Source organism: Schistocerca serialis, chromosome 7 (genome assembly GCF_023864345.2).
Source record: "Schistocerca serialis cubense isolate TAMUIC-IGC-003099 chromosome 7, iqSchSeri2.2, whole genome shotgun sequence".
Lineage (NCBI taxonomy): Eukaryota > Metazoa > Arthropoda > Insecta > Orthoptera > Acrididae > Schistocerca > Schistocerca serialis.
In genome coordinates, this window is record NC_064644.1 from 194,097,583 (window position 1) to 194,359,999 (window position 262,417).

The 262,417-nt window shown below is 42.8% G+C and overlaps 1 protein-coding gene across 1 annotated transcript; it reads right to left on the bottom strand.

Annotated features, from left to right (window-relative positions):
* Nucleotides 1-27,981: 27,981 nt before the first annotated feature.
* Nucleotides 27,982-187,172, bottom strand: LOC126412965 (lipase 3-like). The gene is made up of 8 exons (XM_050082857.1): nt 187,071-187,172; nt 159,349-159,625; nt 144,315-144,435; nt 120,272-120,518; nt 100,241-100,399; nt 70,744-70,828; nt 57,439-57,581; nt 27,982-28,131 (listed from the first exon to the last, which is right to left on the bottom strand). Exons 1-8 carry the CDS (start codon nt 187,170-187,172, stop codon nt 27,982-27,984), a joined length of 1,284 nt encoding a protein of 427 aa, XP_049938814.1.
* Between the last annotated feature and the right edge of the window lie 75,245 nt (nt 187,173-262,417).

A 262,417-nucleotide genomic window follows, 5' to 3' on the forward strand; every position in this document is an offset into this window, starting at 1 on the left:
CCGGAGCTCACATTTTAGGAGTCGACCAGATGCGCCTCGTTTTCAGGGCCACCAGATGTAGGAGTGTGTTCCTTATCGTCAGGCGCCTTCTGGTGAACGAGGCCGCTGGAATCCGTTACAACTGTAGGCGCGTCAACGGAGTCGATGTCTTCCGCCATTCTTATATCCCTGTCCCGTTCTTCAGCTGACAATCACCTCTTCTTGTGTCGCTTGGGTGATTTTTGCTCGCGCGTCCGAGATTCGACATCCACTGGAGGGCGGGGCTCGACACGGTCCCGGTCATCGGGAATCCCTGTGTCCAGTCCCGACAGTGACGGCGACTGGGTGCTCACGACGCCGCAGTGGGCAGAGGCTTCAGGAACCTCTGTACCATTTGGCTGTGGTGGTGTCGTCGTCGTCGTGAGCGGCGCTGACTCTCCAGCGAAGCTCGCAGCGACTTAAGATAGTAACAGGTTCTGATCATCCGTCACATCATGACGTGCCACCTCCACATACGTTAGCGGGAGAGAGGTCATCGTGGATCGTTGGGGAAGTTCATTGCGGGGCACCTGAACGAGGCGGCTCTGGAGACACTCAGTTCTAACATGGCCCTCCTGGCCGCAGCCCGAGCAGGTCCTCGGTTGGGCATCATATATAACAATTGGGCAGCAGCTGCCAACGAAAGCATATGATGGAACGTGCTTCTTAAGTTCTATGCGCGTTTGTCGTACCCCGTTGAGGACAGCGTAAATTTCGAATGTATTCCATTTCTCCTCTGTGTGTCTCAGAACTGTGCCATATAGCCGCAGCGCCTCAACGACAAGGTTGACGAGAACTTCGAAGGTAGTTCAAAGGTGAGTACGGTACGCACCCCCAGACCAGTATGGTCAACTGCTACCACGCTCACATTATCATTTGCGTTGCAGAAGCGAAAGCCGTTTGCAGATCGTTGGAGGAGTCTCTTGCAGGCCGCTTCGTCAATGTTTGAGGTACACTGGGCTGGATACAATAGACAAATGAATGCCTATCAGTTCTTGCGGTTCTATGTGCACGATGTCTCGAAGAAACCGTTCAATTTCATGGGCCTTCGGTCTCGAGTACAGCGCGTTGAACGTCAGTTTGATTGTAGCTTATCGATATGAGAACGCCATGGCGGGTCGGTACCGGCACATTAAGGCAATACGACGATGTAACCGCGCGCTGGCAGGTAAACAACAACACGTGCGGAGCGCTGCCCGGCGCGCCGAGCCCGTCCGTACGGTATCACGGCTGAAAGCCGACTGCGCTTCCAACCTATGACTTCCATCATGGAGGGTTAATACGCAAACCATTGGCTAAGATACGACACAGACAATTTGTTAACTTTCGGCTATGATCACAGAGTCGCAATGATGAATTTCAGCTTTTAAAAATTTAGTTTCACTCAATCTCAATGTGTATTTCATTAGCATCGATATGTGTGTGTGTGTGTGTGTGTGTGTGTGTATGTGTGTGTTGTTTGTGGTGTGCTTATGGCAAATGGAAATGAGCGTGTGGCGTCATTGGCCGGGAGTCCCCACGCGCCGCAGGTCCGGCCGCCTTGGTGCAGGTCTTATTACATTCGACGCCACATTGGACGACCTGTGCGACGGAAGGGGATGAAATGATGATGAAGACAACACAACAGCCAGTCCCTGAGCGGAGAAAACCCCGACCCAGCCGGGAATCGAACCCGGGCCCGTAGGATGGCACTCCGTCACGCTGACGACTCAGCTATCGGGGCGGACTGGTGTGTTATCATGTATAATGAAGAAATAAAAGTGCCAGCCCCACGTTTCGGGATCCACACACACAATAAAGTATAGCAGACAAGGAATTGGAAGTGGACTGACCAATTTTGTGGCAGATTGGCAACGGCGAACGGTTCGGGCGTTACATAGTGGGCGTTCCAGCAGCTCCAACATATGAAGTGTCAACTACCAGGTAATTTTAATCAGACTGTCGCTATGAGTTTCTTTACACCAGATTTCCTTTTGCCTGTGCAGTAATATTGTTTGCACCAAATGCATACTGCTCTCTCTCTCTCTCTCTCTCTCTCTCTCTCTCTCTCTGTCTCTCTCTCTGTTTTAGAACTCTGTATCGATTCATGACGAAATTAGATGGGTGTAAAATTGGGCTCGAAGATTGTCACCTTAATTATTCAAACATTATATCGAGATTTATGGACTACTGAAGATACTAAGAAATGTTTACACTGACTTGTCGTGAGACTTAGCCCTATATTACGATGTCGGAGTAGTTATTCTTAGACTGGAGAATTACTTTGTTTTTTTTCTGTTCAGGATTAAAATTTTGTTGTGGTTTCCTGTTAGCAGTTATGGTACGATGATATCGAGGCCCTGCCGTCGGTGATGAGTTTAACCGTATTACTGTTACTAAATATTTCGAAATTTTTATCCACGCCAATCATTACATGCGCGATAGTTTGACCAATACTCCACGCTTCACTATCCAACAGCCACACACGGTATAATTCATTTAACTTAAAGAAAAAAGTACACTGAGGTAACAAAAGTCATGAGATACCATCTAATATCGTGTCGGACCTCCTTCTGCCTGGTGTACCGCACCAACTCGTTGGATGTCCCCTGCAGAGATATTGAGGCATGCTCCCTCTATAGCACTCCATGTTTCCGAAAGTGTTGCCAGTACAGGATTTTGTGCAAGAACTGACCTTTCAATCACGTCCCATAAATGTGCCATAGAATTCATGTCGGGCGATGTCGGTGGCCAAATTATTCGCTCGAATTGTCCAGAATGTTCTTCAAACCAATCACGAAGAATTGTGGCCCAGTGACAATTCCATCGTTGGATGGTATCATCAAGTCCATGAATGGCTGGAAATAGTCTTCAAGTAGCCGAATATTACCATTTTCACCATTGCCAGTCACTGAACAGTTCAGTTGGACCAGAGAACCCAGTCAGCTCCACGTAAAAACCGACCGTACCATTACTGAGCCACCGTTGGCTTGCACAGTGCCTTGTTGACAACATGGGTCCATGGCTTCGTGGGATCTGCGCCACTCTCGAGCCCTACCATCAGCACTTACCAGCTGGTATCACGACTCACCTTGTAGCATCGCAAGGTGTTCAGAGCGAACATTTGTTTTAGGATAGCTTGCTGCATGTAACTTCTGACTTCTAATGGCCTACCTGGGAGACACACATGCACCTGGCACTGCCTGCCGTGGGAAAGTTATTCATTGTCCCTCACTGAATGCGTACATTCACCACCTATAAGAACCTAAATAAATGATACAAAATATTATAAAATGATTTTCAAAATCGCCACACTACCTTTTGTTATTCAGGAGAAGATTGTATAAAAATTTCAACATTATACCTATCATAGTTCCAGGGATCGAAAAGATTACTTAAAAAGTCAAAAACCGACACTTAGGGAATTAAATTCAGTTAGGAACTATAATAGTTTATCTTTTGGTATCAATTAAAAAAACATAAACAGAACTCACAGTGTGCAGGATTTATTAATTGATATTTTCATATTAAAACTTTAATATTTTAAACATAGCTGCACAACAGCAACGGTTTCACGTAATAAAATTATAAACAGCCGACCAGTTGCAAAGGATAAAGAAATTCTTTACCTAGGTTTCAAAAAATATAAATTTGTCTTCTTCAGAAGGTAACCTAAGAACAATGAACATCATAGCTTACATTAGAAAAGTATGAAACTTATAAGCCAAGAATAAATTTTAAGACAAATTAGAGAACTATTGCATTACAAAAGTATGATAACGACAACTGGTACTTACAATTTTACATTAGTACCATCGCCGTTTTTACAATTGTCGGCATAGATGCATGTGTCAAAAATAAAATACAGCCCTAGAATTAAGGTTTTTCACGTTGATATAAAATAGCTCACAACCGACTGAGTGTAATCGGCGAGTGTAGTTGCCCTGAAGACAGGGCAGGTGGCGCTCGTGCCGAGAAACACGTGCCAATTGGCGTACAAAGGCAACGTGTAAATTATTAGTATTAATAACGTCCTTAGGTAAAGTAGCAATAAAAAAGGAAGGAAATTAACACTCACGTTATAACAGTATGGGAGCATTGGTAAAAATAATATAGTTATACATCAAAAAAGGCAGGTGGCGCTTACGCTGAGAAACGTACGCCCAGTGGCACATACAGCCAAATAATAAAAAATTACACTACTATATTAGTGAAGCACACAAACGGTATACATGTCAGAATTTTAAATTGACAATAATGGCTCTTGTCAAGAAAGAATTACGAACACTGGTACATGATCCTGTTAATACAAATTCACAGGAAAAAAAATTTTAGAGCCAGGCAAAATGACATGAGGGCCGATGTAGTAGCAAACATACATGGTGACAAAACCACCATTACATAAAGGGTGGTGAGCTTAAAGCACTGAAGGTGCATCATAACTTCCTGAGGAAATAAACCACAAAGGTTACCAGCATTAATGTTATACCGTAAACAGTACAGGTTTAAAGCCTTAGAAAAATTGTTTACAAGCCAGTCATTCGCCAAAACATTTAGAAGACACTGTTATCCTACACAGAGAAGAGAAAGGGCGTAGATTAGATCTGTGGGAAGAGTTACAAATTTTCAAACATCTTGAGCTCAAGGACGGTAATATACTGAACGACCAGTTGAACCTTGCTTGTAAACAATTTTTCGAAGGCTTTAAACCTGTACTGTTTACGGTATAACATTAATGCTGGTAACCTTCGCGGTTTATTTCCCCAGGAAGCTATGATGCACCTTCAGTACTTTAAGCTCACTACCCCTTATGTAATGGTGGTTTTGTCACGATGTACGTTTGCTACTACATCGGCCCTCATGCGATTTTGCCTGGCTCTAAAAAATTTTTTTTTCCTGCGAATTTGATTTAACAGGATCGTGTACCAGTATTCGTAATTCTTTCTTGACAAGAGCCATTATTGTCAATTTAAAATTCTGACATGTATACCGTTTGTGGGCTTCACTAATATAGTAATGTAATTTTTTATATTTTGGCTGTATATGCCAGTGGGCGTACGTTTCTCGGCGTAAGCGCCACCTGCCTTTTTTTATGTATAACTATATTATTTGTACCAATGCTCCCATACTGTTATAACGGGAGTGTTAATTTCCTTCCTTTTTATTGCTACTCTACCTAAGGACGTTATTAATACTAATAATTTACACGTTGCCTTTGTACGACAATTGGCACGTGTTTCTCGGCACGAGCGCCACCTGCCCTGTCTTCAGGGCAACTACGCTCGCCGATTACACTCAGTCGGTTGTGAGCTCTGCAAGATCCATGAGCTATTTTATATTAATGTGACAAACCTTAATTCTAGGGCTATATTTTGTTTTTGACACATGGATCTACGCCGACAACTGTAAAAACGGCGATGGTACTAATGTAAAATTGAAAGTACCAGTCGTCGTTATCATACTTTTGTAATGCAAGAGTTCTCTAACTTGTCTTAAAATTTATTCTTGGCTTATAAGTTTCATACTTTTCTAATGTAAGTTATGATGTTCATTGTCCTTAGGTTGCCTTCTGAAGAAGACAAATTTATATTTTTTGAAACCTAAGTAAAGAATTTCTTTATCCATTGCAACTAGTCGGCTGTTTATAATTTTATTATTAAATCTTTAATTATTTTTCGTTTTCGTAATATAAAAATCAGATGAAATTATTATTTGTGTCTAATATTGTTGTGGGAGTAAATGTGAGTAAATGAGAGTGTGTACGTGGAACATTCTTCAAATTTTTATGTTGCATTATATACCGTCTAGAGTAACCTGCAAGAGTTACACAAGCCTGTCATGGGAAAATGATCCTAGGGGATTTACTCACTTTGCTGATGAAGTAAGTCTAGGTGTGATTGCTATTGTAACAGAGTAGCCAGAAAGTCAGCTGCAGTAAAATCTGTATCTAAAGAATATTCCCAGAATTGTTCCCTTTTCGTTTTCGTTTATTAAACATTATTTGAATATTGGTATGTCAGATTGACACAAATGCGTCTGTGTGTAAGGATTGGTGCAGGCCAGTTTTGGCGTGAGTATGATCATGAGCGAGTATTCTGATTGGCAGCGAGTATGGCCAGAAAATCAGAATTGAGACGGTTCCCACTCGCTAGCTGTTAGTTATATTGGGAGTTAGGCTGGAAAAAAGGAGTCGATCTCTAGCTTTGAACACAGATGGACATTTTACTAGTGCCAGTCAAAATAAGATGAAGAATTACTTAGTGTTTGAGTTATTGGTGAGCTAAGTCGATAGCAGTTTTTGTTGAGGACTGCTTAGCAAAATTTCAGAGATTTTGACTAAGTCTGTTGGACAGATATTCGCGTGTGAAATAATGGCCTTCATACTATCCGTGTGGTATGTTTCCGTATTCAACCACGGAGCATTCTTTGGCGAACAGTTTCTTTTTTAGAAATCCACAAGAAGGATGGAATGTAATAACTCATATTAGTGGTGAGATTAATGACTGTAAAACATTGTTTTAATTCGGGTCAGGTTTGGACAGATTTCTGGCTACTGTGCGTGTGAAATGTGTGTATGAAATGTGAAGTGGAAGGAAATAGCCAATAGCTTAAGTGCGGACTATCAAGGACAAAATAAACATTTCTGTGTGGAAATTTGGGACACTATTTTCCAGAAGTCAATCCCTTTTCTTACCGCCCGACGAAATTATTAATGCTGTATTTCTACATAAATTTCTTTCATAATTAGAGTTGCGCAGCTTCACTAATTGTAGATATTAGGTGGTGTTTTTCATCAACGCTGTTTTCACATCATCTTGTAAGTATCTACGTTGTCGAGTGAAGGGCAATTGAGCAGACGCCGTTCTGAGGTAGGTGAATTTCAATTTGCAGCTTGCTTCACTCAGTGCTAGCAAACAATATAAAACCCCACCACGCCGCAACCTGATCAGGCCACAGTTTTTCAGGGTCTGGGGTCCAACTGATACGGTCACATACCATTGAGGGGCACTGCGGGCAATGTGGTGTTGTTAGCAACGGAACCCGTGTAGGTTGTCTGCTGCCATAGCCCATCAATGCCAAATTTCACCACACTGTCCTAATGGACACGTTCGTCGCATGTCGCACATTGATAGTACACTGTGTGTACTGCAGAACCCACGTTTACTTGATTTTTTTGCTTCGAATGATCGTTCCTGTCGTATTCCGAAATACTGATTATTCTTCCTGGGAATCCTTGTACGTATATTTATTTTGTGATTTAATAAAGCTATAAGTGTTAACCCTCTCTTAATATTAATAATACTGGTTGTAATAATCTGCAATACGTAACATGTGGACCAGAAACCAGGGAAAAAAAGAACAAGGGAAGATGATTTAGGTCTACGCTGAAGATTTTCGAGAAATTTTAAGCTCAAAAATTATCACCACATCAGACAACGAGATAAAGTGCAGATTACGATTCCTAGTGTCTAATTTGAAGATTGACGTAATGAAGACGACGACTATGCAGCAGACTACATAATGAATAAGGCCACTATAATTTCATACTGAAGAGGGGCAGCAGCCTTTTCAGTAGTTGCAGGGGCAACAGTCTGGATGATTGACTGATCTGGCATTGTAACGCTAACCAAAACGGCCTTGATGTTGTGGTACTGCGAACGGCTGAAAGCCAGCGGAAACTACAGCCGTAATTTTTCCCGAGGGCATGCACCTTTACTGTATGATTACATGATGATGGCGTCCTCTTGGGTAAAATATTCCGGAGGTAAAATAGTCCCCCATTCGGATCTCCGGGCGGGGACTACTCAGGAGGATGTCGTTATCAGCAGAAAGAAAACTGGCGTTCTACGGATCGGAGCGTGGAATGTCAGATCCCTTAACCGGGCAGGTAGGTTAGAAAATTTAAAAAGGGAAATGAATAGGTTAAATTTTTATATAGTGGGAATTAGTGAAGTTCGGTGGCAGGAGGAACAAGACTTTTGGTCAGGTGAATACAGGGTTATAAATACAAAATCAAAAAGGGGTAATGCAGGAGTAGGTTTAATAATGAATAAAAAATAGGAGTGCGGGTAAGCTACTACAAACAGCATAGTAAATGCATGATTGTGGCCAAGGTAGACACGAAACCCAGGCCTGCTACAGTAGTACAAGCTTATATGCCAACTAGCTCTGCAGATGATGAAGAAATTGATGAAATGTATGATGAGATAAAAGAAATTATGCAGGTAGAGAAGGGAGACGAAAATTTAATAGTCATGGGTGACTGGATTTCAACAGTAGGAAAAGGAAGAGAAGGAAACGTAGTAGGTAAATATGGATTAGGGCTAAGAAATGAAAGAGGAAGCCGCCTGGTAGAATTTTGCACAGAGCATAACTTAATCATAGCTAACACTTGGTTGAAGAATCATGAAAGAAGGTTGTATACATGGAAGAACCCTGGAGATACTAAAAGGTTTCAAACAGATTATATAATGGTAAGACAGAGATTTAGGAACCAGGTTTTAAATTGTAAGACATTTCCAGAGGCAGATGTGGACTCCGACCACAACCTATTGGTTATGAACTGTAGATTGAAACTGAAGAAACTGCAAAAATATGGGAAATTAAGGAGATGGGACCTAGATAAACTGAAAGAACCAGAGGTTGTAGCGAGTTTCAGGAAGAGCGTAAGGGAACAATTGACAGGAATGGGGGAAAGAAATACAGTAGAAGAAAAATGGGTAGCTTTGAGGGATGAAATAGTGAAGGCACTAGACGATCAAGTAGGTAAAAAGACAAGGGCTAGTACAAATCCTTGGGTAACAGAAGAGATACTGAATTTAATTGATGAAAGGAGAAAATACAAAAACGCAGGAAATGAAGTAGTCAAAAAGGAATGCAAACGTCTCAAAAATGAGATCGGCAGGAAGTGCAAAATGGCTAAGCAGGGATGGCTAGAGGACAAATGTAAGGAGGTAGAGGCTTATCTCACGAGGGGTAAGACAGATACTGCCTACAGGAAAATTAAAGAGACCTTTGGAGAAAAGAGAACCACTTGAATGAATATCAAGAGCTCAGATGGAAACCCAGTTCTAAGCAAAGAGGGGAAAGCAGAAAGGTGGAAGGAGTATACAGAGGGTCTATACAAAGGTGATGTACTTGAGGACAATATAATGGAAATAGAAGAGGATGTAGATGAAGACGAAATGGGAGGTATGATACTGCGTGAAGAGTTTGACGGAGCACTGAAAGACCTGAGTCGAAACAAGCCCCGGGAATAGCCAACATTCCCTTAGAACCACTGACGGCCTTGGGAGAGCCAGTCCTGACAAAACTCTACCATCTGGTGATCAAGATGTATGAGACAGGTGAAATTCCCTCAGACTTTAAGAAGAATATAATAATTCCAATCCCAAAGAAAGGAGGTGTTGACAGATGTGAAAATTGCGAAACTACCAGTTTAATAAGTTACAGCTGCAAAATACTAACGCGAATTCTTTACAGACGAATGGAAAAACTGGTAGAAGCGGACCTCGGGGAAGATCAGTTTGGATTCCGTAGAAATGTTGGAACACGTGAGGCAATACTGACCCTACGACTTATCTTAGAAGGAAGATTAAGGAAAGGCAAACCTACGTTTCTAGCATTTGTAAACTTAGAGAAAGCTTTTGACAATGTTGACTGGAATACTCTCTTTCAAATTCTGAAGGTAGCAGGGGCAAAATACAGGGAGCGAAAGGCTATTTACAATTTGTATAGAAAGCAGATGGCAGGTATAAGAGTCGAGGAATATGAAAGAGAAGCAGTGGTTGGGAAGGGAGTAAGACAGGGTTGTAGCCTCTCCCCTATGCTATTCAATCTGTATATTTAGCAAGCAGTAAAGGAAAGAAAAGAAAAATTCGAAGTAGGAATTAAAAGCCATGGAGAAGAAATACAAACTTTGGGGTTCGCCGATGACATTGTAATTCTGTCAGAGACAGCAAAGGACTTGGAAGAGCAGTTGAACGAAATGGACAGTGTCTTGAAAGGAGGGTATAAGATGAACAACAACAAATGCAAAACGAGGATAATGGAATGTAGTCGAATTAAGTCGGATGATGCTGAGGGAATTAGATTAGGAAATGAGACACTTAAAGTTTTGCTATTTGGGAGAAAAATAAGTGATGATGGTCGAAGTAGAGAGGATATAAAGTGTAGACTGAAAATGGCAAGGAAAGCGTTTCTGAAGAAGAGAAATTTGTTAACATCGAGTATAGATCTAAGTGTCAGGAAGTCATTTCTGAAAACATTTGTATGTAACGCAGCCATGTATGGAAGTCAAACATGGACGATAAATAGTTTAGACAAGAAGAGAATAGAAGCTTTAGAAATGTGGTGCTACAGAAGAATGCTGAAGATTAGATGGGTAGATCACATAACTAATGAGGAGGTAATGAATAGAATTGGGGAGAAGAGGAGTTTGTGGCACAACTTGACTAGAAGAAGGGATCAGTTGGTAGGACATGTTCTGAGGCATCAAGGGATCACCAATTTAGCAGTGGAGGGCAGCGTGGAGGGTAAAAATCGTAGAGGGAGACCAAGAGATAAATACACTAAGCAAATTCAGAAGGATGTAGGCCGCAGTAGGTACTGGGATATGAAAAAGCTTGCACAGGATAGAGTAGCATGGAGAGCTGCATCAAACCAGTCTCAGGACTGAAGACCACAACAACAACAACAAACTTCATACACTCGGACAGATTTTGAACTGTAATTGACACAAACACTTTCATTACGCTAATTTGGTAGAATGGAAATAAATACCAGTTACAACAAATTAATAAAAAGAAGACATTCATAGCGGAGAGTATAATTGTACAGCCTATTGTTGAAAGCTACTGTTAAAATTATATATAATGCAATGCAGCGATGCTGCAAAAAGTCAGTTTTGAAGTTACTTTTGGAAGCAAGGAGATCAGTGACGTCTGTCCGTTTTTTGTTGACATGACGAGTGTGCAGTTCGGATGTCAATTAATGTGAATAAACTTTGTGAAGCATGAAAATTTCCGATTCATTCATCAGTGAACCAGGTAGAAGAAACTTAAGTAACATTCAACATGAATCGTTACAAGAGAACGAATTGAACATAAAAAATGGTCCACAGCTTGAGACTCTGGCACACCAGTACAAACAAAGAAAAATAAATTTGTAGTAAAATAATCTAATCCGGCATCATAAAATAAACATTTGCTGTATAACTCAATTGGAGGGTTCGGTTCACAATTAGGAATATTGGTTTGTACCACGAGAAAATCGAAGGGTTACTGCAAAAAGAAATTATCAGAACGAATATTAATGGAATATCGTAAAATAGGTTTACCGACAGTTGTATTTTAGAGCACGATACGTATTAGTAACTAAAGTAATTATTGTTCGTAAAATAACTCAACGTAAGGTAATTTTCACCTGTATAGGTGAAGTGAAGCATGTGGTACACAGTTACAAATACATGTATCAGGAGTAATTTGACACGGTTATTGCTACAAATCATATATGTTACCAATTTAACGACGTTTGTCATCTTATTTCTGATCTATGTAAATAATTTTTGAATACTGTAACATATTTCTGGAATTTCATGATCAAGACACGTACTAACTCAAAATATCAGCAGAGTCATGGGCACTACTTGAACCTGCGACCGCTTCTACATTTCACAATAAATAAGCGATAACTCTGCGAAATGTTAGAATCACTGCCGAAACAAACTACGGAATAGAATATTGATGCACAGTCGTATTTTTTATGCGCAGAAAGAACAAAAAATAATTTCTATCGAAGCCAGCGAAAATATGAAAATACACAACATAACAGAACAGTCCAACTCACTATATTTAACAGGAAGCAACATCACAGCAGCTATTATTATAACGTACTGGTCACTGACAGCCAGTTCAGTAAGTATCTCTTCACCCAGACTAGGATTAGAAAACATGGATGTCGCAATATTCATTATACAGCTTCTGCAAGTATAATAATCGCGTATTAAGCAGCGTGTATATGTACACGTACAAATATGGGCATGTGGTTTCAGAGGTGACTCTTGGAAATAATACCGCATTTACATAGCTAGTCGGTAACAAACAATATAGGCACGGCAAGTGTAACAGTTACGCGGTATGGCTGAGATGGCAGCAATTCCTTCAAAACTAAAACGTAAACAAGTCGTATGACATGCAAAGGCAACTAGATTTATAAATCCAATTTATAAGTTTGATACCTCTACATGAATCCAAAACTGATTGCGGTTACTCTGGGAGAAGTTAAACTCTTTAAACGATGCAGTTCAGAATTTTTTTGCTGACGATGAATGTGAGGTCAACTCGATAACGTGTGAAGAGTATACAGTCAAATGCGGGGGGCCGTTCTTTGCTTTAGAGCGTATTCGGGCAATGAGAATAACACTAATGTTCCTAAAATACATACATCTCTTCAGCTCGCTTATATAAACATTAAACTACCAACTGTTTAACCACATTCATTTGGAGGAGATGTAGAAATGTGGCCTAGATTTTGAACACAGTTTATCAGCTTGAGTTAATGAAAATACTCCAGTTTAAACTACTAAGAAGCAAGTATTCCTCCTATAGAAGGAGGACCTAAGACCTGGATGAGGGTATCACAACCACCACAGAAACCTATGAACAAACTACATAGAGAGCAATATTTTAATATTAAGATTAAATATAATTATTCAGTTCCACTGCGATTATTTAAAAAAGATCTGTGGTGTCACCGCCAGACACCACACTTGCTAGGTGGTAGCCTTTTAAATCGGCCGCGGTCCGCTAGTATACGACGGACCCGCGTGTCGCCACTATCAGTGATTGCAGACCGAGCGCCACCACACGGCAGGTCTAGAGAGACTTACTAGCACTCGCCCCAGTTGTACAGCCGACGTTGCTAGGAAAGGTTCACTGAGAATTATGCTCTCATTTGCCGAGACGATAGTTAGCATAGCTTTCAGCTAAGTCAATTGCTACGACCTAGCAAGGCGCCAATTATCCTTTGTTATGTATCTAATGACGCATGTACTGTATCAACAAGACCAATGTTCACCAATTGTGGATTAAAGTTAAGTATTCCAGCAGCTGCGTACTTTTCTTTATCGCATTCATTACGTATCCTGTTTCAGACCTCACGCCAGCCTGCGTGAGTTAAACGCGTGCCTTTCGGTTACCCGTCACTGTGGACTGGCTGTCTTGTCAGTCCACAACAAGATCACTCATTAGTTTCCAATAATATACAGGCGCCTAATGCTCAAATAATGAATTCCGCAGCTTTTCTTCCGATTGTTATCACCGTCGCGTAAAAGATAGGTGGCCTCCTCTGGAAAGTTAACGCTATTTTTCGTCCACCATTTAAGATTTTAGACCCTCTTTGAGACGGTGAAGCATGATTTGTTATTGTGAGGTGCTGGAGTATGTAAAATTACTTGTCAGTGTGATCTGAGTTACGTAGGTCATATCACATATACCATAGAAGGGATAGCTAAGAACATCACAGTTGCATACACCATATGCCGCTTCAGAACATTATGCATTCTAAGACGAAAAGAAAAATGCACCCTGAAGGAATTATCCGAATGGGACGAAAATAAGGAGATGTGTTGTACATGTACAGACAACCAAATCATTACAATTTCAGAAAAATTGGATAATTTGTTCAAAAGAAAGAGCTTCACAAATTGAGCAAGTCAATAATGCGGTGGTCCACCTCTGGTTCTTAAGTAAGCAGTTGTTCGCCCTCGCATTGATTGATAGAATTGTTGGATGTCCTCCTGAGGAAGAGCGTGCTAAATTCTGTCCAACTGAAGCGTTAGATAGTCAAAATCCCGAGCTGGCTGGGGCGCTTCAAGGTCCTCAATTGGGGAGTGATCCGGCGACCGTGCCGGCCTAGGAAAGGTAACACGAAGAGAAGAATGAATAGGTTGATTTCAGATATAAGAATTTTTTACTTTTTCATGAAGTTTCATAGCAATATGTACTAACCACTAAGTTGCTATAACTTAAGAAATGCATAATTAAAGAGGGTAAATAGTCTGAATTAAACAGTGGTTACTTTACCACTTTGTATGTACTTAACATTACATAGTTGTAGGTCAGTGTATGTACACCTTGTTCCGGGCTAATATAATAAATATTTAGGTTTCTTACCTGGTGTATTTAGGATCAGGTTGTTTCTGTGTCACTGCGGCACAGATAGATACAAAATTTACTTTGCAATCGTGTAATGGCATGGGTTTTGACTTCCTTTCGATACTTTTCTTTTTGTGTTGTTTATCCCGTTACATAAGATAAAGGATCTTGCAGGTTATATAGCCTACCGTATTAGGTGCTGTGATTGATTACTACATGTAAATAACAATGTGATAAACTACTTTTATATGTATCTGTTGTGTTAGTTAATATCTTTGTACACGTTCTGTACCTATTGTCATAGGTTGTTTTTATCATTATTTGAGATTGCTGGAGTGTAGTATCTAGAATGTAGTTTCAGTTTTGCTGTAACTATGATGTTGTTGTTGTTGTCATGCACTGTTACTGCCCTCTCATACATTGGTGGCTCATTTAAAAAAGCTGTTTTACAATTTTATTGCATATGTACAGTTAAATATATAGCAGTACAGGTTTTCAGTTTCTTAATATTAATTTTTAATGGATATGTATTAATATAAAAAATATACATTTCTGTAACTCTTCCTCCATTCCCCTCTCCCCCTCATGTTTTTCATACAAGCAGGAAAAGCCCCCTCTTCCCTTTCAATACAGTAAGTATAGATTACTCACCACACCTTTCCCTTACATTCTTCCCCCTTTCTCCCCTCCCCCTCCCCCTTTCCCATCCCTTCAAACACACAACACTTCCAGCCCTTTATGCTTGTGATATGTAGTGTTTGGATGGGATACATAGTTACTATATCTTGTAATTGTCTGTGTGAAAGACTGTAACTAATGTCTTCTTAATGAGAAGCATAGGATTGGCGTTTTGTAATGTGTGTACGACAGAATTTTGGTTGTTACTGCCCTGTACTGAGACGAAACTTCGTTTCTTTGTTATCATACCATTTCGGCTATGCATTGCTATCTGATTTTAAAGATGTAAACAATATACACCAGTATTTTGGTTTGTAGATCAGCGATTGGTTTGTGTTTGTATTTCAACTAGACTAGTTTCGTTAAAGCTTGACAGTGGCACAATCTAGCGCCTGTTATTGCACATTATGTGTATCCTGTTTTGTTTCTTGTTTTTCTACACTACGTTCAAGCCCTATTGTGACAGAATTGGTTACCAGGTAAATGGAGCAATGTTATGTTAGAAATTTAGTAGTGTGTCATTCCTACATGAGAGTACAGCGCGTTTTGAGATTCTTTTTTCGGAACATAGTAAAATTATGTGCTGAATTCCATATGGAAGCATGCTGTGCTTGGCACACTTACGGTGAGGTTATTACATGTGTTTATCTAGTGGGAATTTGCGTCATGATAATGATTAAAACTACATATATGTATTTAATTTTCACGCTTCTGAATTTATATCAGCCCTATGATCGTTATGTCATAGCAGGACACATTGCAAGAATCCTTGAGAGTTTTTACCCTGTGTGGTTTTATCTATTCTACATTAGGACATGGAATGGACAGTTGGGTAAGCATGGGCATAAGTTGTAGTGACTTGATTGTGTTACACCATTGCCTCGGTTGCATGGTCTCATTATTTTTCGAAATTGTTGTCAGATGTATGGTCACAATCCCCATTATATATTCTCCAACTGATGTATTAAATTTGAAAGTGACCTATTTCGTTGAATTCGGTAATGTAGCCCCATTTTTTACAGAAAAATGTTATGTACTGTGACTATGGCTTAACTTTTAACATGAAGAGAAGCAGTAAAAACTCTCGCCTTGTGCGGATGGGCATTATCTTGCTGAAATGTAAGCCCAGGGTTGCTTATCATGAAGGGCAACAAAAAGGGCGTAGAATATCGTCGATGTATTGCTGTGCTGTGAGGGCACCGCGGGTGACAACCAAAAGCGTCTTGTTATGAAAAGAAACGCACCCCAGTCAATCACACCCAGGTGTCGGACCTTTTCCTCTGCTTGTCTTCGTGCTTGCCAAACCCGGGATTTTGACAACTAACGCCCCAATTGGACATAATTTGGCACGATATCCCTCATGAGGACATCCATCAACTCTGTCAATCAATGACAAGCCGATTAACTGCTTCCATGATGGCCGGAGAAGGACCAACGCGTTACTGACTTGCTAAGTTTGTGAAGTTGTTGCTTTTGAATGAATCCTCCATTTTTTTTTAATTGTAATCGTTTGATTGTCTGTATATGTACATCGCATCTACCGATTTCCGTCCCATTCGGATAATTCCTTCGCTATACGTCTTTTTTGTCTTCGATTGTATATCCAGTGGTCATGCAATGGAATACGTAAACAACAATTTTGGTCACTGCTAATGCATTTTAAGATTCCTTTATCAAAGGGCACGTGGATATAAGGACAGCAAGAAACCATATTAACCGGCGCAGCAACTATCAAGTGGGTAACGCATATAATTCCAATATCCGTACTATCTGGTCCCACCGAAGACGACAGAGGTGCATTGAGGGCCATGGCGATCGGTTTACTACCGGACAGTGAAGTTCTACATTTCACCATGGAGTGCGCAGTCTGCTGGCAGTATGTTGATTGTACAATTTGGATCTTGAGGGATCTGCGAAACGCATACAGCGTGCAAATAAATTGTGTGAAGTAGTCAGCCATTGCCATTATGTCCAGCACGTGTCCATATGAAATATTGTCGTGGCAAAAACCGAATCCCGAAACTTCATAGAGTAGTACACAGTCGTCTGTAAGGTGTAAATGGTAGAGTTTACAGTTTGTAAGTCGTCTTCGAATACATTCTTTTTACAGAAACTGATAGACATGTTACAAATACAGCGGAGCTCGGGAATCCGATCGAATATGCAGAGACAAGTTCCGCAACAGGCTCCAACTCTACGTATAGAATCTTACAAAAAACTGGGTCGTTAAAGAGTCAGTGAATTTGCTAGAGTTTTGGACAAAGACTTTCTCGCGAAGTCGTATTTTTTTAAATGGTGTCGGATCGTGTGGGAGAAATTTATGAATAAGCACCCGTCACGTAGTTTGTTAAGCACAGGCAACGTGTGCAAGCAGTGGGACGAAAAATCTTCAACTGCAGGTAAGCCCTGTCAATGGTTTTTGTTAGAATGCAGCCTACACACATATTTATTATTTCCGATAGGCTTAACTGCAAGTTTATTATACTTTGTTGCTCAGACAGACATTGGGTATATATTGTAACGTGGTACGCTTCCCAAAAAGCGAACAAATAACGTCTCTCGGAAACGGAAATTTTAGATTGTTTGTAGACTTAATCAAGATCAAAAAAGTGTGCTGTCTGAAGAATATACTCTTTCTTTTCTTTTTAATTACGTGAAACTGTGAACAAATTTTGGTGCATGTGTTATCTACAACTCAAGCACATTTCGACATTTTGTTCGTTCTCACGAGCGAACTTCATCCGTCCAATGACCGCGCTGCCGTAACTAATGTATTTCCCCCTGTGGACTCTAGAATATTTACCTTTAAATTGGAAGCTGCTAACCTCATTACTAGAACCAAATCCGATTGCTCTACAGCGGGACAAACATTAGCATTCCGTCCCCGTCGGTTGCTAGATGCACAACCAATTTCCCATTAGCTAATGTCGTATCACCATACGTATGCAAATGAGTCCTCTGACATGCGTTGCATAGTATAAATTGCCCGCATTAATGAAGACTCCCCATGTCGGTTGGAGTTTGGAAATCGGTTTCAGATTCTGGCGTCTCAGTCAATTAAACACAGGGTTTCAAAAGGCCTGTTTGTTAACAAAACAACGTATAACTGGCAACATGAGCAACTAGCACAGACTCGGAACAGACGCATAGAGATACGTCCAAAGCAGAAGAGTGTTACATCCTACGTTACTGTGAGTTCTTACCACAAACTGTTTATAAAAGATATTCAAAATTCCCGTTACAGACTTTTAGGATTTGTAGAGGGCGGTATGTACGTATAATTTTGAATTGGAACCCATGAGCTTAAACGTACCATTTCCGTTCTAAGCTAATTTCATTTCAGATTTTTTACTCTTTCTCTTCTGGTTGAGGAACTAAATTAGGGGTGAAGCAGTACATATATTAGGTTGTTGTTGTTGTGGTCTTCAGTCCTGAGACTGGTTTGATGCAGCTCTCCATGCTACTCTATCCTGTGCAAGCTTTTTCATCTCCCAGTACCTACTGCAACCTACATCCTTCTGAATCTGCTTAGTGTATTCATCTCTTGGTCTCCCCCTACGATTTTTACCCTCCACGCTGCCCTCCAATACTAAATTGGTGATCCCTTGATGCCTCAGAACATGTCCTACCAACCGATCCCTTCTTCTGGTCAAGTTGTGCCACAAACTTCTCTTCTCCCCAATCCTATTCAATACTTCCTCATTAGTTATGTGATCTACCCATCTAATCTTCAGCATTCTTCTGTAGCACCACATTTCGAAAGCTTCTATTCTCTTCTTGTCCAAACTATTTATCGTCCATGTTTCACTTCCATACATGGCTACACTCCATACGAATACTTTCAGAAATGACTTCCTGACACTTAAATCAATACTGGATGATAAATTTTTCTTCTTCAGAAACGCTTTCCTTGCCATTGCCAGCCTACATTTTATATCCTCTCTACTTCGACCATCATCAGTTATTTTGCTCCCCAAATAGCAAACCTCCTTTACTACTTTAAGTGTCTCATTTCCTAATCTAATTCCCTCAGCATCACCCTACTTAATTAGACTACATTCCATTATCCTTGTTTTGCTTTTGTTGATGTTTATCTTATATCCTCCTTTCAAGACACTGTCCATTCCATTCAACTGCTCTTCCAAGTCCTTTGCTGTCTCTGACAGAATTACAATGTCATCGGCGAACCTCAATGTTTTTATTACTTCTCCATGAATTTTAATACCTACTCCGAATTTTTCTTTTGTTTCCTTTACTGCTTGCTCAATATACAGATTGAACAACATCGGGGAGAGGCTACAACCCTGTCTTACTCCCTTCCCAACCACTGCTTCCCTTTCATGTCCCTCGACTCTTATAACTGCCATCTGCTTTCTGTACAAATTGTAAATAGCCTTTCGCTCCCTGTATTTTACCCCTGCCACCTTTAGAATTTGAAAGAGAGTATTCCAGTCAACATTGTCAAAAGCTTTCTCTAAGTCTACAAATGCTAGAAACGTAGGTTTGCCTTTCCTTAATCTTTCTTCTAAGATAAGTCGTAAGGTCAGTATTGCCTCACGTGTTCCAGTGTTTCTACGGAATCCAAACTGATCTTCCCCGAGGTTGGCTTCTACTAGTTTTTCCATTCGTCTGTAAAGAATTCGTGTTAGTATTTTGTAGCTGTGACTTATTAAGCTGATAGTTCGGTAATTTTCACATCTGTCAACACCTGCTTTCTTTGGGATTGGAATTATTATATTCTTCTTGAAGTCTGTGGGTATTTCGCCTGTTTCATACATCTTGCTCACCAGATGGTAGAGTTTTGTCAGGACTGGCTCTCCCACGGCCGTCAGTAGTTCCAATGGAATATTGTCTACTCCGGGGGCCTTGTTTCGACTCAGGTCTTTCAGTGCTCTGTCAAACTCTTCACGCAGTATCGTATCTCCCATTTCATCTTCATCTACATCCTCTTCCATTTTCATAATATTGTCCTCAAGTACATCGCCCTTGTATAGACCCTCTATATACTCCTTCCACCTTTCTGCTTTCCCTTCTTTGCTTAGAACTGGGTTTCCATCTGAGCTCTTGATATTCATACAAGTCGTTCTCTTATCTCCAAAGGTCTCTTTAATTTTCCTGTAGGCGGTATCTATCTTACCCCTAGTGAGATAGGCCTCTACATCCTTACATTTGTCCTCTAGCCATCCCTGCTTAGCCATTTTGCACTTCCTGTCGATCTCATTTTTGAGACGTTGGTATTCCTTTTTGCCTGTTTCACTTACTGCATTTTTATATTTTATCCTTTCATCAATTAAATTCAATATTTCTTCTGTTACCCAAGGATTTCTACTAGCCCTCGTCTTTTTACCTACTTGATCCTCTGCTGCCTTCACTACTTCATCCCTCAAAGCTACCCATTCTTCTTCTACTGTATTTATTTCCCCCATTCCTGTCAATTGCTCCCTTATGCTCTCCCTGAATCTCTGTACAACCTCTGGTTCTTTTAGTTTATCCAGGTCCCATCTCCTTAAATTCCCACCTTTTTGCAATTTCTTCAATTTTAATCTACAGGTCATAACCAATAGATTGTGGTCAGAGTCCACATCTGCCCCTGTAAATGTCTTACAATTTAAAACCTGGTTCCTAAATCTCTGTCTTACCATTATATAATCTATCTGATACCTTTTAGTATCTCCAGGGTTCTTCCATGTATACAACCTTCTTTCATGATTCTTAAACCAAGTGTTAGTTATGATTATGTTGTGCTCTGTGCAAAATTCTACCAGGCGGCTTCCTCTTTCATTTCTGTCTTCCAATCCATATTCACCTACTATGTTTCCTTCTCTCCCTTTTCCTACACTCGAATTCCAGTCACCCATGACTATTAAATTTTCGTCTCCCTTCACAATCTGAGTAATTTCTTTTATTTCATCATACATTTCTTCAATTTCTTCGTCATCTGCAGAGCTAGTTGGCATATAAACTTGTACTACTGTAGTAGGTGTGGGCTTCGTATCTATCTTGGCCACAATAATGCGTTCACTATGCTGTTTGTAGTAGCTTACCCGCATTCCTATTTTCCTATTCATTATTAAACCTACTCCTGCATTCCCCCTATTTGATTTTGTGTTTATAACCCTGTAGTCACCTGACCAGAAGTCTTGTTCCTCCTGCCACCGAACTTCACTAATTCCCACTATATCTAACTTCAACCTATCCATTTCCCTTTTTAAATTTTCTAACCTACCTGCCCGATTAAGGGATCTGACATTCCACGCTCCGATCCGTAGAACACCAGTTTTCTTTCTCCTGATAACGACATCCTCTTGAGTAGTCCCCGCCCGGAGATCCGAATGGGGGACTATTTTACCTCCGAAATATTTTACCCAAGAGGACGCCATAATCATTAAACCATACAGTAAAGCTGCATGCCCTCGGGAAAAATTACGGCTGTAGTTTCCCCTTGCTTTCAGCCGTTCGGAGTACCAGCACTGCAAGGCCATTTCGGTTATTGTTACAAGGCCAGATCAGTCAATCATCCAGACTGTTGCCCTTGCAACTACTGAAAAGGCTGCTGCCCCTCTTCAGGAACCACACGTTTGTCTGGCCTCTCAACAGATACCCCTCCGTTGTGATTGCACCTACGGTACGGCTATCTGTATCGCTGAGGCACGCAAGCCTCCCCACCAACGGCAAGGTCCATGGTTCATGGGGGGGGGGGGGGGGTAGGTAACAATTCTAAAAGGAACATAACGAAATAGCCATTTATTTATTTAAGCACATTTCTTTGTATTACGTGTTTATATTATTCCAAAACAAAAAAGAAACCCGCATGCAATACGCACAGAACAGTATTGATGCATTACAACAGTGGCTTTTATGTGACAACCACCAACGTTGATACAGACGTTGTACCTAAGAAGCATGTCGTGACACACTCTCTACATACCACCTCCTGCAACTTCAGTTTCTAGTATAGCAGACATGGACGCTTACATGTCTGAATTGAAACCGTTGTAGAATGGAAACGGTGTATTTCCCAACATGAGTTCCTATTCAAAACATTATGTACTCTCACTCCCCTCTACATGTCCTAGAAGTCCGTTACGGGAAGTTCTGAACACCCTATATTTGCTTCCACACGAAGATTTCTAGTTTCCAGCATTTTTCAAAGCAAGTCACGTGGTACGATATTGTCGCTTTATCAGTGGCAGTCTTCCGCGTTTGCATTTACTCTTCCTCGTTAATCGTGTACCGTAGATCGTACCAAGGAGCTCCTTCAGGGATTAGGGATGACTTAAGTTAAAAATTAACAAAGAAAAGGAGATCATACAGTCTTATTCTATAGAATGGGTTAAAATATATTAATGCTATGCTAGTTAATGCTAGTTAATGATTATACTAGCAAAATTTAACGCCTTGCTTTGGAAAGAAGGCTATTTGCACTCTGGCGTGGCGATTTCTACGTCGTATCCGTCGTAACATTTATACCGTGTTATTACATATCAAGCGTGTCCTAGTTTCAAATCAGAATGGCAGCCTACAGTAAGTGTCATAAATTTTATAGTTAGGCCTGGTGGAATAACAGAGGATGGAAGCGTTTTCCAAATATTTTTTAGTTTTTGCCGAGTTTTGTAATGCTTAGACCTAGTCTTGTTGCAAACTTGTATGTAGTCAACAGGTTTGTTTGTGTGGCCATCCTCCGCAGCAAGCATATAAATACTTGTTTTGTAAATAAAACTGCCTTTTCCTGCTGCTAGTTACTTTATTCATCCCATAGGCGCTTTGCCTTCTCCTGTTCTACGGCATCATTAGTGGGATATATAACGATACAGTTTTAGATTATTAAACAGTTCACTTCGCGATTTTTTTCTAAAAAAATAGTAATTACTATTTTAATATAATAATATAATTATATTAATTACTTTAATATAGTAATATAATGTAATTATATTAATTACTTTAATATAGTAATATAATAAAATAGTAATTACTATTTTCTACAAAAAATCGCGAAGTGAACTGTTAAATAATCTAAAACTAACAAAACTGTATCGTTATATATCCCACTGATGATGCCTTGTAACAGGAGAAGACGAATCGCTTATGGGATAAATAAAGTAACTAGCAACAGAAAAAGGAAGCTTTATTTACAAAACAAGTATTTATATGTACTCGCTATTGAGTAACAATATTTGAAACACTCTTTCAGTACTCCTTAAAACGTTTCGTTACGCGGATGTCGCTTTCCCGCACGCAGTTCCTTCCTGAAATGGGTTGAACCGTTAGTGAGATGGAGTAACGTATACATATCCCATTTCGTTATTTTTGATACGTTCCTTTATTCCTGAGAGTTATATCTTGCAATGGGCACTAGAGGGTGAAGTATAGTATCTTCTTTATTTATGTGCCTTTAACGTAACAACATTTCTTATCGATATCTAGTAATAAATAGATTTTACCACCTGCGACAAAATAGGGGAAAGATTCAGATTAAACTCTGTGCAGTGTTTCGCCTTGTTCTCTTCTCTGGCATCGGAGACGATGCCAGAGAAGTTAGTTCCTGTTCGTCAATGAAATCAACGAGAATTGCTTCGTCTCGTTCATTTCTCTGGCATCGGAGACGATGTCAGAGAAGTTAGTTCCTGTTCGTCAATGAAATCAACAAGAAGTATTTTGTTATCTGATCTGTCATTACCACATGTTCGCCATTACAATGCGGTGTAATTAACATTACTAAATCAGGCGAATTCAACATTACCGCCGCGCGGGGTAGCCGCGCGGTCTAGGGGGTCTCGTCGTGGTCTGCGCTGTTCCCTCCGTCTAAGGTTAGAGTCCTCCCTCGGACATGGGCATGTGTGTCGTCCTTAACGTAAGTTAGTTTGAGTTAGATTAAATAGTGTGTAACCTAGGGACCGATGACTTCAGCAATTTGGTCCCATAAGACCTTACCGCAAACTTACAAATTTCAACATTACCATTAGAGAAGCAATATATTTATACTAGCTTATCGCCCGCTGCTTCGCTTGTGTAGGCTGTATCCTCTACACAGATTTTTTTCCTTCATCGAACTTTTATGTTGTTCACAAATTGCAATGACTTCAAAACTTTTCACGCTAATTAACGCCATAGAACCATGGTCTTTCCAGAATGTACTACTGACCAAAAGGCTATCCTAGTAGCTTGAGTCCAAGGTTTTTATTAGTCATGCCGTCTGCATTCTTGTGGTGAATTTTTCTCAGGAACTTTCATCCCATAACACATATTTCTTTATATCCAACCGAGAAGTAAAATGCCTATTTTCATAGAGTCAGCTATAAATTTGTTTAATATAACAAAATATTTTCTTCAATATATTCATCCCCTGTTTCACCCCTTTAAGGGTTGAATTTCCAAAAATAGTGAATCACTTTTTTATTTCTGATGGAGAAGCCAAATACATATTTTAGTATATTTAGCTTCAAAAATGCTTTGATAATGAAATATTTAAATAAAAATTTTCATCCTCAAATGCACCCTTACAGAGGTTGAATTCTCAAAAACTGTGAAACACTTTTTCTTTGTTTTTGTTTCCAATCAAGAAGTCTAATACAATTTCTTATAGATTCAGCTCAGAAAATTCTTTCATAATGAAGTAATTTCATACAACTTTTCATCCCCTATTTCATTCCCTTAGAGGTTGAATTTCCAAAAACACTGAAACACGTACTTTTTTTATTTCCAAGCGAGAAGTCAAAAACATTTTTCATAGATGTATCTTCAGAGTGCTTTAGTAGTGCTTTAATAATGATTCATTAAAAAAAATTTCACCCACTATTTACCCCTTTAGTAGACGAATTTCTAAAAATGTTCAAATACACATTTTTTTTAAAAAAATCTGTCTTGGAAACTTCGCAGCTTTAAAATTGCCTTAATAGTGACATATTTTCGAAAACCTTTTCATGTGCTATTTACGTCCGTCTTCTCAAACGATGCCTTAAAAAATACCTACATCCTCTACAAATTTCAAGTTTCTGTCAGAGGTTTGCGCTAGGCTATGATGAGCCAGTGAATCAGTCGGACCCTATTTCATCCCTTTAGGTATTGCATAAAAAGTGAAACGTATTTTTTTATTCCTGACGAACCACCAAAGACAAATTTTCATAGATTCAGCTTCGAAAATGCTCCCATAATGGAACATTCCCATAAAAACTTTCATACGCTATTTTAACTCTATGGGGGTTGAATGTTAAGAAACAGTGATACATGAACTTCTTATTTCTAACTCAGTACCCAAAAATATTTTTTCTATAGATTTGGGTTTCAAAATGTCTTCATAATGAAATAATTTCATAAAACTTTCGATCCACTATTCATTCCCTTAGGAGGTTGAATTTCCAAAAGCACTGAAACAGTTTTTTTTTTATTTCTAACCTAGAAGTTAAATACCAGTTTCCACAGATGTAGCTATAAAAATGCTGTAGTAGTACTGATTTATTTACAAAAAAACTTTCATTCACTATTTTAATTATTTCTGACCTAGAATCCAAATACCAATTTTCGTAGTTCTACACTCCTGGAAATTGAAATAAGAACACCGTGAATTCATTGTCCCACGAAGGGGAAACTTTATTAACACATTCCTGGGGTCAGATACATCACATGATCACACTGACAGAACCACAGGCACATAGACACAGGCAACAGAGCATGCACAATGTCGGCACTAGTACAGTGTATATCCACCTTTCGCAGCAATGCAGGCTGCTATTCTCCCATGGAGACGATCGTAGAGATGCTGGATGTAGTCCTGTGGAACGGCTTGCCATGCCATTTCCACCTGGCGCCTCAGTTGGACCAGCGTTCGTGCTGGACGTGCAGACCGCGTGAGACGACGCTTCATCCAGTCTCAAACATGCTCAATGGGGGACAGATCCGGGGATCTTGCTGGCCAGGGTAGTTGACTTACACCTTCTAGAGAGCGTTGGGTGGCACGGGATACATGCGGACGTGCATTGTCCTGTTGGAACAGCAAGTTCCCTTGCCGGTCTAGGAATGGTAGAACGATGGGTTCGATGACGGTTTGGATGTACCGTGCACTATTTAGTGTCCCCTCGACGATCACCAGTGGTGTACGGCCAGTGTAGGAGATCGCTCCCCACACCATGATGCCGGGTGTTGGCCCTGTGTGCCTCGGTCGTATGCAGTCCTGATTGTGGCACTCACCTGCACGGCGCCAAACACGCATACGACCATCATTGGCACCAAGGCAGAAGCGACTCTCATCGCTGAAGACGACACGTCTCCATTCGTCCCTCCATTCACGCCTGTCGCAACACCACTGGAGGCGGGCTGCACGATGTTGGGGCGTGAGCGGAAGACGGCCTAACGGTGTGCGGGACCGTAGCCCAGCTTCATAGAGACGGTTGCGAATGGTCCTCGCCGATACCCCAGGAGCAACAGTGTCCCTAATTTGCTGGGAAGTGGCGGTGCGGTCCCCTACGGCACTGCGTAGGATCCTACGGTCTTGGCGTGCATCCGTGCGTCGCTGCGGTCCGGTCCCAGGTCGACGGGCACGTGCACCTTCCGCCGACCACTGGCGACAACATCGATGTACTGCGGAGACCTCACGCCCCACGTGTTGAGCAATTCGGCGGTAGGTCCACCCGGCCTCCCGCATGCCCACTATACGCCCTCGCTCAAAGTCCGTCAACTGCACATACGGTTCACGTCCACGCTGTCGCGACATGCTACCAGTGTTAAAGACTGCGATGGAGCTCCGTATGCCACGGCAAACTGGCTGACACTGACGGCGGCGGTGCACAAATGCTGCGCAGCTAGCGCCATTCGACGGCCAACACCGCGGTTCCTGGTGTGTCCGCTGTGCCGTGCGTGTGATCATTGCTTGTACAGCCCTCTCGCAGTGTCCGGAGCAAGTATGGTGGGTCTGACACACCGGTGTCAATGTGTTCTTTTTTCCATTTCCAGGAGTGTAGCTTCAAAATCGCTTTAATAGCGACATACTTTCTAAAAATCATTAACCCCCTATTTCAGCCCCTTTGGGGTGGAATTTCGAAAAATGCCTCCTTAAACGACGTCTACAGTATAAGATCAACATCATCTCCAAATTTCAGATGTATATCCTCAGTTGCTTGGGCTTGGCGATGATGAGTCAGTCAGGATATTGATATATAGAAAGGTGTAAGGCTAGGCTTTTCCCACAGTAGACTATATTAAGTGTGTAGACGTATTATGTACAAGTGTGTGTCGACTTCCGGAACAGAACAGTACTGTGAATGTGTCATTATGAATCTTCGGAAGATGAATGGAAGGGGTGAAAAGGTGAAACCGCTAGGACTCGAACCATCCGTCTTCGGGACGAGAAGACCCGCAGTCTTGGTTGTGTGTGATTGATACAACTAGGATGTTATTTTACAAGACATTTGTAACAATACTGAATGTTACAAACCAGACTGAAGGTGTCCGATCTCCGCCGTGATACTGCACACATTTTTAACGTAATGTGATGTAATGTATATTACATTCTGCTTCGCTGATCGAGTGACTTGGAGCAAGTTTTCACCACTTTGCCGTGATTAACCACGTATTCATTCCGGGTAGTAAAAACTATAGAGTTGTAATAAAATTAGTTTAGTCCATGTTTTTATCAAGAAAATTGTTGCTGATTTACTAGAGACTAAACGTGATTTCTATAATGATCGAGCATTAGCAACCTGCTTGCAATCTTCCTGACTCCACATTTGGATTTACACTAGTCGCTGCTATTACATATATCAACAGAATGTAGGGACAGGGCCTAAAATTGTTAAAGTAGGATCAGCAACTTACGAATAGCCGGGGAAATTTCCTTTTCCAGTGAGCTGGACGAAAATGCGCCCTTAGCCAAAGTTGCAAGTGTATAACTGCCCTGCGTGTACGAGCACGTCGTGACGATTACGTATACTTTCTAATACACCCGACATTGTATTTATTATATTATTTTTCCTGGAGACGAAATTGCAAGCTCAAGTGTGGTTGCTCTGTATGCTCTCTTTTCTATCCCTTGTCTTTTACTTGCCACGGCTTTGCAGTTCATCGCAGTGGTACCAAGGTAAAAGAGTTTGTTTGCAGGATACGTCCACGCCAGACACTTAGCGTGGAGGTTATCCAGAACATCAGCCGCGACCGGCGGTCAGTAGCGTTGCAAGACTCTGAGGAGGCGGTCGTAGACGAGCTCCCGTGACTGTAAGGCCCACATGAAGTCGAGGTGCGTGAACTCGGGGTCTTCTATCGGGAACATGCCGATGCGCATCGGAAGATGTTCGTATAGCTTCATCACGTCCTGCCGCACAAAGAAAGAAGTGACATTAGCAAATGCAGATCTCCATGTCTTCTATAGGCACAGACCACAGTAAATCACAGTACAACTGCCACCGTGCAGTAACTATTTTAATACAGCATTTGATATTTATTTGGTTGCTAGTAAATTTTTCCAGCGTTTACGAAAGGAAGGTGTATTTTGCTGTGACTGGCCTATGGCTATGGAATGCGAACTGTGTTCTGTGTTAGTATTTCGTTACCGGTAAATTGTGCCAGTTTATCACTCGTCTGTTAATTCATTTATCCACGTTACCAAGCAATAAATTGTCTGGATAATTTAATATGGTATGGTCCGAAACGCCGATTGATATTACCCAAAGACTGTTATTTTTTATGCAGTTTGGCAGTAACTGAAAAATTGAGACTCCTTTATATAAATAAACTCAAAGCAGTTTTAATAAATTGAGACTACTATTAATAGATGAACTCAAAGTTGAAGGTTTCAGAATAACAATCTGAAGTCATAATTCTGAAATCGTCAGCTGTTTAGACAGCATTAGCCTATGTACGCCGATTACTGTTTTCTACAGCTCCTCGTGACTAAATGGTTTTTAAAAATGTATTATGTAAAAGACGCCTAACACTAAAATATAAAACATACCAAAAATAATAAGCAACATCGTATACTCTGCAAACGATACACACTCACTTCCAATTAACTAATGGTACATCTAGTTATGAACTATACTTCGCGAGTGAGTTCTTTTGTTTCAGTTTCCGTATTAATTGTAGTATGAAATTCAGTGAAGCTCACCAGAAATAATTATTTCAAACATATTCTGTTATAAATAATTTACTGTTCGTTTTATTAACATAAAATTCTCAAAGCTCCATTTGTAACTCAATAAGTGTTACTCATGTGCTTCATATTTCGCACTTGTGATGGGTCACACCGGTTATTTCATTGGAGTTGTCACTACAGTCAAAGGGAAGAGACTGAACTAAACCGCATGGAATGAAGTCACAAGTAACCCAAGTGTCACATATAAAATAGATTTATTGCTCCGCGAACGAGACGTTCCTTGTCAGGAAAACTTGTCGATTTCGTAGTGGGTGCTTTAGCTTCGTGGATACCATAAAGTAAGTTTATATTTTTACTGGTGCATGGAAAGGAGAATCAAGATATATTCGGATATCCAACTATTTCTGTGTTTGACAGCCGTAGATCTCTCCAATACATACCAAAAAACTACTCTTTCACACAAATGCTCCCCGTGTCCCTCTCTTACCGTCCATTTTTTAAGACAACTCAGGTGATACCTCTGCATAACCTTAGAGACCATCCATCCCCAGTCCATCCATTATGATACCTGTGTGGAATTAACAACGATAATGAGGTTTTCCATCATTTTACTGTGGAAAACAAGACAGTTATTTTCTAGTACTAGTTTCTTTGAATAACACGTTCTCTCCTGGTGCACTTACCACTGAGTACTGTTCAACACAATCCTTGCATTCCAAACCTAAGTAGCAAGTTTATTTTGGAAAATCCAACTGTTTCTTGGTTTCCCAGTCTCCTTAATGTTGTTGCGCTCTTCTGTCGAACACTTGTCTGATGCAGCGTTCCACTCTAGTATAGCCTATGCAACCACTTTTTCAACTTTTACAGCGTGATTCTTCTCTACATAAGTTTTACGTCTGTAAGAAGCTCTTGCCAGTATGGTTTAATAAACATAAACCAAATTTTTTAAAAAACCCTTTGCAGATCTGTCCACCCTTGCGTAACTATTGCTGCCTACATACATTTTATCCTGCTTCTTGATTACGAAACCTAATCTCCCTCTATAAATTTTGCATCTACACCTCTCTCCACTGCCAAATTAACTATGCCTTGATGCCTCAGGTTATGTCCTTTAGAAAAGATCTGTCACAAACTCCTTTTTTTTCTACGAATCGATTTGGTATTTCTCATTAGTTTTCAGATCTATCCATGTACTCTTCAGCACCCTTGTTCAGCAAAACCTTCCAAAATCATCTATTCTCTTCTTCTCTGAACTGCCTGTCTTCCAAGTTCCATTTTAGTACAAGACTACATTCCAGAAAGAAAGGACTTCATAGCACTTCAAATTATATTTGGCGTTAACAAAGTTCTCTTTTTCAAAAACGCTCTTCATGATATTACATCTCTGCATTTTGCATCCTCTCTACTTCGGTCTTCGTTTGTATTCAAAACACAATCCCTCCCACCGTTCTTCCTAAACCTTTGCTGTCTCTGAAAAGATTACAAAGTCTAAAAACCCTCAAAGTTCTTATTTGTAGGCCCTAAATTATTATTATTGATCGAATTTTGCCCTTGGTGGACGTCCAATTCATGCGTTTCAGCAATTGCATCACTGGTTTCCAGTCTCTTCATATAACACACTCCTTCTTCACTCTTGTGCAGAAAGGCTTGCAATATTTTACTGCATCAACTTCCAAGAGGCTACTGTAAGTATTAAACAATCTTACAGTAATCCACGAATTCTCAAGTCGAAACTTAATATTTCCTTCATGGCTTACTCCTATTCTGTTGCAGAGTTTATGGAAAAAAATACTCTAATTCCTGTGTTATATTGTTGATCGTACTAATGTCAACTTGTAGCTTGTCATCTGCATGAGATTCAAAAACATTTTATTTGATATGTCATTACCTTTCTGGCATTATTTCATGTACTGACTCATTCCATAAACATGTTGATTTGCTCCTCAATTTGGTCCTAGGGCTCTAGACATGTTACATAGAAAAGAAATTCTGGGAGAAAGGTGTAAGCAGAGGAATAAACCCGCAGTCAGCCCAGTTTGCATTGTTGCCAAATTTATTCAAGATGGAAGCTGTTCCCCGAACTCCTCTACCTGCGGGGTAGATGTGGCAATGTCACTCCCCTCCCCTCCCACCTTCCCCTCTACCTTCCAACACTGCCTTCCCTTCGCCCTTTGTGAATTGGCGAGCTGCTGGCAGAAAACGTGCTCTTGATGGTGTTATCCTGCTGCTGGATTGTCCTACAGCTGCACTCAGCCGCCCCTACCCCTTCCTGCCACACCCCGAAACCACTTTTACCGGTCGTGCATGTGTATGTTCATCTCGAAGTTTGTGGACCGTCTGCTCTAGTCCACAAAAAGAGGTTGCTCTAAACTATTATACAGGCATCCCCGGCCCCTACTTGTGTACTGGCGCGAAAAAGGCTGGAGTGGAAAGTAATGTGTTTCTTTTTGGTAGGAAGTGTGTCCAATTGACAAGATGATGGTAATGGACAGCGATGAGTTTCATACATGTATAATATGTAAGCAGACAGCTGAGGACAGCGTTCATAGCCTTCTATGGTAGGAATGGAAGGAGGTGATAATGGCTGAGCACAGGGGGAATACTTTTCAGCACATAATGGTGATCCAGCAGGATAGACTAAAGTTGCATTACACAATTCATAGGTACTGTTGCCATGTAGAAAACTTCACACTCCCACCACTGTCCCCAGCCGTATCTTTTTACCGACCATGTGTGTCTCGCTGTTTAACGTTGGTATTAGCTACTGGTGCTTCCTGCTGTGTTGCTGTATGCCCTACTCGACAAACACCCTGTAGCCCCGGTGTTCCAAATTCAAACAAACGGTTTCTGTTTCTTGGGAACTTCGTCTTATTCCACTGCACCCAAGAGTTCACCTTGGTATAGCTGCTGAGGAAGTTGCACACAGATAGATGGTAAGAAGGTATAGGATAGCAAACCGTCAGTGAAGTGTAGGAAGAGTTGCCTCCTACAGACCTACAATTGTAGAGCTGTTAAGGAAGGCCAATACACACTATCACAATTCATATAAAATGCTTCATTGCTTTAATTACACATCGAAATTGTCATGAAGAAACTACCACTTGTGAACAATACGTCATAACGTAACACAAACACTGGGAATTGAGAAAAAGTCATGTAACAACACAACTACCATATAAACTGACCGCAAAAGATCTCGCCAGGAGAGAGTGGCAGAAGCTGCAGGTGTGTTCGCCTCACTGTGCAGATACACACTAACTAGCAGAGATCCATCTTACCTTCCCACTTACATCCCCTCCTTTTTCCCATTCCTTCTCCCGTAGCTAGGGATACCGGTTTTCCGGGACTGTTATATTCCGTTGCTGACGGTACACAAAGAGATCCATCTACTGGTGGTGTTATACTGTGTCTGGTCTGCAGAAATCAGTCACAGATGGCCAAAAGACTCAAGTACATGGCGTTTCCAGCAAGCTGTTAAACATATTCCTTGGAAAGACTGGCCTCCTACAAAAGTAACAAAATACTTGACTACACATCACAGTTGTGCCTGTCTTGTAGCGGTTTTAGATTCTCCACTGCACCGAGTACCAGCTGTGTGTGTGTGTTTGTGTGTTCCTGTATACTCTAGAAGGATGAGATATTCAGCTCACCTCACAGAATGTCGAATGAAGGAACATCAACCAAAGTAAAATGCTTGTTAACAACGGTCTAAGTACAACCATGGGTGGATGAAACCTGCTCCAGAAAGAACTCACTCACACAACCATTGAGGGATGTTGGAGTTGAAGGAGCAGCGTTCCTGATGTACAGATGAAGGGTGAATAGACAGTAGAGGAATTTTACACAGCTCGCTTGCTCCTTGTGGAGTAACACAGTAAAGTGTTGCCGTTCTTAACAGCTCAGCTGTTCTAATGTCAGCTCATTTACGAGGGCAGTTCAATAAGTAATGCAACACATTTTTTTTCTCGGCCAATTTTGGTTGAAAAAACCGGAAATTTCTTGTGGAATGTTTTCAAACATTCCTGCTTCGTCTCGTATAGTTTCATTGACTTCCGCAAGGAGGCAGCGCTGTACGGAGCTGTTAAAATGGCGTCTGTAACGGATGTGCGTTGCAAACAACGGGCAGTGATCGAGTTTCTTTTGGCGGGAAACCAGGGCATCTCAGATATTCATAGGCGCTTGCAGAATGTCTACGGTGATCTGGCAGTGGACAAAAGCACGGTGAGTCGTTGGGCAAAGCGTGTGTCATCATCGCCGCAAGGTCAAGCAAGACTGTCTGATCTCCCGCGTGCGGGCCGGCCGTGCACAGCTGTGACTCCTGCAATGGCGGAGCGTGCGAACACACTCGTTCGAGATGATCGACAGATCACCATCAAACAACTCAGTGCTCAACTTGACATCTCTGTTGGTAGTGCTGTCACAATTGTTCACCAGTGGGATATTCAAAGGTTTGTTCCCGCTGGGTCCCTCGTTGTCTAACCGAACACCATAAAGAGCAAAGGAGAACCATCTGTGCGGAATTGCTTGCTCGTCATGTGGCTGAGGGTGACAATTTCTTGTCAAAGATTGTTACAGGCGATGAAACATGGGTTCATCACTTCGAACCTGAAACAAAACGGCAATCAATTGAGTGGCGCCACACCCACTCCCGTACCAAGAAAAAGTTTAAAGCCATACCCTCAGCCGGTAAAGTCACGGTTACAGTCTTCTGGGACGCTGAAGGGGTTATTCTGTTCGATGTCCTTCCCCATGGTCAAACGATCAAGTCTGAAGTGTATTGTGCTACTCTTCAGAAATTGAAGAAACGACTTCAGCGTGTTCGTAGGCACAAAAATCTGAACGAACTTCTCCTTCTTCATGACAACGCAAGACCTCACACAATTCTTCGCACCCGAGAGGAGCTCACAAAACTTCAGTGGACTGTTCTTCCTCATGCACCCTACAGCCCCGATCTCGCACCGTCGGATTTCCATATGTTTGGCCCAATGAAGGGCGCAATCCGTGGGAGGCACTACGCGGATGATGAAGAAGTTATTGATGCAGTACGACGTTGGCTCCGACATCGACCAGTGGAATGGTACCGTGCAGGCATACAGGCCCTCATTTCAAGGTGGCGTAAGGCCGTAGCATTGAATGGAGATTACGTTCAAAAATAGTGTTGTGTAGCTAAAAGGTTGGGGAATAACCTGGTGTATTTCAATGCTGAATAAAACAACCCCTGTTTCAGAAAAAAATTGTGTTGCATTATTTATTGAACTGCCCTCGTATTTAAAAAAGTTACTGAATAAACATGAACACTGTTTTGCTACATGACGTATTACCGTTGTGTATTCATTCTCCAGGTGTGATTCTTATGCCTGCTATAACGAATATTGCACCGACAGATCTCACTTCACATCGTGTACAGGATGTAGTCTTTTGCTTTTAAAACAAATACTGTGGAGCCCCCTCCCCCCCCCCCCCCCCCCCAATAATTTAAGAAAATTAGTAGTTATCTCATGCATTGTAAAATCACAAAATTATCTTGGAATTTATTATTTTCCTTGTTTGACAATAGTTACCTTTTAAAATACATTCAGTAATTAGTTAAAACAAATAATTATTACGGTAGTATGCAGGTTAACTGAAAACCAGTGGTGTGAATCATGACAGTGTTGCCGGCCGGAGTGGCCGAGCGGTTCTAGACGCTACAGTCTGGAACCGCGCGACCGCTACGGTCGCAGGTTCGAATCCTGCCTCGAGCATGGATGTGTGTGATGTCCTTAGGTTAGTTAAGTTTAAGTTGTTGTAAGTTCTAGGGGACTGATGACCTCAGAAGTTAAGTCCCATAGTGCTCAGAGCCATTTGAACCATTTGAAGCATGACAGTGTTACGGTGCTGCGGGCACACTTTGAATTTGTCCCGGTGCGCGAACCTTTGGGTAAAGTCTGGCGCTGGCGGGTCAGCGCTGCGGCCGCGGCGACATCAAACGGACTTGAGCAGAAGCGCCTGGAACCCTCCGCCTTGACGCTTCGAGACATTACGACGCCGCTGCTATATAAAGCCCACCCTGCTGTCGCAGTCATTCATTGTGGATAGTTTCGTTCAGTGCATGCTGCAGACGTGTTTAGTGTTCCGACTTTAGTGTCTGGTGGACTATTTTATATGACTATATTTTATTCATTTACTTTACTGTTTTAGTGTATTGTGAATTACGTTTGCAATGGATAAATTTGGTACCAAAAAGGTGCGCTTGGAAGTTGATGGTACTGCAAGTCAACCTCCAACAATTATTGTATCGTCAACTGCTTCGTCGTCTTCAGGCGAGAACTGTTCACAGCCGAAACCTGGACAATCCAGTGAGGGAAGATAATTTCTGAAGTCTTGGTTGATCAAATATACATGCCTAGAATATGAAGCAAAAAAAGCAGCATTTACTTCCGTAGGGTTTTCTAACTGGGAAAAGGCTTTGGAAAAATTCAGTCTTCATGAAAATACTTTTACGCATAAAGAAGGTGTTCTGAAACTAAATTCTATCACTAACCGAAGTGTGGCCTCCCAATTGAATGAACAGTCAGACAGTGATATGAAGAAAGGCCGTTTAGCTCTTGAGACAATTTTTACTACTTTGCAGTTTCTATGCCAACAAGAAATAGCAGTTAGAGAGAGTTGTAAACTCAATTTTTTTTCAATTGTTGGAACTGCGAAAGAAGTAAGAAAATACCTGAGTTTAAAGATTGGTTAGGGCGTTCGGGGTATGAGTGGACATCCCACGACATTCAAAACGAGATCATTGATCTACTAGGAAAGTCTGTGCTAAGAAAGGTATTGGCTTCAATCAAGAAGACTGAACATTTTTCTATTATGGTTGACGAAACACGTTATTCTTCCATTCGTGAACAAGTGTCATTTTGTATTCGTACTGTCGATGATTCCTTAAGTTTTGTCACAAAGGGGCCTCAACCAGGTGGCAAAAGCATTAATTTACCTCTTTGTGTGCTAGTCGATTGCATTCATGCTTGTCCTATCTGAATTGCATGTATGTAGATCATTGGAAAGAGGGAAATACTGAGGATTTTTTAGTAGGTTGGTGAATAATACCTGTATAAAATCAAGCCACACCTGGTTACGATAGCAATATCGTCTCTCAGGGCTTACAATGCATAACCGATTGTAGAGGAACTCTTGTTGTGACAGGATATTCGGCGCGACCTAAGTCTCGTCAAGCACGAGTAGTATACAGTGCACCATCAGTCGTCAGTCTCGTTGGCTGAGAAATGGAATGATTTACCAGAAGAATTTCCTACCAACCTTGTGAGCACATTTCACCTTACCGCTCTGTCTTTGGTCGTCACTTCTGAGCTAATAGGTAGTGGCATAAACATTTAGCAACCTGAAGGCATCACCATAATACTTTCGAAATATGCACATGTCTAACACCTGCACCACGACGTGGATACCGAAGAAAACGTGCACCGTATTCTCCTTCCAATACCGTAATTATTGTTGCGTGAAAATTAGCTCCTAACCAGAGCAGCATAATTCCCATAGGTTACAAGTGCATATCTAGCATTTAGATCAGTCGAATTCGACGGTTAAGGAGTATGTGCGTGCGTGTGTGTGTGTGTGTGTGTGTGTGTGTGTGTGTGTCAAGAGTATACGATCATTTCTTTTATCTGCAGTGAACTTATTCAGACTAAGGATGATGTCGTCTCCTCAGATGGAGTCACCCGGCAGCACAACTCCCTTAAATTGCTGCTGTTGTTGTGGTCTTCAGTCCAGACGCTGGTTTGATGCAGCTTTCCATCCTACTCTATCCTGTGCACGCTTCATCATCTCCTAATAACTACTGCAACCTACATCTTTATGAATCTGCTTAGTATATCAATCTCTTGGTCCCTCTCTACGAGTTTTACTCTTCACACTTCCCTCCAATACTACATTGGTGATCACTTGATGCCTCAGAAAGCGTGTATCAACCGATCCCTTCTTCTAGTCAAGATGTGCCACAAATTCCTCTTCTCCCCAAATCTGTTCAATACCTCCTCATTAGTTACATGATCTACGGTTTATGACAGCATGCAGCGGCGGATACTGCTCTCCACGTATTGTAATTTTGGCAGGGGCGGGGGGGGGGGGGGGTTGAGGAGGGGAGGGAGATGCAGAGCGGACGGATTGGCTCACGGTGAGACGACTAGTATACAAATCCATGTATCCAGAATGAGATTTGCACTCTGCAGCGGAGTGTGTGCTGATATGAAACTTCCTGGCAGATTAAAACTGTGTGCCGGACCGAGACTCGAACTCGGGCCTTTGCCTTTCGCGGGCAAGTGCTCTACCAACTGAGCTACCCAAGCACGACTCACGCCCCGTCCTCACAGCTTTACTTCTGCCAGTATCTCGTCTCCTACCTTCCAAACTTTACAGAAGCTCTCCTGCGAACCATGCAGAACTAGCACTCCGGAAAGAAAGGAGAGCACCTGCCCGTGAAAGGCAATGGTCCCCGTGAAAGGCAATGGTCCCGACTTCGAGTCTCGGTCTGGAACACAGTTTTAACCTGCCAGGAAGTTTCATATCAGCGCACACTCCGCTGCAGAGTGAAAATCTCATTCTGGAAACATCCCCCAGGCTGTGTCTAAGCCATGTCTCCGCAATATCCTTTCTTTCAGGAGTGCTAGGTCTGCATGGCTTGCAGGAGAGCTTCTGTAAAGTTTGGAAGGTAGGAGACGAGATACTGGCAGAAGTAAAGCTGTGAGGACGGGGCGTGAGTCGTGCTTGGGTAGCTCAGTTGGTAGAGAATTTGCCCGCGAAAGGCAAAGGTCCCGAGTTCAAGTCTCGGTCCGGTACACAGCTTTAATCTGCCAGGAAGTTTCAGATCCATGTATATCTTATTTACGTGGGATGTATTATTTCAACGTTTTTCCTACATGAGCCGACTTGGCTTAGCCAAGGACCACTTTCAGACAGTGCCGCCATATTCCTGAGTGTTTGAAAGCACGCCAATGTTGACTGTTAAGTCCTTCCTCTGTGACTGATGAGCAGGTATTTTGCTATTGTTCCTGGGGGGTCAGCCTTTCCGAGAAACACGTTTAACGGCTTGCAGGAAGCGTCCTCCTCTTGAGTTTTTAGTCCATGTGAGACTGTTTTCTGCAGACCAGACACAGTATATCACTAACAGTAGATGAATTTCTTTGTGTACCATGAGAGACAGGTTAGAACAGGCCTTGAAGAACGGTAGCCCTATCTATGGGAAGTGGAGAGGGAAGGAGGAGGGGAGGCAGGTGGAGAGGTAAGACTGGTTCAAATGGCTCTGAGCACTATGCGACTTAACTTCTGAGGTCATCAGTCGCCGAGAACTTAGAACTAATTAAACCTAACTAACCTAAGGACATCACACACATCCATGCCCGAGGCAGGATTCGAACCTGCGACCGTAGCAGTCCCGCGGTTCCGGACTGAGCGCCTAGAACCACTAGACCACCGCGGCCGGCAAGACTGGTTCTCTGCTAGTTAATGTGTAACTGCACCTCGAGGTGAACACAAGTGCACCTACCGCCACTCTCTCCTGGCGAGATCTTTTGAGGTTTTTTGCGGTAATAGTATTATTACAACGATTTTTCTCAATTCCCAATGCAAGTGTTGCATTATGATCCGTTGTTTATAAGTGATGGTTTTTTCACGACAATTTCGATGTGTTGTTAGAGCAGCAAAGCATTTTCCAGCAGTTGTGGCAGCGTGTACTGGCCCTCCCCCACGTCATTAATAGTTTGCTGCCCTTTCTCCTCTGACCATGTATCTGTGTACGAGTGCCTCAGCAGCTATGCATTTGCAGATCGGTATGAGGCAACTCTTCCTAGACTTCTGTGATAGTTTGCTGTGCAATCCCTTCGTACCACATAATTGTGTACAAGTTCGTGAGCAGTGTTTGACTTGGACATCAGTAGGAGGCAACTCTTCCTGCACTTCAATGATAGTTTGTTCTCCTGTCCCTTTTTACTACGTACAAGTTTTTCAGCGGCTATACCACGGTGAACTCTTGGGGGTAGTGGAATAGGACGAAGTTGCCGAGAAATAAAAAGAGCACCCTTAGTAACGGCTATAGCGAACTCAGCGTCAAACAGCGGTACACACTTGGTCGGTAAGAAGGGACGATTGAGAGTTTCAATGGGGGTGCGAATTTGTCTGCTGCGCTGTAGAGCAACCAACCATTTCAAAAAGCACAAACAGCTCCAGCACTGTCAATAGTAGCTATGAGTTGTGAAATGCATCTTCAGTTCAAATGGTTCAAATGGCTTTGAGGACTATGAGACTTAACTTTTGAGGTCATCAGTCGCCTAGAACTTAGAACTAATTAAGCCTAACTAACCTAAGGAAATCACACACATCCATGTCCGAGGCAGGATTCGAACCTGTGACTGTAGCGGTCGCCCGGTTACAGACTGTAGCGCCTAGAACTGCGCGGCCAGTCCGGCCGGCAGCATCTTCAGTCTATCCCATTGCATCACCATTATGTGCTGAAAAGTATTCCCCCTACGCTCATCCATTATTACCTCTTTCCAATCATCGCGTAGAAAAATACGGACGCAGTCCCGAGGTGTGTGGTTACAGATAATACATGTGGTGTCACCGCCAGACACCACACTTGCTAGGTGGTAGCCTTTAAATCGGCCGCGGTCCGTTAGTATACGTCGGACCCGCGTGTCGCCACTAACAGTGATTGCAGACCGAGCGCCGCCATACGGCAGGTCTAGAGAGACTTCCTAGCACTCGTCTCAATTGTACAGCTGACTTTGCTAGCGATGGTTCACTGACAAATTACGCTCTCATTTGCCGAGACGATAATTAGCATAGCCTTGAGCTACGTCATTTGCTACGACCTAGCAAGGCGCCATTACCCGTTACTATTGATGCTGTAAAACATGTACCGTCAAGAGCGATGAATTAAAGTTAAGTATTCCAGTAGTTACGTACGTTCTTTGCTACTATAAATTCCTTGTCCTGTTCCAGACCTCACGCCAGCCTGCGTGAGCTTAAACGCATGCCTTTCGGCTTCCTCATAGTGGCTTGGCTGTCTTGCCAAGCCACAACGATACACTTATGAAACTCCTCTCTGTCCGACACCAACATCTCATCAATTGAACACATTTCCCGCCAAAAAGAAAGACATTACTTTCCATTCCAGCCTTTCCCCACCAGTTCAGTAGTGGGGGCGTTAGCAGGGAGCGGCTGATGGATATTTTCGAGCACCCTCTTGTGGCGGTGTTTTGGACTAGAGCAGTCAGTCTTCAGACTTTGAGGCGAACGTAACACACGCGCTTTTTCTAGTGGTGACAGCAGGTGGCAGATAGTGGAGGCAGCGGTGACAGACTGTTGAGGCAGCTGTAAGACAATATAGCAGCAGGAAAAAACCACCAAGAATGTAATTCCCGCCAAAATAAATAAATAAAACACTACCTTATGTCCTTCCTCTCTACCAGATCAGCACAGATTGAGTCTTTTTTCCCGCCAATGTACAAGTGGGTGAGGGGAGATAAAGTAGAAAGGGGGGAATTAGGATAGGAGAGGGGATGTGGGGGAGTGGGAAGGAATGGGAGTGGTGACATCATGCAACGTTGCCAGTTCTATCCCCCAGGGAGAGGAGGTGGGGACAGCTGTAATCTTGAATAAAATTGGCTACAATTAAAACTGGGCTGACTTTGGCCTTATTCCCTAAATTGTATTACAGTCAGATCAATTCCATATGTTAAGGGGGTTAATGAGAAATGCCTACTTGAGGTAATTTGTGACAAAAATGTGTTATGTGAAGGCATTGGATAAAAGAAGCTAGCTGGGCGTGATAATGGAATTACACAAGGATATCGTTTGCACACGTTGGGTATGACTGAAAATTTTGGGTATAAATTAGGTTTAAGAATCATAAAGAATATTTACAAGGCTGTATCCGATACCACAGGCATATTGATAAAAGAGGGAGGCTGAAATTCGAGACATGCTGGACCAAAGCATAATCGAGGCAACAATAACCAACTCCTCTGTTTGTCAAAAATGAATGGATTGATGTGACTGATGTTAGGCTCTTGACAGATCAATATCATTATTGAGCCACGCAGAGTGGCTGTGCAGTTAGAGGCGCCATGTCACGGATTGCATGGCCACTCCCACTGGAGGTTCAAGTCTTCCATCAAGCATGGCTGTGTGTGTTGTTCTCGGTGTCAGTTAGTTTAACTAGTGTGTAAGTCTGGGCACCAATGACCTCAGCAGTTTGGTCCCTTAGGAATTCACACACATTTTAACCATTATTGAGAAATGAACTGATTTGCCCTGAGACGTTAGATGAACTATTACAAAATTTTTCATGGGGTTATAGTCCTAACATCTGTCGATTACAGTGCCAGCTACTAGAAGATCGAACTCCATTCCTCATGTAGGAAATGTAGGGCTTTCCTTTGCTATGGTAGTTGCTACCATTCACGAAAATGTCGTTTGGAATAAAGTGTTCTCATTGACTTTCATACTTGGATTAGATATTGAGATATCAGAAGTGCTGAAAAGTTGGATCATGCTTTATGTCGACAATGTTGATCGCCAAGAAAATGTCGGTGACACACAATGAGACCTTGGATACTTTAGCGCCTGAGTCCCAAATAAAGGATGTTACTATAAATCTTGCTAAATAGGAATTTGGCAAGAAAGAGCTGGATGGATGCTTTAGTGCGTGAGTTCTAAATGAACAGTGTTACCACTAATCTTGTCCAATCGGAACTAGGCAAGAAAAAGCTGAACTTTGTAGGGCACTTGATGTCGTTGGAGAGTACACAGCCTGATCCAAAAGCAATGGGACATCAGAAATTTCCCTGTTCTGTTCAACGAGCAAGAATTACTCAGATTTTTTAGTTTAATCAACTTCTACAAAACGTTCATTAATATGAAGAGTATCACCACGTCCTGTCTCTGTAGTTTGACTGGAAAGATAAAGATTTGAGCCTGAGACAGACAACCTCATCGCAAGTTCAGCAAAGTAAAAGGACTGTTGTTGTTGGTTCCGATACTGATACATACAGATATGGTGAAAGAATTGTACCTATTATCAGACAGCTCCTGGACCAAGCTGTATGTGACTCTATTCCAGGAGTACAGCAAATGTGTGTGGACATACCATAGTATTTACGAGCTGAGTTCTTAACAAAATCCGAAAGAACTAGTCTGTGACAGAGTTAGAATCACTCACACTAATATGGAGATTCGTTAAATTCGGGTATTATCTTTTAGGTTGAGAAGTCAAGGTTTACAGCGACCTTAAGGCTCTGCAGTTTTTGACGATGGCTAAGTTAACCCATGGCCACTTAACCTTTTGGGCTCTCTACATATATGTACCAGGATCTCAAAATGTAGTAGTGGATGCACTGTCTCAAGCTCTCACTGATTTAGGCTGGGAAGACAAGAAAGAGCTGAGGGAGAACAATTTCATTTTGAAATGTCTACGATTTTGTGTATCTACTATGTTTTGGGCGTTCCCACAGAAACTAGCAGTTCAGCAACAGCATGGAAGGCAGCTAAGAGTGCCCATGTCGACTACAGCATTGGCGGCTGTTTCGACAGCGAGAGCGACATTCGGGCAAGGTACCATAATGTTGCAATTATAACGCTTGATTTGGATCCTGGCAAGGCGGCGCAAGCCATTGCCACTTGTCAGATCACGGATATGTTGTACCGAGCATGGTGGAAGAAGTTCGTCAGCATAACGCGTATGCCAGGTACGAGTATAAATAATCATTAAGTCGATCTCAGAGAGCAGCAATCCAGTAATACCAGTAGAGATTGAAGGGCCATACTGGACGACAGGTATTTAGCTTCTACAACTTCAGGATTCCATATTCACACTATCTGAAAGTGCCATATCCTCCTCCTTGAACTTGGTACTAGCTTGTGGGCTGCCACCTGGACCACTTCCAGTAACAACAAGACGTCTGTCGTGTAGGGCAGTAGGTCAAGATCCAGGCAGTTCAACTGCCCATCCTTCCATGCAGATGCAGGTGCCTATGCGCCACGTACCATCACTTGCAGGGGCGAGTTTCACCACAGAGACTGACATCCTCTGCAAGAATCTCGAGAGCCTTCAGCAGCGTGGATGATAATCTCCCAATAACGAGGCCACGTGCTGCTGCATGAGCTCACAGAGTCACCACTGCAGGGCACTTACATAACTGTATGGTAGCCGTTAGGTCATTGCCAATGCCCGTTGCCTCTCTACGTGCTAGGGGCGACCTGGTCATTGCGACTACTGAGATGCTACCAGTTGAGACAAATGAGTATTATTAAACTCTTTTAGCTTTTTTATGTAGTTGACTGAGCTATAACAGCCTATTCTCATGATCTCTATGCACTGCCATGACCCAGTCTTGCACATATTTGGTCCTACACCTCTTGATCTTTTCAGTGGCACGTGAAGTTTGAGAATCACATAAGCGCCACACAGGATAGGGATCTGTGTTGAAATCAGTTTCATTTGGTCAGATTAATATACTGTTCGCCAAAACGAACCTTGGAAGCCCAAACTGGGTTCTCTGCATTTGAGAAGGAACGAAGATTAGAGTTTAACGCCCCATCGACAGTGTGGTCATTAGACACAGTGCATTCCAGAGTAGTTTGCAAACAAGGTTATTTGGTACATGCACCTTACTGGGCGAGAAAATGCATCAGCAAACTTAAGGAGAAGCCATACTTTAAAATAACATGCCATATAAAGAAGGTCCTAGCAACTCGAAAAATCCGCAAACCCATCAACTGATAGTGACCAAGCACCCTTGTTCTGTATCATTCCCGTGAGCATCTGAGTGTTTGTTGCTGTCGACTTGTGTGGTCTATTTACACACACAACATAAGGTTTCCAATAAGTTTCTGTGGATGTTGAGGCGACATCGAAAATTGTTACTTTCACTCTGCTACAAAATGCGATCACAAAGATGACAATCATCTCCTTCTGTAGTCATTTCTTGAGCGAAGTGGTCCATGTAGAAAACGTCATCTCAAATAATGGACCACAATTCCACCACCGACAGGTGTCAAGCGACACTCATGAGGCGGAAGATGAAACCAGTGTGTGCCACTTGATACCATCCTGCCTCCACTTTGTCTGAGAGGAATATGTAGGAGATGGAGAAGCAGCGCTGAATATATCGCTCTGGGCAGCAGAGGACCTGTGACGTATTTCTGGAAGATTTCCAAAACATTATGGATGAGCAACCTCATAGATCCACAAGTCTGGCTCCCATCTTAATGCTACAAATAAGTCACTTCCCGTAATATTTGTGAGGTGTTAATTTTCTGCCTGATTCTTAGCAGGAAATAGGGAGATTGCCTGGTTTGGTACGAAAACATTTGCAAGGAGGCTAAAAAGAGACTATAAAAGTGAACGACAACACTGTGCACAAAGGAACTGTGAGTTATACATAAGGTCTTAATGGAAGTGCGTCGATTACCCAACAGAGAGAAGTATTTATGTAATTAATTTTTCGACTTCTACCGTGCACCTTCTTGGATGCTGAGAGGTTCTTGCTTCAAAATGCTGTTTAATTAGAAACACTTCAGTCAAGAACATCTAGGGGCGTGGGCCATATTTAAGACATTAAAACCTTTGTAGAGCAAATTGGCAACTAACGTTTGGGGTGTGTAGTTCTGTCCTATCTCTACATCCGGCATGAGGACGATCGGGTGTGTGGTTACATAGGTATTTAAAAATACTCATAATTATTTGGTCATTTCTGGGAGTTCAAAGGGTTCAAATGGCTCTGAGCACTATGGGACTTAACATCTGTGGTCATCAGTCCCCTAGAACTTAGAACTACTTACACCTAAGTAACCGAAGGACATCACACACATCCATGCCCGAGGCAGGATTCGAACCTGCGACCGCAGCGGTCAAGCGGTTCCCGACTGAAGCGCCTAGAACCGCACGGCCACACCGGCCGGCCTTTCTGGGAGTAAGTGTGAATCGTCACTGAGTGGGCTGTTGACAGTTCCTGATCAGATGACATGTTGTTTTGGTACAAGCGGTTATGATTCTTATAGAGTAACGTAATTATGGATGAAACGTGCAAGTGCTCCATCAGGAAAGGGCGAGAGTAGTCTGTCTTGAGAGTGGAATTCTCGAAGGCTGCTGAGCGATACGAGCACCTGTTACAGGCCATTGTGTTTTGCAGAACGTTCGGCATCTTTAGTAATTGCACGAGACACTGTTGATGATTAGGAAGAAGAGAAGAGTATAAGGCGCCCATGTAGATATATGCTACGGCTGTAACGAGAACAATGCCAGCTGCAAGAAGTGCCGTGCCTCTAATGATGAATAAGAGAAAGTGAGAGATTTTGTTGTTTCTCCGGTTGCTCAGGAAACGCTGCGCTTGTTGTCTTTTGTGTGCTCCAAGGAAATCGAAGTGTGATTGTAAAAGTATGGTACAAGAAAGTGAGTTAAGAAGGCCTTAGAAGCTGTATGGAGGGAACTCTTGGAACATGATCATTTTCTTGTTGTAGGTTAGTAATATGTTTCTGTGATTCTGAGATGCTATGATGTCTGTGTGACCAAGTCTCATACAAGCCACACCACTTGTTGAGTGCGAGACGATTCAGTTGCAATCTAACGGAAGAAGAAGATACCATGCTTGTTGTCTGGCATCAGACCCTCCACACAGTGCCGTGAGATCAACAAGCTCAGCTGTCGTGAACCAAAACAAATTTACAGGAAGTCCTCCAAATCCTTACTGAAATGTATTCATGAATGAAAGGTGCCAGTAGGACGGCACTGGAATTTCTGGCAAGAAAAATGCAAGGTCGGAGAGATCAGCATCCAGCGTCGGACTACAGCTGATAAAATTGTTTTCTTTTCCCTCACGGAAACTGGTATAATATTGCGTGGAGGCAGTTCTGCGAGTTATATTCAGAATCACCGCCCTTCCCTCCCTTTGTCAACATGTGCGAAGGACCTATCCTGCAACAGAACTATGCCATCCATCAACATACCTCGGCGTTTTGACTTGATGAGGCACTTCAATTTGTGTAAAGTGTGTGCATATTGCGGTGTATTAATTGTGGAGCCATGTTCCGAAAAATCAATGGGTAGAAGACCCTTGCACTCAAAGAAAGTGTTTCGTCCCTTTTGTTTCGGCTACGGTGCAGAAGATTCACTGGGAAACCTTTACCATCCTCAGTCCAGTGTTGATGTCTCTCCTTCGTATTTAAATACTTTTAGAGACCAGGAGAAAGACATTCATGGCCGCCGATTTACTTTAGATGAAGAGGTGCAATGGAGGATACAATCATGATTTCAGAGGCAATTGCAAACATTTCTCCATAAAGACATTGACGGTCTTGTCTCACACTCGCATGATTGTATTAACCATTATGCCGATTACTTTTGAAATAATAAACAGTTTACTTACTTTTTAGGATTCCATAGCTCAATCGGTAGAAACGGAACCTCACAGAAACACTTTGTTGTCCGCCCGTCTGTATGTATGTCCGTCTGTCTGTCCGACAGTTAAGAACCCTTTTCCTCCAGAAGAGATAGATATATCAAGTTGAAATTTATGTTACATATTAAAGTCTACAATTCCCTGTCGATATAAAACACTGCAGCATCTAGGTCAGTGCAATAACAAAATACGGCTATTTACGTTACATATTTTGCTACTCGCAAACTCATTCACCAAAACCTGTAGGGTACTTCCCGTTGGTCTAGAATCATGAAATTTGGCAAGACCCAATGTTTCACAACGTTTCGCAGTAAGAGTAAAGGAAAAAAAAAATCTGGAGAGTGTTAATGCGTAATTACATCATACGAAAAACATGTTTCTTTTGCCTTTTGTTATCTGACGCCAAACTTAAAATTAAGGCTTTTTCAAGAGCCTTGGAATTTCCGGAACCAATATTTTTCTAGTATCTATGTCGATAACAGGCAAAAATCATCGAGATTCTCGAATCCCAGAACGGATTAACTATCTATACATATAATTAAGTTTTTACAGTACCCTCAGAGAGTAACCCCTGCTTGCATCTAGACATTTTTTTTCTACCTGCCTCGTTTTCATTAGACTGCCTCTTCTATTATGAGCTGTTTATAAATTATTCACCCACTCACCTGAGAACTCTCAAAGGGCAAACACGTCGAGGAGTATAGCAGCACTCCCCACTGCATAATAACTGCCATATGAGTATTAGTGCCTAGGATGATGAATAAAGTTGAAGATGGAAGAAATGCATACTTAACTAATAATTAGTTCTTTATTTCTTCCTTGCTGGTGTGGTGAACTCATCTCGGCAGCAGCTCTATGACTTGCAAATAATGCAGTTGAACGTCAGTTGCAGTTTAAACAACAGCAACTGTAAATGTGCCTGCATAGGAATATTGGATCATGAGTTCTATCCAGTGGCGGTAGCATTCGAAAATCCTAGATATAGTGCCATCGAAGTAATATTACCCCTGGAAGATTTTATTCATCTGTGTGATGCTCCAATGCAGATTTCTTCTTTATTCCACAAAAACTCTCACTCTCCTTCCGTGATAGTAGGTCATCAAATGATCACTGATTTAAAGAGGGGAAGAGCACTCAACTACAAGAGCACATTTTTGAAAATATAATGTACGCCAATCATGCAGTTCAGCATGCTCTATACCGTCGACTAGGCTAGCAACCTCCTGTCTACCGATTCTGTGGGTGGATGTGAGGCAATCTGTTGGAGACAGCGTGCCAAACTCGGCACCCTTCAAAAGAAATAATGGCTCAACTTTTTGATTCATGCTATGAATCAGTCCAAGCAGAAATGTGTGAACTAACTGTGCCACATGTAGGCAGTGAACTATTATCTTACGTAAGTATCTTTCCCTGCTATTTCAAATAGTTTATAAATAAAGAATGAAGTACAAGAGCTACATGTGCGTGTTTTTCATTTCTCTATAAAGTCCCCTGTATGCTATTGTAAATATGCAGTCATCACCGTAACTGAGTGGATGGAACACCCTCTTCTCAAGGACCTAACAGTAACTAACTGGTCCTGCAGTGGTACTGGAAACTGAGAGAATAACAATCGATTTTTAGTTGGTTGTCGATCGTTTTGTGAAGTTAGTGGCGAAATTTAGAAGAAATCGCGCGTTTTCTTATATATTGCAGTAAAGTCAACAGAATGAGGAAGAATCTCACACATCGACAACATCACATAGGAATGACGTAACAAACTCAAAAAACGCACTTGAAAATGGGAATCATTTCCCGAAACGCGTCGTGCGAAAAATAAAATAAAGAAAATCGTGACTGGTAGCAGATGAGTTATTTATAAACAAACCTAATGGGATGGTTATGACCAATCTTGGCGTCGATGGAGGAAATATAGTTTACACAAATGGAATGGTATAAGTCATTGCAGAAAGTTCGAGAATGACGTATTATGAAGTAATTATAAACACTACTTACAAACGCAGATCTGATTAAATTCGTCAAAAATTTCAAAATAACAAAATTTCGTGGAGTGTTTATGCAGAATATGTTGCCAAAGACGATGCAAAAATCTGAAAAATGTTGGGTTGTCAAATTGGATGGTGCAGACGGCAGCAGAACGCGAAGATATGCGAGAATTACAGCTTCATTAAATCGATAGGATTGTAACTTCACAAAGACATCAATCGATCTAACAGCTCCAGTTCAATATGATGATCAGGCCATTCATCATGAATACTTTTCCTACAAAACTTTTGCTTTTGCAAAGTTTAATAATAATAATGAGATAATAATTTTCATTCAACATCAGGGTGATTTAATAATTCTGGGCAACAGTTTCCTGTATTTTGAAGGAACATTTATGAAGAAGAAAGACGGAACCTCCCCAACAGTGACATCACATCCTACAAGTAATGCATTGGTCTTTCTGTTTCAAGAAATTAGATACAAACTTAATAGCATCGGAATCAAGTACACAAGAAACTTTGGAATTATATCCATCCTCAGACTACATGTCTCCACACCAACTTCACATCTGAATGCTTTCAAATGCAGGATAGATAGGGAGGTACATAGAGAGATCGATAAGTAGCCAGTTAAGGGTATGTGAATTGCCCTCAGAACGTTAACGGGGTTCTTTGAGGTTAATAAGTGCATTGATATGTACGCCAAACAGGAACTAATACTGGTTTGAATAACTCATACACTCTAGAGAGGCAAGAAGACAGGAACAAAACTGTGTCGTATACGTTGGTGGGGAATGTTTCCCGTATATCTGTTTCGAATAAAGAGCATCCGAAATTTCAACATGATTGGAATACGGGTGTTAAGCTCCCGCTATTTTTTGTTCGTGGGACTTTACGACCACCCAGTCCTTCCAGAGACATCCAGACAACCACTGGTGATGAAGAAACCAGTTCAACAGGAAATGTCTCGAATTACACTTCGACGCTGGGAACAGACGAGACAAACAACGTGAAAAAGGATTCGTTCGTATTTGACAACTGTAAACTGGTGACGGATCCATCCTGAAGGCAGACATGGAATATCCCACTGATTTGCATGTTGTGCACAGTGACTTACCGCTGTGTCTGAAATCTTCAATAAAGAATTATTCGTTGTGGAGTGCAATCATGAAGCATGTCTATATCGATATATGTATTCTAGACCTCTCTGTATTCCACCAATTTTACTAAGAGTTTGCAAAACCAAACTTCATTGGTGCCAAGTTACTTTATTTGGATGCAGGCAGTTTCGTGTACTAGGTGAAAGGCGGCGATCCATATGCAAGGTACAGTCCCGACACATTCAGCACTTCTGGACATGCAGCTGATAATCATATGGCGTAATACCTCAAAACAAGAAGGTTATCAGGCTACTAAAAGAGCCATCACATATTGTGAAATCTGTGGGTCTCGGATCTAAAATGTGTGTTTACTGTATAGACGCAAGTGTCCCCGAAGGTGGGCTATGGGTTTGCATTGGGTGGCCTCAGAGGCTCTCATGATCAAAGATTACAAGGAGAGTCTGCTCAGGGACATTGGTGGCACTCTGAAAATGGTGTAAACGGTAATCTTTTAATCATGTAGTTATGAGGTACTCGTACATGACGAACTGCAGCTGAAAGTCGGCCCATTGCGTCAGGATGGCAAATGGTTCGTCTGTGATGATGGGAACAGGACCCCTCCACCCTCTCATCAGTCACTTGACTGAGTGTGTGAATGGTATTTATTTGCAAATAGTGGCTGTACACTTGAGAGGATGTGCAATATTCGAATGAACCATTTTTCATAGGTGTATGTATGCATAAGCATGATTGACTCCTCGTTACGTGTGCATAAACACATGGCATCTTGGCTAGTGGTAGACAGAAGTATTTGCTGATATTTCTGTACCTATCAAGGTTTATAGCTTTAGTTGTCCAACATTGTACACAGGAGCTCAAACATTTTTATGCATTTTGATACAGTTCAATGCGGGCATTGTTTGTAGCTCAACATATATCGAAACAGTATCCCAATATCCGTCACATGTTCGTAAGTATGACAGATATTACAGCCTCTACTGCATTGTAGATTCGATGTCTCAAATTTAGCACATCTCAAACCATTGTTCTGTAATCAATGCCCTCAATTATCCTCCATGCATGGAGTCAGATTGGGAGACAGAGCGGCCCAGGAAATGGGACCCCATTCTTTCGATCAATCACGCAGTGTACGTATCATGGAAAAATGTGGTAACATTGCCATGGTCCCATGCTAGTAGCGGGGGGAGGGGGGAGGGCACCATCCTGCTGGAAAATAATGTTTGGAGGTATGTGTGGAACTGTATAGTTCGCCAACATCGCGAGAATGGTGTGTCCTGTCACTGTAGAATCCATAGAAGAAGTGGACCAATAACGCTATGTTAATGTAATCCTAATCGCTTTCACTTCTGGTGTGTTCCTTTCATATTCTATTACTTCTTTCGGAATCTAACTTCCCCGTACCCGACAGTTACGTCAGTTACCTTTTCCACAGACGTGGAAGATAGATCCATCACTAAATGGCACTGCATTGAATTAGAAGTTGTTTTCTTCTACACGATGCAATGTTCTAACAGCAAAATCGCGTCGTCTGTGGTGATCCTCAGGCTTAAAGTGAAGCCAAAATTGGAGTTTGTTAGCTTGCAACCGGAGACGTTTGTGTACAATGTCATACACCATCGAATGGGGGACGGTTAGTTTCCTTCTAGCTTGTATAATGGAGTTACATGGACTTCTAGCAAATGTTCCACGCACACATACCACGATCTCTTCAATTTCGTGCATTTTAGGATGTTTTCCAGCACTCTGAATCAAACTTCCTGTTTCTCAAAGAGCTCTCTGCCACTTATAAATAGATTTACGTGAGTGAGGATCTGTGTTGCATTCCATTTTCCGGCCGAAGTGGTCGTGCGGTTCTAGGCGCTGCAGTCTGGAACCGCGAGACCGCTACGGTCGCAGGTTCGAATCCTGCCTCGGGCATGGATGTGTGTGATGTCCTTAGGTTAGTTAGGTTTAACTAGTTCTAACTTCTAGGGGACTAATGACCTCAGAAGTTGAGTCCCATAGCGCTCAGAGCCATTTGAACCATTCCATTTTTGCACTCTGCTGAACACGTTTTACAGATTTTAACTTTGCTAGCCATAGCAGACGCTGCATCTTTCGATGTGTCGTTCAAATAATGACGGTCAGGAGTATTTCTGCCTGCTGCACAGTAATCATTCGTGCACATGTGCCCCAAGACTCAGTACTGTTCTGTCTTGGAGAGTGGCTCTGTCGATAGCATATTTACACAACACAAAATGTCGAGTTCTTTCGTTAAAAGCACTTGTTTGTTTACACCTCTAGCCTTGACAACCTGAATTCTGTGTAATATGTATACTTCCAAGTCGACTGCACACTATACGTGCATTTACATCTCCGCCGGCGAAGGCTTTAATCGCCTCCCGTCTCCAGCAGCTCAGGAGGAGGGGAAGTCGCACCTCATACAGCGACTGTTAAAGATAGAGACATAGGAGCATCTTCACCCACACAACGAGCAGGCTGGTGGGTGCCTTCGGTGCACGTACGAATAGAAACTTTGCGAAGGGCCTTGTGGACATCGGGGAACGTGCCATTAATTTGCGGATCCCTGCGGGCACTGAGATATAGCTTATACATAAATGTGACAAGAATGCATATGGAGAGGTGGGAGAATTGTGGGATTGCGGAAGAAGATTTAGCTTGCTTAAAAAAGATATTTGCCAGACCATAGGGAGGCTTCTTATACATCACGATTGACGGCAGTTTCTTAGAGAAAACACAAATGTAAGAGTGTCCAGGCCTCAGGCAGAGACAGCCGTTACAAATACTTGTTGTGAGACTGCTTTCACAGCATCTAAGGAGAACACCAGAACAATGTGCTGGATTGATTGTGAACAATACTCGGAACGCATGAGAAAACGCCAGTTCCCTAGTAATTCCAGGCCACACAAGATAGAAAATTTTCCCCTGGACTGCAAGACGTGGTCAGAAAACGGCGACATGTCATTAGGTGGCACTGCAAATTTAGCGCACCAATGACAAAATGGAGAGGAGCAAAAATTCGAGGAGTTTGTGAGTTATGCAGAGTCATTAGAAGTGAAGGGATAGTTGCTGAGGCAGTGCAAAAACAGGAGGACGTGGAGGCTCTTCATTTCATCACTTACCTAGTCTACTGACTTTGATTCTGTTCCTTACTCCCATCTGAATGTCCATCATCATATTGTACTTATATTTCCTGTTTCATGTTAAGTAGACGAAATCGTACGGTCTAGTGCTTGGGAATGAAGCAGTAGTCTGAGAATGATAGTTTCCTTGCCTAGCATCTGCCTCCCGACACCTCGATAATATTACTTCTGCTAAGCAACCCACGGCGAACAGTCAGTGTGGAGACCATTATGGGTCCTCCCCCAAAAGCGGCATAACAACAATGAGAGTTGCCGACTCACAATCACACAGCTTCAAGGAGATGCATCATACCGACCCAGTGTTTGCCACCAACATCACCACATGAAAAATGACTATAAATAATGGTGAGATTATTCATCCCACCTCCTTCCCCTTAATAACTGAGTCGTGTCAATGTCCAGTCAAATAAGCAATGAAATTCGCTATCTGTGTGAAAGGTTTTGTAATAAAAGCAAATATTTCATGTTTTAATCCTCTAATGAATGTGTTCCACTCGCATATCAGCCCATTAATCTCATAACCTATTGAAATTTGAGTCCAGAGCATGTTCGTAGTAGTTCCTTATTTCCTCCCAGCATGGGGCGATCTCATTAGTAAACGTCAAACAGAGATGAGAGTTTTCAGTTCATACGGTGTGTGTGTGTGTGTGTGTGTACGTGTGTGTGTGTGTGTGTGTGTGTGTGTGTGGTATTTCTTCACCAGCTGCTGCTATTCCTCGTTTCCCATGTATAGTAAATATCGTACAAAAGATTGAAAACTGTATACAGAAAAAAAATGAATTGTAAAGAATACAGACAGTCAATACTGGTTCAATGGGAAGTGTAATATATAATTTCTTTATTGCTTTATTAGTTATAGCGTACAGAACTTTAAGAATTATGTATATACTGGGTGCCCCATTTATCTTGACCACCCTAAATAACTGTTTGTCCAGATGCAAATTACAAAATGTTCCAAGCATGTGTTCTGTAGCAGTCAGGAGGACATCAATAAGCATGACTGCCTTCGTTGTAATTTTGTTTTTTACAAAGATATGTACAGCGGTATGGCTTCTTTAAATGGCATCCTCAATTTTTTATTTGGTAATTCATTTCCTCTCCTAAAGACCTAGTCAAAAATGTATCACAGTGTACCATTCACTGAAACACAACGTAATTAATGACATAACACAACATTGACGTTGACGCTCCCAGCGCTTAGCGCAAGTACTCGGAGTAATGGAACACACCCACGTGCTGACGTTGACAGGACAAATGTAAACATAAGTAGAATGCACACCCGTCGTTCCGTCAACCATCGTCAGTTGAAGAGTTGTGTGAGTAGAATGTACACAAACTAAGAGAAGGTAGAAATGCTACTCGTCTATGGTGATGTAAGAACAGTAATTGCAATACTGAAACTTCCTGGCAGATTAAAACTGTGTGCCGGACCGAGACTCGAACTCGGGACCTTTGCCTTTCGCGGGCAAGTGCTCTACCATCTAAGCTACCGAAGCACGACTCACGGCCGGTCTCACAGCTTTACTTCTGCCAGTATCTCGTCTCCTACCTTCCGAACTTTACAGAAGCTCTCCTGCGAACCTTGCAGAACTAGCACTCCTGAAAGAAAGGATACTGCGGAGACATGGCTTAGCCACAGCCTGGGGGATGTTTCCAGAATGAGATTTTCACTCTGCAGCGGAGTGTGCGCTGATATGAAACTTCCTGGCAGATTAAAACTGTGTGCCCGACCGAGACTCAGATGGTAGAGCACTTGCCCGCGAAAGCAAAAGTCCCGAGTTCGAGTCTCGGTCGGGCACACAGTTTTAATCTGCCAGGAAGTTTCATATCAGCGCACACTCCGCTGCAGAGTGAAAATCTCATTCTGGAATTGCAATACTGTTTTCTTATGTACGGGTACATTTAGTACTGTCGTTTAGTCCTTTTAAATACGGTTGTGTAGGGTAGGCATACAGTAAAGATTGTCCTTCCTACAAACTGCATCGACATAACGTTTCTTTTATTGTTGTTGTTGTTGTTGTTGTTGTTGAAGGTAGGCGAAATGCTACGCAGGCAGCGGAACTGTACAGAGAGCGATATCCTGACAAGAACGCACCTTCCCGACGGATGTTTTCTCGTGTTGTTGAGACGCTTCAGGAAACGGGAAGTTTCAACCTACGACAATGCAATCTTCATAACACTCGCACAGACGAAGCTGCCGAAGTTACTGTTCTCGCCTCCGTTGCTGTGAATCCACATATGAGCACACGACATTTTGAACACGAGATTGGCATTTCTAAGACCAGTGTGCATCGTATTCTTACACGTCGCCGGTTCCAAGCTTACCATGTACACCTACATCAAGAATTCCATGGGAATGATTTTCAGAATCGTGTACAGTTCTGTCAGTGGACACAGCAGCAAATCCTCGCCAACCCGAACTTCTTCTCCATGTTGTAATTACCGATGAGATTTCCTTCTCAAACAAAGGACAGGTAAATACAAGGAACATGCATTATTGGTCCAGCGATAAATCACGATGGCTTAGGCAGGTGGAACATCAGCGTCAGTGGAGAGTTAACGTATGGTGTGGGATGTTTGGTGCTACAATTATTGGCCCTTATTTCATCAATAGTAGTCTAAACGGCACAGCGTAAGCCAACTTCCTCAGACGAATTCTTCCTCCTCTTCTGGACGAAGTGCCGCTACGAACCAGGACGCTTATGTGGTATCAACACGATGGATGCCCAGCACATAATGCCATGCGTGCACGTCGTGTTCTGAACCGAAGGTATCCTTTCAGATGGATTCGTCGAGGTGGAACAGGTACTTGGCCTGCTGGGTCTCCTGATTTAAATCCTGTGGAATTTTTTTCTTTGGGGATGCGTTAAAGACGTTGTATGTCGCGATATTCCAACAACTCCAGAGGACATGCAGGAACATATCGTATTTGCTTGTAATTCTCTTCAGCAGGCAACACTGGAAGCAGTAAATAATTATTTCATTGAACGAGTGCACCAGTGTATCGGTGTCCAGGGTCACCACTTTGAGCACCTTTGAATGTTCTATTCCTGGACAATGGTAGCGGAGAGTCAAAGTCAATTTTGTGCTATGTTTTTTCTTGGTTTTCATTTGTTTTCTGACAGTTTCAGCAAGTGAACAAGTTTGTGATCCCGGACTCAAAGTCAGTGTTGTGTTATGTAATTAATGATGTTGTGTTTCAGTGAATCGTACACTATGATACAGTTTTGAAGAGGTCTTTAGTAGAGGAAATGAATTACCGACTAAAAAATACAGGGTGCCATTTAAAGAAGTCATACTGCTATTCATATCTTTGTAAAAACCAAAGCTATAATGTAGGCAATCATGCTGATTAATGTCAACCTGTTGGCTAAGGAAAATTTGCTTGAAACAATTTGTAATTTGCATCTGGAACAGTTATTTAGGGTGGTCAGGATAAATGGGACACCCTGCACAACCACCCACCCACCCACCCACCCACACACACACACACACACACACACATATATATATATATATATATATATATATATATATATATATATATATATATATATACGTGTGTGTGTGTGTGCAGTGTGTCCCATTTATCTTGACCACCGTAAATAACTGTTTGTCCAGATGAAAATTACAGAATGTTTCAAGCAAATGATCCTTAGCCAACAGGTTGACATCAATCAGCATGATTGCCTACATTATAGCTTTGGTGTATATATATATATATATATATATATATATATATATATATATATATATACCACACACAAAGTATTAGAAGAGTGTAATCTTGAATCTGACTTGTGTAACTGCCTCCCTCAGATGTAATCTAGTATCAGAGACCCTGAAGATAAAAAGTACAATAGCATCAGCTGTAACCTGACACCAGATGCTGACCTTGCTGAGTGTGCTTTTTTCTTGCCAGAACGCCCATTGCTCTCCTACTGGGCCGTATGACATCTCTTCAATGGAAAACTAACTTCAACTAAGGACAGTGAACTTCTACTGTGATCGGTGAGGCCTATCAGAAAGGTCACTGTGACGAAGCACACCCACCTAGTGCTCATCGGTACTGCCACACAAAATGGGTGCACTGGACCTCTATACAAGTTGCGGTCCATAGGGGTGTAACGAATAGAGTCTGTTTAGAGTACAGAGGTTAATACAAGGTGCAATGAGTCGCTGAAGGCAACCCTTGAGATCTGAAGCGAGAGGCGGAGGCTATTGATTCTAACGCTGGAAGAAATTGTTTCGCAATTGAGAACTTCGTGCGCAATCTTCCGTCTTCTCAGACCAATCCGTCCAACGTGAGAAAATCTCCAGAGCATTAGTGTTGTGAGATTAATGTTGAGTCATGTGGCAAATATTTAGTACAGACAGGACTTTGGAATCAGATGTGTCTCAGGTTTCAGTTGTTGAGCGAGAAATTACACAGGACATATAATGTGTGTGAACACGTAATCTCATTTCTTTGTTGTTGCGTGTGTCCAGCTTCCATTCAATAACAATACATTTTTTAATAATGCTCATCACTAAATAGACACAGCATGTTTGTGCCCTGATCTGTAGAAGACCGTTAAAGCGGTTGAAACTAGTAATCACTGTTTTCTACAGTTTCACCTTGTCAAATAAAAATCTAAGTAAAAAGGGTACAGCATTCATTCAGATCGCTCTCTCCGTGATGACTTTCTCAGGCAATTACTTTATTTACTTATTTCTTTTTTCACTTTAGCTTTATAATGTTCTGTAACTTGACTTTGACTGTTCGTATTTTAAAGACAAAGTTCTCGCAGGCTGCACTATGCCTGTATTGGAAGGCTGAGAAGAGTAGACCCACCTGCGTGGCCGCCAGCCAGTCGTTCCTGCTGTGGAAGAGGGCGACCGGGACCTCCACCCTGGACAGCACGTAGTCGGGAGGAGAGGGGCAGCCGTATACCTCGGGATTCCGCAGGCCGTAGTCGAACTTCCGGAACCGACCTGCTCACACCGAAACAGCGACTCTGAGGAGGACTAAACGAAGTTCACTAGAGTGTCGAATTTCGGAAATAAACGGATTCCATCGTGTGCGCCGGCCGGAGTGGCCGTGTGGTTCTAGGCGCTACAGTCTGGAGTCGAGCGACCGCAACGGTCGCAGGTTTGAATCCTGCTTCGGTCATGGATGTGTGTGATGTCCTTAGGTTAGTTAGGTTTAAGTAGTTCTAAGTTCTAGGCGACTGGTGACCTCAGAAGTTAAGTCGCATAGTGCTCAGAGCCATTTGAATCATTCTTGTGCATCCTGAATCTCGTTTCAGTTTTAATATTTTTAAAGAACAGGAGAAGTCTATCCTTAACCTTTGTCTGCCGCAGAATCCTTGAACATATTCTCAGTTCGAATATAATACATTTCCGTGAGAGGGAAAAGTTTCTGTCCACAATCAGCACCGTTGTGGAAATCATCGCTCGTGCGAAACTGAGTTTGCTCGTTTTCCACGTGATATCCTGATAACCACGGATGAAAGGCAATAGCCAGATTTCACATTCATAGATTTCTGGAAAGCGTTTTACACGGTGTCCCACTGTAGATTATTAATGAAGGTACAAATATACGGAATAAAATGTAAATACGCAAAACTGTAACCAGTCACTTTTCCGAATAGTTACTTACTATTCCATGAACCGGTTTTCGAGCCTTTTTCGGGCTCATCTTCTGATGGTTTTCTAAGAGTTACATCGCTATTTCTAGCGTAACGGTGGGTGCTGGCTCTGTGACAAGAAGATGAGACATGCTTTAATGTATCGTCATAAGTATTGCTTATCAGTCGATAAGGATGCAATTTTTTTTTTGTTGTTGTGGTTACTGCGACAGTACTGACGGCTTTTTTCTGTTAGGGTCCTTCTTTCTGCTTCGATTTTGATAGCCAGTTGTTACATCACTTCACACTCTTTTACACAATCTGTATGCATTTATACTGTGATAACGTAACTCTGTCAGCATCCAGCATGTGCTATACAACTGTCTTTTGTTACAAATATCTTGACGAAAAGATAAAACATTGGTCCAATTTTTCCCAGAGATGTTATTTGTTTTTGTTTGCGTCTATTAAAATTGATATATGGGCAAATACCAGATTGGCGTTAAAATGAGAGCTCAAAATAAAATTAATTAATTAATTACTACAAGAACAAATATCAAGTGATCTAATGTGTTATTTCAATTATTATATTAGCTTATAATACAGTCAATTTATCAGGAACAGAAATAAGTCACCAGTGCATTTGAAATTTTTTTCTTGTTTTAAATTTAAAGCTCATGGTCACAAAAACAGCTGCAGTTCATAACAAATAGTATAACTTTTCTACATATTCCCTCTAGCTAAAATAAACAGAATCTACTTTTAGTAATATTTCAGATCACATTACTGTATAAGTCAACGGGCCATCTGAACTTCTTTCTTGGTTTTCAATATAAAGTGTATGATCATACAAACAGATTTAGTTCAATAAAAATACCATACATTTAATTAACGGTCACCAGTTCTAATGGATAAGCTTAATACGAAATAGATTTCAAAAAAATGGTTGAAATGGCTCTGAGCACTACGGGACTTAACATCTGAGGTCATTAGTCCCCTAGAATTTAGAACTACTTAAACCTAACTAACCTGAGGACATCACACACATCCATGCCCGAGGCAGGATTCGAACCTACGACCGTAGCGGTCGCGCGGTTCCAGACTTCAGCGCCTAGAACCGCTCGGCCACACCGGCCGGCCTTTCTGGGAGTAAGTGTGAATCGTCACTGAGTAGGCTGTTGACAGTTCCTGATCAGATGACATGTTGTTTTGGTACAAGACTTCTTAAGTAACAGAACCAAATTCATTGTTCTAGACTACGAGTGTTCATCAGAGACAATGATACTGTTCGGAGTGCCCCAGGAAAATGTGACAGAGCCGCTCTTATTCCCTATATACATAAATGATCTTATGGACAGGGAGATCAACGGTCTGTGACTGTGTGCTTATGATGCTCTGGTGCACGGGAAGCTGTCGTCGATGAGTGACTGTATGAGGATATAAGATGACAGACCATATTTCCATCTCGTTTCAAAGATGTCTGAGACAGTGGAAATATCCTACGACTTCAAGAAGAATGTGGCGATTCCAATTCCAAGAGAAAAGGCAAGACCGAACCATATGTTTAATAAGTTATGGTTGCAAAACAATTATGAATTACTTACAGAAGAATAGAAAAACTGGTAAAACTGACCTCGGGGAATATCAGTTTGGATTCCGGAAAAAATGTGGTAACACGATGTGGTGCAACATATCATTACGGGGAAAGCAATGTGTTACCATTCTGCCAGACGAATGATGGTTGCGACGTCAGCCAATTTTTTTCCTGTTAGTTAAAGGATAAGTTTCGACTGCATACTGTCCGCAGATTTTGTTTCTGATGAACATGAGTGTGGTGTGCGTACTGTAAGACCTTCGGTACACACACCATCAGATTATTTGACTTGTCGCTCTAATGAAGTAGGCGAGTGTCAGCAATACGTCTCGTGGTCTTATCGTGGCGTGTTTATACTCTTCCGTTAGGTCAGATGATAGAAATTCCACTTGCACGCTTAGAGTAACTGATTGACAGTGACCAACTTTAAACAGAACTTGATTAATTTTCATACAAATTTATTAAAATAATAACAATCATAAACCTTACTTAACTTGATTCTGGATGCTATTTACAATTGACAATCTGAAGTGCCTTTGGTCTTGGTACGTTAATCTTATTCTCACATATCTCTGATACTTGACAAAGTGTCTAGTCATTTATCTTCATGGCTATGTACAGGAATATGGTAATCTTATTAGGCACAGACTGAAACTTGACTATAGACTGATACAGACAAATGCAGACTAATGCAGACTGACTAATCGGAGGTCTGTACACTCGTTATAGTACCTCGAGCGTTCATGTATCACTGAGCGAGTGTGATCCACGAGGAGAAAAGGTTCTACGTTAGCAGCAATCTCTTTGGCTGCGTGACATTTTAATACGCGGATCGGCGGAAGCAGAATTTGGTCCGTCTCTAAGACAGCGCCATCTCGTAGTGCGGAGACGGACGAGCGCTGCGCGTGTGCTGTTGTGCTTAGCGGGGCGCGCTCTATTGGGAAAGTTGTGTACACGCTGACTACGCGGAACTATGTACACAACAATGAGCCCATGGGGGATAGACGAGGTGTATGCAAAGCAGAAAAACGTGACCATGGAATACCGAATATCATGACAATCATGGCGACGTCGCGAAAAGTAAATGCATCTGTCGTTTCACAGATCTCTACAGAGATAGACTGATTGTATAGATAAGCAGTGCTCGATAAAAGTCCGTAAAAGAACTGTATGTGAATTGGTTCCATACTGTAACTAAAGATTAAATATACGTACAACTTACAAGAAGAAGTCGATGTCATTAGGAGTGATCGAATACAAATCTAGCACCTCAGTTAACACGGAAGAAAATGTAGCGATGAAAAGATTTGCAGCTGAGAGAAACACGCGGCCTTTCCGACATTGGTTTGTAAAGCAGAAAGTCAGAACTAATAAGCAACGGTGATCGAAATCTTTTCACTTCATTCGGGCTCAGATCCACAACATGACCCAGAAGTGGGCGAAAAACGTCAACTCGTGGCAATATTGACATTACGTCCTCAGTGGTGGATTTACGTATAGGGCCACTAGGCACGGGCCTAGGGGCGGCACCTTAAGTGGACAGCATTTTTTGCTCTGTACTCATTTTAACCTTTTAAGTTTTAAAATAACTGCGTCTACAAGCGACAAAAATTTTTAATATTGTTAAACAACCTGCTAGTTTGAATAAGCCTTAAGAACGAAATTCGACAATACAAGCCTGGAAATATACATAGTTTACTTGGCGGCTGAATGGAAATTTAACATTGGGTTTCTGTCTGGTATCATCCTCGTGGTGTTTCAAAATATTTTGAAGGAAGCTGCCAGGATGGCAACGTATAACACAATGTTCGAAACGTTATTATTTCAACAATGTTGTCGGCTTCTACTTCACCCTACCATATTTACCCCGTGAAAATACCGGGACCCCTGAAAAGCTGTGATAAACTAATCAGCAGTTTCTTAAATACTATAACATGAGGAGGCCTCAGTATGTAAAACCCGACTCTACTTAAATTTCTTGTAGAAATTACGGGGAAGTATCAAGTCATCCCTCCATTACTGTAAACAATGTGAAAGCTCTGTGGTCTTCAATATCTGAGCTGTGATTTAATGGAACCCGTTTAACAAAACATGTTGACACTGGGAATGTTGTACATATTTAAACAAATGTTTATACGAAAAGTTATGATTGGAACTGGACAAAGTCTTTCTTTCTTTCCTTTTACAAATTTTTATCTTTTGTTTTGACTGTTGGTTGACAATTTTGTAAACGCCTTAACATGAATAACAGTGAAAAAAGCAAACGTGCAAAATTAAGTGAGGTGGCATTTCGGAAATTATCGAAGGAAAGGCGTGAACGAGAAGGTAATGTTCTAAAACCGTTTGGCAGAATAGATAAATTTTTCGTAAAAGATATTGCTGGTTCGGCTTTGAGTTCAAGTAGTATGGACGATATTTCTGGCACTGCAGCTGTTGTAAAAGAAGTAAATATAGATGAAACAAAAGTTAAAAGTGAAGAAGAGCAAGTTGTTCCTGATTTCGAGTTTCACGAAAAACTAAGTGTCGAGTCAACATTACGAAAAGAAATAACCGTGTTAGCGATGACCCTGCAGAATGGTGTGTCAATGAATCAACAATCGACATCCTCTTACAACGTGGCATTAATCAAAATTGTAACGGTGTTTTTTTCTAATTCAAGAAGATCTGTAGGTGATAAAACCAGATATTTGAACAAAAACGTATTTTACCATAAACTTTTAAATGGTGAATCAACTTCGCATGTTTTCTAGTATACTCCCGTAGCACCGGTACCGTTTCATGTGCACCATGTTAATTGTTCAGAGATAAGGGGGCAATTGCTACTAATGTTATTGCAGATTGGAAAAATATTTCTAATATTTTCTCTCTTCATGAGAATTCACTGGAACCCAAAAATTCTTGAGTTATCACTCTTAACAAGGAAAAAGTCACTTGGAACAATAGATAACCATTTCGAGTCATATGTTGAGACAGAAAAAATATACTGACGCAGTGTGTTGAAAAGGGTGTTTGCAGTAGTGAAGAAGCTAACTAGTTGTAGACGTCCCCTACATGGACACGTTGAAAGATTCAATTCATTATATAATGGTCAGTTTATGATGTCTTTTGAACTTATAGCCGAGTTTGATCCTTTTCTCACAGAGCACACTGAACGATATGGAATTCCAGGGCAGGAACATAACAAGTTATCTTTCTTCAACAATCTGTGATGAAATAATAGAGCTTCTTTCTGAACGAATAAAAAGAATTATCACAAGTGAAATAAAACAGGCCAAATATTTCTCTATAATAGTAGATTCTACTGCAGACATTTCACATATTGATCAATTATCTTTCATATTAAGATATTTGAACAAGAATGGTGAGCCTGTTGAATGTTTCCTTCTGTTTTTACCAAAGCCAGGACACAAGTCCGAAAACTTAGCTGAGGCTGTACTAAAAGTCCTGTCTACAAATTCCATTGATATTACTGACTATTGAGGTCAGTCGTATGGTAACGCAAGCAATATGTCAGGAACTTACATTGGTTTGCAGACACGCATTAAAAAACGATATCTGAAAGCGCATTATGTGCCTTGTGCAGCACATTCTTTGAATTTAGTCAGCACTAGTGCTGCCAGCTGTTGCCGGGAAGCATGTTCATTTTTTAATGTAGTGCAAAATGTTTATAATTTTTTCTCTGCTTCTACACAGTGCTGGGATAAACTTGTTTCTTTCATGAAAACAGGAAGCAAAACGGTAAAACTTTTATCAAAAACATGTTGGTCAGCAAGAGAGTATGCGCGTGTAAGTCTATATGAAAACTGGGAGGGCATTATCAATGCCCTCACATATATTGCCAATAATACGTTTGAAATACCACTTGTGCGAAATGAGGCTTCAGCTTTGTTGAATCAACTCAGCAGAATAGAAATAGTATTCAAAATGACCATTTGGAAGGACATACGCCAGAGATTTAATAGTGTAAATCTGAAATTGCAAAGTGTAAATATTGATACTAAAATAGTACATGAATTATATGAATCACTTGTAAGATTTATTGCATCTATTCGTGGCATGTTGGACTATTACGGAACTAAATCCATAGAGACTGTGACTGATATAGACTATGAATGCACCTATAAAAGATCACGAAAACGTAAACTTCATGCTGACGAAGAAGTGGACTCTAAAGAAGTTTTTCTGATTGGAAGGGGAAAATTTAGAGTCGAAACATTTCTCCAAATACCCGACAACTTGTACGCCGAATTAGTGAGGAGGAAGCAAAGTTATAGAACACTGTTGGGCTCCTCCACAGTTTTCAGTAACCATAAGAACAGTTCACCTGACGATATTGCTGAACGTGCAGAAAACCTCCGAGCGTCATATGACACAGATTTAGAGCCTTTCTTCCCTAGTGAATGTGTACGTTTCGCGACACTTTTGAAATCGTCTGAGATCAGTGATATACTAGTCGAAATGAGTAAATTTTTACGAAAAGAGAGATTACAGTCCGTGTTTCCGAATGTTGGCATTTCTCTTAGAATATTTCTATGCATGTCACTTAAAAATTGTTCAGCAGAACGCTCGTTTTCGGCTCTTAAAAGACCGAAGTCGTACCTGCTTGTTGGAACCTCGACAGCAGTGGGTAGTACTGGAAAGATTCGTCTAGGTGGGTTGTCAGAATCAGTAACAAACACTTGTAAAGGGCACATAAATGTAAAAATCGTTTACTGGCAGAAACTTTCCACAAATGTACATGACCATTTTATTCATATCTGAATCAGCTCGATGGACTTTTTGGATAGCAAGCCAGTAGCATACATACTCATAACGCGACAATGGCCAGTGGCCGAAAGCAATCAATTAGTTTTGGAAAATTTTAAAGATGTAAATTATTCCATGATCACCCACATATTTGAGCATTCACTGAACTCTGGATGGAGACATCTGTTCAACAAACAGAACCAGGAAAGGGAGTCTCTAAACTGACAAACATGTGGTGGGCAAGTGCCCAAAAAGTTAGTCATTCTATATAAATTTGGATTTCACAAAATAATCTTGAAATATGTGCATCCTGGTGCTCACTGAAATCAGGGGAGAAAGATATATTCATTAAATATAGTAGATGAAACATAGGCTTGAGTTAAGACACACGTGGTGGGCTGATGACCGAAAATCTATGAAGTTATGAAAATTCAGGAAGCACAAAATAATTCATAAAAATCCGAGCGATTGTAGAAGAAATGGGGCCTGTTGTTAAATTTTGTACCTGTTCTCAGCAGATTGGTGCATCCACCCTAAGTGACCAACTAGCATCTCTGGTTCCACCTCATGCCGTCGAAAGGTTAGGTTGACACTACAAGCCTATAACTCTACGAAAGTCTCTGGATACACGCAATGAGAAGAGGAAGCAGGAAAATGGTGGCATGAAACAAAAAATTTATAAATAAACACACATGCACTTCCCTTTAGCAGAGACTATGTGACTAATAACGCACAAAACGACAAAACTGAGGAGAAAAAGGGGCATCAACTAGTTCCTGTCAACAAGTAAAGGAACAATTTGCTCTCGGCTTTCTGAAAGCAAATTTTGTTGACCACTTTCGAAACTTTTAATGGTTCTTTGTGGCACACAGTCCATTGTGTTTTACTGCGCATAGGGCACTGGATAATAATAAGTCAATAAAATACAGTTATCCTAAATGATAGTGTTCTTAAATTAGGACTTCCACTTTTTATGTCACTCTGAACAATTGACTCGGCTTGGGAGAATAAAAGGAAGAATAGGGCTATAGACAGCGGGCGTATTACTATTTCATAAGTACAAAAGATTAGACACATATGTACTCATACATGTTCACCTTGCAGCCAGACGCCATTTCTGTTATCTACAATACCAAGCTTTTGATTGGAACTGTAAACGAACGGTGTATTATTGTGACCAACACAAGCACTCAAGACAATGGCTTCGTCATTGACCACCAGTATGCGAGCAGGGGCACAACGTCACGATAGAAATATGTTGCATACAACATATAACGACAGATTTTAAGAAACTGAATATACTGCACGTAGATTTGGAGCATGCAGAAGCGATCTCACATAAGTATAAAACAAAAAAATAAATAACATGAAAAGATAATGATGTTTGGTGATGTAGCGAGCTCGCTTCTGCTTATTACTGTATATTGCTCGGTTCACATTCAGCACATACGGACCGTGAAGAAAGTGAAGCCAACCAAAGAAAGAGAAATAAAAATTAACATAGGGGAAATAAATTGCACAAACATGATGTGCTGCAGTCTGGGTGAGTTCAGTATCTACATTTCAACTCTGATAGAGAAATACGCAGAATATTTGAGACTGGTAGAGTCAGGGACTAGGATTTACTACGTCCCGAACATTCGAGCCTGCTGTAGTAATGTACGTCCCTAACGTTTTGTACCATACGTCTTACGGTTTTCTACAGAAATGAACTACATTTTAATGCAGCGAATTTTTTTTTTTTTTTTTTTTTTTTTTTTTTTGTGCTTTCGATGTGGTCTAATATCCAAATTCAGAGGAAGCAGGGCTTGAACAGATGTTTAGTAAGTATATAATATTTGAAGTATAGCTTTCTGAGGAGTAACAGACTCTCACGAGTGCTTCCTCGTAACTAAATCACTCACACTACATGCACATAGCAATGAATGGTAAATAACATTCCCTATAGCCTTAATCATTTCTCTATCACAATTAAATGAAATGGAAAGCTCTCCATATAAGAAGAAGCTTTGTTGTTGCATCCGAGTCACATGTAAATGTAACCTGTATTAGGCTTCATGAAGCGTGTCGATGGCGGAGGGATGTTGCAGAAAACGAAAACGTTACTTCAAAAATCTTTGCAGGCGTAGTTACTAAGGTAGAGACATGAAATATTGCAGGTTCAAAGGAAAATAGCTTTGTTGTAATGGAAAAATATTGTCGAACATCGAGGATTAGTATTTTGCCACAAACACAGATTTTTAGTTTTTTCATTGCCTTTTTATAACAGAATTTCTAATTATATTGTGAATTTCGTTCTTAGGTTCTAAGAGGATTATAATATCACTCAACAATAATGATTAGTTTATGTTTAAAATTTTGTTATTCACAAAGTTCTGAATTTCGTGTTACCAAAATTAACTACCGCTTACTAACATGTAGTACTAGAAACCAGAATTTAATTGAAGAATACTATATTCCTTTAGTTCCAAAGAGGCAGCAACATAGGCTATGTCAAGCAAGGTCCTGAAAATTTCATAGTAATGGCTCACACACTTTTTCGGAAAAGGCTTCCAATAACGCTAAAAATATAAAACCGATGGATTGCAATTTAAAGTCTTATTTCATATATTTCAACATGTAATACGCTTATCTGTGTTTTAAAATCCTCTGGACTGATACTGCTCATCCTTCCAGCTTCTCTCCTCTCCCCTTCTAACGTGTCTGGCCTATATTTGTAGATCAGACTGTGCTGTTAACTTTGATAATCCTGCTCTGGTCGATGGTATAAAAAGCGTTTTCAGTCAACACACCTGGATTGACACCAGCCCTCTTCGGCATTTCAGTTCCGCTTTTATTTCCATCAACAAATATAAAACTTCATCATAGACATCCATTTCTAACACATTTCGTTCACAAAATGTAATCTTTGAGCGTCTAATTCCATTTAAATTATGTAGACTTCCATTCTCATTACGTATTCTATGCAGACCCTACCTCAGTAAATCAGGGATTGCAAGAAACGTGAATGTGAGCGAAACTGTATCCATAATGTGTTTAGTTTGAGTGCTTATGCATAAATATATTTTCTTATGTTATAGTAACACCAATACTCCTTCCGGCACAAATTATGCGTTGGTGTTTGGGAAGTAGATAGTTTAAAACAAAATTATCCCTCACAGAACGTCTCATTGCCTTTGAATTGATTCCATGAAATCTATATTTCTTAAACACAGTTTTGGCGCCTCTCTTTTTGTCTATCTGTTCACTTCCACGCAAATAATTTGTTAATTCATTCCCCCCGTAGTAATACGGGTTCGTATTAACAAAACGTAAATAAACCACACACACTAAAGTTGTAAGATAAAGATTAATCCAAAGACACAAATTCCTACCAAAGATATAGATTTCAGCCAAAGTTAAGTTTATAACTGTATCACGTGAAAAGAGCCTTTACACTCACAAAAATACCGCTGATGCAACCCTATATCCAACAAAAAATACATATTTGCAAAATCTAACTTTCAAACCTAATTCCATGACATCACCATGCAGACTTAAAAATTTTTATATTTTAAAGGCATTTTCCATTCTGTTACAAAGCTAAAATTTATACACAGCGTAGATTAATCTCCATGGATTAAGAACAAATATATTCATGATTTGGATTTTCAGCTCCTTGTGTTCACCGTGTTTGCAGTTAAAATTGTTGGATGTAGGGCGCGCCTGTTATGGAAAACACCGTTTCTTCAAGTTCCCAAACATGTTTCAGCATCTCTGTGCCATCATCAGTGGGTTTCTGTTTTATTTAATCTGTACTGTAAAATTTTTTACTAAATGATTACAAAATTACGGTAATATTTAGTTCAAACAACAATTTGTTTCTTTTAGTTAATACCTGTACACTCGGTTTTCATGGTTTTTCAGGATCACTTGTGTATTATTTATACAGGTAGCTTGTCATCTACAATCAAACGATGTTGATGAGCAATGTTGTTGGGAGTCAACATATCATTTTATGTTTTAAACGTAATATAGTTTGTCGTTATGTTTCGCGCCTGTACTTACGTTTTCGTGTGGCAAGCCCTTATATTTCATCTCAGATAATGTTGTAATCATTTAGTAAAATGTTTACATTATAGATTAAGTAAAACAGAAACTCACTGATGATGGCACAAAGGTGTTGACACATGTTTGGGAACTTGAAAAAACGGTGTTTTGCGAAATTGGTGGACCCTTTATCCAACACAACATACATTTTTGTAAAATCTAGTTTTCAAACCTAATTCCATGACATCACCATTCAACGTCTCACGTCTCTATGGCGTAATGAATTGAAATAAAACGTTTACCATGTATGAAGCTTTGTCGTTGCAATCGAATTAAAAAGAAATTTCTCATGTTGTAGACTTTATGAAGGGTGTCAATTGCATAGTTATTGTACAAGGGAGAGTGATAAACTGTGGTGTGGATCGTATAATTCACTAGTAAAAGAGACAAGTTGGACTTGACCAATTTCCTCCTGCACGAGTTGTTGCAGTTTAGTCCGATCGATGTACCCTAATAGACAACTCAAACGGTGGCGCATTAAGCTGCTACTGCTCGCACAACTTTATTATTGGACTTCCCTGAAACACAGGGACTGTCTCACCGCGTGGTGTGGTATCTCGCACAATTTGTATGCAACTGTTAGATAGACAATCAATAAAGTGTAGACAGCAGCAGAGGTGTATGTCGTGATGACTATTATGTGACACAACCCCTAATATCTTCAACACGGCACCCGCAGTTAATGTTACTGCTCAGCAGTTTATGTACAGTATGAAATGAAGGTATCGGCGTATTTAGAGTTACAGCAAGTTATAACAGGAAAACCTAAACATCGCTCACCGATTATGTCTTGGTCTGCCCCGACTGGGCAACTGGTGCCTACAAGGCAGTACGAGGAGCGACCTGTATCCATTGGACATGCGATCAGCATGTCAGCATCCCCTCCAACCGTTATTGGCAGTAGACGAATCCTGGTGATAGCGCTGCTTCTTTATTCAAGCTGCTCCCCATGTGGTCTAACAAGATCTGAGTCGACCTCGTTCCAGACCTCCCCACATAAGAAAAATCCGAGGAGCTACCAGACTGAAACCCTCGCACTTCCGCACACAAAGCAGCGAAGCTAGCCATTCGACTGTAAAGACGGTCTACATTCAGACACAGTAAACATTAGTACCATAAAGCTCAACAATTTACACACAAAACAGCTGTTTTTACCGATATCTCTTGAATTCAGAATGAGATTTTCACTCTGCAGCGGAGTTTGCGCTGATATGCAACTTCCTGCAGATTAAAACTGTGTGCCGGACCGAGACCCGAACTCGGGACCTTTGCCTTTCGCGGGCAAGTGCTCTACCAGCTGAGCTACCCAAGCACGACTCACGCCCCGTCCTCACAGCTTTACTTCTGCCAGTACCTCGTCTCCTACCTTCCAAACTTTGCAGAAGCTTTCCTGCGAACCTTGCAGAACTAGCTCTCCTGAAAGAAAGGATATTGCGGAGACATGGCTTAGCCACAGTCTGGGGGATGTTTCCAGAATGAGATTTTCACTCTGCAGCGGAGTGTGCCCCAGGCTGAAGCTAAGCCATGTCTCAACAATATCCTTTCTTTCAGGAGTGCTAGTTTTGCAAGGTTCGCAGGAGAGCTTCTGTAAAGTTTGGAAGGTAGGAGACGAGGTACTGGCAGAAGTGATGCTGTGAGGAGGGGGCGTGACTCGTGCTTGGGTAGCTCAGTTGGTAGAGCACTTGCCCAAAAAGGAAAAGGCCCGAGTTCGAGTCTCGGTCAGGCACGCAGTTTTAATCTGCCAAGAAGTTTCATCTCTTGAATTACTTGTCACCAGACGGTGGCCCACTCGCATATTATGCAACAGATAACGTAATAAGGTTAATCCTTACTAAATTCAGGATTAGTACTTTCTTTCACCAGCCCCTTCAACTGTTAGCTCATCGAATTTTTCTTGTAGGATTTTATGTGAAACACCAAGTGTTTTACTCTACAAAATTATACAAAGTCGATCACAGAAAATTCATGCAGTCTTCAAGAAAGATAATATTTTGAAGGAACTGATCCATATCTGAAACGAAATTCTATTGTAATACTATGAAAATGAAGAAAAATTAAATTAGAATTTAGACTTACAATCGGTTATTCCCATAAGACCTACCAGAGTTGATTTCCTGGCCGTAGTGCATCAGCTGCTTCATGGCAGCTCCTGCTGGTGTGTGGCCCATAATGAGCGGCAGTAGCGTCTGGAACACGAAAGAGCACAAAGCACTTTTGTTTTATGTTTCGGGACGCTATGGGCGTAGTGCAGTGCTTCTGCAGACATATTTAAATGAAAAATTGTCATTAAAGTCACAGTACTCATTCACTAAACAACGGTCTCAAATTTAGTTATACTTTTCCGCTTTCGGTATCTTGACTGGTTTGATGCTGTCTTCCATCTTTTCCTACTTTGTGTCGTACACACCTTTCGTTCCTGACATACTCCATGACCTGTTCTGTATACGTACTTCAGTTGTTGTCTGTTCCTGTTATTTACTCCCTATATTTATCCTTCGAGTGTGAAATTAACTGTTCCTAGTTGACAGATGTGAAAAATATCGAACTATCAGTTTAATAAGTAACAGCTGCAAAATACTGACACGAATTCTTTACAGACGAATGGAAAAAGTGGTAGAAGCCGACCTCGGGGAAGATCAGTTTGGATTCCATAAAAATATTGGAACACGTGAGGCAATACTGGCCTTACGACTTATCTTAGAAGAAAGATTAAGGAAAGGCAAACCTACGTTTCTAGCATTTGTAGACTTAGAGAAAGCTTTTGACAATGTTGACTGGAATACTCTATTTCAAATTCTAAAGGTGGCGGGGGTAAAATACAGGGAGCGAAAAGCTATTTACAATTTGTACAGAAACCAGATGGCAGTTATAAGAGTCGAGGGGCATGAAAGGGAAGCAGTGATTGGGAAGGGAGTGAGACAGGGTTGTAACCTCTCCCCGATGTTATTCAATTTGTATATTGAGCAAGCAGTAAAGGAAACAAAAGAAAAATTCGGAGTAGGTACTAAAATCCATGAAGAAGAAATAAAAACTTTGAGGTTCGTCGATGACGTTGTAATTCTATCAGAGACAGCAAAGGACTTGGAAGAGCAGTTGAACGGAATGGACAGTGTCTTGAAAGGAGGATATAAGATGAATATCAACAAAAGCAAAACGAGGATAATGGAATGTAGTCGAATTAAGTCGGGTGATGCTGAGGGAATTAGATTAGGAAATGAGACACTTAAAGTAGTAAAGGAGTTTTGCTATTTGGGGAGCAAAATAAGTGATGATGGTCGAAGTAGAGAGGATATAAAATATAGACTGGCAATGGCAAAGAAAGCGTTTCTGAAGAAGAGAAATTTATTAACATCGAGTATGGATTTAAGTGTCAGGAAGTCGTTTCTGAAAGTATGGAGTGTAGCCATGAATGGAAGTAAAGCACGGACGATAAATACGAGTAGTTTAGACAAGAAGAGAATAGAAGCTTTCGTAATGTAGTGCTACAGAAGAATGCTGTAGATTAGGTGGGTAGATCACATAACTAATGATGAAGTATTGAATAGAATTGGGGAGAAGAGAAGTTTGTGGCACAACTTGACAAAAAGAAGGAACCGGTTAGTAGGACATGTTCTGAGGCATCAAGGGATCACAAATTTAGTATTGGGGGGCAGCGCGGAGGGTAAAAATCGTAGAGGGAGACCAAGAAATGAATACACTAAGGAGATTAAGAAGGATGTAGGTTGCAGTAAGTACTGGGAGATGAAGAAGCTTGCACAGGATAGGGTAGCATGGAGAACTGCATCAAACCAGTCTCTGGACTGAAGACCACAACAACAACAGATGATGTAACAAATTTACTACTTATTCAGTCTGCTTCTACAACTACATCTATACTCTGCAAACCTCTGTGATGTTCATGGCAGAGGATATATTCCAATGTACTAGTTATTAATGTTTTTCCCGTTCCTTTACGTACGGAGCGCTAGAAGAATGATTGTTTAATTGCCTTGCGTGCTGTAAGTAACCTAATCTATTCCTCCGATCCATATGAGAGCGCTACGTAGGGAGTCGAAGCATATTCCTAGAGCCCTAATTTAAAGCCGGTTCTTGAAACTTCTTAAGTAGACTTTCTTGGCGTAGTTTACGTCTATCTTTCAAAGTCTGTCAATTCAGTGTCTGCAGAATCTCTGTGACACTCTCCCATGGATCAAACAAGCCTGTGACCTTTCGTACTGTCCTCAGTACTTCCCCTGTTACTCCTGTTTGGTACGGGTCCCACACACGTGAGCAATACTCTGGGATGGGTCGCATGAATGATTTGCAACCTATCTCCTTTGTAGACTGGTTCAATTTCCCCAGTATTCTATCAATTAATCAAAGCCTACCACCTGAGTGGTGAGCACCAAAAGTAGACCATCATGCTGTTAAGCAGGTGGTCAAAACGTTTTGGCTCGTCAGTATGAATCTAAAAAGTATTAGTGCCAAGTATTTTCTTGTGGTTTTTCTGTTTTTCCCGTCCTCTAGGAACCCTAATTTCATTCTTTTCCCTTTTTTGTTCATTTATTGTAACAGCGAGTTCTGCCAACGGCCTTGTCGCAGTGAGCGGTAACACCGCTTCCCGTCAGTTCACTGACATTAAGCGCTGTCGGGCTTGGCTAGCACTTCAATGGGCTACTGTCTGGGTATGACGAGTACTGGTGGCAAGCTGGGTGCACCAGCTCTTGTGAGGCCAATTGATGACCTTCTTGATTGACAAGTAGTGGCAATGTTCACAAAAACTAACAACGGCAGGGGGAGCGGTGTGCTGACCACATGCTCCTCCGTATCCGCATCTGGTGACGCCTAAAGCCGTCGGCACACGGACCGTGCTGTCGAACGTTAACGTTGAGCGTGCCAAGTTCAACGTGCTGCAGAACGCTCAGGAACGATGCAACTCGTGCATACGGTACGTGGGCCCCAACGTGGTATACGCGATCGCAACGCACTCCAGCGGCAGTTGAGGGATGCTTGTAGTTTGTAAATGACACTGTTTACTCAACGGGAGCGCGTAAAATTCCCACGTTAGCTCTATTAAAACGCACATTTCCTCCATCGCCCACGAAAAGGAACGTACCATGTCCAATCAATAAGGACACAGGTTTATAAAAGTTCCGTTACAAACAGTGCCGTACAAATTTGGAATACTTCTCCACATAAGAGAAACATTATTTCATCATTCCCACATTTTAGTAAAACCCCAAGGTCAGTCTTACTTGTTCTGTGTTCCTACCCAGTAGCAGAATCTTTGCAACAAGAAAAAGGAGCAAAATATCTTTATACAAGTAGCGTAAGCTGTCCTATAGATTAAGCCAATCGAACAAAGTCACCCCTCAAAAAAACGGCGAACTTATATTTACATAACATCAAATATTATACTATATACTTATATTAAACTAATAATAAAGTATCAGAACCCAATAAAAACGTAAATGTTAGGAAAAAATTTGGAAGTGGCAAGACACGAACCACCGCCCCATCAAAATAATCTGCAGGGGCAGTGACGCTTTTTTTTTTTTTTTTTAAAATCTCGTTTTGTTACATTTGTTCGTTGCATCTGCTCGGGGCGGACGTCGTAAGACAGCCGTTTAGTTCGTTGTTGATCGATTAGCTCAGTTTTTTTATTACAGAGGGCTGCTAACCCTCTGACCGAACACGCTGAGCTACCGTGCCGGCGGAACGCTAGTCACTACGCTACACCAATAACATACTCCATACGTTTAATCGTAGTATCTTACCTCGTAGAAAACCTTAATCGCAGATATGTTACTAATTGAAGTTTAATTATGACAAATTCTACCAAGAACAATGCATTTTGGGTAGATCTTCAGTGTGTCGCTGGCTTCAAATAGCCTACTCTCATAATATGCAAGTTACAATGATTTTTTTGCCACGAATATGATGTTTCTCATTATTTTATTGGAACGTATCACACAGTTAACAACGGGATTTTTTTAGTGATTCTCAGTTTTCTGGTGCTCAGAAATTGCATATATACATATAGGCTTGAAATGGATGCCAATATGGCGCCTCACAACTCTGTACTGAAGGGAGACGGCGTGCGTGTGACGTAGGGCGTGCGTGTGACGTAGGTGGCGTTTTGCCATCTCATTGGTCAACGTTCAGACGCACGCTCAGAATATCTGACATGCACGTTCGGAAAGACTCTCGAACGTTCTATTCCACGCTATGACGTCAGAAACTCGGCATGCTCAACGCTCAACGTTCGGATGCACGGTCCGTGTGCCGACGGCTTAAGGTCTGAGGATGACACGGCGACCGGTCGTTACCGTCGATCCTTCACGGCCTGTTCGAGTAGTTTTTTCTTTCCCAACTGCTTTACCCACTAATGAGCCTCCGTAATCCTTCCTTTTCATATCCCTACAAAGTGTTCCAATCAGGTGTCTGTATGTATTGTCCAATTCCAGCTGTGACTCAATAATATTATAGTCATAAGAGACTATGTTCTTTTCGTTTTCTAAAGGGCACGATTTAGATTTCTTAAGATTTAAAGCAAGATGATTGCCATCAAAGATAGCTTGCCGCGTTCTCCCTATCATCGTACTTTTGACAATAAGCGTGGATGTGGTACTGAGTCAAATGATTTCCGGAAATCATGCATATGCCTGACTGCTAATGAGCTCCTTCCTAATCTTTCCTTTTTAGTACTTCTTCAAATCGACGGCTAAATAGTTAAGAATCATCTATAACATTACATTTTCTTACTGTCTCCTTGCTCTGGTATTCCCATGGTTTCCCTTCGACTGTCAAAAACCTGCTGTGCCTCTTTAACGATCGTTACTTATTCAGTGTCACGTCGATATAATACATACAGATCTCTCTTTCTTTTAATAAAAATATATTTAAGTGAGCAACCTATTTCTAATTTCGTCCTTGCTATGATTAGCTTTTTTTTCCAAATGAGAGGGTCTTTCACTTGCAAGAGTAGCGTAACCGATAATTTTACTGTCGATCGATGCAGCATCTCAGTTCCGACTCTTGGAATACTGCTACTTTCCTAGAACTCTGTGGACGGTTGCTGTACGTAGTTACTGAATGGTGACATCGATCGCCTGTTTGCGACTCCGTGGAAATTTCAGCCAGTTTGGACCTTACTGAAGACATATACGTTTTCCTGACGTATTGTAGTAGTTATTTGGGACAGAAATTACTTCGGAAAATTATTTGTAAGTATTGTGGACTGCGAAATTGCTAGTAGTACGTCGGCGACAACCGTTATTTGAACTATATGAGTGTTATTACGGTTATTTACTTACTTCATGAATTACAAATAAAAGTAAGATTGCACAGAATATCTCGGCATTTTATGAGCAAATATCGGCCATAGACTTACATTCTGACAACCTCCCATCTCGAGATTGAGTGTGAGCTAGTGGTCTTGCAGCCAAGTGATGCGGTGGAAACTGTCGGGTTATTTCTGTTTGTTATAGGCATTTATCTTACTTTTGTTTATTTTGAGTCTTCCATCTTCTGAGTGGTTTGATGCGACCCGCCACCAATCCCTCTCCTACGCCAACCTCTTTGTCTCATAGAAACACTTGCAACCTATGTCCCCAATTACTTGCTGGATCTATTCAGATCTCTTTCTTCTCCTACAGGTTTTACTCTCCACAGTTCTCTCTGCCGCCACGAAGTCTATTCCCTGATACCTTAACACATGACCGATCATCCTGTCTCTTTTTATTGTCAGTGTTTTCCGTGTGTTCCTTCTTTCACCGATTCTGAGAAGAACCTCCTCATTAACTAACTTATCAATCCAACTAACACTCAGTATTGCTCTGTAGCACCACATCTCAAACCCTTCGATTCTCTTCTGTTCCGGTTTTCTCTATCCCATGTGACACTACCATACAATTTTGAGCTTCAGGCGTACATTCTCAGAAATTTCATCCTCAAATTAAGGCCTGCGTCTGATGCTAGTAGACTTCTATTGGCCAGGAATGCCCATTTTACCATCGTTAGTCTGTTTTTGATGTCCTCCTTGCTCCATCTGTCATTGGTTATTTTGCTGCCTAGGTAGCATAGTACCTTAATATCATCTACGTACTTCGAGAGCATCAATCCAGATGTTAAGTTTCTAATTGTTCTCATTTCCGCTACTGAAAAAATGGAAATGAGCGTTGGGCGTCATTGGCCGGCAGGCCCCTTCCGGGGCAGGTCCGGCCGCCTTGGTCCACATTGGGCGACCTGCGCGCCGGATGTGAATGAAATTATGATGAAGACAACACAACACCCAGTCCGTGAGCGAAGAAAATCCACGACCCAGCCGGGAATCGAAGCCGGCCCTCTTAGGACGTCAGTCCGTCACGCTGACCATTCAGCTATTGGGGTGGACGTTTCTGCTACTTCTCATAACTCTCAATCCATATTTCGTATTCACTAGACTGTTCATTCCATCCAACAGAGCCTGTAATTCTTCTTCACATTCACCGAGGATAGCAATATCACCAGCGAATCCAATCATTAATATCCTTCACCCTAAATTTTAATGACACTCTTAAAGCTTCCTTTTATTTCCGTCATTGCTTCTTCCAAATATACATTGAACTCTAGAGGCGTAGAATATATCGTAGTGTTAGCAAACGCACTCGCGTCGGTCGTCTGCTGCATAACCCATTAACGCCGTATTTCGCCACACTGTCCTAACGGATACGTTCGTCGTTATGTCCCACGTTGATTTATGCGGTTATTTCACGCAGTGTTGCTCGTCTATTAGCCGTGACAATTCTACGCCAACGCCGCTGCTCTCGGTCGTTAATTGAAGGCTGTCGGCCACTTCGTCGTCCATAGCGAGAAGTAATGTCTGAAATTTGATTTTCTCGGCACAGTCTTGACGCTGTCGATCTCGGAATACTGAATTCCCTAACGATTTCCGAAATTGCGTCTAGCTCCAACTACCAATCCACGTTGAAAGTCTGTTAATTCCCGTCGTGCGGCCGTTATCGCGTCGAGAACCTTTTCACATGAATCACACCTAAGTACGAATGACAGCTGCAACACGCACTGCTCTTTTATATCTTGTGTACGCGAAACTACCGCCATCCGTATATGTGCAACTTGCTATCACCACGACTTTCGTCGGTGTATATCACACTCACCAGGATTTCCTGAAGCTCACTCCTATTTTTCTCAGAATTTCGAACATATTGCAACTTTTTAGATTTTTGATCGTTTTTTCCGGGTCGACGAATCCTATGAATGTGTCTCGATTTTTCTTCAGTCTTGCTTCCATTATCAATAGCAAAGTTAGAACTGCGTTTCTGGTCCTTTATGTTTCTTCAAGCCAACCCGATCGTCATCTAATGATCCTCAATTTTCTTTTCCCTACTTCTGTAAATTACTCTTGTCCAGAGCTAGGATGCATGAGCAGTGCTTGGGTGCATGACCTGTGAAGTTGATTGCGTGACGATTTCCCACTTATTTGCGCTTTTTATCTTCGGAACAGTGTAGATGATATTTTTACGAAAGCCTGATAATATATAGCCAGTGTCATCAATTCTACACACCGACTTGAACAGTCATTTAATTGTCATTTCCCTCAATGACTGTGGAAATTCCGATGGAATGTTATCTATCCCTTCTGCCTTAGTTGATCTCAAGTCCTCCAGGGCTCTTTCACATTCTGGCTCTAATACTGTATCCCCTTTTCAATTCCTATCAGTTCCAATTTCTCGTTGTAACACATGATCAGATAAGTTGTCTCGCTCACAGAGACCCGCGACATACTCTTTTCACCTATCTACTCTGTTTTCTGCGTATCCCGTTGCACTCTCAGTGTTACCACCGTTACTTTTAATTGCACCAAAGGTTGTTTTCGCTTTTCTGTTTGCTGAGTCAATCCTCCAGACTAGTATTTTTGTTTCGATTCCTTCACATCTTTCCTGCAGCCATTCGCCATGGCTACCCTGCATTTGTTATTTATTTCAGTCTTAAGAGAGTTATATTCCTGTATTCCCATCTTTCCATAAACATTTTTGCACTTTCTCCTCTCGTCGATCAATTTAACTATTTCGTCTCTTACCCAAGGTTTCTTCGCAGTTACCTCCTCTGCCCTTTTTAGATGTGTTCATTCTTTCGGTCGATTCTCTTAAACTTCAGTCTACTCTTCATCATTACCAAATTGTGATCTGAATCTATATCTGCATCTGCGTACGTCTTATAATCCAACATCTTATTTCGGAATCTCTGCCTCATCATGATGTATGTATGTTTGTCCAATGCCTGTCATTGCCCTTTTTAGATGTGTTCATTCTTTCGGTCGATTCTCTTAAACTTCAGTCTACTCTTCATCATACCAAATTGTGATCTGAATCTATATCTGCATCTGCGTACGTCTTATAATCCAACATCTTATTTCGGAATCTCTGTCTCATCATGATGTAATCTACCTGGAACCTTCCCGTGTCTCTTGGTCCTTTCCAAGTATACTTCCTCCTCTTGTGCTTCTTGAACAAATTATGCAGTACTATCATTTGAAAATTATTGCAGAAGTCAAATAGCCTTCTCTACCCTTATTTCTAATGCGAAGCCCATAGTGTCTCGTAACCTTTCTCCTACTTCTTCCCCTACAACCGCATTCCATTCCCCACGATTATTAGATTTACATCTGCCTTTACATGCCGAATTACCCATTCATTATCCTCATAGATCTTTTCCGTCTATTCATCTTCAGCTTACGACGTCGGCATGTATATTTGACCTATTGTTGTCGGTGTTGGTTCGATGTCAGTTCTGACAATCCTAGAACGATCCTATCTCTGGACTGTTCACAGGAACTCACTCTCTATTGTATCTTCCTATTCATAGAGAATCCTACCCCGTTATACGATTTTCTGCTTCTCTTGGTATTAACCTACATTCATCTGACCAGAAATCCTTATTCCATTTTCCATTTCACTTCACTGATCCCCCACACCACTATATATAGAACGAGCCTTTGTATTTCACTTTTCAGATTTTCTATCATTCCTATTGCTTCCGTACTAGGTTCAAACTTCTGACATTCCGTACTCCGACTCGTAGAATGTTATCCCGTCGTTGGTTATTTCGTTTTTTCATGGTAATGTTATATTTATCCATATTTAAATAAGGATACCATTCATTGCACCATCTGGAAATTTTGTCAAAGACTATATGCAGTTCGCCGGCCGAAGTGGCCGTGCGGTTAAAGGCGCTGCAGTCTGGAACCGCAAGACCGCTACGGTCGCAGGTTCGAATCCTGCCTCGGGCATGGATGTTTGTGATGTCCTTAGGTTAGTTAGGTTTAACTAGTTCTAAGTTCTAGGGGACTGATGACCTCAGCAGTTGAGTCCCATAGTGCTCAGAGCCAGAGCCACTATATGCAGTTCCTTACAATCTTTCAATGATAATACTTTCTTATACACAACAGCATCGTCAAAGAACAATCACATAGTAATGCTGATTATAGTGGGTAAATCGTTTATATACAGGGTGTTACAAAAAGGTACGGCCAAACTTTCAGGAAATATTTCTCACACACAAATAAAGAAAAGATGTTATGTAGACATGTGTCCGGAGACGCTTAATTTCCATGTTACAGCTCATTTTAGTTTCTTCCACCTACGCTCAATGGAGCACGTTATCATGATTTCATACGGGATACTCTATCTGTGCTGCTAGAACATGCGCCTTTACAAGTACGACACAACATGTGGTTCATGCACGATGGAGCTCCTGGACATTTCAGACGAAGTGTTCGTACGCTTCTCAACAACAGATTCGGTGACCGATGGATTGGTAGAGGTGGACCAATTCCATGGCCTCCACGCTCTCCTGACCTCCACCCTCTTGACTTTCATTTATGGGGGTATTTGAAAGCTCTTGTCTACGCAACCCCGGTACCAAATGCAGAGACTCTTCGTGCTCGTATTGTGGACGGCTGTGATACAATACGCCATTCTCCAGGGCTGCATCAGTGCATCAGGGATTCCATGCGATGGAGAGTGGAGGCATGTATCCTCGCTAACGGAGGACATTTTCAACATTTCCTGTAACAAAGTGTTTGAAGTCACGCTGGTACGTTCTGTTGCTGTGTGTTTCCATTCCATGATTCAAAAAATGGTTCAAATGGCTCTGAGCACTATGGGACGCAACTGCTGTGGTCATTAGTCCCCTAGAACTTAGAACTACTTAAATCTGACTAACCTAAGGACATCACAAACATCCATGCCCGAGGCAGGATTCGAACCTGCGACCGTAGCAGTCGCACGGTTCCGGACTGCGCGCCTAGAACCGCGAGACCACCGCGGCCGGCTATTCCATGATTAATGTGATTTGAAGAGAAGTAATAAAATGAGCTCTAACATGGAAAGTAAGCGTTTCCGGACACATGCCCACATAACATATTTTCTTTCTTTGTGTGTGAGGAATGTTTCCTGAAAGTTTGGCCGTACCTATTTGTAACACCCTGTATATTGATAACATCAGGAGACCTAGTACGCTTCCTTGTGGCACACCCGATGTAATTTTTGTTTCCATAGAACATTCGTCACCCGTTATAACGTACTGGCTTCTACTAGTCCAATATTCCTCGAGCCAATCATTGTTTGCGACGATACTCCATGTGGTCGTATCTTGGTTGCTAGTTGACGATATGGTACACTGTCGATCGCCTTTCGGAGGCCAAGACCAACCTATTTACATGCATCCATCTTTTTCAAGATGTCGTGTTTGAATCAAGTAAGCTGCATTTCACGCATGTTGTACTTCCTGAATTAGCTCTGCTGCTTTGAGCTCAACTTGTAGCATTCCGGCTCTTTTCCTCGTTTACATGAGTGGCTGCATCAAGTGATTTTCAGTGATGAAGAGAATATTGAGATTGAGGTATACAGGCGAAAAACCAAAATCTACATGTAACCAATGTTGTCCTTCTCTTCCTTAACTCTAGATCTCTAAACCTTTCTAAAATTTGTGACTGCAGTTGGTACCAATTCGTAGTTCCCGATAATCTGGTATTGTCAGTATAGTGTATGAAATAGGACATTTTGTACTTCGTCGAATGGCGCGACAGAGAGGCTTGTCCGCACTTTTAAACACCAGTTGACTAAGGCGGTCGACACATCTCCAACCACGTCGTCCCTCACCCTGTTTTTGAGCACCTATCGCACTACGCCAATTGACGGATGCAGTCCTGCGGAGCCCCTTCATGGACGACAGCCGCGGACCCTACTCCATTTGCTGAAGCCCTCCTCCTCCTGCCCCCACTCCCGGACCTCGCAGCGGTACGCCCCTGGCACGGCCGTGTGGGCCCGTGAGTATGGGTGCAAGACGGGTTGGACACCCGCCACGGTCGTCGCGGCCCACGGGCGGCGTGTGACGTCGGTGCAGACGTCGGAAAGGTTGGAGCGCTGCCATCATAATCAGCTCCGTCCTCGTACTGCCACGGGACTTCCGCCGCCGCCTATTTCCCTGCCTCCTTCAGGTACAGACATGGTCCTCATGTCACCATCCCAGTCCCCGGTTGCCGTCTCCCCGCGGGCCTGCCGCCTGCCCTCTCCGCCACAGAGTGGATCGGTGCCTCCCTACCCCACCCTGGGCTCTGGATCGGCTGTCACGGATACCTCGGGCGTTCCTTCCTCCCCGCCAGTTGCGGTTGATACGCCCAGTTCCTCTTCCCACTGCTGCCCACCTCGGCACCGTCCTGGGCGTTTCTGCCCCTACGCGCGATTTTCGGGCGGGAAGGATCTGGTACCGCACGCCGCGCAATTTGAATCCGCGCCAGACGTCATCGACGTCGAAGACCCATAGACGTCTCTACACCATCGCGCCATAAGCTGTGTCGGCGCGCGTCTCCTGGCCTGCTTTTAGAGTGAGGACGCCACAGTGGAACACGTGGTTCCAGCGGCCAATAGCGGCGCCTCCGATAGCGTAGTTAAGCGCCTGCCTCTCGCTCAGCCAATCGTCTCGCCTATTGCATCCGTCTCCCCTCCCCCACGCGGATCCTGTACGACCTTATTCCATTCCCCCATCTCCTCCTTTTCCTCGAACGGATACGGATCCTCTACACCTCCTGTAAACTCGATCCTCCTCACCCGTTTGTCTCTCCCATCCTCTCCCGCCCCCATCTGCTGCCGCGCCTGTATTTCCACGTCCCACCTGCTCTCCATCTCTCCACTCTCCATACCCTCTCCCAAGGTGGCTTCCGCCAGCTCCCCCTCCCTGATGATACCCTCCTCGCCACCGTCTACCCCTCCTACCAACTTTGATACTCCCTCCCTCTTCCTGTGTTTGTTCCTATGGGCACCCTCTCTCCCTTCTCTCCCCATTCTCTCCCTCCTCCCCTTCTCCCCCCTCCTCCCCCGGGCTACCCCTACCCCCATACCTTCATTCCTCCTACCATCTCCTCTGCCATTGGCATCTTTGCTCTCCCCTCTCCCTCCCTCACCCCCTTCTTCCACTCTTGGCAGGTCCCCGGACTCGCACACGTTCAGTGGACATTCGCGTGCTGGAGATCATCGCCATCAGTTTCTCGTGTGTGTGCCATTGTGTTGTGATTTAGTGTTTTTCGCCGCCACGCTCCTTCGTTCACTTGTACAATCTAAGTCATCAGTGTCTGTGCGCAGTGCCGACAGTTTTTGGTGTTTTTTCATCGAGTGTGAACAGCTTCGTGTTTTTTAATATTTGTATCTATTGTTCTTTTAACCACCAATCTGTTACTTTTTTATCTTCATTTTCTGTTTTACTCTAATACTTGTTGCTGAAGAGCAGAATAGATTTATCTGCTGCCAGCCGACCTTTGTATAAGTTGAAAAATAACAATAAAGAAAAATAAAAAAAGCTCAGCCAGCCAGTCTAATCACGCGTACGTCGGTTGACACTTCACCTCATGTTAGACAGTTTACTTCCTTGTTCTGTGTACGAGTGGACGTGTTTGTTCCCTTGTGACTCTGTTGTTCGGTATTGTTGTATTCGTTCTGTCCTCCTTTGGTCGTGTCCGTCCTCTCCCGTTGTGTTGTTGTTCGCGGGCCTCGCCGCGGGTCCCGCCGCGCTTTTCGTCACTTCAACCCCGCCACCGTCCCGGTCGCAGTTACAACAATTTCCAACAGGTTTGGTCACGGAATGCCAACCTGCATGAGAGACCGATGCGTGAGCCGTTTGCAGGCCAAGGCTCGGTCTGTTCCGGCTTTACTCAGTCCTTCTCGGATATACTCGGTACAGTGTGACATTTGACTCAGCGTTACCCTTCGCTGCTTGTTCATGGTATAAAAGAAGTTCACCGGACAAGTAGCTGGTTGCATAAAAAGAGACAGTCTAGTGATCTGTCGACAAAAGCCTCCAATATAAATGGAAATGACAGGAAAGAAGGATAAGAATTATCAGTATCTGTTGCGCGATATGCAGTTGCATACTCGATGTGTACTACATATTTGCTATGGAAGTACAATATGCAGAAAAAAATTTAAGGATCTATTTGACGATAAAAGAGTAAAAAATTACAACAACGGGATGCGTTGTTCTGTACATCAAGAAGCATTTTGTGCTACATTTGCAGGAATGGATTACATAATGTAACTGGTAGTACGAATACCAACTTTCTGAAGTCATACATATTATCCCCCTGTCAGGTGCAACAGTTTTCGATGGAAATGAACGATTCCCGTTTAATAGACAAATTCTTTTTCGTCAAAACCGTCCAAAAGATCTACACTGTTGTCCTCAAGACAGTTTCCACGTGTTTGATAGTGAGGTTGTAAACGTCATAAAATATTTCGCTCAATCTAAATGTGACAAAGGCTTTCCGTGAATATGATACTAAGTAAATCAGAATTAAGTGGCAACCTAAGCACGACACTCCGTGAAACTGCCTGCATCTGTACGAGTGCCAAGAGTTTGCGCCAGATATAAATTATATTGTATCTTCAGTGCTCCAAAAAGTAATTAAATAACACTGAAAATTAGTTTTGGTTGTGATTTACGTTGTTGAAAAATCTGAAATATACAACCAAGTCTCGTATATATATAAATTAAATTAGATCTTCAGTGCGCCAGAAAGGTAGTTAAATAATACTGAAAATTTGTTTTGTTTGTCATCTATATTGTTGCAAAATGTGAAATATAAAACCAAGTCGTATATAGTGTAAATGTATTACCATTTTGATGCAGCACGTTTGCAATCTCCCTCTCTTTCCCCTCCTGACGCACGGAAATCTTGACGTGTGGAAGGAGGGGGTGGGGGAGGGGGCAGTGCGCTGTCAGGATGCGCACAATGGCACTCGTGGCAAAGCACGGCTCACGAGCTGTGTTCTCGGCCTTCCCTGGTTTACAAGCTTCTCTAGTGCATTGCGTGTTATGGACATTGTACTGTTGTTAAATAATATGTCCCCAAGCTGATCGCTAGTGGCGCCACCAGGAGCGCCATCGTCACTTGCATGCAGCACGTGCACCAGCAACGGCGACACAGTTATTGACGGGATTAGTTTGCACCTACACGTCACGTACCCGTCAAGCGCTCCAAGGGCACTCCGCCTGCTGCGTCTTTAAGTCACGGCTCAACCTCCAGCAGCCACAACCGACTACAATCTAGTATGAAGCCTCACTGTTCCAAGATGCAATCAAAACGGTCACCACCAGCCTAGTCGCCGCCATAAGAGATGCAATGGCTCCTGTACTACATGTAGCCTGCCTCTAGCTAACAGTCACACTCAATGCGGCAAATACACTACTGGCCATTAAAATTGCTACACCACGAAGATGGCGTGCTACAGACGCGAAATTTAACCGACAGGGAGAAGATGCTGTGATAGGCATATGATTAGCTTTTCAGACCATTCACAAAAGGTTGGCACCGGTGGCGACACCTACAACGTGCTGACATGAGGAAAGTTTCCAACCGATTTCTCATACACAAACAGCAGCTGACCAGCTGCCTGGTGAAACGTTGTTGCGATGCCTCGTGTAAGGAGGAGAAATGCGTACCACCACGTTTCCGACATCGATAAAGGTCGGATTGTAGCCTATAGCGATTGCGGCTTATCGTATCGCGACATTTCTGCTCGCGTTGGCCGAGATCCAATGACTGTTAGCAGAATATGGAATCGGTGGATTCAGGAGGGTAATACGGAACGCCGTGCTGGATCCCAACAGCCTCGTGTCACTATCAGTCGAGATGACAGGCATCTTATCCGCATGGCTGTAATGCATCGTGCAGCCACGTCTCGATCCCTGAGTTAACGGATGGGGACGTTTGCACGACAACAACCATTTGCACGAACAGTTCACGACGACGTTTGCAGCAGCATGGACTAACAGTTCGGAGACCATGGCTGCGGTTACCCTTGACGCTGCGTCACAGACAGGAGCGCCTGTGATGGTGTACTCAACGACGAAACTGGGTGCACGAATGGCTAAATGTCTTTTTTTTTTTCGGATGAATCCACGTTCTGTTTACAGCATCCTGATGGTCGCATCCGTGTTTGGCGACATCGCGGTGAACGCACATTGGAAGCGTGTATTCGTCATCGCCATACTGGCGTATCACCCGGCGTGATGGTATGGGGTGCCATTGGTTATACGTCTCGGTCATCTCTTGTTCGCACTGACGGCACTTTGAACAGTGAACGTTACATTTCAGATGTGTTAGGACCCATGGCTCTACCCTTCATTCGATCCCTGCGAAACCCTACATTTCTGCAGGTTAACGCGCGACAGCATGCTGCAGGTCGTTTACGGGCCTTTCTGGTTATAGAAAATGTTCGAGTGCTGCCCTGGCCAGCACATTCTCCAGATCTCTCACTAATTGAAAACGTCTGGTCAATGGTGGCCGAGCAACTGGCTCGTCCCAATACGCTAGTCACTACTCTTGATGAACTGTGATATCGTGTTGAAGCTGCATGGGTAGCTGTACCTGTACACGCCACCCAAGCTCTGTTTGACTCAATGTCCAGGCGTATGAAGGCCGTTATTACGGCCAGAGGTGGTTGTTCTGGGTACTGATTTCCCAGGGTCTATGCACCCAAATTGCGTGAAAATGTAATCACATGTCAGTTCTAGTGTAATATATTTGTCCAATGAATACCCGTTTATCATCTGCATTTCTTCTTGGTGTAGGAATTTTAATGGCAAGTAGTGTATGTTGGTACCATCGGCAGCCCTAGCCAGGGTTTTTTCGAAGGGTGAAAGCCAGAGCTGTCCCCCCCTATCACCCACTGAACACTACTTTCTGTCCAATTACAGTAAATGTGACATAAAAGAAATTATTCACATAGTGAAGGGAGATGAAAATTTAGCAGTCATGGGTGACTGGAATTCAATAGTAGGAAAAGGAAGAGAAGGAAAAGTGGTGGGTGAATATGGGGTGAGGGTAAGGGATGAAAGAGGAAGCCGCCTGATAGAATTTTACACAGACCATAGCTTAATCATAGTTAACACTTGGTTTACAAATCACGAAAGAAGGTTGTATACCTGGAAGAGGCCAGGAGGCACTGGAAGATTTCAAGTGATTATATAATGGTAAGACAGAGATTTAGGAACCAGATTTTAAATTGTAAGATATTTCCAGGGGCAGATGGGATCTCTGACCACAATCTATTGGTTGTGAACTGTAGATTAAAACTGAAGAAACTTCAAAAAGGTGGTAATTAAAGAAGGAGGGACCTGGATAGACTGAAAGAACCAGAGGTTTTAGAGAGTTTCAGAGAGAGCATTGGGCAACAAGGATTGACAGGAATGGAGTAAAGAAATACAGTAGAAGAAGAATGGTGAAGGCAGCATAGGATCAAGAAGGTAAAAAGACGAGAGCTCGTGGAAAACCTTGTGTAACAGAAGCGATATTGAATTTAATTGATGAAAAGAGAAAATATAAAAATGCAGTAAATGAAGTAGGCAAAAAAGGAATAAAACGTCTCAAAAATGAGATCGACAAGAAGAGCAAAATGGCTAAGAAGGGGTGGTTGCAAGACAAATGTAAGGATGTAGAGGTATATATCACTAGGGGTAAGATAGATACTGCCTTCAACAAAATTAAAGGAGACATTTGGGGAGAAGAGAACTACTTGTATGAATATCAAGAGATCAGATGGAAAATCAGTTCCAAGCAAAAAAGGGAAGGCAGAAAGGTGGAACGGTTATATAGAGGGTCTATACAAGGGCGATGTAGTTGAGGGGAATATTATGGAAACGAAGACGACGTAGATGAAGATGAAATGGGAGATATGATACTGCGTGAAAGACCTAAGTCGGGACAATGCCCCGGGAGTAGACAACATTCCATTAGAGCTACTGATAGCCCTAACAAAACTCTACCATCTGATTAGCAAGATGTATGAGACAGGCGAAATACCCTCAGACTTCAAAAAGAACATAACAATTCCAATCTCAAAGTAAGCAAGTGTTGACAGGTGTGAAAATTACCGAACTATCAGTTTAATAAGCCACTGCAGCAAAATACTAACACGAATTCTTTACAGACGAATGGAAAAATTGGTAGAAGCCGACCTCGGGGAAGATCAGTTTGGATTCCGTAGAAATGCTGAAACACGTGAGGCAATACTGACACTACGTCTTATCTTAGAAGATAGATCAAGGAAAGACAAACTTACGTTTCTAGCAGTTGTAGAGTTAGACAAAGCTTTTGACAATGTTGACTGGAATTCTCGCTTTCAAATTCTGAAGGCGGTAGGGGTAAAATACAGGGAGCGAATGCCTACTTACAATTTGTACAGAAACCGGATGGCAGTTATAAGAGTCGAGGGGTATGAAAGGGAAGCAGTGGTTGAGACAGGGTTGTGGCCTATCTCCAATGTTATTCAATATGTATATTGAGCAAGCAGTAAAGCAAACAAAAGAAAAATTTGGTGTAGGAATTAAAATTCATGGAGAAGACATAGAAACATTGAGGTTTGCCGACGACATTATAATTCTGTCAGAGACAGCAAAGGACCTGTTATAGCAGTTGAAAGTAGTAGATGAGTTTTGCTATTTTGGGAGCAAAATAACTGATGACGGTCGAAGTAGGGAGGATATAAAATGTAGACTGGCAATGGCAAGGAAAGTGTATCTGAAGATGAGAAATTTGTTAACATCGAGTATCGATCAAAGTGCCAGGAAGTCTTTTCTGAAAGTATTTGTGTGGAACGTAGCCATGTATGGAAGTCGAACATGAACCATAAATAGTTTAGACAAGAAGAAAATAGAAGCTTTTGAAATGTGGTGTTACAGAAGAATGCTGAAGATTAGACGGGTAGATCGCTAAACTAATGAGAAGGTACTGAATGGAATAGGGAGAAGTGGAATTTGTGGCACAACTTGAGTGGAAGAAGGGATCGGTTGGTAGGACATTTTCTGAGGCATCAAGGGATCATCACTTTAGTGTCGAGGGAAGCGCGGAGGGTAAAAATCATAGAAGGAGACCGAGGTATGAATACACTAAACAGATTCAGAAGGATGTAGGTTGCAGTAGGTACTGGGAGATGAAGAAGCTTGCACAGGATAGAGTAGCACGGAGAGCTGCATCAAACCAGTCTCTGGACTGAAGACCAGAACAACAACAACAACAACAACAACAATAAAGAGTGTCAAACCAGGATACCACTAAATTAAGCTAATACTCTCGGTTCAAAAGGGGTATGCTCTCCTGCATTCTGCAGCCCACCATCTCCCTGCGATAAGGAATGAAAGATAGAAAAGGCCCATCATTCGGATCTCACATCAGCTGCGCCGTTCCGTCCGCCAGTCGTTACTTTCAGAGCCTTCGCCCAGCCGACGTTAGCGGCCCCCACACTCGGCACATCTGCGCCCATCGTGTTGCCATCACGACTGCGTCACTATGGACTAGTGTCATGATTACGTCACGATGATCTTTGACTGTCTCATTTCTAGTACCAGATCAGGACGTTCTTTCACTTGTGTTGTTTCTCTGCTGTGCAAATAAAAGTGTTCTGGCATACTACTTGAGAAGCATCAGTCATTAAAAATCATTTATTAGCGTGCAGCCTTATCACTCAGGACATTTATTTATTTACTGATTAATTTATTTATACTGACTGATTAGGACCGTAAGGTGCCCTCTTATGTACCCAAAATTTCACACAAGTAGTATCTTTCTTACATTATAGTAAACTAAAAACTGACAATAATTTTTGTATGAGAAATAGTATTAAAATGATTTGAGTGCCTATAGAGACAATATGAGTAAATGTATTGATTGAGACTAATAAAGTTAATACTGGCAATATCCCTACTACTCTGATGCTACCACCACCAATGATGTTAATAATTATAATAATAACAACGTTGTTGTTGTGGTCTTCAGTACTGAGACTGGTTTGATGCGGATCTCTCCATGCTACTCTATCCTGTGCAAGCTTCTTCATCTCCCAGTACCTACTGCAAGCTACATCCTTCTGAATCTGCTTAGTGTATTCATCTCTTGGTCTCCCTCTACGATTTTTACCCTCCGCGCTGCCCTACAATACTAAATTTGTGATCCCTTGATGCCTCAAAACATGTCCTACCAACCGGTCCCTTCTTTTTGTCAAGTTGTGCCACAAACTCCTCTTCTCCCCAATTCTATTCAATACTTCATCATTAGTTATGTGATCTACCCACCTACTCTACAGCATTCTTCTGTAGCACCACATTACGAAAGCTTCTATTCTCTTCTTGCCTAAACTATTTATCGTCCGTGTTTTACTTCCATACATGACTACACTCCATACAAATACTTTCAGAAACGACTTCCTGACACTTAAATCTATACTCGATGTTAACAAATTTCTCTTCTTCAGAAACGCTTTCCTTGCCATTGCCAGTCTACATTTTATATCCTCTCTACTTCGACCATCATCAGTTATTTTGCTCCCTAAATAGCAAAACTCCTTTACTACTTTAAGTGTCTCATTTACTAATCTAATCCCCTCAGCATCACCCGACTTAATTCGACTACATTCCACTATCCTCGTTTTGCTTTTGTTGATGTTCATCTTATACCCTCCTTTCAAGACACTGTCCATTCCGTTCAACTGCTCTTCCAAGTCCTTTGCTGTCTCTGACAGAATTACAATGTCATCGGCGAACCTCACAGTTTTTATTTCTTCTCCATGAATTTTAATACCTACTCCGAATTTTTCTTCTGTTTCCTTTACTGCTTGCTCAATATACAGATTGAATAACGTCGGGGAGAGGCTACAACCCTGTCTCACTCCCTTCGCAACCACTGCTTCCCTTTCATGCCCCTCGATTCTTATAACTGCCATCTGGTTTCTTTACAAATTGTAAATAGCCTTACGCTCCCTGTATTTTACCCCTGCCACCTTCAGAATTTGAAAGAGAGTATTCTAGTTAACATTGTCAAAAGCTTTCTCTAAATCTACAAATGCTAGAAACGTAGGTTTGCCTCTCCTTAATCTTTCTTCTAAGATAAGTCGTAAGGTCAGTATTGCCTCACGTGTTCCAACATTTCTACGGAATCCAAACTGATCTTCCCCGATGTCGGCTTCTACCAGTTTTTCCATTCGTCTGTAAAGAATTCGTGTTAGTATTTTGCAGCTGTGGCTTATTAAACTGATAGTTCGGTAATTTTCACATCTGTCAACACCTGCTTTCTTTGGGATTGGAATTATTATATTCTTCTTGAAGTCTGAGGGTATTTCGCCTGTCTCGTACATCTTGCCCACCAGATGGTAGAGTTTTGTCAGGACTGGCTCTCCCAAGGCCGTCAGTAGTTCCAATGGAATATTGTCTACTCCGGGGGCCTTGTTTCGACTCAGGTCTTTCAGTGCTCTGTCAAACTATTCACGCAGTATCGTATCTCCCATTTCGTCTTCGTCTACATCCTCTTCCATTTCCATAATATTGTCCTCAAGTACATCGCCCTTGTATAAACCCTCTATATACTCCTTTTACGTTTCCGCCTTCCCTTCTTTGCTTAGAACTGCGTTTCCATCTGAGCTCTTGATATTCATAAAAGTGGTTCTCTTCTCTCTAAAGGTCTCTTTAATTTTCCTGTAGGCAGTATCTATCTTAACCCTAGTGAGATAAGCCTCTACATCCTTACATTTGTCCTCTAGCCATCCCTGCTTAGACATTTTGCACTTCCTGTCGATTTCATTTTTGAGACCTTTGTATTCCTTTTTGCCTGCTTCATTTACTGCATTTTTATATTTTCTCCTTTCATCAATTAAATTCAATACTTCTTCTGTTACCCAAGAATTTCTATTAGTCCTCGTCTTTTTACCTACTTGATCGTCTGCTGCCTTCACTACTTCATCCCTCAGAGCTACCCATTGTTCTTCTACTGCATTTCTTTCCCCCATTCCTGTCAATTGTTCCCTTATGCTCTCCCTGAAACTCTCTACAACCTCTGGTTCTTTCAGTTTATCCAGGTCCCATCTCCTTAAATTAGCACCTTTTTGTAGTTTCTTCAGTTTTAATCTACAGTTCATAACCAATAGATTGTGGTCGGAGTCCACATCTGCCCCTGGAAATGTCTTACAATTTAAAACCTGATTCCTAAATCTCTGTCTTACTATTATATAATCTATCTGATACCCTTTAGTATCTCCAGGATTCTTCCACGTATACAACCCTCTTTTATGATTCTTGAACCAAGTGTTAGCTATGATTAAGTTATGCTCTGTGCAAAATTCTACCAGACGGCTTCCTCTTTCTTTTCTTCCCCCCAATCTATATCCACCTACTATGTTTCCTTCTCTCCCTTTTCCTACTGACGAATTCCAGTCACCCATGACTGTTAAACTTTCGTCTCCCTTCACTACCTGAATAATTTCTTTTATCTCATCGTACATTTCATCAATTTCTTCATCATCTGCAGAGCTAGTTGGCATATAAACTTGTACTACTGTAGTAGGCGTGGGGATTTGTGTCTATCTTGGCCACAATAATGCGTTCACTATGCTGTTTGTAGTAGCTTACCCGCATCCCTATTTTTTTATTCATTATTAAACCTACTCCTGCATTACCCCTATTTGATTTTGTATTTATAACCCTGTATTCACCTGACCAAAAGTCTTGTTCCTCCTGCCACCGAACTTCACTAATTCCCACTATATATAACTTCAACCTATCCATTTCCCTTTTTAAATTTTCTAGCCTACCTGCCCGATTAAGGGATCTGACATTCCACGCTCCGATCCGTAGAACGCCAGTTTTCTTTCTCCTGATAACGACGTCCTCTTGAGTAGTCCCCGCCCGGAGATCCGAATGGAGGACTATTTTACCTCCAGAATATTTTACCCAAGAGGACGCCATCATCATTTAATCATACAGTAAAGCTGCATGCCCTCGGGAAAAATTACGGTTGTAGTTTCCCCTTGCTTTCAGTCGTTCGCAGTACCAGCACAGCAAGGCCGTTTTGGTTAATGTTACAAGGCCAGATCAGTCAATCTTCCAGACTGTTGCCCCTGCAACTACTGAAAAGTCTGCTCCCCCTCTTCAGGAACCACACGTTTGTCTGGCCTCTCAACAGATACCTCTCCGTTGTGGTTGCACCTACGGTAAGGCCATCTGTATCGCTGAGGCACGCAAGCCTCCCCACCAATGGCAAGGTCCATGGTTCATTAACTAATGTTAATAGTAATAAATATAATAACGACAATAGAAAGGAGGAGGGGCAGGAGTAACGCCTCATAAAAAAACCTTGGTCCAGCTGGCCCGGCTGGTAGTACCTTGTAGGGGCTCTTCACCAGGGTACAGGCGAAGAGGATCAGTGGTTCGGATGGCGAATGAAGATGAAGGTCTCACCGGCAGATAAGGTGGGAGAATTCTCTTCTTAAAACCCAAGCGACGTCTGTTACGGAAACCACCGTCAACTTGGTCAGCGACCGTTCATCCAGTGGGTGCGGCTGTAGCAACTGCTCCAGGAACTAACAATCCCTGGTTCTACACAATCAGCCTAGCTGGGCAAAATTTAATAACAAGCACTATCGTTCGTGAGAGCAACAACAACATTACCCCAGGTGGTAACCAATCCACCCGTTGACAGGCGGCAAACGAGCATTCGGATTCTGGGGGACCCAAGCAACCACGAACTCAGAGAAAGTCAGAGTTCTCTGGCAAACTACTGGCTGAAACACCAACATTCATTGGCACACCAAATATCAATACCCCGATAGAACTGTAAAGCTAGTCAATCTTACTACAGAACTCGGCAGAAAAATAATCATATTATTAGCACTTCAGGGAACACGATATACTGACGATGATACCACATATTATGGTAGCTGCCGCATATTCAAGAGCAAAACTGATAGACAAATTGTCAAAGGTGCCCCTTTGCTGGGAATGGCTATACTTACACACAAAAGTATCATAAACTCCGTCAAGGAATTCACTCCCATCAACAACAGACTCATGACGGCACGTATACAGTGCGCCAACAGAAATTATAGACTTGTCAACGCTCATGCCCCAACCAACATAGATAACAAGAAAAACCCTACCGAAGTGAAGAATTTCTGGAACCAATTCGAGAAGACTGTGGCGAAGATCCCCAAGAAGGACACCATCTTACTCATTGGTGACTTTAATGCGCAACTGGGCAGAGAAAAAGAACACAGGAAGATTATAGACAGATATCCTGCGGACAAATTTACCAACAGAAATGGAAGGCGACTAGTTGATCTCTGTTAACAATTCAACCAGAAGATAATGTCAATATCTTTACGAAAACACCATAGAAAGCAAAAACTTGGCGCTCTCATATTCGAGAACTTGGAGAATTCCAGATTAACCATTATAACAATCACCCACAAACGAGAAATTCATGATGTTCAAGTCCGAAGAGATGCCAATATTGACTCAGACCACTACCTTACAGGAGTCAAAGTAAAATTCACTCCAGGAAAGTACAATTCCAAGAAATAGCACCTGCAGATATTCGACGTAAATAGTCTGCACATACAAACATAAAGGACGAATGGGAGAAAGAAGAAGCAAACACCATGGAAGAGTTCAAAACCAAGATTATACGTAAAGCACAGGAAGCAGCTGGAAAACGACAGAAACACAACAAAATTTCTTCAAAGTACGGAAAGAAACAGCCAGAACCATCAGACAAACCAAGAGAAGATACCTAAACGTACAACTGGAATAACTGGAGAGTGACTTTCGGAATCACAATGTAACAGGACATTTTCAAATAGGATACGAATATTCTCACAACAAAAACTCTGCTTTAAAAAACAAAATGGAGAATTAGCACTTACTAATGAAGAAAACTGCAAAGAACTCGCAGTTTACTTCACCAATTTACTAAATTGTCCTGAACCTACAGAAAGATTCCCACTTATTGAACCCACACACACCAACCAAGACTCAATATCACCCTCAAAAGAAGAAATCCTCAAGCACATCCACCATCTCAAAAACAACAAAGCGGCTGGTGATGATAACATAGTAGCAGAACTACTGATAAATTTAGGCCCACTTGAGGAGCTCATGGAAATTATCAAAGAAATTTGGACAACAAGAGAATTACCTGACGACTGGAAGTGTGCACGTATCCACCCCCTGGACAAAAAAGGTGACATAACGGATGTCAACAGTTACCGAGGCATTTCACTGCTACCAGTCACATACAAGATATTCTCTTCATGCCTATTGCAGAGAACACAGGAGCAAATTGAACAAAAGATTGGGGAGTATCAAGCGGGTGTCCGAGCCGGACGTTCCTGCCCTGAACAAATTTTTAACCTAAAAACGACGTTGAAATACAGAGCTATTAGACATAAGCCCACTATATGTACATTCGTCGACTTCAAGAAGGCGTATGACTCAGTCGACCGTAAATTCCTTGTCAACATTCTTATAGAACTCGGACTTGACCAGAAAACACGTAAGCTCATTGAACAGACATTCTCCATCACAATCTCTAAAGTAAAATTCTTGGGGAAATCTCGGAATGTTTTGAGATCAGAACTGAAAGACGGACTATCTCTAACTCTGTTCAATATCATTTTGGACAAGGTCATAAGGGAATGGGAGAGTAAGCTAATAAAACGTGGTCTATGGAAACCAGGAAAACTGAAGTCACCTGCCTAGCCTTTGCCGATGCCATTGCAATTTTTACAGACAGTGAACAAAATGCAATACATCAAATAGAAATACTCAAGTAATGAGCCGAGAACGTTGGCTTGCACATTTCTTTTGAGAAAACGGAATTTATGTGTACACTCTTGAACATACAGCATCTCACCACAAAATATGGATGGATAAACAGAGTTCTACGTTTTAAATACCTGGGGGAAATTTTGGAACCCACTGGACTAGAAGAAAAAAAACTCAAGAAACTCGAGCACAGAAAATAAAGAGAGCCTACGGTCGAACACACCAACTTTACAACAAAAGGTGCATGTCCATGAATGCAAAAATCAGGCACTACAGCACTGTCATTGAACCCGAGGTGCTATACGCAGCAGAAACCTTGTTACTCCATAACAAGATGGTACTATAAAATCTACAAGAAGAAGAACGAAAGATCGTTAGGATGGACCACAAAAAACAGAAGCGGACATAGACTGCAAACCAACAAAACTACAGAGGAAATTTCAAATATTGCTGCTGACATTATAAAAAAACACGATAAATTCTATGGACTCCCGAATAAGTACGAAGAGACCTTACTGATGCTCAACTCACCATTCAGGACCTGCAGACTGTAACATCTGCAGAAGCAAAATAGACAAGTGGGAAGTCTAGACAGAGACAAGAGCCAAAAAGACCAGTACAAAGTTGACGGACGAAAGAAAGAAAGCCATGAACGAGAAAATGAAGGTCTTATGGAAAAACCGCAGGAAGAACTATAGATGCTTCATGTGATCCACAACGGGTCTACTACGTGTCTAATAATAGCACTAATGACAATAGAAAAAGTATTTATAGGTGTACAAAATAGATACTTTATGTTATAGTGAGTTCTGGGGTAGGGAAATTTAAGGTGACTGCACCAGCTAAGAATACTGGGAAATGAGGAAAATCTAGTTCGATAGAAGGATGCAAAGGGGTACCGAGTGTGTGCAGGGACAATATTAATCCTTATTGCTGCTGCAGCAGACGTCATTGACTGTCTTCTGAAGCTGCAGATGTTATTGGCTCTGAGCGCTATGGGACTTAACTTCTGAGGTCATCAGTCCCCTAGAACTTAGAACTACGTAAACCTAACTAACGTAAGGACATCACACACACCCATGCCCGAGGCAGGATTCGAACCTGCGACCGTAGCGGTCGCTCGGTTCCAGACTGTAGCGCCTAGAACCGCTCGGCCACACCGGCCGGCGCAGATGTTATTCAGTTCTCTGATGTAATGAGGGAGGTTATTCCAGAGTCGGATTTCTGTTACTGGGAACGTCTTCGAGAAACTGGTCTGAGTAATGGAATGGGACCGAAAGGATTTAGCTCAGAAGGGAAAGGGTGTTACTGCAATGTTGTTCAGACGAGAGCGTTAAGGTCGAGGAGAGATATAAGGGACAGCGTACTTTGATAAGATAGTAGAGTGTGACATCTCCTGGCAAGATATTTACAAAATTGGTGGAATAAAAAAAATAATAAAAATAAACATTTATCGGTATTGTTATTATTTCATTACTGTATGGTTTGTAGATTATGTGTAAAAGGAAATAATTATTCTTTTTTTGTGCAATATTTATGTATCTATATTTCACAAATAATGTCTTTGGTCGGCGGCGAATGTATGTATCAAAGCAGATAATGAAAAATAATTGCAAATATGCTTATCAAATTGTCTATAAATAGTGGAGGTTAAAACATTACTCTCTCTGTCTTCTTGTAGCCGTTTAAGTTGTAAGAGCCTGTGACGCTCGCTGGAATGCATAGGTAGCCTTCGTTTGTCCTTTGATCGAGAAAGACGCCATTGGAGGTTGGTACTTGTAAAAGGTGTGTACTTTGAATTTATGTTGATTTTTTGAATACAGAAATTGTTAAAATTATTACCTGTAATAATTTATTGCTAGCTTGCCCAAGATTTCATTCCACATTCTTAGCCGTTTTCAGCATATTAGGAATTTTTCATGACGCAGAGCCGTCATTAAAATTATCAGCTTTCTGGATACTTCAGAGGCAAATTGTGGATTTTCTTATGTCATTTTCAGGTGGACATGGGCAGCTGCTATTATGTTATCAGTTTGGTATGTAATTCATGAGTGATAAAGTTTTACTTGTGTGTGATCCAAGACTGCTGTGCAAAACCTGTTCTGGCTAATAACATAATAATTAAATTTCATTTTGTGTGTGTTTCACGCTCTCATGTTAGTCGTGGTAGTTATTAGTCTTCACATATTTAAAAAAATCCACTGCAGCGTTTACATTTAGTGAACATAACATACTGTAACTTCCGTACAGTAAGGGTAATTTTCTGTGCATTGAAGACATGAAAGTAGCGAAGGGCATTTTTTTTTATAATTAGTTACAGCTATGATAGGATGTTCCATATCTAACAAGCCAGATGAGTGTTATATAAAAATAGTTTGCAAATTAAAGATCGTACATCCACAGGACGAAATCTTTCAGTGTTGTGCGTGTCCCCACATAATAGGTCAAAGTGCATAAAGTTAAAATATTTTCAACTGCAGAAACTAATAGTGAAAATCGTATTTTATCTGTCGTGCTCACAACAATAAGCAATATAAAATTAATTAAAATATTATGCCGTATAAACTGCATATAAAGTAAAAAGGGTGTGCGGTGGGGATTACGCGACAAGAGGAGACAGAGTGTTTACAATCTCTGTATGCAGTCAGGATAGCAGTGTATGTGACGGGGAAACGTGATCAAAGAATCTAATGTAAATATTCACGTATACAGGGTGAAAAATATTTAAACCGACAAACTCTGGGAGGTTGTAGGGGACATCAAAACAAATATTTTCCCCTAATGTCACTTTTTCCTATGAGGAGTATTTAAACCCGTAGAGGAAGATTTCTCTGGCGGCAAATAAATTAAACCAACAAACACTTTTCCATTTTTTTATAACCAAGAGACAAAAGATCAACACAACCCAGTTTCAATTACAGTATATTTTCAAAAATGCCTCCATTGACACGTAAACAAAGGTTACACCGTTGGATCATGTTCTGTCTGACACGAGCAAAAACCCCAGGAGTATCCTGAATTGTTCTTGCTGCTGCTACTATCCGGGCAACCAGATCCTCTTCTGATGCAACAGGAGTTGCAGAAACAAGGTTGCGCATATCTCCCCACACAAAAAAGTCCAGAGGGGAAATATCTGGGGATCGAGCAGGCCATGGTACAGGACCACCTCTGCCAGTTCACGTTTCGGGGAACCGTCGGTCCAGGAACCAACGCACACGACAGCTGAAATGTGCCGGCGCCCCGTCATGTTGGAACCACATGCGTTGTCTTGTAGGGAGCGGGACGTCTTCCAGAAATTCTGGCAATTCTCTGGCGAGAAAATTGTAATAGTGCCTGCCATTTAATGGCCTAGGTAGCAGATACGGCCCAATTAAACAGTCCCCATCAACACCGATCCACACATTAAAGAAGAACAGCACTTGATGAGCGCTAGTAACTGTGGCATGTGGGTTATCCTCACTCCAAACATGCGAATTGTGCATATTGAAGACTCCATCATGCCCGAACGTTGCTTCATCGGTAAACAAAACAGAGGATGGAAATGTAGGATGCATTTCACATTGTTCCAGGTACCACTGCGAAAACTGTGCTCTGGGTGGATAAACAACTGGTTCCAGGTTGTGAGCACGCTGTAAGTGAAATGGAAGTAACAATTGCTCTCGAAGGGCTGTTCTTACTTTCGTGTGATTCGTCCCCATGTTACGTGCAATTTTACGAATGCTGATTGAAGGATCCCGCTCCACATGCTGCAAGACAGCTTCCTCAAATTGCAGCGTTCTTACCGTGCGGCGGCGTCTCTGTCCAGGTAATCTCCTAAATGATCCGGTCTCACGCAGACGTTGGTACACAGCAGCAAAGGTCGTATGATGCGGTATACGGCGATTAGGATATTGTTGTTGATAAACCCGCTGTGCAGCTCGTCCGTTATGGTACGCTACGTAGTACGCATCAACCGTATCAGTGTACTCACTCCAGGTGTATCGCCCCACTATTAAACAGAGATAATGCTCTACTGCATTGGCGGGCAGCAGTTGCCTACAACTGAAGATCGTAATACGACCTCTAGCAACTGAAGATCGTAATACGACCTCTAACAACTGAAGAGCGTAATACGGCCTCCACCGGTGTATCGCCCCACTATTAAACAGAGATAATGCTCTACTGCATTGGCGGGCAGCAGTTGCCTACAACTGAAGATCGTAATACGACCTCTAGCAACTGAAGATCGTAATACGACCTCTAACAACTGAAGAGCGTAATACGGCCTCCACCGGTTTAAAAAGTCCTCATAGGAAAAAATGACATAAGGGAAAAATATTTCATTTGATGTACCCTACAACCTCCCAGAGTTTGTCGGTTTAAATTCTTTTCACCCTATATATAGAACACAGGCCTATCACTATACAAGGCATGAAAGTAATACAATGTTTTATTGAGCACTGAAATTGTAGAATCCCGCAACCTAGGCTTTTTCTTACCGAGTTGAGATGCTTGGAGGAGTAGCCGGCCATGAGGAAGAGCAGGTTGGTGCAGACGTCCTTGTAGACAGCCTTTGACCGGCAGATGGTGGCGCCGAGGCCCTCCAGGAACTCGCTGTGAGGCACCAGCTCGTGCATCCCCAGGTGGTTCACCAGCGCCTGCCAGCAGACGCAACAACCTTGTCCTCAGGTCTCCGCCCAGCCGTTCGTATGTGTGTCCCCCACAGCTTCCATGTCACACCAGGCGACTGCCAGTATACACCAATCCTGACTTGCATCTCTTCGCCCCACCCCCCACTCCACCCCCACCCCTCTCACTCTGTCAACGTAAGATTGTGGAAAAGTCTATAACGGGGTCTACTCATCCTCGAGGAGCCAGATGAAAACTCTTGAAAAAACTAACAAGCCGTCAACGTGGAATCAAATCGAACAGCTTTTTTTTATCAGATACACCAAAATAGAATTAAAATTTGTACGTGTTTTATTGCAGAGGATATGAGGAAGGAAAATATTCCGATGAAGAGATTATTGTAAACATGAAAACTGAAAACAGTGTAGATGCAGAATGAGTTTTCACCTCCTGGCAGATAAAAACTCTGTGCTGGACGGGGGTTCGAACGTAGAGCCTTTTTCTTTTGCGTCCAAGTGTTCTATCGATGAAGCTATCCAATTACAACTCACGATCTGACCTCATATCTTCACTTCCAAATATCCTGCCTTCCAATTTGCGAAAGGTAAAAGTCCCATGATCGAGTCCCATTCGGGTACACTGTTCTTTGTGTCATGTCGTTTAAATATTAGTTATCTTGAAGAAAACGTAGACATATCAGCAGGACTCATAAAAATAAACAAATGGTATTCCATGGCATCATTCAAGTCTATACACCAAAGTGCTTGCAATCTTATGAGAAGGTAGCATACCTTTAGGAAGACCTACAGAAATTGGTAAGTAACAACAAAACACACTAGCATATGATATTCGAAGATTTTAATGAAAAGTAGGAGTAAAATGAAAGAATTGTTCCTCAATGGGAAGCATTTGGTATCTTCCCAGAAATGAAACAGTCCATGCTTAAGTAAAATTTGTCCTTAACAATTTACTCTAGATGTAATCAATTAAATATATGATTTTACTCTAGATGTAATCAATTAAATATATGATTGTTGTTGTTGTGGTCTTCAGTCCTGAGACTGGTTTGATGCAGCTCTCCATGCTACTCTATCCTGTGCAAGCTTCTTCATCTCCCAGTACTTACTGCAACCTACATCCTTCTGAATCTGCTTAGTGTATTCATCTATATGATTATATGATTAGTATGGAGAAATGGACCCACACATAATATTTACTGAATTTAAGAAATACAGAAAAAATGTACAGAACGTTCCTAAAACGCTTTCAAATTGCTTATATTCATAGAGTTCTAAAATACAAAGCAAAATTAATAAGCTATAAAAAAACATCCTCTTCTCACGGAAAGCTATACACGTAGAGGATGAGAATATATTTAAAAATATGCGAGTTTAATTTAGCGTATAGTGTAGTACATCACATGAATTAATTGAAGGTAAGCAGTCTGCAACATAATATTAAGTATTAATGTAAAACATACAGGCTGTAAAAAAGAAAAATACTATTTGGTACAAAAATACATGAAATATGTAAAACCATAAGATGTGAGGAAATACAACTACTGTTGAATAACCATATTGCCGAATTACTAAGCAGAGCTAAGTTACTGCACACGGTTTTGCGAAATTCTTTCGCAAAAAAAAAAAAAAAAAAAAAAAAACCAGTGTTCGAATAAGCACAACTGCCAACATAAGTATCTTAGAAGTAGATGTCCTACGTGTAGAGAAGCAGCTTAAATCGGTTAATAAAGGCAATGCCTCCGGTGCAGATTGTATATCAGTCGGATTCCGTTGAGAGTATGCTTAAAAAAATTACTCCATGCTTAGCAATCTATAGGACCGTTAGCTCGCCGAAAGATCCGTACCTAAAGACTGGAAAGATTCATAAGTCACACCAGTACCCAAGAAGAGGAATAGGATTAAGACACTGAATTAAAGACCCAAATAACTCTCGTCTATTTTCAGTGGGATTCTGGAATATATAATGCTTTCTAACGCTATGAAATACCTCTAAGAAAACAATTTATCGACAAACAGCCAACACGGATTCAGAAAATATCGTTCATGTGAAACACAACTAGCTCTTTATTCTCACGAAGTAATGAATGCTTTCGACAGATGTTGTCAGAGTGGTTTCATATATTTAGATTACCAGAAGGCTGTCAGCACTGTACCTCACAAGCGATTTCTAATAAAATTACGTGCCTATGGAGTATCGTCTCAGTTGTGCGACTCGATTCGTGATTTTCTGTCGGAAAGATTTCAGTTCGAAGTAACTGTCGGGATGTCGTAAGACAAGTAATATCTGGCGTTCCCCAAGGAAGTGTTATAGGCCCTCTGCTGTTCCTGTTCTACATACAGGATTCAGGAGACAATCTGAGCAGCTTCCTGAGCGTGTCGCAGATGATACCGTCATTTACCGTCTTGCAAAGCTGTTAAATGATCAAAATCCACTGAAAAATGGTTTAGAAAAGATCTCTATGATGCGGGAAGTGGCAGTTGATTAAATAATGAAAATCGCGAAGTCGTCCATATGAGTACTAGAAGGAAACCGTTAAATTTTGGTTACACGACATATCACTCAAATACAAAAACTGTAAATTCAGCTAAATGCTAAGGGACTGTAGTTACGAATAACTTAAACTGGTGCGAGAATGTATATTATGTTGTGATTCTTGAGTTTCTCCCGGCGTATTTGATAATCAAAATATCCACGGGTGTATTGCCGGTCTACAGTGTCCAACGGGCACAATATTACGGCGATCATACATGTCGCCATCATCAGGTGAACTGACGGACTGAGCTCCTGTGAACGTGCCGGCACGGAGATCCGTACGCTGTGGCCGCCCAGGGGGACCTGGGTTCGGGATAGGCGGCGGCAGATTTAAATACCCACTGCCCGCGGCGCGCTCACTCCGCCGTCCGCGCCCCGCGCCACGGTCGCGCGGTGGAACTGATTGCGACCGAGTCTGAGATGACGTCCGTGTGATAGCTCTGTCCGCCGTGGTCGTCACAACTATTCGTTTGCTCGATTTACTGTTGATTAACCCAATCGCTGGTTCCCAAGCCTTGCCACAGTCATGGTTTATGAGGTCGTCATTGGTGCGAATTTCGATGGCCTCCCTAACAACGCTGTCCCAGTATCTCGACGTCTGTACCAGAATCCTCGTGCGTTCATACTGTGTTTTTCATACAATATCCACAGTCAACGTCTATCTTCAGGAGTTCTGGGAACTGGGGTAATGCAAAACTTTTTTTGATATATATATATATATATATATATATATGTGTGTGTGTGTGTGTGTGTGTGTGTGTGTGTGTGTGTGTGTGTGTGTATGGGTGGAGATGTGTGTTCAACACATGTTTTGGCCCAGCGCTTGTGGAGGCTTGTAGACAGTATCGACTGTGATCTCGCCAAGTTTCACAATTACTTCATGAATACTGCTGTCAGTAGAAGTGACAATAAAAGACATATTTTCCGCATTTTGTTTTACATACGTCGCTGCGCCATAGTATAGGTCGTATGTGATACCCAACAAATCAAAACCAAACACTATGTCCTTTGAGATTCAGTGTTTCTCCTGTATTGCGAACAGGTCGATACAGTTGTCATTTATATTGTTTTTGTAGAATTTTATTTTTAGCTGTACTTGTTGCTTCTAAATTAAAGTAGAAAATTCGGAAAGAGGATCAGACCTTCTTAGCCAGGCAGTTCTTTAAATTTCAGTTTGTTGAAATCATGCGGTACATGTGATGTGAATGTCAGGAGATATTAATGATTATCTGTCACCGGCTGTGTTGGTCCATTAAGCGTTATCGAGGGTGCACACGTAGTATTCTACTCTGTATACGTGAAGTGTTATTACCAGAGACTGAATTTAGCAACAAACTGAGCTTCTAAGAACATTTATTTAACAGTTGAGGTATTTTTGCAAACAGAAAAGATTTTACATGATCGCGGAAAGAAAAAGGAGGTTTTTCTCAAATGAACAAGGTAGCTCTCCAACAAGAGGCGGAAGTTTTAACAGGTAACTACATTATCTGCTGAAATAGGTCAAATGAAATACGTCAAAGGATATAAATCATCAACAATATTAGTATCAAGGAAACCTCAAAAAACTTCTGATCGTTGGATACCACATTTTTCTCAGTTATGATGGCACGCTAACTAAAAACAGAGAGAAATTTGTGCAGTTATTCCAAGACATCTTTAAATGTTTGTGCCGTTCAAGATAATGACATTTTGGAAGTAAACTCAGCGAAGTGTATACCGCAATTGGACAGATGAAAGAAGAAACAGAAATCTTTATTAAACCTTAAGGAAAATTAATACAAAAAGTGCTTCCAAAATTTTTTACAGATTGTTATCCAAATCACGAATAGTGATGTAGCCACCAACTTCTGTTAACCGACTGTTATCCAAATCTCGAACAATGTTGCAATCACACATTTCACAAGCTTGGGGTCAGAAAAGACGTTAAAAATTAAAGATCAATCAATATTCTTTCAGTAATCTTCATCATATTCGGTGAAGTTATCAGCAGACACATAAAAAAATGAATTTGATTTTTTTCATGCAGAGGAAAGCTAGTTTCAGAAGTGAATATAGCACAAAGGATTGCTTGCAAGTCTGAAACTAAATTACAGGCAATAATTGTGAATTACCACTCTGCTTACAGTTCATAGATTTCGGGAAGTTTTTGACTCACTTCCAACAAAACGTTTGCAAACAAGCGTTGAGAAACAAGACAGTAATCCAACGGCTGTAAGAAAGTGATAGATGAGTCAGGTAAGAACATTCCACATCATGAAAGCTTTTTCAATTCAATCAAGAGAGATTACGGCAACATTTGTACCATCTCAACAAGATCACACCTTCTTCATGTGAATGCGGCAGTTTCTTCGGCTGCCACAGAAGGTATCAAAAATCACGAAACTAATTATGTCTGAAAATGCTTTACAGCAAACATTAGATCTCCTTTAGCAGCAAAAGACATAAAAGTGTATAACTGTATACGAGTTGATAACAGAGGATTAAATAAGAATATGAAAAAAGAGAATTATTTTTGCGCTATAGCATAGTAAATATCTTAATATCCTTAAATCATTTATGTAAGTTCAGTTTCATTGGATGTAACATATAATTGTAGCATTTTATTGTTCTGAGGCTGGCGGCATGGGTGATGCCGAAAAGTCGCTAATAAATTTAAAAAAAGTTCAAATAGGACCAGAGAAATTTTTGAGATTCTCCAATCGGGAGAAACGGAGAAGGAGTACATGTTAATGGAACAGTTCTGAGTCTCCTTCGATTTTCTGAGAACACTACACGTTTTGCTTCTAGTGCAGATGAACTTCAGCAACAGCTGCAAGGCATTAACTGATAAGTTCTGAAACCAGGCTATAAAACTGATTGCAGTAAGATTAAAATAACATACAATAGAATGACTGTACAGAAAATGAAATGAACAGTATACTTAAAATGTCCTGCAGTTTTTTTTTACAACCCAAAGACGACTTTCACAAATATGTTTCAGACATATCCGAAATGGAAGGTTTACTGGCAATGTACATTACCCGTCTTCACTTAATAAATAAATGCTTCACGGAGCTCTTTCCGCATCAGATTTGTGTTCTGTCTCTTGGAACTCTTGCCATGTCAGATTTCGATTACTTCCTCCGTCATCATCGTCCAGAGTTATTTAGTTGGCCGAATTTTGACATGGAGACGTCACAAGGTCACGAAACTTCCATATGCTACCAGAGATTACGTCTATGTCTACGATGGAAGAACATTTATGGTAATGTTGATTTTCTTAGATCATGGACGACTCTGTTTATTTCTCTGTTGCCTTTCAGGATCAAGGGCCCGTATCGATGCACTAGTAAGGATAGGGCGGCTGTCCGGATTAATGTTGTTATTAGACATTTTGGTTTCAACGCTTCTATTATTACATAATTCCATTAAACAAATGCGTTAGGATGATATTACGGCTTCATTAAACTTAATAGTTTATTTGCTCACTAGGTTGTGCTCGGCAACAGCACATTTGTCGAACTCGCGATATTTAAACAAGGCGTCGATGCTATGTTCAGCGTTCTGAAACTGGTCGTATTGATATAGAAGATCGACAGAGAAATAAACTGAGTCATCTATCACCTATCAAAGTGTGTACTACTTAATATTAATATTCGAATAACCACTGTTATCTTGTATGTCTGTATTGACTATGTGACTGTTGTTAAGACTTAATTCTTTCAGATCTGATAGTGTTATTTAGTGTTATTACTTCAGCACTGAGAAGTTCGGAAATGGATGAGAATCGCAGATCATCCCGACTGCACACTAAACCTTCGGCTGAAGAGAGGGTAACATTTGTGTTTGTCGGTGATGCATCCTTATACTACATTTCTGCTTCTTTTACATGATGGTTGATTTTCCAGAATTTCTTTGGTAGTCATTATATTATCCATCGTAAGGACCGGAGACAGTGATTGTTAAGGTAATGGTTATAAATATTTTAGCATTCAACCACCAATATTAGGAACATAATCCACAGCCACGCGTATCGGGACTGAAGCTGCCATTACCTGGTTTTTTAAGTTTATCCTACATAAAATGCACTTCGAATGCACTGAAGGTCAAAATATAGAAACAAATAAAATTATTTCGACGTGAATTCCTCGTCCTAGTTTAAAAACAGCAACAGCAACTTCTCTTCACCGATTATCCAATGAGATGGCAATAGTCACGGGATACCTCCTAAAATCGTGTCGGACCTTCTTTTTCTCCGTGTAGTGCAGCAAGTGGATGTGGCACGGACCCTACAAGTCGTTGAAAGTGCCGTTCAGAAATATCTAACCATGCTGTCTCTGCAGCCGTCCTTAATTGCGGAAGTATTGCCGGAGCAGGATTTTGTGCTCGAACTGACCTCCTGATTACGTGCTATAAATTTTCAATGCGATTCATGTCGGACGGTCTGGGTGGCCAAATCATTCGCTCGAATTGTCCAGAATGTTCCTCAAATCAACCGTGAACAGTTGTGGATCGGTGGCACGTTTGGGACATGAAGTTAATGAATGGCTGCAAATGGTCTCCAAGTAGACAAACGTAGCCATTTCCAGTAAATGATACGTCTAGTTGGACCAGAGGACCCAGCCTATTGCATGTAAACACAGCCCACACGTTATAGAGCCACCACCAGCTTGCACTGTGTCTTGTTGACAACCTGGGTCCACGGCATCGTGGAGTCTGTGCCACGCTCGAAACCTACCATCACCTCTTACCAACGGATATCGGCGCTCATCTGATTAGGCCCCGGTTTTGCATTCGTCTAGGATCCAAAAGAAATGGTCACGAGCACAGAAGAGGCGCTGCAGGCGATGTCGTGCTATTAGCAAAGGCATTCGCGTCGGTCGTCTGCTGCTATAGCCCATTAACGCCAAATTTCGATGCAGTGCTGTGGGAATTACCATTCTAGTCAGTTTTATATTAATTACAGCATCAGACTTAGACACGATGGATTGGAATTTCTAGTTTCTCAAGCAGATCGAGTTACTTTCCTTTATTTTGTACGTTTTTCCTCTGAGTTCCAAATGGACGTTGTGTGCATGATAATGTTCCCCAGTTTCTGTGAAATATTCCCAGAATAAGACAGAGCGCATCGTATGTAGCGAAATATGAGAGACAAATAGATAGGAAGTTTTCGACAAGATACAGGGAACAAGCAGACGCTTTTAGACTCCATAACTAAGGCGGATCGGTGATTGCCAAACATGTATATGAGACCCGTTGCCCCTTGAAAGGCATAGAAAGGGACTTAGAGGTGAAACACGGAGGAAAAAAGTAAAGAAAAATGATCTTCTTGAGGAACTTGGAATAGCAATCCACCGTGTTAAGTTTGGTAAAGTACTTAATACAGAAACCGACGAGATTGGTAATGCCCTCTTCATAGGTTATTTAGATTTTTTGTACGCTTGGCGTTAGTACGGTAAATGTGAAGGATTTTGCACATATAACCATTGGTGTGGTGTCTCTCCATGCCCTCTGTAATATCTCAGGAATATTCTGGAACTCTTGGTGGGTCAGCGCAGTTTGTCAGACTTGCGCACATATGTACAATTTAGTGGTGCACGGAGAGACGGCTGATGTGACTGGTGTTTGCCACTTTACGGAAGCAACGCTTTGGTGGATGTGCGGTAACATGTGCAAGGAGTTCCCGTTACAAACTTATAGGACTTGTAGAGGAGAGTGAGTAGATAATATATTGAACTGACACCTGTGCCTGGAAACGTAAAGCTTCCGAGCTATAACCATTTGAAAACATGTTGGTAACGAGACCACTTTTAAAAGTAATTTATTAGGCGTACCCGGCACGTCCTTTGTTCTACAATTCCATTCATCAATAGCAAAAGAAACAAAAAGGAAATTTAATCAATTTCATAAAACCTGTTGTTCACAGTTACACTCCTCTCCTTGGAACACCACAGTCACACGTTCTTGCGGTGAAGTTACCCATTTCTCGAAGACGTTGCGTAATTGTGGTGAAAATGGTATGCAACGGACTCGGACGTCGCGAATGATGGTCTTGATAAAGGCGACGAGCAGCTCTTCCATTACCAAGAGCTTCGCCATACAGAAGAATCACGTCGGTGTATTTTGCAAACGTGTACGCAAGCATGTTGCTCTAACACTCACAGATACGTTAATAAATCTCGAACCAGGTCAGAGAGGTAGGATGCATGCAAACCGTCATCACACGGTCCGCCGTAAGTACCCCTTAGCATAACTGCGCTATTGCATACCTACCCAGAAAACATGTTTTCAAACGGCTGTAGCACGGAAACGTTACGTTTCCGGATATGGTTTCCGGTTCAAAATATTGTCTGTTCAGTACGTTCTAGAAGTGCTAGAAGTTTGTAAGGGGAATTTCCGAACGGCCTGTATAAGTGGAGCAGAGAATTTGGTGTTGCCATAATCATCTTGGGGTTGAAGCTCTTTTTTCCGTGTTTGCCTTAGGAATACATATGTTTTTGGATAGGGTCCGCCTTTAGCAAAACACAATTTTGTTTTTTAACCCAAACATGTTTCACTGCAGTTGCAGCATCTTCAGTGGGCTTTTCTATTTTGTGGCTGTTAAAGATAAAGAATGTTCTTTACTGTTTGTATACATGTAACTACTGGTTTTTAAACACACACATACACACACATAGAATTAATTGATTTCAGGCATAGCCATAACAAGTTTCAAATCGTGATTTTGGCTTAAACAATTTATCTTCTTTAACGTGTAAGTGGTTGCAGATGACAAACTGTGAAACAAAACAGTAACTGTAGAAACACAATACATCAGAAAAACCACACCACGTGGTAAAAAGGTATGAATTCATAACTTTATGTGTTTTCTCAAATATCTAAAATTACGATTTAAAAACCAATAGTTACATTTATACAAACAGTAAAGAACATTCTTTATCCTTAACAGTCTTAAAATAAAAGCCCACTGAAGATGCTGCAACTGCAGTGAATCACGTTTGGGTTGAAAAACAAAATTGTGTTTTGCTGAAGGCGGACCCAATCCAAAAACATATGTATTGGCGTTGCCATTTTCAAAGTAAGACGAGGAATTCATGTCGCAATGATTTTATTTCTTTTTATATTTTAACGTGAGTGCTTTTGATCTGCATGTTTTGTAGAATTAGGAAATGGGAGCTAGACTCCGAGACTTCCCAACATTATTTGTTGTATACTAAAATATTTATAACGATTATTTTGTATTATTTCTTTTTCTTATTAATTTTCTTACTTTACCTCAAATTATTTCACTCTAAATTCAAGTTTTGTAATTGGTAAGTTACTACAACCACACTTTTTTCACCACTCTTCGCAACAGAACATAGTGAGAATGAGTCGTCAGTTAAAGCAATAAATGAAGGGAATGTTTAGAAAAGTGCAAATACTTTTTTTTCTTTTCCAATAGTAATACTGTAATCTAAAATATTAGAGTCATTCATAAAGAAATGAGTCACAAGCTGTGAAATGTGAACGGCTGCAGGGATCGTAATGCCTTTGTCTACGGAAGAAGGTATGGAACCTATGAAGATGCTGTGACCCCGAACTTTCGTTTAAGAAGGACAAGGGCGCATACCCACGTGACTACAGAGTGGACACGAGTTCCTGCGAGCATTCCGCTACATTCGGTAATGCTGAATACAGAGAGATAGAGGCTTCAGAAGAAGAGCAAAGGAGTTTATTGCGTCTTCTTACAGCGGAACGAGTACGGGGAATGGAAATTCATCGAATAATCGCACAAGTGTACGGATAGCATTGAATATCTGTTGGAATTCTGACGCTCAATCCGACCTCTGGGACAACGGCTACTACCGTAACTCGCTGTTCTTCAAAAATGAGAGTTTCCACTAGGGATGGTGATTATCGCTGAAACAACCGGTTTTCGGTTATATTGGTTTGCTTCAACACCAGTTCAACCAGAGTGTTGCAAACCACTCAAAATAACCGGTTTCTGAAATAACATATTTTCGGCTTCTGTTCCTATTATTTAGCATGATAAACGTGAAAAGCGAACAGATTAAAAAATTTTGACTACTTCAGTTTCAAGAAACATAGATTCAAAAATTTGAATTAAACAGGAAAATATAACAAAATTTAGTTTTTCCAGTGTTGACTGCTTTTCTAGAAAAGTTTTAAGTGGTTGACTACTACGAAAAATCGTCAGTATTCTTCTACTAATTCTAATTTTTTCGAAGTATGTTCAAAAATCGTTTTGTAATCGGGGATCATACTACTATTTGAGCATTAGTGCTAAACGATGGAAACTGAGCTTGAAAAACTGTTTTTCGGGCTAATTTGTCCGTTTTCATGGGCTACAAGCAGCTAAAGGTATATTACCTAGACACAGGCAGCAAATCAGCTGCTTTCTATTTAATTGTGCACTATGAATGAACCGTTAAGTTTAAAGATATAATACATCACAGTTTTTTATGGCCTATTCTGTTTTAATTTTTTTAAAGTAAATGAAGTACTGTACTTCATTGCTACCTCAATTCGTATAATATTTCCATACTAGGATTGGTGCCATTCTCATATACAACAAATGTCCTATAACGACAGTGAGAGATTACCATTTAGATCAAATGGGACAGGTCTTGCACCCTGTACGTACACACGCACCATCTAATAGGCCACGCCACATGGTAGAAGGGAAATTATTGTCTCAGCAAAGCTGCATCAATTCTTATGCTATGTGTTTGTAGCTGGTTTCTGTCGGAATTGTTATTAAAACATAACTGATAGCTTCTCCCTTTTTCTGTAGGGTGTACAACTTTGCTTCCGCCGTTTGTCGATAGGTGGTGACAACGGTAAGTAGCGGTCGAAAGAAACAGATCGCAGACGTCAGGCAGTTAACTTGGACCTCCGTCAACATAACGTCATTCAAACATTCGTGTCTGCATCCTAAAGTTGTTCTTGATTGAAAATGTCAGTTTACGAGCCTAATTCGCGTCATTTGCGGGAGGTGTTACTGTTTTGTTTCAATATGAAGAAAACAGCCGCTGAGTCTCATGGAATGCCCTCACGTACGTCTGGTAAGGACGCTATTAGTGAAAGAACGTGTAGTGAGTGGTTTAAGCGCTTCAAGAACAATGATTTGAACGTCGTAGACCGGCATAGTGGTGGAAGAGAGAATGTTTTCGAAGATGCAGAATTGGAGACATAGCTGAGTGAAGACTCGCGTCAAACTCAAGAAGAATTGGCACAATTAGTGGGAGTGACACAGCAAGCGATTTCAAAACGTCTCTAGGCTACGGGCATGATTTAGAAAGAATCCCGTGTGAACTGAAACCAAGAGACATTGAACGGCGTTTGTCTGTTTGTGAACAGTTGCTTCAGAGGCAAAAACGGAAGAGATTTCTGCACTGCATTGTGACCGGGGACAAAAAATGGGTTCATTACGATAATCCTAAACGCAAAAAATCATGGGAATATTTCGGTCATGCTTCCACGTCGACGACCAAACCGAAAATTCACGGCTCCAAGATTATGCTCTGTATTTGATGGGACCAGCTCGCCGTCATGTACTATGAGGTGTTAAGACCAAGTGAAACAATCACAGGTGCTCGTTATCAAACGCAATTAATGGGTTTGAGCAGAGCATTAAAAGACAAACGGCCGCAATAAAAAGTGATTTTGCAGCACGACAACACTCGACCCCTCGTTGGAAAAGAGGTCAAAACGTACTTGGAAAAGTTAAAAAGGGGAAGTCCTACCCCATCCGCCGTATTCCTCAGACATTGCTCCCTCTGACTATCACAAGTTTGGATTAATGGCGCATGGCCTGGTTGACCAACACTTCCGATGTTATGGAGAAGCAACAAATTGGATCGATTCGTGGATCGCTTCAAAAGAAGAAAAATTTTTTCGACGAGGGATTCGTACAACGCCCGAAAGATAGGAGAAAGTAGTGGCCAGCGATGGAAATACTTTGAATGATACATGTGTAACCAATTTGTTTCATTAAAGCCTCAAATGTTGGGGAAAAAATTGTGGAAGCAATGTTGTACACCTTGTATAATAACGCAATAGTTCCAAGTAATGCATATTTTACTAATGAAAAATTTTTAAAGTAAAGTTTATTTAGAAACGAAAAATTTTAGCACTGGTGCTACAGCTAATTAATATCTCGGAATTTTGCCCAGTTATTAGTAAAAAATAGACACACATGCCACAAGTGACACCAACCAATACCTATACCGGTTATTCCGAACTAAAATACTGGTATCCATTTTATACTGTCGGTTTTTCTCATCCCTAGACTCCACCTACGAACAATGGTGTCAGCAATAAGGTCTGGCGTTCCAGTTCGTGCATCGTAGGCCAAAGGCATCCGTCCTTCCTTGAATCGCTTGTGCCACGCCTTGACCCTTGCAACGAACATGAAGTGCTCTTCGTACACCTTTGGCATTGTTTGATAAAGCTCCGTTACTTGCACTCCTTCCCCTCTCAGGTAACACACTACATACCTTTGGTGTTCTTCTGAAGCCCCCATTTTCTGTTCCCAGCCCTACTGATTGCCGTGGACAGTCCATCTCCATGTCCCTCCAGTGGCGAATCTGGGGCCTCAGCACTCTTACAGCGACCAAACCTTCTTCCGTGGGCAATGTCATTGCGATCCCTTGAGTTGTTTTCATTTACCAGATCCAGTGTTCTTGAATTATCACAATGCTCTAGACAGAACATTATCCGCAGATTTTATCAGGCAATCTCGAATGATTGTTGGTACAGTTTTGGCCAGCATACATACACTGCCGGAAAACAAATGCGTGCACCCTTTTAGAGGTTTCCAGTTCACTCAATATTTATTGTTGCAACAGTGAATATGGAGTACATGAATTCAAATGGTTCAAATGGCTCTGAGCACTATGGGACTCAACTGCTGAGGTTATTAGTCCCCTAGAACTTAGAACTAGTTAAACCTAACTAACCTAAGGACATCACAAACATCCATGCCCGAGGCAGGATTCGAACCTGCGACCGTAGCGGTCTTGCGGTTCCAGACTGCAGCGCCTTTAACCGCACGGCCACTTCGGCCGGCCGAGTACATGAATTGATTACATTTACAGATCATCAGCATAAGCGGTTCTAAGGTACAAAGCATCTACTGCTGTTGCAACACCCATGTTACTGCGTGGTGTAGCCTCCACGGGCGGCAATTACGGCTCTGCTTCTGGCAGCCATTCAATCGTACAGATGGCGAATACTGTCTTTGGGTTCGTTATGCCACGCCTGCTGGATCTGTTCAAGTAGTTCTGTGTGAGTTGTTAACTGACGAGTTGCACGAGTCACTTGGATGGAGAAGAGTGGAGGAGATTAGTGTTTAACGTCCTGTCGACAAAGAGGAAGTTAGAGACGGAGTAGGGAAGGATGGGGAAGGAAATCGGTTGTGCTCTTTTAAAGGAACCGCATTTGTCTGAAGCGATTTAGCGAAATCACGGAAAACCAAAATCAGGATGCCCGGACGCGAGTTTCAACCGTCATCCCCCCGAATGTGAGTCCAGTGTGCTAACCACTGCACTACCTCGCTCAGTATACGAGTGACCTCTCACCCCATCATATCCAACTTGTAATCGATTGGAGACACGTAATCTTTCTATTGCAAGACCGGCAAAAGAATGGGTCGAAGAACGTTCTGCACGTACCGAGCGCTGGTTAGCGTCCCCCTTGTAGGGAAGCAGCCTACTCACGCTGTAGTAAATTCACATCAGTTTCCATTGTGTGCCAGCCAGTCTGCTGTAACTAGCTCTGACGTCATAAATGTTGCGCAATACCTTAAAAATCAAGCAAATGAACTAAAACTTTTCTAGCATGTCAGGAATAATACTAAACTAATGTGTGTTAAATATCAGCTCGATAACTTCAGCCATTTTCGAAATTTGGACGTTTTTCTGAAAAAATCATTGGCGCAACAGAAAAGAGCTAGAGACTTCAAAATTTATATTTAGATTCATCTTTCATAATGATTTAATAAAAATAGTACTTTGGATTTCACAAATTAAGATTTTAGTGGAAATTCATGATTTTGTGGTTTTCGTCTCAAAACTGAAGGAAGCAAGATAGATTAAGTAGGCTAATATATAAGGCTAGGATGTTTAGATTTAAATAGGTTGGAGGTCCGCTATGACTATGAAGATGTGTAAAGTTTCTTTTGAATACCTATAAAATTATAGCGATAGCGGATCTCAAAAGGGCCAGTTCAGAGCTCATCTACTGCGTGCAGGGCAATTAAATTAATTCTCTCGCCCAAAATATTTAACTTAGCCACGTCAAAATTTTATTATCAATACTTACCTGCGTGCTGAATGCACGTTTAAATTAAGAGCTTCATCGGCCATCAGCCAAAGAAGCTATAAATTATTATGTAACTTGAAGTGGTGCGTTACTAGCCCAGCGGCTAGGCGAGAGAACCGATTTGATCAGGCGTTCCCTTAGCCGTCCGCACCGCGGGTTTATATATAAGGACGCTGCGCGAGAGTGGAAGGCCCCAGTTCTCTCCAGACGGTGAATAACACGCCATCTGTGTCGGGAGTCGCGTCGCATCAGTGTCTCTGTTACAAACAGCCTCGGGTGCCGTATTAAGTTACTAGAGATATGCGGAACCATGAAAACATTTCATGTGAAGTGTTAATTCTGGAATGATTTTCATTATCTAGCTTCAGTTTGCGTATTGTCGTATTTTCAAGCGCCGTCGCGGGACAGACATTCTACCAAATATTTAGCGTGGCGTTTGATGAAATATTTTCATCAAATTATGGCGAGCATTCTTTGTGACATTTAATTCGGACTTTATAGTTGCATCAGCGCATTAGACTCTGAACTGCTCTGTTAGTTAGGTTATAGGGATACTTGTGTTTTTTTTTATCAGTGAATTTCAGAATATACTCAACTATTTTGGAAAACTGTTTTTGATTAGAAATCCCGGACAATCTCCTAATTCCTCAGAGCTATAAGCTGCAGCTATAAGGGTATTCTCAATTGAAGTGGGCACTAGGATCTCTAGTTACTGGCTCCATGTTTTATTAAATCACTTTCTGGGTGCCAAGAAGTAAATAGAGAGCCAGTGTTGAGAACGGCGAAAGACAGCATTAACAACATTCTAAAAGCCAGAAACTGATTCAACTTGCAAGCATTTATACAGTAGATTATTTTACAAACTCACCCGCCGCCCCACATATGGTGCATCGGCCGGGAAATGTTGCAACATTCAAACAAGGATACAACAGTAAATGTTTCAAACTCATCCGCCGCCCCACACCCTCCAGAAACACCAAAGCTGAACGAGAGTTGTAGGTTATCGCACCCCAGACCATAACGCCTGCGGTGGAGCCAGTGTGTCTCGGACGAATGCATTCTACAAGACAGTGCTCACCAGGTTTACGTCGTACGAGTAAACGACCATCACTGCGTGCAGATAGAATCTGCTTTCATCGCTGAAGGCCACGAGGCGTCATTTTACCTTCCAAGTGATATTCTGGCGGCGCCAGTCGAGCCGTGCATGTCGATATTGTCGCGAGGACGAGCTAGAGGTGTGCATGTCGCTAGTCTCACGCCTAATTAAGTCTCACTGCTTATAACCGCTTCCCAACAGTTCGTGTTGACTCGTCTGGCATGACAAGCCATCTTATCTGTGCTGTGGTAGCTTCACGATCTGCCCTTGCAATATGACGATCCTGGCGGGCACCTACGAGGTGCGACAATAAAGTAATGAGACTGATGTGAAAAAAAAAATGTTGCTTACCGTTTTAGTCAAGTTTAGTGTTGTCTCCTTCAAAGTAGTTCCCTTCTGATTGCACATACTTTTTCCAGCGCTTCTGCCATTGATGGTAACATTTCTGGAACTCATCTTCTGTAACATCCTCCAAAGCCATCGTCACGGCTTTTTGGACATCTTGTGTTGTTTGAAAATGGTGTCCCATGACCGCAGTTTTCACTCTTTGAAATATAAAAAAGTCGCACCGAGCGATATCTGGTGAATAAGGTGGCTGCGGTAGTACTGAAATTTGTTTTGAGGTTAAAAATTGCTATACTGATAGAGCAGTATGGGATGCCGCATTATCGTGACGCACAATCCAATTATCAGCAATGTTGGCACGGACACGAAGTACTCTTTTACGAAGTCTTTCTAAAATTTCTTTGTAGTAATATTGGTTAACTGTTTTTCCAGGAGGCACCCACTCTTTATGAACAATTCCCTTCGAATCAAAGAAGCACACAAGCATGCATTTCACTTTTGACTTCGACATGCGGGCTTTTTTTGGTCTCGGTGATCTCTTTGAGCGCCATTACGAACTTTGGCGTTTAGTCTTTGGATCGTAGTGAAAAAAAACAACTTTCATCACCAGTGATAACACAGCTCAACAATTATGGATTGATTTCCGTTTGCTCTAACAGATCGGTTGCCACATTTTTCCGTGTTTCTCGCTGTTGCGGTGTGAGATTTTTGGGGACCATTTTTGCACAAATCTTTCTCATAGCGTGATCTTCAGTTATTATTAGACGAACCGTTCTCGACTGATGTTCAGTTCTCCTGCAATCATTTTCACGTATAATCTTCGATCTGATCGTACGAGTTCATGCACCCTGGCCAAGTTGACACCCGTCCGTGAGGTTGATGGTCGTCCACTGCAGTCTTCATTTTCAACATACGTTCTGCCTTCACTAAACATTTTATGCTAGCGAAAAACTTGAGCTTTTGACATAACCTCCTCTCCAAAAGCCTTCTGAAGCTTACCGTAAGTTGTCGTAGCGTTTTCACCTAATTTAACGCAAAAAGAAATGACATACCGTTGCGCAATATTAAGCAGTTCCATTTCAGTGACGAGAGACACAAACACGTGTCAATTTATTACAGCACAACTCACGACTGAGCAGTTGCATCGATGTGCCGCTTGGACTAGAAGCAGCTTATAGACCAAGGTCAAAGTTATTGTACCTACGCAAGCCTGCAGGGTTGCCACATCTTGCAAAGAAAATCAGTCTCATTACTTTATTGTCGCACCTCGTATACTGCGTGGACATCCAGAATATAGTCTATGGGTTTGAAAATATTCACATGATCACTATACCAGCATCGTACCACAACTGAAGTAGCACATCCAACTTGTGTGACAATTCTTTTTGTATGTCCATCCTTTTTACAGGAGGTCTTTTACGGCCGTTTACTATTGTAAGAAAATGAAACGCCTACAGCCATCGTTGTGGTTTTATTTATTACGTTGCAACCAGTTTCGGCGCATCAATGCGCCATCTTCAGGCTGTAGGTGATGCGGAAGGTGTTGACACGATCCCTATATATATACACTCCTGGAAATGGAAAAAAGAACACACTGACACCGGTGTGTCAGACCCACCATACTTGCTCCGGACACTGCGAGAGGGCTGTAAAAGCAATGATCACACGCACGGCACAGCGGACACACCAGGAACCGCGGTGTTGGCCGTCGAATGGCGCTAGCTGCGCAGCATTTGTGCACCGCCGCCGTCAGTGTCAGCCAGTTTGCCGTGGCATACGGAGCTCCATCGCAGTCTTTAACACTGGTAGCATGCCGCGACAGCGTGGACGTGAACCGTATGTGCAGTTGACGGACTTTGAGCGAGGGCATATAGTGGGCATGCGGGAGGCCGGGTGGGCGTACCGCCGAATTGCTCAACACATGGGGCGTGAGGTCTCCACAGTACATCGATGTTGTCGCCAGTGGTCGGCGGAAGGTGCACGTGCCCGTCGACCTGGGACCGGACCGCAGCGACGCACGGATGCATGCCAAGACCGTAGGATCCTACGCAGTGCCGTAGGGGACTGCACCGCCACTTCCCAGCAAATTAGGGACACTGTTGCTCCTGGGGTATCGGCGAGGACCATACGCAACCGTCTCCATGAAGCTGGGCTACGGTCCCGCACACCGTTAGGCCGTCTTCCGCTCACGCCCCAACATCGTGCAGCCCGCCTCCAGTGGTGTCGCGACAGGCGTGAATGGAGGCAGGAATGGAGACGTGTCGTCTTCAGCGATGAGAGTCGCTTCTGCCTTGGTGCCAATGATGGTCGTATGCGTGTTTGGCGCCGTGCAGGTGAGCGCCACAATCAGGACTGCATACGACCGAGGCACACAGGGCCAACACCCGGCATCATGGTGTGGGGAGCGATCTCCTACACTGGCCGTACACCACTGGTGATCGTCGAGGGGACACTGAATAGTGCACGGTACATCCAAACCGTCATCGAACCCATCGTTCTACCATTCCTAGAACGGCAAGGGAACTTGCTGTTCCAACAGGACAATGCACGTCCGCATGTATCCCGTGCCACCCAACGTGCTCTAGAAGGTGTAAGTCAACTACCCTGGCCAGCAAGATCTCCGGATCTGTCCCCCATTGAGCATGTTTGGGACTGGATGAAGCGTCGTCTCACGCGGTCTGCACGTCCAGCACGAACGCTGGTCCAACTGAGGCGTCAGGTGGAAATGGCATGGCAAGCCGTTCCACAGGACTACATCCAGCATATCTACGATCGTCTCCATGGGAGAATAGCAGCCTGCATTGCTGCGAAAGGTGGATATACACTGTACTAGTGCCGACATTGTGCATGCTCTGTTGCCTGTGTCTATGTGCCTGTGGTTCTGTCAATGTGATCATGTGATGTATCTGACCCCAGGAATGTGTCAATAAAGTTTCCCCTTCCTGGGACAATGAATTCATGGTGTTCTTATTTCAATTTCCAGGAGTGTATATCACATCAGTGGCCAGCATAAGTGGATAAGCAGACTACCTGAAAATTTTGGTGTCAGCTCTCCTAGGTTTTTAGATAATCTGCGTAACCAGTTACCCTGGTCACTGATGCGATATATATAGTGATTGCGTCAACTCCTTCCACATCAACTACAGCCTGAAGATGGTGCATTGAAGCTCCAAAACTTGTTTGCCACTTAATAAACGAAATTTTAAGGACGGCTGTAGGCGTTCAATTTTCTCACAATGTGCGACGATCCTCCAAAAGGACCATCCCGCCACTCAGAAAGCCACAGTTTGACTCCTTCCAAACTCTCTCAGTTGGCTGTAGGAAGCACGAGCGCGTCTCCGTGGCACGGTTGCCCGCTTGCTCTGGACGTTTCCACCACACAGAGCCTTCCTACTGTGAGCATTTCCTATTAAGGGTAAGACACCGCTCTCTGGTAGCTATGCCGGTACTCTACCTGCTGGCGGACGACGTCGAAACCGTTATCAGTATATCTGCTGTTCCCCCAGGCGGAATATACGTTTTCCAGATGCACTATTTTTTTTCCGGCAGTGTAGGAAGAACAAAAGCTGAGATAATCGAGTGAGTGAAACGGCGCACATACAGTGAGCATGCCGTCGAACCTGGCGGCCATGCGGATGAGTGGGCTGCGCACGTGGCTCATGAAGGCGACGGGCGCCATGGCGAGCATGGCCCGCACCTTGGGGCACATGTCGGGCCGCTCGGAGCCCATCACAAAGAAGGCGGTGGTGCCCTGCGAGTAGCCGATGTAGAACAGCCGCTTCTGGCCCGTCACCCGCAGGATGTGCTCGATGCACGTCGGCAGGTCGTACACGCCCATCTCGTGCCAGCTGCACAACACACATACTTATTTCAGCGGGTTTGGATTCACTGATCTTACAACCAATAGCTTACGAGGAGAACACGGTAAGTGCCATAACCCCACTTCCTAGAACTTCGCTCAGCGGAAGAGGGGTCAAAATAAGGGAACATGTGTCTAGCTTTATCCGCAGATCCGGGGTTCCCAAACTTTTCCTCTAATAGAACATTTTGATGGAACACGTTGTTCATTTGGAAGGTAATAGAACTTCAAAAAATAAGAAAAAGTTGATTAATTCAGTCATAGCTCCTATTTTAAATCATAACTATCATAACTAATGACACACAAATCACAAGAAAAAATTTTAAAACACAATTAAAACCGTCAACATGTCAAAAAATAATGCCATGTTGTTAACAGTTTTTCACAGAGCACTTCCCAAAGAACACTACTGTTACACGGAACTCAGTTTCGGAAACGGAGCTGTAAATACTCCACCGTTTCTGGAAACGACGTTTAAAGTTTGCGGTATACTTTATGTGTCTTTTAGCGCATAACCATTTCAGTCGAAGTGGTGACACAGCAGTTAGCATCGATGCTTCACAATTTCATACATTTTCGAAACCCGATTATTGAAAGTAGCAACATCAGAAGACTCGTACGTACTCCAGGAGGACCTGCAGAGGATTAATGCATGGTGCGACAGCTGGCAGCTTTCCCTAAACGTAGATAAATGTAATATAATGCGCATACATAGGGGCAGAAATCCATTCCAGTACGATTATGCCATAGGTGGTAAATCATTGAAAGCGGTAACGACCGTAAAATACTTAGGACTTACTATCCGGAGCGATCTGAAGTGGAATGATCACATAAAACAAATAGTGAGAAAAGCAGGCGCCAGGTTGAGATTCATAGGAAGAATTCTAAGAAAATGTGACTCATCGACGAAAGAAGTAGCTTACAAAACGCTTGTTCGTCCGATTCTTGAGTATTGCTCATCAGTATGGGACCCTTACCAGGTTGGATTAATAGAAGAGATAGACATGATCCAGCGAAAAGCAGCGCGATTCGTCATGGGGACATTTAGTCAGCGCGAGAGCGTTACGGAGATGCTGAACAAGCTCCAGTGGCGGACACTTCAAGAAAGGCGTTACGCAATACGGAGAGGTTTATTATCGAAATTACGAGAGAGCACATTCCGGGAAGAGATGGGCAACATATTACTACCGCCCACATATATCTCGCGTAATGATCACAACGAAAAGATCCGAGAAATTAGAGCAAATACGGAGACTTACAAGCAGTCGTTCTTCCCACGCACAATTCGTGAATGGAACAGGGAAGGGGGGATCAGATAGTGGTACAATAAGTACCCTCCGCCACACACCGTAAGGTGGCTCGCGGAGTATAGATGTAGATGTAGATGTAGATTGTTTTTACCTACAACCATGCTCATAAATTAAGGATAATGCTGATACATGGTGAAACAACGCTCTGGTGGATGGTTCGTGGGTTTAAATCACCTCAGGGTATGACCATGCGGTGCATTTGACCTGCGGTCGTCGCACGGTGGCGCTGGCAGCAGTCCACATACGCAGAGGTTGTAACGCCGGAAATGCATATCCTCCTATTTCCATCTATTGTACCATAAATTTTTTTCCTTATTTTGTTACCTGAAGATATGACATTTCTGTGCCTTTATATATTGTAATTGTTTTACTATTTGTATATATATTTATGCATCTATGTCGATGTATAATTGGTTTGTTTTGTAAATATTATTTGTATTTTACGCTGGGTCTTGCCTACGGAAAACTATGCTGATGAACGAATACATCGATAGGTCGTTTGGAGAACCAAAGTGTTTAGGATCTTTGGTAGTGTTAACTCTGTCGCGTGGAGCGCGGGCAGAGGGGAGTCTGGCTGGAGTAGTGCAGTGGAGCAGGTGTGTTGTGTGACGCTCCCGCGAGTTGCCGCGCTTTCGGGGTTTGGCAGCATGTAATTGCGCTCGACTTGCTATGTTAGTTTCTGACATGGTGTCGCGGACGGGAGCGTTAGCTGGCACACATCAAGAGCCCGTTTCGGCTGGAGACCGTGTCGAGAAGAAGACGCGCCAACATCCAGCTTCTGCAACAGCGACGGCCGACAATGAGTGACTGTCGCCACCTCCTCGATCGACGACTTCAAACCTTCAATCAACCAACAAGGAAGACTGGTAGCATGTAAAGTTTTAGAACTGTATGGCAGACCTCAGCTTTTCAAACTGTTCAAATCACAAAATTACAGCAACGTAGCATGAACCTTTGTTGCTCATTGTCCCAATTGCATTACCAAGCAGGGTCCCTTCCTTTTCCGGAATGAACCCGAGTGTCGTTGAAATTCATACGCCAGCGTTAAAGTAATATCATTCCATTTCACTGCTTTAATTTCAAAGTTCAGTTAAAGTATTCATAGGTGGCTACAATATTTAGACTACACAAGCACAAATTAAGAGTGCGAGTTTTGTTACCATATTTTAGCTTACCTGTGGCTGCAGCTCAGCTTGGTACGTACTAAAATTTACTATTGTTAATTGTTCTGAATCATTTAATTCAAGTTCAAAGTTAAATCTCTTATTTCTAAATTGCGTAGATTCAAGCAGCTTTTGAAATGATTGTTGAGGTATCCCAAGACTAACCTTATTTTACTGAATTTCGTAGTGCTTCAGAAACAAATCTCACTATTAATTTCAGTCACTAAATTAACTTTCAATTTTCCGGTTTTATTAATTCTTTTGCTAAATTAAGTCAGAGTGTAGCGAAATTTATTACTTCTTACAAACTTTCAGTTTTCACACAACACGTGTCAACCTTCAGTTGCCACGCTTCTAGTGCCAATTATATGTGCAAGAACCTTTCTTTTTCAGTTACTATAGTAATTGTCCATAGGACTGGCGACCGTAATTTTCCCCAAATCTCAAATATCTAATTACCGCTAGTTAATTGTTAACGTAACGGCCGCACATTTACTTTCTTTATTAACTTTACCCCTTTTCAAAATTAATTTCCACCAGTTTCATTTGCATTTTTCCTTTCATTTAGATGTAACCCTTTCCTCCCTCTTTACCGACAGATTAACTTCGGTGACGATTGCTTTTCCCAAATTTCCATTAGATACACTCGGTTTAATTTTTCACTGTCATTAAGGTCGATAAGCAGAGGGGGAGGTTACAAGGCGTGTTGGTGCATGTCAGAGAACGGTGCAGTGAGTAAGTGTGCAGACGTTTTCGGACGTACTAATGGTGAGTGTGTGTCGAAAATGGCTCAAAGAACACATATTGATGACGTTATGAGGGGTAGAATACTAGGGCGACTGGAGGCTGGTCAAACACAGCAGGTCGTAGCACGGGCCCTCCGTGTGCCACAAAGTGTGATCTCAAGATTATGGCAACGATTCCAGCAGACAGGAAACGTGTCCAGGCGCTACAGTACGGGACGTCCACAGTGTACAACACCACAAGATGACCGATATCTCACCATTAGTACCCGCAGACGCCACGGACTACTGCAGGTAGCCTTGCTCGGGACCTTACCGCAGCCACTGGAACAGTTAGTTGTCTCCAGACCCAAAGTCTACAGACGACTGAACAGACATGGTTTATTCCCCCGAAGACCTGAAAGGTGCCTTCCACTGACCCCTGGTCACAGGAGAGCCCGTACAGCCTGGTGTCAAGAACACAGTACATGGTCATTGGAACAGTGGTCCCAGGTTATGTTCAAGGACGAGTCCAGGTATAGTCTGAACAGTGATTCTCGCGGGTTTTCCATCTGGCGTGAACCAGGAACCAGATACCAAACTCTTAGTGTCCTTGAAAGGGACCTGTATGGAGGTTGTGGTTTGATGGTGTGGGGTGGGATTATGATTGGTGCACGTACACCCCTGCATGTCTTTGACAGAGGAACTGTAACAGATCAGGTGTATCGGGACGTCATTTTGCACCAGTGTGTCAGGCTTTTCAGGGCTGCAGTGGGTCCCATCTTCCTCCTGGTGGATTATAATTCACGGCCCCACCGAGCTGCCATCATGGAGGAGTACCTTGAAACAGAAGATATCAGGCGAATGGAGTGGCTAGCCTGTTCTCCAGACCTAAACCCCATAGAGCACGTCTGGGATACTCTCGATCGACGTATCGGTGCACGTCCTCAAATCCCTACGACACTTCAAAAGCTCCGACAGGCACTGCTGCAAGAACGGGAGGCTATACCCCAGCAGCTGCTAGACCACCTGATCCAGAGTATGCCAACCCGTTGTGCGGCTTGTGTACGTGTGCATGGTGATCATATCCCATATTGATGTCGGGTACATGCGCAGGAAACAGTGGCGTTTTGTAGTACATGTGTTTCGGGACGGTTTTCTGAACTTATCACGAATACCGCGGATTTACAGATCTTTGTCGTGTGTGTTCCATATGTGCCTATGCTATTAGCGCCAGTTTTGTGTAGTGCCACGTTGTGTGGCACCAAACTCTGCAATTACCCTTAATATATGAGCGTTAGTGTATTTATTTACTTATTTTCATTTACCTGTCCACGTCCGTAGAAAATTACTACACGAATGTGTAAAACTATAAATGAAAGCGAAAAATATTTGAAATTGGTATCGGTGAAATTTCTGTTGTGTTTATTGACAGTAATATTGGTGGTACTGCGTATTTGTTCCCGGCTAACAGGTAGATCCACTTATTCCTGCAGCCTGCAAGGGCGTTGTTGTTTTCAACAATTTCTAATCTATCCAGCTGGTTTTGTCTATTTGAGGGAATCAGCAAGAGAAACATTTCATTTTCGAATTAGTTCTGAAAGAGAACAGACAGCAATTGAGCCTCCAGCAAAATTAAGACAAAACAGTAACGAAGCCGAGACAATAGCAGGGACCACGCAAAACAATCTTCAGGACGAGAGTATTACGGAAGAATCTGTGGTTATTCAAACGAGTATGACAATGCGAGTTCTGAAATAACATGAGAAATCACCGATGCAGTTTACTACTGTACTGAACTGTTACAGAAATTGGATGCAAAAAATAAAACACAAACAATGACATCCAGCCTATTGAAAATCTTGGGTAAAGAAACGGCGGAGAAAATCATCGATCTTATCAAGAGTAGGATGAACTCTTGACTACGGATGAAGCAGGTGACGAGCACACTCCACATGCTGTTGTCGAAGAAATGCCTTCCAGTTCACGAGAAGAAATTAAAGACAAGTCAGAAATCGACAAAGTTCCACTAGAATCGAAGGACAAATTGAAATATATAATTATTTAAATGTATTCACGAGACTCATGCAATGTCAAAATTTTTGGAAGGGACTTATGAGATAAAAGAACAGTCTTTAATTTTTGCTTGCGGGTAAAGGCAGTAACATTGCCGTACTTCATCCAAAATGTACATTTAAATCGATCACGTCAAAAAGCGGATGCAAACTAGAAAATAATAAACAGGTATGGCGATGGAAAGATCAAGTGAAGAAGGGTGGAAGAAACTACGAAAAATATAAAATAATCGATTCGTGGGAATACGATCATTTGGAAGAAGCCATAAAGAATGGGCAGCTGGTTACAACCGGAACGTTGCGGCAATGTGTGATGGCGGCAACAATTCGAAAATTTTGGATTGAAACCTTCACAAACGTGGTGTGATACTTCCAAGGCAAAGCGTAGTATTCGGCATGGGCTATTTATCATATATGTTAGCACAAAGGTAAAACGTACGTTCGAAGAGTTATTGCAGACATCAGAGACTTTTCAACATCTAACGTCTGCTAAATTCCGCACTTCGACCATGACTTTGTGATCAATGTGGATCGAACTGGATGCGATTATCACATCAGCAGTAAACGAACATTGACGCATTAAGGTAAAAAAGTCACGAAACTTGCTGTCAAGCAATTACATGACTTGACACATTCATATGTCGCCCAATAAGATATAGCACTGCCGGAAAAGACCCACCAACAGTCTTCATCTGTCTTGAAAACGTTGCAACAATAGGTGCACCAATTTATTGAACAATATCCGAACGTGTACGTAAACGCCGCAAAATCCGAGAAACTGACAAAAGAAACACACAATTAGTTCTTGAATAAAGTTATGGCACCACGACTTAAAACAGAGGCAATCTTGTTCATTATTGATTCATGGGGTGGACAGAGCGATCCTTCGTTATATGACGAGAAATTCTGGATGAAGATTGAATACCATCCTATTAGTTGAAAGTAATTCCTCCGAGGTATAAGCCGCTCTGTCAACCCTGTGACGTATACCTTTACTTGTCAATACAACATTTCATCTCAAAACTGCAGAATTGCTCTAACCTCATTGCACAACAAAGGCTTATCAACTAGAATCGACGCAATAAAGATACATGCACTGATTCATAATCAATTGCAAGAGCCAATTTTCTAAAAAAAATGTTCTGTTATGCGTGGTTTTCCACGAAATCATTGCCAACGCGTGAAATCTTCAGAAATGTCAACGCCATTTGTTTCCCCAGTGAGATTCATTCGATGAAATGTGACCGTGCGATGCTCAAGGTGTTCAGAATACTTCTACGATCGGTATCATTCAAGGGAATGTTTCAAATCATCCTGAGAATAAATATAAGAATAAAATGTAGGAATTAATATAAGATTTGATATATGATTGAATATAAGGTATGAGAATTTAATACATAAACTACTATACAACAAATGTATGACACTTATTGTGAAACTTAGTTCTAATTTTACAATTAATATAACGCCCTTGTATCCTCTAACATTATAAGAAACATTCGTGTAATAACCTACGGATGTCCATAGATCAATGAAAAAATAAAAATAAAATAGAAACAATAATTGGGTTTTGAACACAGTGTGCGAAAGCATCAAAGCGTGACGCTAACCACTGTGCCAGCATGTCGGTTAAACTGACTGCGCGCTAAAAAGCATCTGATGTACGTGGAGAACTTTGATCACCGTTTTCTTAGAAACGGTCGAGGATCTGCTGATAAGCCGAGACACCTGTTCGCTTATTCTATCTCTCTTCCACTGAGTGAAGTTTCTGCTAGAACATCAGGTTATGGCACTTGGCGCGTTATCCTCGTTAGTGTAATCATAAATACATCTACGCATAAATATCACAATTAATAGATTCTGCAGTGTAATTTAATATTATGTAGTGATTTTACTGGTAGCAGCAGTAAAACTCAGGGGTCGAATGGATAGCTACAACTTGTAAAGAAAGCAGACTGCACTCATAAGGATCGACGGACATGCAACTGGAGCAGTAATTGAGAAGGAAGTGAGACATCGTTGCTACGCTATTTCTGCACAGGGAGAAAACTAAGCACAAAACTGGAAATTTGAAAATTTCAGAGAGAAGAAGTAAAAACTTCGAGGGATTTTGATGACGCTGTAATTCTGCCAGGGACGTCGAAGGGCATGGAAGAGCAATTCAAAGGAATGGTAGTGTTTTATGAAGATTTGTAAATTCGGTGTTAGTAAAATATGATTAATGGAATGTAGTCAGGCGATACTTAGAAACTGAGACGCCTAAGTAGCACCTAACGTTTTCCATACGGTCACCAAAATTACTGATGTAGAAGCAAACACTGATGGAAAAAAATCACAACGACAAGAAGGAGTTGTGTGTCATAAATGAGAGTTTATAAAGCGTGTTTCTACATCTGAATGATGATGTCTATTCAAATTCCGCGTCCGTCGCTTAAAAGTGACTCTAGTAGCAACACTGTCAGGATGCAAACCAGCTTTGCTTAAAATACACGCTGTATCTGGTGTGTTGTACGACATAGAACCTGTTGACTCGATGTTAGTCGAGAATGCTTTTAATGCAACAAAGACGCCATTATCAACAACCACTGGGCTTGAACGCGGTCGTGTAATATGGTAACGAGAAACTAAATGCTCCTTTTGCAGTACTGTAGAAAGACTTCTCAAGAATGTAACCACTGTACATGATTGCTGGCAGCGGTGATCACGAGAATGTACAGTCACAAGAACACCGCGCTCCGGATGGCCATATGGCACTACCAAGAGGGAAGACCATAGTGTTCGGCGTATGACTCTGGCGGGTCGTACAGCATCTGCAACAGCAAACTGAGCAGTAGTTGGCACCACAGTAACGCAACCATCCGTTGTAAATCAGTTATTTCAAAGATAGCTCCTAGCCCTGTAGCGTGCATTCTACTGACCCCAAAAAACCGCCATTTGCGACTTCAGTAGTGTCCACCGACAGCTCATCTGAGAGCAGGGTGGAGGTCTGTTGTGTTTTCTGATAATAACTGGCTCAGCCTCGGTGAAAGTGATGGGCTTGTGTTGCTTAGGAGGCTAGTTGAGGGCCTGCAACCAACCTGTCTGCCTGCTACACGCACTGGACCCACACCTGGAGTCAGGGGCCGGTCGGGGTGGCCGAGCGGTTCTAGGCGCTACAGTCTGGAACCGCGCGACCGCTACAGTTGCAGGTTCGAATCCTGCCTCGGGCATGGATGTGTGTGATGTCCTTAGGTTAGTTAGGTTTAAATAGTTCTAAGTTCTAGGGGATTGATGACCTCAGTAGTTAAGTCCCATATTGCTCAGAGCCATTTGAACCATTTGGAATCAGGATCTGGGGTGTGATTTCACGTGAGAGCAGGCGCACTCTCGTGGTTATCCCAAGAACGATGAGTGCAAAGTTGTACGTCAGCCTGCTGATTCGACCTGTTGTATTGCCATTCATGAACAGCATTCCAGAGTGTGTTTTCCTACAGGATAAAGCTCGCCCACATACCGCTGTTGTAACCCAACATGCTGTAAAAAGTCTCGTCATGTTGCCTCGGGACTCTCTCTGGGTTGGGTTTGGGTTGTTTGGGGAAGGAGACCAGACAGCGAGATCATCGGTCTCATCGAATTAGGGAAGGATGGGGAAGGAAGTCGGCCGTTCCCTTTCAAAGGAACCATCCCGGCATTTGCCTGGAGCGATTTAGGGAAATCACGGAAAACCAAAATCAGAATGGCCGGATGCGGGATTTTTTTTTTTTTTTTTTACTCGAGTGAAGAATTGAACCAAGGTCCTCTAGTTCGTTTTTTTTTTTTTTTGTGGGAGATGGATCAGGTAGTGATGCAGTTGGTGTATTATTGTGATTTTTTTAATTTTATTGATTCATTTATTTATTTTTAATAACTGTAAGTAACCGAAAAATAGTAAGTGCACTCGTTGCGTCGAGCTGGGGACGCTCATAACTAAAACCATGCTAATAGTTGTAGAAAAAGGCATAAAGAAAGAGAGCAAAGTGCGGGGCGAAGGAAACCATGAAACAAAACTGAAGGGTGGAATCCATACCACCATTAACCAGTGCTACATCTTGCACCGGATGGGAAACAAAAGGCCGGGCGGAGAGGCCGTGCGGTTCTAGGCGCTACAGTCTGGAACCGAGCGACCGCTACGGTCGCAGGTTCGAATCCTGCCTCGGGCATGGATGTGTGTGATGTCCTTAGGTTAGTTAGGTTTAATTAGTTCTAAGTTCTAGGCGACTGATGACCACAGAAGTTAAGTCGCATAGTGCTCAGAGCCATTTGAACCATTTTTGGGAAACAAAAACTGCGAAGACCTTTTCGCACCGGGGACAAAAAGAGGAAATGGGGCAAATACTGCTACAGAGTGTGAGGGTTCACAACGAAACTCTCCATCTGCTGTATCATCCAGGTATGACTTCTCGTAATGATGAAAGTAGATCCCACGTTGTACCGTGCAGTGTTCTGTCATCGTCTTGTAGTTTTAGCTTCTCGTACCCGTGATGTTCCAGCTACGTGGAGGGTCGTGAAACGCACTCCACAAAAATTGGAAAAATATTGGCGATACTTTGGGTTACGGAGGATCTTGCAATGTCGTTCCTGCAAATAGTTCCAAAAATCTAAAGTGTTCTTATGCCGTCTCTAAACAAATAATGCACTGCATGTCCACGAAGCCACGTCATTGCATTAGTTTTAGTGCGTGGGTAATACGTCTCATCCGGGAATAAGATAGTCTTGGGGTCGATATGATTCGGCGTTACCCGAAGGAAGTACGCTGAGGTTGCAGTAAGTACTGGGAGATGAAGAAGCTTGCACAGGATAGAGTAGCATGGAGAGCTGCATCAAACCAGTCTCAGGACTGAAGACCACAACAACAACAACAAGTGCCACACGGCCGTAGACTCGCCACAGCTAAGACGGTGTTCATCGTTGTCTTGAACGCCACAGCTCGTGCATGTGGGTGAGTCTACCATGTGGATCGCATGTAGCCTTGATCTGGTCACCTGCTTACCGTTGACAGTGATATACCACATCGCCGTGACGTCAGTGTCCAGTGTTACGTGGTGAATTGTCCTCCACACTACTCGCCAGTTGACGTTCGGGTGCTTCCTCTCCACGACGTTATCTGGTCGTCCACGTTGCAGGACCCTATAAACCGTCTTTACCGTCGCCAGTTGAGTCGCTGGTAAGGTAAGTCGAACGTAACTGAGTTCGAGGTAAAAGACACCGATGTAGAAGAGCGAGGAGGGGACGTGGTGTATCGACACAGGTGGCAACAGGGAGGGCGGTGCTAGTTCTTCTATTAACAAACTCGTCAGACTGTCCGGACGGCGGTGCCATAGTTTGACTAATGTGCTCACAAATAGGGCGACCGCTCTGTCATGAACGTGATAAAGGCCAAGCCCTCCCCGATCCGGGGGAAGGGTGAGAGTCTCATATTTGATCTTGAAAAGTATTCCTGAACTCACGAAGGACCCAAAAGCCGCAAGTATACGGCGAGCTAACATCACCGGTATAGGTAACATCTGGGCGATGTGCGGAATGCGTGACGCTAAATGTGTGTTAACGTACTGGGTCCTTTGGACGATGTCCAGGGCTCGTAGGCGGTTGTTGGCAATTCCAGTCCGAACATTTCGTAAAAGCCGTCGAAAGTTGTGAGCAGCGGTCCGTCGTATATCGTCTGTAAAATCAATGCCTAGACATTTCAAACTATCTCTGAGCTGTAAGGGGGTGACACTGTTCTCAGACAATCCGACCCCGATCTTCATCGCCACCGATTTTGCGACGTTGATACGACTACCAGTGGCCATGCCGTATTTCGCTATCCAATTCAGTGCGCTAGCGGTATCGTCACCGTTGCGGATGACAATCACCAGGTCGTCAGCGTACGCTTTACATCGGAAAGTGTGGCCTCGTAACGTCATACCCGTTAGTCGTTGGCGCAGGCCGCAGAGGAGAGGTTCCATGGCCACAGCGTAAAGTGAAGTGGCCAGAGGGCAGCCTTGGTGTATCGATCGAGAAATGGTGAGGGGCTGCGAAGGTCGGCCGTTGACGATCACCTTGGACGTCGTGCCACGGAGCAGTCGCATGACGACAGTGACGAATGGCTGTGGGTACCGCATATGTTGGAGGACCGCTTCCAAACAGTCGTGGTCCACTCGGTCGAAAGCTTGACTAAAATCGATTGCCGCCAGTGGACCCTTCAGACGACATTCCCTCGCCAGTGAGATCAAGTCACGATATTCACTGAGTGCTGTTTGAATATTATTGTCGCCTCCTAATGACGTATGATCGGGTAAGATAACATTTCGTAAGGTCTGGCGTATCCGCGCCGCCAACAGTCGAGGAAAGATCTTAAAGTCGCAGTCAATAGCGTCAACGGGCGGTAGTCCTACAGTCGGTTTGTGAATAGGAATAATCATCCCTTCCACAAGGGCCGCAGGGACCGGCACGTCCGGGGATGGTAGTTCGCGACTGATGTCCGTCCATCGGGAGGCTAATAAATATTGAAAAGTCTGGTAAAATTCCAAGGGGAGGCCATCAGGACCCGGAGACTTGTTGACAGCTCCTTTTGTAATGGCGTCGATTACTTCTTCTTCTGTAATTTCGCACATCAAGGCTGCTTCCATTGCCGAGGTGACGGTGCCGTAAATCGTCTGAGAGACGTCCTCCAGTGCTGTCGGATCAGGGGTCTGAGCGGAATAGAGTTGGGAATAATGATTGTAGAACGCTGTGTTTATGTCCTGTTGCGTGGTGAGGCGACGACCGTCCTCCGTGTCGCTGAAGTGTATCAGCGCTCGTTGGCGTCGTTTACGTTCACGAAAGACGTGGAACATTGACGGGCGTTCGCTCGGTATCCGATCCTGCGTCCTCGAGCGGATGACTACCCCCTCTAGGTGGCGTCGCATATGAGCGAGGATCTGAGCTTTAGCACGGTGGACCGCCGTTTGTCGTTCCGGAGACGGCGCCATAGCATCGCAGTCGCGCAGGACCCGGAAGTAAAAGTCGAGTGTATGTCTTTGCCAAGTAGCGTGGTTGCGACCGTAGGTTATCAACGTTCGCCTCAGTGCCGGTTTGGCGCAGTCCAACCACCAGCGGATCGTTGTGGGATATGCACGGAGGCGATTTTCACACGAATGCCACGTATCCTCAACGGCTTGGCGGCAATCCGGGTACGACAGGTGAGCGATGTTTAATTTCCACGGGCTGCGGCTTCTCCACACTTGTTGCCGCCGCAGGGTGATGGCACAAATGTAAGCCGAGTGGTCCGAGAAGGCTGCAGGCCACAGTTCCGCGTCATGCGTTCCAGCTGCGAGAGAGCGGGAGACATAAATCCGGTCGATACGTCTGGAAGAGTGCTTAATGAAGTGTGTGAATCCCATCGGTGGCCCTGAAGATGTTCCCAAGTGTCCACCATCTGCAGGTCTCGAGTTCCGGGCGCGGATTATGTCGTGGGAGTTGGTCTCTGGGCGCCAGCACGCAATTGTAGTCGCCTCCAAACACCAGATGGTCGTGGCGGCCTTGGAAGAGCGGGACGACGTCTTCCGCAAAGAATCGTGAAAGTTCGCGACGTTTGTCCGTCCCGGAAGGTGCGTAGATATTGATAAGGCGGACCCCCAGTACTGTGAGTGCCATTCCTCTTGCCCCAGGCAGAAACAGGATATCGTCCGCCTCTATCCCTTCCCGAAGAAGTACAGCGACACCGCTGCCTGTTGGGGAAGCTGGAAGACGCAAGCACCGTAACCGTACATGCCTGGGAAGTCGTCGACGAACACTTCCTGGAGCAAGGATAACTTAGCGCGCGTCCGTATAGTGTTGATGTTTATAGTTGCTATGCGATAAGTTTGAGGTCTATCCATGGCACCCGTGTTGGCCATCAATACCCTTGTAAGGCTGTCTCGTCACCGTAACTGACGGCGGGAAAGGATCAACACTGGTGGGGTAAATTTCCCCCAGTGTCGTCCGACACGATGGGCAAGGAGTTCTCCTCACAGTCGTCCGCCCAGTCGCCATGAAATACCATCGGCTGTTGGTGGCTGTCAGTGGCTGCTGCGGCACTCGGCGCTGACTCCATCGGCTCTTCTGGCTGGGAATCGGCAGCGGCTGTCTGCTTGTGACCCTGCTGTTCTGAGGGGTCGGAGGGGCTGAATCCGTCACCATGGCGATCTGTTGAGTTTGATGTTACAGCGGCCTCTGTACCGCCGGTACCGTCGTCGGAATATCCACAGTCCATGTCAGACGATCGCTGCAAACACTCGTCCGATGGTGCACGCCGCCGTCTCTTGTGTTTTCGCGGGGAACGCTGTTTACGGACGTGTGTTTCAGTATCTGAATGTGGGTGGATTTCTTCAGCTGCTCCGGTGTCTGGAAGAAAAGCCGCTGTCGGCACAACCCGTGGGTCAATGTCCATCCTGGCATCCACGCCTCCTTGCAAGGTCGGTCGGTGATTATCTTCAGGTGGGGAAGCCGTTACAGAGGCCGGATCCTGTACTGCAGAAGCCATCATGGTCTCGCTATCGGGGGCGGCTATCGGACTAATGTGGTCAGCATCGGAAAGGATTGCTGCTCGTGTAACTTCGGCGTATTTGAGAGGAAGGGTCGTCACCGTAGAAGGAGTCATAGATTCACCTGTCGGGATTTGAGTAAGCCGTCGTTGGATACAATCTGACCGGACGTGCCCTTCTTGGCCACAACCAGAGCAAGTGCGTGGCTGACAGTTATACATAATGATCATCCTACATCCGCCGATGACAAGATATGACGGAACATGTTTGGTCAGTTCAATTTTAACCTGTAGTACCCCGCTAAGAACGGGGTACGTTGTACAGGTGGTCCATTTTTCGGCCAAATGGCTGATCACTCTGCCGTAGGACTGGAAAGCCGCGGTGATTACGTCCGGTGGTACTTTGAAAGGGAGTTCGAAGACGCGTATCGTACGGAGGCCAAGTCCCGCGTGATCGATAGAGACCGCCCCAATATGGCCATCAGAATGTTTGAATTTAAGATCGTTCGCATGTGCGCGCACGATTCTGTTGCACACCTCGTCACTTACTAGCTTGACGTAGACAACACTGCTCGTGATAAAGAGATGGATACCAATTACGTCTCGCGGTTCGATGTTAACGTCGTCACGTAGAAAACGTTCCACTTCAAAAGCTCCCGGTCGTGCATGATCGGGTTGAAAACTGATCTTGATGGTGGTTTGTCTGTATGAATGTGCCATGTTGCGTCGGTAGTGATGGACTCTAAACTAGCGACAACGCAGTAGTAAACAACTACGGGCACTCGCGACCGCGCGGACGGGACATAAACAAGACGTCCTCGCCGCAGCGCTGCGGAAAGCAGACTGTTTGATTGAACTGTCGTCCTTCCGAATGCGAGTCCAGTGTGTAGCCACTGCGCCACCTCGCTCGGTCATGTTGCCTCGGTCTGCTCCAGCATCAGATCTGTCTCCAATCGAGCATATATGTGACGTCATGGGATTACAACTCCAGCGTCATTCACAAACAGCATTAACCGTCCCTATACTGAGCGACCAGTGCAACAGGCATGGAACTCCATACCACAAATGACATTTGGCTTCTGTACAACAGAGTTCATGTAAATTTGCATGCTTGCATTCAATAATCTGGCGGTTACATTGATTATGAATGTACCAGCATTTCACATTTCCAGTGGTTTTTCTCGTGCTTATGTTAAACGTGTGGTCTTGAAATGTTAATCACTTGAGAATGATACCAAGATTCAAACGTATTTCCCGAAAATTCATTACTCTACATAATTTATTTTTTTGTGTTGTGATCTTTTCCCGTCAGTGTATAAAAAGCAGAGTGGCAATAGTATGAAAATCGTTTCTGATATGTTAATTTCGAAAACGAACTGAAGTGTCTGGAAGTCCTTGCTGAAGGTATTTGTTTCGAGTTTAAAGTGGACGAGAAACACCTCAGACAAAAAGAGAATAAAAGCTTTTTAAAAGTTGCGCTACATACTAATGCTGGATATAACTAATCAAGAAATATTCAGAGGAATAATTGACGAGAGAAAATTATGGAACAATTTGACTAAAAGAAGGTATTTGTTGAAAGGGCATATGCTGAAGCGAAAAGAAATTGTAAATGTGGTAATACAAGAAAGAGGAGGGGGATTAAAAATTATAGAGTAGATTACATTAACCAGATTCAAATGGACGTGAGTTCAGTAGTTAATGCAGATATTAAGACGTTTGCACAGAATGACTAACTTGGAGATCTGCATGAAGCCATTCTTCGGGCTGAAACTCACATCATCATATTACAACTGTACACAGGCAAAAATCTTAAGTTAGACAATCATGGCATGACACCAGCTGTAGCCAGAAGAGAATAAGGAAAAATGAATGAAAACGAGTTGGCGAGGTATGTACTGGGTGTATAAAATGCTAATGCATCCTGATAAAATATAAACACATTACTACAGAGATAAAATCAAAATTACTTAATACATTTGGATACTTTTATTAATGAACCAAAATGTTACATCTGTACTCCAGCAACATTGCTAACCTCTAACTTATAGGTAGGCACACGGGTATAAATACTGTAGAGATTTATAAGAGGAAATGAAAATTAGGAGCTGCTCGAATAAAGAAGCAGCGTCTGTAACGGCGGCATGCTGATCCCGTGTCCCACGATAATAGCTCTTGAGGCGGCCGTCCGCCAGTTAACATAGGCTCAAGACCTAGTCCAGGAGTTGTGTGCTATTCATAATGCTGGAAGAATGTATTCTTGTGAAAGTTGGTAACTGAAACGGAGTACAGTGGTCTCAATTATTTACCCCCTGTGTCTCTGACTCCCTCCCCCTCTCTCTCTTTCTCTCTCTCTCTCAGGTAAATGTAAAATACAAAATTGTTAAGGCCTACGTGCTGACAAATTGTTTGTTGGCTTCTGGCTCGGCATTTTTGACCTACATTTGTTTTATAATTTCTCTGACGTTTCGCCAGCACGCGTGGCTGGCATTGTCAAAGCTTCAGACTTCAATACTGGTGGTGGACTGAAATCGAGCTCGCAGATGCAGAATCCACGTACCTGGCGCGCCAACATCCAAGGGCTTTTCCGTACTTATTACTGCTGCGGTTCTCCCCTTGATACCTGCCACAGTCGTTCTCTGCAGCACGGGAATCCAGGATTCGTTCTCCTTGAGGCTTTCTTCTTTCCTGTTCAAGCCGTTTTCATGTTTTCGTATTTCAATAGCTTCCTTGAACAGCCGGGTGTGATAGCTTTTGTGTCGGCGAGTTTCACTATTCGACACGGGTTGTCCACTCGCCACGGGTAGTCCACCTGCCCAATGGTGGCCAACTTCTTCATGAAATATTTATAAGCACAGGCGCAGGACTTGGCACCTTGTGGTACAGGTACGTCGGCGATACCTTCGTTGTGTGGAGCCACAGTGAAGAACAGCTCACTGACTTCGTAAGACACCTGAGCAGTCTCCTTGTCAATATAAAATTTAACATGGAGGTAGAAAAGGACCAACAGTGCCCTTCCTGTATGTGTTGGTCACGAGGGACGGTGAAAACCTGAGACACAGCGTATATCTAAAACCGACACATGCGGACCAATACCTGCAGAAACTATCAAATAACCACCGGAGTTAAAAAGAGGTATGATTAGCTCGTAAAGCGAGAAAAACGAATAGGTGAGCCGCAGCACCTCAGACGCTAGATGCAACACTTGGAAAACGTTCTGAGGGGCAATTGGTAGACCACCAGTTACATTAGAAAAGTCGCAGAATCAAACACTCGGTGAAGTGACACATCAGAAAAATAAACGTCGCGAACGGCCTTTTTGCCGTACATCCCTGGAGTGACGGACAGAATGGGTCGTATATTGCGCAAACACGGTGTAAATACCAATTATAAACCGACGAATGAGGACAAAGAGTGTCTCAGATTGGCAAAAGAGAAGAGGGACCCACTTGCAATGACGGTAATATACCGTATTCTATGTACCATATTTTACGGATTATAAGACGCTAGGGACAATGAGACGCACCTAACTTTTTAACCATTTTTTTTAAATAACATTTTTACGATTTTATTGTTAGACTGCAAAGCCAGACAAAAAAATTCTTGGTTCATATAACCGAACAGAGCTTTAAAATCCCTGAAAATAGTCATCTTAACCTTCTTCTTCTTCTCCTTCTTCTTCTTCTTCTTCGTCATCATCATTGTCTTCTTCATAAGTAAGACGGTCTTCACTGCCATCGAGAGGGCTACGTATGCAGCACTTCTTGAAAGATTTAACAATATTGTCTTCTCTCACTCTAGACCATGACTGTTTTATCCACTGACACACTTGTTTGATTGTAGATCATTCAAAGCTCCCTTCAGAATGATTCACGTTGGGTTTCATCCACCATCCATCTGTTTCATTCCTCTCTCACTTACGCTTAAAGTAGTTTATTTATCGGGACATTAATAGGTTGCAAAGTCCTCCCGGAATAACAACAAGCTCTGTATTTCCCTGTCTCAGGTCCTCTTTCACATAATTTTTCAAATGGCTACTACACTGATCTAGCTCAAATAGAGAACTCTTCTTTAATAAAGCACCTTTCCTACTCTGTCACACTACGTTAATCCATAATTTCATACCAGCCCCGTACATCCAGTCCTTGTCATGTACGTGAACAACAACACCTGGCGGTATTTCAGAAGGTTTTCATATTGTTTTGAGCTCGAAATTTCTCACTGGGTAAAGTTTAGTACTGTCAGCATAGTGTGAAAGTACAATAGTGTAGTGCATTTTTTCACGTCCATTTCTTTCTATAGTTACAGTTTTACCACCTTTCGTGGCAATAGTTCTGTTACTAGGTACATCAAATTTCAGAGGAGTTTCGTCCATATTCACTATTTGGCTTAGCTCGACACTCGTTTTCTTTCGATATTGAATAATAAAGCGAGAGAAAGATAATATTTTCTCTTAACACTCTTATGGCATTTTCTGAGATATTTTGGATTTGGTTCGCGTGCTAAGTCCATGACGCTTCATAAACCTGTAGCACCAACCAACTCCACCACTAAAGTCTGTTAAGTTCTACTGTAGTGCCAGCTTACGAGCGAGCATTGGAATCATTTTTGTATTAATTCCAATAATAAGTTGACGGTATCCTTGAATCCATTTCTGTACGTTATCTTCTACTTTTGGCCATTTTGCATTCAGTCCTGTATTTGCACATTTAGTCTTCCTCAATTTTTTCAGTTCTTCTATACTATCTCGCTAATCGCGAATGGTTTTTTTTTATGTTGGTGGAAGCCCGAAAATCCGCTCAGCTGTTCTATTTCCATGTTTTGCATTCACTATTACTTTCAATTTATAGCTCGCCTCATATGAGTACCTTCTAGTTTTTTCCATTACGAAACTAGCCACTAACAAAAATATTATACTGTTATCGATAAAACAAATCGCCTTCAGTCCAATTTCACTGGCACCGTAGAGTGCAACGACGTATCATAGGCTAGACAGTGTTTGGTTTTGGGATGGTGCGGCTGGAGGGGATTCCCCGCAACTCATTTTCGTCGCATCGTGTACTACTGCTGCCAGTTGAATCCAATGTTGCCAGACAGAGATAGGTTTCCCGCAGCATCAAATGCGTGGCCATTAAGACGGCGGGAATCAAACACTGGACATTTTTACATTAATTTCGAGTATAGGACGCACCTGAATTTTAGGGGCAATTTTTCGAAGAAAAAAGTGAATCTTATAGTCCGTAAAATACAGTACACGTGGAAAAGTCTACTTTGGAATGACTGGACGATCAATCAACACCAAGATCACCAAGCATAAGCGGCATTGCAGCTTGGGGCAGGTAGAGAAATTGGCCATGGCTGTATAAGACCGATCACATAGTGAAATTCGCCGACACGGAAGTTCTTGTTGCCGCGCGGGATTAGCCAAGCGGTCTCAGGCGCAGCAGTCATGGACTGTGGGCTGGTCCCGGCGGAGGCTCGAGTCCTCCCTCGAGCATAGGTGTGTGCGTTTGTCCTTAGGGTAATTTGGGTTAAGTAGTGTGTAAGCTTAGGGACTGATGACCTTAGCAGTTAAGTCCCATAAGATTTCACACACATTTGAACATTTTTGACGTTCTTGTTGTAGAGAAGATCTAACACACCGTTTGTTCAGGGAAACTTTAGAAATACACAAATATGACAACGGCTTGAAAAAGGCAGAAGAACGCCTCAGGGTGAACGGATCATGGATCCTGGTGCTTCTGAGAATGGGTGTTGCAGGTAGCAAGAGCAGAACCTCTGTGGTAATGAGCACGGAAAATCCCTTGAAAGTGTCCGCGCTACGTACATACAGTCTGCGGCCGCGAACGCAATCCCCCACGAGCAGCAGAGGATGGAGCTTTGACATTTCCAGCCACTCGTGCTGACGAAACGTCATAAAAACGTCAAACAAACGTTGGTCTATGAATCCGAGACAGAAGCCCACAGGCAAATTGTAAACGTAAAGTATTCACTGACACAGTAAAAACATTTTCATTCACTTGCACAGATATTTGAGGAAACATCAGGCTTGTATGAATATCATCGACTGTTCATTCAGTAAATGAACGTCATGCAACTTCCAGGACGTCCTTTGGTTAAAGGACTCTCCGCGAGAGCCCCAGAAACACTAACCACCAGATAATGGAGACGACCTACTGCACCCAGTTAACACGTATTTAAGGAATAGTGTGGTCTATTAAATGTTAATAGTAGCTCACTTCCGTGTCTAAATCCATTTTCCTCCTTACCAATGAGAATTTCTGAACTTGTATTAAAGCTGCTGTGTATTGTTCTTGTCTATAAAGGACATACTGTGTTGAGGAGATACAGCTGCATAATTTTTGCTTCTACCTTTTCTGAAAGGAGTTATATAAATTTTGCGTTTTTTTCATGCTTCGTAAATTTTACAACATAGATTGATTATGTGTTAAAACTTACTGTGTAGCATCACGCTCTGTAGTTTAATAAATCTAATTTTATTTGATTTGTTGCAGTGGCTTTCTTACCGTTTTTGAAACAGTTCAGTTGTTCTGAGATCAACTTACTCAAGTTGATTGTGTTCTTTTTTTTTGATAGAATTTTCTACTGGCACGGTAGTCTTTGAAGTGATACATCCTTTGATCTCTATTTTCCACACCTGTTATTATATTATTCTCTCTCTCTTTCTCTCTCTCTCTCTCTCTCACTCTCTCTCTCTCTCACTCACTCTCTCTCTCTTTTCTGTTAATTCTTTTCAAATTTTGTAGCAGTAATTCTGTGAGAATGAATACCAATATCCATTTGAATTAGAAATTCGTTTCAAGGCACTCGTTATGGTATTCTTTCCACAATTTCGTTTGTTTTTTTTTTTTCACCGTTTCTTTGCTACTTTTTAACTTTTGTTGTAGATATATGTAAGCAGATTTCTTTACACTCTCTCTTGTTGCGTTATTCGACATCTGCAGACTTCTGCGTCTGCTCCTCATTTTCTTCTTTTTAGTGAGGGATTCAATGCGTGATGCTTATAATAGTTTTCACAACGAAACTTTGTCTCGAAACCTGACCGAAAATCCAAAGAAATTATGGTCGTATGTGAAGTATGCTAGCGGCAAGACACAATCAATGCCTTCTCTGGGCGATAGTAGTGGAGATACTATCGAAGACACTGCTGCCAAAACAGAGTGACTAAATACAGCCTTCCGAAATTCCTTCACCAAAGAAGACGAAGTAAATATTCCAGAAATCGAATCAAGAATAGTTGCTAACATGAGTAACGTAGAAGTAGATATCGTCGGAATAGTGAAGAAACTTAAATCACTTAATAAAAGCAAGTCTTCTGGTCCAGAATGTCTACCAATTAGGTTCCTTTTAGAGTGTGCTGATGCAATACCTACATACTTAACATCACATACGGCCGTTCCATCGAAGAAAGATTCGTACCCAAACACTGTTAAGTTGAACAAGTCGCACCAGTATTCAAGAAAGGTAGTAGAAGTAATACACTAAATTATATTCCCATATCATTAACGTCGATATGCAGCAGGATTTTGGAACATATATTGTGTTCGAACATTATGAATTACTTCGAAGAAAACGGTCTATTGACACACAGTCAACACGGATTTAGAAAACATCGCTCTTGTGAAACACAACCAGCTCTTTACTCCCACGAAGGGTTGAGTGCTATTGACAAGGGATTTCAAATGGATTCCGTGTTTCTGGATTTCCGGAAGGCTTTTGACACTGTACCATACAAGCGGCTTGTAGTTAAATTGCGTGCTTATGGAATATCGTCTCAGTTGTGTGACTGGATCCGTGATTTCCTGTCAGAGAGATTACAGTACACAGTAACTGACGGAAAGTCATCTATCAAAACAGAAGTGATTTCTGGCTTTCCCCAAAGTAGCGCTATAGGCCCTTTGCTGTTCCTTATCAATATAATCGATGTGGGAGACAATCTGAGCAGCCGTCTTAGGTTGTTTGCAGATGAAGCTGTCGTTCAACGACTAGTAAAGTCATCATAAGATCAAAACAAATTGCAAAACGATTTAGAAAAGATATCTGCATGATGCTAAAATTGGTAATTGACCCTAAATAACGAAAATTACGAGGTCAACCACGTGAGTGCTAAAAGGAATCCGTTAAACTTCGGTTACACAATAAATCAGTCAAATCTAAAGGGCGTAAATTCAACTAAATACCTAGGAATTACAATTTCGAACAACTTAAATTGGAAGGAACACACAGAAAACGTTGTGGAGAAGGCTAACCAAAGATTGCATTTTATTGGCAGGGCACTTAGAAAATGTAACAGATCTACTAAAGAGACTGTCTACGCTACGCTTGTCCGTCCTCTTTTAGAATACTGGTGCGTGGTGTGGGATCCTTGCCAGACAGGAATAACGAAGTACATCGAAAAAGTTCAAAGAAGGGCAGCACGTTTTGTATTATTGAGAAATAGGGCAGAGAGTGTCGCTGAAATAATACAGAATTTTAGATAGACATCATTGAAACAAAAGCGTTTTTCATTGCGGAGGAATCTCCTCACTAAATTCAAATCACCAACTTTCTCCTCCGAATGAGAAAATACTTTGTTGACGCCGACCTACATAGGGAGAAACGATCACCAGGATAAAATAAGGGAAATCAGAGCTCGCACAGAAAGATATAAATGTTCGTTCTTTCTTCGCGTTATATGAGATTGGAATAATAGAGAATTGTGAAGGTAATTCGATGAACCTTCTGGCAGGCACTTAAATGTGATTTTCAGAGTATCCATGTAGATGTAGATTTAGATGTAGATGAAGGGCTTCTATAGCACTCTGTTGTATGTAGCGATGAACTTTCTGCCACACCGTCACCAAATAGTTTCTTGTAAGTACTCCTAAGAAAAACTCTATCAGTCTGTTTCCATACAAGTGTTTCATGCTGTATTTCAGAAGTACGTGAAATTAGTACTTTTCATATGCTGGACACCTTCACTTTTTCCGCATGTCATACTTAGCAGATACAATAAAGTGATCTGAATAAATTTCATTTCCCCTGAAGGCTTTTACACTTATGAACTAAGTTCTTAGGTTATTCTTTATTAGAAAATGCTTTATTGTGGCTTGCTGACTGGAGTTTACCTCGTAAAGGTATTTTTGTAAGTATTACCTTGTACATTTGAAAGTAAAAAACCGTCGCATGATATGTGGTAATTCTTTTTATTAATCTTATGAGTGTGACGTTGCAGTTGTTGACAGAAGTTTTTATTTGCTTCCTTATTTTCCTCTCAGGAATGCATACTTCCACTAGAGCGACGTAACATCTATGTACTCTCTGTCCCAACCAATAAAAATTTAGTTTTCAGTGCTTGATACCGGCTTTTTTGGAAGAATGTGGCTGCCACGACAGTTTTGCCCGTAGTGTAATACATTTATAATTTACTATTCACTAATTGACTAATTTCGTTTCTTTAACTTTCGTGTTTGTTTCTATAATGGCTGTTTTGCTATATTTATTGTTTTCAGTACTTTTATAGTACCCCGCATACCACAAAGAAAGCCACTGGTCTAATCCTTCTCTTATTGGTTGTTATCCTAACATTTTTCACCTAGTTGTATTTCGTAGAATCTGAGTTACATTACAGACGTGCGACAATTGGAATCAGCGTTTCATAGAGGAGTTGATCCAGATTTCAAGTTGCTACTTTGATAATGTTTGGGTAATATACAAGTTGAATACGGAAAAAGGAGCACATTCACATTGAAGCAATGTCCCCACAAGAATGAAGTATCTAAAAGGAAGAGTAAACACGTGTTTCGTTAATCCTTAGCTCAAGTTGTGAAGATATATATAGAATTAGAAAGAATGTGTGAAAGTAGAACAACACTAAAGTTACGTAAAGAAGACTGTACAAATTAACACTGAAGCAATAAACCTTGGTGCTAAGTTTTCCGTTTAATATGTCAATTTATACCATTTATTTCTCAATGTTTAGTCACTAATGGGACAGGTCCTTACTGTTCCGCACCTGAAATTCCAGAACTTCTGCTTGTCACGCACCGGATGCAGCGTGGTGTGGTTCCTGGAGTAGATGTTGCCCCGCGTGTTGCCTAGCCACACGTCGTAGCCCTCATCCACCAGAATATAAGCTGCCGCAAACAGAGAATAACCTGACGACTGGAAAAAACTATAATGAACACAGCCGTAATGCACTGTAAGACCCCTTTAGCATTCATAATTACTTGAATCTTTCGGTAGACTCAATTTATATGTAAAACACTACTTTCATTTCGTAGGTGGTTCAAGATATCGAATCGATGTTTTAAGAAAATGAAACGTTCCGCAAACATTTCCAAGATATGTACTAAAACTAAAAGGCGAAGCAGCCACAATTGACTATGTTGGTGTAAACGCCGCCAACTGAGATTCTAGTGCCAGGGTCGTTATTGTATTAAAGCAGTAGACTACTTGTTTCCTCAAAAGTTGTTTACTTAAGTACGAGTAAGTACAGACCGCTTACATAGTAGTCCTACGATCATTCTAATACGCTAAAAGATGATATATAATTCATTTTACTAGTACAACGATCATACTTCTTCCTTTATCTCCACTGCCTGGCAAGAAAAGTACAGCGCCCAAAAGAGATGAAGAAACAAAATGAAACTTTACGGAGACGGGGAGTATGTGATGTTATTTCAGAGATTGTAGAATCGAGTCAAATTTACAAAGAACTTGGCAGTATAAATTCACTTGTCAGCATGATTTACATCCTGCTGGTCTGTATACATGTTAGGAAGGGTGTCATAAATCTGTTGTATTCGCTTCTGTGCAAGTTGGCCCACAACTGTTGAAGCGGATCCTTGACATCCTGTACACTAATACTAGGACGGATTTGACACCCGAGCTGATCTCTCACATGTTCAGTCGGAGACAGATCTGGGAATCTTGCTGGCCATAAGAGTACCTCAACATTACGAACGTAGTTCATGGATACACTTGCTATGGCACCATGATACTGACTAATGAGAAAAAAAAGTAACGCGTGACGACACAGGATAGCCATGTCGTAGAGTTGTGCCATCAGAGTTTTCTCAATAACCACCAGCCGTGACATGAAGTCATATCCGATGCCTCTCCGCACTATGACGTCAGGAATAACACCGGTGAGACTGTCCAAAATATGGTAAGAATAGCACCTCTGCCCAGATTGCCAACATACTTAGCCTATCAAGGTCATCAAAGTAGTGCAGAACCGCGATTCATCGCTGAACACAATGCGACGTCATTCATTAGCGGTCTATGCTTCCCGGTTACATCACCACTCAAAACTTTTTTGTGGGGTTAACGGCAGCCTACGCATGAGACCGTAATTTCCAGGACCGGCTGCTTTTAGTCTCCGATCAATGACGTGGTACGACACAGAATGCCGCATGGAGCCCATTACTTGTTACAATGGAATGGTATGGAGGAGGGCTGAAACGGTTTTTGCTGTGGCACCTCACACTGGAATTGGGTACCATATGAGAGCCTGATACCTCTTCACGTTATGTGCAAATATCACACACTCCTCATTTTTATAACTATTTTTAATTTCAGGTAAGGTGCAAGAGGTAAGAGGGCAAGCAAGGTTCGCATCATCATGTTTTTGTTTCTCCAGTAAAAAATCGTATTGGGCAACGATGGACGGTCAGCCGCGGTGGCCGTGCGGTTCTAGGCGCTTCAGTCCGGAACCGCGGGACTGCTACGGTCGCAGGTTCGAATCCTGCCTCAGGCATGGATGTGTGTGATGTCCTTAGGTTAGTTAGGTTTAAGCAGTTCTAAGTTCTAGGGGACTGATGACCTAAGATGTTAAGTCTCATAGTGCTCAGAGGCATTTGAACCATTTGAACCAACGATGGACGTACCCTGATGTGGCGTGAGATGGGTGCAAGTACTGCACTCAGGAATATTATCGAACGGGATAGTTTTGGTGATCCAGGTATTATGGTGTGGGGAGGCATAAACCTCCATCAGCATACTTACCTCAAAAATCTTTCAGTACGTCATAGTCACCGCTTAACGTTATTGTGACACTGTACTTTTTCACCATGTGCGTTTTTTCAGGGGTTCATTCGGTCCTGACTTAATTTTAAGGATCACAATGAGTGACCGCATTGAGCTACGCAAGTGTTGGAGCTCTTGGAACAAGAATATATTCGGCGAATGGGCTGGCCTCCCCGTTCCTCCTACTTAAATCCCGTAGAACACGTGTGGTACACATTGAGGAGACGTATTGGAGTACGTACACATGCACCATCGACATTCAATAGTTTTCAGTCGGAAGCATGGTCGAAATACCTCGATAGAGAACGTGGTGTTTTAATTAATACTAATTACACTGAAGCGACAAAAGTCACGAGATGGCGATATGCACATATACAGATGGCGGTAGTACCGTGTACTCAATGTGTAAAAGGGCAGTGCATGGTCGGAGCTGCACTCAACTGATTCATGTTACATGGTTTCCGGCGTCATTATCGAAGCACGCTGGGAATTAATAGACTTTGACCGCGGAATGATAGGTGGAGTATCCCTTCCGGAAATTGTTATTCCGAGATCCACAGTGTCACGAGTGTGCTAAGAATACCACACTTCAAGCATTACCTCTCACCACGGCCAACATAGTGGCCGACAGCCTTCACTTTACGACCGAGAGCAGCGGCGCTTGCGTAGAGTTGTCAGCGCAAACACACAAGCAACACTCGTGAAGCAACCGCAGAAATCAATGTGGGATGTACGACGAACGTATCCGTTAGGACAAGGCGGCGAAATCTGACGTTAACGGGCTATGCCAGCAGATGGCCGACGCGGTATTTTTGCTAACAGCACGACACCGCCTGTAATGCCTTTCCTGGGCTCGTGACTATACCTGTTGGAACCCAGACGACTGAAAAATCGTGGCCTGATCGGATGAATTCTGATTTCAGTTGGTCAGTTGGTAAGACCCTATGAGTCCATGGAACCAAGTTGTCAACAAGGCCCTGTTCTGCCTAATTTTGTGGGCTGTGCTTACATGAGTTGGACTGGGTCCTCTGGTCCAAAACTGATCATTGACTACTTGGAGATCATTTGTAGCCAGTCATGAAATTCATGTTCCCAAACTATGATGGAATTTTTATGGATGACAATACACCATGTTCCTGGGGCACAATTGTTCGTGACTGGTTTTCAGAAGACTCTGGACAGTTCGGGGGAAGGATCTGACCACCCAGGTCGCCCGACATGAACTTTATCGTTCATTTGTGAGACATTATCGAGACATCAGTTCGTGCACAAAGTCCTAACCGGCAACACTTCTGCAGTTATGGAACGTTGTGGAGCCACAATGGCTCAATATTTCAGCAGGGGACTTCCAACGACTTGCTGAGTCCATACCACGTCGAATTGCTTCACTACGCAGGGTAAAAGAAGGTCCTACACGATTCTGTCATCTCAGTGTAAGTGACACATCGATATAAATGCATTGATAACTTACGTAACACTATGCCCTGGAAAAATCCGGGTCCAGGTTTGTCTTCAGCCCTTCCATCCCCACTTCAACTTTTTTCAGTCAATATACAATGCCCGACAAAGACCTGAAGCACCCAGAAGACATTTTTGGCTTCAACGTAATTTCATGAGCGTACACACCATTGCTGGATATACACGGTGAAGCGAAATTCACGCACTCGGGCTTCGCAGCGCGACTCCTGACATGCCAGCGATAAAAAAAAAGTCCGCTGAGTACACCCGGCAGGAAATGGATGTTAAAGAGGGGCAATCTGGCAAAAATGTATCCACATGTATGGTCAGCACATGGTAGTTGTGCTGCACAGTTCGTCCAGAGGATAGAGTTTTGGTTTAGCATGCAGAAGGCCGTGGGTTCGCTCCTGGGTTGGGGCGCAATTTTTTATTTGCTAATTTCATTCTGACATTTCATACTGTAATATACGCCGTTTTTAACGTCACATGTATCCTAAATTTACTACATTTTGTAACTCTGAACGTAAAAAATATGTGGTTAGACAAATAGAAAATAGACAGTTGAAGCAAATGACCTGTCATAGGACAGAATAACAACAAAAACAACATCATTTGAGATGCTAAAGATGCGCCTGTTCAATGTAACGCGCATTACCCCTCTGGCAGATATTGTTCTGCATGATTCATACCGACATCGCTAATGGTGAAATGTTCTGTTTCGAATTGCACTGTGTCCCTAACGGTAATAGACGTGATGTTTCCTCAGTCCCATCGATAGGATAATAATAACAATAATAATAATAATAATAATAATGCATTGAAATACGTACTAAACAGTATGCAGTTATCAGACTCAGTGTTGAAAGGCATGGGACCATGGTGATAACGCATACAAATGGTAACCGAGTTTGGACATTACTCGCAAAGCACATTGGTAGTCCTATTGGTAACGTAAGGCCCTAACGAAATGTAATGGACCTAAACGAGACAAGAATAATAGTTGCTACTAATATCTGGGACCATTGGAGGAGGATACAAAGAAACAGTTTTCGCACCTAGTGCATGAGGTAATTGTGAAATTCCATGACATGAAAAGGCCTTTTTTCAAAGCTGACTAATCTTCCATTGTAGTATGTAAGTGAATGTTTTTTCTGGAGGACCCGCTGCAATCGCTGTTGACGATTAAGATGCGAAATACCGTATCACCGGTACTACAATTACCAAACAAAAAACATAGGCCTCACCCAGGATCGAACCATCGAACTGCTGCATGCTAACCCAAAACTCTATGCACTGCACCAACTGTACAGCAAAAGGAATGTGTGCTGACAGAGGTAGTTACCATACATGTGATTACATTGTTGCCAGATTGCCACACTTTAACGTCCTTTTTCTGCCGGATGTACTCGTCGGACGAAATTTTGTGAGAGACATTTTTTTTATAACTGGCATGCGAGGAGCTGCGCTGCGAAGCCCGAGTGCGCGAATTTCGCTTCACCCTGTATGAATGACTGGAATTTCAATTCTGCATGACAGGTAGAATGGCCACTACAGTGCATTGGTGTTGTGAGTGATCAGTTTTGTTACTGGTATGGTAGTGTATATAAGGGGTATGAACAGTGTCAGATGTTGCGTAATCACTGAGAAGGACACCGAAATGCCATGTACACATGAGAGACACCGTCCCCATCACCTGACAGTGTTTCATAATGGATCATTGTGGGTCTCCATTTGGCCAGCTGATCGACATAATCGTGCAATATCCAGATTTGTTGGGTGTTCTGATGTGACAGGCCGATTTTGGACTGCTTTGGAAGGTGAGTGGTCAGCCGGTGTGGCCGAGCGGTTCTAGGCGCTTCAGTCTGGAAGCGCGACCGCTACGGTTGCAGGTTCGAATCCTGCCTCGGGCATGAATGTGTGTGATGTCCTTAGGTTAGTTAGGTTTAAGTAGTTCTGATTTCTAGGGGACTGATGACCTCAGATGTTAAGTCCCATAGTGCTCAGAGCCATTCGAACATTTTTGAACGTGAGGGCAAGTATACTCGTCGTCATGGTTCCGGTCAACCAAGTCTGACCATCAGGTGGGGAGATCGCCATATTGTGCACCAAGCACATAGAAACTACTTCACATCTCCACCTTTGTCCGCCCCGATAGCTGAGTGGTCAGCCTGAAGGATTGCCGTCCTACGGACCCGGGTTCGATTCCCGGCTGGGTCGGAGATTTTCTCCGCTCAGGCACTGAGTGTTGTGTTGTCTTCATAATCATTTCATCCCCATCCAGCGCGCAGGTCGCCCAATGTGGCGTCGAATGTAGTAAGACCTGCACCAAGGCGGCCGGACCTACCCCGCAAGGGGCCTCCCGGTCATTGACGCCAAACGCTCATTTCCATCTCCACCTTCCACACGAGGAAAAGTAGTCGACTTCTTGCAACATTCTGTGTCATCCCGCACCACTGGTCGGGGACAACCAGCAGCCTGAATAGGTAATGACCCTCCCAACCGTAGAAAGCCGATAACACAAGAAAAGACTGCATGTTGAGTGGTGCCGTGACAATGACTGCTGATGAATGGCGTCCCAGTGTGTTCAACGATGAAATACTGTAGAGTACTACACTGGATGACCATAGTCGGCGATTACAATGGCGATCTCTAGACAGGGTCCATTTTGACAACGTTTTGGAGAGGCACAGCGGATTTACTGCTGGCGTCATGGTGTGGGAGCCATAGGGTATGATTTCAGGTTGCGGCTGGTAGTGATTGAGGGAACACTGTCGGCCCAACAGTACTTCAAGGACATCCTGCGTCCTCACGTGTTACCTCCCTTGTGATAAACCATGGCGCTATTTTTCAGTATCTCAATGGTCCTCCACACATGAAATGTTTGCGTGAAGTTAACCTGGTCAGCAAGATCCTCAGATCTCTAGGGGGGCCACGTGGGACGTTAATCCCGTCTCGGTGGCTGTATCTAGGATATCACGGATCAGTTACAACAGTTGTGGGCCAGCTTCCGTCAAGAAAGACTACATTTGCATTACCACATCTTTCCCAACCGATTCACTGCATGCATAGAGACAAGAGTGTGTGCAACCACGTATTCATAAGTGGTCTCTTACTGCCAAGTTCTTTCTTAATCTGACTCGATTTTGCAAACACTGAAATAACTTCACTTACCCTCTCAACTAGTAAAGTTTCATTTCGTATTCTCCTCTTCTTGTGGGTGCTCCGTATTTTATTTTAGGCAGTGTCATCTGAATTGCAGACTTCGCAATTTTCGACGGTTGTCAAATTCTATTTTTGTCCACTGGATTATAATTAAAATTGTTTTTTACTCCCATTTTAATTCTACGAATAATAATTTGATTCATAAGAGACTTTTTAATATAGAAATCTTGCTTGGTTGACGCTTTAAGAAGACAAACAGTGGTGTGCAGTTCCGGAGAGTTTTCAGTGAAATAGCCCAAGTACCAGAAGCGTGATGGGAGCAACTATTTCAGATGATTTGGATTTAATAAATAGTACAGTGACAAGACTGATTGAATTTGAGCAATATGTTGTTGTTCTTTGTTGAAGTATAATAAACCAACATTAAACATGTTTTATTTGGGTTTCGGCCGTTCACCTTCGACTTACGAAACCTTAGAGCTTCGCTTACGAGCGAAACATATCGAGATAATTATAAATATATCCACTGGCATTATGGATTTCACAGTCCATTAATAGGGGCTCCTCTTATATGCCGCAACAGGGAAACATTGACAGACATCAACACCCAGAGTTTTTTTTCATATTTTCATACTACAAAGAAGTTTTTTGCTAACTTAAGGTGGCCACAAACGTAACTACATGCTTGACAAGCACGTAAGTGCAAGCGTTCTGCGCAAGCATGCAAAAATTCATTAAGCCTCCACATGGCTCAAGCATGCTTGTACAAGCATCAGATTTCCAAGCCCAGACGACGATGCACTGGCCTTGGCAGGCCGTTCGCTTGTGTTATGAAAATCCAATAAAGCTAAATAATGTCTCCTGCTTATTCAAAAACTAAATAAATGGAAGTATCGTAACACTGGTTTCTGTATTTGATCTGTAAGAGCCATGATTCATAAATACTTTCCATTTTTGTTTCCTTTCGGTAGTTAGTGCGTAACGAATTTATCTTTTTGATTACGGTATCTATGTCCGTTGTAGGATCTAGTAATTTATTTTCCGCAAGAAGTAGATCCTTCGTAGCGTTCTTCTTTCCTTTATCATTAAACTCTTTCGTTTTCATATTCCAGATAGAAGGCATACTTACGTAAGTGCGTCTGATGCCTTTCAACAATTCGCGATTGATATTTTTGAGATCGCCCGACACGATGGCAGCGCAAACCGAGGAATAGTTGCACAAGACTACCTGCTGTTAGTGCACACGCTCAAGTATGCACACGCTTGCATGCTTGTAGAAGTTTGTATAACAGAAATTCGATCAAGCATCATGTACGGTCTTGATGCTAGCGCATCCATGCTCACCGGTCATGTAATAACGTGTGTGGCCAACTTCAGTGACGAGGAATAGAATTTGGCGCCCTATTTAGGATAGCGAGATCAACGAACACGTAAAGGAATGGAGCCACTTTGGCGCCCACGACAGAAGTAGTTCCGCACCCAGAAATCGGCCAGTATATTTAAGGCTTCGTTTTCTGGAACGAAGAAGGTATTTCGTTGGTGCACTTCATACTTCACGTGTGCTGTATTACTCGATAGTCACTCCAGCCTTCACGAGAAACTGAAGGAAGCAAGTAAGGGAAAATGTCATTTAAAGTTGACCAAAGAGACCAGTTATTTCTTTCCTTTTTATATATCCATTTATCATGACAAGATTAGGGCCATCAGGTTCTCTTTTATGTATAATCGTGTTCTACATTATGTTCATATAACGACACAGATATTATAAAAAGAGTTGTATTTAATAGGGAGCCTCCACTTAGAAGTTAGTGCACACAAATAGTGGGAAGCAGCAACTGCTGTAGTAGAAAACGCAGAAGTTGTATTAGTTCATGGGAAACTGAATACGAAAGGCAGATGACAATCAAATAGATTTAAACTGAGGAAGCTGGCAGCAATGGACATGGGATAAAGGACGAGAGTTAAGAGGACTCTGATAGAAACACAAATTTCATAGAGAGGAAGAAAGAATGTGACGTCACTGGCTGAGAAGCGAAAAGAGGAAGAAGCATAATTGGCAGAAGATGGAGGAATTTGCTTTACTGTTTGAGAGACAGCAAACTGGCCATATATCTTAATTTTTAGGAGAAGTTATGACGTTGACAAAACAGACAATCTATTGATACTATGCACTGCTCGGTTTCCCCCTGTTACTGCTGATGACAGCTTGTGTAAGCAGCTGTATTACCAATTTCTTCTGAAAACCGGGCGCAATAATACTCAGATCCGGTTCACAGCATTTGAAATTTTATGTGAGGTTTGCACGTAAGATGATTAACAATTTATTGCCATTGCTGACAGAGACCGTCATAGTTCTTCCTTAAATACTTGAAGCTGATGACAGGCAAGTTGAAAAGGCATGCACAAAAGGTGTGCAAGAACTAGAAGAAATCCTACGAGAGCCTAACAAGAGTTGTTTTTTATTTGTCATATCTAGACACGTGAATCGTTTCACATACTGTGAGTTCATTGCTGTTGTGTTAAATGTAGTCACTACGTTACTTGTTAACAGTGAACAGATGCAGATACAATATATATATATATATATATATATATATATATATATATATATATATATATATCCCCTCCGGGATTCTGCACCTGTTAATGATTAGCACGACTTATTTGTTATAAACATGGAATGCGATTTTTTAATAGAGTTTGTTACAGGACGTATCAACAGTAACAATGGGAACTAAACAATTGTGCAGATTTTTGCCAGTAGCAGAAAATGCTCACGTTCCATGCTCTGGCAGTTAAACAGAAGGCCCTGGGTTTCCGATTTGTCAACATCACCCAGTCCAGCTGACATGGCCCCTTCGAACTATGATTTGTTTCTTAACCTGAAGAAACACGTGAAGGGTCGTCATTATAACGACAATTAAGATGTCAAATATATACTTGACATGCCAAATATGCGCTGAGGCCTGGATTGACCATCTATGACATAATTTCCTTTCGAATTGGCAAGAAAGGATTCACAAACATTGTAAAAACTGCAGCAATCTGTGGAGATCGGTACGTTAAATAAATGGGTCCTATCAACTATCCCCCTGACACTATTCTTTCTATAAAAATCCAGGAACTTTCCAGGCTGCCTAGCACAAGTAGCGATACATCTCTTCAATGTAACTCTCAACCTTCTGGGTTATTGTAGCCATCTTCTCTTCGAAGTCATTCAGTTCATTCCATGGAGCCATTCTAACAACAATTATAACTATGGAATTGTCTCGGCATGAGCTTCGCGCCTTCGAAACCAAGCAAGTGATATTTCGACCAGCCACTAACGTATTTCTCCAGGTGGCTGCTGCAAAATCGGTGGCGCAGTACCCTGCAACGCGACGTTCTGCAGTCAATGGTTCACTGGATTGCTACATGGTGTAGGAGAAAACGGTCTTCCCTGAGCCTATCTCCTATCACGATACACCCAGCTGGAGAGAATGTCAATCCTCTCAGCTCAGCTTGTATCCGCATTCCTTCTGCGTCATGCATTCGTGCGGCATAGTCTCCAAGCCATTCATCGACTGCATGTACAGCTGACCTCCTGCATGGGATAGCGATATACACACATACAGAGGGCGGTGGTATCGCGTACACATGGAATAAAAGGGCAGTGCATTAGCGAAAATTGACTGTGAGCGCGGAATCGCAGTTGGAGCCAGACATGTAGCACATCACGTTCCGGACGTCGTTAGGGAATTCAATATTCAGAGATCCACAGTGTTAAGAGGGCGTGGAGGATACCACATTTCAGGCATTACCTCTCATCATGGAGAACGAAGTGCCCGACGGCATTCACTTGACGACCGAGAGGAGCGACATTTGCGTAGAGTTGTCAGTGCTTGTAGACAAGCAACACTGCGTGAAATAACCTAATCTCAGAAATCAATGTAGGACGTATGACGAATATATCTGTTAGCATAGTGAGACGAAATTTGGCGTTAATAGGCTATGGCAGCAAATGACTGACGCGAGAGCATTTGTCAACAGCACGACATCGCCTGCAGTGCCTCACCCGGGCTCGCGACCGTATACGTTGGAACCTAAACGCCTGGAAAATCGTGGCTTGGTCAGATGAGTACCGATCTCTGTTGGTAACAGCTCATGGTAGGGTTCTAGTGTATCGCAGAGCCAGGTTGTCAACAAGGCATGTTGCCAGCTAGTGTTGGCTCCATAACGACGTGGACTGTGTTTACATGGAATGACTGGATCCTCTGGTCCAACTGAACCGATCATTTACTGCAAAAATTATGTTCCCTTCCTTGCAGGCCATTTGCGCCACGTCACCAGGCCACAATTGTTCGCACTTGGCTTCAAGAGCATTCTGGGCAATTCGAACAAATGATCTGGCCACCCAGATCGCCCGACATGAATCCTATAAAACATTTATGGGACACAATGGAGAGGTCAGTTCGTTCACAAAATCCTAAAATGGCAACGCTTCCGCAATTATGCACGGCTATAGAGACATCAAGGCTCGGTATTTCCGCAGCGGATTTCCAATGACTTGAATCCATGCCACGTCGACTTGCTGCACTACGCCGGGCGAAAGGAGGTCCGACACAACATTAGGAGGTATCCCGTGACTTTTGTTACCTCAGTGTAATAGCTGCGGTGCAAAAGTATTGATGTATCCATACAGCCATCAGACACAGGTGTTGGAAAGAAATGGAAACATTGCGAAACATTCACGCTTGAACATAAATACAGTTGCCAGCCAAGCCTGCAGTTTGCGATGTTGTATTTTACCATGTACGGTATCTGTACACAATGTCCTCAATACATTTCTCGTGTCAGTAATTGTCAGAACAGTTGCCTACGTAGTTGTGGTTATATTATGCCGGAGCTGAGTGTTTCACGAGGCACCATATCCAAGATTTATATTGCATACAGTTAAAGCGGAAAACCGTCATCCGATAAGTCACAACGTGGACGAAAATGTGTGCTGACTGATCATGACAGATCTGGTACCGTGCGCCGCGGAATTTGAATCCCCACCAGACGACATGGACGTCGAAGACCCATAGAGGTCTCTGCACCATCGCGCCGTAAGCTGTGTCGGCGCGCGCCTCCTGGCCCGCATTTAGCGTGAGGGCGCCACAGTGGAACACTTGGTTGGTCCCCGATAGAGTACTTAAGTGCCTGACTGTCGCTCAACCTGGTCCCTCACCCCCCACCCCCAAATCTGCCCTTGGCTAATGGTGTGTCATCTTTGTGCTGACATTTTAGTGCAGTGTTTACAGTGAGTGTTCAGTGTTGAGTGTCTTTTCCGAAGTACGGAAATCGTACTGTCGCTGGGTGTGATTTTTATATCTCTTGCGAACAGAAACCAGACTGTCGACATTTTTTTATTGTCTGTCTACTATTTTACCTGTCTGCTTCCTGTGTATTTTATTTGCATTGCCAACCCTTTGTTTTTTTGTTTTAACTTTCCACATTTTTCCGCCGGTTTACAATTTAAGTCACCGTTTTATCACCTGCTTCTATTGTTTCTTCTTCTTACTTTTTAAAAAGTCTGTAGGCTGAAGAGCAGCGTACTAAGCTGCTGCCACCCGCCCCCTTAGGGGGAATCGAAATTCAATAAAGGAAAAAAAAAAGCTCAGCCTGCGAGTCTAACCTTGTGTACGTCTCAGGACCCATCGCCTCGCATTAGACAGCGTATTTACATTCGTGTTTTCTTTACGGGTGGACGTGGTTGTCTTTTTTAGTTCTCTTGACTCTGTTGTTCGTCTTGTTGTTGTCGTAAGGTCCTTCGTTGGTCGTGTCCGTCCTCTCCCGTTGTGTTGTTGTTCGCGTGCCGCTACGTGGGTCCCGCCGCGTTTCCGTCACTTCAACCCAGCGACTGTTCCGGTCACCGTTACAACAACAGACATTCATTGAAGATCATTGTGACCAAAATGATGGAGACGAAAGCTGCACAATTAACTGCGGAACTGAATATCGAACTTGTGAACCCTGTCCGCAGCAAAAAAAACACGAAGGAAGCTCCAGAGCCGCGAATTTCAGGGCGAGCAAGAATTCCAAAACCACTCCTCAGTGACGCAAAGTCACGTAACGGGAAACGCGGTGCCGAATTCTTAAAACATGGACTATAAAGCAATGGAAGAAAGTCATTCAGTTGTATGAGTCTTGTTCCACACCATTTCTAACTTCTAGCCAAGTTTACGCCCCTGCAACGAAACGTGGCGGGGATTCAATGATGATTTGGGTGGCCATATGGTGGAATTCCATGGGCTCCATAGTTAATCTTCTAACATGCTGCGTGGTGTCTGTTTGTTCTAAGTCGTGTCTCCCTACCACTTTCGCTCAACGACGTTCTGAGCGAGTTTTTTCAGGGAATTGAATAGTTTGAACCTGGGACCTGTTGCTGGTAAGGAGACGCCAGACCACACATGACATGTAGAGTTCAGAAGAGTTCAGTGAGACTAGCGATGATATAATCAAATACTTAATGATTTCAGCGTCAGCTCCACTGCACTCCCTGTAAAAGAATCTTAGTACTAACTAAATTTAGTGGAAGGGGTTCAAGGCTTTCCTATTTTTAGTTAGCTGGTAAGATAACGCCGAGAAAGCAGTTAAGTTTACCATTGGAATTTTTATTCTACTCACAAAACATTGTTTATAAATTTTACTATTGGTAAAAGGAAATATTTTAATACAGGATGATAAAAACCAACTGCGTTCAACAAAAATGTGAACGAATATTCCCTGAATGGGTTTCTAAGTTCTATAATGGATCGAAGGATGACCTATGCCATATCACATCTATAATCTAGGTTTAAATTAAGTTTCATAAAAGAGAAAACTATTAAAAACGGTCTACACTGACCCTCAATTATCTTTAATTACTTATTTAACTTGTCGTAAATTACAGTGGCTGATGTGGCTTCTCAGTAATTATATAACAGAAAAATCATCGCGTTTCAGATTTTGACTTTAAGCAGCAAATGTGAATACCACGAAGTTTAATTGACGATCAACACTAGTATTACGTAAAAAGGGGATGTAGCAGATGAGACTTCTGCAGTTCTGAGTGAAGCTTTATGCGCTCTTATGCGGCATCGTTTGCGTTCATTACCTTGCCGGTGGTTAGGCAGTGTCAGGGGCGGCTGGCGGCGCAACTGCACACACCTCGCCATCTCAGTAGCAACTCTCTCGAACTTATCCTTACTACTGTTTACCGAAGTTGGTTTAAGAAAAAGGTATCTGGCTCTGTTTTCAACTGACCAGTCAGCATCTCAACGTTAACCTTAAGCTCTGCCTACAAAAATTCGGTCTATCCAATGAGAAACGTTATACATTTCGTGGTGGGGCAATGTTTTTAATGTTTGCTACGTAACAGAGACGTGTATAGTCTCACGCTAAAACTTGCAGCTGGTGTGGCCCTTTTAGTGTTATCGTAAGATCTATACTGTTCTTCTGGAGGGCTCTTCCTCTTAACATGGACTGGGGGATGGATCTCTTGGCGGTCGGTTGGCAATGCGGGTGTCCCATTGTCCCGCTCTTATCGTAGGGCCTTCTGGCCTACACGGCTCTGCCCTCGGATTCTGTTCTCATTTCTCCCCTCGGAACTGCGTCTGTTTCACAGTGGGAAGGTATGACATGCATTTAGACGTTCTTGTGTTAGTCTGTGGTATTCCATTTGCTCACTCGTTGATCGTATTACTTTGGTTAATTTGATGTCAGGATTTATTCGGAGCTATGTGACATATTGCCAGATTTGCTATCATGTCAGGGTTTTCATGGAAGGTGTTGGATTTGCCTGACACCTTACAATCTGCGAGGTCACATTAGTGCCAAGGATTATGCGACTATTTCGGATGATCAGGTCAAGCGCATGATTTGTTCCTCAGTGGTGTTCCAAAACGTTCCAAGAGGACAGGGCCTCTATTCAGACAGCTCGCATCATCTAGGACTGATTTTATGAGCATGAGGATGAATTGGCGCTTCTCACCTGGTCACCAGTCACCAGATCTCAACAGTATTTACCCTTTATGGTCTACTTTGGAGAGAGGGTGCATGTTCACTGTCCACTTCCATCGATATCTGAAGTTACCACTATTTTGCAGGAATAATGGAATAAGATTCCCCTGACAGCCACAAGGGCCTGTATTTATTGATTCCGAGATGACTGGAACCTGTTTTGAATGGTCAGGGTTTCCTACATGGTATTAGGAATGCTATTTTGTTGTGGTTTTGCTGATCCTTATTTTTTGTCTATTCCCTGTTTAAATAACCTTATGTAACACAGATGGTGTTCTTTGGAGTGACACACAGAGTAGATTTCGTCGTTAAGTCCAGTGTATTTTTACAAGACAGAATGTGTTGGTTGTGTGTGTAGTTAGACAGAGGCAACTCACGCAGACCCCTCGTCGGCCCCGGCAGCGTCCAGTCGGCGGAGCTACCCATGAGGCCGTGCTGCACCATGACGGGCGGGTGGCTGACGTTGGCGGAGCCCTTGCTTTGGGCGTCGTCCCAGGGCACCAACAGCCGCCAGAAGGACATCGGCGACTCCTCCTCCTCCTTTTGTTGGGAGAGGGCTCGCGGCGGCATACGGTGCAAAGTCAGCACGTACCCGTCCTCCGTCGTCACGTGATACTCCTCCACTACATAGCCATACTGGTCCACCAGCTGCGGCTGGAACCAACAATCGCCACGCACAGCGCCATCACCAACACATCACTGTTGCTTTTAACTCTTCTCATTTTCTGCCCTGTAGGACAGAGCCATGTGTTCAAGATCCAACCCACCATCGTGATTATTTGCTCGTTTCTGTGTCTACTTGTCAACCCCAGATTCTTTAAAGGATAGGACACCTGTGCATAAAACAGCTTCAGACGTCTGATTACTTTACAAATCTTAAGGTGTTAAATATTTGAAGTTAAACATCCAAGCGAGAAGAAGATACATAAAGGTTTCAAATCATGCTTCAAGTTTTTTTGGAAGTTGGTAAGTGGTTTCATTATGAAACACTTTATGAAAATAGTCTGGGTAATTTGCTGTTGATTCTAAGAAAAAGCAAGTTTCTCGTGCATATCAGTTTTTACGATGTCATGTCTCCTGAACAACGTGTCATACAGTGATATAATTTTACAGGTATATTCAATGATAAATGACGGCACTATCTGCAACGTGTGTAGCAAATAGAGTCAGTAGTAAAGAAGCAATAAATTGAATATCATACCTGATGCTGAAGTTTTACAGGGTGCCATTTTAAGCATAAGTTAGTTTTTTATGCATCTACGTGTCCATGACGTCGTATCTCCTGAACTATGAGTCGTAAAATAATATAATTTTTCAAGTACATTCAGTGGTATATGTGGATGCTGTCTGCAAACTGTGTTTCGAATAGAATCGGTGGTAAAGAAATAATAAATTATATGAGAAACCAAATAAAAATAACCTACGAATCCCCTACTTATCCTTCGTGGACGATCTCACAATAATGGCAGATTCTTGTGAGACGGCTATGAAACAGACAGAAACTCTAAAAAAGTGCGCAGAGAAAATTGGCCTGCAGGTAACATTTGCAAAGACTGTTTATGACAACAAATTTAGAAATTTTCAAATTACAAACCAAATATGGAGAAACTAACAGAGTATCACACTTTAAATATCTAGGACAAATTATCTCTGAAAAATATGCATAACAAGAAAGGATACAAAAAGCTCGTAAAGGTTTAGGATTAGTGCAAAACCTCAATAATAAAAAATGCTTATCTTTAAATGCCAAAATTAGACATTACGAAACGGTAATTAAACCATCTATGTTATATGCCGGCGAAACCTTGGCACTAAACAGGAAAACTGATATAGAAAATCTAAAGAAAGAAGAAAGAAAAATAATTAGGAAAATTTTGGGACGAAGATGGACCGAGAATGGATGTAGACTACAGAAAACGTCCAAAATAGAAGAATATTCTAACACAGAGACAGGCATGAGGAAAAGACGCCTCAAATTCTATGGCCACATAATTAGGCTTCCCGAACACAGACTAGCAAAAAGAATAGTAAAATACGTAGATTCCCTTGCTAATGGAGGAGAATGGATCCAAAATGTTAAGAAAGACTTGGAGTTAGCCAAAATCACCAAAGAAGAAATAGACGTAAGAAACAATTTTAGAATAAAAATAGAAAAATGGGAAGTAAAACCAGAAACAAACGGCCGAAGAACCGGAACAAAATGGAGCAAAGAAAGAAGAGCTAAATTCTCGCAAACAATGAAAAACTGGTGGGCAAATGAAAAAAACTAGAACAACAAGAAGACCAGAAAATGAACCATCTTTACTTAGCGTCTTCCACCCTAGGAGCTTTGCGACTAATAATAACTAAAACGTCTTGCCTCATGCTTAAGTTTTACGGCATGAACAGTGAAAATGTAGTAAGCGATAAACTTTCCTCCTTTCAACATTCTGTGTGGGGACGGGCTGCCAGCAAGAAAAGCTTCGTAAAGGTTTGGAAATATATATAAAGTTTGGTAGAAGGCGGTGAGCACTCTCGGGGTGTCAGCGAGAAAAAGTTTCGTAAAGGTTTGAAAATATATGTAACTCAGATACTGGATGAGTAAAGTCAGGGTATTGGCATGCCATCAGTTACGCTAACGTCAAGGCAGACAGACAATTGCTATCTGTAATACTTGCCTTATTGTGTTAACCTTACAACAAGGAATTATAGCACATAATGAGTAGAATATGATAGCCTCTTAATTTTCTTAATTCGGTGAAGTATTTAGCGAAATATTGAACATCAAATTTTTGTTGACTCTCGAGGCTGTTAGGTAGCAACCTGCATAACTGAGTTTCCGTTTCCGGGATAGTGCCTTTGTAAAGTAGATTGTGCACGCCAGGGAAAGAGGTAATGGGCTGGTCTTACCTTAATCTCCCTAAAATGGTAGTTGTCTGAGCATATGTGGCCGGTTCAGGGTTGAGTGATTTCTCCATGATAGCGGGTATTTTCTGACACCTGTTGCAGAGAATCTTATAAAAGTCTTGCCCATAAGCTGCACCTTACATAAGCCATCTTGGGAGGAGGACAAAATGTCCTACTAAAATACATACAGTCTGGTCCTTATCCTGATTTCCTGGCATCCAAAAAGTTAAATAATTTCGTGGGTGTCGTGTAGCTTATGAGATGAATTTGGTATTATCTTAGCGTACTTCATAAATCGGGGAAAGGTGATCCTCCCTATTTAATCGCATTATTTCTTGTAGTATGAAAAGTTGGGGGATTCCGAAAGTCTGTTCCCGAAATCGGGAGCGTATTTCGGGTTGAGTCATTTACCTTCGTTTCCTAGGCAAGCTGAGTGTGGTATTTATGTGTGATTTTTTCTCACTGACGCCAAATTTTAGGGAAGGAGGTAGTTAGTTGACATAAATTCATTTGCGTAGCCACATTGTCCGTAGTTTCTTTGCAATTACTGAGGGTATTTTCGTTTCGTCGTTACAACTACAAGAAATTGCGTTGTTTCTTTTGCACCAGATGCCTTTCGCTTTATTGAGGTAAAGCATCATCAGTGGTCTGTAATTAAAGATATTTACAATTCAATTTGTTTTTAAAAAAGAGTAGGTCGTAGACAAACTAGTTGCCTTATTATGTTGGCAACACTACAAAACACAATACACAATTAGTAGTCTAAAAATATACAGTAAATAATGGTGTAAGAAAAAGTGCGCTATGTAAAACATAAAAATCGCGTAGTTCTGGAGAGCAACGAAAAATTAGACTACAAGTATCAGCTTCTAATGAAGGAAGACAACAAAGACGTGCTAGCAGGCGGCATTCCTGATGTATGAGAGAAACCAAGCAGTACTCACCACAAATAAGAACCAACAAATGAACTGTTTTTCGAACTTAAAAACAAATCATATTGTAAATATCTTTAATTGCAGACCACTGCTAATGCTTTATCTCGATAAAGCGAAACGCATCTGTTGAAGAAGAACACGCGTTTTCTTGTAGTTGTAACGACGGAACGAAAATATTCTCAGGAATAGTTGACATAAGGAGCTAGATGGCAAACAACTTCTATTTCCTGCCACCGTAGAGCTAACACACTGTCATCTTACTCTTGGAGAATGTGTGTAAAGGTGCACTGTCCACCGTATCTTCAGTTTGCCTGGAAGTGTAGTTGATTTTCTGATTAGTGAGTCACATTTTTCTATCTCTTTTTTTTTGTGAACCTGTGAATCGAACTGAGGCGCTAATAATGGCGGTTTTGGAAGAGTGGTTAACTGTGATTGCATGTATGTGTCATAATATTCCATTTCTGATATTTGGGATTCTGTATCCATTTTGCTTTTGGTACGCCCGAGGGGCTAGTCGGCATGGTGACAGTTGGCATAGACATGATAATTCGCCCCACAACTATGACAACTAACCTCACCATTAGTGTTCATTAAAAATGAAAAAAATTCGGTAAAAACTGAATAAATACACATCACCTAGGAAAAAATTCGCCCTCTCCCCAAACCCGGTTCTTCGCACCAACCCAACCTTGGCCAGAACAGAAGGATTACTGCTATTCCACCAACAGTCCTTTCAAGGATAGAATCGCAGCTAGAAGGGCCAATAAGAAGAAAAACCCATGTAGAGTGAAGAAGAGCGATACGACTTTAGTTGATTGGTCAAAGAAAAAAATAAGCCCCGAAAACGTCGATTTGAATTTTCTTCTTCGAATTCTTATGACGGCATATTAGAGATTAGCTATGCAGAAAGTGACGACGGCTTGGCCTTCTTTAATGAAGTTTGGAGATGGAAGAAACCCTCCTTGGTGAATAGCCTTCACCCTCATCTTTCTGCCAAGACGATGGTAAGAGTTCTAATTCGACAGTTCCCGCAAACCTTGGAGAACCTCAAAAAGTTGCCAATACGTCACGTCAAACGAGACCCCACAATATCTAGGGTCTCCTGATCAACCTGAATACCATGTAATTGACAATTATTTTGAAGTATCCTGTCAATCATTGACCTTGTAAGACAGTCAAAACGAATAAAAACGAGGTTCGAGAATTCATTATGATAAAAAAGAACGAAAAATGTAGACCGACAAACATGGATGATTCAGTTTGATACGATCAAAGTAAAAGTGTGCGGAATTGAATCCATCTGTTCAAATAAACGAGTGCTCAATTCCTACATTCGTGATTGATTTAAATCAATGGACTGATTCTATTAGAATATAGGTAGCTTTAATAAGAAGCAGAATTTATTTTTCACGAAGAATTCATTGTTTGTTCATACATTTGAGCTCATACTGTTGTTTATACATTCCAGGAGAATTTATCTTTGTTCAACTATTATTTCTTCATGCGAAATTTATTTTTTGGAGACTTTATTCTTTGAAAAGTAAGTTATGGCGTTTTAGGGAAAGTGTTTTCGGGATTATCTAAACATGTATTTAAATAATGGATACAACATGATTTTGTAATTAAAAAGTTAAGCTATTAGCTGCATATACCAGAATCTCTCCAAGTGTCGTGCAAAAAAATAGAAACAGCAAAAACCAAAATCTATGCCATCTTGCTCCAGTCTCTTTTTTTGTTTTGAAATTTAAGACCGAGAATTGTCAGAAGCCAGCTGGAAGCGGTTTATGAACTGTGTACATTTTCCAGTCCCATGTTCGCATGTCGGTACCTTTCTAAAATTTATTGGATTTCTACATGCCCTTAATTATTGACTTTGGAGGAATGAGAATTTGAACCCTGTACCGCAGATCAAAGCGAGGCTGGAGATGGTTATTTAAACTGTTTTTACATGTGTAGAGGTGCAGAGAATCGATCTAATAAGCGTTTCCCATTAAATCTGTGGAGCAGTACATCGCTAATTTTTCTTGCGTGCTGCACATTGCGTAGAGTGTGTGCATACTGAGAGCAATTGAGACTGGGGTTTCAGGCATCCCGATGGAAACTCCGAGCCACGGATGAAAGGAATATTTCATTCCCAATGGTGAATATCCGGGGAAGAATTTGCAATTGTGGAATCTGTCTTGCACCCAAGGGAATCACCCTGTAAATTTTGGTTGAAACTTAACTTCCTTGGGATCGAAAGTTTCTGTAAGATTGAAACCGTGCACCAGAGCAGAAATTTAACCTGGAGTTATCTAGGCATAACTCAAGACCTGTCTTCACAGCATCACTTCAGACAAAACCATTCTCCAACTTTGCAAACTTCACAGATGTTCTCTTGCATATCTTGTGGGATATAGTTTCAATACGGCCGGACATTTGAAAACGGCGCACGCCTTGTTGCATACCTTAACCTGTGCCTAGGCAAATTTTTCACAATATCCTTTCTTCCAACAATGCCAGTCCTTCAATGCAGTTGAACTTCTGTGGAGTACGGAAAATTGGAATAAAGTACTGCCAGAAGTAAAGATGTGTAGGCCTATGTGCCCGATTATAGATCGCAAAGTTAAATGATACCTCGCATACTGTCTATTTAGGAGCATTACGCTATACATTGAATATAAATGAGAAGCTCCAGATGACTGTAACTACTGAGGAGCGCACGCCTCGCGTTTATCCCTTTTATTGTTTGTCATCTTCTATTAAGGTACTGCCACCTCATTTCTTATTCCATTTGCTGGCGTCACTAACTTCCTGCTTTACTTGCACGGGAGCGACAGCAGCAGCGCGTATCGATAAGTGCACTGTCGTACCATATCTGGAGTGACAGATAGTATTTCCGGGTCGTCGTGTGTCTGGCACTCAGTTGGAGACGGACCAGCTGATCAGTCGAGACCCAGCAGCAGTGAAGTCGAGGGACGGTGCGCCGGTGAGGCGCCGACAGCCATTGCTCGCCGACCGCTGGCGACACACATGAACTGTCCGACGGAGGGAGATTGGAGCGGGACGACCGTTGGTTGGTCGTCTCATTGGCCGACGTATATTTGGTCCTTCAGCGTTTCCGGGCCTGGGCAGTTGGTCGGTTACCGTGGAGTAGCGAGGAAGTCCCCGTGGCGCGTGTCTGGCCGGGGCCTGGCGGCGTCCACGCGCGGTCGGAGTGTGAGGGGCTGTTCCCATTGCTACGAGGTCCGTGGCTCACCGGACACGAAAGATAAGTTATCTTGGTCCGTAGACTGTCTGTCGGTTAGGTTCTCGTCGGATCGTCAATGGTTGGCCCGACTGCCTGTCTCAACTAAGCGAGCGTTAGTATTTGAATTCCAGGCCGACCCTCGAACATCTGAGCGCTCTTGGGCGTACTGCCCTATTTTTTTAAATTTGTTCTTGTTGTTTGTATTTGTATGGCTTCTAGCCGATTTTTTTAAAAATTAGAGTTGTTTTGCTCTTAACGCCTTCAGCCTAGTTTAAAGTACTGTTTCACGTAAGCCCTTTGGCATTTTAAAAATTTTAATGTTGTTGAATTTTTAAGTCATGGGCCTTCAGCCGATTTTGAGTTCGTTTGCTCTTAAGGTCTTCAGCCTAAATTAAAGAACTGTTTCACGTAAGGCCTTTGGTATTTAAAAAAATTTAACGTTATGAAGTTTTAAGTGTTAGGCCTTCAGCCAATTTCAGTTTAACTTGTTTACTTCAGCCTAACTAAAGAAGTGTTTTAAGAGAAGGCTTGCCTTTTAAATTTCTGATTATGCTTACGTTGTAAGTTATTGGCCTTCATCCGTTTTTAGATTAAAGTCGCTTTCAGCCGGTAATGAAGTCCCAAAGATTAAAGCTGTGTGTTTAAAAAAAATTTTTTGGGATCTTGTAATGCTTAATCAAATAATAAAGTTGTATGTTCGAGTGTAATTGACAGCCCCTTATATTGGCCCCTTTCCACAATCTAACTACCTGTCCTGTCCTGCGGATCAAGCAGGGCGCCTCAACCACGTACACGGATATACTGTTGGCAGGTATGTAAGTGATTAGAGCTGCAATTCTCTGTCACTGATAGAGCGGTCATCAGGACACATTAGTGTTTTTCGCGGTTAGTGTTGTCAGCAGGTCTAGTGGGGAATATAAAGGACGTGAGCTGCGTCAGTTGTTGAGTGATCAACGTGAAAGACATGGAGATGCGGCGTACTCGTCTGAGGCGAAGTTTCAAAGCTCGATGTAGGACAGAACGGATATCTGATGGCAGGCATACTCGTCGACAAGGTTCCGGTGGACAACTTCCGATCACCACAAGGGAGGACTGCCGCATTGTCCACCAAACGCATCGTAATGCATTAACGTCTGCGGATGCCAAACAAAAACAAAAAAAGTAATGGACGCATGCAACATTCTGTGTCATCCGGTACCATTGACTGGAAACTAGCATCAGCCGTCCTAAGTACAGGGCTATTAGAAATGATTGAAGCGATTTCATAAATTCACTGTAGCTCCATTCATTGACATATGGTCACGACACACTACAGATACGTAGAAAAACTCATAAAGTTTTGTTCGGCTGAAGCCGCACTTCAAGTTTCTGCCGCCAGAGCGCTCGAGAGCGCAGTGAGACAAAATGGCGACGGGAGCCGAGAAAGCGTATGTCGTGCTTGAAATGCGCTCACATCAGTCAGTCATAACAGTGCAACGACACTTCAGGACGAAGTTCAACAAAGATCCAGCAACTGCTAACTCCATTCGGCGATGGTATGCGCAGTTTAAAGCTTCTGGATGCCTCTGTAAGGGGAAATCAACGCGGATCGGCCTGCAGTGAGCGAAGAAACGGTTGAACGAGTGCGGGCAAGTTTCACGCGTAGCCCACGGAAGTCGACGAATAAAGCAAGCAGGGAACTAAACGTACCACAGCCGACAGTTTGGAAAATCTTATGGAAAAGGCTAAAGCAGAAGCCTTACCGTTTACAATTGCTACAAGCCCTGACACCCGATGACAAAGTCAAACGCTTTGAATTTTCGGCGCGGTTGCAACAGCTCATGGAAGAGGATGCGTTCAGTGCGAAACTTGTTTTCAGTGATGAAGCAACATTTTTTCTTAATGGTGAAGTGAACAGACACAATGTGCGAATTTGGGCGGTAGAGAATCCTCACGCATTCGTGCAGCAAATTCGCAATTCACCAAAAGTTAACGTATTTTGTGCAATCTCACGGTTTAAAGTTTAAGGCCCCTTTTTCTTCTGCGAAAAAAACGTTACAGGACACGTGTATTTGGACATGCTGGAAAATTGGCTCATGCCACAACTGGAGACCGACAGCGCCGACTTCATCTTTCAACAGGATGGTGGTCCACCGCACTTTCATCATGATGTTCGGCATTTCTTAAACAGGAGATTGGAAAACCGATGGATCGGTCGTGGTGGAGATCATGATCAGCAATTCATGTCATGGCCTCCACGCTCTCCCGACTTAACCCCATTCGATTTCTTTCTGTGGGGTTATGTGAAAGATTCAGTGTTTAAACCTCCTCTACCAAGAAACGTGCCACAACTGCGAGCTCACATCAACGATGCTTTCGAACTCATTGATGGGGACATGCTGCGCCGAGTGTGGGAGGAACTTGATTATCGGCTTGATGTCTGCCGAATCACTAAAGTGGCACATATCGAACATTTGTGAATGCCTAAAAAACATTTTGAGTTTTTGTATGTGTGTGCAAAGCATTGTGAAAATATCTCAAATAATAAAGTTATTGTAGAGCTGTGAAATCGCTTCAATCATTTGTAATAAATCTGTAGTTAGCATAACATGCATAAGCAGTAGTTAACACTAACACACAAACGGCTGCATTAGGAACTGGGCCAGGAAGCATGGACTCCCGTTGAATGACGTCGCACTGTGTTCAGCGATGAATCGCGGTTCTGCACTGATGACTATCGTTGGCAAGTGTGGTGGTGACGTGTGCAGAGGTTCCACTCATCGAATGTTTTGGTGTCAATTCTGTCCCAGTGCCAGTACCCAAGAAAGTAGGGATCAGTTACATCAGGTACGTGCTGCCTAGCCTCAGGAGGGGCTACAATGGCTTCCGAACCGAATCATCACATAGATCAGGCCAGTCTGTGTGCACCGTCATACGAACTGGGTTCACACTGTCAAGTTCTTAGTAGATTTGACTCGACGTTGTAATCGCTGACATGACATATCTACTAAAAACGTGCAGTTTCGTTTCATCCTCCGCTTCTGGGTGCTTTGCTTTTTTGTCAGGCACGCTGTTCACAGTCATGTTCAGGAAAAACAGAACACCTTGAACGATTACAGAAAGGACGTTCATATTCATAGGACAGGTACATTAGTATGATTTGCAGAAATGATTAGCATTTCAGTCAACTCGGTTCAGCATGTGTCCTGTTGCCTAATAGACACAGAATCAGCCTTGGGTCGTGATAACTTGTCCAAAGCGTGATTGCATCTACACGTCTAAGGCGCTTATGGAATCCTATGCTATAGCCATCCACGCTGCTTTCACCTGGTTTCAAAGTTCTTTGTGATTGATGGCACTGGATCACAGCACCGCAACTGTCATTTCACCATATGCCACAAATTTTCGGTTGGCGACATGTATGGTGATCTGGCGGGCCAGGGCAAAAGTCTGACGTCCTGTGACAAAGGCATCTGTCCGTGCAAAAACATGTTGTCGTGCATTATCTTTCTGAAAAATGGCTTCACGGGTGTTGTAGCAGAGATGGTATGACTGCGGATCACGGGGTGTCATTCACGTAGGTCACACTGGTCACAGTGCCCTGGACATGCACCAACTGCAATTTGTGAATGTGCCCAATAGCATCCCACACCATAAGCCTTGACTTGTCACTGTATGTCTCGTGCGAATGGCAGTCACTATGGTATCGCTCCGCCTGTCTATGTTGTTGCTGTTGTTGTGGTCTTCAGTCCTGAGACTCGTTTAATGCAGCTCTATATGCTACCCTATCCTGTGCAAGCTTCATCATCTCCCAGTACTTACTGCAACCTACATCCTTCCGAATCTCCTTAGTGAATTCATCTGTTGGTCTCCCTCTACGATTATTTCCCTCCACGCTGCCCTCCAATGCTAAATTGATGATCCCGTGATGCCTCAGAACATGTCCTACCATCCGGTCCCTTCTTCTTGTCAAGTTGTGTCACAAATATCTCTTCTCCCCAATTCTGTTCAGTACCTCCTCATTAGTTATGTGATCTACCCATCTAATCTTCAGCATTCTTCTGTAGCACCACATTTCGAAAGCTTCTATTCTCTTCTTGTCTAAACTATTTAACGTCCATGTTTCACTTCCATACATGGCTATGCCCCCTACAAATACTTTCAGAAACGAATTCCTGACACTTAAATCTATACTCGATGTTAACAAATTTCTCTTCTTCAGAAACGCTTTCCTTGCCATTGCCAGTCTACAACTTTATATCCTCTCTACTTCGACCATCATCAGTTGTTTAGCTCCCCAAATAGCAAAACTCCTTTACTACTTTAAGTGTCTCATTTCCTAATCTGATTCCCTCAGCATCACCCGACTTAATTCGACTACATTCCATTATCATCGTTTTGCTTTTCTTGATGTTCATCTTATATCCTCCTTTCAAGACACTGTCCATTCCGTTCAAGTGCTCTTCCAAGTCCTTTGCTGTGTCTGACAGAACTACAATGTCATCGGCGAAGTTTTTATTTCTTCTCCATGAATTTTAATAACTTCTCCGAATTTTTCTTTTGTTTCTTGCACTGCTTGCTCAATATACAGATTGAATAACATCGGGGAGAGGCTACAACCCTGTCTCACTCCCTTCCCAACCACTGCTTCCCTTTCATGCCCCTCGACTCTTATAACTGTCATCTGATTTCTGTACAGATTGTAAATAACCTTTCGCTCCCTGTGTTTTACCCCTGCCACCTTTAGAGTTTGAAAGAGAGTATTCCAGTCAACATTGTCAAAAGCTTTCTCTAAGTCTACAAATGCTAGAAACATAGGTTTCCCTTTCTTAATCTATTTTCTAAGATAAGTCGTAGGGTCAGTATTGCTTCACATGTTCCAACATTTCTACGGAATCCAAACTGACCTTCCCCGAGGTCGGCTTCTACCAGTTTTTCCATTCGTCTGTAAAGAATTAGCGTTATTATTTTGCAGCTGTGACTTATTAAACTGATAGTTCGGTAATTTTCACATCTGTCAACACCTGCTTTCTTTGGGATTGGAATTATTATATTCTTCTTGAAGTCTGAGGGTATTTCGCCTGTCTCATACATGTTTCTCACCAGATGGTAGAGTTTTGCCGAGACTGGCTCTCCCATGGCCAACTGTAGTTCCAATGGAACGTTGTCTACTCCCGGGGCCTTGTTTCGACTCAGGTCTTTCAGTGCTCTGTCAAACTCTTGACGCAGTATCGTATCTCCCATTTCATATTCATCTACATCCTCTTCCACTTCCATAATATTGTCCTCAAGTACATCGCCCTTGTATAGACCCTCTACATACTCCTTCCACCTTTCTGCTTTCCCTTCTTTGCTTAAAACTGGTTTTCCATCTGAGCTCTTGATATTCATAAAAGTGCCTCTCTTTTCTCCAAATGTCTCTTTAATTTTCGAGTATCTATCTTACCCCTAGTGAGATAAGCATCTACATCCTTACATTTGTCCTCTTGCTATCCCTGCTTACACATTTTACACTTCCTGTCGATCTCATTTTTGAGACGTTTGTATTCCTTTTTTCCTGCTTCATTTACTGCATTTTTATATTTTCTCCTTTCATCAGTTAAATTCAATATTTCTTCTGTTACCCAAGAATTTATATTAGCCCTCGTCTTTTTACCTACTTTATCGTCTGCTGCCTTCACTATTTCATCCCTCAGAGCTACCCTTTCTTCTTCTATTGTATTTCTTTCCCCCATTCCTGTGAATTGTTCCCTCATGCTCTCCCTGAAACTCTGTACAACCTCTGGTTTAGTCAGTTTTTCCAGGTCCCATCTCCTTAAATTCCCACCTTTTTGCAGTTTCTTCAGTTTTAATCTACAGGTCATAACCAATAGATTGAGGTCAGAGTCCACATCTGCCCCTGGAAATGTCTTACAATTTAAAACCTGGTTCCTAAACTTCTGTCTTACCATTATATAATCTGTCTGATACCTTCTAGTATCTCCAGTATTCTTCCATGTATACAACCATCTTTTACGATTCTTGAACCATGTGTTAGCTATGATTAAGTTATGCTCTGTGCAAATTTCTACCAGACGGCTTCCTCTTTCATTTCTTATCCCCAATCCAAATTCACCTACTATGCTTCCTTCTCTCCCTTTTCCTACTCTCGAATTCCAGTCATCCATGACTATTAAATTTTTGTCTCCCTTCACTACCTGAATTAATTTCATCAATTTCTTCATCATCTGCAGAGCTAGTTGGCATATAAACTTGTACTACTGTAGTAGGCATGCGCTACGTGTCTATCTTGGCCACAATAATGCGTTCACTATGCTGTTTGTAGTAGCTTACCCGGGCTCCTATTTTTTTTATTCATTATTAAACCTACTCCTGCATTACCCCTATTTGATTTTGTATTTATAACCCTGTATTCACCTGACCAAAAGTCTCGTTCCTCCTGCCACAGAACTTCACTAATTCCAACTATATCTAACTTTAACCTATCCATTTCCCTTTTTAAATTTTCTAACCTACCTGCCCGATTAAGGGATCTGACATTCCACGCTCCGATCCGTAGAACGCCAGTTTTCTTTCTCCTAATAACGACGTCCTCTTCAGTAGTCTCCTTCCGGAGGTCGGAATGGGGGACTGTTTTACCTTGGGAATATTTTACCCAAGAGGACGCCATCATCATTTAACCATACAGAAAGCTGCATGCCCTCGGGAAAAATTACGGCTGTAGTTTCCCCTTGCTTTCAGACGTTCGCAGTACGAGCACAGCAAGCCGTTTTGGTTAGTGTTACAAGGCCAGATCAGTCAATCATCCAGACTGTTGCCCCTGCAACTACTGAAAAGGCTGCTGCCCCTCTACAGGAACCACACGTTTGTCTGGCCTCTCAACAGATACCCCTCCGTTGTGGTTGCACCTACGGTACGGCTATCTGTATCGCTGAGGCACGCAAGCCTCCCCACCAACGGCAAGGTCCATGGTACATGGACCTTCGTCCATCATTTTCAAACATACACTAACGTGGATTCGTCCAAAAATGCTATCTGATGCCGTTCCTGTCTCCTGTGACGTCGTTCCATACACCATTGCCCTCTTTCGTATTTCTGGAAATTCTTCAAAGATAGGAGGAGAACCGAAACGCGCACGTAACCCGTGCCGTGCGGTAATAAACGGCAGCCGGCCGATGTGGCCGAGCGGTTCCAGGCGCTTCAGTCTGGAACCGCGTAACCGCTACGGTCGCAGGTTCGAATCCTGCCTCGGGCATGGATGTGTGTGATGTCCTTAGGTTAGTTAGGTTTAAGTAGTTCTAAGTTATAGGGGACTGATGACCTCAGATGTTAAGTCCCATAGTGCTCAGAGCCATTTTTGAATAAACGGCAATGTTTGTGTATGATGTGTTACACAGTTCCACTGTTGCGCCAGAACGAAGAGGACGCAGATCTGTCCTGCAATGCTATTTGGATGAGGTGCCGATCTTCTAGGGAATTGGTCTGCGTTGTCTTACCTGACCCACCTAGTCGTGTTCTACGGCCTTCCGTGAACCATTATGCATACACCCGTTGCTCTGCAGAAACACTTTGTCCCACAAGAGCAGCAATTTCGTGGATGAATGCATAACTTTTTCTCACGCCAACAACGCGTCTTCTTTCGAAGTCACTGATTTGACAGTACGGTTCGCGCATACGTCTGCAAGGCATCCTGCACGTGTGCTCAAGTCACACTGATCCATTACCTTCGATTTACAGCGAAAACGAGAGCCGCAAGCGCATTTTACCGGTAAATGGTGTTGCTCACCAATATCGAAGTTGATCCTGAACCCGCTGGCCGACTTGGTTCAAATGCTAATCATTTTTGCAGAACATGCTAATGTACATATCCTGTGAATATGAACGTGCTGTCTCTGATCCTCCAAGACGTTATGTTTTTTTCTGAACATCAGTGTATGTAAACCAGCTGGGTTCGAATCAATTCAAATCCTATTTCTGTTAAGACCAAATCTTAATTTCAGGTAGATGTTCACGTTAGTACTCATTTTCCTGAATGCACAACTCAGTGGGCTTTCTAAATGGCCAGCAGACGAGATGTACATTAATGATGTCATCCTATTTCTGTTAAGACCAAATCTTAATTTCAGGTAGATGTTCACGTTAGTACTCATTTTCCTGAATGCACAACTCAGTGGGCTTTCTAAATGGCCAGCAGACGAGATGTACATTAATGATGTCATGGAGCGACAAGTTCACCCGCTCAGATAGTCTAGCGCGCTAAAGCGCCACCTTCTAGCACACTGGGAGACTTGCAGGCCCCGGTGCAAATACAACCGGCAGCTCAGTGACGATGGCCGGATGGGCTTTTTACGAGGTTTCCCACATCCATCTAGATAAATTCGATGTGGTACCCACGTCCCGCCTCAAATAAACGCACATAAACACTTGGAAAAACATTCTCATTCTTAATATGAGGTAACACTGGACAACTGAGGTACACAAATTCCGTCTCGAGAACTAGTGCCGTTAGAACGGGCATCGGCCAACCCATTACCATCAACATTTCCAAAGCCGAAATAACACGCCTACCTCATAGAGGCAGGGAATAAAGTTAGGAAGAAGAAGACGGAGCGAAGAGGGTTCCACTTTGCGCTGTTTTAAAGTCATGTTCTGTTAGATTTCACACTTACGCTGCCGTATACAACGTTGGTCAGAACACTCACACAAATGAGGATTGATCGGCCATTGATGTTGACATGGAATAAACATGGCATGCACGTCAAACGAGAAAGTTGATATGTTTCTGATGCTCGTTGAATGACGACAAGACGTGTGTAGAGCGGCCGTTGCTTAGGCTGTGAAATATCCCGGTCGAAGTTCTCCATCAACTGCAAATTTCTTGTATGTTAAAGAATGTCTCCGACAAATAAGTAGTTAGAAAAGGCATGGCTGCAATAGACGAAGACCATCAAGAAGTAAAGGTAGAATTGTTTGTTTTAGCTTCAGTACACCACGATCTTCACTTGCGGAACTTGTTGCAGTCACTACCATAAGTGTTGCATCTACGTGGCGAACAGTATACGGTCACAAGTTTAACCCCACCTGTCACTGACTCAGGAGTAGCATGAGTACAATTACAATCGGAGAGTTTCTTCTTGCGAATGGGTCATAATTAATTTCGTTCTAGATGCCTTAAATACACTCCCGGATTAGTACACCCTTTTAGAGGTTTCCAAATCCACTCAAGATTTATTGTTGCAACAGTCTATATGGAGGACATGAAATGATTATATTTACAGATTGATATCACAAGCAGTTCTCCCGTACCAGCTATTGACCTCTGTTCAAACATCCATATTAATATGCAGTGTAGCCTCAAAGGACACCAATGCAGGTGCTGACTTTGGAATCCAGTTGATGGTACACATAGCGAATATTGTCATGGGACACGTTATACCATACCTGGTCGATCTGTTTACGTAGTTCTGGATGAGTTGTTCGTTGACAGGTAGCAGCAGTCATATCTTATCCCACAGGTGCGAGATATTATGGCACAGACAATGAGCTGTAGACGAGCGTAGAGAATTGGCGGAGAGCAGTGGCAGCTGTAGACAAGTGCAAATGGCTTTATGCACTCTGGGACTTAACATCTGAGGTCATCAGTCCCCTAGACTTAGAACTACTTAAGGCTAACTAACCTAAGGACATCACAAATATCCATGTTCGAAGCAGGATTCGAACCTGCGACCGTAGCAGCAGCGCAGTTCCGGACTGAAGCATCTAGAACAGCTCGGCCACAGCGGCCGGTCTTGGAGACAAGTTCGCTGATCGCGGTAGCCAGGGAAGTTGCTGCACGCCTTCCAGAACACTTTGAGTTTCACGGAGAGTATGTGGCCGAGCATTATCCTGCTGGAACAACACATCACCTTCCTGCTGCAAGAACGGCAAAAAAACTGATCTAACAGAACTCTACACGTAGCGAGAGCTGCTTAGAACCCTCCACAGACACGCCAAAGGTAAATGAGAGTTGTAGTTTGTCTCACCCGAGACCGTAAGGCCTCGAGTGGGGCCAGAGTTTTTCGGACGAATGTATTTTAAGAGATAGCCCTTACCAGGTCTATGTCGTAAGGGCAAACGACCATCTCTTACGTGCTGGCAGAATCACCTTTCATGGCTGAAGGCCACGACGCGTCATTCTATCTTTCAAGAGACCCTCTGGCGGCCCAGATGTTCTGGCCTGAGTGGATGCTGGGCTAGATGTGTGCGTGCCCGTAGTCCCATTGCTAATAACCTGTTGGCAACAGTTCGTGTTGACACGTTTGGGCTCACAAGCCGTCTTACCTGTGCTGTGGTAGCTGTACGATCTGCTATTGATGTTCTAATAATACGACAATCCTGGTGGGTGTATGTGCTGCGTGGGCGTGCAGAAACTTGATAACATGTGTGAGAACGTCCGCGTCAACACTGACACCAGTATCGTTGCACAACAAACGCAGCTTGTACAACTTACCTGTCAATTCTCTGAAAGGACCATCCCAGCCCTCGGAAGACCACAATTTGTCCCCTTTCAAACATGCTCAGTTGACTGTAGGAAGTACGACAGCATCTCATTGGCACGGTTGCCTATCTGCTTGGGACAGTGTACATCTGGCGGGGCAGACGCGCACAAAGTGCAAAATCAGTTAGTGGAGCGAGCAGATGGCGTGCTGCTGATCGAAGATGAAGCGTGGCCGCAAGCCGAGAGGTGGGGCTGTTTGCCTGTGGGCGTCCTGCATACAGAAGTGATTGCGTGCTGGTTCGCCTAAACAGAAATGGGCGGTTGGGACCTGTTTTAGTGTGTCGACGCTACTCTGTCACACAAACTGAGGATATGGGACATGTTGTTGTTGTTGTGGTCTTCAGTCCTGTGACTGGTTTGATGCAGCTCTCCATGCTACTCTATCCTGTGCAAGCTTCTTCATCTCCCAGTATTTACTACAACCTACATCCTTCTGAATCTGCTTAGTGTATTCATCTCTTGGTCTCCCTCTACGATTTTTACCCTCCACGCTGCCCTCCAATGCTAAAATTGTGATCCCGTGATGCCTCAGAACATTCCCCTACTAACCGGTCCCTTCTTCTTGTCAAGTTTTGCCACAAACTCCTCTTCTCCCCAATTCTGTTCAATACCTCCTCATTAGTTATGTGATCTACCCATCTAATCTTCAGCATTCTTCTGTAGCACCACATTTCGAAAGCTTCTATTCTCTTCTTGTCTAAACTATTTAACGTCCATGTTTCACTTCCATACATGGCTATGCTCCCTACAAATACTTTCAGAAACGAATTCCTGACACTTAAATCTATACTCGATGTTAACAAATTTCTCTTCTTCAGAAACGCTTTCCTTGCCATTGCCAGTCTACATTTTATATCCTACTTCGACCATCATCAGTTGTTTAGCTCCCCAAATAGCAAAACTCCTTTACTACTTTAAGTGTCTCATTTCCTAATCTGATTCCCTCAGCATCACCCGACTTAATTCGACTACATTCCATTATCCTCGTTCTGCTTTTGTTGATGTTCATCTTATATCCTCCTTTCAAGACACTGTCCATTCCGTTCAACTACTCTTCCAAGTCCTTTGCTGTGTCTGACAGAACTACAATGTCATCGGCGAACCTCAAAAGTTTTTATTTCTTCTCCATGAATTTTAATAACTTCTCCGAATTCCTCTTTTGTTTCTTTCACTGCTTGCTCAGTATACAGATTGAATAACATCGGGGAGAGGCTACAACCCTGTCTCACTCCCTTCCCAAACACTGCTTCCCTTTCATGCCCCTCGACTCTAATACCTGTCATCTGGTTTTTGTACAAATTGTAAATAGCCGTTCGCTTCCTGTATTTTACCTCTGCCACCTTCAGAATTTGAAAGAGAGTATTCCAGTCAACATTGTCAAAAGCTTTCTCTAAGTCTACAAATGCTAGAAACATAGGTTTCCCTTTCTTAATCTATTTTCTAAGATAAGTCGTAGGGTCAGTATTGCCTCACGTGTTCCAACGTTCCTACGGAATCCCAACTGATCTTCCCCGAGGTCGGCTTCTACCAGTTTTTCCACTCGTCTGTAAACAATTCGCGTTAGTGTTTTGCAGCTGTGACTTATTAAACTGATAGTTCGGTAATTTTCACATCTGTCAACACCTGCTTTCTTTGGGATTGGAATTATTATATTTTTCTCGAAGTCTGAGGGTATTTCGCCTGTCTCATACATCTTGCTCTCCAGACGGTAGAGTTTTGTCAGGACATACGTTGTGCTAGTGAGTATTCTCTCCTGAAGAGCTACTGAAATGTGATTCTTGCTAAATCGTCATACTCCGACTGATACGGTTCGTGCGGCTCTCCTCGTCGGAGGTTCGAGTCTTTCCTCGGGCGTGGGTGTATTTTTTGTCCTTAGCGTAAGCTAGTTTAAGTTACATTAACTAGTGTGTAAACCTAGGGACCGATGACCTCAGCAGTTTGGTCCCATGGGAACTTATCACAAATTTCCAATTTTTTTTCCGACTGACATCCGTAACCTGTGCATTGCCAAACTGTGTCTGAACTGAGCATATTAAGTCGGCTGTCCGTAGTGTATTATGTTGCTGTATACAATGCAGATTTAGTTGCTTTGGTGTGTGATCAAGTGAATAATCGGTTGCCTAGACGTTTTTCTACATTGTGATTAATGGCACCATACGATTTGCAGTGGTTGTGGGCTACGGATTGCACCAGTGAAGTTACAGTTTCTCGGTCGTTCTACTTTATCTGAATTCAGTTGTTGCTGAAATTGCTTTGAACGACTCGTTTCTTTACGGTGTTTCTTAACTATGTTCATTTATTTTTATTTAAATTATATGAGGGGCATTCAATAAGTAACGGGACACATTTTTTTCTCGATCAGTTTCGGTTGAAAAAATTGCGGAATTTGTTGTGGGATGTCGTGGAATATTCCCGTTTCACGCCTTACGGTATCATAAAGTTCCAATAGGTGAAAACGCTATATATAGCCTTCAAAATGGTGTCGGTAACGTAGGTGCGTTCCAAGACAGACCTGTCACTGAGTTTCTTTTGACGGAGAACCAGAGCGTCGTAAATATTCATAGGGCTTGCAGAATGTCTACGGAGACATGGCAGTGAACAGAAGTACGGTCAGTCTTTTTGCGAGATGTCTGTCATCATCCCCACAAGGTCATGCACACCCCACCGATCACCCACGTGTCGATCGGCTGCACGATTGATTGTGACACCTACAATGTTGATACGTGCGGACACTCTCATTTGAGGTGATCGACGGATCACAATCAAATACTTCGCTGCGTAACTGGATGTCTCTGCTAGTAGTGCTGGCACACTCGCTCACCAGCTGGTGTAGTCAAAGGCGCGTGCCTGTTGAGTTCTCGCCACATAACACAACACCATAAAAAGCACGGAGGAATCATCTGTGCGGAACTGGTCGCACGTCAGGAGGTTGGTCGTGACAATTTTTGTCGAGCTTCGTCACAGGCGATGAAACATGGGTTCGTCACTTCGAACCGAAAACAAAACGTCAATCCATGAAGTGACGCCACACCACCTCTCCTCCAAATTAAAAGTTCAGAGCTACACCCTCAGCCGGTAACGTCATGGCAACGATCTTTTGAAAATATTCTGCTTGATGTCCTCCCTCGTGGTGCAACGATTAACTCAGAAATGTATAGCGTTACCCTCAGGAATTTGAAGAAATGAGTTGAGAGTGTTCGTCGTCACAAAAATACAAACCAACTTCTTCTTCTCTATGACAACGCAAGGCCTCACACGAGAGGAGCTCACAAAACTTCAATGGACTCTTCTTCCTCATTCACCGTAGACCCCGGACCTCGCCCCTCTGACTTCCATCACATTGTCCCAGTTAAAGATACATTCCGCGGGAAGCAGTAGGTAGATGATGGGGATGTTATTGATGCAGCAGGACGTTGGCTCCGACATCTACCAGCAGATTGGTACCATGCGGTCATACAGGTCCTCCCAGTAAAGTGGTGTAAGACCGTCGCACGGCATGGAAATTATGTTGAACAATAGCCGTTTTGTAGCTACAAGAGTGGGAAACAATATGCTCTCTTTAAGTTCCGAATAAAACCAAAAGCTATGTTACATTAGTTACTGAATGCCCCTCGTAATTAACTTGAGTCTTCGGTAAATAACTGATTGCTATTTCAATTGATTCGGTTACAGTACCTTTTAATGTTTTATTTTTTAAGTCACTAATAATATAAACTGTCCTGGTTTAACTCGATTGTGGTTATACTACACTACTGACTATTAAAATTTCTACACAACGAAGATGACGTGCTACAGACGCGAAATTTAACCGACAGGAAGAAGATGCTGTGATATGCAAATGATTAGCTTTTCAAAGCATTCACACAAGGCTGGCGCCGGTGGCGACACCTACAATGTGCTAACATGAGGAAAGTTTCCAACCGATTTCTCATACACAAACAGTAGTTGACCGACGTTGCCTGGTAAAACGTTGTTGTGATGCCTCGTTTAAGGAGGATAAATGCGTATCATCACGTTTCATACTTTGATAAAGGTCGGATTGTAAACTATCGCGATTGCGGTATATCGTATCGCGACACTGCTGCTCGTGTTGGTCGAGACCCAATGACTGTTTGCAGAATATGGGATCGGTGGGTTCAGGATGGTAATACGGAACGTCGTGCTGGATCCCAACGGCCTCGTATCACTAGCAGTCGAGATGACAGGCATCTTATCCGCATGGCTGTAACGGATCGTGCAGCCACGTCTCGATACCTGAGTCAACGGATGTGGGCGTTTGCAAGACAACAACCATCTGCACGAACAGTTCGACGCCGAATGCAGCAGCATGGACAATCAGCTCGGAGACCATGGCTGCGGTTACCCTTGACGCTGCATCACAGACAGGAACGCCTGCGATGGTGTACTCAACGACGAACCTGGGTGCACCAATGGCAAAACGTCATTTTTTCGGATGAATCCAGGTTCTGCTTACAGCATTACGATGGTCGCATCCATGTTTGACGACATCGCGGTGAACGTACATTAGAAGCGTGTATTCGTCATCGCTATACTGGCATATCACCCGGCGTAATGGTATGGGGTGCCATTGGTTCATTGGTTACACGTCTCGGTCACCTCTTGTTCGCATTGATGGACATTTTTACCAGTGGATGTTACATTTCAGATGTGTTACGACCCGTGGCTCTACCCTTCATTCGATCCCTGCGAAACCCTACATTTCAGATGGATATTGCACGACCGCATGTTGCAGGTACTGTACGGGCCTTTCTGGATACAGAAAATGTTCGACTGCTGCCCTGGCCAGCACATTCTCCAGATCTCTCACCAATTGCAAACGTATGGTCAATGGTGGCCTAACAACTGGCTCGTCACAATACGCCAGTCACTACTCTTGATGAACTGTGGTATCGTGTTGGAGCTGCATGGGCAGCTGTACCTGTACACGCCATCCAAGCTCTGTTTGACTCAATGCCCAGTCGTATGAAGGCCGTTATTACGACCAGAGGTGGTTGTTCTGGGTACTGATTTCTCAAGATCTATACACCCAAATTGCGTGAAAATGTAATCACATGCCAGTTCTAGTATATTGGTCCAATGAATACCCGTTTATCATCTGAATTTCTTCTTGGTGTAGCAATTTTAATGGCCAGTAGTGTACTGTAGTATTAACTTCATTTAAGTTTTTTGGATTTGAGTTTAATTAATAGTACATTGATGCGCTAAATTATGAATTCAGTTATTTGGAAAGGTTGATTGTTCAAATAAATCTACTTTCTCTTCCAGTGGTCAGTAAATATGTAAATGGTGTGCTTCTTAACCCGAACTCAATCAATTCCGCCCTCTAATCCTAAGGGCCCTACTGCATGTAACAGTGTGAAATCCATGGAGATGAAATCGTCGGACCAAGCTGCGTGCCCAGTACTCTGGCAAGTGAGGTGTATCGAGCTTTTTTCATCTGCAATTTACGTTCTCTCCTTGAAAATATCAGTCTACATATTATAGGCCTTGTTGAATGGAGCACGATGGTCGTCCGGTCCAGTCTGCATGTGATCTTGTGCAAGAACTGGATTTCCTGCAAGCTGTTTTGGACCCTGTGGTCCTCAGGAGTGGCACATACGTTTGCCCAATTTAAGGCCAGTAGATTTCATTTTGTGGGGATATCTAAAGAATAGTATTTATGTTACAACACCCAGATGAATTCAAAGAGCGCATCGAGGAAGGTTCTCACTTCGTGGCACGAACACTCCGTCTGCGTGTCGTTTAGAAGGCGCACTGAGTTGTGTGCGCAGAAAAATTGGCACGTCTTTGAGAACCCCACATAAATGCACACTCCGCCACCAGAACGTCCATCTGAATACAGTTATCTTCCTATAACACATTGAACGTTTCTGGTCCCCTATCTGAAATTGTCAGAAATTTAATTTTTTGTGCACAGTTGGTTTGAAAACATCAGCTACGTGAAGAAACGTATTGTTCTATTTAAAAAACTATCACTTGTTACTGTCTCTCTCTGGAAAATAACTAAGTAAACTATAAGGACGGAAAAAATCGCAACACCAAGAATGAGCTGTGCTACATAAACGAAAGTTGGTAGACGTCTTTCTACACCTGAAAGATCATGTCTAATATGATTTCGTGCCAGTCGCATAAGAGTGGCGCTAACGAAGCCACTATGAGAATGCAAATCAGGTTTGCTTTTAATACATGTTGTAACGGTCGTAAGCGTTAATTACCTTTGAGAGCTACCTTGGTGAGCTGATGTTAGACAAGAATACCTTTATGGCGACAAAGACGCCATTATCAACATCCTAATGACAAGGAGAGGCCCCGACGTTGGGATCATGGATTTACTTCAAACTTTGTACACTTTTAGTAGGCCAACAAAACAATGTAATGTGAAAGTAGTAAGGTGCACTACTTCGGCAATTCGGAGAAAATCGCAAGAGACGTTTTAGGCATCTGTTACGTAAATCATATTCCTGTGCAAAGGAAAAGTAATGGAGGATTTAGTGTGGTAATGTGGTTATCGTTCGCGCTTCGCAAGAGGGTCGAGGTCGAGACGACGGTTCGGATCCCACGAAAACTTACTTTTTAATCTACAATTTTTTCATCACTGGCCTTATTATTTAATTTACGTGACATTTGAGAGGTAATATAATGAAAAATACCTGTATTTGCATGAAGTACTTGCATGGAGTTTCAATTTATGTTTTACATGTCTGTATGACAAATAACATCCTGCGACGTTTCATGTCGAGAGCACATCCGACAAGTAATTCTATTGCCCTTTTGGTCTGGCACACTGCGACTTACTATATTACTGATTTTGAATAACGTCATTCGCATCATTATTTATCGATGTTTGCTTTGGGCTATCCAAGCCTGTCTCTCGTCCTTGAAAATTTAATTAGAGTTTGTAAACAGTCAAAAAACATATGAAATTCACTACAACTTCATGAGAGTATATGTGGGTGTTTTACATAATAGTGCCTCTTAAATGTCATATAAATAAAATAATGAGACCAGTTGTGGAAAAATGATTAACAAATAAATGGAGGTGGATTCAACTGTCGCCTCGACCACGACCCTCTTGCCAGGCGCGCACGCGGACCACACGAGCACAACGAATTCTTGTTGCATCTCCTTTCTCGCAAGTATGTAACTTACATAACGGTCTCTTGCTATTTTCTCCGAATTGCCAGACTGGTGAACCTTACTACTTTCGCATTATGTTGTTTTAATAGCCTACTATAGGTGTACAAAGTTCGAAGTAAATCCGTGGTCCCAACGAAGTGGCCTCTCCTTGTGAGTCTGAATGCGTCGTGCAACAGGGCTACGACAAACTAGAAGTTCCCGCTGCGATATTGCAGAAAGACTTGGCAGGCCTGCAGCCTCTGTATATGATTGCTGGCAGCCGTGGTCACGAGCATGTAGGGTCACAAGAAGACCAGACTCCAGACGGCCACGTGGCACTACCACAAGGGAAGACCATCATGTTTGGCGTATGGCTCTGGCGCATCGTATTGCATCTGCAGCAGCAATGTGAGCAGCAGTTGACACCACAGTGACACAACGAACTGTTACAAATTGTTTGCTTCAAGAACACCTCCCACCCAGACGCCCTAAGGCGTGCATTCCACTGACCAAACCACCGCTATCTGCCACCTCACTGATGTCAAGCGAGAGCTCATTAGAGGGAAGAGAGGAGGACTGGGGCGTTTTTTGATGAAAGCTGGTTCTGTCTCCGTGCAAGTGATGACCTTGTGTTGGTTACAAGGAGGCTAGCTGAGGTCCTGCATCCAACCGATCTGCATTTTAGACCAGTGGACCACGCCTGGAGTTATGGTCTGGGTGTGATTTCGTATGACAGCAGGAGCACTATCATGGATATCCCACACACCCCGAATGCAAAATTGTGCGTCAGTCTGGTGATTCGACCTGTTGTGCTGCCATTCGTGAACAGCATTCCAGGGTGTGTTCAAATGGGTCAAATGGCTCTGAGCACTATGGGACTTAACTTCTGAGGTCATCAGTCCCCTAGAACTTAGAACTACTTAAACCTAACTAACCTAAGAACATCACACACATCCATGCCCGAGGCAGGATTCGAACCTGCCACCGTTGCGGTTGCGCGGTTCCAGACTGTAGCGCCTAAACCGCTCGGCCACTCCGGCCGGCCAGGGTGTGTTCTCCAAGAGGATAACCATACCGATTTAGTAACCCAACATGCTCGAGAGCACATATGGGACATAATCAGACGACAGCTCCAGCGTCATCCACAAACACCAGTAACAGTTCCTCAAACTGATATCTGACACCTGTACAACACAATGCATGCACATTTGCACTCAACACACTGGCGGTTACACGGATTTTTAATGTACGAGGGTCTCTCCAAAAGAAATGCACACTATTTTTTTAAATCCATCTTTTATTCTACGTGTTTGAAAGTTTTACAGTGTGTAGATACATCCTTTAGGAACAATATTTTCACTTCTCCACATAATTTCCATCCCTCTCAACTGCCTTACGCCTTCTTGGAACAAGCGTCTGTATACCCGCACGGTAAAATTCTGGACTAACCTGTTGGAGCTACTGTTTGGCAGCGTGCACAAGGGAGTCAGCATCTTCAAACCTTGTTCCACGAAGAGAGTCTTTCAGTTTCCCAAAGAGATGATAGTCACGTGGAGCCAGGTGAGGACTGTAAGGCAGGTTTTTCAGTGTTGTCCATCTGAGTTTTGTGATCGCTCCCATGGTTTTTTGACTGACATGTGGCTGTGCACTGTCATGAAACAGCAAAACATCCTGCTTTTGCCCATGTAGTCGAACACGACTCAGTCGAGCTTGAAGTTTCTTCGGTGTCGTCACATATACACCAGAATTTATGGTGGTTCCACTTGACACGATGTCCACAAGCAAGAGTCCTTCGGAATCGAAAAACACCATAGCCATAACTTTTCCAGCAGAAGGTGTGGCTTTGAATTTTTTTTCTTGAGTGAATTTGCATGATGCCACTCTATTAATTGCCTTTTCGTCTCTGGTGAAAAATGATGGAGCCATGTTTCATCACCTGTAACAATTCTTCCAAGAAATTCATCTCCACCATTCTCGTATTGTTCCAAAAGTTCGCTGCATACCGGTTTTCTTGTTTCTTTGTGAGCCACTGTCAACATCCTGGGAACCCACCTGACACAAACCTTTTTTAACGCCAACACTTTCAGTATTCTGCAAACACTTCCTTCCCCTATCGTTCACTGTGATGCGTCTGTCAGCAGTCACCAGTTCGTTAACTCTCTGCACATTGTTTGAAGTGTGTGCAGTAGGAGGCCTGCTGCTGCGAGGACAATCATCAGTATTGCCGTGCTCGTTTTCATCACGTAACCTGCTTGCCCACCGACTAACTGTACTGTGATCGGCAGCAGCATCTCCATTCACATTTTTCAACCTCTTGTGGATGTTTCACACTGTCTCGTTTTCACAGCGCAGGAATTCTATGACAGCACGTTGCTTCTGACGAACGTCAAGTGTAGCAGCCATCTTGAAGACATGATGTGATGGCGCAACTCACGGGAACAGGTTGAACTAAGTTTGAAAACAAGCGGGAAGGATGTATCTACACACTCTAAAACTTTCACACATGCAGAATAAAAACTGTATTTTTACAAAAATAGTGTGCATTTCTTTTGGAGTGAACTTCATACCAGCATTTCACATTTGCAATGGCTTTTGTAGTGCTTACGTTAACCTGTGGTCTTGCAATGTTAATAACTGACATATTTTACCTAGACAAATGTATTCCCAAAACCTCATTATTCTAAAGTAACTATTTTTTGGTGTTGTGTCCGCCCCATTAGCTGAACAATAAGCATGTTCGAACGCCACGCACGGCAGCCCGGATTCGATTCCCGGCTGGGATGGGAGATTTTTTCCTCTCAGGGACAGAGTGTTGTGCTGTCCTCATCATCATTTCATCCCAATTGTCTCCGCGCAAGTGGCCCAATGTGGCGTCGCACTCAATAAGACTTGCACTTTGTGGCCGAACTTCCCGCCTGGGAACTCCCGGCCACTGACGCCATATGATCGTTTCCATATTTTTTTGTGTTGTTCATAACTCCATAGAGGGACTAATGTTTTTTATATTTACCTATACAAGCATACCTTTCTTAATCATTATTTTGTAAGTTATGAAGGAAATACCCTTCCTGAAACACTCTGTTTTAACAGTATACAATGTTTGGGTGGCAATCCAGTGGAGCCCGGCATATGAATGTTCCTGTCAGATTAAAAATATGTGTCTGGTAGAGGACCAGCATACAGGCTTTATCGGCGAGGAAAATTTCATAGCAGTACACGACTCTCCTTAGAGTAAAAATTAGTTGTGTACGCTCAGCAAGTAATTTAACATTGTACCTGGCCATATGCATTCTACCTGCAACCAGTCAGTAAAGGCTGACTCGATACAGTGCCCCGCATTCACCTTAGAAGTTGGACAGGACGCAGATAAGAGACGGATACATAGGAGTGTCTTACCGTGGGGATCCACGGGCTGGGTTCCGGGGTGCGGCTTACGCGGCGCACCTGTCCCATCAGCAGCATCAGGGCCGCAGCCAGGCGCGCGGCCAGCGACGGCATCCTGTGCAGCACAAAACTCACTAAATAACTTGGCTCGTGGCTTAAGAGAGGGGATAACACTAGTGGTGGGAGGGGGGCACTGCTAATGGACACTGCACATCAGGGAGATGCAGTTCAACAGCTGAAGGCTGCTCACAAGCAGAACAGCTAGCGAGTCTGCAAACGACTGTATGCAAGTGCAACCAATAATTCGACAAGTCAATAATTTCTAACTGGTGAACCAAACAACAAAATCAGCACGTGAAAGAAACATATGGCCATAGCTAATGAACGAAGAGCTCACCTCAGCAGGCGACACTGCAGCCCCCTCAGCACAGAGGGGTAAACTCTATCAGTGCTGAGACTGAAAATGAATTTCTGTGCAAGGACCATGTTATCTTGTGCAAGCTCTACATAGGAAATCCCGAGCTACAGTGAACCATTGTTTAGACCATATCTCACTAGAGAACCTTAAGTTCTCTTCAATATTCATCATAATTACGAGATTTGATGGTCATTGTCCAGATATCAGTTTTCTAAGGCAATAAGATGAACTTCTCAGGAACACTCTAAAAAATCGACTTTGAAGATCACCCAGCGCTGTTAAACAAGAACATTTCCAGTTTTTTCAGAGAGGCCCTTGTATTTGAATGTGTACCCTTGTAATTGCGACGCCGCTGGTTCGATACCCGATAGACACAGCTATTTTCATTATTTTCTACTTTTTAATTCCACATTTATTACAAAATTGAAACGTTAACTGACATATATTAATTCACAGTTTTCTTTCATCCACAGTTAACATAGTTATTGAACCGTACCAAAAAAAAACCTAATTTAGTTACAAGCTACGGCGTGCACACACATTATTCAATATGTAAACGTCACTACAGATATTCGTATTTATGTTACGACATGTTCAATATGCCTGTCATCATTGGCGATGATGTGACGCAGACGAATAGCGAAATTCTGCATGGCTCACTGAAGTGTCAGAACATTGATGCTGTCGATGACCTCTGGAATGGTTGTTTTCCGCTCAGCAAAGGTTTTAGGTTTATTGCCGTACGTCTTGTCTGTAACATAGCCCCACAGAGGGCGTCGCATGTGTTCAGATGCGGAGACTATGGCAGCCAATCGAAGTCCATGCCAGTGGCCTCTTGGTAACCCAGAGCCAGAATGTGGTCCACAAAGTACTCCTCCAGAACACTCTCCTGCTTCGATGTGGCTCAGCTCCGTCTTGAATGAACCACATCTTGTCCAAATCAGGGTCACTTTCTATAATGAAGATGAAATCATCTTTCTTATTGCCGAACCCATCCAAATAAAAACGATATTCACATCAAAGTCCTGTTCATCAATTCTGTGGACAATAGTATTGGCGAAATACAACCGCTGTTCCATGGCCCTGGGGCTTAATGGGTGATGGTTTGAATTTTGTATGGGAAGAGATGCAGGTCTTCAACAACAATTTGTCGCAGTGTCTCCTGGTTGCTTCGCACCTGTTGTGCAGCTCGTCTGATCGATTTCCTGTGGCTGGTTTGAAACAGAGAGCATGTCTTCTCGATGTTTTCAGGCGTTTTCAGCCTTTTTGGAACACCGACGTTGCCAACACTGTCATCACGAACACTACCCGTGTAAGTATGCTGTTTAGGTTTTTATGTTGGTAACGCCACGTAGCGCTCTGTATGAAAATCACTGGCTGTGCTGTGTGCAGTCTGTGGCTAGTTTGCATTGTTGTCTGGAATTGTAGTGTTGGGCAGTTGGATGTTAACAGCGCGTAGCGCTGTGCAGTTGGAGGTGAGCCGCCAGCAGTGGTGGATGTGGGGAGAGAGATGGCGGAGTTTTGAAATTTGTAAGACTGGATTTCAGTTATGACTATTAAGGTAAGTACATTGTTTGTTCTCTATTAAAATCTTTCATTTGCTAACTATGCCTATCAGTAGTTAGTGCCTTCCGTAGTTTGAATCTTTTATTTAGCTGGCAGTAGTGGCGCTCGCTGTATTGCAGTAGTTCGAGTAACGAAGATTTTTGTGAGGTAAGCGATTTGTGAAACGCATAGGTTAATGTTAGTCAGGGCCATTTTTTTGCAGGGATTTTTGAAAGTCAGATTGCGTTGCGCTAAAAATATTGTGTGTCAGTTTAAGCACAGTCTTGTATAATTGTTCAAAATGGGGACGTTTCAGCCGTTCTCTCAAACTTGCGAATCAAATTCTTGATTGTTAGCACACTTCGACCAGTTGTCTTCAGCTTGAACTCTGTCGCAAATTTCCTTTGAGCGTCATTTGGGCTGTTATTGCTCGCGTAGTAGGTCTTCACAAGTGCTATACGCTCAGGCACGCTGTACCGTGACATTTCCACTTGCAAATTGCCGACAACAACAAGCCGCGTGCGCATGAATATACTAATTCTCGTCATACCCCACGGCTAACCGTGCACGTCCTAACGCAAACCGTTCACAAGTTATGACGATTTGGTTTCATGTAGTTCAATAATTGTTAACGTGTAAGAGTGTGGAACCAGAATCAACATTCAACATATACGATTTATAAAAGCTATGTAATAGGTTAATATATAGGGTAAAATGTAAGTGACAGAATAACTGGCAAATATTATTGATATCTGTGGGATGTGTCAACGTCTTTGTATCAAACATAAAGGAGTCACAGATTACATGGAGAACAACATTTATAAGAGATAAATTGTTTGCTGATGCTCCCTGGTGATGCTAGAGATTCTTTTGTATGGCTTATGGCCCTGAGAGATGGTAGGCTGTAGACACTTTGTGAAGCATGTCATCCTTGTGTACTCTCTATAAGTTTCTAAAATATCTTTCTCCGCTTTGAGATCCTCATTCTTTAGCTTTTCTTGATGAAAAACACTGTCAGATTACTTTGACTTCTGGTTAGCAGACCCTTCCAGTTCAGTGAAATCTCTTCATCTCAGGAAAGGCGAATACTGAAGGACCCCTATCATCGCCACAAACCACCAACGAACATTTGGAGTCTAAAAGAAGTTATACCCCTAACGTAAACTAACAACCCTGGACGTTTGATGCAAAGTTTTCGAAAAACCTTGTACACAGTGTATACATTTCACGATAAGAATAGTGTAAATTGAAGCTGGAGTGGGGAGAAAGGAAGGAAAAGTGAAGAAACTAGTGATATCTGATGCGTCAGGACTTTATACAATGTCAGCGGCGACGAGTAAAAATTTGTGCTGGATAGGACTCGAAACCGGTATCTCCTGTTTACCGAGGAGTTGCGTTAACCACTGCTCACCCAGGCACTGAAAGTTGTGGATTCATTGCCCATTGAGGCGATTGAATTATATGACTGCGGATGCACATTTACACGCTACTTCCAGTGGGAATCTAAGACTAGCTAGCAGGGAGGATATGGACGCCGACTATGAGTAGGTAGCATTAGTTGTGAGTGTGGGTCAGCCGGAAATCGTGCCGAGATAGTTCGTGCATTTGCGATAAACACTTTGTCCGGTTGGCCAGTGGTTAACGCAACTGCCTAGTAAGCAGGAGATCCCGACTTCGAGTCCCAGTCCGGCACACATTTTCACTCGCTGCCACTGATTCCGCATAAAGTTTCGATGCTCTTGATGTTCCTTCCCCTTACCTTTTCTTTCTCACTCCACCACATTCAATATGCGCCGCAGCTGCGTATTCCTCGCAGTGTCTGTTCTTTCTTAAACGTCCGAAAGAACAGACAACACACAATCATATAACAATAAGAAGTTTCACAATTTTTTACCAAATGTTAATTTATTATGTATTCTCTCTTTCTGAAGTGATTACTTGTTAAAAATAGAACTACTTTACCTTTATTAAAACGATAACTTTTTGCCCGTGATTTTGTCCAAATATGCATATGTCACACGTATTAGATAGACACCTGTGTCTTTTGAGAGACACAAACATCAGTAAATCATTGTCGTTTCGAGAAAAATGACTGTCACTACCACCTGTCTGTGCCTTGGCTGTTGTACACCATGCGACTTAAGAGGGGACCTTAAATGCGTTTGTAGTACCCATTCTTGTGGCATGACTTAGACCCCTAAACGCGCTGACAAAATTATTGGCTCACTGCAGTGCTCATACTTCGATGTTTGACTTGATTGACGAACTGAGTATCACAAATAAGAGATAGATGGAGCTTCATTTTAAGAATTCGATGCCAGTTACATACAGAAAAGAAATACAAACATGTCGTTTTCGAACATTTTTTACGGCACCCCTTCTCATCCTCACACTCATCCCTAGGGCTAGTAGAGGTATTTTACTCCTACAGTATTTTTGTACGACTAATGGTTCATCTGCCGGTGCTTACCATATTCGGTGGAAATTGCTGCAGGTGTTCTTGAGTTCTGCTTTTATGTCACCCCTTTTCAGCCCATCCTCATCCTTGGAGGTTCTGGGCGTGTTTTACTGTCACAGTAATTTTTTTTCCAGATAGTAAGTGACAGTTGTGCCAAGTATAATAGAAATTACTTGATTCGTTACAAGGAGATGCTGATGTGTTTCTGGCTTTGCCTCATTCTGCAGTCCTAGAAATGAAACATCATCACGACTGCCATCAGTGCACCTATGGATAGCAGAAACTGAGGTTCGAAACTAATGTCGATCATTATCGAATATTTTTACATGTCGTGGCTTCTCACCCTCACCCCTTCTCCTGTGTTGGTGTAGGTACATTACCCACTCAGTACTTTTATACAAATAGTTACAAAATTAATGAAAATTAAAAATTTGGTCCAAATTGCCCCAGACGTTTCTGTAATCCACTTTGTCACCACCTTTTGACCTTCACCCTCAATCCTGCGGAAGTTAGGTGCTTCTAAGCCCCAGTCCCCACCGCTGATTTTTTCAGGTAGTAAGGGATGTGTGGATCACGTTTGGCTAAAACCGATCCAGTGGTTTAGGAGGGGATCTTAAACGTACATACATACATTCAATAACTTTTATAAATATGAAGATTATGATGTAATATTTGTTAATTAATACTGTTAACTGCATAATAAATATAGAGTTCAAATAACAATAAAAAATTTGTATGTAGCGAAATGAAACCAACAATCTCAGAATGAAAGACCAAAACTCTACACGTTTAGTTACAGGTATCTCATTAATAAAGACCTCGAAATCTTTCATCTTTAACACTACTAGCAAGCTTTTAAAATCGATTTTTCCAGGCGGTCTGGGAAAGTACATCGTCTTGCTTTAGAAATTAATGCCCGGACAATCGTTTTAGCAACCCATAAGTGCGAATATAATAGATGGGGGACCACCCCATAAGACCTCCTCGTCAGTCCTAATATAATAATATAGCCTGCGTATCTACCGCCTAATTTATATCATGCTTCATACAATTTGTATGTATTTTTTAAGGAGAGATGTGTATCGAGAGTCGAAAAACGAAGTAGATATTGGGTACTCCCTAACACCTTTTGTTATTCTCGTTTTGTTTTCCGTATACGTAATTTGTACTTAACCCTGGTCAAGTCGATAAATTTCGTATTCCAATTCAAAACCCTAAATTTTTTTTGCAATGTTCACTGGAATATACTCTTTGGAACAAAATCGTTATCAGGCATAAACCACAGGGAGCGAGAGGTTATATATCACTTGTACAGAAACCAGTCTGCAGTTGTCTACCGACTTTAAAGAAAAGCAGTATTTCAGATGGATGTGAGACAGGATTGCAATCTATCCTCAGTATTATTCAGTTTGTACATCGAAGAAGCAGTACGACAACAAAGAATAAATTTTTAAATATATTAAAATCTCGTAAAGAAGAAATGGAAACTTTAACTTTTGCCGATAATATCGTTATTCTGCAGAGTCAACAAAGTAGAACGCAGCGTATACTGTCTGGAAAGAAGTTTTAAGATAAACATCAACAAAAGTAAAACATTAGTAATGGATTGTAACCAAATTAAATCAAGCTACTTTGAGATAATTATATTCCGAAATGACAAGTAGTAGTAGTAGTAATAGTTTTAATCAACCACAGTTCACTTTTACGATTGTTGGACATGTCATGATACTAAGATTTCGGAACAACAAAAATTACGTAATTCATATGTTCAAGCAACTACAGACTTATAGGTCTATTGTGACAAGTATGTTGCAGATATTCAGCCGTGGTCTTATAGTGGGAAACCTACTATTTGCCTGAAATCGTTTAGGGAAATCATTGGTAATCTAAATCACTAAGACTGGATGAAGACCGGAACCTCCATCCTCCCTAATACGAGGTCAGTTTGTTTAAAACAATGCTACCTCATTCAGTTTATCCCTAGTGTACTATAGTGTTTTCCACAGAAGTTATTTCTCACTCCCAGCCACTTCACACACTAAACACTAATCATGTAAAACTGCCCACATTATCGGCTGATCTCAGGACCATAGCGGCGATGTATGGTTTCCATACTGTGTACCACCACTTCCCATTCGCTTGCTTCAAAAACATCGTTCTATAGTAAGTGAGATTTTGAGTTCAAAACTATGGTAAAGTATTAGTATTCTCCATTGCATAGGTCTGGTAGGTTTTTGACACAAAAACAGTAGAGCGAAAGGGTTGTGTGAAATGAAACATCGTTTATTATCATTATTTTCATTACTCTTTGTAGTATCGATCTTAGCATATGCTGGGAATGTAGTCTGGCATAAATAAAATAGACTGCAGTTACGGAGTTACAAGTTTTATTCCATAATCGATTTCGAAACTGCACGTCTCGTCTTCTAATATACTATAGTACACCTCTAATCGACTGTTGCATGTTAATTACCCAGAAGTTGTCAACTAAAATACCGATAACCAGACCCTAAGTCCAAGACACCAAGCAAGTCGGTGTAGTGCCGCCGCTACCTTCTCAGCTGTCGCAAAGTCGCACCATCGGCTGCTTTGTTCAAGCCCTGTGTCTCAGTGCCGTCGGCACCCACCTGTGACCCACTGGCCCACCGACTACTTCGCTCTCTTGGTTGCTCCTGTGGTTTCCCATATCTGTTTCCAGCAATGTACACTACTGGCCATTAAAATTGCTACACCACGAAGATGACGTGCCACAGACGCGAAATTTAACCGACAGGAAGAAGATGCTGTCATATGGAAACGATTAGCTTTTCAGAGCACTCACACAAGGTTGGCGCCGGTGGCGACACCTACAACGTGCTGACATGAGGAAAGTTTCCAACCGATTTCTCATACACAAACAGCAGTTGACCGGCGTTGCCTGGTGAAACGTTGTTGTGATGCATCTTGTAACGAGGAGAAATGCGTACCATCACGTTTCCGACTTTGATAAAGGTCGGATTGTAGCCTATCGCACTGTGGTTTATCGTATCGCGACATTGCTGCTCGCTTTGGTCGAGATCCAATGACAGTTAGTAGAATATGGAATCGGTGGGTTCAGGAGGGTCATACGGAAGGCCGTGCTGGATCACAAAGGCCTCGTATCACTAGCAGTCGAGATGACAGGCATCTTATCCGCATGGCTGTAACGGATCGTGCAGCCACGTCTCGATCCCTGAGTCAGCATATGGGGACGTTTGCAAGACAACAACCATCTGCACGAACAGTTCGATGACGTTTGCAGCAGCTGGGAGACCATGGCTGCTGTTACCCTTGCCGCTGCATCACAGACAGGAGCGCCTGCGATGGTGTACTCAACGACGAACCTGGGTGCACGAATGGCAAAACGTCATTTTTTCGGATGAATCCAGATTCTGTTTACAGCATCATGAAAGTCGCATCCGTGTTTGGCGACATCGCGGTGAACGCTCTTTGGAAGCGTGTATTCGTCATCGCCATACTGGCGTATCACCCGGCGTGATGGTATGGGGTGCCATTGGTTACACATCTCGGTCACCTTTTGTTCGCATTGACGGCACTTTGAACAGTGGACGTTACCCTTCATTCGATCCCTGCGAAACCCTACATTTCAGCAAAATGGTTCAAATGGCTCTGAGCACTATGGGACTCAACTGCTGTGGTCATAAGTCCCCTAGAACTTAGAACTACTTAAACCTAACTAACCTAAGGCCAGCACACAACACCCAGCCATCACGAGGCAGAGAAAATCCCTGACCCCGCCGGGAATCGAACCCGGGAACCCGGGCGTGGGAAGCGAGAACGCTACCGCACGACCACGAGATGCGGGCTACATTTCAGCAAGATAGTGTACGACCGCATGTTACAGGTCCTGTAAGGCCCTTTCTGGATACAGAAAATGTACGACTGCTGCCTTGGGCAGCACATTCTCCAGATCTCTCACTAATTGAAAACGCCTGGTCAATTGTGGCCGAGCAACTGGCTCGTCACAATACGCCAGTCACTACTCTTGATGAACTATGGTATCGTGTTGAAGCAGCATGGGCAGCTGTACCTGTACACGCCATCCAAGCTCTGTTTGACTCAATGCCCAGTCGTATCAAGGCCGTTATTACGGCCAGAGGTGGTTGTTCTGGGTACTGATTTCTCAGTATCTATGCACCCAAATTGCGTGAAAATGTAATCACATGTCAGTTCTAGTATAATATATTTGTCCAATGAATACCCGTTTATAATCTCCATTTATTCTTGGTGTAGAAATTTTAATGGCCAGTAGTGTAGGTACACCTCCCCGACTGGCTCGACACACTGTGTTTGCTTCTGAGGGCCTTCGCTGCTCATCTCCGGTTCTGTCGTCGCTCCTTCCAGGACTGTTCCACCCGCTGCCAATATCAGTCTGCACCTCTGGCCCCACAGTTCATTTTTCAGTTTTAGGCTTGTTACACGCCTCTTTCTTCACAGCCGAGCATAGGCTGTGCATCACTTCTGTACTTGTCGCTTCATAACCCGTACATGTAGCTTTATAAGTCCTGGGTTTGAGGGGCAGGATCGCAGCCACCAAGAGCTCCTCTCGCCCCCTAATATTCTCTGCACTGATCTGGGAGAGACACCCCTGCTGGCGGACAGCTGCTGGCATTGCAATCTCGTTCGGTTGCCCCTGCCACAGGACCTTTTCGCTGATGTAAAGCTGGCACCATAATCTTTTCCGTAAGGGGAAGGGAGGTATAGTATCTGGCGATTCTCTGGCTACTTCTTTTTCAAGCACAGCGACCACGAACAGCAAGTAGTCTGCTCCATTGCCGCATGCATTCCTGCCTTGGAGGCTGTTCACGTGCCTCACTACTACATCGCTTGTTAGAAACCTGTATAGTCGATAAACAATCTGTTTACACACTGATCGCTAACAGTCACACCAGGGGCATCATCGTCGCTCATAGGCAGTATGCGCAGAAGCAAAAGCGGTGCTGCAATCAAGGAAACTAGCTTACATCTGGGGTTCACGTGTCTGTCACGTTCCTGTGAACTTTCCATCATCTGGTGTGTATAATAGTAGCGGTTCAACCTTCAACAAGCACCTCTTCAATCAGGTTCCCTCCGAGTCTACACCACATCGTGATCAGTAGGGATGACAGTTCACACTGAGCTGCCAGCAATCCTGGTCAGAGTCCTCCGCTTCTTCTCCTTCCCTGGTCTTCCGAAGACTCAGTGCCATGGTACCGGTAATGCTATTTTGAAACGTTGAACGCATACTTGTGCTAGCATCGTCATTCTACCGACATTACTACAGACTTTGATTATGTTACCTATTATCTGGCCAAGAAAGATCATTTCAGTTGTTACTCAAACTCTGTTTTATGTTGAACTTGTCTTTGACTGCAATATTGTAATAACAGTGTACTTCAATGCAACCTGGGAATTATCACTCGATAATCACCTAATTGCTTGCAAACCTTCATAATAAGGGATACAAAATAAAGCATATTTTTGGCGTTAATTCTTTATTGTTAAATAACGATCATATTTGCCTACACACTATTATCTGGTTATTTAGATGTTAACACTGAAGCACTGGCCATGTGCTAGATTCTATGTCTTTTATAGTAATACATTAGCAGGCCGTTGTGGCCGAGCGATTCTAGGCGCTTCAGTACGGAACAGCGCTGCCGCTACGGTCGCAGGTTCGAATCCTGCCTGGGGCATGGATGTTTGTGCTGTCCTTAGATTAGTTAGGTTTAAGTAGTTTTAAGTCTATGGGACTGATGACCTCAGGTGTTAAGTCCCATAGTGCTCAGAGCCATTTGAACCAGTAATACATTCTAATGTTTATAGCACACTTCATTAACGTCTATTATACAATATAATTATTGTACATGTTTTGATTAGTTGTTATAAGACATGTAGTTAATAATTTTTACAACCGGAAAAGCTATTTAGTAAATAAAACAAAAGTAAAGGATACCCGTATGGTTTCATGAAATAAAAAAAATCATTCATTTACTATGAAAATATTATTTTATACTGATTTTAGTTTATTGATTTACAAGTATCTAAGCAGTAACCAAGTATGTAGACATGTTCCACAGCAGGAATACAGATTCTCGGGAACGTAGGTTTAAATATAGAAAAATTCGAAAAGAGAGAAAAATAAAGCATTTATTATGAGTGAGTAGATATTTTTCGTATCTGAACTAAAGAACACACGGGCAAGTTAGATATGCAATAAATAAATATAGCTTAGCATTGTAATTAGATATTCGGTTAGTGTACTTGTGTGCATATCGTGTATTAATTGACGAGAGAGGAGTCAGTTTCTAGAAAGCTGACTACGAATTGTTCGTAACAAACTGAAAATAAAAGCTAAAATGCCTATGATGAACATGAAACTTACCGATGAAAAAAGTCTGTAAGAATACTCTTTCCAAACGAAGTCTGAATGAGAAGAAATAGCCGGCCGTGGTCGCCGAGCGGTTCTAGGCGCTCAGTCCGGAACCGCGCGACTGCTACGGTCGCAGGTTCGAATCCTGCCTCGGGCATAGATATGTGTGATGTCCTTAGGTTAGTTAGGTTTAACTAGTTCTAAGTTCTAGGGGACTGATGACCACAAATGTTAAGTCCCATAGTGCTCAGAGCCATTTTTTTTAGAAGAAATAACATCTACACCTAGGAAAACGTAATCACATTACGCAAAAAAATTATCACATCAGTGGCAGCACTGACGGTCTTAACGAAGGAAGAACTCATCTGTATGGCAATATATGTATCAACAAGCTGACGATTTCAAGTGTACGAGTAAGCCAGATACGAGCAGAAAGTAAACCGTTCCGTCTACTTGAAAAAAAATTCACTTGAAAATAGCCGATCAAGCGTAAACATATGATGTTCTTATATCAGCATAGCCACAATGGAAATATAAAATTCAAAAACTTGTAATGAAATATAAGATCAGTACAGCCCAAACAGCGTCATTTAACTTTTCAATGCTAATATTTATGGTCAACACTCAGCTTACAAATTGAGAATATCTTACAAGGTACTGGTGTCTCCAAGCTTCCCATGGAATACACAGTAAGCAAATTACCAGTTCTGGGACAAGAGAGCAATTGTACTGACAAGTGATTTTGAAGATACGTCTTCCAATGTCGTTTCAGAATTTGCTTTAAAAAATTTGTGGCGGTACGCCACATGACATGATAAAAACGATATTAAATAAATTTGCAAATTTACCGAAACTTACGTCGTAACGAAATATAAATATTATCTCAGAAAAAAATCGAAGACTGCGAATGTAACTGTAATCTGTTTTTTTTGCAAAAAGATCTCTCTCTTCCCTTTTGTTTTTTAGTAGTGTAAGAAGCCATTTTGAGACGAGGTACGAAAACGTGTAAGTTTCATGTGATATTTAGCCTAAATATAATGAAATATTACTTAAAATTGTTGATAATGTTTAGCTGTGCCAGTTCGTATATTCATAAAGTGGTAAAATTAATTTCTTTATGCAAATTTTAGAAGGGGAACATTGGTGCAGAGGTCAGCGCCATTGTTCTAAATGATAACGGCCCAGAGTCGTAATAAATATCTCAGTATTCGCTAATTTTGAGAAGTAAAAATAAATATCAATATAGGAGATTTCTCTTTATTGGCGGTCCTTCCTTTCAAACAATAAAAGTAATCAATTCTTCCAACATTGAATCAATTTTGAGAAAACTGTGTTCAATAAATTTGATTCTCCTTAGCCTTACATTCTCTCACAATTAATAGCAATCAATAACAACTCAGTTTCAACAATTACCATAATTTATCTGGAATAATGTATAAACATTGGACTACAAGTTACGTACATTCTATCATGGTGGTGTTGGCGTCTTTTATTACAAAAATACCGTGCCGGGCAAATTAGCTGCGAGAAGTACCACAACTGAGTCACTGACGTAAATAATTTTCCACTTGTGAAGCAGGTACAATTAGATTAACTTCAATTATAAAAACCATTACATAAAGAAGCACCACAAGTTCTTCAGTGCTTTACTGAACGCCAGAACGTTTTCTTCACTATGACCAGTATCTATTTATCCTTGTCTAAGTGTGATACGATTTCGTATTTAACCACCGTATTGAGAGGGTACGCAGACCATCAAAAGAAAAAAATGGTTCAAACGGCTCTGAGCACTATGGGACTCAACATCTTAGGTCATACGTCCCCTAGAACTTAGAACTACTTAAACCTAACTAACCTAAGGACATCACACACACCCATGCCCTAGGCAGGATTCGAACCTGCGACCGTAGCAGTCCCGCGGTTCCGGACTGCAGCGCCAGAACCGCACGGCCACCGCGGCCGGCACCATAAAAACAGACGCAAGTTAAAAATAATAAGTCACAAGCAACTTAACATAGCGCCACATTAACATTGCTTTCTTGGCGTAATTCTCGATCGTAAGGGGTGGGAGTAAGTGCTACCCGCGATGAGGGGACTGTCGCCAGAGAGCATCTTACAAGGAAATTTCGTACGCTTTATCCAATGAAAGGTTTATGGATTGGAAATGGAATAGTAGTAATTGAATATTTTAAATCTTTTAAGGATTGTTTGCTAACCACGTCAGAGATACACCATCAAATGGCAATCATTACGTCATTCGTCCCTAATTAATTTCATATTTATCGGACTTTTCTCCTTTTCCCGTGATCAACAGATTAAGGAATATGGTATCATTACTCAATATGGTATTTACTAAAGCTTTAGCAGACATTCGGAGTCGATTTTAAAACATAACCTTATATTAGCTACACTATGTGATCAAAAGTATCCGGACACCTGGCTGAAAACGACTTACATGTTCGTGGCGCCCTCCATCGCTAATGCTGGAATTCAATATGGAGTTGCCCACACTTAGCCTTGATGATAGCTTTCACTCTCGCAGGCACATGTTCAATCAGGTGTTGGAAGGTTTCTGGAGGATGGCAGCCCATTCTTCACGGAGTGCTGCACTGAGGAGAGATATCGATGTCGGTCGGTGAGGCCTGGCATGAAGTCGTTCCGAAACACCCCAAAGGTGTTCCATAGGGTTCAGGTCAGGACTCTGTGCAGGCCAGTCCATTACAAAAAATGGTTCAAACGGCTCTGAGTACTATGGGATTTAACATCTGAGGTCATCAGTCCCCTGGAACTTATAACTACTTAAACCTAACTAACCTAAGGACATCACACACATCCATGCCTGAGGCAGGATTCGAACCTGCGACCGTAGCGGTCGCGCGGTTCCAGACTGTAGCGCCTAGAACCGCTCGGCCACCTCGGCCGGCTTTCAACAGTGGGAAGCAAGGTGCTTAAAACATCAATGTAGGCAGGTGCTGTGATATGTCATGCAAAACAACAAGGGGTGCAAGCCCCCTCATGAAAAACAAAACCACATGATAACACCACCACCTCCGAATTTTACTGTTGGCGCTACACACGTTGGTAGATGGCGTTCACCGGGCATTCACCATACCCACAAATGGCTCTGAGCACTATGGGACTCAACTGCTGTGGGTATCAGTCCCCTAGAACTTAGAACTATTTAAACCTAACTAACCTAAGGACATCACACACATCCATGCCCGAGGCAGGATTCGAACCTGCGACCGTAGCAGTCGCACGGTTCCGGACTGCGTGCCTAGAACCGCGAGACCACCGCGGCCGGCAACCACCATACCCACACCCTGCCATCGGACGGCCACATTGTGTACCGTTATTCGTCACTACACACAACGTTTTTCAACTGTTCGATCGTCCAATGTTGACGCTCCTCACACCAAGCGAGGCATCGTTTGGCATTTTCCGGCGTGATGTGTGGCTTATGAGCAGCTGCTCGTCCATGAAACCAAAGTTTTCTCACCTCCTGCCTAACTGTCATATAACTTGCAGGGGATCCTGATGCACTTTGATATTACTGTGTGGTGTTCGATGGTTGCCTATTACACATTACGATCCTCTTCAACTGTCGGCGGTCTCTGTTAGTCTACAGACGAGGTCGGCCTTTACGCTTTTGTGCTGTACGTTCCCTTCATGGGTCCACTTTACTATCACATCGGAAACAGTGGAACTAGGGATGTTTCGGAGTGTGAAAATTTCGCGTACAGGCGTACGACATAAGTGACACCCAATCACCTGACCACGTTCGAAGTCCGTGAGTTCCGCGAAGCGCCCCATTCTGCTCTCTCACGGTGTCTAATGACTACTGAGGTCGCTGATACCTGGCAGTAGGTGACAGCACAATGCACTTAATATGAAAACCGTATGATTTTGGGTGTGTCCGGATACTTTTGATCACGCAGTGTACGTATCTATGAAAATGAAATGCAGACAAGTCATATATCTACTATTACAAATCGTAAAGCTTGCCATATAGTGCGCTGAAAATGATATTTTAAGAAGAAATATTCGGTATGGAGATTAGTCTAGATCAAGGCCAACAGCAATCAAGGCTGTGTTTCTCTACTGTTCATTAAGTTGGTAAGGCATCAGTTTCGCGCAACCAGCGGGATGATAGTTCCACGTAAAAGGCGGGAGAAGAGATAATGTATTTCTAGCACAGAAATAGAAACAATTATCTTGGTCGCTGTTCATCTGTGGCCTGGGTCGGATATTTCTTCTGATCATGGACTGCCAATTCCGTTACGCGGATAGCTCTGAGTGATTTGATTCTACGGGGCGAGATAGTGCATGGGGTATGTCGCATGGATTAACAGCGAAAAAACATAAATGTAGTAAGTGTGATGGTGAAATGATTCTCAAAGAGTCTAAGATTGCAATCGATAGGAATATGTGGGAGTGCAGCAAAAGCCGCAACTTTCCAAAGTGCTCCATCCGTAAGGGATCGTGGTTTGCTGCAAGCAAATTTTAAAAATTCGCACAATTCTGCAGTTCACGTATTTGTGCATATAAAAGTGACTGTCTGGTTTCATATCCCGCGAACTGGGCATTGCTAAACAAACTGTTGTGGGTTGGTGGCAATTTTGTAGCGAAATTTGCTTTGAAGTGTGTCTCAGGAAGAAGGAGAGACTCGGTGAAGGAGTCGTTGTAGTAATGGACGAGTCTCAGGTTGGGAAGTAGTAGTTGGCATGGAGCACAGAAAAAGGCTAGACCGGTGTTCGGAGTCGTACAAACTGGTTTATAAAAAGATTGTTTTTTACTTGTACCTCGGAAAATGAAAGCTGTCTGTTGGAAATTATTAAGGAGAACACGTTTCTGGAAATAACAGTTGTTTTTCACTTTTTTTGTACCTGTAATTGGCTGAAAGGCGAGGGTTTCAACATTTCACAGTGAACAATAAACATACTTTAAGGTTGCTATAACAGGGGTCAGTCCCAATAAGACAGAGGGCACATGGATTGTTGTCAAACGATCGCTGCATGGCACATGGCAGTTTGAAAACATTTTTTCATAGTTATTTGTTCGTGGAGAAAGCAAAACCAAAACTAAACCAATTTATTTTGTTCCTTGAGGGCTGCTGCCTTGGTTTATAATTCACATCAGTAAAATTACTTCCACTTCATTTTTGTTTGTTTTGTTTCATTCGCAGTTCTTATGCCTACCACGAGTAGCAATTAAATTAGTAAAATTGGTCACTACAAATATTTAACTGTTTTCTCGGATTACATAACTAATTATAAGGCTGTTCAGGTTGGAATGTGACAGTTTGGTTTTGAATTGGTGAAGCCAACGAATCTAAAACTTAAACCCTGTAGTTGTAGTGACAGACTGACCTGAGAGGCTTAGGTTAGGTTGACATGTGACAATTCTCCTCGTGAATATTACTATGAAAATCTTTGTTGTCACAAACACTTCACGCAAACGCTTTCAGATGTCTTGACCACATTTTTAGTACTCCAATATGACTTACGCACTTTGACATTACATCATTGTCAAAGGCTATAAAAAATACTAAGAAAAATCAGGTATCAGGGAAAATATGAGACACGTTACATGTTAACCAATTTACTGAAGCCATAATATACAAAGTGCAACACAATTTAAAGCTTACTAAATGCTTAATGTCACTACTAAGACACGGTAGAAACTTGTCCGAATGGGTACATAGTATCTAGCCAACATTCCTTAGCAATAAGCAAGTGCAAACTGAATTCAAGACTCAAAGTGGAAGAAACCACTACGTGGCACTAATGCCGTTCTGTACTAAATCAATTGTTTGTTAACAAGACTAAGTGTTTAACCAGACGAACCATACGAATAACTACATGAGAAAAGAATATATGAAATTTCCAATACAGTGAACGAAAAGCATTTTTAAAATACGTCCAGCAATCATATTAAACGAACAGATGGCACTCACGATTGATATGTTTCCTACTAAGAGTAAAAGTTCATACAGGGGAGGGAAGTCTCAAACCAAAACTGTTCCCGAAGAGCCAGACTTTAAAAATTTCATACATCGTTTAACAAGTAACCATCGAGATTACCTGATATAAAACTAATGTGAAATTAACAAACAAGAATAATGGAATGATAATTAGTTGACAATGTCCTTGTTACAATTTTCAAATTCATGGAACCCTAGCAATTAAAGACTAAATTAAACGCATAATAAAACATGTTGGAATTACAGCTATCGTATGATGAATTATTAAGTGGTATAATGAAAAGAGGAGGGAGGAAGGGAGAGGGGAAGGCAGAGGAGAAGAAACGTAAGGCAAAATATATGGACAGGATTAAAATTGTCCTACATTTAAAATAACTGTCTGCCGTCCTTTGACTACAAAATTGTTTATTTGTATTATGAAAGCAAGACTGCTTGTTAACATCCGTCTCGTTACGCCACGGCCTTACCTCCACCTAGCGGTTTATTCCAGTTTGTATTAACCTTGAAGTCAATTTGCACTTGTTTGTTGCGAAAGAGTGTTGACTAGATACTATGCATCCATTTGGACAAGTTTCCACTGACGCATAGTAATGACTTTCAGCGTTTGGTAACCATTAAACCATATTTGTACTTTCTGTATCATCATACCACACAATTGGTGAAATGTAGCATGTCTCATATTTCCACTGACACCAGTTTTGTCTTTGCATTTTTTATTAATAACATAATGTCGAAAAGTGTAAGACATATTGGAACAATAAAACTGTGGTCAAGGCAGCTCAAAGTATTTAAGTGCACCGAATAGCTGCTTTATTTCACCGTGCTTTTATGCAAATTAGAGCAAATATTTTAGTATTTTTCCGAATATGTCACGAATTACGAGGCTGTGACTAGGTTGGGCCCTAATAAATAGCAGATGTTGCTGCCTGTAAAACAACAACAATAAAATTAAAATAATTTCTTCTCAGAATCATTTTCTTAGGTTGGTACTTAATAGCACAGTATAAATTAATAAGCTTGGTTGTCAAAATATTTGCATGTTTCTTACGAATGCGTTCCGATTTCAGAGGCTTTTGTTAACTGAAGTGAGAATGTAACAATATTCCTTCGTCTTTTACTCCGAAACACGCCGTCTGCCGTCTGGTCTCTCACGGACTGCGCAGAACCATGTGCTGATACATCCCCTTTCGTTCCCATTATACAGGGTGTTACAAAAAGGTACGGCCAAACTTTCAGGAACGTTCCTCACACACAAAGAAAGAAAATATGCTATGTGGACATGTGTCCGGAAACGCTTACTTTTCATGTTAGAGCTCATTTTATTACTTCTCTTCAAATCACATTAATCGTGCAATGGAAACACAAAGCAACAGAACGGACCAGCGTGACTTCAAACACTTTGTTACAGGAAATGTTCAAAATGTCCCCATAAATGCCCCCATAAATGAAAGTCAAGAGGGTTGAGGTCAGGAGAGCGTACAGGCCATGGAATTGGTCCGCCTCTACCAATCCATCGGTCACCGAATCTATTGTTGAGAAGCGTACGAACACTTCGACTGAAATGTGCAGGAGCTCCATCGTGCATGAACCACATGTTGTGTCGTACTTGCAAAGGCTCATGTTCTAGCAGCACAGGTAGAGTATCCCGTATGAAATCATGATAACGTGCTCCATTGAGCGTAGGTGGAAGAACATGGAAAATGAGCTCTAACATGGAAATTAAGCGTTTCCGCACACATGTCCACATAACATCTTTTCTTTATTTGTGTGTGAGGAACGTTTCCTGAAAGTTTGGCCGTACCTTTTTGTAACACCCTGTATTTCACGTCGAGGTCTGACATTTGCTATATGAAACACATATTTATGCCACTGGCTCTGATATGGAATTTTACCAGATTAGTAGTTGGTAACGAGAGTTATTGGCTGATTGCATAAAATGACAGCAGCAGTGACAGTCTTGCATTCGATAAACATCATCACGATGTTTCGTGTAGGAAGACAAACGACGGCACAGTGAAATATAAATATTCCGTCATGATGCAGAGCGGCATGTGCAAATAAATTCAAGCTGTGCTCATAGGTGGCAGCCCGACCACCAACTCGCAAATCAGCAGCAATAAAATTGTGGGACAATGATAGCTGTAAAGTCACAGCTGACCGTTCATTCGCAGGAATCGAAGTTGTTAGGTTCCAACCTAACTACCACCTCGGTAGACGCAACAGTTTTTGAAAAGAATGGTAGGCCTTACAGAACGTAAAAAGTCTCATTTTAGTTCAAAGTTATTGTATTTTTTTATTTTTTACTCTATGTCTCAAATACCATTTAGTTCATACATTTTCCGCAAGATTCGCCACATCTGAGATGATTAAAAAGCAGTTCATAAATTGAAACGTCCTGGCAGATTAAAACTTGTCCGGAAGAGGCGCTATCAGAACCGCTGTTTACTTGCTATTTTACTGCCGTCCTGACCAACACATGAATTTAGTCGATACTTTGCTCACCTTAGATTTTGAGAGCTATTTATTCGTCTTTATCTCTCACACCTCTCAGAAGGTATAAAGTGTATTCTCTACATAGTGTGTGTAGTGTACCGTAAGAGCGATATTTTGTACGTCATCCTCTTGTTTAATTAATACCACACCAGGTGTTGTTAGCCCTGTCTGCGGATCTGATACGTGTCAGACTCGTCTCGTCGCCTCAGAGATAATTTCCAAGAATGTTTGCCTATCGAAGCCGCGGACTCCAAACGATCGAACGTGCGATTCTAAATGTATCACGCGACTGTGGTGGCGGGCGTTATGATAAATTATTTGTGAGTTGCTAGGGAAACCCAGACGATTTATGTCGGTAGTGAGTGGGATGGATTGTATAGTAGACGTTTCTTCGGCCGATTGCCTCACGTGAAAGAAAATAATTCTATGCTTATGCAATGTAGAAGCTATTTGAATTTTTGTCGAAATATGGACTAATACCAGACGACGAAAGGAGGGACTGTGTAGACTGCTGTGGGGCGAAGTCTATAAAAGTTCGCAAGAAGTGTTCTGATAGTGAAGCACCTTTACAATTTGGGACTAGTGCAGCAGGGGATACAACACGTCGGCTTTGAACAATGACGTCACAAGTCGCCAGAGAGCATGTATTATAGAGATGAAAGAGCTGAGGAGAATGTTGAGAAACAAAGGAATGCGAGAGAGATAAACATTGATCTTGTCAAAAGCAGAAGTGTTTTTTGACTTTAAAAAAAAAAAAAAAAATCTCACGAGATAGAATAAACTGATCCTACTTTATTAAGCAATATCTTGTCAAAAGCCGAGAAGCGATTGTTCTTAATGTTGTAGCTCCCTTCAGTACGTAATAAGCGTTTTTTGACTTAAAAAAAATCTCACGAGATAGAATAAACTGATCCTACTTTATTAAGCAGCTCCCTTTAGTACCTAATAAGTGTTTTTTGGCTTTTAAAAAAAAATCTCACGAGATAGAATAAACTGATCCTACTTTATTAAGCAATATCTTGTCAAAAGCCGAGAAGCGATTCTTCTTAGTGTTGTAGCTCCCTTCAGTACGTAATAAGAGTTTTTTGGCTTAAAAAAAAAAAATCTCACGAGATAGAATAAACTGATCCTACTTCATTAAGCAATCAGTAAAGAAACGAAACTGAAACATAACAGCAAAAAACCTTAATATCATTACGAAAAATATTAAGTACTGGCCGAATAAAAAACAAATAATTAAGTTAATTAAGTCACACGTTTAATGATGCACCCAATATCAAGCGATCGCTTTTAGATTTACATTCAATTATTTTAATGATAGTGCTTATTAGAACACAGAACTGCTTTATTATCTATGCCTCGAAGTGAAGACATTACGATCTATGACTAAGGAATGACGTCATTGTTCAAAGCCAACGGGTTGTATCCCCTGCTGCACTAGACCCTACAATTTCATTGCGGAAACTGTGGCAAACGAACGACTGTCAGGAAGAGAACATGGTTTGGATAATTTCTAGTGTCCGACTCCACCCGTCGGCTTTGACCAATGACGTCACACGTAAGCCAAAGATGCTCCATATCGGCAATCTATGAAGGGAACGGATTATACTCGTAAACAAACGAATATAGCATGAGATAAAATAATATATTTAACGCGATTATTATTTACGCACGAACTACATGTAAACGAGTTGAAGATAACCCAAATAAATAAGAACAGGAGAGTAAAAAATTTTTCTCTAATTAGAATTATTATCGTAACTTACGCGAGTGGAGGGGAACAGAGAACCAACTGTATTACAGTATAACGCATGATGAAGTCGTCCTATTGCAAAATTACGTTAAATCTATTATTGGTTATTGATTCAAACGGAAGAAGCACAGGATAGTTTGAGTTTTGGGCGGGGAGAAATTAAATTAGAACAGAACAACGGAAATCCATGTTCGTGCATGACAGATTTGCAGGAATATTGATAGGAAAAATAATAGGTTAACATGACTGTTGTATCTAAATTCAGCTTCGATCTTTCGAACCACGTCCCCATGTGTATGGATCTCCATATATTATTTTTTCTGCACCTCCACATGTATCCGTCGGAAGTTCGTGATAATGGAACCTTTGTCATTACCATATAATTTCCACAAACACTGCACCTGCAAAATTCTGCAATAACGCACAATGATTGCAAAAATCTTATAGTTGATTCACTGTCAGTCATTTTCTGGAGGAGAATTTTCGCTGTAAACACAACTGACTCATCCGTAACGAAACGAAATTGCGTGAGAAATCAAGATCTTATAAATCACGACTTCTTCCATTAACAAAAGGTGCCGAAAGCAAATTAGGATATGAAAACAAAACAATGTACATCGAATTTTTAATATACGCGCGTAACGAGGAAATCCAGAGAAATCTTTGAACGTTCATTGACACCAATCTGCGGCACAAACAATAAAACATCACACTTTACGTCACTGGTCAAGCCTACGGTGGAATCAGACGCTAGAATTGACCCCATGGTTCGACTGTTCTAAATTATCGATCCAGACCAGCGTAATTCTTGTATCTTGCTGGATTAGGGACTACATCCTACAAGCAACAGCATCGGAAACTCACTTATCTACTAATACCGTGTGCGACTATTTCGTGTTTTGCAGAGAAGTGTTTTATGTAATAGAGACGAACGACAGTGTACCGATCGGTGGACCAAATAAAGCTTTGAAGTGGACGAATTGCACATGGCAAGGAAGAAAAACCAGAGAGCACGACCTTTAAAGAATAAAGGCAAACATATTTGGGTATTCGGTGGTATAGAACGAGAGTCCCGGAAGTACTTTGTGGTAAGACTGTTGTCCAGAGACAAGGTAACTTTAGTAGGTTTGATAAAGCACTTTATACTGCCCGGTAAAAAAGTGATTACAGACGGCTTGCAATCCTACAAATCATTGAAAGCAGGTGGATTCAACCACGAGTTCGTCAACCACTCTGTAGAGTTCGTGTCTTCCGATGAAGCCAGAGTGCACACGTAGAACATCGAGCGGCTGTGAGGATCAGTCAAATCTTCCATTAAAAGAGAAGGACGTCCAGGAGAAAGAGACGAGCGCTACTTGTTTCAGTGTCTGTACATTCATAATTTGCGGAAAACTTGACGCATGTGACACTGTACACATAATTTTGTGTGACATTGGCAGAGTCTACCCAGGTTACGGCAAAAAGGGACTGCTTCTCGTAGCATGAACATCAAATGGACTTTCTCACAACGACAACGGCGACGGCTAGTGAGATGAGTCGTTTCCTTTGTAATTACACGTATTTTAGCAACGCTCTTCTTTTGTAGTTGGTGTAGTGAAAACTATAAACATACTCACAACGCCCGCCGCCACAGTCGCGTGATCGATTAACAATCACATGTTAGATATCTATCGTCTGGAGCCCGTGGCTTCGAAAACCAAACATTCTTGGGAATTACCACCTCAGATGATACCGATAGCCTATCGATACATTTTTCTGGATAGAAGACAGATTTCTACTCACTGTCATACCAGGTAAATTTTCGTGTCTCAGTACAATTTCTTGTCCGCTACCTTCCACTTTATTCAACTGGAAAGGAAGCAACACAAGGGTTACAGTTTTTTAACGCTCCCTACATTTCTGCGAGTTCGCGTGTGTTAGCAAAGTAATGATCGCCAGTTTTGGATCTCAAATGAATGGTTAGTTTTCGCTAGCCATTGACTCTTGAAAGCAGACGATGTGTTTCTAGCACACAGGGTGCGAGACATGAACTACGCACGCACTGTTCTGTGCTATTGCAGCGAGGTGGCGAACTGTTAGCGAAGCAAGCGGCAGTAGCAACACTTTATATTTGTGGGGGCTCGATTTTGCTCTACGATTGTGTATATGCACTATAAGAATGACTTAGTTGTAGCTAATGATTAAGTACAGAAAAATTTAAATATTGTCAAATAGTAACGGTATAATACGAGGGCTATCCACAAAGTACATTACGTTTTCGCATTAAAAATAAATAAAGTATTGGAAATTTTTTTATTATATACAGATGAAAGCCACACTTAAATACTACTTTTCTACATAGTTACCATTTAAATTAAGGCACTTATCGTAGCGATGGACGAGCTTGGAAATTCCTTCGTCGTAAAATTCGGCCGCCTGCGCCTTCAACCACGTGGTTACCTTTTTTGGGACAGATAAGGTGTGATTTTTGTGGATTTCCTGGAAAGAGGCACTACAATAAACTCTCGAAGGTATTGCCAAACTCTGCACAACCTCAGAAGAGCAATACAAAACAAGCGCAGGGGAAACTTGGGCTCAAAGATCTTGCTGATTCACGACAACGCCCGGGCCCACACGGCAAATGCCACTCGTGAAGTTCTCGAATCTTTTAAGTGAGAGTTGTTTCCTCATCCGCCGCTCAGTCCCGACCTGGCACCGAGCGATTTCCACTTATTCCCAGCAATGAAGAAGTGGTAGGCTATGCAGCGTTTTGATGACGACGCACAGCTTCCAGAAGAGGTAACTACGAGGTTGAAGGCGCAGGCGGCCGAATTTTACGACGAAGGAATTTCCAAGCTCGTCCATCGCTACGATAAGTGCATTAATTTAAATGGCAACTATGTAGAAAAGCAGTATTTAAGTGTGGCTTTCATCTGTATATAATAAAAAAAAATTTCAATACTTTATTTATTTTTAATTCCAAAAGGTAATGTACTTTGTGGATTGCCCTCGTATTTAAAAGTACGCATTCAAGATAACGACGGAACTTGTAACGAACACATTTGAGAGGCTCAAAACAGCGGTAGTCTTAATACACAATAAACAGTTGTGCAATATGTTCAAGCCACGCAAAGAAAATTCAAATGGCGAAGCTATGTTTCACATTCCTTCCGAAAGCGACGACTTTTAGATATAAAATTAATTACTGTGGTAGTGTGACGTTCGCATTACTTCACTTACCGCGCTTAAAACGAATGTTTCTTTCGTTCCATTCGTTGCCGATCATTTCTTCATAATTCTGTGTCCGGAAGTTAATTTCCCTACTGTATAGCTGTTAATTATCATTACATATAGCTGAAACGTATTTGCAATTTGGCACCAACATAATGATACAGTATTGTGGAATTTTAGCAAACAATTGAATCACCTCCAAGAACTCTCTGCAATGACATCCGTGATTAATAATATCTTTGGTTTGCATGATAAAATCAGTGGTGTGAAAATGGTTACCCTCTGACAGCAGGAACTACGCTAGCGCCCCTAGCGGCGAGCAAACCAGTTGTAACGATAATAATTGTTTTTAATTATATTTCTACTCTATTAATGAAATGATTATAATATTTTTTGCGTTAAAAACGTTATTAAAATATCAAGAGACCTGAATGATAATGAAATAAATGTAAATACAACCTAATGTCGCTGATTTAGAGACATAATATAAACACACATTTCATACCTTGAAACAAATAGGGAGTCTTAATGATCCAGACATTCTTACATTTCACTCAACTATCTAATACACGAATATTTTTGAAAGTGTAATTACTTTTGCTTCAAAAGTTGGTGGATAGAAGATTCTTGCCCGTTTGTGCCTCAGATGTAGCAGCGATTATGGAATTGGTTTCTCCTGTGTTGGGAAATAGTGTTATTGCTTTTGACGTTTTCTTGTCACACTCCTTCAGCTACAGTTACGGTGGCTTACTTGGTACCTTAAATAATGTAAGTATTGCATTCCACAGAGGTTTCCTAAGGTCCACATTCACTGATCTGACTGGATGTGTTGTGAAGAATACCTCACCTTCTTTAGTAGATATACGATGTCTTTCTGCAAAACGACAGGTCGTCTGCTGTTTATTAGCCATTTTTTATTCTTTAAAGAAAAGTAGTTTACAAGAGAATCGTAAATAAACTGCCCTGTAATGAAAGGTTTCATTATCGTCCAGTGTCCTTAGGAAACTAAAGAAAGATACATGTTTCGTCGTTTGTTAGTGCCAATTTTTATGGCATTATATACGCTCCGTGTTGCACAAGCAGTTACAAATCGATGTAAAAAATACTACTCTTAGTCATCCGATATCGTACTGACAAGAGTAGCTTTCTGTCTGCTGAAGCACTAGTGTCAAAATCGTTCAAATGGCTCTGAGCACTAAGGGACTTAACTTCTGAGGTCATCAGCCTCCTAGAACTTAGGACTACTTAAACCTAACTAACCTAAATACATCACACACACCCATGCCCGAGGCAGAATTCGAACCTGCGACCGTAGCGGTCTCGCGGTTTCAAACTGTAGCGCCTAGAACCGCTCGGCCACCCCGGCCGGCACACTAGTGTCGCAGTGTATAACAAAACTGTGTGTCAGACTGCGGTAAAATTGATCGCAACGGTCCTCCTATGCCTAGTCATGCAGTTGAAATAACGTACGAAAATACTTCAACCATTTACTAACTATGAAATCATTTTCTGGCAGAAACACATCTGCCTCGCATTCTTCATGTTTCCTTATTCAATCAGTACGGCCTGGAAATACAGTCTGTGGTGGTTCGGCCGTCTGGTTTAAGTCTCTCTGTCTGACGTCAACTCAGCGGCTTGCGCTTCTTTTTGATGGAGCTAAATTGTGATGATTAGCACAACACAAGTAACCAGACCCTTGTGAAATAAAATCTTATACCAAACTGGAAATCGATGCCGGGACCTCGCATTCTATTCTTCAGTTCAGCATTATTTATTGATCTCATATGTGTACAACTACACTAGAGGAAACCAGTATAAAGGCATGTATATGTACAGGAAAATTAACATTGTCGGCTGTTATAGCTGTGCTCAGTGTATATGCAATGTATCGACAAATGCAGTCAACTGGTATCGTCTTTGATGTCAACGGTACGTATATAACTAGACACCTGTATAACAAGACATCAACGATTCAGATGATAGAGGATGGAACTCGATATTAAGACACTGGGCTGTGTGCGGCATTAGTGCGTGCATAAAGCGTTTATTGCAGATAGAAAACAGACACCTTTAGTGAGAGTGAGTATTGTGTACATAAACCACGATTGTGACAATGCCACACAGAAAACAATTATCACATGATGAAAAAGCAAAAATTGGTGCCCACGACGAAAGGGACTCTCTAATCGTCAAAGCACCTAGACGTTGAATCGTTCAAGTACAGTGTTTCATAATTTCGTTAGACTGGGAGAACGACATGGACAGAACGGAAAATATGTGCAAAGTAGGCATATAAAGCCTTACTTTTGCACAAAGCAAGGGCCACAAACCGTTATTCTTCAAGTTACCAATAACTGACATACGTCTATAAAATACACTATTTTGTTACATGACAAAGGCCTTACATTCAAGAAAGGAATGCAGTAAAATGCTCAAATACCCAAAGATAAACAAGATAGATTCGAGTTTGTTGAGAAACAGGTGTCATGGTCTTGAGAATGTGTTAAAGTGATTTTCACTAATGAAAAGAAGTTTAATTTAGATGCACTGGATGGGTTTTAGTATCACTGCCACGATCTGAGAATAGAGCAGCAGGTACGAATAAGCAAAACTTTTGGTGTTGGAAGTGGTAAGATTTAGCAACCTTCTGCGCAAAATCAGGCATTGCTTTGCTCAATACTAGAATGAACTCTAAATATGTACACTGAAATGCTAGAGACAGAATTGATTAGAGGGAATGAGGACCTAGCTGACGTAAGTCTAATGGTTCAACACGGTAGTGGATCTATGTATGTTTCTGCAACAATCAAAAAGTCGTTTGAAGATAAAAATATCGATGTCTTGCCCTGGCCTGCACGGTGTCCATATTCACCCTCTCGAACAGCTTTTGGGAATACCTGCAAGGCGTGTTTATCGCAATGGAAGGCAATTTGACGCCTATGTGTGCTGAAAACAGCGCTACAACAATCGTGGATGATAATTACATTGCAAATATTACAAACACTTCCAAAATCAACCCCGAAAAGAATTTTTGAGGTAGCTAGGAGGATCGGAGGTTGGACAAGGTACGAATAATGCAGTAGTGTTACCAACTGGACAGTGAGTGCATTTATACCAATTTCCGTCCAGATGTCTGCTTCAGACATTGTGCTATTTCCTGAGTAGGAGCTCTGCCTTTATATCGATTTCCAATACTGTGTATTCTGCAATTTACCCTCCTGTGTAGTTATTTGTGGCATCAGCGTCTCTTCCCTGTCCCGTTCACGAGTGGTGCGTGGATGGAACGGCTGTCGGTACAGCTCCGTAGCAGCTTTAATTTTTCTGATGAGCTCTTCGTGATCATTTCGCGAAACGAATATAGGAGGAAGTAATATACTGCCCGACCCGTCCCAGAAAGTACTGTCTTGAAATTTAATACTAAACATCTCCGGGATGCACAATGCCTCTCTTGCAACGTCTACCTCTGGAGTTTGTTCAGCATCTCCGTAACGCTCTAGCGCCGAGGAAACTGTCCATTGCGGAAACGCGCCGTTCTTCGTTGGATACTCCCTCTCCCTTCTATTAGTCCTACTTGCTAACGGTCCCAGACTAATGAGCAGTACTCAAGAATCAATCGAACGAGGTTTTTCGTGCACGAAGTAGAGTTCCTCAAGATTCCCCAACTGAATGTCAGTCTGGCACCTGCTTATCCTATTATTTTATTTATGCGATTGTTTCACTTCAGGCTGCTCCGGATGGCCGCTTCTTGTTATTTGTCCGTAGTTATTCTTCCCAGTGATTTTCCGCCTATAGTGTAACGGAACAGTGATTGATTTCTTCAGCTACTTATGCGCAACCCCCTACACGTGTTTACTTTCAGGATCAACTGCCAGTACCAGCACCAATCATCTATCCTCTGCAGATCTTTCTGCTTTTCTCTATAGTCTTCGACGTTTCAACCTTACTGTAGACAACAGCATCGTCCGCGAATATTCTTAATGAACAGTCAACGTTATCCACTAAATCAGTGGTTCCCAAGCAGAGGGTAATTACCCCATGAGAGGTAAAATGAAATTTTCTGAGGGGTAAAATCTAAACGATTCAGTTCTGTTTCAGTCACGAAACAATCATTTTCAAAAGGTTATTACTATTATCACAATCTTGTAAGCTTCTAATAATAGCTATATAAGTTATCAATAATTATTTTTTCTCAATTAGTAGCCTTATACAATGAAGGTTCCAGGTTCTTCACATAGTCCATCCACTACACACATGCTGTGCTTTATCCCGTACATCGCTAATCTTAAAAGTTTGACATATACATAACAAATGCTAAATATCTCTAGAAAACATCTTCTCCATGTTGTAGATAGTACCTACAGTAGTCCAGACTTGCTTAATTACTTACTTCGAAATGGATAAATGAATTAATTCACAGCACGACGCAGCAGTAACTACATAAGGTCTACTATAATGTTATACACATTATTATTACTATTATTATTACTAATACTGTTAGTGGCTGTGGTCAGACACAAAGCATTAACAGTTGAAGTCTTCCAATTTCTGCCAGTTTAGGAGTAAAGCGTGCATCAATAAAGTGATTTACGAACAGCAAGTATAGTGCACACAATTTAACTTGGTTGATTTTAGGTAGGGTTGCAGTATACAGGTCAAGCAAGTGCCGCTACGGAGAATAGTGAAGCAGCGGAGTATGTTTTATAACAAGTGTCTGTCCTCCACTCTTCGTCATTCGTTTCAACACACAGGCACGGGCGTCCACGCACGTGCGCACGCACACACACACACACACACACACACACACACACACACACACACACACACACACAAACTATAAAACATTCTTATTACACAATTTTAAAAATAGAAGTGTTCTAAGAAAATTCTTTCAAACTACAGTTCAGTTACGTGTTAAAGTTGGTGTTAATGAGGGGGAGGGAACATCAGACGGCAGGAGGGAGAGATGGAGTGACCGGAGGTGCTAGCCAACGTCTAATTCCACTCATTAGTAATGGTCTAAGAAAGGCTGGGAACCACAACACTAGATCATTAAAATATATTGTAAATAGTAGCAGTCCCATAATACTCTCCTGGGTTTCTCCCGAAATAATTTTTGCCGAATTTTGGTTCGTTAAGAACGATGCGGTTCAGTTCTATTTGAAAGAAGGCTTTCAATCCAGTCATAAACTGCAACGGAATGGTCTTATTCTCACAATTATGACTCGTCATTGGGCACATATACCACTCTGTTTTTTAATTATTATTGCTCGTTGTTGTCGTAGGGTCGAGTCGCACATCGTCTGCTTTACGCCCACAGCTAAACGCACTGCAGAATATTTGTTGCTTACATGTTCCTCCAGTGTAAACTAAGGAAGTTCAGCAACTGATTCAAATGGCTCTGAGCACTATGGGGCTTAACATCTGAGGTCATCAGTCCCCTAGAACTTAGAACTACTAACCTAAGGACATCACACACATCCATGCCCGAGGCAGGATTCGAACCTGCGACCGTAGCGGTCGCGCGGTTCCAGACTGTAGCGCCTGAAACCGCTCGGCCACCCCGGCCGGCAAGCCACAACCACCCCATCCTTCACTTCCTCTTCCCCTCACCTGCCATCAGTTAATCAAAATCCAGGATGGCAGAAACAGCAGAATTTGCTGGTGAGAATATCAAAAAAATAAAAAAAAATGCTTGTACCTCCTCACCTCCCCCCCTTCTCCTCCCCCTCCCCCTCCCCCTCCCTCTTTCCAGCCAATAACAGCCTCGAATGAAACATGAAACAGCCAAACAAAATCTAAGAAGACAGAACTAGCTCTGTTGTGCTTTGTACTCTAAACCGGCCCCTGACCTCTCCAGCCAGTCACAGCGAAGTATTAAAATTATGCATAAAATGGTGTTAAGTTGCATTATTTCCGTGAAAATTAAAGATATTAACGTAATTCTAGTGTAACATTACAATTATGAGTACAAACGAGGCCAAGGTTAAAGATATTCATTATTTCTGTAATATTTACATAAATTTATGTTCATACACAAACACACACACACACACACACACACACACACACATCTCTGCTATAACAATAAAATTACGCGTAAAAATGGCGCCAAACTTCATTACTTGAAACAGAAAGATAATTACACTCCTGGAAATTGAAATAAGAACACCGTGAATTCATTGTCCCAGGAAGGGGAAACTTTATTGACACATTCCTGGGGTCAGATACATCACATGATCACACTGACAGAACCACAGGCACATAGACACAGGCAACAGAGCATGCACAATGTCGGCACTAGTACAGTGTATATCCACCTTTCGCAGCAATGCAGGCTGCTATTCTCCCATGGAGACGATCGTAGAGATGCTGGATGTAGTCCTGTGGAACGGCTTGCCATGCCATTTCCACCTGGCGCCTCAGTTGGACCAGCGTTCGTGCTGGACGTGCAGACCGCGTGAGACAACGCTTCATCCAGTCCCAAACATGCTCAATGGGGGACAGATCCGGAGATCTTGCTGGCCAGGGTAGTTGACTTACACCTTCTAGAGCACGTTGGGTGGCACGGGATACATGCGGACGTGCATTGTCCTGTTGGAACAGCAAGTTCCCTTGCCGGTCTAGGAATGGTAGAACTATGGGTTCGATGACGGTTTGGATGTACCGTGCACTATTCAGTGTCCCCTCGACGATCACCAGTGGTGTACGGCCAGTGTAGGAGATCGCTCCCCACACCATGATGCCGGGTGTTGGCCCTGTGTGCCTCGGTCGTATGCAGTCCTGATTGTGGCGCTCACCTGCACGGCGCGAAACACGCATACGACCATCATTGGCACCAAGGCAGAAGCGACTCTCATCGCTGAAGACGACACGTCTCCATTCGTCCCTCCATTCACGCCTGTCGCGATACCACTGGAGGCGGGCTGCACGATGTTGGGGCGTGAGCGGAAGACGGCCTAACGGTGTGCGGGACCGTAGCCCAGCTTCATGGAGACGGTTGCGAATGGTCCTCGCCGATACCCCAGGAGCAACAGTGTCCCTAATTTGCTGGGAAGTGGCGGTGCAGTCCCCTACGGCACTGCGTAGGATCCTACGGTCTTGGCGTGCATCCGTGCGTCGCTGCGGTCCGGTCCCAGGTCGACGGGCACGTGCACCTTCCGCCGACCACTGGCGACAACATCGATGTACTGTGGAGACCTCACGCCCCACGTGTTGAGCAATTCGGCGGTACGTCCACCCGGCCTCCCGCATGCCCACTATACGCCCTCGCTCAAAGTCCGTCAACTGCACATACGGTTCACGTCCACGCTGCCGCGGCATGCTACCAGTGTTAAAGACTGCGATGGAGCTCCGTATGCCACGGCAAACTGGCTGACACTGACGGGGGCGGTGCACAAATGCTGCGCAGCTAGCGCCATTCGACGGCCAACACCGCGGTTCCTGGTGTGTCCGCTGTGCCGTGCGTGTGATCATTGCTTGTACAGCCCTCTCGCAGTGTCCGGAGCAAGTATGGTGGGTCTGACACACCGGTGTCAATGTGTTCTTTTTTCCATTTCCAGGAGTGTATGTAACTCGATATATTAAATCAGCACAAATACTGCACACCTTCGTCATTAAATTTCGTGCACATAATATTTCCACATCTGCCTCATCATCATCATCATATCTCTCTTTCTCTCTCTCTCTCTCTCTCTCTCTCTCTCTCTATCTCTATCTCTCTCTCACATTCACACACAAAAAACACACACACACACACACACACACACAAGCACAATGTATTAGAACAGTTCAAGTATTTCTTCTTAGGTTAGTCGCTGCTTTTCACGCTAGTCTATCCAGTACATATCTTTTTATACCTACTTACTGCATTCAGTATCTGGCTCACTTCATTACCTAATTTTATTTACCGGTGCACATTACAGTTCAAAAATTATGGATGAAACACCACAGAACCAGTTTTCCATGTGCGTTATCCGGTATTGTCGCAAAAGGATTTGGATTTGACGTAAAAAGAGGAAGAGTGCAACAGTATGCCCGATATTATCAGCTTATGTGGTCAGTGGTAAGTGATGTGAAATACGAGATAACGCTATTATTCCATTTTGTAATTCCATTTTATGATTTTACTAGATGGTAAATGACAATCGTTTAACCGTATACCACGTACCAGTTACTGTTTACCTTGCGCTGTTTACCGTTTATCGTTCACTAAGTACCGCTCATCGTCTGCCGATTACCGTTTACCATTCAACGTTTAACATTCGCCATTTACCATTCAACGTTTACCGTTCGCCGTTTACCATTCACTGTTTACCGTTTACCGCTCACATTTCACTGTTTAATATTTTCCATTTACTCTTTTCACCTCTTTATCTGTTTACCGCTTCCATGTGTGTTAGTGGTATAAACTGAAACAGTTGATAATAATCGAACGTGTGTTTTAGCCGTAACCGAATGATGGTAACATGACATTCCTGGATTCCATATAGTATGGTGACTTGAATTGTCTCAACATAATTCATGAATTCATATATATTCTGAAATTACTCTTCTACCTCACTTAAATTATACTTCAAAATAAGCTTAACATTACTACTAGCTACTACCATAATTGTTTCTGGCTCAAAAAGAACGCCAGATTAATGTGGGACGTTTCTAAGAAACGAGCAAAACTTAAAACAAAAACAAATGATTAAAGCAAAAACAAGAATAGGTTCCTTAAACGTAACATACTGAAGTCCAGAAGCTAGCTTTCTGCAATAAGGACAATGTTAACGTTGACTCAGTTGGTTGTCCAAGGAATAACACACTTTCACTTCTACACGTGCCCACTTAGACACTCCCGAACTGTTGTAAGCGGTGTATGCCCACTTAGCAGACGCTTTGCGTTGCCTCTGCCATAGTAGATACCATGATGACGTGGAGCTCGGGGTCACACCGGTGATCAATCGGCAACGACTTGGTTTGTGTGTGTCGAACTGTCGTTCTCGTCATCGATAGCACTACCTGCTGGTTACGATCTGAGGTGTTCTACGGGTGTACCATCTACCTCCGTTTCATCGGCTGGTTCCGGGACTGGGCCGCTCAGATACGGCTTTACACAGTCTACGCGCATTATAATAGAGCGAAAAGGCAATTGGACTTTTAATGTGACAGGGGAGACGATTTCAAGGACTTTGTACGGTGATTTCCAATGCAATTTGAACTTTTGAACGTGTTCCTTCTTCAGCACAGGGTTACTGTAATGGACTAAGTCTCCAACGCCATACTTACGTATGACAACTCTGCTGTCGAATTGAGCGGACTGCTGGAGAAAGGACTGATGGTTCCGAGCTTTTACATGTTTCCAGTTTGCTGGCTAAGTTCCTGACGTGTTCATTGCTGCTGCCTCTTGGTGAAGTTGCGAAGTCGAACATAGTGGTCATTCACTTGCCACATCGATTTTGTAAGGGCTGCGCTGCATGCTGGTGTGCAACATTATGTTGTAGGTGCTGAGTACGTATAGAATGTAGGTCTCCCACTAATCGTGCTTGCTGCCCACGTAGTGACTTAAAATTTCCACAGGAGTTCGATGAACTCATTCCACTCGACCACTCCCCTCTGGATGAGGTGGCGTTGTCCTTAGCTTATCACTGTTCAGCAACTTGCACATTTGCTATAGTAAATTGGAAGTGAAATTGGTACCTTGATTTTTGATTATAGAAGAAGGTGAACCATATTTCAAAATCCACTTCTTAACAAATACTCGTACCACAATATTAGCACTTTGGTCAAGGATTAGTGCCTATTAATAAATATCTCTAAGAATGATTCAAAATCAAGTACACAAATTTCCATCCCACAATATCAAGTCCTATTTGTTCAAAAAGGATACCCGTTTCTGCGAGTTCTTGCGGAGGTGCTTTGGTTTTGCCCACATCATTTCGTTTATTGCTTGAGTCATAATATGAAACGCAACTGCAGTTGTCAGCTTACCGATTTGGTCACTAATAGAGCTTTGCTATTCGTAGATTAGTTGTCTTTTTGCCACTATGTCATGACATTCTTTCAACACTTGTTCCCGTAGTACTTCAGGTAGACAATGTGATATCCTTTAACAGTAATCTTACACAGAATCAAATCAACGAATTTGAATTTAGGATCGTGTTTCCAAGACTGACTCTGCATTTCGGCCTCTTGTGCATTTATTAATGCCTCTTTCAGGTCGACTGTGAAACAAGTTCTGATCTTCCCATTTAGTCCGATCGCAATGCTGTGCAACTGCCCGGCTCTGAGGACTACCTTGAACTGATACTCACTTAACGGCAAAGCCCATCTAGTTAATCTAATACCGGCGTCTTTTGGGTTTAGTAGTCATTTCAGTGCGGTATGATCTTTCGCTGCCCACTAAAAAGCATCGATTGTAGTTTATGTCAGAGACAAGTGCACGTAACTTCTTTTTTGTTGTCGAATAATTGCAATCTGCCCGGTTCAAAAGACCAGAAGCGAATGAAATTGGATGCTGTTCCCCGTTAATTTCCAGTGAAAGAACAGCCCCAACAGCGAAACTGCTAACGTTAGTTGCTAAGATGAAGCGTTTTGAGAAATCTGGATAAAACACGGGAGCTAATGTCAAAATTCGTGCCATTGCTTCCATCGCTTGTGAACTTCCGGAACTACAGTAAAAAACTGCTCCTTTTTTGAATTATTGAGTCATCGGTGATGATATGTGGGCATACCCCTGAATGCATCGCCGGTAGAAATTCGCAGTGCCTAGGAAATAGTTCTTTCACATTTGTTGGTCCCGGATAGTTCTTCACGGCTTCCATCAATTTTGAGTTAAGTCTAACTTGTTCTGCGGATACACTGTGTCCAAAGTACTTTACTTCAGGTACAGCAAAATAACATTTTAATGTGGAGAAGGAAAGATTTACTCTCCACAGTCTCTCAAATACGGCTTGTAATCCTTTGTCACGTTTTTCCATGTCTCGGCTGAAAATGATAACATCGTCGAGGTAACTTAGATACTGAGTGGAGTTCAGTCCTTTGAAGATGGTATCCATCAGACACTGGAACGTTACTGGTGCATTCCGAAGACCGAAAGGAAAACAGCTATACTTGTACACACACGTAGGCATAATATGTGATGTTTTAGCCCGATCGTATGGATCCGTACCTCCTGGTTAGGTCACAAACAGAGAAGATTCTGCACTAACCAAGATAATCCAGTGAGTTTACAAGGTCCGGTAATGGATAAATATGTGACAACGATGCAGCATTCGGTTTTCGGTAATCAACACAAAATCGGTACTCCTCCCGCAGGCGATTTCTTTGCACGATGGGCGACGACCCGGATGGATCTGACGGTTCTCTAGGTTCAACCCAGATTCCAGTTGTTCTTTAATCATCTCGACGAAAAATGCTTGTTGGCTATGCGAAATTCTGTGTGGTCATAGAGCGATGGGTACTGCTCCTCCTGCATGTATCATGGGTTGAGCAAAAGAAGTTGCTGGAAGATTATGCAGCTCACCGAAAAGATCAGAGTAGCTAGGCAGCACCGGTGAAATTATTTCCGAATCCTTCGGAGATAAGTGTTTTAATTTACTAACCAGTTCTCGTTTGATTGATCAGCATGCTTCGTCAGTTGCCTCTTTCATACTGACATTCGGGGGACAATAACTTAAAAATCTGTGCGTCTCTCTCCTTGGTAGGGAGTTTTATCACATTTTGTAGATCTGTGTTCGATACTGTTACCACAATAGTTCCGCATGTTAATTCTGCATCTATGTTACACATGTTAGCAATGTTTACTGGAATACGTAATTTTCTACTTGGTTTGTCCTTAATGACTCTGACAGTTCTTGCTACATACCAATGCCTCTGGTCTAGCAAGTCGTCGTTTACTGATGCTTCTGTTAACAACAGATAACTTCCCTGGCGGTACCGTACCTTCACGTCGATATACAGGCTTTTTACTGTCCCCAGGGTATGCGCTCTCTTTCAGTCAATGTATGTCAACTCGGAATAGTATACTTGCGTCGCTAACCGGTTTTTGCATTACCACAGCGGCGCTGACATTCTTCTGAGTCTTACCCTTAGATTTCCCATTACAGTCATAATCATTGTGACGGAATCGGATTTCTCTTTTTGTTACATCGGTCTGAGCGTTCTTCAAAAAAATGTTCAAATGTGTGTGAAATCTTATGGTACTTAACTGCTAAGGTCATCAGTCCCTAAGCTTACACACTACTGAACCTAAATTATCCTAAGGACAAACACACGCACCCATGCGAGCGTTCTTAGCTGACAAGAAATGCAGTTCTAGTATACTTTCGTAGCGTTCCTTTCTGCTCCTTATCAGTTGCATTTCGACCTGATATTCATCTTGGCGTATCACGATGTTAATCACAACTACTCCGTAACTGTGCACCCGGATGCCATTTAACCTTTTAATGGTACAGCTCGGATGCTTCCAGATTATTATGTTGGGTTGTTTGGGGGAAGAGATAAACAGTGAAGTCATCGGTCTCATCGTATTATGGAAGGACAGGGAAGGAAGTCGGCCTTGACCGTTCAAAGGAACCATCCCGGGATTTGCCTGAAGCCATTTAGGGAAACCACGGAAAACCTAAATCAGGATGGCCGGACGCGGGATTGAACCGTCGTCCTCTCGAATGCGATTCCTATGTGCTAACCACTGCGCCATCTTGCTCGATTCCAGTTTATTTCCTTAACTACATGGCACCACATTAGAGAAATTTGAGCCCCTATACCAACTAGAAAACGGACAGTTTGATCACGTTAAACTGCTTTAACAAGCAGCCCTTCGTGGAGCTCGAAGTAACTACTGTTTCTTAGGAGCGGAAGTGGTGGTGGCCCTTGCGCCTCCTCTGTCGCTTGACATAATTCTCTACAATTCCGCTCTACTTGGGCTTTCCTTCCACAAACAAAGATCGAATGTCCTTCCTGCGAGTGCTTGTAGCCTGTTGCACGTTCCTATGATAACTGGTTCCTGAGCAAGCTTCGAACACACGACGATCTGATTTGCGGTCCATTTGAGGTCTCCGTAGCACTTCCACAAATCGAACTGCAGTTCTTATGACTTCTTCCAATGTCTCACAACGTGAAAATCTGACTTCATCCTGAAGCTCGTTCAAAACAGAGTTTAATGTCCTTTGTCCTCGTTCAAATAATTTTACTTCGTTGTGCGAATCGTTTTCACAGAGCTCATACGTGTTAGCATTAACGTTCATAATGCTGTCAGCAAGTGCTCAATAGATTCTCCGCCCAATATATACTTGCGTGTTCTTCCTCTGGTACCGTTGCACCAACGTCTGCTTAAAAACGTCGCAGGTAGCAGCTTGACTGTACGTGGTATCATACATAACAAAATCGAGTACTTCATCTTGGATTCGAAATTTTCCCACGGTTAAAGTTGCTGCATTTTCGAGTTTACTAATAAATACTTGAACATCCTCACCAGATTTCTCACGAAAGACTGGAACTGTAGGGATCAAATAAAAATTCTTAAGTGCCCCTGAATCCGTTGTGCTTTCACTGACTGTATTCCGAAAGCGGCTATTTATTTGCTACACATTTTGCAACTTATTTATTTATTTATTTACACGTCTAGTTCCGTAGGACCAAATTGAGAAGCAAGTCTCAAAGGTCATGGACTGTGTCAGTAGCACATGAAATGACAACATAAAAGTAATAACAGATAAAATAAAATATTTATGAACCCAAAAACGTCATGCTATAAGATTAAGTAAACGCAATCAGCAATATAACATAAGAATCTACTTAATTTTTCAAGGAAATCCTCAACAGAATAGAAATAGTGACCCACGAGGATACTCTTCAGTTTCGATTTGAAAGCGCGTGGATTACTGCTAAGATTTAGGAATTTTTGTGACAGCTTATTGAAAATAGATGTAGCAGTATACTACACAGCTTTCTGCACAAGAGTTAAGGAAGTGTGATCCAAATGTAGATTGGATTTCTGCCAAGTGTTAACTGAGTGAAAGCTGCTAATTCTTCGGAATAAGCTGAAATTGTTAACAGGAAACGAAAGTAAAGCATATATGCATTGAGAGACCAATGTCAAAATATCCAAACCAGTAAGCAGAAGTCAACAAGAGGTTCGTGAACTTATACCACTTATTGCCCGAACTGCCCGTTTCTGAGCCAAAACTATCCTTTTAGAATGGGAAGAGTTACCCCAAAATATAACACCATACGACATAAGCGAAGGAAAATAAGCGAAATAGACTACTTTTCGTGTCTAACGATCATTTACTTCAGATACCGTTCGAACAGAGAAAATGGCAACAATAAGTCCTTGAACAATATTCTGAACGTGGCTTTTTCACTACAGTTTAATGTCTAGAAATTTGAACTGTCCAGTTTCACTAATCATATTCTCATTCTGTGAAATTAAAATGTCGGTTTTGTTGAATTGTGTGTTAGAAACTGTAAAAACAGAGTGTTACTGTGATTTAGCGTTAGTTTATTTTCTACAAGCTATGAACTTATGAACTACACTATTTGAAACAGAGCCAATGTTGCACACAACATCCTTTACTACCAAGCTAGTAATGTCATGAGCAAACAGAAATATTTTAGAATTACCCGTAACACTAGATGGCATATCATTTATATAAATAAGGAACAGGAGTGGAACCAACACTGATCCCTGGGGCACCCCTCGTTTGACTGTATCCCACTCAGACCTCACATCGCAGCCATTCTTAGCACCTTTTGCTGTCTGTTGTTAAAGTAAGAAGTGAACCAATTGTGAGCTAGCCCTCGTATCCCGTAATGGTCCAACTTCTGAAGAAATATTTTGTGATCAACGCAATCAAACTCCTTAGTTAAATCAAGAAATATGCCTAGCTTTCGAAATCTTTAGTTTGATCCATCCAGTACCTCACAGAGAACAGAGAATATAGCATTTTTCGTTGTTAAACGACTTCTAAAGCCGAACTGTACATTTTATAGCAAACTATGTGATGTAAATCGATCAGTTATCCTTACATACACAGCCTTTTCAATAACTTTAGGAAACATTGATGGCATAAAAATAGGTCTAAAATTGTCTACATTGTCCCTTTCTCCCTTTTTATAAAGCGGTTTACTACTGAGTACTTTAATCGTTCAGGAAACAGGCCATTCTTAAAGGAAAAATTACAAATATGGCTAAGTACAGGGCTAAATGTGCAGCACAGTACTTAATATTCTGCTAGGCTCTCCATCATGTCCATGAGAGTCCTTAGTCATCAGTGATTTAATTATTGACTCAATCTCACCCTTGTCACTATCACAGAGGAGTATTTCAGACATCAATCTCGGCAAGCCATTTTCCAAGAGCGGTATATAATTCCCTGTAGAAAGTTTTTATTTAATTCACCAGCAACGCTCAGAAAATGATTGTTAAATACTGTACATATAGCTGACTTACCAGTAACAGAAATTTTATCGTCGACTCTGTGCTTCCTTCACAACTGACTATATGGTTTTCAATTTATCCTGTGAATTAGCTAGTCTGTTTGTGTACCACAAACTTTTTGCCTTCCTAGTAACATTTTTAAGCACATTGTAATACTGTTTGTAATAGACTACTGTAGCTTGATTGTGACTACTTCCAACGTCTTGATATAATTCCCTCTTTGTTCTACATGATATCTTTATCCCACTAGTCAGACACCCAGGCTCCCTTTTACGGCTAGAACCTCGTTTAGAACGTTCTAAAAAGCGACTCAAACAGCACGTGAAATGTGTTAACGAAAGCGTTATATTTGTCACCTATGTTCTTGGCACTATAAACATGTTGCCACTCTTGTTCCTTAACAAGGTTTAAAAAAAACTCTCTGTTGCCGTTGGATTACCTCTGCCACATAGTTTGTAATTATATGTGACATTTATTTGAGTACAAAAACCTTTCAGTGTTAGAATTTTTGCATCATGGTCTGAAAGGCCATTCACCCTTTTACTAACAGAATGCCCATCTAGTAATGAAGAAGGAATAAAAATATTGTCTATGGCTGTGCTACTGTTCCCTTGCACCCTAGTTGGAGAAAACGCATTCTCCATCAGATCGTATGACTTTAGGAGATCTAACAACATCCGTTTTCTTGCACAATCATATACTAAATTAATATTAAAGTCACCACTTATAACTAATTTCTGGTATTTCCTACAAAGTGAACCAAGAACCCTCACTAGCAGACATGCTCTGAAGTCAGAGTTAGCGGACCTATAAACAACAACAATTAGAAGTTTAGTTTCACTAAATTAAACTGCCTGTGCGTAACATTCATATATGTGTTCCGCGCAGTGCCGTGGTACGTCTGTGGACTCAAAAATGGTTCAAATTGCTCTGAGCACTATGGGACTTAACATCTATGGTCATCAGTCCCCTAGAACTTAGAACTACTTAAACCTAACGACAGCACACAACACCCAGTCATCACGAGGCAGAGAGAATCCCTGACCCCGCCGGGAATCGAACCCGGGAACCCGGGCGTGGGAAGCGAGAACGCTACCGCACGACCACGAGCTGTGGACGTCATCTGTGGACTCAAATGGAATACTGTTTTCTACGTACGTTCTGCATATGTTTTTAACTAATGTATTTCTGAGCGTAATTGTGCTATAACAGTTTGCAAACCCGTAACTTATTGCTCAACCGCCATAACTGATCAACCTATTTATATAAAAATATAAAATATATAATTATGTATTAAATAATATATTAAAAATAGCCATCATTGCCGGGCGTATGCACTCCAAGCAAAGCCAGTATTTGCTGCTGTAAGAAAATGAAAAACCTACAGCTCCTTATAAACTTATTTATTGTGTAGCTAAGGATTTCGGCGCTTCAATGCGCCATCTTCAGGTCTTAGTTGATGCTGAAGGAGTCATCACGATCCATATATTCGCTGCATCAGTGTACCACATAAGTGGTTTACGCAAACTATCTGTAATGTCAGTGCCATTGATGGTTGGAGTGCTGACATCACAGTAAATCAGCTGTGCTGGCCACTGATGCAACATATAAGAATCGTGATAACCCCTTCAGCATCAAGTAAGACCTGAAGATGGCACATTGAAGCGCCGAAACTGGTAGCTACACAATAAATAACATCATAAGGACGGCTGCAGGCGTTTAATTTTTTTTTTTTTTTTCACTAGTGAACGTCCGTGGTCCCCAAGACCTCGAGTCAAAATGATGGGCATACAAAAAGTATCTGCTGCAGTCCTACCTTCAGCGCTGTGTCTCGTTCCGCTGCATCGACCGAAGATATGCACTGCGCCGGAAGAATGGTGTATTTATCTCGCCTGTTCTCCGAAGGAAGAATTATGTCTGGCTTGTGCTGGTTCCAAGTGCGGAAACGAAATACGAACATTCGCGAATAATGCCAGTCACCGTATAACACCCCAAATATCTAGAGCCCCTAATGACTTCCCTTTGGTAGCAAATGATTTAAAAAAATTAGTTATTCTGACCTTGACGGGAGCTACTGGCAACACTATTAAAAGTCTGACTAACAAAAATACTACGTAACTAACAACGTTTATTACGAGTAAAGAACTAAATGAAAGACTATCAGATGATACGAAGCATGAAACTCTAAATAAAGAATTCAAAAAATATGTCTTTCGACGATTAACACCAAGACAAGATAAAGTGATAAGAGTTAACATTTATCCAAGAAGAGAGTTGTAGCCGCATCGAGCTGTAAGTTCGCTGCGACTACAATGTAAAACTTCAGTGGAGATGTTAATTCGCTCTCTTGTAGAAGTTGCGATAACAGTACGCCTATTGACAGCTACTAGATTAGTTCAGACCGATCTAGAGTTTTAAAGCTTTTCCAGTATCGTCTTGACGTAATAGTCAGAATTATGAACAGATGTAGGATAACAGTTACCGTTTAGCCAGACAGCGGAACAGTTATTACACGTGAAGGAAAGATAAGTGTTGTGATACTTAATCAATTCTGGGACTTAATCGTCGTGGTCTGTGATAGTCACGAACATTGATATATACAGCAACATACCAACCGCCGACATAAACTCTACACATAGCCTTGAGTAGGAAACATCTACACGCGATCATGAAGAATTCACAGGTACGCCGTGTCGGAAGCTGTATTCAGTGTTAGAACTGCTGTTGCAAATAGCTTCAATTCCCTGAATGACAGATCGGTGTGCTTTCCAGTGCAGTGGTTAGATAATTCAGAAGTTCAATAAACTCAGATATAACTTTAATGCTTCGAGTCGGCTACGTCATTTAATACAACTTTACTGTATAGCTGTGCAATAATTAAAGGTGATTTAGTGACATTATTAACAGGAAACATCGAAATACGACGCCTTCTGTACGTTGTTAGAGAATACCTTATCTCTGGATTTACGACGTAGGAGTTGTTGAATTAGCACCGTAGCGACGCCTTAACGACGCTATAATACTTCACAAATCAGCGTCCTCGCAAGACTATAATGTTGCATCGGCTTGAACGATGGAACTTACAATTCGAGATATCATATTATCTACGTTCGAACATTCATTTGCAAACCAGGCATAAAGAACTACAGTTATCAAGTTTCGCGTAAGCTTATAAGCTCGTCGCGGACACGCGAAGGATATTTGGTTTATTGTTTCAGATAAAGAGAGTTGTTGCGGTACCGAGTGGTGCAGTCGCTGTGTGTGGCAGTAAAGAAGACAGACATCCTTCGAACACCTTTGCTTCAATTATAAGCGAAGGGCCGCTTATACATTCCGGCGTGCTGCTCCATCGATACGCGGATATCTGTTAGGAGATAGAATCTGAAACTAATCAAACCAAGCGAGGAGTTTGTTTCAGCAGTTACAGATCGGAGTTGTCACGATCGACGGACGCCGACCTGTGTCCACCAGACTTGAACCACCATCCCCATCGAGCCGACACACACACACATACACACACACAGAGACACTCACACGCATGCACACACACACACACACACATACACACACACGCCACAACCGCTACACCGTCTTGGAAGACTGAGCGTTTTCTTCTCTTCCTAGCAAAGGAATTCCAGAGGATCTCAATACTGACAACATTTTATAACGTATTTTATTGGTCAGGATTGATGAAGCTGTGCGTGTCAGGTTCGTAGGGCGAGCAGGTGATAACATTCGAACACAGCAGGTTGATTTACTCAACTTTATTCAAATCATGTCTCATACGTGCTCATAAGAGGTCAGTGTCCTTGCAGTCTACTGACTGGTACGCCCCCCGGAAGCCTGACGCGGAAACCCGGAAGCTGACGATAACAATAGGTACGGCCCGGCCGGTAAAAGACACACTTTTATTCCGCGTGGATAGCTGACGCGCGCGGGCGACGACCCGGCAGTGCAGACCTAGTGGGAAAGGAAATATGCTTTCCGTTCTGGAGGGTGAACGACACTTGCCAACGTCCTCATTCTCTTACACTACATTAAATTTTCTACACATATGTCCCATTCATTTTTTCTGTAAGGCCAATAGTTTGCACGCAACGTTCGAGAGTACTAAATATTGCGTGAAGATGGCATTCGCTATACCTTAGGTACTTCTGTAGGTGAGCCTGTGATATTTCTGTGGCTTAGATGAGCACAAGTGTTCTACATCGCATTGCTCGTATCGACACATCGCATTGTTCGTATCGACTCCCTCTACACCACTGTCGAAGGGTGTAAACAGTTATCGTTTACCCTCTATTGATAAACTAAGCTCATCGGAAAAGAAATTAGTCATATGCTCAAAAAAAGATATCGGTCGCTTTAGATCGCTGTAGATGATGTGGAACTGGTATCAGGCGATCACATGACCCTCACTGGTGATATTAGTTGTGCCAGTAAAATGGTATGTAAACCACTTTGATCATGTTCGGCATCACAGCTGACAAATTAAGCTGTAAAATTTCGCATCCTTTCTTTTGATGTACAGATATGTACTGAAACGTCTCCTTAGAAAAATTAAGAATGACTGTACTGGTAAACTTCTACATTATTTGATTTTCATACAGATGAGCAAAATTCAACATACTCAAACAGTTTTCCTTTACATATTCTGATCATCACTAAACTGACACACAATATTTTTAGCGCAACACAATCTGACTTTCAATAATCCCTACAAAGGAATGGCCCTGACTAACAATAACCTATACCTTTCATGAATCACTTACCTCACAAAAATCTTCGTTACTCGAACTACTGAAATACAGCGAGCGCCAATACTGCCAGCTAAATAAAAGATTCTAACTGCTGAAGACACTAACTACTCATAGGCATAGTTACCAAATGAAAGATTTTGATAGAGAACAAACAATGTATTCACCTTAATAGTGTTCAAAAGACATCATATATCAATTCATGACATCCATCTTTACAAATTTCCTTTTTCTGGCGGACACACGTCCAGATCGTTCGCTTATAGTAACTTCTCAAAACCCTGGCATCTCTCTCTCCACATCCACCTCTGCTGGCAGCTCACCTCCAACTGCTTCTCCACTGCACACAGCACAGTCAGTGATTTTCATACAGAGCGCTACGTGGCGTTACCAACGTAAAAACCTAAACAGCCTACTTACAATAGGAAATTCAACACCACTCGCATTTAGTTTCTTAGCAACACACGACAACAGTTGCCAAGTTCAGTTTTTTAAATTCTTCTTTGGTATGTTCAGTGACAATACGTTGCCCATTGTAATTACTTTTGTTCTGTAGTCGTGATCATTTCGTATAATGACTATTACTGTTTCTGTTATACACTGATCAGCCAGAACATTATGACCACCGACCTGCTATCGATATAAGCCCGTCCAAGCGATAGCAGCGTCACCTAGCGAGCAATGATTGGTAATCAGACACACGGACGGTGCATGCAGTATAAGTGAGCGTGCTGCATATGTGTAGAATGGGGAAGACGCGCGATCTGTCTGAGTTTGACCGAGGACGGATTGTGATGGCCCGAAGGCTCAGCACGAGCATTTCGGAAACTGGACGGCTTGTCGGGTGTTCAAGGAGTGCTGTGGTGAGTATTTCAACTCGTTGTGAACCAAGGTGAAACCATTTCCAGACGTCGTAGGTGGCCACCCCTCATTACAGATATCGGACGTCATAGGCTGGGTAGGCTGGCAAAACAGGACAGGCGGCGAAATGTGGTGGAACTAACATCAGACTGTAATGCTGGCTAGAGTGCAAGTGTGTCTGTATCACAGAGTGCTCTGAACACCCTCAGCGGTGGCCTCCGCAGCCGACGATCCATGCATGTGCCAATGTTAACACCAACACATGCAAGTACGACTTAAATGGGTACGTGACCATCGGTACTGGACGTTGGCACAGTGGCAGAGCGTTGCTTGGTCTGAGGAATCCCGATACCTTCTTCATCACGCCGAAGGGAGGAAGCGAATTGTCGTCTTCTCGGAGAGCAGTTCCTTGACACCTCTGCTGCGGCATGGAGACAAGCTGGCGACGGCTACATTATGCTCTGGGGAACATTCACATAGGCATCGACGGGTCCAGTGGAGCTCGTTCAACGCACCTTGACTACCAAAGAGTGTCATACACTGCTTGCAGACCACGTACGCCCCATGATGGCGATCATGTTTCCCGACGGCAGTGGCATTTTTCAACAAGATAATGCACCGTGTCACAAGGCCAGTGGTGTGATAAAGTGGTTCTAAGAACACAGCTGCGAGTTCCAATTGACATGCTGGCCCCTCAAGTCGCCAGCTGTGAACCTAGTCCAGCACATCTTGGACGTGATTGAAAGTGGTGTTAGAGCTCATCCCCTTCCTCCCCAGGTGCCAGCTCTCTCCAGCGACCTACCAAGGCATGATTGCTTCCATGCCGCTGTTATCCGTGCCAAAAGTGGTGATACCAACTGTTAGGCAGATGGTCATAATGTCCTGGCTGGTCATTGCATGGTATGTAATTATTTCACAGTCGATCGTATAATAATTCGTATGGCTTTATCCACCTTATAACGATGCATCTTTGTGTACCCAATGGCCTTTGTTCTCTTCGACTGCAAATAATTGTAGCTAGTTTAAGAAAGCTCACTAGCAACATACGACGAGAACCACTAGTCTTGTTGCTTTAGCTCGTTTACATTTTAAGTGACATTTCACCTACGTTATTTATTACTTATGATCGTTTTATAAGATCTTGTTTAACGTTCCTGATGTACTTTACATAGTTAAATTTGTAACTGCATTTTATAATTATTCATTTACTGTCAGATCTATCAAACGTCCATACAGTTTGGTGAAAGCATTGTTACCTGTTCCCTCGTTATTGTGGATAAGTGTTGTTAACATTTGTTAGCATCTATTTTTCAGTTGCTTTCATTAATTTTGTGGTGATTTTTTATTCTTTACTATCATTTCTGTACTTGTACATAATAGCAGCGCGTTTAACACAGCTAGGTTTCAGTTGTCAATACACGATTGAAATAACTTTTTTAGTTATTTTAGCCTTCCACATGTTCTGTGTCAACACGATTTTTAATAATCACTTTTATTCATTGCCCACGATCACTGTGTGAAGACATTTATCTTTTCCATGTTGTACGCAGTTACTTTATAATCATTCGTTTAACCAGGCACTCACTTTCTCGTCTGTCTAACATCTGCACATCCTTTGGCATCCCTTCTTTTATTTCAAAGGAAATTCAACACATCTGTAAGAAATTCACCAGATCTAGCTTTTAATTTGTTAGCAACACACGAGGAGTACCCAGTTTAGTCTTTTAATTCTGTTATCGGCTTAATGAAAACACGTTCTTTGTTGTAGCAACTTTTATTCTGTAGTCATGACCATTTTGTATGATCATAATTAGTCGTTTCGTAATGTTTCATGACTATAAAATCGACTGTATAAAAAATTGTATACCCATAACAACCTACTGGCTTGTAACCACTGCCAAGTGCGCTCTTCCATTGTCAATTATTATAACAATTATAACACAACTCGCCTCTAATTTTATTAATAACATATGACGTAAAACACCAGATTGGTTACTTTAGCTCTTTTACATGTTCGATGACAGTGCGTCTCCTGTAATTACGTTATTCATGACTTACGAGATCGTAATTACCGTTCCTGGTAGATTTCATACAATTACCTTGCAACTGTATTTTATAATTATTGGCTTACCTGCTGTCGTCCGTGTCAAATGACAACGCAGTTTGGTGTAAGATTGGTAACTGTTTCCTTGCTGTTGTGCATAACTGTGTTTTTAAGCTATGGTGGCATTTCTTTTTAATTGCAGACAACCTTGTGCGTAGGGCAACCACAGCTGTGGATAGTCAACTTGGTTATTCATACACCGTTTTAAGCTGTATTGGGTCCTTTATTATGAGATCGGTATCGGTTTCGTGGCACTAAAAGCCACTGTTTCAGGTGAAAATCAATATAACGGTAAATCCAGAAGGAATGACAACCCTGAGATATACAATGGATGGTAAATTATTTTAAGATTTTAGAAATTTTTAAAAATGTTGAAAACTTTTACAGAGATTATCAAAATGTTAGTTCTCAGATGACTAAAACATTAGAGCGGGAAAGCTCGAAACCTTTTTGCTCAACATTCGTTGTATGATTTGTTTGTGACCCATCCACTATATTAGAATCCGGCTGTTTTATTCAATGACATACCACCTTTTAGCGGTGTTTTGTCCTGACGGACAGCGAATGTTGGGTAAAAAGGTTCCGAGCTTTCCCGCTCTAATGTTTTAGTCACATGAGCATTAACATTTTGATACTCACGTGTAAAACTTTTAATATTTTTTTAAAAAAATTTAAAATCTTAAATAATTTACCATACCACTGTGTATCTCAGGATTGTTATTCCTTTTGGATTTATTGTTACATAGATGTTCATTTGAAGATGTGGTTTTCAGTGCCACGTAACCGGCAGTGATTCAGTAATATTGGACTAAATACCACTGTAGCAGTTTATTAATACCCAATATCTTTTTCCAATTGATTTGATTAATTGTGAGTGGTTTTTTTTATTCTTTAATATCAATTCTGTGCTTGTGGTTTTGTCGTTGATTGTAACAATTATGATCGCACAGCCGACTATCGCACTCGACACAGACCAGGTACTATGCCTACGTGTTTACCTCTCTCGTGGAGCAGCCCCGTCTTGACATGTTACTGTACGCAGCATACTGTATCTACTCGCCATACTTTCGCCGGATTGTTGGCAATACGTTTGTGGTAATTGTTTCTGGATTTGGTCTTTAACATTACATTCGACAACAAGACCATTTATATCGTGACTTAAACACGACTTGGTGAGGACCTGGTACAGGTCTGTCAGTGCGAGTGGCTATGTTATTTGTTAAGATACCGTATCTTTACTCTAATTTCCTGTTTTGTTGAACTGCAGGCAATCTGTAGATGTTTTGAGAACTAAACCGGTCGTAGCACAAGAATGTGTAATTATGAATCTGAGGTGGTTTTCATTCATCACCAGAGGAAATGGTATGTGTGTTCCTGTCGGTGGTACGGAAACAGTGCAGTAAGACGGATCGAAGTACAGACGTGACAGCATGGCAAATACGTGTTGTCGCCCACGGCCACAACGTGAAAGAGGTTCCTAAATTTATTGTTGCATCAAAGTGGACTTTGCATCGTGTCTACAAGGTAGCAGTGCGCCACGCGCAGCCATGTAACATCTCAACTATTTTCGGGAGGAGCATTCGCAAGGGGACTGCGCACAGTGGACATTTCGAGTCATTCACTTTGCAAAACGTCATTCTTGACAGCAATACATAAAACAGCACGTCTTCAACTGTCCAAATAACACAGAAATTGGGCGGTAACTGACTGAAAGCGTACAATGTGATCCGACGCGTCGAGACTATCCCTCTCTTGAAATGATGTAAGAAGTCTGGTGGCACCTCGCAGCGAACTGACCCACTTAATCACCTGACAATATAAAGAGTCTCAGAGAGTTTGGAGTAGTGGTGAAACATAGCAGCCAATAACGCCACGGTTTGGTTCCTCTGTTATCGTCAATGATTTAGCTGTATGTGGCACATCTCAAAAAATTAGTGGACGCTCTAACCTGTCGGATCACGGTTTTTTCAGGACCGGAGTCGGTGCTACACGGCATTAGTGTTACGTAAAAAATGCGTATTTGAACCATCAGCTATCTTTATTTTATACCCGCACATCTATCGGTTTAGATCTTGGACCATCTTCACGGATGCTATCCAAAGACACAAACAATTATATGTAACATACAATTGCGTTAACTGTTCTTTACAAAGAAGTGCAAAATAACATGAATACTTACAAGGCTTAAAATGTTTTAAGCCACCATATTGCATTAGTCATTACTTAAAATGTGTAATGCATGCCATGAATAAAAATATATGACACAGGACTTTAAAATCAAACACACGAATACTAAATGTATACAGAGCAGTATACACAGTAGTGTTATGTCTCTTGAGGAGAGGGAGCAGGAGGGCAAATCATTTGTCCTGTGTACTTAATCAAGAAACTGTGTTTTAATATAAAACTGCATTTGCTGTGGGTTCATAGTCGAAAAAAAATTATTTGAAAGACTTCATCATTGACTTACGTTTATTAGAGTTGCAATGTTAACATTTCAAGTTTTTTATCATTTTCAAGTGGGCAAAAGGTGCTGTAAGCACAGCAGGAGTCATCAGTAAAAGGAATGAAAATGACATGAGCCTCTAGCGCTCGTGTCAGCCTTAGTCACTTACACCATTATTATGGCAGAAACTTTTAAACAGACACGAAATAAAAAAAATGGTTCAAATGGCTCTGAGCACTATGGGACTTAACATCTGAGGTCATCAGTCCCCTAGAACTTAGAACTACTTAAACCTAACTAACCTAAGGACATCACACACATCCATGCCCGAGGCAGGATTCGAACCTGCGACCGTAGCGGTCACGCGGTTCCAGACTGAAGGGCCTAGAACCGCACGGCCACACCGGCCGGCCACGAAATAAAACTCGCTCTTACTGCACATATGAGTAACGAACAGTATACTTGTTAAACCAGGAGAGAAAGAACTCCAGCGAATTTACGCCAATCTTAGGGAATTATCTTGCGGAACAATAACCAGTAAAGGAAAAATGAACATATTCATAAAAAAAAACGTAACAAGAATGTGATGTAAAGTATATATGCACACAATATACAGTGCCAGTAAAAGTCATTAATGATATTAATTAGAGATATCAAAAATGTATTTCTGATGAAAAGTGATTTCCAAGAACAATGTACAATGATTTACACGTGTACCATGCCTCTTTGCCTGGAGCCCGGAGTAGGGCACTACCCTAGTGGAAGGTTCTTGATAAATATAAAGGAAGTAAATATAAACTTCTCCAAAGTCGAAAGAAAATTAGAATTGTGTTGTATCTTATTAAGTAATTCCTTTTTTCATAGTCGATGTTTGTGGAGAGCCTGCAGTCGTATCATTCATGATTTAAATGATGAAACACTGTACCAGTTATGTACTTGTTTATGCTTCTCAGGATGCGTTTCGAGAATTTATTTTCGATTACCAAATGCATCTATGAACATAAGTATTTTGTGTGACGTTTGCATGTGTATGTTTCTGCCTCTCTTGCAATATAATAGTCTTTTTGAGGTTATATAGGTATGAGAAAAACGGACAAAATAAGTCTTAGGATGTTTGTTACATGCTATTGTTAGAAGTATTATTTTTGTCTGTTTACTTATAGGTATTGTACCTCTTCCATAACGCAGAATACCACACATACGCAAACCGTCAGTCACAATGTTTGGTTTTGAAGTCAAAGTATGTTATGAAGATATTATGACAGAATGATTTCACAAAGCGTTTGGATACTGTCCGAGGTGTTACATTTTCTGTAGATAACAGTATTGACGTGAACATGTCACTTTCAAATATTATTTTACTTCTACCGACTATTATTGACAGAATAGAGCATAATCGATAATTTAAAAGCAGTGTGAGTGGGGGCTTGCGTTTGTGTGGTATTCTGCGTAGTGGAGGACGCACAGCACCTGTAAGCCATGAGATGTATTCACAATTGCGAATATGGGCAGCCATCAGCTGTATAATGGAACGACGACAATGAAACTTTATGCCGGACCGGGTCTCGAACCCAGATTTCCCGCTTATCTGAGCAGTCGCCTTACCATTAAGCAATTCGAGCACGACTCACGCCCAGACCCAAGCTGCCATATGTTGTTAACCATGTGTCTACAGCCTATGTATATTCCCGTAAAGGCGAGATATTTTCTTGAAAGTCGCTTGCTCGTTGTCGACAGATAAATACGATATTGCAGTGGCTGTGTTATTCCGAATCAGAGTGCAATGTTTATTTGCACATGCGTGCATTATTACATACAAGCGTGGATGCATGTCCAAAGGAACATTGCATCGTAATTCGGAATAACACAGGCACTGCAATATCGTACCCGTAAGCAGACAGACAAATATTCCTTCTAACATTTGCATATAAAAAACGTCACAAGATAATTGTATCCTATTTTTCGACTGCATTATGACCTCAGAAGTGCAAGAGAGATAGAAATACACATGCAAAAATCGCACAAAATACTTCCGTAAATATTTGCACCTGACAATGAGAATAAATTCTCGAAACGCATCGTGCTAAGCATAGAAAAATACGTAACTGGTGCAGTGTTTCATTATTTAAATCGTGTATCTTATTAGTCACTCATTCAACAAATTATCTAAAATCAAAGTTTAAATATGCCTGTTAACAGAATGACAAGTATCAACGTTAAATAAGAAAAGGCTTCACCGCGGACAGGATTACTGTTAAAATTACGAGAGCGTACGCTGCGAGAAGAGTAATGCAACGTTTTATTTCCTCCCACGCACATCTCGCTAAACGACCACGGTGGTATAATGTGAGGCTGCCCGACACTCTTCTCAAATTCAAGAGATGTAATGGTGCAACTAGAAATACCCTACGCCACACACTGGAAGATGGCTTACGGAGTGTTGGTGAAGAAGAGCATTTAGTTATATTATAGATATTACTCTCTGATACTTAACAGCGTATTTATAATAATTATTTAGATTTATTGTAAGAAGTTCGTACCGTTACAAGTAATATTCCTATTTATTTATTTATTTATTTTAGATTTCTTATTCTTTTATATGAAGATTTGGTGGCAGTCGATGGTATGTGCACGACAGCAATTCAGATAATATCCAGCTGTTGAAAGAATGTTGTTGTTGCTGCTGTTGTGATTTCGTTTCGAGGAATAGGTTGATGCCTCTCAATGCTAGTTCATCCTGAGCATATCATTTCATCTTTGCATACCTGTTGCAACCTACATCGATTTCGACATTTTTATTGCATTCTATTGCATTCTATCCTTCGCCTTCCTCTACAACTGTTACCCCCCCGCCCCTTCTCACCGCCCACACGCTTCCCACCATTACCAAATTCACGGTTACTTGATGTTTCAAGATATATCCTGTCAACTGATCCCTGTCACACCGTTGTGCCACAAAGATCCGTAATCTGGTTCAATACATCATTAAAACTTGTTCGATCTACATAACGGATCTTCAGCATACTCAGGATGCACCGCATTTCAAAAGCTTCTATTCACTTCTCTGAATTCTTTATTGTCCATGTAACACTTGCATGTAAGGCTACACCCCAGTCAAAAACCTTCAGAGAGGAACAAGAAAAGTAAAACCCCTGCCGCCAGTAATGGGTTACAGTCAGTTAATGTTACAGCTGTCTGCGTTTCTAGTATTTAATTGTGTAGCAGTAGAATAATGTATTTAATTACATTCTGAACAAAGCATGAGCCAACTTCGAGACCAGACACCCGATACACAATTTCAGTATTAAAATATTACGTGATACCTCATGGCATACAGAATGGTTTGCTTTATTGAGAATCTTTAAGGGACGCTATATGGCGAGCAAATAAAATAACTTTCATCTTCCTAAATAGCGTTGTACTTGTATCAGAACCCTGAAGTCCAATTCGTCATATAGCTGTTAATGATTCGATGAAGATAGTAAAATACAGTAGTAATAATTACGCTTAACTACCACCACTACTGCGTAGTGCGAGCACTATCACCACAACACACTCACAATAATCGTCGCACAGTGATCAGTGTAACTCTTAAGCTGGGTGTAGTAGAAAAAGTGAAGTGTCGGCAGAAGTGCCAACACCGTGTTGTTTGAGGAAGCTCACGCAGGATGGCGTGAGGTCTGAAACAGGATACGTAATGAATGCTATAAAGAAAAGTACGTAGCTGCTGGAATACTTAACTTTAATCCACAATTGGGGAACATTGGTCTTGTTGATACAGTATTATCATTTCAATATAACTTGGTGATGGCGCCTTGCTAGGTCGTAGCAATTGACTTAGCTGAAGGCTATGCTAACTATCTTCTAGGCAAATGAGAGAGTCTTCGTCAGTGTCTGTTGCTAGCTACGTCGGATGTACAACTGGGGCGAGTGCTAGTACGTCTCTCTAGACCTGTCGTGTGGCGGCGCTCGATCTGCCATCACTGACAGTGGCGACACGCGGGTCCGTCGTATACTAGCGGACCGCGGCCGATTTAAAAGCTACCACCTAGCAAGTGTGGTGTCTGGCGGTGACACCACATTCCTCCCCCGCAAATCGGCGAACGGTTGTGTTATAAGGCTTCCGCCCGCCGTGGGGAGGACCCCATGTTGACGTATGCGACGAGGTGGGGAGCCTAACAACAGGCGAGGCTGTGCCACCCGCACCCGGCCATTCGGTCCGAGGGGAGCTAGGAAACGCCTGAAAACCTAGTCCGGGGTGCACGCCAACATGCGGTGTATGCGCCCGTAAAGAGACAGGAGGGGCCGAAGATTCGACCTCCATCGCGTCGGGGTACCCGACGGGCGAAGACGACATCTGGTCCGGAGCGGGCAAGAGGTCCATGTCGGAGGACAGCTGGTCACGGGAAGCGATCGGCGGCGCGTGACCCAGGGAGGCGCCCGGCGGCTGCAGCACGCCATGGGCAAAATGGAAGGCAGCGTCGGTAACACCTGGGGATGAGGCGAGCCAGTAGATGGGTCCCCAGGGCGCTGACCGGACGGCACCGTCGCTGAAAGCAGACGGGTAGCGGTAGAACCCGTGCGACGACAGAGGCGCAGCTGATTGAGATGCCGACGCACCTCACCAGAGGCCCCCAAAACCAAATACATCGTGCGGCCGAGGCAGCGACGAATGCGCCCTTCGAGCCAACGCCGTGAACCGCGATAGTTGCGATAGTATACAACGTCACCAGGGGCAAAAGCAAGTGTCTGCCGCTGCACAGGAACCTGATGCGGTGGATGCAGCAAAGACATCAAGGTTCGATGAGGACGACCATGGAGCTACTCAGCCGGCGAGCGACCATCGCGGGGCTGAGAGCGATACGAGGACAAAAAGAGCAATAACGCGTCCTCCCGAGAATGCGACTCTTGTAACTTCAACATCTGGGACTTGAAAGTCCGGACCAATCGTTCAGCGGCACCGTTTGACTGAGGCGAAAACGGCGGGGATGTCAGATGTTGAATACCATTGGCCTTGCAGAATGACTGAAATTCGGCGGACATGAATTGTGGGCCATTGTCGGAAACAACAGTCTGTGGTAGACCTTCAATGCAAAAGATAGCGGATAACGCTTGGATGGTGGCAGATGACGTCGTGGAAGACATCTTGACAACAAAAGAAAAATTACTGAATGAATCGACCAGAACCAAGCATCGAGCATTCCAGAATGGACCAGCAAAATCGATGTGTAAGCGTTGGCAAGGGGAAGTGGCTTTCGGCCATGCAAAGAATTTCCGCGGTGGCGCGGATTGTTGTTCGGCACACGCCATGCAAGAAGAGCACATATTCGTAATCGCAGCATCGATTCCGAACCAAGTACAGTGCTGACGAGCAAGCTGTTTCGTTCGCACTATACCCCAATGTCATTGGTGGAGCAGCTTTAAGACAGAGGACTGTAACGAACGTGGGACCACGACCCTGGACTGATCATTATCAGAACGCAACAACAAAACACCACGTCGTACAAAAAATCTCTCCTTGTGAGCAAAAAATCGGCGAACCAACGGATCCTCGATCCGTGACTTTGACAAGGGCCATTGCGTAGCAACAAAACGCAAAACTGTAGTAAGGACAGGGTCAGCAGCTGTGGCTGTAGCTACACGACGAAAATCAATCGGAAGCGATTCGACCACGTCATCGGTTTTCGCATCAATGAACATGCAAGCCAGTTTGGAGGAATCGAATGCTCTATCCTCAGCAACAGGCAAACGGGACAACGCATCGGCGTTTCCGTGCTTAGCAGTGGACCGATACAAGATATCGTAGCGGTACTGCGAGAGGAAAATAGACCAGCGAATGAATTTCTGCGCTGTACGCGGAGGTACAGGCTTGGACGGGTGAAAAAGCGATGTCAAAGGTTTGTGGTCTGTGATGATGGTAAAGTGACGACCATACAAGAAATCGTGAAACTTTGTAACACCAAACACGAGAGCCAAAGCTTCCTTCTCGATCTGTGAATAATTTCGTTGCGCAGACGAGAGCAATTTGGACGCAAAGGCAATAGGGCGATCATGCGAGCCATCTTTGTGCACAAGCACAGCTCCGATCCCGAAATCCGATGCATCTACCATCAACAAAAGGGGTTTCTGGGGATCTAATGGCGTAAGGCAAGTATTAGAAAGCAGCGCCGATTTCAACTGGCGAAAGGCGCGTTCGCATTCCGTCGTCCAGACGAACGGAACACCTTTACGGCGTAAGCGATGAAAAATGGTTCAAATGGCTCTGAGCACTATGGGACTCAACTGCTGAGGTCATTAGTCCCCTAGAACTTAGAACTAGTTAAACCTAACTAACCTAAGGACATCACAAACATCCATGCCCGAGGCAGGATTCGAACCTGCGACCGTAGCGGTCTTGCGGTTCCAGACTGCAGCGCCTTTAACAGCACGGCCACTTCGGCCGGCCGTAAGCGATGAAGCGGAGCTGAAATGGAAGAGGCATGCGGGATATATTTATTACAATAATTAATTTTTCCCAGCACACTCTGTAGCTGCTTCAAATTCTGCGGCGAAGGCAAGTCTTGTATGGCACGGAGGTGCTCTGGACTGGAATGTATGCCTTGGGCATTGAGTACATGTCCCAAATAGGGTAAGTCCCGAGCAAAAAACACACATTTGTCCTACCGCAAGCGAAGACCATTTTGTCGCAAGACCTGAAATAATGTTCTGGCATTGGCTAAATGTTCTTCTTCTGTCTTTCCGGAGATCACAATATCGTCCAGATAGTTTGCTGCAGTAGGGACCGAGGCACAAACAGTTTGTAGATATTGCTGAAACAATGCAGGGGCGGATGCACACCCGAATGGCAGTCTTTTGAATCGGTACAAACCAAGATGCGTGTTAACCACCAAGACGCGCTGAGATTCGTCATCCACTGGTATTTGCAAGTACGCATCTGCCAGGTCCAACTTCGAAAATATTTACCCGGGCACAGTTTGTCAAAAAGATCTTCCGGGCGGGGTAAAGGAAAAGTTGCAATCACTAGTTGTGGATTCACAGTAGCCTTGAAGTCCACACAAAGTCTCAATTTTCCGGAAGGTTTTGGCAAAATTACTAAGGGTGATGCCCAGAGAGAAGCCTGCACACGTTCAATTACACCTTGTGATTCTAAATCGTGTAATGTGCTTGCGACTTCGTCACGCAATGCGTGGGGAACATTGCGTGCTCTGAAAAATTTCGGTTGCGCGTTGACTTTCAGTTCGAAATGTGCTTGATAGTTCTTAGCGCAACCACGGCCCGGTGCAAAAGTGTCAGCAAATTCTTCACATAGACGAGAAACACTGTCTGAAGGCACAGTCTGGTTCACTGAGAGGACCTGATTGACTATAGACAAGTTAAACAACTGAAATAAATCTAAACCAAACAAGTTCACGGCAGAAGGAGAACGAAGGACGTAAAATGACACAAGTTTTGTTTGTCCCTTGTGTGTTGCAAGAAGGCTGCACTGTCCTAACACAGGGATATGCTGTCCTGAGTAACTATGTAACTTAACATTTGCGGCACGCAATGGAGGTGTGCCCAGTTGTTTGTACGTGTCTTTATTGATTAATGAAACTGCAGCTCCGGTATCGAGCTGGAATGGTATCACGTGGCCAAGAATGTCCAAGTCTACAAAAAGTTTATTGTCCTGCTGACGATAAGAGCGACTGTCTCGTGCAACGTGAACAGACACTGGTACAGAATCACTTGCTAATTGACGTGATTTCCGGCGACGTCGACGCACACTTTTTGTGGGACGAACACAGACACTGTTAGAGAGATTAGCACTGGGTGGAGTGGAATTAACTACATGAATTTCCATGGGCGAAGGTTCACGAGCCTGAGTATTCTTGGTTCGATTCCGGCGCGAAGCAAAGGGCCTGGAATGGTTGTTAGTGTCCGATCTGAGGTTTTTCTGCCAAACACTCTGAACATGTCCTTTTTTATTACAGAAAAAGCAAATAGCTTGGCGTGACGGGCAATGTTCCCGCGAATGTCTGGTTGCACACCGCGGGCATGATTTTAGCACTGCATTTGCGTGCTGGCGCGGGACACGTGGCTGCGCGGACGTGCGCGAGGGCTGTTTACCGGTCCGTGCAGCTCACCCGGCGGGCCAGTTAATGTGACACACAGCTGGCGAAGTTTCAAATGAGCAAAGTCAAGTGTGTCTTGCCTATCCAATATGTCTATCACTTGTTGAAGGGAGGGATTGACTAGTTTCAAAATTTGCTCCCGTATACGAACATCAGAAACGTTCTGTGCAATTGCATCACGGACCATAGTATCTGAATAAGGGAGGCCACAGTCACACTCAAAAGCACAATCCCTAGTAAGGCCTTGCAAAGTTGCAACCCACTCCCTATTAGTCTGACCGGCCGTACGTTTTGTACGAAAGAACGTATACCTTTTTGCAACTACATTGACTGAGTCCTTGAAATATGCATCTAATGCAGACAAAATGCAGGACAGAGTTGCTACGTCGCGGCGGGGAAACAATTTCACTATCACACGGTACGTGTGCACGCCGACACAAGACAATAAGTGAGGCTGCCGCTCATTACCTTGAATTCTGTAGGCGGCGAGATGGACTCCAAATTGGCGTGACCACTCCGTCCAGCTTTCCATTTCCGCGTCAAACGGGCGAAAAGGTGGTGCAACTGCGTGTTGCGGCTGCGTGAGCGGGGAAGCGGCGGCTGCCGCAGCGTTTTGCATCGCACGTTGACCCTGGACGAGCTGTCCAAGGGCATCCAATAAGGTCTGCGTCTGCTGATTCTGCAAGCGATAAAATTCGGACAGTGCATTTGGAGATTGTGGCGAAGCCATGACACAAATAAATTAGAGCAATATGAACGCGAAATCCTCTTTTAAGCCTCGTCGCCAATACGAAGTGTCGGCAGAAGTGCCAACACCGTGTTGTTTGAGGAAGCTCACGCAGGATGGCGTGAGGTCTGAAACAGGATACGTAATGAATGCTATAAAGAAAAGTACGTAGCTGCTGGAATACTTAACTTTAATCCACAATTGGGGAACATTGGTCTTGTTGATACAGTATTATCATTTCAATATAACTAGGTGATGGCGCCTTGCTAGGTCGTAGCAATTGACTTAGCTGAAGGCTATGCTAACTATCTTCTCGGCAAATGAGTCTTCGTCAGTGTCTGTTGCTAGCTACGTCGGCTGTACAACTGGGGCGAGTGCTAGTACGTCTCTCTAGACCTGCCGTGTGGCGGCGCTCGGTCTGCCATCACTGACAGTGGCGACACGCGGTTCCGACGTATACTAGCGGACCGCGGCCGATTTAAAAGCTACCACCTAGCAAGTGTGGTGTCTGGCGGTGACACCACAAAAAGCACGCAATTCAGTACTCGCTCTATGATCAAAAGTATTCGGACTCACCTATGTAATGCGGAATTGACCACTAGATGTCACGTGGCGAGGAGCCGCCAATATAAACGAAGGCGGGAAGTACTGTGCAAGTCTTTACAGCATTCTGTACAGCGTAACTTAAAGAAATAGTTAGGATACGATGCTTGCTTCTATCAGCATGACAATCCACTCGATCATAAACCAGAAAATGTGAGGTCATGGTTTGTAGATAATATCATTCCTGAAATGGTCTGAGCTGTCAAGAGTCCCGGCCTGAAATCAAAGGGAAGCCAATGGAATGATTAAGAATGCCGACTTCGCTTCAGACCCTAGAGTCGAATGTCACTGCCTTCTCTGGTTTCGTCTCTTGAGGAAGAATAACTGCCTTTCCTCCAAGACATTCATACACATGAAACTTCCTGGCAGATTAAAACTGTATGCCGGACCGAGACTCGAACTCGGGATCTTTGCCTTTTGCGGCCAAGTGCTCTACCAACTGAGCTACCCAACCACGACTTACGACTCGTCCTCACAGCTTCAATTCTGCCAGTACCTCGTCTCCTACCTTCCAAACTTCACAGAAGCTCTTCTTCGAACCTTGCACAACTAGCACCCCTGCAAGAAAGGATGTTGCGGAGATATTGCAGAGTGTAAATCTAATTCTGGAAACATCCCCAAGGCTGTGGTTAAGCCATATCTCAGCAATATCCTTTCTTCCAGGAGTGCTAGTTAGCCGGCCTTGTGACCGGGCGGTTCTAGGAGCTTCAGTCTGGAACCGCACAACCGCTACGGTCGCAGGTTCGAATCCTGCCTCGGGCATGGATGTGTGTGATGTCCTCAGGTTAATTAGGTTTAAGTAGTTCTAAGTTCTAGGGGACTGATGACCTCAGATGTTAAGTCCCGTAGTGCTCAGAGCCATTTGAACCATTTTGAGTGATAATTCTGCAAGGTTCGCAGAAGAGCTTCTGTGAAGTTTGGAAGGTAGGAGACGAGGTACTGGCAGAATTTAAGCTGTGAGGACGCGTCGTGAGTCGTGCTTTGGTAGCTCAGTTGGTTGCCGGCACGGTAGCTCAGCGTGTTCGGTCAGAAGATTAGCTGCCCTCTGTAATAAAAAAACTGAGTGAATGGATCAACAATGAACTTCAACCGGTGTCCTGGGACGTCCGCTCTGAGCAATTACAACGAACAATAACGATGAAAATGAGATTAAAAAAAGTTGGTAGAGCACTTGCTGTGAAAGGCAAAGGTCCCGGGTTCGGGGCTCGGCACACAGTTTCAATCTGCCACGAAGTTTCATATCAACGCACACTCCGCTGCAGAGTGAAAATCTCATTATGGATTCATACACATCTTCAAAAATGTCCCCAATAGGGTTCAGATACAGTTGATCCAATAGTGTAAGAAAGCGACGGATTTTTTAAGGTAGCGTCTCTTGTGCTACGTGAGCCTGACATATATCCGTTTAGTGACAATCATTATTACACTGCGCAGAATTAGTTTTTGTCCAGATCTTCTCTGTGTCAATCTGTAGCTGGAGGTGACCGTTCTTTCATGGTGAGATCTAGTGGACACGAAGAACGAAGAAATACGTATCTCTCCGCAACAAGCCAGGTTCTGTTACTTTGATAACCAAACATTTTGTTGTTTCAGGCAAAATCTTCGAGAATACAATCCTCATCTCTCAAGTTTCTTCCCAGCAAATGTCGTATTTCTCCTCAGTATGGTATATGCTACTGACAAGGAATGCATGTCCCGGTTCTTCAGTATTAATAAATAATACCTTCTTGGAACCGGACGACGGAACGTGGGCACATGCTGAGAACGTAAGTTCTGCATTTTGTGTGTGTGTGAAATCTTATCGGTCTTAACTGCTAAGGTCATCAGTCCCTAAGCTTACACACTACTTAACCTAAATCATCCTAAGGACAAACGCACACACCCATGCCCGAGGGAGGACTCGAACCTCCACCGGGACCAGCCGTCTGCATTGTTGCTGGATCAACGCCAGATAGGTCGGCTACATTACTACGGGCGTCTCGAATAAGGAATGCGCCAAGGTCTGAAATAATTACGTGTTAAGAGTGTTCTTCGTGGAATTCGTTCGGTCAATATATCGACCAGGAGCTTTAATTAGAAATCTGATATTGCCGTGCTTCTTAAACGACTCACTTTACCTGCACCTGCACAGCGAAATACTTCTGCCGTTTGAGGGGAACATATTACAAGATTCATTTTGTTTATTCTGATCTATTTCAAAAGCAATTCTTGGTTGTACTTTTGCGTAAAAGTACACCAAGTAATCACTATTAAGTAGTCATTACATTTAAAGGTATACTAAGTATAATGATGCGCTATACACGCTAGGACCTCGTTCTAAAGTAGAAGGACGTACTTGAAGCAGTGTCATAATCTATGTAGCCCTCGTGAAACTTGTAGTCAAAATTAGCTCACATCTCTGTAGAACAGTACTACCAGTAATTATAGTAAGCCCGCCCGGTTAGCCGTGCGATCTAACGCATGGCCTTCCGGATTGGGAAGGATCGCCTGGTCCCCGGCATGAATCTGCCCGGCGGATTTGTGTCGAGGTCCGGTGAGCTGGCCAATCTGTGGATGTTTTTTAGGTGGTTTTCCATCTCCCTCGGCGAATGCTGCCTGGTTCCCCTTATTCCGCCTCAGTTACACTATGTCGGCTATTATTGCATAAACAAGTTCTCCACATACGCGTACACCACCATTACTCTACCACGCAAACATCTGGGTTACACTCGTCTGGTGTGAGACATTCCCTGAGGGGTCCACCGGGGGCTGAACCGGACAATAATCCTGAAAGAGTGGTTCGGTGTGGGGCGGCGGAGGTGTGAAGTGGATTGCGGTAGTCGTCGTGGGGTTGTGGACCACTGCGGCTGCAGTGGGGATGGAGCCTCTCCATCGTTTCTAGGCCCCCAGTTAACATACAATACAGTACAGTACAATACAACTATAGTAATGTGATAAAAGTCATGGGATACCTCCTAATATCATGTCGGACCTCATTTTGGCCGTCATAGTGCAGCGGCTCCACGTGACATGGACTCAGCAAGTCATTGGAAGATCCCTGCAGAAATACTGAAACAGGCTCACTATACAACCGTCCATAGCTGCGAATGTGTTGCCAGTTCAGGTTTTCGTGCACAAACTGGCTTCTCCGTTATGTCCCATAAATATTCAGTGGGTGGCCATATCATTCGCTTAAATTTTCCAGAAATTCTTCGAACCAATCATGGACAATTCTGGCCCGGTGACATGGTGCTTTGTCAGCCATGGCATTTCCATCGTTGTTTGGGAACGTGAACTCCATGAATGGCTGCAAATGCTCTCCAAGCAGCCGAACATAACCATTTCCAGTCAATGATCGATTCAGTAGGACTAGAAAGTCCAGTCCGTTCCATATGAAATAGTCCATGCCGGAATGGAGCCACAACCAGCTTGCATAGCGCCTTGTTGCCAACTTGGGTCCATGGCTTCATGGGGTCTGCGCCACACTCTAACCCTGCCATCAGCTCTAACCAACTGAAATCGGTACTCATCTGACCATGCCATGGTTTTCCAATCTTCTAGGTTCCAACGTATATGCTGACGAGCCCAGGACAGATGCTACAAGCGATGTCATGCTGTTTGCAAAGGCCGTCGCATCGGTCAACTGCTGCCATAGCACATTAACGCCAAATTTTATCGTACTGTCCCGACATATACGTTCGTTGTACGTCCCACAATGATTTATGCGGTTATTTCACGCAGTGTTGCTTGTCTGTTAGGGCAATTCTACGCAAACGACGCTGCTCTCAGTCGTTAAGTGAAGGTCATCGGTCATTGCATTACCCGAGGTGAGAGGTGATGCTTGAAATGTGGTATTCTCGGCGCACTCTTGACACAGTGGTTCTCGGAATATTGAATTCTCTAACGATTTCCGAAATGAAATGTCCCTTGTGTTTGGCTCGAACTACCATTCCGCGTTCTAAGTCTGTTAATTCCTATTGTGCGGCCAAAAACGCGCCGAAAACCTTACCACAAGAATCACATGAGTACAAATGGCAGCTTCCCCAGTGCACTGCCCTCTTATATCTCGTATACGCAATACTACCGCCTTCTGTACATGTTCATATCGCTACCTCATGACTTTTGTTAACTCTGAGGAACAATAAAGTCCTCCAACATTCAGTCTCTGTGTGCTATGTATAGGGACACAGCCAATCGCCTTGTCGTTTGAAACTTGTGAGGTCGTGCGGTAGAGTTCTCGCTTCCCACACCCGGATTCCCGGGTTCGATTCCCGGCGGGGTCAGGGATTTTCTCTGCCTCGTGATGACTGGGTGTTGTGTGCTGTCCTTAGGTTAGTTAGGTTTAAGTAGTTCTAAGTTCTAGGGGACTGATGACCATAGCTATTAAGTCCCATAGTGCTCAGAGCCATTTTTTTGAAACTTGTGATATATTACATTAATAGTGTGAAAATAGTTCCTGCTACATTTTTATAAGGAATGAAAATTTCTAATGGTTTGAACAGATAACATTACTAAATTTGTGTGTATGGATATGTATACTGAGGCGACAAATGTCTTGAAATATCTCTCAGTATCGTGTCGAGCCTCCTTTTGGCCGGCGTAATGCAGCAGCTCGACGTGACATGGACTCACCAAATCGTTGAAGACCCCTCTAGAAATACTGAGTCTTGCTGCTTCTATAGACGGCCATAAATGAGAAAGTGTCGCTGCTGTAGGAGTTTGTGCTCGAACTAATATCTCGATTATGTACCATAAATGTTCGATGGGATGCACGGAGGGCCATCTGGATGGTCCACTCATTCGCTCGAAATGTCCAGAATGTTCTTCAAACCAATCACGAAAAATTGTGGTCCGGTGACATGCCGCATTGCCACCCATAAATATTCCATCGTTGTTTGGCTCCAGGTAGCTGAACGAAGCCAACTCCAGTCAATCATCGGTTCAGCTAGACCAGAGAACCCAGTCGATACCATGTAAACACAGCCTACGCCATTATGGAGGCACCTCCTGCTTGCACAATGCCTTGACAAATTGGGTCTATGGTTTCGCGCCGTCTGCGACACACTCAAACCCTACCATCAGCTCTGACCAACAGAAATAGGGATTCATCTGCACAAGGTCCAATCTTTATGGTCATGTGCCCTGGAGAGACAAGAGCAGTTAACAAAGGCATTCGAATCGGTCGTCTGCTGCCATAACCTGTTAACGCCTAATTTCGCCGCATTGTCGTAGTGGAGACGTTCATCTTCATACCTAATGTTCCTAGTTCCTTGGAATATTATACACTGCTTCTATCATCCCTTAATACACTATCCATCAGTGATACTGATATACTTTTTCTCCACCGACCAACATATGTTACAGTATGGTAGTGTATGTTACTTCACTTACCCGTCAACATTTTCTGCTGAAGGTTAAAGCGTTGCGCTGTTTTTTGTTACTTATCTTGTGAACTTTGTCTCATGGTTCCGTCACACGCTATGGTTTTCAACCTGTACGAGAGTGACTTTGCCGGAATAAGTGGGTATTAGACCGTACTCAGTATAGAACATTTTTTTCATATATATCACACTTCTCTTCTACTTGCACCTATTGCTCAAGGCAGTTCAGTATCGACGAAAAATCAGAACATACACGGAATCAGCATTATTAAATCGCTACAAAAATGCAGAATATTAACCGCCTGACTTTCATTGCCCGTTTTCCAGACCGAATTGTCTAAAGACGAACAATGCAAAAAAAAATAAAAAAAATAAAAAAAAAATAAAAGTTCAAATGGCTCTGAGCACCATGGGACTTAACATATGTGGTCATCAGTCCCCTAGAGCTTAGAACTACTTAAACCTAACTAACCTAAGGACATCACACACATCCATGCCCGAGGCAGGATTCGAACCTGCTACCGTAGCGGTCGCGCGGTTCCAGACTGGACCGCCTAGAACCGCTCGGCCACTCCGGTCAGTTACGAACAATTCAGTTAAAACTTCCAGTACTTCTAGAAGTACCAACTAGACAACGCTGCGTCCTCCTTATGATACGTCCGTTACTCTTGCTTTAAAACTGACATCACTGTAACTTTGAACTGAAGTTCGTGCGTTTTCATAAACACTTGTGAGTGACAGGATTCACAATATGGTTCCCTATTATTCATGTTGATACTAAATTGTATTTATTGTCGATTTATATCTCACTGCCGGGTTTATTCTTATTATATTATTAATTTGCTGAGACTTTCCCAAGGGTTTAGGTTTCTGAATTGCGAATGTTTTAAAACTGATTATACTCATGTTGTCAGCTGTTCAGGGATTCTTATTAAAAATAATCAGGAAAGAACGCGTTGTTTCTGATACATACGAGACAGCATCCGCCCACAGCGTAGGACCCACTACGAGTCTATCGCAGTAAGAATCGTCGTCAGTTTTAAATTATAAAAGTCATTCGATGTTCTCGTACGTATGTCGTACACTTAAAGCGAAGGCTTCTCTCTTACGCCAAAAATACCGTGCAAAGGAACTGAGACCAAGAGATTTGTCTCATTTGGTATGTACTATTTGGTTGGTGAGAGAAGATGTCCGCTGCTGGTTGTAAGAGAAAGGGAAAAAAACTAGTTGGGACATTCATTGGGAAGGAAGTACTTGCTAGCAGATGCTTTGGAAGAATTGGTTTGTGGGAGAAGACTGAGAGGAAGAAGGAGATACAAGATGATAGACGACATAAAGGAAAGAGGAAGTTATGAAGATTTGAAGAGGATGGCAGAAGACCGGACAGCCTGGAGAACTACCGTGTGAAAACCTACCTTTTGGCAGAACACTGATGATGATGATGGTATATACTATCTGATCAAAAGTATTCGGACACCTACTTACTAGTGGACAATAATATTGGGTGTTTTCACCATTCGCCTTGATGACGGCTGGAATTATGACACATACAGTGAGGTGTCTGAATCTATGCCAGCCCATTATTCCTCAAGAGCCGAAGGATACTGGACGTTGGGTTCTGCAGGGAAGCGTCTGTTAGGACTGAGTAGAAAAACGTGGCGTATGAGGAGCTTTGTACATAATTCTTTTTAACTCAGTTCACTTAGTCGTTTTTGTAGCTGAACAGCTGGTAGCACTTTAGAGCTCATGACTGATTGCTTCCGCGGATTATTTACAACCCTTGTCCGCAGTGTTTTAGCTGTGGTTGTTCCTTCGCGATTCCACTTCACATTCCCGTCGCCAAAGTCTACTTGGGCAGCTTTAGAAGGGATGAAATGTCCGTGATGGACTTTTTACTCAGATGACATCAAATGACTAGACAGCGTTCAAAGCCACTCAGCTCTCCTGATCGACCCATTCTGGTGTTACTGACTCTCTACTGGGAACACAATGCTCCCCATCTCCTTTCATGTTGACGTGTCCGCCTCTAGTGAAATCTAGTGCTCAATTACGCATTACGTAGAGGTGTCCAGATACTTTGATCAGTGTACATAAACTGCTCAAATAGGTTTTGCACCGTCCTGATAACTTTAACAATGTTTTATTTGTTTATTTATTTTCGAAAAACTATTTGTGGGTACTCTAATGAACACCAAAAATTCCTAAATACAGCTTTCTGTGTAAGGGAAGTAAAAATAAGCTAGACTCCTTACCCAGGCTTTGCTGACTATTAAGGTAAAATCATAGAATACAATAGATCCAGAATTTATTTCACAAACATCTCCGGCGGTACCTCGTAATGAGTACCGCCCTTCGATTAGTGGCATTCACCTCTCATCGAAGCGTTAGGGCTTTTACAGGTCCAGTGAGCCAGCCAGCCAGCCAGCCAGCCAGTAGCAGCAGCCGCAGTCCAGCCAGCAGCGGTCCAGCCGGCCAGCAGTCGTCCAGCCAGCAGCAGCAGCTGTGGCATTCCTGCCAGCCAGCGTTCCTGCCAGCCGTTGCTCCTGCCAGCCAGCGTTCCTGCCTGCGGTCGCCTCCCGCCAGCGCCAGCGGAGTGGGGCTTTGGCCCCAGTTGGCGTTCGACCGGTCTTCGTCCGTCTTCGTCCGTCCTCTGTTTTCCTGTACTTTCCGTCCTGTCCTGTCTTTGTTCCTCCTTGTCATCATGTCAACCCCCACCACCACTACCACTACCACCACCACCGAAATAGTATATACTTCTCCCTCCACCACCACCGCTACCATTACATGGTGTGCCCAGTCGCCCCCTCCCTCATTCCACCCTTCCACTTCTCACTCTCCCTTCGCCCTCCTCTTTGTCACCACCTCCCCAGCTTCTTCCTCCTGCACCTCCGCCTCTGATCCTTTCCCTTCCCTCCCTCAGCCTGTTACTGCAGTTCCCACTAGGGTTGTGGCCCGGAGGGCCACGGCCCATGCCCTGCTCTTGCCCTCACCTTCACCATTGCCGTCATCTACATCTTCACTGTCGCCTTCACCATCGCCATTCCCATCTCCGGCGCCGGCTCCAGTGTCCACACCTCGACGTGACACTTCCCGCCACCTCCCTGTTGCTCCTGTCCCGCACGCCTCCTCTCACCCTGTCGCCATCAAACGCTCTAGTGGCACCACTGCCTCCTCTCCTTCCAAAAAGGCCCCGCCCCGTCTTCCTTCCCCCCCCCCCCAGGATGCCACGGAAGTCTCCCCACCTGGCCCTGCTCCCTCCTTCTATTCCTCCTCCTCCTCCCCCTCCTCCTACAAATACCTCCTGTTTTGTCCCGATCCTTCCCTCCTCGAGGCCCGGAACCTCTCAATCCTCCTCCGTCAACACTTTCCTAGACCCCTATCTCCCTCCTCACTCCCCGAAGAGACTCCGTTCTCATCTCCTCCCCCAGCCCCACCCTTCACACTGACATACTTTCCCGAATCCCCATCACCAGGTTTGGCCCCAATGCCTCCCTCACCGCTGCTTCTTCCCCATCCCCTTCCTGCCAACCCCAACCCCTGCATCTCCCGCCGATCCTCACCACTGTGATCACTCAGCTTAGTCCGACGATCACAGAGGAGGAGGTGCTGGCGGAGCTCAAGGAGCACCCCTAACTGGAAATCCGAGCAATCCGCCGCATCTGTAACCTGGCCGGCCCCACTCGCCTTATGTGGGTGTTCTCAGAACACACTCCCTCAATTGACCGTCTCCTGAAGGAGGATGCCCTCCTCTGCCACCAATGTTATAAGGTCGACCCCTCCCTTTCCCCTCCTCAATCCCTCCACTGCCAGAGGTGCCTGTGCTATAAAGCATCTGAGTGCCACAAGGCCCCTGTCTGCCCGCACTGTAAACAGGTGTATTTCCTCTGGCAGTGCCCCAACCTCCAGTCTCCTCCCTCCTGCAACACCTGTAATCTCCCACATCCCACCTACTCCCAGAAATGTAAGGCCCGACTCCCTCCCACCACTCCTGAACTCACCGTCCCTGTCCGCCCTCTGGACGCCCCCACCCCTCCTGGCAATTCCCTGCGTCCCCCACCCCCCCCCCCCCCACCGCTGAGCACATCATCAGGTTCCTCACCTTCGTCCTTCAAAATGTATACCCTTTCCAGCGCCGCCACACCCTCTAGCAGATATTCCTTGCCGCCCATTCCATATTCCACCTCAACATGTATGCCACCTACTCCCATAACCAAGCCCATTTCACCTTCTCCCGTTTTGACACCCTCGTTTAATTCCCTTGCATGGTGTGACAGCACCGTATCTTGTTCAATAACATCCGTTCCCTTCCCGCCAACAAGAACCTCTTCCTGCACACCCTTGCAACCCACCACGTGGAAGCCTTCCTCCTCAATGAAACCTTTCTTCAGCCCCAACACACTGTCCACACCTCGCCCTACCTCCTTCACCGCTCTGAAAATCCCTTCCTGATAGCGCGTGGCAGAGTAGCCATTGGCCACAACCCCCAGATCCCTGTTCAGATCCAACCTCTCCTTCCTGACCCACAGAACACCTGATCCTTAGTCTCTTCTTCCCTGGCCTTACCATCACCTGCGCCACCATCTATGTTTGCCCCAATGCCCCTATTTCTTTTGACTTCCTCTCCCACATTGACCGTACCTTCTCCTCCTACATGATCGCCGCCGACCTCAACATCCATAGTCATTCAGCCGCCCAGCTATGGCAATGGCATCGGTTCCTCTCTTCCCTCCAAGGTGTCCTCATCCCCATTCCCCAGCACACCCGCCCTGAATCCAGCTCCACTCCTGATGTCATCCTCTCCTCCCCCAACCTCCTTGGCTGCATAGCAGTGGATGTCCTGGACCCCATTGGCAGTGACCATCTCCCTGTCCACCTCACCGTTTCAGATGGTCGTCATCCCCATCCCGACCCATGTACTGACCCTCCCCCAAAATATGTCCATCATTATTCCCATGCCAACTGGAATGCCTACCAGGATACCCTCTCTACCCAGGTTCATATCCACCCTCTCACCTATCACCACCCTGATGATGTTACCCATGCCACCTCCTTTCTCCAACAGACCTTGTCTGAGGCTGTGGAGGCCCACGTCCCTTCTGTGGCCATCCACTCCTACCGTCCTACTTTACCCCCACAGGCTGTCCTACTTCTCCGTGAATCCCGCCGTCTCTACCGTGCCTTCCTCCACACACGTGACCTGGACACACTATGACGCCACCAGCAACTACAACGTCACATCAGTAACTTTCTTGTGGCTAAGAAACGCCGGGACTGGCGACAGACATGCACCCATCTTAATGCTACACTTCCTATCAACTCGTCCAAGTACTGATCAGCCTTCTGCCGCCTTAACAGATCTAAGCCCCCTCCCTACTACCCTCTCCTTCATATGATCAACCCTTCCCTGACACCCTTAGTAAGGCCAATCACTTTGCCTCCTACCTTTCCGATGTCTTCACCATCCCTGACAATCCCTCTGTCCCTCCCCTCGCCCCTGGTTTCTAGTACTTGGACAACATTGCACACACCGAACTCAATGCCCACATCACTACTCAGGATCTCATCGCTACACTCCGCACGAAACACAACACCACTCCTGGTCACGATCGTGTCACCTATCGCCGCCTCCGTGAAGCTCCTGCCTCCTTCCTCTCCAGTCTGGCCAGGCTCTATAATTTGGTCCTGTCCACCGGCTACTACCCTGACCTGTGGAAAACCTCTCGCATCCTGATGTTCATCTACATCTACATTTATACTCCGCAAGCCACCCGACGGTGTGTGGCGGAGGGCACTTTACGTGCCACTGTCATTACCTCCCTTTCCTGTTCCAGTCGCATATGGTTTGCGGGAAGAACGACTGTCTGAAAGCCTCCGTGCACGCTCTAATCTCTCTAATTTTACATTCGTGATCTCCTTGGGAGGTATAAGTAGGGAGAAGCAATATATTCGATACCTCATCCAGAAACGCACCCTCTCGAAACCTGGCGAGCAAGCTACACCGCAATGCAGAGCGCCTCTCTTGCAGAGTCTGCCACTTGAGTTTGTTAAACATCTCCGTAACGCTATCACAGTTACCAAATAACCCTGTGACGAAATGCGCCACTCTTCTTTGGATCTTCTCTATCTCCTCCGTCAACCCAATCTGGTACAGATCCCTCAAACCCAACAAACTGCCATCCGCTGTCTCCTCCTACCATCCCATCAGCCTTACCTCGGTCTTCATGAAGGTCCTGTAATCCATCCTTACCGGATGCATCCACCAGCATCTCCACCAGCACTGCCTCCTTCCCGTTACCCAGTGTGGCTTTCAGCCATCCTTCTCTACCGATGACCTTCTCCTTCACCTCACTCATTCCTCTCCGAACAACTTATTTCCCGTCATTCCACTATCTTCCTCTCCCTTGACCTCGAACGCACCTATGACCATGTGTGGCATTCCGGTCTCCTCTTCAAGCTCCAAACCTTCGCCCTTCCTATTAACTACGTCTGTCTGATCGGATCCTTTCTTTCCCAACGTCCTTCCTACGTCACTATCCATAACACAGATTCCTACACCTTCTTCCCCTCTGCCAGTGTGCCCCAAGGTTCCATCCTTCCCCCACTTCTGTGCCTCTTGTATACAGCGGACATGCAGCCGCCTTCACCCCCCAGCCACCTTCTCCAGTACACCGATGACACCTTCTCCAGTTCCATCTTGACCGATTCACCACTTGGTGCAACCAGTGGTTGCTTAATGTCAATCCTTCCAAAACCCAGGTGATCATAGTAGGCAAAACCACCCCTTCCTTCCGCATCCTCGATTTCTATGTCACCGTCTATAGCCGTCCTATCGCTGTCACCCCCACCCTTAAGTACCTTGGCGTCACCCTTGACCGTCGCCTCTCCTGGACCCCCCACGTCCGGAGAATCCAAGCCAAGGCATGCTCCGACTCTGTCTCCTTTCTGGCCGCACATGGGGTCTGGACCCCTCCACCATCCTCCATACCTATAAATCCCTCATCCACCCTATCCTCTGCTGCGTCCATCCTGCCTGGATCTCTGCTCCCCCTAACTTTTACAAATCACCTCAGATCCTAGAACGCCATGCTTTTCGCCTCGCCTTTAGCATCTGTCTCCCCTCCCCCACGCGGATCTTGTACGACCTTATACCGTTCCCCCACCTCCTCCTTTTCCTCGAATGGATACAGATCCTCTAAACCTCCTGTAAACTCGATCCTCCTCACCCGCTGGTCTCTCCCATCCTCTCCCGCCCCCGTCTGCTGCCGCGTCTGTATTTCCTCGTCCCACCTGCTCTCCATCTCTCCACTCTCCATACCCTCTCCCAAGGTGGCTTCCGCCAGCTCCCCCTCCCTGATGATGCCCTCCTCCCCTCCATCTACCCCTCCTACCAACTTTGATCCTCCCTCCCTCTTCCTGTGTTTGTTCCTATGGGCACCCTCTCTCCCTTCTCTGCCCCTTCCCTCCCTCCTCCCTGTCTCCCCACTCCTCCCCCGGGCTTTCCCTACCCCCATACCTCGACTCCTCCTACCATCTCCTCTGCCATTGGCATCTTTGCTCTCCACTCTCCCTCCCCCACCCCCTTCTTCCCCTCTTGGCAGGTCCCCGGACTCGCACACGTTAAGTGGACATTCGCGCGCCGGAGATCACCGCCTAGTGTTTGTGTGTGGCGTCGTGTTCGTGCTCAAGTGTTCCAGTGTTTATTCGTTTGTGCTCCGACGTTCGCGCGTGTCGTCTATCATCTCTGTGCGTGTCCACGTGGCTGAACATTTTTATCATGGACTCTGCGCCCGTGAACGGCTCCGTGTGTTTTAATTTTGTATGTCTACGTCTGTATATCCACCCTGTCCGTTCTCCGATTGTCTTCTTTTGTATCATTAGTTTTATCTGTGGACGAATAGCGGCGTAATATGCCGCTGCTGGGCTACCTGTATCAGGTGTGAAATTAACAATAAAGAAAAAAAATTTTCACAAACAGCGTTTAAACCTTACAACGATTGAACATTATTGCTCATAATCTCAATTCTAATAATACATGAACGGTCACGTCAATGACTGTAACTAGTTGTTGACAAGTTTAAGATAAGAATGGAGTGGCGATTTAGTTATGATTATTCTCCATCATGGTTATTGAATCCAGAAATCATATGATAGGTAAGCTGTGATTGAAAAGCCTGAAGCTGACAGCGAATGAAGACAGGTATCCTACAGAGACACAGTAACTGTTTGAGAGGTCACCGCTTCCATCTGAATCAACAAGTTATGGTGCCGACCACACGCACCACGTTCATGCTGTAACGTAATCTTATCATGAGCTTCGCTGGGTGCGTGGGACCGAAGAAAGTCGAGTGCGCCCTCTGTCACTGCTGGTCAGGCATAGACTCCTCTGAGTCCGTCCGACTCCTAGTCTTCACGCCTGCAGTGTCATGGCCAATACACGAATCTCTTTACTCGGAAGTTCGAGCGCAAAACGCTCAATTTCCTTGCAGGACACTGAAGTTTACGACGCACTGGTACCCCACGCTTGGGGACACCCCCTCTTTACCTAGGCTTTACATCGGCTGATCAGTTTTTCACGTGCCTATTATTTCCTAATCAATCGCCTGTTTTGCTGGCAATATTGATGAGGGGCATAATTTTGTGATGACTAACATACTTGCTGTGTACGACTTTGAACACAGTGGTAAGGAGAGTTTGGCTACAGGGAGGTACATCAACTGTCCTTTCAGGAAAGCTGGACAGGAGCAGAAATGATTATCGCACAAGTTGACAAAACAGACAGAAGAAGATTTACTTAACTTGTCTTTCTACGAATGGACGAAGACTCATTACAAATAATGCGGTGAGGAACACAGTCCGGATCATACAATACCAATCAGGATAAGGCTCGCCTTACTAAGGATGGATGAGGATGTCGTAGTAAAGTGAGTTGAACGGCTGCCACAAGCCGTCACGGCGGCAAAGGGTGCTCGTAGTCCAGAGTCACTGGCGCAGTGGGCGCACACCACTGGGTCCGCAAGGCCATGCGCGACTGCTGTAGTAGTCTGTCATAAACTTGCGACTCCATTACCAACCTGTAGGAGTGGTATCGATACATGATACCACTGCACTCCCTCCAGTGGCGTGGAACGAGTGAAATGGAGATGGTCGAAGGTGGCGGTAATTGGTAGTTTTCTGGCGAGGCATACATGCTTCTGGGTTAGCAATTTGTTCCGGCGTAATGACAAGCGCCGGCACGATGATCAAGAACGGAAGACCAGAGAGGGCTGTGAGACGACGTCAGCCAATATGTACGCTGACGAACCGCTCTCTAGGACGACACCAAGACAGGAGTGGCGTCTACACGAAGAGAATATAAGCACCGCGCCGCCTAGCCGCTGCCCGAGTTGAAGGCGAGCCGTCCTACGAACGCTACTTGTGAACTGTATTGTTTTGCTTGCATTGAAATTGTACCGAAGGACGTTGATTATTTGCATGTCACCATTTGCTTGCGAACGCTACAGCAGTGACTTGTGAACTGTATTGTTTTGCTTGCATTGAAATTGTACCGATGGACGTTGATTATTTGCATGTCGCCATTTGGTTGCGATACACCTTTGTGAATATTCAGAGTTAAGTATTGTCAATTTAACTTCTATAATAAACTCCATTAGTATAATTTGCTTGAATTGTTGTCTAGCGATCCGAGAAAACAGCTTCCAAGGCACCCTGTATTAGGCGAGTGGGCAGAGCACAAAACAAATAGCCAATACTGTTGTCGCACGGATTTTCTGGTGCGAGCGTCATGAGCTGGCGTTTACCATACTGGACGGTGAGGTTGTCGTAATGACGTATTTGCTGAGGCTACCGCTGTTCTGGCTGTACTAGTTCGTGTAGTTTCGCGGTTCCTCCTGGAGAAGTCAGCACGATTCGGCGAAGCCTTATGATCGTACCCCGAACTGCCCTTGTCGCTTCGAATGCCTCCATCATTGGATTTTACCGAACGTCGGGTCAATGTCTTCTCGGACATTCCGTTTGAGGAAAGAGCACGTCCTTCCTCCTTCCGTTTATGAGCGAGCGTCATTTGTAATTTCACCAGAAACTTGTCTCGATTTTCTGCAGTTTGTTTGAAGCAGCTTGTCGCTTCCTTCCGCTTGGTTTTCAGTTTCGGTTGTGCTACGTTCCCGCGTAACTGGTGATTATTTGAAGGGGCTGCTGGCTTGTGCTGAACTCCCTCCCTTGTGAAACTAAAGAAAGGGGCTCCACTTTAAGCAGTGACAGTGACTTTGTTCTTGCAGCCAGTAGTAAACCTCCATGCTTAGATACCACAACTACTTTTTAGCGGAATAAGTGGAATATTTTGTATGATACTCCAACAGTGTTTACGTGTGATAAATTATACACCAAAATTTTACAACGACGAGTCCCACACGGTTAACTGAAGTACTTAAGAAACCCTGTTGTGACCGGTAAGCTAATAAAGAGCCATTCTTATAAAAAGGTTATGTACGTTTTGAGTTGTGGATACAAGTTCTGAAAGCGGTTTTGGCTTTGTCAGGATTGTGGTGATACTTGTTTTACGTATAAATGGCCTTTTACTCTTGATTACTTCCGCGTTCATACTCGCTCTAAGTATGATATCTTTCAGAGCTGGGACAATAGCTTTAGTTTTGTTTTACTCTTTCACTTTTTAAGAGAGTGTTTGCTGTACGAGAACACCATTCAGCTTACTCTCGCTT

What these genes read in the sequence shown, in the direction of transcription:
- LOC126412965 (XM_050082857.1), bottom strand. Translation starts at nt 187,172, where the DNA reads ATGCCGTCGCTGGCCGCGCGCCTGGCTGCGGCCCTGATGCTGCTGATG. An exon ending in CCAGCCCGTGGATCCCCACG is followed by an intron (nt 159,626 to 187,070) that starts GTAAGACACTCC and finishes TGTTGGTTCCAG; the next exon opens with CCGCAGCTGGTGGACCAGTA. An exon ending in CCTCCAAGCATCTCAACTCG is followed by an intron (nt 70,829 to 100,240) that starts GTAAGAAAAAGC and finishes TTCGTGTTCCAG; the next exon opens with ACGCTACTGCCGCTCATTAT.